The sequence below is a fragment of the Coregonus clupeaformis genome, chromosome 3 (genome assembly GCF_020615455.1).
Source record: "Coregonus clupeaformis isolate EN_2021a chromosome 3, ASM2061545v1, whole genome shotgun sequence".
NCBI classification, from domain to species: Eukaryota; Metazoa; Chordata; class Actinopteri; order Salmoniformes; family Salmonidae; genus Coregonus; species Coregonus clupeaformis.
In genome coordinates this window covers 25609005-25882238 of record NC_059194.1, presented here as the reverse complement: position 1 = coordinate 25882238, position 273234 = coordinate 25609005, and the positions used below count along the sequence as shown (strand labels likewise).

The window sequence follows — 273234 nt, the reverse complement described above, 5'->3', positions numbered from 1 at the left end:
AGTCACATCCACATGAGGTGATGATGCTGGGGCATTGGAGGGTTGTTGGATGGTAGTTGGAGTAATGTTGTCAGCAGTTTGGAAGCTAGTTTCCTGTACTACCTCCTGGTTGTACGCCTCCAACCTGGCCCGAGCTGCCCTTACGTCTCTCTCAGGCCTCTGATCCTGTGTAGGGATGTATTTTGGAGTGGGATGAGATTGAAGAAGTTGGATGGAATGAGATTGAAGAAGTGAGATGGGTTTTCTTAGTTGACATGTTTAATTTAGTTTCTTATTCAATAAAGTGTCCAGCTGGTGGCGGTAATGTACCATTAACATTGGATGCCAACTGCCGTTGAACCCCCATCGAAGAAGAAGAAGAAGAAGAAGAAGAAGAAGCGTTTTTTCAGAGATTTGATTCTGGGCAGGCCAGATTACAGACTCACAGAAGACAATTTAGCTGAATACACAATATGGCAATATTCACAGGAGGTTTGCCTTAACAATGCAATTTCACAAGCAATATGCGGGTCAATACTTTATTGAATAGGGACTCGAGTCAAATTCCAATAACGTTACTAGCTCAGCCATTATTAGTAAAATCATTTTTCATGTTAGCAACAGCAACCTGTTCTGACATTTGTTGTTACTAGCTAGCTACGTTAGGCGGTGATGTCATTCTGACAAAATACTACAAGTGTAGCAAGTAAACTACAGATTACATGAAATGTTACAATGAATCCAAAACCTAAACAGTCATTTTATTTTCGTGGCATCTCGCTAGCTATAAATAGCAACAACAAAAACCTTACCAGGCTAAAAAGACATCTTCCCTTTCAAGCCACGCCCTGCTACCGTATTATAATAATCAATACAATGCATGCGCATGTGCACTTATGGAGCCCGCTGTGGTATGTAGGCTCCATACTAAGAGTATGAAAGTAGTCTACATAGAACCCAATTAAATATATGCAAGCATATTATATGTTTCATATTTATTTCGAATGTGGTCAAGTGCTCAGTTAAGATGCCGAGATTCAGTGTATGTGTCCATAACACCTGCTCCAGATATAAGATATCAGCCCATGTTGCTGTAGTACTTCAAGGTGTAGCCTAGCAGATGACTGTCTGATGTGAGAATAAATCATAATATCTCTGTAATTACATGTATTATGCCCCTATGCGATTCATAAAGTTCATATAGGCGTGTTCCCCAGTAGCCAGATGACCCCCATATTTAAAATACACCAATTAGGCTAAACTCAAAATATAAACTGAACAGCTATAGATTACATGCAATGGGCCTATCATCCTGTTATACCACCTGTGAAAAATCCAGGTGCCTTTTTCCTTTGTAGCCTACATGTTCATTTTGGCCAAGAGTAGATGAGCAAGTTATTTATGAGATGATTTCCAACAGAAATAGAGCATGGTTAGTTGCTGAAAGGGATTTAAGTCTCAGTAACAACTTCCACATGCCAGGTTAAAATCCTGCTCAGTTCCCTCAAACTTAATTGAACTGTTTAGGAACAGTAGAATTGAACTAAAGTTATGTATGAAATAGTGCAGACATCACACACAGAAGCCCTAACAGTGTTCTGATATTACAAATTACAAAATGACATATTGGTTTCCTTACCCTTTAAAAAGTCTATGGACAAGGTATAATAATAATAATATGCCATTTAGCAGACGCTTTTATCCAAAGCGATTTACAGTCATGTGTGCATACATTTTTACGCATGGGTGGTCCCGGGGATCGAACCCACTACCCTGGCGTTACAAGCGCCATGCTCTACCAATTGAGCTACAGAGGACCACACAGAGGTATGACAGCAATCCATGCTTTGTTAGCATGTGGAAACCGTGCCAGGGAAACTAAACCAAAGCATGGATTGTTGTCATACCTTGTCCATGGACTGCTTACAGGGTAAGGAAAACAATGTGTGGTTTTGTAATTTGGGTGAACTATCCCTATATAGGACTATCCATATATGAACTATCCATATATTTAGTACATTGATGAGTTAGGCTATGTGAAAAACTTCTCTGCCTCTACCCCCTACACATTCTAATTTGCCAATAGTCCTAAAAGTGCGCTGAAAGCAGGCTACGTGCGTTCGAGCGACTTGCCTCCCTCCGCCTACCCCTCCCGTTACTACTTTAGAAACTTGCACCCATTCATCTGATTCATTTACATTCCGGACACGGATTTCCACAAAGAACGGGAGAGGATGACAGAACAACAGGCACAGAAAAGAGGTAACGAAATATAGTGGACTGGACTAGAAAAAGTTGATGAACAGAACATCACCGGCTGTTACAGTGTTGCAACACTACAAGAGAGATGTACACATTCTGTGATCTATAGGTATGGTGCACCTCACTCCTCCAGCTTTTACTAGCCTATTGTATTTTAATGCGTTGTCAAATTAACTCAAATTGACTAGTAGATCTACATATTTCAACGAAATTGATTGACCAGGTTAAACACTGAGTTTGTATCAGGATTGAACTGAGATAGTTATTCATGCTCAATGGTAAGTTGTTTTTAAACTTTGGTCAAATGAGGAGAACATGTGAAATGTCCTGTAATTGTAGATAAAAAATAATTGATGTGGTTCTGATGCAGACAGACCACATTCTAAATAACAAAAATATATATTTTTTAATCACATCACTCAGTACGGGGTTCACCACAGAAAGGGTTCAATAGTAGGCTTTCTGACACTCACTTCTGTATGACATTTTATTACCTTTTTATGTCATCATGAGTGGGTTAACTAAATATTTTTAAAAGCATTAACTTGTTAAAATCCAGGACAGTTAAGCCACATCGAGTGATGCAATGGAAATTGACTTAAATGTGGTAACAGGACATTGTTTCAATAAATTGTGAGACATTTCATTCTATTTCCTGATTATGAAGTCAAGTTCTCATAAACTTGGAACAATCGGGTTTAGATCAAACTCGTCCCAATATGTCTCAACTTTCTCACCATCATAGTTTGAGAAAGTCATTATTGGTTAATATGATGACAACTCTCAAAACATAACATCTATTGTCATGACCCGGATCTTATGGATCATTACCACATTATAAATGTTGAAGTGAAATAGGGCAAGCATGATTCCATTTCAAAGTTCTATTTAGAAAGGTAGGTGATAAACATGTTGGAATCTTGGCTCAAACAAAAAATTATGAACCTTATCTGTTCTGATCAGTAACCCTTCCTTATTACCGGAATACCTGTCTACCTGTGCCTACCCTGGCCTACCTGCGCATCAAACAAACATTGATTGCTATGTAACTTTTTTGCCAAGTCCCAGAGCTTGATGTGTGCCAAGGTGTGTATCATGCCTTCTCACACTGGCAACACTGAGTTTGTCTTGGCCTTGACATTACTATTGTTAAGAGTAAATGGTACAGTATACATTGTTTCAGAAACAGAGATGCTATTGTCATCGCCCTGTTGTTTGTCAGATGGTTTTTATTTAATGTGTTTATTTATTCTTATTGTAATGGGGACATTTAAGATCACTAAAGTTCGTATTTAGTTTCGAGTGATCAACACAATGTTTAGCATTTGGGGATTTGGAATACACATTATTTCAAGTGTTCTGGTTGTGACACTCAGTGTGCGGGTTGATGGTCACAAGACTTGATACTAAATGTTATGGATTGTTCCTCAAATCTGTAGTGATTGACGCCAGACTGGATGTAAAAGGAGAACACACTGATTATTCAGCGTTGTATTGTATTAATGACGTACTGTGAAGACTGTGTGATTCTGTAGCAGCTGACAAAGTCTCTTTTTCAAGGGAGCCCTGGCCAAGAGGTGGTAGGTTTAAGGGAGTTTTCCACCCAGCATCCAGAAATTCACTTCTGTGACTACATTCTTAGACTGTAGATTTGTAGCATAGACATCTTACATTACACAATGGCAAAGCCTCTGGTTTCTTGCAGTAAAATCTGCTCAGATTTCTCTTCACTTTCACTTCTTTCCCGTTGTCGACCTGCTCAGACATGTTCCTGTGATCATATGGTTCTCCTCAATCCAACCTGATTTATAGAGAAGGGCTTTTCCTCAGCACAGAATACCTTCACACTGCATGTAATTAACATTTAGGATCCTATTTCATACTGGCCCCACTCTATAAGTGTTTACTTTTTCTTTCTTTCTTTTAAATACTTATTTAGGCTTATAGACTTCTGGACAAAATACCTATTCAAACCAAATCTGTCAGGTCTGAAGTTTGCTTAACACACCTCAACCCTTGACCAACAGTGGACACTTGTGGACAAAGTACCTATTCAAACAAAATGTGACAGGTCAGAAGTTTGCTTAACACACCTTAGCCCTTGACCAACAGTAGACATCTGATTATCTGATACATATTGATGGCGAATATCCAAAACAAATATGATAACTGACCAAGTAGATTTGGCTTGTTTTTACAATAGGCTAATAGCTATTCATGTTCAAGGAAAGCTCAACAAGGGTTCTAAGTTGATGGATTAACAGCTCATCCTTTAAAAAAGACTTGTCAGACTTTCCCCAAATGGATCAATAGATGGTCTAATGTCAATTTGCTTTACAATGTTGTAGAACCCTTTTAAACTTTACATGTGTTTTTATTTTGTTTTTGTTATGTGGGCACTGGGCACCATCCCCTAATTCGATAACATCACCCCAGTGAAGAAAATAAAGGGGGAAGCAGGTTTACATGTATCTGCCTCAGCCTGTTCACTGAATATTCTTCCCTCACCCCCCTCATCCATATTTTAGCTCTCTTTGTAGAGTACAATTTCAATATTGTGAAGGCTTAATGTCTTGGTTTCGTAAAAACAGGTTGCCAGTCCCCCAAGCGAATCCCCCGGTCAAGTCTACATCTCTGCGCAGCAACCCCCTGCTGACGATGAGCCCCCTCCTCCTCCTTCCTCTCCCTCCCTGCTCCCACGGAACGGAGGGTCTTATGGTGGGACTTCACTCTCAGACCTCTCTGTGGTACTCTCACAGAACCCTACAGGGTTGGCCATTGTCAGCTGGCCCCCAACATAGAAGCTCTAATCAGGAAGTTATTGAACATGGATGGCCCTAATTCTCACAGATATTCCCTCTTTATCCCCTCACTCTTTTTTCTCTCTCCTCCTACACTGTGTAGGTTTAGAGTGGTGAATCAGCCCACTGCAGAGCGGAGCCCCTCTCCTCACATACAGAGCTGCCAGACAAGGTGTTCTCCAGGAGTGTTGTCCCCCCCACCACTCTATCCAGCCCCTAAAGGCTGAGAGGATCAGATAATTACACAACAGGACAGACATGATCCACACTCCTCTGGACAGGATATCCTTTTAGTTTACAGTAAATGAGGAGGGGAGGTGATGATGTCAGAGGACAGCTGTGGCCGAATATGCTGCATCGGAATGTACAGCTGCAACTGGAGGCACCCCAGTGAGAGGAAACAAAAAGTGAGTACTGTTCTGGACCCAGATTTGTATTGTTGTGTAGAATATACAGTCGTGGTCAAAAGTTTTGAGAATGACACAAGTATTGGTCTTCACAAAGTTCGCTGCTTCAGTGTTATGAGATATTTTTGTCAGATGTTACTATGGTATACTGAAGTATAATTACAAGCATTCCATAAGTGTCAAAGGCTTTTATTGACAATTACATTAAGTTTATGCAAAGAGTCAATATTTGCAGTGTTGACCCTTCTTTTTCAAGACCTCTGCAATCCGCCCTGGCATGCTGTCAATTAACTTCTGGGCCACATCCTGACTGATGGCAGCCCATTCTTGCATAATTAATGCTTGGAGTTAGTCAGAATTTGTGGGTTTTTGTTTGTCCACCCGCCTCTTGAGGATTGACCACAAGTTCTCAATGGGATTAAGGTCTGGGGAGTTTCCTGGCCATGGACCCAAAATGTCAATGTTTTGTTCCCAGAGCCACTTAGTTATCACTTTTGCCTTATGGCAAGGTGCTCCATCATGCTGAAAAAGGCATTGGTCGTCACCAAACTGTTCTTGGATGGTTGGGAGATGTGTTGGTACCATTCTTTATTCATGGCTGTGTTCTTAGGCCAAATTGTGAGTGAGCCCACTCCCTTGGCTGAGAAGCAACCCCACAGATGAATGGTCTCAGGATGCTTTACTGTTGGCATGACACAGGACTGATGGTAGCGCTCACCTTGTCTTCTCCGGACAAGGTGTTTTCCGGATGCCCCAAACAATCGGAAAGGGGATTCATCATAGAAAATGACTTTACCCCAGGCCTCAGCAGTCCAATCCCTGTACCTTTTGCAGAATATCAGTCTGTCCCTGATGTTTTTCCTGGAGAGAAGAGGCTTCTTTGCTGCACTTCTTGACACCAGGCCATCCTCCAAAAGTCTTCGCCTCACTGTGCGTGCAGATGCACTCACACCTGCCTGCTGCCATTCCTGAGCAAGCTCTGCACTGGTGGTGCCCCGATCCCGCAGCTGAATCAACTTTAGGAGACGGTCCTGGCGCTTGCTGGACTTTCTTGGGCGCCCTGACGCCTTCTTCACAACAATTGAACCTCTCTCCTTGAAGTTCTTGATGATCCGATAAATGGTTGATTTAGGTGCAATCTTACTAGCAGCAATATCCTTGCCTGTGAAGCAATGATGACGGCACGTGTTTCCTTGCAGGTAACCATGGTTAACAGAGGAAGAACAATGATTTCAAGCACCACCCTCCTTTTAAAGCTTCCAGTCTGTTATTCTAACTCAATCAGCATGACAGAGTGATCTCCAGCCTTGTCCTCGTCAACACTCTCACCTGTGTTAACGAGATAATCACTGACATGATGGCAGCTAGTCCTTTTGTGGCAGGGCTGAAATGTAGTGGAAATGGATTAAGTTCATTTTCATGGCAAATAGGGACATTGCAATTAATTGCAATTCTTCTGATCACTCTTCATGACATTCTGGAGTATATGAAAATTGCCATCATACTAACTGTAAGTCGCTCCGGATAAGAGCGTCTGCCAAATGACCAAAATGCAAATGCAAATCAAAACTGAGGCAGCAGACTTTGTGAAAATTAGTATTTGTGTCATTCTCAAAACTTTTGACCACGACTGTAGCTATAGGACATACATTAAGACAATTACAATTTTTGGTACTAACTTCTCTTCATTACCATCATTATCCTCAAATTTGGATTATATACTGTAATTCCATGTAGTTGTTTTAGTGACTTTTCCTAGGTGAGTCAGAGTTACAATTGGCCTACAAGGAAATGTTGTAATGGCTCATCATTGTCATCCTCATCTTCGTCATCATCATCATCCAGCAGCAGCAGTCACTGAGGCATTGAGCTTATACCTGCTCTACAGTTCAATCTAACTTGACAAAATCCTCAAAGTGATTATAACGGATTAACATTCCATTGCACAGCATTCAGTGGACGGATGAGGATTTTCCCCTTTATAAACTCACTGTGAGTGTATAATAGGAAGCCTGTATTCCTAGGCCAGTGAGATGTGGATGAATGTTATTGGAGAGGCATCCATACATTCAGCCTGTTGTGTAAATAAGAGCGGGATAATTGGGAGGAGGAAGATTGTGGAGCATGTGAATGTGTGCTAGGATTAATTGCTGGACTGAACTCACAGGATCCTACAGGCTGGGTAAAAGGTGATCTGGGACAGGACTACAAAGGGGACAAACCATTAGTGTCTAAGGGGAGGGGGGTTTCTGTTTGGACGCAATTGAGGGTGGGTGGATGGTGGATGCTGGTGTGTTTGATGACTGTATTGATTCCCCATAAGTGTGGTGGAATGGAACAGCAGGCGAAACCAAACATGAAGAGGCGTTGGAGTGACTCAGACAGTCCTGGGGGAGCTAACCCCTGAGCCCCTTAGAATCACCACATGTACAGTGTACATACACACACACACACACTCACACAAACACACACTTTTTGGGTCGACCAGCCATACAAGAACACTCAGAGAATATGTATTTCTAAACCATAGCTAGGGGTTATATATACAGTGCGTTCTGAAAGTATTCAGACCCCTTGACTTTGTCCCCATTTTGTTACGTTACAGCCTTATTCTAAAACTGATTAAATAGTTTTGTTTCCTCATCAATCTACACACAATACCCTATAACGACAAAACAAAAACAGGTTTTTAGAAATTTTTGCAAATGTATATTTTTTACTGAAATATCACATTTACATAAGTACTCAGACCCTTTACTCAGTACTTTGTTGAAGCACCTTCGGCAGCGATTACAGCCTCGAGTCCTCTTGGGTATGACGCTACAAGCTTGGCACGCCTGTATTTGGGGAGTTTCTCCCATTCTTCTCTGCAGTTCCTCTCAAGCTCTATCAGGTTGGATGGGGAGCTTCGCTGCACAGCTATTTTCAGGTCTCTCCAGAGATGTTTGATTCGGTTCAAGTCCGGGCTCTGGCTGGGCCACTCAAGGACATTCAGAGACTTGTCCCGAAGCCGCTCCTGCGTTGTCTTGGCTGAGTGCTTAGGGTCGTTGTCCTGTTGCAAGGTGAACCTGTTTTTGTTTTGTCATTATGGGGTATTGTGTAGATTGATGGGGAAATGTTTTTATTTAATCTATTTTAGAATAAGGCTGTAACGTAACAAAATGTGGAAAAAGGGAAGGGGTCTGAATACTTTCCGAATGCAAATTTATTAAAATTAAAAAATAGAAATACTTTATTTACAGTGAGGAAAAAAAGTATTTAGTCAGCCACCAATTGTGCAAGTTCTCCCACTTAAAAAGATGAGAGAGGCCTGTAATTTTCATCATAGGTACACGTCAACTATGACAGACAAAATTTACAAATTATGGTGGAAAATAAGTATTTGGTCAATAACAAAAGTTTCTCAATACTTTGTTATATACCCTTTGTTGGCAATGACACAGGTCAAACGTTTTCTGTAAGTCTTCACAAGGTTTTCACACACTGTTGCTGGTATTTTGGCCCATTCCTCCATGCAGATCTCCTCTAGAGCAGTGATGTTTTGGGGCTGTCGCTGGGCAACACGTACTTTCAACTCCCTCCAAAGATTTTCTATGGGGTTGAGATCTGGAGACTGGCTAGGCCACTCCAGGACCTTGAAATGCTTCTTACGAAGCCACTCCTTCGTTGCCCGGACGGTGTGTTTGGGATCATTGTCATGCTGAAAGTGTCACGGTTCAGACAGACGACAAGAGGACCACAATTGCGTCACACCAGAAAGTTTATTTAAACTTAAGGGGAAAGGGATGTAGGGAGTGAGTGAAGGCTCCAGGGGTTATCCTGTCCGATGTGCTGGGTCTGTGCCTCCCCCCAGTGGCAGCGATGCGTCCGATGACGCCGGTGGTTGGTGGTCCAGAAGTCCTGGGGGGGGGGAGGAAACACAGACACAACGGGGCGGAATGAAACCAGGCAGCAGTACAGTTCAAGGGAAATCCAAAATACGTAGTAGCAAGGCAGAAGGCTGGTCAGAGTTACCGGGATTGAAGAGTAGTCAGGAGTCGTAATGGCAGAAGCAGGTCTGGATCTCCTGAGGCAGAAGAGTATCCAAAAACCAGGCAGGTCCGGGGTCACAAAACCAGGGTGAGCCAGAAGCGCGAGCAAACAGGTTCCGGGTGTGAGCTTTGCAGACGATCTGACACAGGAGAGCTGAAAGACAGGGCTATAAATACTGGGAGAGGTTAGTGGGTAATGCAGCGCAGCTGGCAGAGTAATTAGAGCCGAGCAGAGCAGGGACAGGTGGAGCTAGTTAGGCTGAGTAGAGAGAGAGTGGTGAGCAGAGTGGAAACAACTTAAGGTGGTAACCCAGTGGAGTGAGAGGGCTCATGACAGAACCCCCCAAGGGACGGCCCCAGAAGTCCCAAGAGCAACACCACGCCGGGCGGGAGGAGGGGAGCCGGAGGAGGGCTAGAACTCCTCCGAACGGTCCGAGCGAACGTCCTCATCCTCGGAGGAAGCCGGAGGGCCGTGGTCGGGAGATGGGACAGGTCCCGAGACAGGATCAGGCACAGGACAGGAAGCCGAGCGGGCAGGACGGTTAGAGACCCCTCTGGGGCGGCCCCTACGGATTGCAGGTTGATCAGGATGCCGTTGGTGGAAAGCGGTGATGAGAGTCCTATCCACAATCCGACTAGCTGGCACCCAGGTCCTTTCCTCAGGTCCATAGCCCTCCCAGTCAATGAGGTACTGGAGACCCCTACCCCTCCGTCTGGACCGAAGCAGGCGGCGGACGGTGTAAACCAGACCACCATCGACGAGCCGTGGAGGAGGAGGACAAGGCGCAGCAGGGACCAGCGGACTCCTGGGCACAGGCAGGGGCTGCAGCAATCCGGCTGGGGGGCTGGCAGGACGACTTGTGTTGGTTGCAGATGGGGCAGGCTTGGACGAATTCCCGTACATCCTTCCTCAGAGAGGGCCACCAGAACCTCTGGGCGAGCAGGTTGTAAGTGCGGGTGGAGCCAGGGTGACAAGCTAGGCGGGAGTCATGTCCCCACTGAACGACCTGGGACCTCAGGTCTTCGGGGACAAAAAGGCGGTCAGCTGGGCAAGTGCTGGGACCTGGCTGGTTACGGAGAGCCTCCAGCACCTGTTCCTCAACAGCCCAGGTCAGAGCTGCAACGATGCAGGGACTTGGCAGAATCGACACAGGGTCCTTGGAGGGGTCAGGAGCGGAGTTAGTAGGTACTGGCCGAGGGGGGTAGTGCGGCGGCAAGCAGGCAGGTTCGGTGGCAGTCCTCTCCCCACTCCCTGATCACCCCGGTCACCCAGTCGAGCTGAGGGTTGTGCCGGGCGGAGCCATGGGTAACCCAGGATGAGGGGTTGGCCTGGAGAGGGGAGCAGGTGAAACTGGATAGTTTCTTGATGGTTTCCGGACAGACCCATCGAGACCGGGGCCGTGACATGAGTGACCGATCCGAGTAAGTGTCCGTCCAGTGCCCGGGCAGGAATAGGAGGTGTCAAACGGAGGTTCTCCAGTCCCAGTTGGCGTGCCAGCTTGATGTCCATTATGTTGGCTTCGGCGCCAGAATCCACCAGAGCAGCCAGGGTGTGAGTTGAGTCAGGGAGGCGGAGGTGAACTTGCAGCAGGGGTTTGCGGTCGGAGGACTGGATGGTCATTGAACTCAACCGGACTCCCCCTATGCCCGGTGAGCTTCGGCCCTTTAAAGGGCAGGTTACCACACGATGTCCATCACCTCCACAATAGAGGCAGAGGTTTGAGGTGACGCGTCGCTGGCGCTCTGCAGGAGTGAGAGAGGCTCGCCCAATCTCCATAGGCTCAGACTGATCAAGCTGAACTGGATGAGTGGCAGTAGATGACAGGAGCCCAGTCGGATCTCTCCGAATGCCGGTAGTAGGTGGACCTTGGCGCCCCCCTCTCACGACGACGGGTCTGTATCCCTCTGTCGATCCTGACAGTCAGTGCGATGGCTTCATCAAGAGTGGAAGGCAGTTCATGGGAGACCAACTCGTCCTTGATATAGTCAGCCAAACTATGGAAGAACGCGTCCACCAACGATGGTGTGTTCCAAGAACTTCGTCTAGCCAGGGTTCGGAAGTCGATGGAATGGTCTGCGACTGTACGTCTGCCTTGTCGAATACTGAACAGTTCACGAGACGCCTCTGCGGTTGGTGAATCCAGGTCAAACACCTTCAGCATCTCCTCGGCAAACCGGTCGAAGGTTGCACATGCGGGGGTTTGACGTTCGAACTCTGCTGTTCCCCAGAGTCGAGCTCGGCCCGTCAGGTGAGTGATGGCATACCCAACCTTAGCCCCCTCCGTGGCGAAGGTCCTTGGCTGCAAGGAGAACTGAAGTCGGCAGCTAGTCAGGAATGGCCGGACCTGGGTAGAATCGCCGTTGAACCGCTCGGGGTTTCCAATCTTGGGTTCCGGAGCAGCGGCTGCAATGACCGGGGCAGGTAACTCGGGGGCAGGGCTGGTGGGCAGACTGGCTGGGGTCAGGTTGGTGAGGAGTTGAATGATCATGGCGAGTTGTTGTTGCTGCTGCTGGGACTGCTGCTGGTGCTGTTGGAACTGCTGATGCTGTTGGTAGCCGGCCTGAAGCAGAGAGGTGATGTCGCCGCTCATGCGGCCTAGCTCTCTCTCAGTGTGTTCCAGGCGTAGCATGGCGGTGGGTTGCTCAGGTTCTTCGGTTTCCATGTCGGGGGAAGTGTGCGCTGAGTCCATAATGGTCAGATCGTACTGTCACGGTTCAGACAGACGACAAGAGGACCACAATTGCGTCACACCAGAAAGTTTATTTAAACTTAAGGGGAAAGGGATGTAGGGAGTGAGTGAAGGCTCCAGGGGTTATCCTGTCCGATGTGCTGGGTCTGTGCCTCCCCCAGTGGCAGCGATGCGTCCGATGACGCCGGTGGTTGGTGGTCCAGAAGTCCTGGGGGGAGGAAACACAGACACAACGGGGCGGAATGAAACCAGGCAGCAGTACAGTTCAAGGGAAATCCAAAATACGTAGTAGCAAGGCAGAAGGCTGGTCAGAGTTACCGGGATTGAAGAGTAGTCAGGAGTCGTAATGGCAGAAGCAGGTCTGGATCTCCTGAGGCAGAAGAGTATCCAAAAACCAGGCAGGTCCGGGGTCACAAAACCAGGGTGAGCCAGAAGCGCGAGCAAACAGGTTCCGGGTGTGAGCTTTGCAGACGATCTGACACAGGAGAGCTGAAAGACAGGGCTATAAATACTGGGAGAGGTTAGTGGGTAATGCAGCGCAGCTGGCAGAGTAATTAGAGCCGAGCAGAGCAGGGACAGGTGGAGCTAGTTAGGCTGAGTAGAGAGAGAGTGGTGAGCAGAGTGGAAACAACTTAAGGTGGTAACCCAGTGGAGTGAGAGGGCTCATGACAGAAAGACCCAGCCACGTTTCATCTTCAATGCCCTTGCTGATGGAAGGAGGTTTTCACTCAAAATCTCACGATACATGGCCCCATTCATTCTTTCCTTTACACGGATCAGTCGTCCTGGTCCCTTTGCAGAAAAACAGCCCCAAAGCATGATGTTTCCACCCCCATGCTTCACAGTAGGTATGGTGTTCTTTGGATGCAACTCAGCATTCTTTGTCCTCCAAACACGACGAGTTGAGTTTTTACCAAAAAGTTCTATTTTGGTTTCATCTGACCATATGACATTCTCCCAATCCTCTTCTGGATCATCCAAATGCACTCTAGCAAACTTCAGACGGGCCTGGACATGTACTGGCTTAAGCAGGGGGACACGTCTGGCACTGCATGATTTGAGTCCCTGGCGGCGTAGTGTGTTACTGATGGTAGGCTTTGTTACTTTGGTCCCAGCTCTCTGCAGGTCATTCACTAGGTCCCCCTGTGTGGTTCTGGGATTTTTGCTCACCGTTCTTGTGATCATTTTGACCCCACGGGGTGAGATCGAGGGAGATTATCAGTGGTCTTGTATGTCTTCCATTTCCTAATAATTGCTCCCACAGTTGATTTCTTCAAACCTAGCTGCTTACCTATTGCAGATTCACTCTTCCCAGCCTGGTGCAGGTCTACAATTTTGTTTCTGGTGTCCTTTGACAGCTCTTTGGTCTTGGCCATAGTGGAGTTTGGAGTGTGACTGTTTGAGGTTGTGGACAGGTGTCTTTTATTTACATTTTACATTTTAGTCATTTAGCAGACGCTCTTATCCAGAGCGACTTACAGGAGCAATTAGGGTTAAGTGCCTTGCTCAAGGGCACATTTACGTCATTTAGCAGACGCTCTTATCCAGAGCGACTACAAATTGGTGCATTCACCCTATAGCCAGTGGGATAACCACTTTACAATTATACTTTTTTTTTTTTTTTTTTGGGGGGGGGGGGGGGGGGGGGTAGAAGGATTACTTTATCCTATCCCAGGTGTTCCTTAAAGAGGTGGGGTTTCAAATGTCTCCGGAAGGTGGTGAGTGACTCCGCTGTCCTGGCGTCGTGAGGGAGCTTGTTCCACCATTGGGGTGCCAGAGCAGCGAACAGCTTTGACTGGGCTGAGCGGGAACTATGCTTCCGCAGAGGAAGGGGAGCCAGCAGGCCAGAGGTGGATGAACGCAATGCCCTCGCCTGGGTGTAGGGACTGATCAGAGCCTGAAGGTACGGAGGTGCCGTTCCCCTCACTGCTCCATAGGCAAGCACCATGGTCTTGTAACGGATGCGAGCTTCAACTGGAAGCCAGTGGAGTGTGCGGAGGAGGGGGGTGACGTGAGAGAACTTGGGAAGGTTGAACACCAGACGGGCTGCGGCATTCTGGATGAGTTGTAGGGGTTTAATGGCACAGGCAGGGAGCCCAGCCAACAGCGAGTTGCAGTAATCCAGACGGGAGATGACAAGTGCCTGGATTAGGACCTGTGCCGCTTCCTGTGTAAGGCAGGGTCGTACTCTCCGAATGTTGTAGAGCATGAACCTGCAGGATCGGGTCACCGCCTTGATGTTGGCGGAGAACGACAGGGTGTTGTCCAGGGTCACACCAAGGCTCTTCGCACTCTGGGAGGAGGACACAACGGAGTTGTCAACCGTGATGGCGAGATCATGGAACGGGCAGTCCTTCCCCGGGAGGAAGAGCAGCTCCGTCTTGCCAGAGTTCAGCTTGAGGTGGTGATCCGTCATCCATACTGATATGTCGGCCAGACATGCAGAGATGCGATTCGCCACCTGGTTATCAGAAGGGGGAAAGGAGAAGATTAGTTGTGTATCATCAGCGTAGCAATGATAGGAGAGGCCATGTGAGGATATGACAGAGCCAAGTGACTTGGTGTATAGGGAGAAAAGGAGAGGGCCTAGAACTGAGCCCTGAGGGACACCAGTGGTGAGAGCACGTGGTGCGGAGACAGCTTCTCGCCACGCCACTTGGTAGGAGCGACCGGTCAGGTAGGACGCAATCCAGGAGTGAGCCGCGCCGGAGATGCCCAGCTCGGAGAGGGTGGAGAGGAGGATCTGATGGTTCACTGTATCAAAGGCAGCAGACATGTCTAGAAGGACAAGAGCAGAGGAGAGAGAGTTAGCTTTAGCAGTGCGGAGAGCCTCCGTGACACAGAGAAGAGCAGTCTCAGTTGAATGACCAGTCCTGAAACCTGACTGGTTTGGATCAAGAAGGTCATTCTGAGAGAGATAGCAAGAGAGTTGGCTAAAGACGGCACGCTCAATAGTTTTGGAAAGAAAAGAAAGAAGGGATACTGGTCTGTAGTTGTTGACATCAGTGGGATCGAGTGTTGGTTTTTTTGAGAAGGGGTGCAACTCTCGCTCTCTTGAAGACGGAAGGGACATGGCCAGCGGTCAAGGATGAGTTGATCAGCGAGGTGAGGTAGGGGAGAAGGTCACCGGAGATGGTCTGGAGAAGAGAGGAGGGGATGGGGTCAAGCGGGCAGGTTGTTGGGCGGCCTGCAGTCACTAGTCGCAAGATTTTATCTGGAGAGAGAGGGGAGAAAGAAGTCAAAGCATAGGGTAGGGCAGTGTGAGCAGGACCAGCAGTGTCATTAGACTTAACAAACGAGGATCGGATGTCGTCAACCTTCTTTTCAAAGTGGTTGACAAAGTCATCCACAGAGAGAGAGGAGGGGGGGAGGATTCAGCAGTGAGGAGAATGTGGCAAAGAGCTTCCTAGGGTTAGAGGCAGATGCTTGGAATTTAGAGTGGTAGAAAGTGGCCTTAGCAGCAGAAACAGATGAAGAAAATGTAGAGAGGAGGGAGTGAAAAGATGCCAGGTCGGCAGGGAGTTTAGTTTTCTTCCATTTCCGCTCAGCTGCCCGGAGCTCTGTTCTGTGAGCTCGCAATGAGTCATCAAGCCACAGAGCTGGAGGGGAGGACCGAGCCGGCCGGGAGGATAGGGGACACAGGGAGTCAAAGGATGCAGAAAGGGAGGAGAGGAGGTTTGAGGAGGCAGAATCAGGAGATTGGAGGGAGAAGGATTGAGCAGAGGGAAGAGATGATAGGATGGAAGAGGAGAGAGTAGTGGGAGAGAGAGAGCGAAGGTTGCGGCGGCGCGTTACCATCTGTGTAGGGGCAGAGTGAGTAGTGTTGGAGGAGAGCGAGAGAGAAAAGGATACAAAGTAGTGGTCGGAGACATGGAGGGGAGTTGCAGTGAGATTAGTAGAAGAGCAACATCTAGTAAAGATGAAGTCAAGCGTATTGCCTGCCTTGTGAGTGGGGGGATGGTGAGAGGGTGAGGTCAAAAGAGGAGAGGAGTGGAAAGAAGGAGGCAGAGAGAAATGAGTCAAATGTAGACGTGGGGAGGTTGAAATCCCCCAAGACTGTGAAGGGTGAGCCATCCTCAGGAAAGGAACTTATCAAGGCGTCAAGCTCATTGATGAACTCTCCAAGGGAACCTGGAGGGCGATAGATGACAAGGATATTAAGCTTAAATGGGCTAGTGACTGTGACAGCGTGGAATTCAAATGAGGAGATAGACAGATGGGTTAGGGGAAAAATTGAGAATGACCACTTGGGAGAGATGAGGATTCCTGTGCCACCACCCCTCTGACCAGATGCTCTCGGGGTATGCGAGAACACATGGTCAGACGAGGAGAGAGCAGTAGGAGTAGCAGTGTTTTCAGTGGTAATCCATGTTTCCGTCAGTGCCAGGAAGTCGAGGGACTGGAGGGTGGCATAGGCTGGGATGAAGTCAGCCTTGTTGGCGGCAGAACGGCAGTTCCAGAGGCTGCCTGAGACCTGGAACTCCAGGTGTGTGGTGCGTGCAGGGACCACCAGGTTAGAGAGGCAGCAGCCACGCGGTGTGAGGCGTTTGTGTAGCCTGTGCGGAGAGGAGAGAACAGGGATAGGCAGAGGCATAGTTGACAGGCTGCAGCAGATGGCTACAATAATGCAGAGGAGATCGGGATGAAATGAACTAAACATCAGGGAAAGGAGAGAGCAGGCCTCCCTCACCAAAAAAAAAATATATATATATAACTCTCCCAACTTCCACCTCAGAAACTATAATTGTTTCACTGAACCACCCGAGTAAAACTCTCCCAACTTCCACTTTAGAAATTAGAATTGTTGTAAACTACAGCAGACTGTTATCAGTAGCTGTAATTAAGTACAGCAGCTACCAACCACCTAACGTTAATGCCTCGGATGAGGTTAGAAAAACAGCTGAATGGTAGCAGCTAGCTGGCTCAATCACAGGTACTCTTAAGCATGAAATAACATTGGAAACAATTAACCATAGTTGCAAAAAGTTACCAGTAGCTACCCGCTAGCTAGCTAGCTTTGTTGGTCCAAGTAGTGGGTAGGCTAGCCTCGTGCTTCGCCGGAGTCCGCCGAATACAGTCCTTACCTACAATAATTACCTACAATAACCTTCAATAACTACCTGAGTAAGCTACCTATAATACCAAACTACAATACCTACCTACAATCTAAATACATGGTTTAAGCTTAACTCAACACCATATAAGAAGCCAAGCTTACCTTTCATAACGCAGCAACGATTAAACGTTGGGTAGCTAGCACAAAGATATTGTATTTAGCTACCACAGCCTGCTGGTAGTGTTGGCTGGCTAGCAATGGCTACTGTGTTGACTTTGTTTGAAAAACGGCGTCGCTGCGAACGAATGTAGCTGGCTAAAAGGATATTGTTTTTAGTTGCAACCGTTGCTAATAGCAACTCGCCAGCTAATCCAGGAGGTGAGTTAGCTAGCTAGCTTCGTGCTACATCCGGCACCGCCGAATACAAAAGTAACCTACAATAACTACACAACAGCTACCCACAACAGCCCACGATGCCTACCTATACTACTTAATAATATACAGCCCACGATGCCTACCTATAGTACCTAACTACAATCTAAATACATAGTTTAAGCCTTACTCGACAAAGCCCAAGCTATGTATAAAGCCAAACTGGCAGACTGCAATCAGTAGCCGAAATTAAGTACAGCAGCTACCAACCGCCTAACGTTAATGATAATGAGGTTAGAAAAACAGCTGAAGGTGGCAGCTAGCTGGCTCAATTACAGGTACTCTTAAGCGTGAAATAACATTGGAAACAGCTAACCACAGTTGCTAAAAGTTACCGGTAGCTACCCGCTAGCTAGCTAGCTTTGTTGGTCCAAGTAGTGGGTAGGCTAGCCTCGTGCTTCGCCGGAGTCCGCCGAATACAGTCCTTACCTACAATAATTACCTACAATAACCTTCAATAACTACCTGAGTAAACTACCTATAATACCTAACTACAATACCTACCTACAATCTAAATACATGGTTTAAGCTTTACTCAACACCATATAAGAAGCCAAGCTTACCTCCTGCTAGAGAAAACACAACCTCTCCCGTCAGCATCCCATAGTATTTATACTGATAACAAGTTCAAACAGGTGCCATTAATACAGGTAACGAGTGGAGGACAGAGGAGCCTCTTAAAGAATAAGTTACAGGTCTGCGAGAGCCAGAAATCTTGCTTGTTTGTAGGTGACCAGATACTTATTTTCCACCATAATTTGCAAAGAAATTCATAAAAAAATCCTACAATGTGATTTTCTGGAAAAAAAAATCTCAATTTGTCTGTCATAGTTGACGTGTACCTATGATGAAAATTACAGGCCTCTCTCATCTTTTTAAGTGGGAGAACTTGCACAATTGGTGGCTGACTAAATACTTTTTTCCCCCACTGTATGTAAGTATTAAGACCCTTTGCTATGAGACTCAAAATTTAGCTCAGGTGCATCCTGTTTCCATTGTTCATCCTTGAGATTCTTAACTCTCCTTGCTATAGTGTTCCTGCTGCTGGTTGTCAGTCGTTACCGCTGTGTCCCTGCTCACTCTGTTCTGGATGTACGTCTGTCTGATGGCTTTCAATGACCGCGAGGATCTCAACTGGTGAGCTTGGTCATACACTCTTGTGTTTGCACATACAGCTGCCGATACACACACACACACACACACACACACACACACACACACACACACACACACACGTTGACAGACTCTGTGATCTACCCTCTATTGTCCCCTACCAGGAAGGCCTTTTCCATTCTTAAACTGTGGGTGAACTGGTTCATGGTGCTGATCATTATCTCTGCTGTACTGACCATCTACTGCATCCTATTACTGGTGAGGGAGACAATTCATATCCCTATCAATGTATTTATGTAGTTTACATTCGCTGTGTTGTAATAACTGTTTAATTGCAGGTCTTTGCACTGGTCCAACTTGCCTTGAAAGAGCCTTTGGATTTATACTGTCTACATAAGGTATTAGGAACATGATGTATTCCTGGAATGTTTCCCTCTGCATGTGTTACAAGAAGTACCCAGCTATATTTACAGATCTGCATAAGATGAATGGTAATAGCATTGATGATTAACAATATTAACTAACTTAAGTATGATCTGTATTGACCGCATGTATTGTCTTGTGGTTTGCTCTGCACAGTTGTTCCTGTTTTTAGGTGTGGTCTTCGTCGCCCTGGGCACCACTGGAATAAGCTTACAGTGGGAAAAAGAGTGGCACACTGTTCTTCTGTCACTACAGGTATAGTAGGGCCAAAGTATTGCACCATGGAACCGTCTTTTAGGTGTGTGTGTGTATCTGTGTGTGTGTGTGTGTGTGTGTGTGTGTGTGTGTGCATGCGCGGCGCGGCGCGTTGATGAGAATGTTAGAGCTATAGTGAGATGTGTAGCAGGTTTGTGTGTTTTGGGTCAGAGCTTTAGCATGTGACATTGATCTCCCTCAGGCCACGGCTCCATTCCTACAGATGGGAGGGGTTGGAGCCCTGACCCTGGTAAGCTGCCTAGTGTTCCAGGGCTTCCATAGGGCCCGCAGAATAGGTTGGTGCGGATACTGAACACTTCCAATACAAATACACAAACACTCACCATGACATCAATAAAATGAGACATATTGTAGCCGACACACCCATATACAGGTGTATTACTTCAATATTGACAGAATAGAATTGAGTTCTGTGAAAACTGGGCGGTACTTAAGATCGTCTGCTAATTGACTAAAACGTAAATGTAATGTAAAATGAATGATTATACACACCAGCTGTATGAACTAATTCACTTGACTAAATGCAGCATCTTCTTTCCTTACCTTTCTGTATTCACAACAATAGTTAAAGTATGACTGTTTCATTTGTTAACCTGTGTCTATGTGTGCCCCCAGCCTCTAAGATCATCATCATGGTAGTATTTGCTGGCGTGTCAGTGGCAATCTTCTTCAGCCCCCTCCTCATCCAATCCCCTTGTCTGGTAGAGAAGAAACAGCTGCCCCCTAAACCTGCCCTCATTGGTCATCGCGGAGCACCAATGGTGAGGAAGTGCATACTGCTCAGTCTATTTCTCATACCCTACATTGGTTCTATGGCCTCAATATTAAAAGTCTAAGCTGGAAAACACTAAGTACCTAAAGGTGATTGGCTACCTTAGTCATACAGTGGATAAGGCTTAATTACATAGCTATAAGACCATCATCCAAAAATGGCTTATGTGTTACCCTTTTACTGTTGACATAAATTTCATAATCATCCTTATGATTCAGTAGGCAAATTGACAAATCATCATATAGTGTATATACAGTATAACCAAATGACTTTAGGATTAGTGTTAGTTTACATTGCACTGAGCACATATCCCTATTTCCATCACTTTCCATTGAACCAGAGGGCTTAAATTCAATGTTCCCTCTAAACTGCGTGCAGAAGAAATATGAGCCCGCACAGAGAAGCACGAGATTGAACTTCAGTCAACTTTCTACAGTTTTCCTTTTAGTTAACACTATCAACGTTTCGCTCTACTGTGGGAATTGTGATCGAATCAACCCAATATTAGCCACATTCAATTGTACTATACCGAAACAAAACGAACTATGCAAGATTTGGTATGCAAAACTAACTGTGCAAGAGATTTTCTTGTAGACAGACCACATTGGATTAGGATTCTGTTTCATTGACAGGCTTGACTCAGGCCCGTACACAGACCGGTGCGCCATAACCAATCAAAGCTGCAGTAGGCCTATATGCAAATAACCATTGCCATATATGGATCTGTGCCATTCAGTTTGAACTGGACTGTTGTTTACAAGCTGACTAGACCGGGCGCGCATGTTGATTTTGTCCACCCACACCAGACGCGATCAGGACACGCAGGTTGAAATATCAAGACGAACTCTGAACCAACTATATTAATTTGGGGACAGGTTGAAAAGAATTAAACATTTATGGCAATTTAGCTAGCTAGCTTGCTGTTGCTAGCTAATTTGTCCTGGGATATAAACATTGGGTTGTTATTTTACCTGAAATGCACAAGGTCCTCTACTCCGTCAATTAATCCACAGATAAAAGGGTAAACCGAGTTTGTTTCTAGTAATCTCTCCTCCTTCAGGCTTCTTCTTCTTCGATCAGGTTTAACGGCGGTTGGCATCCAATATGTATATATACAGTTGAAGTCGGAAGTTTACATACACCTTAGCCAAATTCATTTAAACTCAGTTTTTCACAATTCCTGACATTTAATCCTAGTAAAAACTCCCTGTCTTAGGTCAGTTAGGATCACCACTTTATTTTAAGAATGTGAAATGTCAGAATAATAGTAGAGAGAATGATTTATTTCAGCTTTTATTTCTTTCATCACATTCCCAGTGGGTCAGAAGTTTACATACACTCATTTGTATTTGGTAGCATTGCCTTTAAATTGTTTAACGTGGGTCAAACGTTTCGGGTAGCCTTCCACAAGCTTCCCACAATAAGTTGGGTGAATTTTGGCCCATTCCTCCTGACAGAGCTGGTGTAACTGAGTCAGGTTTGTAGGCCTCCTTGCTCGCACACGCCTTTTCAGTTCTGCCCACAAATTTTCTATAGGATTGAGGTCAGGGCTTTGTGATGGCCACTCCAATACCTTTACTTTGTTGTCCTTAAGCTTTTTTGCCACAACTTTGGAAGTATGCTTGGGGTCATTGTCCATTTGGAAGACCCATTTGCGACCAAGCTTTAACTTCCTGACTGATGTCTTGAGATGTTGCTTTAATGTGTCCACATAATTTTCCTTCCTCATGATGCCATCTATTTTGTGAAGTGCACCAGTCCCTCCTGCAGCAAAGCACCCCCACAGCATGATGCTGCCACCCCGTGCTTCACAGTTGGGATGGTGCTCTTCGGCTTGCAAGCCTACCTCTTTTTCCTCCAAACATAACGATGGTCATTATGGCCAAACAGTTCTATTTCTATTTCATCAGACGAGAGGACATTTCTCCAAAAAGTACGATCTTTGTCCCCATGTGCAGTTGCAAACCGTAGTCTGGCTTTTTTATGGCGGTTTTGGAGCAGTGGCTTCTTCCTTGCTGAGCGGCCTTTCAAGTTATGTCGATATAGGACTTGTTTTACTGTGGATATAGATACTTTTGTACCTGTTTCCTCCAGCATCTTCACAAGGTCCTTTGCTGTTGTTCTGGCATTGATTTGCACTTTTCGCACCAAAGTACATTCATCTCTAGGAGACAGAACGCGTCTCCTTCCTGAGCGGTATGACGGCTGCATGGTCCCATGGTGTTTATACTTGCGTACTATTGTTTGTACAGATGAATGTGGTACCTTCAGGCGTTTGGAAATTGCTCTCAAGGATGAACCAGACTTGTGGAGGTCTACAATTTTTTTTCTGAGGTCTTGGCTGATTTATTTTGATTTTCCCATGATGTCAAGCAAAGAGGCACTGAGTTTGAAGGTAGGCCTTGAAATACATCCATAGGTACACCTCCAGTTGACTCAAATGATGTCAATTAGCCTATCAGAAGCTTCTAAAGCATGACATAATTTTTCGGAATTTTCCAAGCTGTTTAAAGGCACAGTCAACTTAGTGTATGTAAACTTCTGACCCACTGGAATTGTGATACAGTGAATTACAAGTGAAATAATCTTTCTGTAAACAATTGTTGGAAAAATTACTTGTGTCATGCACAAAGTAGATGTCCTAACCGACTTGCCAAAACTATAGTTTGTTAAAAATAAATTTGTGGAGTGGTTGGAAAACGAGTTTTAATGACTCCAACCTAAGTATATGTAAACTTCCGACTTCAACTGTACATACACATACATATACACATACATACATATACATACATATCCTTTTTTAAATATATTTCCCTTTATTACTTTCCAACCCCACCACCCCTTCCCTAATTGGAGTAAACTAGTGAACAACAACGCTTAGGCCTCTTACTTCCAGCTTATACAAACTATATACATCTATATACATTTTACATCTATTTTGTTAGTTTTTACTGCAGAACTTCCTCTACCCTCAACCTCGCCGATCATTTTCATCCAATATGTTGCATTACCGCCACCTACTAGACTGGAGTACAACTCCTTTATATTATGCTTTAAAAATAAAAAATAAAAAATAAAATAAAGAAATACCCTACCATCTAACAAAACACTCACAAATTCAATTTTTTTTTATCATAAAATAAAATTAACACCACCCTACTCCACTATTTAAATATATTTATTCCTACTTATTACTACCTCATGCCCTCAACCTGAAAGGATGGGACATCCCTGCAGTACAATTGATAACTATTGTTATAAATGCTAAAAATCCAATCTTACTGAAACATATATCCCTTGTTGGCCTATCCCTCTATACTGGTACATATCTCCTACTCTCACCACTCCTCCCCCTTGACCCATCTTCCTCTACTTTCTTCACTGCCTCAGCATATGACAACTTCTGCACTACTCTTACCCTGGAAACCTCAACCTAACTCTCTCGAACATTTCTGATCCTCAGCCCCATGGGCACCCCTACAATTAGCACACACGACTACTTTCCCCAATGCTACACATTCCTTTGTCTCATGCCCTTCTGCACACTTCTCACACCTTGGAACCTCCCTCCTACACACTGCTGCCACATACCCATAAGTTTGACACCTGTAACAACGTAATGTATTCGGCACATAAACTCGTACAGGATAACTTATACAGTGGGGAGAACAAGTAATTGATACACTGCTGATTTTGCAGGTTTTCCTACTTACAAAGCATGTAGAGGTCTGTAATTTTTTATCATAGGTACACTTCAACTGTGAGAGACGGAATCTAAAACAAAAATCCAGAAAATCACATTGTATGATTTTTAAGTAATTAATTTGCATTTTATTGCATGACATAAGTATTTGATCACCTACCAACCAGTAAGAATTCCGGCTCTCACAGATCTGTTCGTTTTTCTTTAAGAAGCCCTCCTGTTCTCCACTCATTACCTGTATTAACGGCACCTGTTTGAACTCGTTACCTGTATAAAAGACACCTGTCCACACACTCAATCAAACAGACTCCAACCTCTCCACAATGGCCAAGACCAGAGAGATGTGTAAGGACATCAGGGATAAAACTGTAGACCTGCACAAGGCTGGGATGGGCTACAGGACAATAGGCAAGCAGCTTGGTGAAAAGGCAACAACTGTTGGCGCAATTGTTAGAAAATGGAAGAAGTTCAAGATGACGGTCAATCACCCTCGGTCTGGGGATCTCACCTCGTGGGGCATCAATGATCATGAGGAAGGTGAGGGATCAGCCCAGAACTACACGGCAGGACCTGGTCAATGACCTGAAGAGAGCTGGGACCACAGTCTCAAAGAAAACCATTAGTAACACACTACGCCGTCATGGATTAAAATCCTGCAGCGCACGCAAGGTCCCCCTGCTCAAGCCAGCGCATGTCCTGGCCCGTCTGAAGTTTGCCAATGACCATCTGGATGATCCAGAGGAGGAATGGGAGAAGTTCTTGTGGTCTGATGAGACAAAAATAGAGCTTTTTGGTCTAAACTCCACTCGCCGTGTTTGGAGGAAGAAGAAGGATGAGTACAACCCCAAGAACACCATCACAACCGTGAAGCATGGAGGTGGAAACATCATTCTTTGGGGATGCTTTTCTGCAAAGGGGACAGGACGACTACACCATATTGAGGGGAGGATGGATGGGGCCATGTATCGCGAGATCTTGGCCAACAACCTCTTTCCCTCAGTAAGAGCATTGAAGATGGGTCGTGGCTGGGTCTTCCAGCATGACAACGACCTGAAACACACAGCCAGGGCAACTAAGCAGTGGCTTCGTAAGAAGCATCTCAAGGTCCTGGAGTGGCCTAGCCAGTCTCCAGACCTGAACCCAATAGAGGGAGCTGAAAGTCCGTATTGCCCAGCGACAGCCCCGAAACCTGAAGGATCTGGAGAAGGTCTGTATGGAGGAGTGGGCCAAAATCCCTGCTGCAGTGTGTGCAAACCTGGTCAAGACCTACAGGAAACGTATGATCTCTGTAATTGCAAACAAAGGTTTCTGTACCAAATATTAAGTTCTGCTTTTCTGATGTATCAAATACTTATGTCATCCAATAAAATGCAAATGAATTACTTAAAAATCATACAATGTGATTTTCTGGATTTTTGTTTTAGATTCCGTCTCTCACAGTTGAAGTGTACCTATGATAAAAATTACAGACCTCTACATGCTTTGTAAGTAGGAAAACCTGCAAAATCGGCAGTGTATCAAATACTTGTTCTCCCCACTGTATATCCTAACTTCACTTTGTCGGGCAAAAACACAGACAATGACTCTTCTATTTCCCCACTCTCGCCACCCTGTTTGCGTCTCACTAAATGACGAGCATCAGAAACACTGGGAATCTTCCCCTTCAGTTGTTCAACTTTTACATTTACTGCTACCCCAGTAAACACTCCTTTCAATGGTTCCCTTTTCTTGAGAGCGAAACAATTAACATTTCTTGCCCCCATTCGTTTAACACAGAGCGCCTTCTCCCTCTGACCAGCAGAAACACAAACAATTATCACTAGACCACTTCTGGTTACCCACACCAATTCCACTGTACCCAACTCTGTTTTCACCCACCCTGAAACCACAAATGGATCAGCCAAAAGTCAAGGGTCCACTTTTTCCTAAAACTTCACTCCTACTGTCACATACTAATCTTTATCCTGACCCTCGTTGCAAGTCTCGGGCTCTGAGAACTTCACCACACCTACCACTTCCGATACTTCACCCTCATTCACTTCCATTTCTCCTCGTGTCTTTAGCTCACTCTGCTTACATTTTCTACCATTCTTCTTTAACAAACTTTCTCCCTTTTTTTAACCGATTCAAGCTCACAATCTTCCTCCCTCTCTTTCTTAGACCTCCTCTGCCTCTCTTTTCCCTCCATTCCTCCGTATTCCAGGTATACGTCTCCTTATGATAATACTGCACTTCTCCTGACATACATCTTGTTCTTGCTTTCTCAAGGTACGCCATTTACAAGGCTCTCCAACTGAATCTTTGTCTAAAATTACTTCCACCGTACTCCTGGTTCGCAACAGGGGACTCTGGCATTGCTGCCTATCTCTCAATTTTCTTATCTCGTTCTTGGCTACCCCGTTCGAAAAGTTCCTCCTTCAGGCTTCTTCTTCTTCTTTGAACTTTATATGTGCATTACCACCACCAACTGGCCTGGAGTGTGGACCTCAGTTTATCTTTCAATCCCCCACATGGGTATATGCTCCTAAACCAATGAGGAGATGGGAGAGGTGGGACTTGTAGCACATCAAGCGTCACAACTTGAATCAAGTTCTATTTTAGCGCCTGGCTACGCAGATGTTTGTTGACGCACGCGAGCGGTGTGGTGCAATGATTGAATAACATGTACAGTGGGGAAAAAAAGTATTTAGTCAGCCACCAATTGTGCAAGTTCTCCCACTTAAAAAGATGAGAGAGGCCTGTAATTTTCATCATAGGTACACGTCAACTATGACAGACAAAATGAGAAAAGAAATTCCAGAAAATCACATTGTAGGATATTTAATGAATTTATTTGCAAATTATGGTGGAAAATAAGTATTTGGTCAATAACAAAAGTTTCTCAATACTTTGTTTTATACCCTTTGTTGGCAATGACACAGGTCAAACGTTTTCCGTAAGTCTTCACAAGGTTTTCACACACTGTTGCTGGTATTTTGGCCCATTCCTCCATGCAGATCTCCTCTAGAGCAGTGATGTTTTGGGGCTGTTGCTGGGCAACACGGACTTTCAACTCCCTCCAAAGATTTTCTATGGGGTTGAGATCTGGAGACTGGCTAGGCCACTCCAGGACCTTGAAATGCTTCTTACGAAGCCACTCCTTCGTTGCCCGGGCGGTGTGTTTGGGATCATTGTCATGCTGAAAGACCCAGCCACGTTTCATCTTCAATGCCCTTGCTGATGGAAGGAGGTTTTCACTCAAAATCTCAAGATACATGGCCCCATTCATTCTTTCCTTTACACGGATCAGTCGTCCTGGTCCCTTTGCAGAAAAACAGCCCCAAAGCATGATGTTTCCACCCCCATGCGTCACAGTAGGTATGGTGTTCTTTGGATGCAACTCAGTATTCTTTGTCCTGCAAACACGACGAGTTGAGTTTTTACCAAAAAGTTATATTTTGGTTTCATCTGACCATATGACATTCTCCCAATCCTCTTCTGGATCATCCAAATGCACTCTAGCAAACTTCAGACGGGCCTGGACATGTACTGGCTTAAGCAGGGGTACACGTCTGGCACTGCAGGATTTGAGTCCCTGGCGGCGTAGTGTGTTACTGATGGTAGGCTTTGTTACTTTGGTTCCAGCTCTCTGCAGGTCATTCACTAGGTCCCCCCGTGTGGTTCTGGGATTTTTGCTCACCGTTCTTGTGATCATTTTGACCCCACGGGGTGAGATCTTTGCGTGGAGCCCCAGATCGAGGGAGATTATCAGTGGTCTTGTATGTCTTCCATTTCCTAATAATTGCTCCCACAGTTGATTTCTTCAAACCAAGCTGCTTACCTATTGCAGATTCACTCTTCCCAGCCTGGTGCAGGTCTACAATTTTGTTTCTGGTGTCCTTTGACAGCTCTTTGGTCTTGGCCATAGTGGAGTTTGGAGTGTGACTGTTTGAGGTTGTGGACAGGTGTCTTTTATACTGATAACAAGTTCAAACAGGTGCCATTAATACAGGTAACGAGTGGAGGACAGAGGAGCCTCTTAAAGAAGAAGTTACAGGTCTGTGAGAGCCAGAAATCTTGCTTGTTTGTAGGTGACCAAATACTTATTTTCCACCATAATTTGCAAATAAATTCATAAAAAATCCTACAATGTGATTTTCTGGAGAAAAAAAATCTCAATTTGTCTGTCATAGTTGACGTGTACCTATGATGAAAATTACAGGCCTCTCTCATCTATTTAATTTAAGTATGTGTATATTTATTTTGCAACGCACGCGACGGGAGCGGTGTGGTCAGCATATTGTTTAGCCTACAGTATGAGCGGTCGTGAGTAGATGCGCTTGTTTTGAGATCAAAGTGAGAGCTGCGTGTAGCCACATGTGCACATTTGGTCATATTCTTTGTTAGTTAGTGAGTTATTAGGCCAGTTATAGCTCAATTCTAGTCAACAATGGGGGAGTGGTTGCTTCCAACAAGAGCAAAACAATTGTGCATTTCTAGCCATCTTTGAAAAGCGAGTCAAAGGGTAAAGTTAAAGGGGAAGTGTTGTATTTTGAGACAGTCTTGAATAAGCTAAGTAGCCAATAGGCAGAGCGTTGCATAATTTGTCTGATTCTCTGTAATAATGGTAAGGGAATAATAATGATTTTTATTTTGTAAAATGGTTTCTTGCATCAAACACAACATATTCAGTCACCTCGTCTGAAGGACAAGTGGATAAACTGGTTAATGTCAAGCCCTGCATGTTTTTTTGTTCAAACGTTTCATGGAATGTAGGCATTGTACACAACACATTGGCTGCTACTGTAGGCTGAATGATAGAACAGCTATTTCCATGTTAAAATGTTATCTGATGTGTTTTTCTCAATTGTTTTTGATGGTAGGCCGCTCTGGTAGGCCAACATTATGATCAAATAGCCACAGTAGCCACTGTTAAAACTGTAACTTAAAGTGGGTACAACCACAGTGTTCACAGTAAAGAGCACCGGAAGTTGCACATAATTTGCATAACGTTCAAGTTTGCGTTCAGCAAATTTGCTCAGTGCTGCATTTTTTTTAGGGAATATTGTTCACGTGGCATGTTGCCCCCATTACATTGCTCCACTCTTCTCCACTATCGCCACCGTGGGCCCACTCAGTTTAGCTGTGTCATATGTGTATTTAGCACAGGAGTGTTTCTCACCCATCTGTCCTCTCTCTGTGTTCAGCTAACCCCAGAGAACACCCTGATGTCGTTCAGGAGGAGTGTTGGGTGCGACGTGATTGCCTTCGAGACGGACGTGCAGCTCAGGTACCCATGGGACATGGGCTGCTTCATGCATACATAGATGTTGCAGAGTTGTGAAGGATCAAACGTGCACTGCTGTTTTAAATTGTTTTCAGTTTAATAATAATAACATGTGGGATTTATATAGCGCTTTTCAAAGATGCAGTTTATTGACGTTTCTTTCTCCCCCAGTAAGGACAGAGTTCCTTACCTGATGCACGACCATGGCAGCCATTTCCTGAGGAGGACTACAGATGTTCTACAGAAGTTCCCTGGGAAAGACTTCAACCACAGCACAAACCTCACCTGGGAGGAGCTACAGGAATTAAATGCTGGTGATTGGTTCCTAAAGGTAAGGGTGATATCCAATTTCACAAGCCTCCCTTGTATGTTGTAGTTGGAAATAATTTCAGAAGGTTTACTTGAAAATTCCTTATATACTGTAGATCCTTTACATTTTTATTACAATTTGAACTATACCAACTCATTGACATAATGACATCCATACTATGGATGTCTCCCTTTCAGACAGATCCGTTCCGCTCAGTCTCCCAGCTCTCAGAGCAGGAGAAGAAGACAGCTGGGAACCAGAGTATTCCCTCCCTTCTGCAGCTGCTGGACCTAGCCAAGACTCATAACACCTCTGTCATCTTTGACCTCAAGAATGACGACAACAATGACACTATCGACACTGTGAACACCATCCTCAAATCTGGCATCCCCCAAGACCTGGTGAGTAGAATGTCTATCAGTATCACCACTTCATCATTCCTGTTCTGTGTAGTTAAAGTCTTATTACAGTTGTATGACAGTGTTTTCTGTTGTTTCTCTCTCTAGATCCTCTGGCTTCCCCCCAAACACAGGGTGGATGTGAGGGAGGTCGCACCAGGGTTCATACAGGTCTACAACAATGTGTATGATATGGATCTTGACAGAGGAGACCATCTGAATGTCAAATACAGTGCGTTGAGTGCCACAGAGTTCGGGTGAGTAGCCTACCTCAAAGCGCCCACGCTTTTCTCAGAGCTGTAGCCAAATAAACCTTAATTCCAGAACCACATTCTATGGTACCTGTGCTGACTGACTGCTGCAGGGCACATAGTAGTGTCATAATGAAAAGTGTTGATGTTGGTGTGCTGAGACAAAGAACTGGCGTTGTTGTAGATGGAGACACACACTGCCTCAGGGGAGAATGAGACTCAAATCATGTTTTCACCCAGGTGTGTTTTTTAATGGCTGAGAGCCCAGTAGTGAAACTTCCTCATGGGATGATAGTTTCTGTTGGTTTAGTGAAACGAACAGCTCCAAAGATAATGGGAAATGTTGTCTGAACAAACATGATGTGTGCTTTAATAGTATGACATCTTATGATTGATCACTCCTGTCTGTAGTCTTTGAGAAGTGTCATGTTTGCTGAAGTAGCTCTGCGTAAACTGAGCTCTTTCAACTAATCTTTGAATTACCTACTGAATTTGTGTTTTTGTGTGTTTCTGTGTGCCAGGGAGCTTCGGAGCAGGAATGTGTCGGTGAACCTGTGGGTGGTGAATGAACCATGGCTCTTCTCTCTGCTGTGGTGCTCGGGGGCCAGCTCTGTGACCACCAACGCCTGCTCCCTCCTAAAGGACATGTCCCAGCCTGACTGGACAATGGTGAGGGACTCACATCAAAGCCCTCTTCTTCACTCTTCCATAGGCACTCCCTCTTCAAAAGTCAACCCGATCACCCCACCCTGACATTGTAATTCTCACAAAGTCAATGTTGTGTTTGAACATTAGCTAGCATATATTATGATATCCATGTGTAGCATTGACCTTGACACTTATAAATGTGTTTTTAACCTTGTGCGCAATCTATGGGTCATATGAATGTACCTACTAGGTTTGTGTGTGTTTCAGAGACGTGATAGATACAGAATGATATGGATCACAGTGGACCTGGGGTCATTGCTCATAATGTTCGCACTGTTCATCTTACAGAGGTGAGTAGAGCACTACCATTGTTTGTAAAAGACAATGGAAACAATGTTTGTAATTTGATTACTTGATTTGTTTCACTTTACTCTTATTCTTTGGAAAAGGTGTTGTCCCAGTCATGCCACAGGTGGGTTTTGTTAGTAGACATTGCAATTGATCAATATAATCAATTTGGATAAATTCAAATTGATTGCCCTTTTTTTAGCAATGTTTACAGTAATTACGTACGGTACCAATTACTAAGATAATTGCTATATATGTATTTTATATTATGAATCTTTAAGATTGCTATAGTTAACTTTGATATGAGAATGATAAATAAGGATTATGTCATGCTCTCTTACCGTAATACATGTCATCCTTGTCTTGATGGTTTCAATCATTTAATCTGTAGTGTAGTGGTAGCATTAATGACATGCAAAGAAAACAACTGCTTTATTTGTTCTTACAATCACATAAACTAGGATACATGTACAAGGGCATCATATAAAGACAGTATACAGATGATGAAATGGAATAATGTTTTTGTGTCTGATTATCTCTGCAGGGAAAGAGAAGCAAAGAAAATTATTTTCCGCCTGGAATCAGAGAGAACTGTCCCCCTTCTTACCCTCTGAATAGTTGGAGTTAAGCCTGGAACAGAACAGCTTGGATCCAGAAATCCTCCCCCTTAATAATATACTATCTGAATGGTTAAGCCTTGAATCAGGAGGGAATTCGACTCATTTAAATTACAGTATTTAAAAATATGTGTGGATCACATACAGTACCAGTCAAAGGTTTGGACATACCTACTCATTCAATGGTTTTTCTTTATTTTTACTATTTTCTACATTGTAGAATAATAGTGAAGACATCAAAACTATGAAATAACACATATGGAATCATGTAGTAACCAAAAAAGTGTTAAACAAATGAAAATATATTTTAGATTTTAGATTCTTCAAAGTAGCCACCCTTTGCCTTGATGACAGCTTTGCACACTCTTGGCATTATCTCAACCAGCTTCACCTGGAATGCTTTTCCAACAGTCTTGAAGGAGTTCCCACAAATGCTGAGCACTTGTTGACTGCTTTTCCTTCACTCTGCGGTCCAACTCATCCCAAACCATCTCAATTGGGTTGAGGTTGTGTGATTGTGGAGGCCAGGTCATCTGATGCAGCACTCCATCACTCCATCACTCTCCTTCTTGGTCAAATAGCCCTTACTCAGCCTGGAGGTGTGTTGGGTCATTGTCCTGTTGAAAAACAAATGATAGTCCCACTAAGCGCAAACCAGATGGGATGGCGTATCGCTACAGAATGCTGTGGTAGCCATGCTGGTTAAGTGTCACCAGCAAAGCACCCCCACACCATCACACCTCCTCCTCCATGCTTCACGGTGGGAACCATACATGCAGAGATTATTCACCTACTCTGCGTCTCACAAAGACACGGCGGTTGGAACCAAAAATCTAAAATTTGGACTAACAGACCAAAGGACAGATTTCCACCTGTCTAATGTCCATTGCTTGTGTTTCTTGGCCTAAGCAAGTCTCTTCTTATTAGTAGTGGTTTCTTTGCAGCAATTCGACCACGAAGGCCCGATTCACGCAGTCTCCTCTGAATAGTTGATGTTGAGATGTGTCTGTTACTTGAACTCTGTGAAGCATTTATTTGGGCTGCAATTTCTGAGGCTGGTAACTCTAATGAACTTATCCTCTGCAGCAGAGGTAACTCTGGGTCTTCCTTTCCTGTGGCAGTCCTCAGGAGAGCCAGTTTCATCATAGCGCTTGATGGTTTTTGCAACTGCATTTGAAGAAACGTTCAAAGTTCTTGACATTTTCGGGATTGACTGACCTTCATGTCTTAAAGTAATTAAGGACTGTCGTTTCTCTTTGCTTATTTGAGCTGTTCTTGCCATAATATGGACTTGGTCTTTTACCAAATAGGGCTATCTTCTGTATTTCACCCCTACCTTGTCACAACACAACTGATTGGCTCAAATGCATTAAGAAGGAAATAAATTCCACAAATTAACTTTTAACAAGGCACACCTGTTAATTTAGATGCATTCCAGGTGACTACCTCATGAAGCTGGTTGAGAGAATGTGCAAAGCCGTCATCAAGGCAAAGGGTGGCTACTTTGAAGAATCTCAAATATAAAATATAGTTTGATTTAACACTTTTTTGGTTACTACATGATTACATATGTGTTTTTTAATAGTGTTGATGTCTTCAGTATTATTCTACAATGTAGAAAATAGTAAAAAATAAAGAAAAACCCTGGAATGAGTAGGTGTGTCCAAACTTTTGACTGGTACTGTATGTAAATAAGGTATTTCTGTTTTTTATTTGTAATAAATTTTCCAAAATTTCTAAAAACCTGTTTTTGCTTTGTCATTATGGGGTATTGTGTGTAGATGGAGGATTCTTTTTTTAAATCCATTTTTGAATAAGGCTGTAACGTAACCAAATGTGGAAAAGGGGAAGAGGTCTGAATACTTTCCGAATGCACTGTATGTACAATACAAAATGTATAATACCACCGTACAACTACCGTGTGCGTGTGTCTGTACCTGTGTGTGTGTGTGTGTGTCTCTTCAAAGTCCCCGCTGTTTCATAATATGAGTAGTTGTTTCCAACCTTTTCACTGGTACTGTACTTAAAGTACATTTTACTTGCCTAAAGACTCAAACTGAATTCTTCTGCTGCTCTGTTGTTCGCTACATACTTCAGTCTGAGACTGCCATAATTGAAGTCGTTTGAGGTGACGTCAAAATGAGGGGTGTTGTGCAAAACAAAGTAATCAGCAATTGGATAATCTCTAACCAATCAGTAGCAAAGCCAATGACTGATTTTCACACCTCCGCTTTACCCACGTGTGTTCTGGCTCTGGCCCAACCCTTCAGATTCTGGGACCAATCAGAACGGTTAGAAATCGTAATGGAGGTACTCGGGATCCAGACACATTGTAGAGATGAAACTAACGTCCGTGGGCGTGGCATAGCGTTTGGCCGGAGCAAGGAGTTTGGGTAGTCAGGCAAACATTTTACATTCATCATGAGAATTTATGAACAAAGGTGTAAATAGTATATTCCTATAGAAAATATGTTTGTGTAGCACTTTATTTGAAAAACAAAAAACAAAAACAGAACTGGTTCACTCTACACATAAAGTTGAATCTTATTTAGAAACTATTGGTGTTGCTGATAAATGTCAGCACTATTTCCAGTGCACTTAGGTTTACATTCTGAAGGGGAGATTTACCAAATGAACACAGATCATATCCAGATTTGACGTGTGTGTATGTGTTTCTGAAATAAACGTTTTATTTTTTTAAATTTTTTAATTTCACCTTTATTTAACCAGGTAAGCCAGTTGAGAACAGGTTCTCATTTACAACTGCGACCTGGCCAAGATAAAGCAAAGTAGTGCAATAAAAACAACACAGAGTTACATATGGGGTAAAAAAAAACATAAAGTCAGAAATACAACAGAAAATATATATACAGTGTGTGCAAATGTAGCAAGTTATGGAGGTAAGGCAATAAATAGGCTATAGTGCAGAATAATTACAATAGTTTTAACACTGGAATGCTAGATGTGCAAGAGATTATGTGCAAATAGAGATACTGGGGTGCAAAAGAGCAAAATAAATAACAATATAGGGATGAGGTAGTTGGGTGGGCTAATTTCAGATGGGCTGTGTACAGGTGCAGTGATCGGTAAGGTGCTCTGACAACTGATGCTTAAAGTTATTGAGGGAGATAAGAGTCTCCAGCTTCAGAGATTTTTGCAATTCGTTCCAGTCATTGGCAGCAGAGAACTGGAAGGAATGGCGGCCAAAGGAGGTGTTGGCTTTGGGAATGACCAGAGAGATATACCTGCTGGAGCGCAGACTACGGGTGGGTGCTGCTATGGTGACCAATGAGCTAAGATAAGGCGGGGATTTGCCTAGCAGTGATTTATAGATGGCCTGGAGCCAGTGGGTTTGACGACGAACATGTAGTGAGGACCAGCCAACAAGAGCGTACAGGTCACAGTGGTGGGTAGTGTATGGGGCTTTGGAGACAAAACGGATGGCACTGTGATAGACTACATCCAATTTGCTGAGTAGAGTGTTGGAGGCTATTTTGTAAATGACATCGCCGAAGTCAAGGATCGGTAGGATAGTCAGTTTTACGAGGGCATGTTTGGCAGCATGAGTGAAGGAGGCTTTGTTGCGAAATAGGAAGCCGATTCTAGATTTAACTTTGGATTGGAGATTCTTTATGTGAGTCTGGAAGTTGAGTTTACAGTCTAACCAGACACCTAGATATTTGTAGTTGTCCACATACTCTAGGTCAGACCCGTCGAGAGTGGTGATTCTAGTCGGGTGGGCGGGTGCTAGCAGCGTTCGATTGAAAAGCATGCATTTAGTTTTACTAGTGTTTAAGAGCAGTTGAAGGCTACTGAAGGATTGTTGTATGGCATTGAAGCTCGTTTGGAGGTTTGTTAACACAGTGTCCAATGAAGGGCCAGATGTATACAAAATGGTGTCGTCTGCGTAGAGGTGGATCTGAGAGTCACCAGCAGCAAGAGCGACATCATTGATATATACGGAGAAAAGTGTCGGCCCAAGAATTGAACCCTGTGGCACCCCCATAGAGACTGCCATAGGTCCAGACAACAGGCCCTCCGATTTGACACACTGAACTCTATCTGAGAAGTAGTTGGTGAACCAGGCGAGGCAGTCATTTGAGAAACCAAGGCTATTTAGTCTGCCAATAAGAATGCGGTGGTTGACAGAGTCGAAAGCCTTGGCCAGGTCGATGAAGACGGCTGCACAGTACTGTCTATTATCAATCGCGGTTATAATATCGTTTAGGACCTTGAGCGTGGCTGAAGTGCACCCGTGACCAGCTCGGAAACCGGATTGCATAGCGGAGAAGGTACGGTGGTATTCGAAATGGTCGATGATCTGTTTGTTAACTTGGCTTTCGAATACTTTCGAAAGGCAGGGCAGGATGGATATAGGTCTGTAGCAGTTTGGATCTAGAGTGTCACCCCCTTTGAAGAGGGGGATGACCGCGACAGCTTTCCAATCTCTGGGGATCTCAGACGTTATGAAAGAGAGGTTGAACAGACTAGTAATAGGGATTGCGACAATTTCGGCGGCTAGTTTTAGAAAGAAAGGGTCCAGATTGTCTAGCCCAGCTGATTTGTAGGGGTCCAGATTTTGCAGCGCTTTCAAAACATCAGCTGTCTGAATTTGTGTGAAGGAGAAGCGGGGGGGGCATGGGCAAGTTGCAGCAGAGGGTGCAGAGTTGGTGGCCGGGTTAGTGGTAGCCAGATGGAAAGCATGGCCAGCTGTAGCAAAATGCTTGTTGAAATTCTCGATTATTGTAGATTTATCGGTGGTGATAGTGTTTCCTAGCCTCAGTGCAGTGGGCAGCTGGGAGGAAGTGCTCTTATTCTCCATGGACTTTACAGTGTCCCAAAACTTTTTGGAGTTAGTGCTACAGGATGCAAATTTCTGTTTGAAAAAGTTAGCCTTTGCTTTCCTGACTGCTTGTGTATATTGGTTCCTAACTTCCCTGAAAAGTTGCATATCGCGGGGGCTATTTGATGCTAATGCTGTACGCCACAGGATGTTTTTGTGCTGGTCAAGGGCAGTCAAGTCTGAGGAGAACCAGGGGCTATATCGGTTCTTAGTTCTGTATTTTTGAATGGGGCATGTTTATTTAAGATTGAGAGGAAATTACTTTTAAGGAACAACCAGGCATCCTCTACTGACGGAATGAGATCTATATCCATCCAGGATACCTGGGCCAGGTCAATTAGGAAGGCCTCCTCGCTAAAGTGTTTTAGGGAGCGTTTGACAGTGATGAGGGGTGGTCGTTTGACCGCGGACCCGTTACGGACGCAGGCAATAAGGCAGTGATCGCTGAGATCCTGGTTGAAGACAGCTGAGGTGTATTTAGAGGGTATGTTAGTCAGGATGATATCTATGAGGGTACCCATGTTTACGGATTTAGGGTTGTACCTGGTAGGTTCGTTGATAATTTGCGTGAGGTTGAGGGCATCTAGCTTGGATTGTAGGATGGCTGGGGTATTAAGCATATCCCAATTTAGGTCACCAAGCAGTACAAACTCTGAGGATAAATGGGGGGCAATCAATTCACATATGGTGTCCAGGGCACAGCTGGGGGCTGAGGGGGTCTGTAGCAAGCGGCAACAGTGAGAGACTTATTTCTGGAAAGGTGGATTTTTAGAAGTAGAAGCTCAAACTGTTTGGGCACAGACCTGGATAGTATGATGGAGCTCTGCAGGCTATCTCTACAGTAGATTGCAACTCCACCCCCTTTGGCAGTTCTATCTAGACGGAAAATGTTATAGTTGGGGATGGAAATTTCAGAATTTTTGGTGGCCTTCCTGAGCCAGGATTCAGACACTGCTAGAACATCAGGGTTGGCAGAGTGTGCTAACGCAGTGAATAACTCAAACTTATGATGAGTTATGTGTCTGTGAATTCTCCGCATAAATAAAAAAAATGCAGTAACACCTTGTAATGTGTTAAATTGCTACAGGTGCTTCTCCTTGGCAATATGAAAGTCTCTTCTACAACCACTAGATGGCAGGTGTAACCAAATTTGAGTGAGATGGTCAAATTTGAAGTGTCAAACTTGAATATTTTTGGTTGGCTATTTGAAAAAGTATGAAAAATACGTTAAGGGAATAGTTTTTCGACGATATTGTAGCGAATTTGGGGGTTAGCTCCAACCGGGACTCAAACCCGAATCCACCGACTGGAACGCAAATACCTTAACCGTTTTGCCAAGAGAGACGAACTTTTTGATGAGGTCGCTAGGTGTTGTGGAAACGTCGCTACAATATTGGTGGTGGTAATGATGATGACGATGGAGACGATGATGATGAAGATGATAATTATGATTGAAGTCTAGCAAAAATATCCCCTAAAAACCCAAAAATATGTTTTCATTACGAATTTTCTGTCTATAGACCACCATCCACATCCCCATGGGTGGGCTACAGTTATCACATATTTAACCGAGGGTGACCCATAAACACTTTGACTTTTTCAACAAAACTCCCAGACCCGTCTCGTGGCAATTGGATTACAGCTGCTGCCGCTACAGTAACAGTTCAGTGTTGTGCGAATTTGGGAGTGTCTGTTTCGGTGGTAAATTTGAAAACTGCGGGATTAACCAAATTTGGGGGAGAATAACGGGGTACAACAATCACCGTAGAAACATCAACTCTGTTAAATCTTTCTTCTGGGTTGTTTGATTACTTTTCGGCTTGCCTCGAATAGTTGTTCTCAAAATATTTTTCTATACACCATGGTCCACAAGTATGGTAAGTGCCTACATCATTTTTCGTACGTTTTCAGTTTGTGTACAAGTTTTAAACAACCGTAAACGTTTATTCGAGACCGTTTTTAGAACATTTATGTTTATTCGCTGTCATAGCCGAAAAGTATTGACAAGCAGAAAATTGTAGCAACGTTTCCGTGGTTTTCCACTTTGTTGCACACTATTAAGCCTGAACCGAATGAACTAACGTTAGCTGGTAAATTTTTGGAAGATACTTGAAAACTCCCAAAGGAAAACAGGAAGTATGTTTCCATGAATTCATATATACTGGCATGGAGCACTTTCACTCTGCCATGGTAAGGGAAGTAATTCAGTTGACTCAGAATACACGTTATGTGGTTGTAGTAAAGCTAGTGAGGCGCATCCGTTATTGGGCATGTCACAAGGCTGTTAATAACGCTACACCTCCCACCTAGCTTCGGCAAACAGCTGTGCACGCGCATGCATTCTATACTTAGCCTACTCTAGTTCTGATAACGGACAGTCCCTTTCCCCGCCCATAGCAGCACCAAAAGTCAGAAAAACTCTAAAGCAATGAACAAAACTATGCACCAACTCTATCCTTGTCTTTGATGTGCTTTGAGCCTGACAATTGTACAATAGCCTATGGCATGAGTGTGCCCGCTAAAACCATAATTTGAGGCTTTTCATAGCATGCATTTAGGCTTGTCTTATGCTGTTGTAGAATAATATTGCCATTTGTTTGAAGGACCATAATGGTAAAGTGCACATCACATCTGATCAGTTTCTTAACTTTTCATCACAACGACTGGCTCTGTGAGGGTGTTAACATGAAGCATCCCTGTTGTCAGACACAGAGAGGGCAGTGGGTCTGCTGAGACAGTACCAGGACAGTCTGACCAGTCCAGAGGAACAGGCCCTGAAGACCAGCGTGGGGAAGGTCTCCACCATCTTCGGCAGCCAACTGTTTCATGCGCTATTAGGTAAGACACATATTGAGGCTTTCACTATTATTATTTTATGAATAATGAACCCACAGGGCACAGATGTCAATTCAACGTCTGTTCCACATTTGTTCAATAATGACGTGGAAACAACGTTGATTCAACTAGTGTGTGCCCAGTGGGAAGTCTCAGTCCAGTCCCTCAACAAACAAGCAAATTATTTTTCAAATCACTATACTCCAAATCAACTAGTGTATTTAGTAACAAAACTCATTAACAGATTTTTAAAAATTATACTATACTTATGTCTCATTATCTTTCTAATGAGAAAATGAGCTACTCACTAGTTGTTTTTTGTGTAGGCTTGTTATTCCCCCTGCCAAAGCTTCAGGATGTAGACAACAGGGTCAGGTTATATTAATTTGTGTGGGAAGTTAACTGAGCCTAAACGTTTCTCAATGAAGTCCCATGAAAGAGGCCTTTCAGTTCAACTCACAAAAGGCTTGCTGTATACCCCCCTCTCTAACGTACTTGGATTGTAATAAAATCCTATTAAACATGCCCATGACACAATGTGACACAATCTATGGGGCTGATCACAAGCCCTCTCACAGGCTCTCAGACAGCTCAGTTTGGCCAGAGGCTCAAACTTCTTTATTTTGTAAAAGTGTTACACATATTTTCAGTTGTTTATTTGCACTGTAAAATAGTTACACATTTTCAGTGGTTTATTTGCACTGTTCCATCTTATCCTAACTTGATCAGGATCATCTCACAGAAAGAGATCCTCTTATTAGGTATGGTTCACTCACAACAGCCAAAACACTGATGTATGAGGTGTAATAAGAAGATGTTACCAGTCCACAATAGCTTTTTCAATACTATGAATTTGCATGACATCACCACATCTATCATTGCCTAACTGGAGCAATGATCTAAACTAACTCTTGAGTATATTGCAACGATACCTTAATAAGCAGTTAGGGCCCCAAAAGAGCTCCTGTGAAACTACATTTCACTTCAGTCTTTTTACCCTGCAAAGGAGACAAGTGAGTTCAATTTAACCAATGGTTGAGTGGCCCGTCTAATTACCATTGCCATGTCCTAATGATGCTAGCCTGTGGGTCTGCCGCTACTGCTGCTCTATCCAGAGCTCTGGAGACTCCATGGGGGGATGGGTGACCATGGAGCAGGGGTGAGGACTGGAGAAGAGGGGAGACTGAGGAAGCTGTCCACCCTGCTCAGTGATCTCTCCAGACGTGGATGCCTGCCTGTCCAAACTCATTGAACAAATACATTGATGATAATGTGCTATTAGCAAAATTATTGCTGCGGTCTAACTAGAAAAGTATGTGTTAATCATGACACAGAAAATACAAGATATGTTGCTCTATCTGTCTTTCAGTTGAGTTGGTCAATATATCCAGTATTCAAAAGATGGCTTTGTAAACCACGTATACTCCCCTCCGTATGTATTTGGACAGTGAAGCTAAAACGTTTAATTTGGCTTCTATACTCCAGCATTTTGTATTTGAGATCAAATGTTTTATATGAGGCGACAGTACAGAATGTCACATTTTATTTGAGGGTGTTTTCATACATATCTGTTTTATCTGTAGTTATATCATAACCCCAAGAAAATCCTAACCTCCCCTGTTAATTGTAATGGTGAGAGATTAGTATGTTTTGGGGGCATGATCTTTGTGCATCTGTAACTTTCTCACTCATTATTATTCACGATTCATTCATGATTATCTGTAATCATGGTAGTAGAAGTGTTTCGAAACATATTCTATTTTTATTTACAATAAAAGTAACTCCAAAATGACACAATACATTATTTACCATGAATTTCTATTTGGCACAACATATTCCAAAACGCAACCAAAGCAAACTGCAAGTGCATCCACCAAGTTTGTAGTCACAAGCTTGATGTAGTCATTGCATGCTAGGAATATGGGACCAAATACTCAACTTTTGACTAAATGTAATACACTTTAAGTGAATTTGTCCAAATACTTATTGTACCTTCAAATGGGGGGACTAGATAAATAAAGTGCATTCATTTCTAAATGGTAAAACAGATATGTTTCAATTTACCCTCAATTAAAAGGTGACATTTTGTAAAGGGAAAGGAAAGTCAGTTGTACAACTGAATGCATTCAACTGAAATGTGCCTTTCGCATTTAACCCAACCCCTCTGAATCAGAGAGGTGCTGGGTGCTGCTTTAATCGACATCCACGTCATCGGCGCCTGACGTATTGTCATATAAAACATTTGATCTCAAATCCAAAATGCTGGAGTATAGAGCCAAATTAAAAGTTTTAGCTTCACTGTCCAAATAAATACATAGGAGAGTGTATAATTATCCCAACAGTTTATGTTTGATATACTAAAGAGCAGGCTGGGCTGCAGCGAGGGGGATCAGGGTTCCAAGCATTCCACACTAAAGAGTCTCGATCCCAGGGCAGGAATGTGCAGCAAAAGGCTGGGGCTGGAGGTATGGTAGAGTAGAGTGATGTAGATGGAAAAACAAACAGCTCACGGCTGCCGTGCCGTGCCATCCTCACCCCCTGTTTCTCCTGGCCTGCCTGACTGATCTGAGTTCAGCCTAAGGATATAACCCGAGAGAGTCTGTGTGAGAGAGAGTGTCTCAGGTACAGGGGCAGAGCAGGGTCAAACGAGGCCGGGTTCTCTACTCAACATGTGGTTTTAATCATCAGCCCAGGCACAGGGGAGGTGCTGAACGTTTACACAGCTAACGGGAATCCGGGGTAATTCAAACATTACTCATCGCTTGAGCCTCCCAGACGCTCTCTGTTGTTTGCATTCATGGGCCGGGGTTCATGTGAACTGGGGAAGTTTGGGGTTTTCGTGTTGCTACTGTCGCTACTGTACCTTTTGTACAGTACCTATTTGAAAATAGGTAGAAGGGCTTTGCTTAGGCTACTTGTTGTAGTGTCATTGTTATAGTGGTGGAGGTATTTTTGCACTGGCTGTATTCGTGTTGTTGCCATTGTATTGCTACCGGTATGCTCTGCCACAGTGGGAACATTTGTAAATTAACAGTATTGGCACAATGTCAAAGAAAGTATGATGATAGTGAATGACAACAGGCATGACTGGTGCAAAAAGTGTTAATGAGTTCAGTTGTGGGCAGCATTGTACAGTATTTGATGTGTGAACGAATGGGAGTCCCCTTGCCTGTGATGCACTGTAGGAAGTTGGAGCGCTGAACACTTGATTGGATGTCTGCATGGTTGCACAATCACGAACAAAGGTCGCCTTAACTGCGGACTCGTCCCTTTGTTTCCCAACATGCAAACATGCAGGAAGTTGGGCATACCCACACACAACACTCCCACAAGTAGTGGAGCAGGATATTATTTTAGGGTTGGAGACTGGGAGTGAGGGGGGGTGGGGTTGGAATTGTACGGCCCTTTAATTCTGACCCAATTTTTGCTGAATGTAGATTGTAATGAGCAGAGTGTCTGTCTGTCTGTCACTTATCGTCATCCCATGGAAAACACTCTGGGGCACATTCTTTTTGGGCTTATTCACCCAGAACAGGCTATGAGTGGAAAGAGGATTCCAGTACACTTGAATAGGTCTGCCGCAAATAGAGGAGGGTCTAACGTGGGTGTATTCCTTACTCCCAATAACACACACACACACACACACACACACACACACACACACACACACACACACACACACACACACACACACACACACACACACACACACACACACACACACACACACACACAGTGTCATTTGTAGAACAGAGAGCAGTAGCAGTTGGAAAACCCTGATGACTTTGACTGAGGCAGACATTCTAACCAGGACATCCCAAAATGGGACCACAGTACTGAAAAGAGATCTGCGAGAGACGGCCTGTACTAACTGGGATAAAACAGGTTTTGTGTTTTTTGTTCCGTGGTCAGGAATTTCTGTGGTTTTTCAGGGTTGGAGTAGCTTTGGAATTTTGGGGGGGAAAGTTTGAGAAAGAGCTCCAGTCTCTGAGGTTTTATTTGACTGGTTTTTGTACACAACACTACACCTATTTAAAGCTCTGAACAAGCAGTTCTCTGTTGAGAGTAAGCCTTCTTTTAAAGAAATCAACTCTAAAAAAGTGTTTGCCGTATGATAATGGTTTCAAATCTGCTGTGCAAGTGGTGGTTGTTAAAAATTAAGTAAGAGACAAGTAATTTCACAGAAATATTACAATTTGATGATACTTGCAATATGCAGTAATTTTCTCTCAATTACTTTGGACAAGTAATCAGGACAAGTTATGTGTTTGCATTGTTTGTACCACTTTTTTTTTTTTTTACATGAAAAAGTCACGTGAAAAACAACATAACTTGTTTTCGGACACGTGTGAACAAATCACATGAAAAATGTTTTATGTTTACATAAGTCCGACACGTGGTTTCCGGACATACAGTGGGGAGAACAAGTATTTGATCTGTGAGAGCCGAAATTCTTACTGGTTGGTAGGTGATCAAATACTTATGTCATGCAATAAAATGCAAATGAATTACTTAAAAATCATACAATGTGATTTTCTGGATTTTTGTTTTAGATTCCGTCTCTCACAGTTGAAGTGTACCTATGATAAAAATTACAGACCTCTACATGCTTTGTAAGTAGGAAAACCTGCAAAATCGGCAGTGTATCAAATACTTGTTCTCCCCACTGTATGTGAAGTTTCACATGTAAATTTTTCACGTGTTTTTCAATCCTTTGAAGAAAAAAAATCCCCACTTTGACTTTTCTTTTTTCTAACTTTTTCTTAACACTTTATTTTTAACCACTTCCAGCTACGTCTGGTTTCCCATCCAGGGACCAGCCAGGACCGACCTTGCTTAGCTTCAGAGGCAAACCAACAGTGGGATGCAGGGTGCTATGTTTCTGGAATGAATGTGCCAAAACTTGCATCGAAAGCAAAGGCCAGGGTAACATAACCAAAGATGAAGACATTTTATTTAATCGTGTTATCATTTTTCTTTTTTATCACAGATTTCTTGGGGGGGGCATCCATTTACAATTTATTTTGTTCTCACATTTCGAAATTATTTCCTTGCAATATTTTGTTTTGTTATGAATACTTTTGGGTTTATGTTTTGCTTTCAATGTAATTATTTTTGTTTGCAATAACTACACATTTTGTTCTCGACTTCAGAAGTTTTGTTTGATATTAGTGGCACAAAAGTAACTCGCTCACTAAAGGATTGCACCATATAATAATACTATTACTCTATTAAAGATGTGTAACAGGCAGTGACCTTCGTACAGCAGAACTATGTTGCCATTTGAACATAATCCATTATCCTGCACCCAAAACATTTATTCTGTCCATTGTTCCACGAATGTCCCACAAAATCACACCCTTGTCCCGCATTTGGTATTTTTAGATGTGTTCACCCTAATTCCACCAGTGAAAACATTGCTTCTGCAACATGTTAACACCATCTTTTCACATGTGAGGAGAATACCATTATTTCAACCCCACATTTGTCCAGAACAGACTATGGGAGGCGCACAGTACTACATAGAGCCATGACTACATGGAACTCTAATCCACATCAGGTAACTGATGCAAGTAGTAAAATTAGATTTAAAAAACAGATTAAAAAACACCTTATGGAACAGCGGGGACTGTGAAGCAACACAAACATAGGCGCAGACACATGCACACACACGATAACATACGCACTATACACACACGTACACATGGATTTTTGTACTGTAGATATGTGGTAGTGGTGGAGTAGGGGCCTGAGGGCACACAGTGTGTTGTGAAATTTGTGAATGTATTGTAATGTTTTAAAAATGGTATGAACTGCCTTAATTTTGCTGGACCCCAGGAAGAGTGGCAGCAGCTTGGCAGCAGCTAATGGGGATCCATAATAAATACAAATACAAAAGTCAGATTTTCACAGTTGGAGTTTTCTTACATGTGAAACTGCAAATTTGATTTTCACTATCACAAGTGGAATTGCAAGTTCACATGTGAAAAACAATCACATGTGGATGTTTTTCACATATGAACCTGGAAATTATATATTTTTTAATTGAAATTTTAAACATACAATCCACCTGCAATGAAGCCTCTCAACATTTACATTACATTTATTTAGCAGACGCTCCCATACAGAGCGACCCACAGGAGCAAGTGCCCCACTCAAGCGCACATCGACAGATCCCTCACCCAGTTGACTCAGGGACTCGAACCAGCGACCTCTCGGCTACTGGCCCAACGCTCCCAACCGCCAGGCTACCTGCCACCCCCAATCATCCAACCAAACGCTCCCAGTCCCCCCAAATTCGATTTTCACGTGATGGATTTTCACACGTGAACTTGCAATTCCCCATGCGAAAGTGAGATTTTCAAATGTGGACTTTGTTTACATAAGAAACGCCAAATGTGATTTTCACGTGAATGTTTTTCATGTGAAAATGCAATTCCAACTTGTTCAAGTGAGATTTTTACATGTGAATGTTTTTTACGTGAAGCTGTATATCCGATTTACACGTGAACGTTTTTAACATGTGAAACCGCAAATTTCACATGTGAAACTGCAATTCAAATGTGAGGTGAAAACAAGCTATTCTCCTCACATGTGAAAAGGTGGTGTTAACATGTGAACTCTAAATTTAATACGTGAAAATACGGTTTTATGTGTGAAATTTAAGCTCAACGTGAAAACAGCTATTTCACATCTGGAAATGTCATTCCACATTTTTTATAAGGGAATTCTTACAACAAAGCTAAATACTACATTGCAAAATCACAGGACAATATAATAGTGTGTGTGTGCGCGCGCCTCTCTAACCAGCTGGGCTGCAAAAAGCTCTGCCTACACACAGCTCCACTCCTACACACTCAGACACTCTTATACAGTGATGAGTCACATGCCCCCTTCTTCCACTTTTGTTCCCACTCCACCCTGTTGGGATACACCGACCCCATACAAACACTCACCAAGGACATACCGGTACATACAGTGCCTTCATCTCAAGTTCACAGAAATCACACACATATTTGTACACAAAATTATACATTTCAAGTACATGATGATCTTTCTACACATTTGTTTCCATCAATGTGTCCTGACATTGAACCTAAGAAAGTTGTAGCTTAGTCGAGCTCTTATGAGAACAGTGACCTCTTTATGTCTACAGTTCAGCAAGGAGGCCAGTGTGTGACATCAGCAACAATGTCTCCCTGCATTCTCATCAAGTGGCTGCCAGTCAAAAGGTGACCACAGGACACAGCAGCTTAAAGACATGCTCCGGAACTTTTTAAACCTCCCGCTTTGAGATGGATGTGTCAATGTGTGGTTCACACATGCATAATCTATGAGCAGAATTACTGTCTTACCTCAATTAGCCACGAAATCCCTAGTTTGAAAGCAACTGTTTTTCTGGAAGCTGTGCTGTGCTCCATTTTCCCTACATTTTCCCCCATGTGGGCCAGCCCCCTAGCAATTCAAGTTCGAGCCAATGAGCTTCAGTCCCTCACCATTTGAGTGACAGCTAGCAAGATGTACACACAGCAGAGAGAGAGAGAGAGCAATTACATGGTGCACATATGTGATGTAGTAGGCAATTTTCGGGGACGCTTGTGAGCACTACTTTCAGAACTACTGGCTAAAAAGTATACAAAAGTACCGGAGAATCTCTTTAATGACCTGAGATGTAGTGAAGGGAGACAAGAGAGGGAGAGGGAGGGGGGGGGTCAGTGTTTAAGAAACTCAATTAAAGAAGGAGGATGAGTTGAGAAAGGGAAGGCGATGGGCCGGAGGTAATTGTAGGGGAGTGAGCAGGATATGGGAGGATGAGCAATTTTGGGTTGGCAGAGAGAGGGGCCTGTGGTACAGAGCTGGCCACAGTGGGAAAACAGCATGGCCTAGTGGTGATGGATAAAAAAATAATAATATGCCATTTAGCAGACGCTTTTATCCAAAGCGACTTACAATCATGCGTGCATACATTTTTTGTGTATGGGTGGTCCCGGGGATCGAACCCACTACCTTGGCGTTACAAGCACCGTGCTCTACCAGCTGAGCTACAGAGGACCACATGGATGAGAGGGGGTGAAAGAGAACTTGGGCTCATCCTTCTCTTATGTTATAGAGGTAAAGCCAGTAGTTTTTCCAGACCATGTGATGTAACACCTACAGTGCCTTCAGAAAGTATTCACACCCCTTGACTTATTCCACATTTTGTTGTGTTACAGCCTGAATTCAGTTTTTTATTCTACAAATAATACCCCAAAATGACAAAGTGAAGACATGTTTTTAGAAAGCTTGGCAAATGTTTTGAAAATGAAATACAGAAATATCTCATTTACATGAGTATTCATACCCCTGAGTCAATACAAAGTAGAAGCACCTTTGGCAGTGATTACAGCTGTGAGTCTTTCATGCCCATGAATATTTTGAAAATTCTTCAAGCTCTGTCAAATTGGTTGTTGATCAATGCTAGACAACCATTTTCAGGTCTTGCCACAGATTTTCAAGTAGGTTTAAGTCAAAACTGTAACTCGGCCACTCAGGAACATTCACTGTCTTCTTGGTAAGCAACTCCAGTGTAGATTTGGCCTTGTGTTTTAGGTTATTGTCCTACTGAAAGGTGAATTGATCTCTCTGGTGGAAAGAAGACTGAACCAGGTTTTCCTGTAGGAATTTGCCTGTGCTTAGCTCCATTCCATTTCTTTTTTTATCCTGAAAAACTCCCCAGTCCTAAACGATTACAAGCATACCCATAACATGATGCAACCACCACTATGTGTGAAAATATGAGGAATGGTACTCAGTAATGTGTTGTATTGGTTTTGCCCCAAACATAACACTTTGTATTCAGGACAAAAAGTGAATTGCTTTGCCACATTTTTTGCAGTATCACTTTAGTGCCTTGTTGTAAACAAGATCCATGTTTTGGAATATTTTTATTCGGTACGGGCATCCTTCTTTTCACTCGTGTCAATTAGGTTAGGATTGTGGATGAACTACAATTTTGTTGATCCTTCCTCAGTTTTCTCCTATCACAGCCATTCAACTCTAACTGTTTTAAAGTCACCATTGTGTCAAGATCGTCGGTAAGAGATGAGGACCAAGGCGCAGCGTTGCAGACGAACATACTCTTTATTTATGATACACGATCAAAAACAACAAAACGATAACGTGACAGTCAATGGTCAAACACAAACCAACACGAACAAGATCCCACAACCACTGTGGGCAAACAGCCTGTTTAAATGTGGTTCCCAATCAGAGACAACCAGCCACAGCTGACACTCGTTGCCTCTGATTGAGAACCACACTGGCCAACATAGAAATGGAATACATAGATCTACACACCCTGGCTCAACATAACAGTGTCCCCAGAGCCAGGGCATGACAGTACCCCCCCCCCCCTAAAGGCGCGGACTCCGACCGCGCCAACTAAATACCACAGGGGAGGGACCGGGTGGGCACTCCGCCTTGGCGGCGGATCCGGCTCCAGGCCTGATCCCCACTCCCTCTCCAACCCCCCAAAGTACCCCTGGTCCGGTCTGGCCCCGCTGGCCGGAGCTGGACTGCACACTGATGGAGCGGATTGCTCTAGCTCCGGCGTAACGCATCTGACCGGTGCCCGGACCAGGCACCAGTGGAACAGGCACGGGCCGTGCCGGACTGACGACGCCCACCACTGGCTTGGTGTGGAGAACAGGCACGGGCCGTGCTGGACTGACGACGCACACCACTGGCTTGGTGTGAGGAGCAGGAGCGGGCCGAACCGGGCTGGCGACGCGCACCATTGGCTTGGTGCGGGAAGCAGGAGCGGACCGGACCGGGCTGACGATGCGCACCCCTGGCTTGGTGCGTGGAGCAGGAACGGACCGGACCGGGCTGACGATGCGCACCCCTGGCTTAGTGCGTGGAGCAGCAACGGGCCGGACCGGGCTGACGATACGCACCCCTGGCTTGGTGCGTGGAGCAGGAACGGGCTGGACCGGGCTGACGACTCGCACCCCTGGCTTGGTGCGAGGGGCAGGAACAGGCCGGACCGGGCTGGCGACGCGCACCATAGGCTTGGTGCGGGGAGCAGGAACAGGCCGGGCTGGGCTGGCGAAGCGCACCATAGGCTTGGTGCGAGGAGCAGGAACAGGCCGGGCCGAGCTGGCGACGCGCACCGTAGGCTTGGTGCGAGGGGCAGGAGCAGGCCGGGCCGGGCTGGCGACGCGCACCGTAGGCTTGGTGCGAGGGGCAGGAGCAGGCCGGGCCGGGCTGGCGACGCGCACCGTAGGCTTGGTGCGAGGGGCAGGAACAGGCCGGGCCGGGCTGGCGACGCGCACCGTAGGCTTGGTGCGAGGGGCAGGAACAGGCCGGGCTGGGCTGGCGACGCGCACCGTACACTTGGTGCGGGGAGCAGGAACAGACCGGACCGTACTGGGGACACACACCACTGGCCCTACACCGGGATCTGGAACGGGCCGGACCGGACTGGTAACACACCCCAGTACCTCTCGCCGTGCCTCTACACCTTCCATCTCCTCTTCGACCAGTGGCCCCCGTAACCTGGCGGCCTCCTCTGCCAACCCGCTGGGCCGCTCTATCGCGGCCTCCTGCTGCCCCGACGTCGTGAGCCCCCCCCAAAAAAAAATTCTGGGGGTCTCTCTTCCCCGTGGGCCAGGCCTCTATAGTTCTCGCCCAACTCTCGCTCTTCTGCTTCCAACTCCCGCCATTCAGCTCCTCATTTGGCTTGACCCAGTCGAAGCTCTTCCTCCACTGTTCCCAAGTCCACCCTCTCTGCTCCTCACTAGGCTTGACCCAGTCGAGGTTGCCACGGAGATCTGCTAGCGATTCCCCTGGCGATGGCTCCTGGACACGCTGCTTGGTCCAGTTTTGGTGGGATCTTCTGTCAAGATCGTCGGTAAGAGATGAGGACCAAGGCGCAGCGTTGCAGACGAACATACTCTGTATTTATGATACACGATCAAAAACAACAAAACGATAACGTGACAGTCAATGGTCAAACACAAACCAACATGAACAAGATCCCACAACCACTGTGGGCAAACAGCCTGTTTAAATGTGGTTCCCAATCAGAGACAACCAGCCACAGCTGACACTCGTTGCCTCTGATTGAGAACCACACTGGCCAACATAGAAATGGAATACATAGATCTACACACCCTGGCTCAACATAACAGTGTCCCCAGAGCCAGGGCGTGACACATTGGCTTCATGGTGAAATCCCTGAGTGGTTTCCTTCCTCTCTGGCAACTGAGTTAGGAAGGACGCCTGTATCTTTGTAGTGACTGGGTGTATTAATACACCATCGAAAGTGTAATTAATAACTTCACCATGCTAGGTTTAATCCATTTTAAATTCAGGCTGTAACACAAACATGTTTGGAAAAAGTCCAGGGGTATGAATACTTTCTGAAGGCACTGTAGTTATATGCCATAGACATCACAGACAGTCCAACATCTTCATTCTCTACCCTTCGTTCAGATGGGGTATTTGTGGAGAAATCTACCTCTCTCATCTAATTTAGTCTAAACTCATTTACGTAGGAGGCAGAGTGCTGATCTTTATTAGACCATACAAAGGATGACTTGTTATTGAAGTTGGGCTGTTTGGACATGGACTTAATGATCAACTATGCAGTCAGGATTTTAGTCATACAACAACATTTAGAGAACTTAAATGCATAGTAGTGAACAGATGTCTCACCCCTACATCTGCTCTGAGAGGCACACTGAAGAAAACAAGCAACATTCAGTGTCTTAATGATACATTATCTATGGGATTTTTTTGTGGATTGTCATTCAAATACTCACATCCGAGTGGACAATGGCCTTTATTTCTATAACTTGTTGTTTATTTAATTCCTTGCAGATATCCAAGAATGTTACAAGGTGACCCTGCAACTGAACACAACACAGAACGGTGTGCTGGAGGCCAGTGCTGAGGATGCGGGGGAGGTGAGAAACTTAGATAAAGGCCTGCTTCTCTTTATCAGTCAACCTGTACACAATGCAAAAATATGTAAACTGGATACCAGTCGTATGCCTTTACAAATACTCTGTACATCTTACATAACGCACAAAATATACTTTAGTGATCCTCGCTTATATGAGCCACGTTACAATTCCCACCAAGTGGTTAATCCTATTGCTGCGATGCGTAGGGTGTTTTGCCTTTCACTCCCCTGTCCCGCCGTTTGCTACATTGGTGTCAGAAGTGAGGAGAGAGAGAGAGGGGGAGAGAGAGAGAAAGTAGTGGTTGTCTGGGAGAGATGGAGAGTGAGGGATATGCAGAGAGAAAGTAGTGGTTGTCTGGGAGAGATGGAGAGTGAGGGATATGCAGAGAGAAAGTAGTGGTTGTCTGGGAGAGATGGAGAGTGAGGGATATGCAGAGAGAAAGTAGTGGTTGTCTGGGAGAGATGGAGAGTGAGGGATATGCAGAGAGAAAGTGGTGGTTGTCTGGGAGAGATAGATGAAGACAGACACCACAGCATTAGTCAGTTCAGCAATGGTAACACCATGTGGTCATCAGTGGGCTGCTGATAACAATGTCACCCAGTCCTTACATTACAAGTGTTTGCAATCACATCACATGGTCACTGCCAGTAATAATTATAGACAAGCTTTGGAAAAATAACCACTGAGAAATTTGGTAGAAAGTAGTGGCTCCTCAGAGGAGGAAGGGAAGGACCAATTTAAATAGTGAAACATTAAAAAAGTATATTCACGTCACCAAATAACTGATTAAAACACACTGTTTTGCAATTAAGTTCTACAGTAGCCTCAACAGCATCCTCTGGCTACATTGACTTCAATACAAAACCTAGGAGGCTCATGGTTCTCATCCCCTTCCATAGACTTACACAGTAATTATGACAACTTCCGGAGGACGGCCTCCAACCTATCAGAGCTCTTTATAATTTTATGACTGATAAATACCAACTATCAGTTACCTAGATCATGGATGGGCAACTGGCATCATGCAGCCTGCGGCCCCCCTTTTGTAGGCCCGCGGATCAATATATAAGTGGAGGCATGCATTTGGTGTATTTGATACCATTCAACTTATTCCGCTCCAGCCATTACCACGAGCCCGTCCTCCCCAATTAACGTGCCACCAACTTCCTGTGTAATATATTCAGTGCATTCGGAAAGTATTCAGACCCCTTGACTTTTTTTCCACATTTTGTTATGTTACAGCCTTATTCTAAAATTGATTAAATTGTTTGTTCCCTCATCAATCTACACACAATACTCCATAATGACAAAGCAAAAACAGGTTTTTAATTTTATTTGCAAGTGTATAAAAAAAAACAACTGATATCACATTTACATAAGTATTCAGACCCTTTACTCAGTACTTGAAGCAATTACAGCCTCAAGTCTTCTTGGGTATGACGCTACAAGCTTGGCACACCTGTATTTGGGGAGTTTCTCCCATTCTTCTCTGCAGATCCTCTCAAGCGCTGTCAGGTTGGATGGGGAGCGTTACTGCACAGCTATTTTCAGGTCTCTTCAGAGATGTTCGATCGTGTTCTAGTCCGGGCTCTGACTGGGCCACTCAAGAATATTCAGAGACTTGTCCCGAAGCCACTCCTGCGTTGTCTTGGCTGTGTGCTTAGGGTCATTGTCCTGTTGAAAGATTAACTTTCACCCCAGTCTGAGGTCCTGAGCGCTCTGGAGCAGGTTTTCATCAAGGATCTCTCCGTACTTTGCTCCGTTCATCTTTCCCTCGATCCTGACTAGTCTCCCAGTCCCTGCCGCTGAAAAACATCCCCACAACATGATGCTGCCACCACCATGGTTCACGGTAGGGATGGTGCCAGGTTTCCTCCAGATGTGACGCTTGTCATTAGCAGCCAAAGGGTTCAATCTTGGTTTCATCAGACCAGAGAATCTTGTTTCTCATGGTCTGAGTCCTTTAGGTGCCTTTTGGCAAACTCCAAGTGGGCTGTCATGTGCCTTTTACTGAGGAGTGGCTTCCGTCTGGCCACTCTACCATAAAGGCCTGATTGGTGGCAGTGCTGCAGAGATGGTTGTCCTTCTGGAAGGTTCTCCCAGCTCCACAGAGGAACTGTGGAGCTCTGTCAGAGTGACCATTGGGTTCTTGGTCACCTCGCTGACCAAGGCCCTTCTCTCCCGATTGCTCAGTTTGGCCGGGCAGCCAGCTCTAGGAAGCGTCTTGGTGGTTCCAAACTACTTCCACTTAAGAAGGATGGAGGCCACTGTGTTCTTGGGGACCTTCAATGCTGTCGAAATTTTTGGGCACCCTTCGCCAGATCTGTGCCTCGACACAATCCTGTCTCGGAGCTCTACGGACAATTACTTCGACCTCATGGCTTGGTTTTTGCTCTGACATGCACTGTCAACTGTGTGACCTTATATAAACAGGTGTGTGCCTTTCCAAATCATGTCCAATCAATTGAATTTACCACAGGTGGACTCCAATGAAGATGTAGAAACATCTTAAGGATGATCAATGGAAACAGGATGCTCAATTTCGAGTCTCATAGCAAAGGGTCTGAATACTTATGTAAATAAGGTATTTCTGTTTTTTATTTTTAATAAATGTACAAACATTTCTAAAAACCTGTTTTCGCTTTGTCATTATGCGGTATTGTGTGTAGATTGATGAAGAACATTTTTATTTAATCAATTTTAGAATAAGTATGTAACGTAACAAAATGTGGAAAAAGTCAAGGGGTCTGAATACTTTCCGAATGCACTGTATATATATATATTTTTTTTTTTTTGGAACTCAGTCAGGGTCTCAACTTACACAAGGTGCAATTTTGAAATTTGGTTGTGCATCAGCAGTTTTTCTCTTCTTATGCCAGTCAGTTACAGTCACTCAATTAGCCCATTTTTAGATTGGTAAGTTAGTCTAGCCAGCTATCTAAACTTGTAGTAATCATGGTCAAATTACCGACCGGGGGGGCCACATTGATTTTGTTAGTCACTCTTACTCAGATATCATATAAAAACACTGAAAACATTTCTCTCCACCATATGGCAAAATGTGTAGAATTGCAGGTAATTAGCTTTAAAATGGAAAAATCTTCTCTCCGCCCGTGGTAAAATGTGTAGAATTGCAGCAAACTTGCTTTAATAGTTCCACATTTTCTCTACGCCCCATGGAAAAATTTGTAGAATTGCAGGAAATGATCTCTAAAACATTTTTTTTTCTCTGCTGTCAAGAGGGGGACTGCTAAAATGTTTTGCTCGCAAGGTGGGGGGAACCCCCAACAATATTTCACTTAGGGCCCCCAAAAGGCTGCATGTGTGGGTATGGCTGTGGGTATGCAGATCCGTGAGCCACTGCGGCCCCTCATGATGAGTTCAAAGTTGCCCATCCCTGGCCTAGATCATGTATTTTCAGGTCGAGATACCTCATTAAGCAACTGCTCTCTATCCCTCTCAATCGTGCGATCTTCTGTCTCTTCTCTCCCTCAACGCGTGCCCCACACAGACCGGACAAGAAGGTGCGCAATGGATTATAGTCGTTGTAGTTCATTACCAAGTTTTCTGCACTAAACTATGTAGAATATTGGCCTGTTAATTTTTATATATATATTTTATTTATTTATTGTCACATACACCAGAATGTGTTGAAATCTAATCTAATCAAATAAAATTGTATTTGTCACATGCGTCAAATACAACAGGTGTAGACCTTATCGTGAAATGCTTACTTAACCAATGCAGTTTTAAGAAAATAGAGTTAAGAAATTATTCACTAAATAAACTAAAGTATGGGTCAGCCATAGTAGTACCGCACCCCTGGAGCAAATTAAGGTTAAGTAGCTTGCTCAAGGGCTCATGAACTCGAACCAGCGACTTTTCGGTTACTGGCCCAACGCTCTAACCGCAACTCCCTACTACATTGCACAGTTCAGGCTTGATCTGATTTATCTCTATAGAAACTGTGCATTGAGCTCACAGAACAAAAATGAACTAAATGAAATTCAAATAATTGAACCAACGTCGATCAATTAGTTGTTTAAAAAAAACAAAATAAACGAAATGTTGGTTAGTCGCTCAGCACTACACTAAATTGAGAAGATGTCATTATGTTGTGTTTTGGTGATTAAACCAATGTATTAATTATAATTCACAGTAAACTTATATTTTGGATCAATGGCTGTGTAGTGAAAGATACAAACAAAATGAATGCACAAATGAAAGGGTTTGAATGTAAGACTGACTGCGTTACAAGTGTTACTAGTTTGGAGTTTTGTACTACGAGATTAGAAAATTCGCCACATACAGTGGGTATAGAAAGTCACCACCCCCTTTCAAAATGTTCACCTTTTGTTGCCTTACAGCCTGAAATGAAAACACATAAAATTATACTTTTTCCAGCTTTATTTACACCCACAATATCCAATCTGAAAATTTTATTTTTACTTTATTTAACCAGGTAAGCCAGTTGAGAACAAGTTCTCATTTACAACTGCGACCTGGCCAAGATAAAGCAAAGCAGTGCGATAAAAACAGCAACACAGAGTTACATATGGGGTAAAACAAAACATAATGTCAAAAATACAACAGAAAATAAATATACAGTGTGTGCAAATGTAGCAATTTATGGAGGTAAGGCAATAAATAGGCCATAGTGCAAAATAATGACAATTAGTATTAACACTGGAATAATAGATGTGCAAGAGATGATGTGCAAATAGAGATACTGGGGTGCAAATGAGCAAAATATATAACAATATGGGGATGAGGTAGTTGGGTGGGCTAATTTCAGATGGGCTGTGTACAGGTGCAGTGATCGGTAAGGTGCTCTGACAACTGATGCTTAAAGTTAGTGAGGGAGATAAGAGTCTCCAGCTTCAGAGATTTTTGCAGTTCGTTCCAGTCATTGGCAGCAGAGAACTGGAAGGAATGGCGGCCAAAGGAGGTGTTGGCTTTGGGGATGACCAGTGAGATATACCTGCTGGAGCGCAGACCAAGGGTGGGTGTTGCTATGGTGACCAGTGAGCTAAGATAAGGCAGGGATTTGCCTAGCAGTGATTTATAGATGGCCTGGAGCCAGTGGGTTTGGCGACGAATATGTAGTGAGGACCAGCCAACAAGAGCGTACAGGTCACAGTGGTGGGTAGTATATGGGGCATTGGTGACAAAACGGATGGCACTGTGATCCAATTTGCTGAGTAGAGTGTTGGAGGCTATTTTGTAAATGACATCGCCAAAGTGAAGGATCGGTAGGATAGTCAGTTTTACGAGGGCATGTTTGGCAGCATGAGTGAAGGAGACTTTGTTGCGAAATAGGAAGCCGATTCTAGATTTAACTTTGGATTGGAGATGCTTAATGTGAGTCTGGAAGGAGAATTTACAGTCTAACCAGACACCTAGGTATTTGTAGTTGTCCACATACTCTAGGTCAGACCCATCGAGTGTAGCGATTCTAGTCGGGTGGGCGGGTGCCAGCAGCGTTCGATTGAAGAGCATGCATTTCGTTTTACTAGTGTTTAAGAGCAGTTGGAGGCTACGGAAGGAGTGTTGTATGGCATTGAAGCTCGTTTGGAGGTTTGTTAACACAGTGTCCAATGACGGGCCAGATGTATACAAAATGGTGTCGTCTGCGTAGAGGTGGATCTGAGAGTCACCAGCAGCAAGAGCGACATCATTGATATACACAGAGAAAAGAGTTGGCCCCATGATTGAACCCTGTGGCACCCCCATGGAGACTGCCATAGGTCCAGACAACAGGCCCTCCGATTTGACACATTGAACTCTATCTGAGAAGTAGTTGGTGAACCAGGCGAGGCAGTCATTTGAGAAACCAAGGCTATTTAGTCTGCCAATAAGAATGCGGTGGTTGACAGAGTCGAAAGCCTTGGCCAGGTCGATGAAGACGGCTGCACAGTACTGTCTATTATCGATCGCAGTTATAATATCATTTTGGACCTTGAGCGTGGCTGAGGTGCACCCATGACCAGCTCAGAAACCGGATTGCATAGCGAAGAAGTTACGGTGTGATTCGAAATGGTCGGTGATCTGTTTGTTAACTTGGCTTTCAAAAACTTTTGAAAGGCAGGGCAGGATGGATATAGGTCTGTAACAGTTTGGATCTAGAGTGTCACCACCTTTGAAGAGGGGGATGACCACGGCAGCTTTCCAATCAGGCTAGTAATAGGGGTTGCGTCAATTTATGCTGCTATTTTTAGAAAGAAAGGTTCCAGATTGTCTAGCCCAGATGATTTGTAGGGTCCAGATTTTGCAGCTCTTTCAGAACATCAGCTGTCTGAATCTGTGTGAAGGAGAAGAAGGGGGGGCATGGGCAAGTTGCAGCGGAGGGTGCAGAGCTGGTGGCCGGGGTAGTGGTAGCCAGGTGGAAAGCATGGCCAGCCGTAGCAAATGCTAATTCTCGATTATTGTAGATTTATCGGTGGTGATAGTGTTTCCTAGCCTCAGTGCAGTGGGCAGCTGGGAGGAGGTGCTCTTATTCTCCATGGACTTTACAGTGTCCCAAAACTTTTTGGAGTTAGTGCTACAGGATGCAAATTTCTGTTTGAAAAAGCTAGCCTTTGCTTTCCTAACTGCTGGTGTATATTGGTTCCTAACTTCGCTGAAAAGTTGCATATCGCGGGGGCTATTCGATGCTAATGCAGTACGCCACAGGATGTTTTTGTGCTGGTCAAGGGCAGTCAAGTCTTGAGGAGAACCAGGGGCTATATCTGTTCTTAGTTCTGAATTTTTTGAATGGGGCATGCTTATTTAAGATTGAGAGGAAAGCACTTTTAAAGAACAACCAGGCATCCTCTACTGACGGAATGAGATCGATATCCATCCAGGATACCTGGGCCAGGTCAATTAGGAAGGCCTGCTCGCTAAAGTGTTTTAGGGAGCGTTTGACAGTGATGAGGGTGGTCGTTTGACCGCGGACCTGTTACGGACGCAGGCAATAAGGCAGTGATCGCTGAGATCCTGGTTGAAGACAGCGGAGGTGTATTTAGAGGGTAAGTTAGTCAGGATGATATCTATGAGGGTGCCCATGTTTACGGATTTAGGGTTGTACCTGGTAGGTTCCTTGATAATTTGTGTGAGATTGAGGGCATCTAGTTTGGATTGTAGGATGGCCGGGGTGTTAAGCATATCCCAGTTTAGGTCACCAAGCAGTACAAACTCTGAGGATAGATGGGGGGCAATCAATTCACATATGGTGTCCAGGGCACAGCTGGGGGCTGAGGGGGGTCTGTAGCAAGCAGCAACAGTGAGAGCCTTGTTTCTGGAAAGGTGGATTGTCAAACTGTTTGGGCACAGACCTGGATAGTATGATAGAGCTCTGCAGGCTATCTCTACAGTAGATTGCAACTCCACCCCCTTTGGCAGTTCTATCTAGGCGGAAAATGTTGTAGTTGGGGATGGAATTTTCTGACTTTTTGGTGGCCTTCCTAAGCCAGGATTCAGACACTGCTAGAACATCAGGGTTGACGGAGTGTGCTAACGCAGTGAATAACTCAAACTTAGGAAGGAGGCTTCTGATGTTAACGTGCAGAAAACCAAGGCTTTTACAGGTACAGAAGTCAACAAATGATAGCTCCTGGGGAGTAGGAGTGATACCGGGGGCTGCAGGGCCTGGGTTAGCCTCTACATCACCAGAGGAACAGAGGAGGACTAGAATAAGGATACGGCTAAAGGCTTTAAGAACTGGTCTTCTAGTACATTGGGTACAGAGAATAAAGGGAGCAGAATAGATTCAGGGCAATATGTACAGACAAGGATATGGAAGGGTATGAGTACAGTGGAGGTAAACCTAAGCGTTGGGTAACAATGAAAGAGATAGCCTCATTGGAGGCACCGATTGAGCCGGTCTCGGCGTGTATGGGGGGTGGAACAAAGGAGCTATTTGAGGCAGTTTGAGAGGGACTTGGGGTTCTACAGTGAAATTGTATAATAAGAACTAACTGGAACAGCAATAGGCAAGGCATATTGACATGGGAGAGAGGCATAAAGCAATCACAGGTGTTATTAGAGAGAGCTAAGACAACAACTGGTAATGGCAATGAAAGTTTGGGCTGAGGCTAAACAGATAAACAGGACAGGGTACCGTGTAAAGGAACAGTCCAGCAGGCATCAGCTGTGCAGCTGAGTGATCATAAGGTCCAGTGAACAGCAATATGTGAGTCCGAGAGCAGTTTAAATTGGTGCTACAGCACAGCGAGCAGGAAGCACGGCTGTTGTTTGCGTGTGCTAGCGGGTCGGGGCTAGCAGAAGGATCTTCGTGGTTGTCGCAACAGGAAGCCTGTTGAAACCACAGACGATTATGTCGGCAGACCAGTCATGATGGATCGGCGGGGCTCCGTGTCGACTCTAGGAGGTCCCGTCCGGTTGACAGAGAGGTAGATAGCCGGGAGATGTGCCTGACTCGAGGCTAGCTCAAGGCTGATTAGCCAACAACAACATCCATTTGGTTGCAGCTAGCTAGTTGCGATGATCCGGTGTTAAAGGTCCAGTGATTCAGTGATTCCGACAGAAAAACCGATATGTTCTGGGTCGATAACTCGCTGTGCAGACAGTGCAGACTGGCCGATAATAGTCCAGGCTAGAGCTGGCTGGTAGGTAGTGCAGGCCACGGACAATGGTGAAAAACCACTAATGGTGGCTAATAGCAAGTAGCTAGTTAGCTGGCTACTCCCGTCCGGTAGACAAAGAGGTAGATAGCCGGGATATGGGCCTGGCTCGAGGCTAGCTCAAGGCTAACTGGTGCTTGCTTCGGGGGCAATGGTGATTAGCCTTCAGCAACATCCATTTGGTTGCGGCTAGCTAGTTGTGATCCGGTGTTAAGGTCCAGTGATTCAGTTATTCCGGCAGAAAATCCGATGTTCTGGGTGAAAACCGCTAACGGTGGCTAATAGCAAGTAGCTAGTTAGCTAGTTAGCTGGCTAGCTAGTTTCAACTGGAGATTCTAGATAAAGGTGAGTCAATAATAGAATCCATTCCACATTGAGTGAGGCGGGTTGCAGGAAAGTATATTTAGTAGAAGGATGAAAAGTGTGATAGGGAAATATATACGTAAAATACAAAAAAAATACATAAAAACTGGCTATTTACACGGACACACAACAGAGAACATGACCGCACTGCTACGTCATCTTGGTATTAAGTAAAACAGTAAAATACCCTATTTGGATAAGTGAACACTCTCCCTTAGAATTGCAATTGCAAACTTGCTGCGGTATAACCAACCACCTTCCAGATCACAAATCAAGCTAATTGGCTTCCATCTGTGATCAATTGTAGTGACTTTGATTAGTTCAGAATAAAAGCAGTTGTTCATAGAGGACTCCACTGCTTAGTAGTGAAATTCAAAGCAAATAATCCACTATGGGCGGAAAGGTACTTTCAAAAGATCTACGAGATAAAGTTGTGGAAATGCACAAGTCAAGGGATGGATTTCAAAGGCTATCCCTCGGAGCACAGTTAAGACCATTATTAATAAGTGGAAGGCGTATGGCACCACCCAGACCCTGCATTGATCAGGCCGTCCCTCCAAACTGGATGACCGGGCAAGGAGGAGACTGATCAGAGAGGCTACCAAGAAGCCAATGGCGACTTTGAAGGAGCTTCAGGTCTTCATGGCAAAGACTGGTCAGTGTGTGTCAATGTGTGTGACCTCAATATCACAAGCGCTCCACAAATCTGGCCTCTATGGGAGGGTGGCAAGAAAAAACCACTCCTCAAATAAAGCCACATTAAGTCTCGTTTGAGCTTTGCCAAAAAGCACATTGTAGATTCCGAGGCCAAGTGGCAAAAGGTGCTGTGGTCAGATGAGACCAAAATTGAACTTTTTGGCCTGAACACAAAATGATATGTCTGGCGAAAACCCAATACATCTTTCCACCCAAAGAACACCATGCCTACAGTAAAGCACGGCGGTGGCAGCATCCTGTTGTGGGGGTGTTTATCTTAAGCAGGGACTGGAGCACTTGTCAGGATAGAAGGGAAAATAGACAGTGCAAAATACTGGCAGGTTCTTGAGGAGAACCTGCAGCCCTCTGCCAGGAAGTTGAAAGTGGGAAGATGGTTCACTTTTCAACATGACAATGACCCGAAGCACACTGCCAAAGCAACCGTACAGTGGCTGAAGGACAAGAAGGTTAATGTCCTTGAGTGGCCTAGTCAGAGCCCCGACCTAAATCCCATCGAGAATTTGTGGAATGACTTGAAGAGTGCACGGTCACAATGCAATTTGACTGAGCTTGAACAATTCTGCAAGGAAGAATGGGCAAATATTGCACAGTCTAGGTGTGCAAAATTAGTAGAGACGTATTCAAGGAGACTCATGGCTGTAATTCAAGCAAAAGGTGGTTCCACCAAGTATTAACTCAGGGGGGTGTTCACATATCCAAATAGGATATTTTGCTATTTTAATTGTAATACATCTTCAGAGTTCTTTTGATTTCCCCCCCCACTATTTTATGTGTTTTCATTTCAGGCTGTAAGGCAACAAAAGGTGAACATTTTGAAAGGGGGTGGTGACTTTCTATACCCACTGTACTTGTGAAAATATTACCAAAGCGATAAAATAACTATTTGGCCTGACTACTACCTCCTACTACACGGTGTGTGTGGTGTGTGGCTACAACCGCTTTCTCAGCTGCTTTAAGTAAAGAGGTTTTTAATTTAATAGTGATAGTCCATAATAAATCAATCCAGGACATCGGATAGAAAAAATTGGGTCTTATATACCATTATGATTTAACCTGCCCCCAAAACAATCAAGTAATGGCAATGGGTTTTTAAAATCCATGTGCTTAGACTGAATAGCAAACTTTTCCCATCACCGAAAGCAAATGTATAATCTGGAATGCCTTACCAGTCAGTACGGGCTATATACAGTGGGGAGAACAAGTATTTGATACACTGCCGATTTTGCAGGTTTTCCTACTTACAAAGCATGTAGAGGTCTGTAATTTGTATCATAGGTACACTTCAACTGTGAGAGACGGAATCTAAAACAAAAATCCAGAAAATCACATTGTATGATTTTTAAGTAATTAATTTGCATTTTATTGCATGACATAAGTATTTGATACATCAGAAAAGCAGAACTTAATATTTGGTACAGAAACCTTTGTTTGCAATTACAGAGATCATACGTTTCCTGTAGGTCTTGACCAGGTTTGCACACACTGCAGCAGGGATTTTGGCCCACTCCTCCATACAGACCTTCTCCAGATCCTTCAGGTTTCAGGGCTGTCTCTGGGCAATACGGACTTTCAGCTCCCTCCAAATATTTTCTATTGGGTTCAGGTCTGGAGACTGGCTAGGCCACTCCAGGACCTTGAGATGCTTCTTACGGAGCCACTCCTTAGTTGCCCTGGCTGTGTGTTTCGGGGTCGTTGTCATGCTGGAAGACCCAGCCACGACCCATCTTCAATGCTCTTACTGAGGGAAAGGAGGTTGTTGGCCAAGATCTCGCGATACATGGCCCCATCCATCCTCCCCTCAATACGGTGCAGTCGTCCTGTCCCCTTTGCAGAAAAGCATCCCCAAAGAATGATGTTTCCACCTCCATGCTTCACGGTTGGGATGGTGTTCTTGGGGTTGTACTCATCCTTCTTCTTCCTCCAAACACGGCGAGTGGAGTTTAGACTAAAAAGCTCTATTTTTGTCTCATCAGACCACATGACCTTCTCCCATTCCTCCTCTGGATCATCCAGATGGTCATTGGCAAACTTCAGACGAGCCTGGACATGCGCTGGCTTGAGCAGGGGGACCTTGCGTGCGCTGCAGGATTTTAATCCATGACGGCGTAGTGTGTTACTAATGGTTTTCTTTGAGACTGTGGTCCCAGCTCTCTTCAGGTCATTGACCAGGTCCTGCCGTGTAGTTCTGGGCTGATCCCTCACCTTCCTCATGATCATTGATGCCCCACGAGGTGAGATCTGGCATGGAGCCCCAGACCGAGGGTGATTGACCGTCATCTTGAACTTCTTCCATTTTCTAATAATTGCGCCAACAGTTGTTGCCTTCACACCAAGCTGCTTGTCTATTGTCCTGTAGCCCATCCCAGCCTTGTGCAGGTCTACAATTTTATCCCTAATGTCCTTACACAGCTCTCTGGTCTTGGCCATTGTGGAGAGGTTGGAGTCTGTTTGATTGAGTGTGTGGACAGGTGTCTTTTATACAGGTAACGAGTTCAAACAGGTGCAGTTAATACAGGTAATGAGTGGAGAACAGGAGGGCTTCTTAAAGAAAAACTAACAGGTCTGTGAGAGCCGGAATTCTTACTGGTTGGTAGGTGATCAAATACTTATGTCATGCAATAAAATGCAAATGAATTACTTAAAAATCATACAATGTGATTTTCTGGATTTTTGTTTTAGATTCCGTCTCTCACAGTTGAAGTGTACCTATCATAGAAATTACAGACCTCTACATGCTTTGTAAGTAGGAAAACCTGCAAAATCGGCAGTGTATCAAATACTTGTTCTCCCCACTGTATACACAATGTGTGAAAAGATAAATTGGAAAAGTCTGAAATAAAGGTACCTCCCTAAAGGTGCGCTGCCATCTGGAATCACTTAGTAATCTCGCGTTGCAACTACTACGGAGTATGGGGACTAGGGAGTGAGCTTTGGAAAATGTAGATTTAAACGTTTATTTTTACCATTGTTCACACATTGTATAGCCCATAACGACTTGTAACGCATTCCGGATTATAGACTTGCCTTCAGTGACAGGAAAGGTTTCTGGGAAATAGGTAAACCAGAGGGTTGGTAAATTTGTTTTCTGGGTACAGGATGTCGCCTTCACCATTGGGAGACCAACTACAGGAGCAAAGAGGCTATAGTTGGGCATGCCTTTTTGTATTTTGGTTTTTGTACATATTTATTGTCCCCCACAATCTGTCTCCGTCCGTTAGTACGTTCGTACGTTTGTCACATGCGATATCAGACAGCACTGGCCCAATTTTGACGAAACTTGGATGATAGAGATCCAGCATTTACAAAATTACACTGATTGGCCCAAGGGGGGTGCTATAGTCATCAATTGAAATTCAAAAATTACACTGATTGGCCCTAGGGGGATGCTATAGTAATCAACTGAAATTCCAAACTTTGATATCTCCTGTCCTGTTTGTCATTACATTTGGTTAATATATGCAGCCCCTCATGAGCAGCAAGTTTCTCATAAGGACCTATAAGCTCCACCCATTTATTTTTCTGCTAATTAGAAGTTTTGTCCCAACCAAACTTTTAACAAGCATATCTCCTGCCCCGTTTGAGCGACAGTCATGTAATTTGGACATATATGCATCTCCTTATGAGAAGTTTCCCATTATGACCTATATAATTTCAGTACTTATTGACACACTTGCACGCACACCACTAGTATACAGTATACAGTAAACAGAAATTATATTTTATCCTTCATATTAACACAATCTGGATACATGTTTTTTGTTGTTGTTGGTAACTAGTTGTTTGACAAAGTCCTTACATTTCAGAAAGAAAAGGTGCTTTTAGGATTATTGTTAATTATTGTTAATTATTGTAACTTTTTAAATTACATTTATTGTAACATTATTGTTCATTTTTGTTACATTTGCATTCGTTATATTACTTCTCCCTTGACATGTTCAATAAATTAATTTATTTTCATTGTTGACTCGGTAAGAAATCAGGAACCATGGTTAATTGTTAAAAAGACTGACTAAAATATAATTGCTGGCATAAGCCTAATTAACATAAATGTGCATGAATTTCAGAGTCTCAACTCAGACTTTTTTGCAAGTACTAATAAACTGAACAGCCGTTGCCAGAGAATTGAATGTTCATTTCACCACCATAAGCCGCCTCCAAAGTCGTTTCAGATAATTTGGCAGTACGTCCAACTGGCCTCACAACCGCAGACCACGTATAACCACGCCAGCCCAGGACCTCCACATCTGGCTTATTCACCTGCGGGATCGTCTGAGACAAGCCACCCAGACAGCTGATGAAATTGAGGAGAATTTCTGTCTGTAATAAAGCCCTTTTATGGGGAAAAATTCTGATTGGCTGGGACTGGCTCCCCAGTGGGTGGGCCTATACCCTCCCAGGCCCACCCATGGCTGCGCCCCTGCCCAGTCATGTGAAATCCATAGACTAGGGCCTAATTAATTCATTTCAATTGACAAATTTCCTTATATGAACTGTAACTCAGTAACATCGTTTAAATTGTCACGTGTTGCGTTTATATTTTTGTTCAGTATAATTTTAAGTGAGTAATCAAACAGTAAAATAATTTAAAATGCCCTAATAGCATCTTACATGCCTACATAGAGACTGTTTGCATTGGTGTAAATGATAGACAACAATGGATCAATGTAAATATTTCGCAGTCAATTCATTGACTTCAAACATTGTTGCTATCAGTATAGTCCGGCAAGACTACTATCAGTGTAAATGTCCCTAGTGTTCCCATTAAAACGAATCCTGCTTTATATTAATGCATCTCGCTATAAAGAAGTATAGTCCATTGTCTAACATACCACCCATAGTCAACTATCAACTTTTAATTTCCAGCAAGGGAAAATGCGTAATTATTTTATTATTAATTAATTAATTAATCCACACAACATACAGTACCAGTCAAAGTTTGGACACACCTACTCATTCAAGTGTTTTTCTTAATTTTCACTATTTTCTACATTGTAGAATAATAGTTAAGACATCAACACTATGAAATAACACATTTGGAATCATGTAGTAACCAAAAAAGTGTTAAACAAATCAAACTATATTTTATATTTGAGATTCTTCAAGTAGCCACCCTTTGCCTTGATGACAGTTTTGCACACTCTCAACCAGCTTCACCTGGAATGCTTTTCCAACAGTCTTGAAGGAGTTCCCACATATGCTGAGCACTTGTCGGCTGCTTTTCCTTCACTCTGCCGTCCAACTCATCCCAAACCATCTCAATTGGGTTGAGGTCGGGGGATTGTGCAGGCCAGGTCATCTGATGCAGCACTCCATCACTCTCCTTCTTGGATAAATAGCCCTTACACAGCCTGTAGGTGTGTTGGGTCATTGTCCTGATGAAAAACAAATGATAGTCCCACTAGATGGGATGGCATATCGCTGTAGAATGCTGTGGTAGCCATGCTGGTTAAGTGTGCCTTGAATTCTAAATAAATCACAAACAGTGTCACCAGCAAAGCACCCCCACACCATAACACCTCCGCCTCCAAAGCTTTACGGTGGGAACTACACATGCGGAGATCATCCATTCACCCACATTGCGTCTCACAAAGACACAGCGGTTGGAGCCAAAAATCTCCAATTTGGTATCCAGACCAAAGGACAAATTTCCCACTGGTCTAATGTCCATTGCTCGTGTTTCTTCTTCTTATTATTGGTTTCCTTTAGTAGTGGTTTCTTTGCAGCAATTCGACCATGAAGGCCTGATTCACACAGTCCCCTCTGAACAGTTGATGTTGAGATGTGTCTGTGATTTGAACTCTGAAGCGTTTATTTTGGGCTGCAATTTCTGAGGCTGGTAACTCTAATGAACTTATCCTCTGCAGCAGAGGTACCTCTGGGTCTTCCATTCCTGTGGTGGTCCTCGTGAGAGCCAGGTTCATCATAGCGCTTGATGGTTTTTGTGACTGCACTTGAAGAAACGTTCAAAGATAAGTTTTCCGTATTGACTAAAGTAATGATGGACTGTCATTTCTCTTTGCTTATTTGAGCTGTTCTTGCCATAATATGGACTTGGTCTTTTACCAAATAGGGCTATCTTCTGTATACCCCCCTCCTACCTTGTCACAACACAACTGATTGGCTCAAATACATTAAAAAATTAACTTTTAAGAAGGCACACCTGTTCATTGAAATGCATTCCAGGTGACTACCTCATGAAGCTGGTTGAGAGAATGCCAAGAGTGTGCAAAGCTGTCATCAAGGCAATGGGTGGCTATTAGAAGAATCTCAAATATAAAATAAATTTGAATTTGTTTAACACTTTTTTGGTTACTACATGATTCCATATGTGTTATTTCATAGTTTTGATGTCTTCACTATTATTCTACAATGTAGAGTAGGTGTCCAAACTTTTGACTGGTAGTGCACGTTGGAATAATTGTCACTAATTGACACAAGGAGGAGCGCTACATCATTTGTGGGGGACAACATTTACTGTAGACTTGTTTTGTCACCATGAAGATATGAATAATCTTTTTGGACTGGCCGACCAAGAGGTCAAGATGGAGCTAGCCCTGAATTTGGCAGGTTTGCTGTATCCTGGGCACATGTACATACATGACAGTCCTCATACACGGATTTCTCACAGATGCACATCTTAAATCAGGTTGCAGACCAGTTAACTTGGCCTAAGACTTAGCGAGTGCAACAATATTAGCAGGCTAGTTAATCGGTTTCGTATCAAGTTCATGGCTGCTACTTGTTCACAAAAAGCTTTGTGAACAAGTAGCAGTTGAAGGTGTGTGTCTGAATGAGTGGTTATAGAAAGATTCCATTCGCAGAATTTTAAAGCATTTGTTCTCTCTAGGAATTCCCATATGTACCTCCTAGCTTAAACTTTTAAACCTTAGTAGTAATACACTGTAGTGAACCAATCATTTTTTTTCATTAATTCAATGAATTACAGTCAGATTGAACGCTCACGTGACAGATATCATTGTGCAAAACCCTCATCTCCTTGACCCATGTCAAACACACACTGTGGTCACACGTCACAGCACGTCAAAAGCTTTAACCAGAGACCTAGTGCCCCACCCACCATTCCTCTGATACACCCTGGAGCTGCTTACAACTAAATCAGCCGCACAAGTGCCCCAGCCCTCCTTCCCTGCATTACAGTTGGTCACCATGTCATTAGTACAGTGGAACTGTAGCTGATGTTACTAGTAACAGTGTTGAGGATTGGCTAGCCCAGCACCAGCCCTATCCCCAGTCCTAGCCCCATCCTCAGCCCCATCCACAGCCCCATCCACAGCCCCATCCCTAGCCCCATCCTCAGGCCTGGCCAGTGTGGGCTATACATAGGGAGGCCGCAACAGTGGGGGCTAGTGGATGGGACAGCTCAGCTCAGTGGCTGGCCAGTGAGGAGGCCCTAACAGTGGGGGCTAGTGGATGGGACAGCTCAGCTCAGTGGCTGGCCAGTGAGGAGGCCCTAACAGTGGGGGCTAGTGGATGGGACAGCTCAGCTCAGTGGTTGGCCAGTGAGGAGGCCCTAACAGTGGGGGCTAGTGGATGGGACAGCTCAGCTCAGTGGCTGGCCAGTGAGGAGGCCCTAACAGTGGGGGCTAGTGGATGGGACAGCTCAGCTAAGTGGCTGGCCAGTGAGGAGGCCCTAGCAGTTGGGGCCAGTGATGAGTTTCAAGTTTTTAATGTCACATTCACAAGTACAGTGAAATGCCTTTCTTGCAAGCTTTAACCCCAACAATACAGTAATCAATAACAATGTAATACTAAAAATAACAAGGTCAAACAAAAATACATGAGATATACAAATCAGAATAAGAAGAACAGGATAAAGTAAGTAAGCATACTATTATACAGGATCAGTTCCAGTACTACAGTGGGGGAAAAAAGTATTTAGTCAGCCACCAATTGTGCAAGTTCTCCCACTTAAAAAGATGAGAGAGGCCTGTAATTTTCATCATAGGTACACGTCAACTATGACAGACAAATAGAGAAAAAATAATGCAGAAAATCACATTGTAGGATTTTTAATTAATTAATTTGCAAATTATGGTGGAAAATAAGTATTTGGTCACCTACAAACAAGCAAGATTTCTGGCTCTCACAGACCTGTAACTTCTTCTTTAAGAGGCTCCTCTGTCCTCCACTCGTTACCTGTATTAATGGCACCTGTTTGAACTTGTTATCAGTATAAAAGACACCTGTCCACAACCTCAAACAGTTACACTCCAAACTCCACTATGGCCAAGACCAAAGAGACACCAGAAACAAAATTGTAGACCTGCACCAGGCTGGGAAGACTGAATCTGCAATAGGTAAGCAGCTTGGTTTGAAGAAATCAACTGTGGGAGCAATTATTAGGAAATGGAAGACATACAAGACCACTGATAATCTCCCTCGATCTGGGGCTCCACGCAAGATCTCACCCCGTGGGGTCAAAATGATCACAAGAACGGTGAGCAAAAATCCCAGAACCACACAGGGGGACCTAGTGAATGACCTGCAGAGAGCTGGGACCAAAGTAACAAAGCCTACCATCAGTAACACACTACGCCGCCAGGGACTCAAATCCTGCAGTGCCAGACGTGTCCCCCTGCTTAAGCCAGTACATGTCCAGGCCCGTCTGAAGTTTGCTAGAGTGCATTTGGATGATCCAGAAGAGGATTGGGAGAATGTCATATGGTCAGATGAAACCAAAATATAACTTTTTGGTAAAAACTCAACTCGTGAGGAGGCCCTTGCAGTGGGGGCTAGTGAATGGAACAGCTCAGCTCAGTGGCTGGACAGTGAGAAGGCCCTCATCAGCATTCGAGGCATGCTGTCACCTGAGTGGAGGATGGGAGGGAAAATAAATGAGTCTGCAAATTCACTGATTTGGTGCAGAGGCAGGTGAGGGGCATAATAGCTTCTGTAGAGATGGAATAAATGAAGCTGGTTAAAAGAGGGAGGTACTTGGGAGGAAGAGGCCTGATGGAAAAGTTGAATATATTAGGTTATCATTGTGCAAAGCTGAATCTACTTTGGATCTAAAATGTGATTCCTAAGAAGTATGGAATGTCATACTTGTGTGATTTTGACGACTTTAGTTGTCATTTCTTGTTCTTTGACTGTTCAAGTTTGAAATAGGAATGTTTCTAATGAATACTGCATGCTGTTTGTTGACTCATGATAAGTCACTCATAGACTCATAATTCAACCGTGCGTGCGCGTTTGCAATGTGTTCGTGTGTGCTTGTGTCTGTGCACACTGCATGCGTGGAGTGTGTGTGTGTGACTGCATTTGTGTGCATGTGTGCTTGCTGTGCTTTCGTTCGTGTGTGTGCGTGTGTGTATGTGTGATGAGTGACCTGCCAGTGTTGCCGAGGCCGTCCTCCTAGCTGCCATCATTAGATAGAGGGGGCGGCTGAGAGGGCAGGGGGCACCCTTGGCCCTGCAGGTGTCAGTTGACCTGCCTGTCAGCACCGCCATGTGGGAACAGAGCCGTCACAGCAAAACTCCCTTATCATCACCGATAACATATTCAGACCCATGCAGTGACACAGCTAAAGTTTGGTTAAAGTACAGAACAGCAATGACAAAACATCTACAAGCGTTCATTTGAAATATGATGCAAACATATTTATGTTATGCTTTTTACGGGATGACGGATGTGTTTAGCCTGCATGCTTCTATGAGTGTAGTGTGTCTATTATACACAGATCAGGACAAAGAACCCGCTGGAGCCTTGATCATCAGGATAGTAATCAATGCAATTTTGTCAAGAGCCTTTTGTGACCTTGCGTCAGGCAGACAGCCATGGCCTTCTGTAAAGGCTGCCCTCTGCTGTCTCTTAAGGGTCTGTGCGGGTTAAGCTGTGGCAGTACACTCAACAGCTCACAGGTAGGCAAAGCCTCTGTCTCTGTCAGATCTAACTGTCGCTTTGGATAATACATACGTAGTGTGTAAGAATCAATAGCTGCCAACATCCTTATATAATATCATACAGTTACAGTCTTTAGGCTATCAGTCTGTCCTGTATGAGGCTGGAACATAGTAATTACTCCTCCACTCCTGTCACTATGTATTGGTTGAGTTTTTAATTTCTCTTCACTATAATCCCATTGTTTGTCATGTTTAGTAGATCTTTGACAGACTGGTCCGTCCAGTCCAGTTTATACTCTGTCTTTTCTCCATTTGTTCTGCGGGGCACCGGTGACTGTTTGCACAACAAATATCAGTCAGTCAATGCTCGTTAGCAGAGAGGCAGACAGAAAAAGAGCCCAACGGCTGTATTACTCATCCTGTTCCATTGCAGATGTATGTTGCTACAACACTGACCATGTTTATATGCACACCAATATCCCGTTATTATTCGGGATACTCAAGTATTCTGTTTTTGAGTGGACGAATATAAACATAATATCCCGTTTACAATAACCTGAATAAGCTCGTTTCCTGGTTTAGAGAAACCCGAATAAGATCCCTGGGATAGGCTGATCTTACACGGGATACTGTGGCATGTAAACTGTTGTGCAATTATTTTCTGCGATATTAAAGCTGACAGTATTTAACTTTCAACCAAAATATGCATCTAAGACGAACTGAAATATTATTATAAACATGTTGGACCGTTTTCACATCTTTTATTTTCCTTAAAACCGGTTGAGAAATGGATGTCATTTGGAAATTTTGCACTGAAAATCTCCCCGGTCCCTAAACATCTTTGCTCCGCGAGAGAAGCAGAAATGAAAGAGAACTTTACTGATATCATCAACAATCTAGTTGACGCATTCATTCTATCGATTTATGACATTATTCTGGTGAGCAAGGCTTTATTTAGTATTCTAGAGCATCAAGTAATGACAGAAGAGAAACTGCATGTATCTAATTATAGAAAAGTTGACTAACAAATAGCCTATCTAATGTCGGAAATTATAAGCAGCAAATATCTTAAAACTATTTTTTCCGCACCCCCTGTCAAATATCATTAACCCTGATTCTACTGTATTTTACACTGTGTGTATATTGATGAGATTTGATCTATTCCATCCTGTGTGTCCTTCCTACAGAACTCTGGGGAGGAAGAGGGAGTGTCGCGGGTACGAGTGACCACAAGGAGGAGCCCTCAGAAGGTGGAGCATGTGTCGGGGCTGGTGAGCTGCTCCCACATCGAGACACCCAAGGTCAGTCATCCAGGGGTCAAATGAACGCTCCATAACGTAAAGGAGCCCAAAAAGTTTCACCCAATCAGTGTCTCTCTCACATTCCTCTCTCAGCCTGCTCAACGAGTCGTCACAGGGGTGCCCTTAACATCCTGAGACGTTTGTTATTTTTCATTAAGCTCAGTGACCTTATGAACATTTTAATAATCAGAGGGCATTACAGCGCATGCATCACACGGAATCACACAACTATCCCAGTGACTCAAATCAGTGATATCAGTTGTGATGACATAACCACCACAGCCTTTAGTACAATTCATCCTAATGTTGATATGAGAAGATTCTGAATTGTTGTAGATTTAGCTGGTGTGGATTTCTGTTCTATTTTGCAATTCGATATTTGTGAAGGTTGAGGCTGAAACATTGCTTAGTTTGGGTTCATTATGTAAATTAAGGAAGTGGCAAGCATGTTGACAGCTGTTTCAACTCAATATGTCAACACTGGGCAGATAATGGGCCTGGTATTTCATGGTATTTAGCCTCTTGTAATTTGGTATGCTGTCATATTTTCAAATATCTGTTTGTCAATTTAGAATATGTAAATGATGTAAATCATGCATGTATGATGAATCACCAAAGATTAAAAATGTGATTATACTGTATATCACTGTCATCTGTAGTGGGCCACGTTACCTTAGAATGGAGGGGTTGTGACTCACCTGCTATCGCACAGCCCCTGTGTCTGTCTGTCTGTCTGTCAGGGAGGGAAGGGCAGGCCTCCTGTCCATGTTCCCCAGTACAACAGTACAGTACCATGGCATGCCTTGTTTTCACATGCCTTCCCAATCACAACATGCCCAGCGGCACATGCCAGCATAATGCCCGCAGATGCTGGCTTTTCAGCTGAGCCGAGAACTAGTGCAAGGGGCGGGGGCGTGAGGAGAGGGGTTTGGCAGGGGGAGAGGAGGGGGCTGCTGCCTGGGTTGAGGCACGGTGATACAGGATCACTGTGCTCGTATGATAATGTAATATCTGCATAAAACCACGGTGACAGTACAGTTAGACTCAATGGTGCTCATTAAAGAGCTGGGCTGGATAATATGGAGCTGGGTGTGTGTAGTGTTGAGGTCCTCTCTCTCGCATGGGGAGACGGAGGGAGCCGAGGAGGCGGCAGGAGAGGGTAGGGATGGAGTGAATGAGCGAGGGAGGAATAGAGGGAGAGGGAGAGAGTGGGGGAGGATGGGGAGAGCGAGGCGGCAGAGAGGCGAGGGCCGCTGCAGTGCAACGCGCAGTCAGAGCTGGAACGGACACCCAGAGCTCAGCCTTCCTCGGGTTGCCATGGAAACCACATTCCTCCTCCTGCCTGCATCCCTACAGACTGTTCTGACCTCTCTCTCTCTCTCTCTCTCTCCTTCTCTCCATTTTTAATTCCTTCTTTTGCATCTCTCTTTTATTCCCAGTCATACTATACACACACAGATGCATATTAAAAGAACACATCCGCACATCTACAAATTATGCTGTATTTAGCATGGAGAACATGATTTAGATACATTGCTTCACTGCAGAGAATTAAATGCGTAAATATACGGATGTGATTCTGCATTCTCATACATGGATATACACACTCGTCACTATTGTCTCTATCTCTCTCTTTCTTTCTCTTCCTCCCTTCTGTTCTGCAGCATGCTCCAGTCATTGCATTTCTTCCCACTCACAAGGTACCTATCTCGCTCTCCTGGCTTATAGTGTCTTCTGCCATATTCTGTCACTTAGCACCCCCCCTCTCTCTCTCTCGCTCTGTCTCTCTGCTTCTAGTCTGTCTCCCCTCACCTCCCATTCATCTATCCCCCCATCACAGCTTTCTCTGTGCCCTACACCTTACCTATCCAACACCCCTACATCACATCACCACTTACACTATTCTACTGACTCGCCCTGTTCCTCATGTTTCCTTCCATCCCTCTTTCCATCCCCCTTCTCTATCTTTCTCTCTCTTACTCTCTCCCTCTCTCACACTCTCTGTCTCTCGCTCGCTCTCTGTCTCTCGCTCGCTCTCTTGTTCCCTCTCTTTCTGTCTCCTCTCTATCGCTCTCTCTTACTCTCTCCCTCGCTCTCTCTCCCTCTCTCTCTCCTCTATCATTATTCTATCAGTGGGATGTGCTGTGTTGGTGGAGCAGCTGTTCTCTGCCACTGTGGCCTATTAATAGGAGTCACAGCCGTGGAGCCTTTGTTTCCTGTCTCTGTGTTTCTGGTAGTGCAAACTGTAGGCTTCTTGGCAGGTTACATTCTGGTTTTGTGTGTGTGTTTGTGTGTGTTAGCTCTATTAGCCCCAGTCATACCTCTACAGGTCAGAGTATCTCATCATGGACCATTTCCATGTCTTATGCCAATTCCTCTGGATACATTCCTATTGACCATGTTCACTATATCTGCTATACATTGAGTTGTTCTTTTTCATATTCCTGGGGAGATTATGTCTTGCTATATCCCTTTTCTTCTGAGGAGGAAATAGGTAGATAATGCTCTGATGTAGAGTTTCATCCTGAGAGAGAGGGATCTGTGCCTCTAGCCATCTCCAAGCCTCCCTTCAGTTAATTAAGACAACAGGAGAGGATCAGGATGGGTTATGGTGTGACTGCTCCTTTAAGACAACAGGAGAGGATCAGGATGGGTTATGGTGTGACTGCTCCTTTAAGATAACAGGAGAGGATCAGGATGGGTTATGGTGTGACTGCTCCTTTAAGACAACAGGAGAGGATCAGGATGGGTTAAGGTGTGACTGCTCCTTTAAGACAACAGGAGAGGATCAGGATGGGTTATGGTGTGACTGCTCCTTTAAGACAACAGGAGAGGATCAGGATGGGTTATGGTGTGACTGCTCCTTTAAGATAACAGGAGAGGATCAGGATGGGTTATAGTGTGACTGCTCCTTTCACTCAGAACAGGGCAGCACAGCTGGCCCTTAAATGTACACGGGGAGCTAACGTTAATGATATGCATGTCAATCTCTCATGGCTCAAAGTGGAGGAGAGATTGACCTTATCTCTTCTTGTTTTTGTAAGAAGTGTTGACAAGCTGAATGCACCGAGCTGTCTGGTTAAACTACTAGCACACAGCTCGGACACCCATGCATACCCCACAAGACATGCCACCAGAGGTCTCTTCACAATCCCCAAGTCCAGAACAGACTATGGGTGGCGCACAGTATTACATAGAGCCATGACTACATGGAACTCTATTCCACATCAGGTAACTGATGCAAGCAGTAGAATCAGATTTAAAAAACATATTATGAAACAGCGGGGACTTTGAAGAGACACACACACACACAGGTACAGACACACGCACACGGTAGTTGTATGGTGGTATTATACATTTTGTATTGTACATACAGTGCATTCGGAAAGTATTCAGACCTCTTCCCCTTTTCCACATTTGGTTACGTTACAGCCTTATTCAAAAATGGATTTTAAAAAAGAATCCTCCATCTACACACAATACCCCATAATGACAAAGCGAAAACAGGTTTTTAGAAATGTTTGAAAATGTATTAAAAATAAAAACAGAAATACCTTATTTACATACAGTACCAGTCAAAAGTGTTTGGACACACCTACTCATTCCAGGGTTTTTCTTTATTTTAACTATTTTCTACATTGTAGAATAATAGTGAAGACGTGAAACTATGAAATAACACATATGGAATCAAATCAAAATATATTTTATATTTGAGATTCTTCAAAGTAGCCACCCTTTGCCTTGATGACAGCTTTGCACATTCTCTCAACCAGCTTCATGAGGTAGTCACCTGGAATGCATCTAAATTAACAGGTGAGCCTTGTTAAAAGTTAATTTGTGGAATTTCTTTCCTTCTTAATGCATTTGAGCCAATCAGTTGTGTTGTGACAAGGTAGGGGTGGTATACAGAAGATAGCCCTATTTGGTAAAGGACCAAATCCATATTATGGCAAGAACTGCTCAAATAAGCCAAGAGAAATGACAGTCCATCAAGACATGAAGGTCAGTCAATCCGGAAATAGTTTTGAGGTCTTCACTATTATTCTACAATGTAGAAAATAATAAAAAGAAAGAAAAACCCTGGAATGAGTAGGTGTGTCCAAACCTTTGACTGGTACTGTAAGTATTCAGACCCTTTGCTATGAGACTCTAAATTGAGCTCAGGTGCATCCTGTTTCCACTGATCATCCTTGAGATGTTTCTACAGTTTGATTGGAATCCACCTGTGGTAAATTAAATTGATTGGACATGATTTGAAAAGGCACACACCTGTCTATAAAAGGTCCCACAGTTGACAGTGCATGTCAGAGCAAAAACTAAGCTATGAAGTCGAAGGAATTGTCCGTAGAGCTCTGAGACAGGATTGTGTTGAGGCACAGATCTGGGGAAGGGTACCAAAACAATTCTGCAGCATTGAAGGTCCCCAAGAACACAGTGACCTCCATCATTCTTAAATGGAAGAAGTTTGGAACCACCAAGACTCTTCCTAGAGCTGGCCGCCAGGCCAAACTGGGGGGAGAAGGGCCTTGGTCAGGGAGGTGACCAAGAACCCGATGGTCTCTCTGACAGAGCTCCACAGTTCCTCTGTGGAGATGGGAGAACCTTCCAGAAGGACAACCATCTCTGTAGCACTCTACCAATCAGGCCTTTATGGTAGAGTGGCCAGGCGGAAGCCACTCCTCAGTGAAAGGCACATGACAGCCCACTTGGACTTTGCCAAAAGGCACCTAAAGGACTCTCAGACCATGAGAAACAAGATTCTCTGGTCTGATGAATCCAAGATTGAACTCTTTGGCCTGAATGTCAAGTGTCACGTCGGGAGGAATCCTGGCACAATCCCTACGGTAAAGCATGGAGGTGGCAGCATCATGCTGTGAGGATGTTTTTCAGCGGCAGGGACTGGGAGACTAGTCAGGATTGAGGGAAAGATGAACGGAGCAAAGTACAAAGAGATCCTTGATGAAAACCTGCTCCAGAGTGCTCAGGACCTCAGTGGGGCGAAGGTTCACCTTCCAACAGGACAATGACCCTAAGCACACAGCCAAGACAACGCAGGAGTGGCTTCAGGACAAGTCTCTGAATGTCCTTGAGTGGCCCAGCCAGAGCCCGGACTTGAACCCGATCGAACATCTCTGGAGAGACTTGAAAAGGAGACTTGAAAAATAGCTGTGCAGCGACGCTCCCCATCCAACCTGATAGAGCTTAAGAGGATCTACAGAGAAGAATGGGAGAAACTCCCCAAATACAGGTGTGCCAAGCTTGTAGCGTCACACACAAGAAGAATCGAGGCTGTAATCACTGCCGAAGGTGCTTCAACAAAGTACTGAATAGAGGTTCTGAATACTTATGTAAATGTGATATTTCTTTATATATATATATATATATATATATATATACATTTGCAAAAATGTCTAAAAACCTGTTTTTGCTTTGTCATTATGGGGTATTGTGTGTAGATTGATGAGGTGAAAAAACAATTTAATCCATTTTAGAATAAGGCTGTAACGTAACAAAGTGTGGAAAAGTCAAGGGGTCTGAATACTTTCCAAATGGACTGTATGTAGTGGTGTAATAATGTCATATGATGTACTGTTTTATATTTTGTTTTATGTGTAATGTAAGTGCCTTAATGTCTTTGGACCCCAGGGATGGGGATCCCTAATAAATACAAATACAAATAACAGGAGAGGATCAGGATGGGTTATGGTGTGACTGCTCCTTGAAGACAACAGGAGAGGATCAGGATGGATTACGGTGTGACTGCTCCTTTAAGACAACAGGAGAGGATCAGGATGGGTTATGGTGTGACTGCTCCTTTAAGACAACAGGAGAGGATCAGGATGGATTATGGTGTGACTGCTCCTTTAAGACAACAGGAGAGGATCAGGATGGGTTATGGTGTGACTGCTCCTTTAAGATAACAGGAGAGGATCAGGATGGATTATGGTGTGACTGCTCCTTTAAGACAACAGGAGAGGATCAGGATGGGTTATGGTGTGACTGCTCCTTTAAGACAACAGGAGAGGATCAGGATGGGTTATGGTGTGACTGCTCCTTTAAGACAACAGGAGAGGATCAGGATGGATTATGGTGTGACTGCTCCTTTAAGACTGCTTTTCCGTCCTCTCTCCTTTCATGGGTATGCATCCTGTCAGGTGACCAGGGAGTAGTCACATTGCTTCTCGGAGAATGCATAGAAATGACCTAAATGCTCTTACACATGCTGTGTGTGCAGGGGGTGGGGGATGATAATGGTGGTGTTTGGGAGTGTGTGTGTGAGAGAGCGTGTGTGCGTGTGTTGGGTCTTCCAGGTGGGTTTATGTAATGGAGGGTGTGAGAGCTAGGTGACAGTAGGCTGACAGACAGATGTGGGGGGTGCTGTGAGGCTGTGAGGTGGGATCTGCTGTAGCCCTTCCATAAGCCAGAGGAAAAGTCCCTCCTTTAAACCATAAATCACAGGTCTCCCATTTTCTTTTGTCAAGGGAGGGTCAAGGGTTGCCGATTTCATTTCAGAAGATAAATTACCTTATGCTGTTGAACCAGATCTTCCCAGCAGTCCCCAAGCCTTTAATTGGACACAGTGTTTACCTAAACATCGGCAGAAGAGCTAGAGAGGGATCTATAGTATGTTGGTCATGTATGAGGTAAATTCGTACTTATTCATTATTCGCTTCTAGACATTTCTATCCCCAAAATGTATCCTGCTATAAGGATAAAAGAGAGATTCATTGTCATATTGGATATTGGTTATTTCTATGATATATATAGGTAACTGCTAAAATAAAGGAAACACCAACATAAAGTGTTATTCATTTTTTTCTCTCCCCAATTTCAATATTTTCTCATCGCTGCAACTCCCCAACAGGCTCGGGAGAGGCAAAGGTGGAGTCATGCGTCCTCCGAAACATGATCCGCCTAACCGCGCTCCTTAACACCTGCCAGCTTAACCCGGAAGCCAGCCGCACCAATGTGTCAGAGGAAACACTGTTCAACTGGCGACCAGGGTCAGCCTACAGGCACCCGGTCTGCCACAAGGAGTCGCTAGGGCGTGATGAGACAAGTAAAGCCCCCCCGGCCAAACCCTCCCCTAACCCGGACGACACTGGGCCAATTGTGCGCCGTCCTATGGGACTCCCGGCCACGGCTGGTTGTGGCACAGCCTGGGAATGAACCCGGGTCTGTAGTAACGCCTCTAGCACTGCGATGCAGTGCCTTAGACATGAAGTGTTTTAATAGTGTGTGGGCCATCACGAGCCAGAACAGCTTCAATACACCTTGGCATAGATTCTACAAGTGTCTGGAACTCTATTGGAGGGATGCGACACCATTCTTCCACAAGAATGTTAATGGTGAAAAACGCCGCTCCAGAATCTCCCATAACTGTTCAATTGGGTTGAGATCTGGTGACTGAGACGGCCGTTTTAATGCTCATCAAACCATTCAGTAAGCACTCGTGCCCTGTGGATGGGGACATTGTCATATGGGGGCATAGCCATGGTAGCCAAAATAATGGCCTGCCCAGCATTTCTATACATGACCCTAAGCATGATGGGATGTTAATTGCTTAATTAACTCAATATACTTTGTATCCCTCATTTACTCAAGGGTTTCCTTTATTTTGGCAGTTACCTGTACCTCTCAGTATAAAAAATTACAAAACAATCTTTACAGATGTTCAGTCTCAGTTGAAACGCTCCTCTGTGTAAGTGTTTTGTAGATGGCCTATTTGACTTCTATAAACTAAGGAGAATCCCGAGCAAGGCCTTGTCAGTTGACAGTGAATTCATTTCGCTTTAAGAAATTAGTCTCAGAGCAAGCATCTGTTCCCGGATGCGTCTGAGCCCTCAGTGTGTGAGTGGGACTGCACTGGGAAATGGACCCAAATGCTGCCACACTGCTATACGCACAATTCTCAAGCCTCAATGACGAGTAAAGCATTTTATCGAAATTACTTTATATCTAATGCATCAGTAAGAATATTCTTCAAAGCACATGCATCCATTCTACTTTATAAGCTAATATAGTACACACTATGCCATGTTGGAGACCATTTCTTAGAACCTCTGGTCTGATTTGCCATTGGTAACCTGGTGTATCTCTGTTCCCTTCTTTCTTCCTTTCCTTCTCTCTCTCTCTCTCTCTCTCTCTCATTCCATCTCCTTGTCCTGCTTATACAGAGACTACTGGTCATTGATTGGTTCTGACTTAGGAGACCTAGCAAAACATTTTATATTTCATATTACATAATCTTTAAAGGAATAGGATTCTTTTCCCCAGAGGTACTAGAAACGCCCACATGCACATGCACACTCACACACACACACACACACACACACACACACACACACACACACACACACACACACACACACACACACACACACACACACCCTCACACCCTCACACCCTCACACACTCACACACTCACACACTCACACACACACACACCACATACACACATCTCATGACATATCTGTGTTCATACAGTGCAGGCAGTCTGTTTCTTTCCTGCTCTCCATCCATCTCTCCTGCCTGTACTGTATCCATCCATTTTCATTCCCTCTGTCATATGTTGCCTTTTATACTGCAAACCCCCTCGCCGCATACCGCTGGACGGTAAATATGATGCTGACGATAGGTAAGAGAGACAGAGAGGCAGAGGGAGGATGGTTCCAACATGTGCTCGGTCATGTGTGCCGTGATGGATTTGCTTGCATCGTCTTTTCAAGCCACCGCCTTCAAGCACCGCCTTCAAACACCGCCTTGAAGCCGTGATTGGCTTTGACTGCGTCTTCGTAACCGAGATGGGAGCTCTCAGTGGCCCCTCGCTCCGTAAAAAATGCTTATTTCTGCTCCGCTTGCAGAATCTCCATAAGTTACAGGAATAGAATATCATGATAATGAAGTGAGTTACTGTTGCGTGTAATTAAGTGGTTGAGCCTGCTGTTTGTACCTCCTGGTAGGGCTGCAGTAGCATAGTGTGTACTGACTGTAAGCACTCACACACATACACACATACACACACACACACACACACATTGATACAAATGCATACTCTGTTATAAGTCCCCAGACACACACCAATATAATCATTAGTAAACACTTCATGTGTACACTTAAAGATACTCTCTTCATAGATAGTGTGTCTCCCTCTCTCACAGCAGACACTCATATGTAAATATAGCTACTATCTTCCACCACAGACAGACACACCCAGTTCCATCTCCCCACCACATTTCATTAATAATGCACATATGCAGGGCTTTAATGCCGACATTGTAACACACACACACACACACACACACACACACATTCACACACACACACACACACACACACACACCAGTTATCCAAAAGACAGACCTTCAGCCTCAGTGTCTGTTAGATGGAGCTCTGATCAACACTTAACTGCTTTGTGCAAGCTTATGAATATATCTCTAACGAAAAACGTAACCACACACATAAAAAAATACATATCCACCCATACTCTCTCTTCCTGTCTGTCTTCGACATTCTCACTCCCTCTCACACTCTCTCTCTTTCTCCGCCCACTCGAAAGCCCAAGCGTGTAATCGTGTTTGTTGCGTACACATGTGTTGATGTCATCATTGTGAACATGTGAGATATTTCCCCCATGGTTCTTCAGTGAGCCGTGGGGTCTTAGATGTACTGTACTAGTCTCTACCTATCAGTACAGGGCTCGGGTCGTCATACTATGTTTGATCTAGGTGTTTAGAATGACGTGATTCAATGCTGTTCAAGGCTTGTTGAAAATGTAATACATTGGTATCGATAGAAGAGCTAGAGAGGGATCTATAGTATGGTGATTTATAGGCACCCTTTAATACAAGGCAAAGCCTAATAATGGTGATACCTTTTAGTATAATAACCCCTATAATATTTTTGATAATATACCAAATGCAATAGGATTGTCATGTGAATGTGAGCCGTAACAACACCCGTTTCATTGTTACATTATGTCTAGATGTTCAGAGCTATACATGACATTAGCCCTGAGGATGTCAATCAATGGCCCAAGACAACAAAGCTCCCATCATTGAACCAGAGATGACCATTGACGCCCAGGGACCGGTCCTCGGAACAGGGCTGTAAATTGGAGGCTGTCTGTTGGATTTTGGCTGCATTGGAACGAGGGAAAACATGGATTCGAATGGCAGAGGATCCCCACTGAGGATTGGAATGAACAGAAGGGGAAAGGGGTTATGATCTTTCCTATCTTTTATCTCCAAACACAGCCCAGTCATATTGAGGAGATGGACAATTGTGACTAGGTTACAGTCATAGCATGTGTAAGGCAGTGTCTTTCCTCCCTAGGCAGTGAGCGGTGTGGTTTAGGTGGCGTGGCCCCTTTAAGAGCAGCCAGTGAAGCGCTCAGTCCTGTTGGTGCTGCTGCTGCTGATGGCATGGCTGCCAGTTGATTGGCTGTGGCTGTCAGGGTTGAGGTGCTGGAGGGATGCGGCTACGTATCTCCCCCTCTCTCTCTCTCTTTCTCTCTCTCTTTCTCTCCATCTCCCTCTCGCTTGCTCGCATCCCTCTGTATAATCCACATCTAGGGCAGGCAGGCTGAGAGGCAATCCAGTGCTCAGCTCCTCTCTGCAGGCTGAGAAAAGAGAGAGAGAAACAGAAAGAAAACACTGCTTCTCAACACAGTAGGTGAAACAGGAGGAAGAAAACGGGTTTGGAAAAAGGGAAGAGAAATACAGAGGAAGATTTCATCTGAGGATAACATTTATATATATACATATTGTTTATATATATATTTGTATACACGCATATAGATATTTATATATATATATATACATATATCTCTGTATATATCTGTGTATTTGTGCTAGTCTGTTTATATTCATATTTTTATATATATTTGTGTGTGTGTAAATATATATAATATATAAACATAAATGAATATATATATCTATGAATTTATATACATATCACTGTGAAACAAGAGAGGCGAGAGGAAAATTCTACCATCGGGGCTGGTCTCTGATTGTGTGATCGTATACAATATTTTCAATATAATTTTCTTTGATCTTCAACGTCAAGAGGAAGGAAGACTATGTACTCATTTTGAATTTTTTTGTTTTCCTGTTGCTACTTCCCCCACCCCCCTCGCTCTTTTTTTTTGCATCTGAGGGGAATGAAGAGAGGAAAGTAACAGGATTTGGAGAAAAAAGGAAAATCAGTCGAATTGCTGTGATTAGTGTTATTTGCGTCAGTATTAGCGCTCTGCGAGCTGATCGCTGCGTGTGATCTGAGGAGGCAGCAGAGAAAAAGTGCCACACCACGCCGCTCAGCCAGCACAGCCAGCATGCACAAACACCACCACTGCTGCAAGTGCCCAGAATGTTACGAGGTGACTCGCATGGCCGCCCTGCGCAGGATGGACGCCCCTCAGTACCAAGAATGGCAGGCCGAGCCCTATGGATACCCGGCCGGGTACGGGCCCGGGGGCGGGCAGACCTTACCCCAGCCTCCAGCCTCGGGAGGAGGAGGCATGGGAGGAGGAGGGGGCACTCTGGGGAGAAGTAAGGGCAAGATGATGTCTTCCGGGGGTCCCGGAGGCCCAAACCCCAAGCTCCAATCCAAGGGTGGCCCCAAGGTGAATGGCAACAACGCTGGTGGTCAAGCAGGTTGGTGGCCGGAGTGCACCTGTTCCAACCGGGACTGGTACGACCAGGTAACTACCTCAACTTCCTCAGCTGGCCTTATGGCCTTCCATCCCAGGCCTCTGGGAGCGTAAGGGTTAGGCAGAGGGGCAGTGGGTGAATGGGATTTGATGTGAGATTGTTGGGTTGAAACAGACATGAGTGTATACACCTTTTAGAGGTGCTTATTTGTCTTGGTGGAGACTGTTGTGCTGTGGTGTGGTAGAGAGTAACCAGAGCTGTCTCATATTGACTGCTTCATCCCAGCCTTCTGCTCTAATACAGATTAACTGTTCATACTCATTCATTAATTTAGGGAGTAGTGGGCTGTTTCCTATTAATTTGTCTACCATACAGAGCAGGCCAGGTGTCCGATATTCACTTCAACATAAGAATGTCATGCCTTAAGATCAGATAGGAATGAATATTGCTTATTTATTTGATTTCATCGAAGGCCTATGTTAACAGACTAAAACAGCCCTGCATTCGTTTTCCTTCAACAGCCACAGAGAGTGAAGAGGCGATTCATTGAAAGCTAAATTATACTAAAGATGGCTCATTACACTGCAATGTAGACACATTTCTCCTCCATCGGCCCTTAACAAAAATACATTTTGCCTGACATATATGATGCATGTTTCTCACAGATTAACTAATGAAAGGGTTGTCTCTCATCTGGCAGATTTCAGAGAGAGAGAGAGAGAGAGAGACTCCATTAGATGGTTTATTTCTTTATGTGGCTGGTTATTCCTTAAACTAAGTACATTGCTCTGCTATGGAGGGTTGGTTGAGATGGAGGGGTTGGACCAAGCTGACTGATGAAAGGGAAGAAGCATCCATCCTACTGGGTGAATATGATACTGTAACTAGGGCCATTTAAACCGGCACATGCTTTATATTCATCATTTACCATTTCCTTTATATTCCTGGGGCCTCTTGTCTCAGTCTTGACATATCTCTTTTGACTAAAGCTAGGAACACAATCTGTAATTAGGCAGGGTGCGTGTGTGCGTGCGCGCACGAGAGTGAGCTGGGGTGGGGGAAGGGCCGCTGTGTGTGTATGAAATAGAAGAAATGGCTCTCTGTGTGTGTGCGTGTCTGTTTAGTCCCATAATATACACGCTGTTCGAAGCTACTGTGTATGTGTGTGAATGTATTTGAGCAGAGATCATAGAACGGCAGGAGAGAGAGACAGCATGGGGGTAAAATGGAGGCTGAAATCTCACTGGCAATGTTGGAGAAATTATACTGAGCACAGATGAACAGCAAACTAACTGATATTACTAGCTAGCCTTCCTCTACATGAACCAGGGAGGAAGAGGTTTCATTAGTAAAGGAAGCATCATTGAGTAGCCTACGATTTGCTACCTTGACATTGTGCTGTAATAATAATCTACGGTATATTCTTACTGGTCCATAACCACCGTCAGCTGCGCACGGGCCAATCAGGCAGATTTAATTTCTCAACTTTAAAACCTCACAGCTGTTTTGATAACGTAAGCATTTTGGTGTTGATTATTTATTTGCCATCAGTACAAATATCCTCCTGCCAACTGCTCATTCCCAGCGTAAATGTAATGTCTAGATTGCAAATGAATTGGAACCAATATCTCATGTGAGATGTTTTTCAGCCGCTCATTCATTTATGTAGTGGCTTGTCAATTCATGCAAAGGGGGTGGGTTATTTGGAGCATGCATCATCACATCTTAGCCACAGCCTTTGATAGATGAAATCAATGGAGGTAAAATGATTGGTCATGCTCCTCTTCTATCATCCTGTCAGAGGATCTTTGGGATAGTTTAATGCCTAAAATACCGCATTTACACACATATTACGTGTGTAAAATACAGCATACAAATCCAAACAGTGATCATCTGCAATGTAACCGGCACAACAGCACCGGAAATACAGAGAAAGAATTAGTGATGACAGGAAAGAGAGGTGAAAATGCTAATGTCGAAAAAGAGAGCACTAAACCAATAAAGACAGCCGGCCTGGAGAGGGGGAGGGGATTATGTAAGAGGAGGCAGTTGGTGGTGGTGAGAGGGGATGCTCAGAGAGAGAGAGAAGGAGCCCCATGGCTCTGTGGACAAGCATCTGTCCCTCAGCCTCCTAAAAGGCCCTCTACAGGGTCAGATTTTAACCCTCTCAGTCTTTAGTACAGCATCAACACAGCACCATCCGCCCCTGCTTGCTGTGGCCGCCCACAGCACAGACAGAGCAGAGCCTTGGATGGAAGTTGGAGCCTCTCTGTTCTCTTCAGTCCCCACTGCACATCCATGGGTGGGAATTTCTCCTCTCCCCCACCACCTTCGCAGCACTCACAAGACGCCAGAGGCCAGGGCAGGCATGGACATGTGGAATGCTCATATTATACACAGTCACACAACCACACTGATCTTTCTGATACATGCATCTTTTGAAAGATTTTTGGGAAACTTAAACTGTTATTAGTAGTCATCCAACATAATCTCTCAAAATAATACATGATTACAGTTGGTTAACATATTTTCATATCTATTTTTTCAAAGGATTTTGATAGCCACAAGTATTCCATCAAAAGTTCCTAAAATGACTAAGAAATTGTTCCAAACTAACCAAAGTATAGTATGTTACCTTCCATTTAACCACATGCCTTTGTTCACCTCCCTCCCCACCATATCTCCTTGAAAGCAAGATAACAGTCCATGGCTATTGTCAGGGGGTTGGTTAAGTTAATTATGGATGGATGGATGTACATGAAGCCAGTTGGGATTAAAATGAGCATTTCCTTTAAACAAGAGCAGTTGAATTTCCATCTGAGAAATGAGGAGACCCTGGCCTAATGGGAGGCTTCTTCACTCAGAACTCTCCCTACCCCCTCAGGCTCCAATCTGTCTGTGTGTGCTCTCCAGCTCTGTGGCTATGATTAGCTTGAAATATTAATTGGATTTTACTTTATTTATTACGAGCAAGATATTAAACATTTTCCAAAATGCTCTCCCAGTCCCTCATGCTCCGTTGTAGGTCTATTGTTTACCAGATGATTGGTGCTCTGTGGATGTACAGGATCACTCTAATGCATGAGCGTTGAGTGTGGGCTTATATCATGAATACTCCCATAGGTGGTTTCCTGTCGAGAGCCTTCAGATTTGGATCAGAAATGTCTCTTGGCCTCTCTCTCGCTGGGTGGTCTTGGTTGTTATTCCTACTCACTGAAACTTTGGATCGCTCTCCAATGTCTCCATTTTCGACCATCCAACCACCAGATGTTTCTACAATAGTTTAATAGGAAATTAACAGTTATTAACAGATAGGCTTTTAGTCCAATTTTAGTTTTTTTTAATCAATATCCTTATGATCAAGTTTTTTAAAAATAGTTATATCCACATATCTGGTGTGTTTGCATCATACCAATTTTTTTCAAGGTTAGTACAGTATGTGGAATCTCTGTGCATACAGTAAATACATACATTTTCTTTGTGTGTTTTTGCGTCAATGTGATGATGAGACTTGATGTGATTTTCCAGGCCTCTAACAGGGGCCCAGCCCAAGGAGTATTACAGGAGAGGATTTACAAAGGCTTTTTACCCAAATGTCTTGGGCTCAGACCCCTGCTGTGATTTAGACAGCCTCCATCTGAATGCAGGAATATTCTCATCAGATCAAGAGGGATTTATCTCTGAGCTGATCTCAAAATGGGGAGCAAGGACGAGGTGATGTTGGTATGATAGGCTACACTACAATACACTTGACTGGAGCATTACAGCGTCCTTATTACAGGAACATGCAATAAGGACACGATTTATGGCCTTTTTTCATTACATACATTCTGAGGTCTATCCATACACCCTGGCCATTGTTACAGACTATTAATTCATGGTAGTCTTTTAAGTGTCTTATCAATGTGGAGGAGCCTATTTGCATATATATTGGGTGTAACGTTACATGTCAGCGTTCTCATTGGCTAATATTCCTCTATCTGATGGGGAAGATAGATGTTCCATCTATATGACATATGTCAGCAGATATCCAGCATATCATGCTGTCACTGGGGCCTCTGCAGTGGGCTGCTCTCTGGGCTGGTCTCCATGGAGGAGAGGACAGGAGAGGAAAGAGAAGAGAAGAGGAGAGGATGGGATGGGATAGGATGGATGGAAGGGAGATGATGGGAGAAGAGAGCATAGGAGAGGGGGGGTGTTAGTTGGTTGGTTTTCGCTGTTTGTCTGGCCTGAGATGTCACCCCTGGGACACGTACAGCCAGTAATAATGCATAGCTTTCTAACAGTACATCTGGAGTGGTACAGAGAGAGGTAAGAAACAGGAGCAGCTAGGTTCCTGGTGGTGAGGCCTGTCTGTCAGTGACTGTAGTGGAGTTGATTGGTGGGGTGCTGCCTCTCCTTTTGACAGAGACGGGTGGCAGACAGAGTGTTGGTCACAGGCCGCCCCAGACAGAGATGGGGTTGGGGTGGATCCCAGGGGGGCCAAACCTCCCCCACTCCATCCTCTATCCTCCCCTGTTATCTCTGCTGACTCTTAAAGGCCAGACAGCTTGGTATTCAGAGAATGATGTCATTCTAAATGCAGTGTGTGTCTGTAGAAAAGGGGGGGATGAACAGGGAAGAAATGGGGATGGATGGATGGATGGAGGCCTACGCGCTCAGTGTGCCTGTTTCTGACTAATCACTGGGGCTGAGTGCTGGATGTATGCTCAGGGGTTACAGAACTGGATGTCCAGAGTCAGCTTGGTGTCAGACAGTGTGGGATGTTCTGTGCTTGGTTTGATACTTAGTGCAATAAATGTACTGTAGGCCTACATATTTTTGTGTTAATCGTAGCTTTTACGAAATGCAATTGCAATATTGTGCTACTTTACACAGTACATGAGACTCGTGGGATCTCAGCCTTGAGCATTTTGGTGTGATAGAACATAGAATAGTAGGTCGGTCTGTTTGTCTTTACTGCCGTGTGCACATAAAGCTGGATTTGGGTAAACAAAAATGGATACATTTTACCCTAATATCCAGTACAGTGTGTTCAGAGGGACACAGCATTGATCCAGATATGTAGGAGACATGAAATAGATACTGGAGCCGATTGTGGGATCCTACCCGGTCCGCGACCTTTGGTATTGTATAACCTCCATACCAGGCTAGCCAGCAGTGCCCTGCCCCGTGGGAGGAAAGGAGTCGTCCAGCTAGCTGACGTGGTCCAGTGCAACACAGTTACCCCATAATCTTATTAGCTCTGACAATCTGCTAGTCTGGTTAACGGCCATGAGACTTTCTCCCCTGTAAGTAATTTCTATATTGTTTTCTTGCCTGTCAGCGGCTGGCTGCACACTGATGCTCACTTGCAGTATCAATTGTCATTGGACAAGGACTTGTGCCTGTCCAATCTGTATTAATATCTATCTATATGTCTCCCCTCTCTGTCTCTTTGGATCTCTTCTACAACATCACACACTAACACATACATATACACACACACACACACACACACACACACACACACACACATCTCGAACAGACCTTTGCCTAAAACAAAATGTACCGGACCCATAAAGATTCAAGGGAGGTGAGCAGCACGGTGAATCACTGCAAATGCACAATGAAACAGAGGGGACAAGGTGTGCTGCAATATTTATGTGCACTTTTACAAAAGTAAACTTTTTGTACACCATTAGAAGGGGCAAGGATTCTGTGGTTGAGAAGAGGCCGGCACAGACGTGGACGTCAGAGTGATGGGGATCATTTGACAGCTATTAGAAAAGTAGTACAGCTTGATCTCTGAACAGTCAGGTGTGTTGGTCTAACACTGACCCTGGACTGAAGCACTGCCTAACCTCGTCTCCCACACCTCCTGTAAAAGCTGCTGCAGCACCCATGGACTTGCAGTACTTCATTCACAGAGAGGTGGACCTGCTTTGTTTCAAGGTTAGGCCTACTGTAAATATAAATATTCTACTCAACATATAATACAAATATGCTTCTCAGATGCAACCAAATCTGCAGTATACACTACCGTTCAAAAGTTTGGGGTCACTTAGAAATTCCTTGTTTTCGAAAGAAAAGCAATTCTTTTGTCCATTAAAATAACATCAAATTGATAAGAAATACAGTGTAGACATGGTTAATGTTGTAAATGGCTATTGTAGCTGGAAAGGGCAGATTTTTAATGGAATATCTACATAGGCGTACAGAGGCCCATTATCAGCAACCATCAGTCCTGTGTTCCAATGGCACGTTGTGTTTGCTAATCCAAGTTGATCATTTTAAAAGGCTAATTGATCATTTGAAAACCCTTTTGCAATTATGTTAGCACAGCTGAAAACTGTTGTGCTGATTAAAGAAGCAATAAAACTGGCCTTCTTGAGACTAGTTGAATATCTAGAGCATCAGCAATTGTGGGTTCGATTACAGGCTCAAAATGGGCAGAAACAAATAACTTTCTTCTGAAACTCGTCAGTCTATTCTTGTTCTAAGAAATGAAGGCTATTCCATGCGAGAAATTGCCAAGAAACTGAAGATCTCGTACAATGCTGTGTACTACTCCCTTCACAGAACAGAGCAAACTGGCTCTAACCAGAATAGAAAGAGGAGTGGGAGCTATATCTCAGACTGGCCAATAAAAATAAAATATTAAGATGGGCAGTCTGAGATATGGCTTTTTCTTTGCAACTCTGCCTAGAAGGTCAGCATCCCGGTGTCGCCTCTTCACTGTTGACGTTGAGACTGGTGTTTTGCGGGTACTATTTAATGAAGCTGCCAGTTGAGGACCTGTGAGGCGCCTGTTTCTCAAACTAGACACTCTAATGTATTTGTCCTCTTGCTCAGTTGTGCACCGGGGCCTCCCACTCCTCTTTCTATTCTGGTTAGAGCCAGTTGGCACTGTTCTGTGAAGGGAGTAGTACATAGCGTTGTAAGAGATCTTCAGTTTCTTGGCAATTTCTCGCATAGAATAGCCTTCATTTCTCAGAACAAGAATAGACTGATGAGTTTCAGAAGAAAGTTCTTTGTTTCTGGCCATTTTGAGCCTGTAATCGAACCCACAATTGCTGATGCTCCAGAAACTCAACTAGTCTCAAGAAGGCCAGTTTTCTTGCTTCTTTAATCAGCACAACAGTTTTCAGCTGTGCTAACATAATTGAAAAAGGGTTTTCTAATTCCAAGCGGGCTGTCATGTGTCTTTTACTGAGGAGTGGCTTCCTTTTAAAATGATAAACTTGGATTAGCACACACAATGTGCCATTGGAACACAGGACTGATGGTTGCTGATAATGGGCCTCTGTACACCTATGTAGAGATTCCATAAAAAATCTGCAGTTTCCAGCTACAATAGCCATTTGCAACATTAACAATGTCTACACTGTATTTCTGATCAATTTGATGTTATTTTAATGGACAAAAAAATTGCTTTTCTTTCGAAAACAAGGACATTGCTAAGTGACCCCAAACTTTTGAACGGTAGTGTATGTTTATAGAATTTAAATGAAATGTGTATTGGCATGGGCTGTTTGAACTGCATGTACATGATGTGTGTATACCGGCTTGCCTGCTTTCTGCCATGTATGGTGAGGCCAGATCCGAATGCTGTTTGTCAGAGTCCCTGCCTGGACCCAACCCTCTGCCTCTCCCAGCCAGCCAGGGAGGAGAGGAGAGAGGGGAGGGGAGGGCTGTTTGTTTGCCTGCCTGCTTTGTTTTATTTAGGGGGTTTTGCTGATCAAGGTAGCGGCTGGCCTAGAAACGGGAATGTGCTGTGCAGGGCTGTACTCCTGATTCAATGATGGAACCATCGTTCCCTTGTTCTGTCAGGAAGAAAAGGGAGGAGGAAGAGGCCTTTCATTGGTTGATGATGGGGGACACGGTCACATGGTCTCGCCCTCCTACTGCTATAATCTATAATGTATAATATGTATAGAAAACAGTGCTGTATGATGTCTGTATGGTACTTCTAGCTTCAACAGTCATCTCCTGTTGCCTTATCTGGGTTCTATTCCTCTATTGCTCTTGGCTGGGTAGGCTTCAGATCAGAGCACTAACATCCTGGCTAGAGCGTACTAGAACACCCACACACTGCCACGGGACTGCATGCATCACATCGATAATGCTGAAGACTGGGCCTATCCCCAAGCCTTCTGACTCCTCTCCTTTTTTGTGGGTGTCCGTGGGCGCTCGCGCTATTGTTCCACTGCTCGTAATTTTAGAAACGCAGCTCTGGCTCCAGTGGATGCATGTATTGTATACTGTAGCGGTGTAGACAAGGCCCTGCAGATCTAGAATATTCTTCACAGTAGAAGGGTGACACATTTATTTGAGTATTGACTGGATGCTGTTATTCATGCAGTATTGTGAAGCTTTAGCTGTTGTCATCTCCAAACATGTTTATGTTTCAGATTAATATTGAGATGCAGAATGAAGACTAAATGCTAAAGCGGAAGAGCTGAAATGCACAGATTTAGAAGTCTTCTTCCATTTTTCTGGAGAGTTGTGTCTTGTGAGGAGAACATTTGGCGATGCAGTCAGTGCATCTCTTCCCATGTGTAGCGTAGTTGCACTGAGTGCCATCTGATCTCGCTAATGCATTATCCAAGCAGCCCTTCAGCCATTTGGTCTGCTGGCCTCTCCATTTCTTTATTTGTTCTTTATTTCTGTCATCATCCTCTCATCTCTTCCTCTGCCTTCTGTCTTTCTCATACATTGTCAGAATCATAAGCTCCAATCAACTAGCTACATGGTATGTTGCAGCAGGCTGCTTCAGCTCTGTGCGTCAGTATAATTAGCACAGCTTTTCTCTGCCATTTTTAGAGGATGTGCACAAGGTGCTGCTTCATTAATATACAGCCGCTATGCCTTTAAAACAATCATGTCTTTTATCTTTGAAGTCTCACTGAATACGTTTTTTTTTTCTAGCGAAATGAGGCCTTGAATAAATTGAATACATTAAACTAAATGATGAAGGTTGATCCGTAGTTGAAATACGTGGATTCCTTTTGACAAATCAAACAATTAAACTGGAAAGTATTTTTGAACCTGCTGTTGATTGCATTTAACATAGAGCAATAGGTTTCAATTATTCATGTTTTCACCGTAATTCCAGTAGTCAGTCTTTTCCATTGCTGTTTCGATTGGTCTAAGTCACTATGCCTCTGAAAAACCACTCCAAATGGGATCAACACAGTAAAAATACCATATAGTCACATACAGTGCATTCGGAAAGTATTCAGCCCTCTTGACGTTTTCCACATTTTGTTACGTTACAGCCTTATTCTAAAATGGATTAAATTGTTTCCCCCCCCCTTATCAATCTGCACACATTACCTCATGATGACAAAGCAAAAAAAGGTTTTTAGAAATGTTAAAAATATAAACTGAAATATTACATTTACATAAGTATTCAGACCTTTTACTCAGTACTTTGTTGAAGCACCTTTGGCAGTGATTACAGACTCAAGTCTTCTTGGGTATGACGCTACAAGCTTGGCACACCTGTATTTGGGGAGTTTCTCCCATTCCTCTCTGCAGAACCGCTCAAGCTATATCAGGTTGGATGGTGAACCTTCGCCCAAGTCTGAGGTCCTGAGCGCTCTGGAGCAGGTTTTCAACAAGGATATCTCTGTACTTTGCTCCGTTCATCCTTCCCTCGATCCTGACTAGTCTCCCAGTCCCTGCCGCTGAAAAACATCCCCACAGCATGATGCTGCCACCACCATGCACCACCATGGTGCCAGGTTTCCTCCAGACGTGACGCTTGGCATTCAGGCCAAAGAGTTCAATGTTGGTTTCATCAGACCAGAGAATCTTGTTTCTCATGGTCTGAGAGTCTTTAGGTGCCTTTTGGCAAACTCCAAGCGGGCTGTCATGTGTCTTTTACTGAGGAGTGGCTTCCGTCTGGCCACTCTACCATAAAGGCCTGATTGGTGGAGTGCTGCAGAGATTATTGTCCTTCTGGAAGGTTCTCCCATCTCCACAGAGGAACTCTGAAGCTCTGTCAGTGTGACCATCGGGTTCTTGGTCACCACCCTGACCAAGGCCATTCTCCCCTGATTGCTCAGTTTGGCCGGGCGGCCAGCTCTAGGAAGAGTCTTGGTGGTTCAAAACTTCTTCCATTTAATAATTATTGAGGCCACTGTGTTCTTGGGGACCTTCAGTGCTGCAGAAAGTTGAGGGGTTCATCTGAGGCAGGGGACGAGGACCGCTCAGGACTACGCGCTGGAGTTCCGGACCCTGGAAGCGGGGTCCTGGTGGAACGAGCGGGCCCTGATCGACCATTTCCGGTGCCACCTAAGGGAGGACGTCCGACGGGAGCTAGCCTTCCGGGATGCCATGCTATCGTTCTCCCAACTGGTGGACATGGCCATCCGGCTGGACAATCTGCTAGCAGCCAGAGGACGTCCTGGTAGGGGTCTGCCCATTCCCACTCCGGACGACTCTGACTCCGAGCCGATGGAGCTGGGAGGAGCCGCCAGTCGAGAGAGCGCAGGAGGACAGCGACAGTGCCACTCTGGTGGCACGAAGGGACAATCCACCTCACATCGCAGTCAACGTTCTTTTGGGTCTGGAGGCGGTAGGCAGGGTACTCACGCATCACCCCAGGTAACGAACACCCAAATGTGTTGAGAGCCCTTTGCGGCGCACTGTACTTTATCTATCTCTTTTACAGATCACTTGGTAGGTTCCCAATGTAAGGCGCTAGTCGATTCAGGCGCAGCTGGGAATTTTATGGACAGGGCATTTGGACACCTTCAAGGCATTTCATTGGTTCCCCTAACCATTCCACTCCCCATCAGAGCACTAGATAGTCGACCATTAGGGTCCGGGTTGGTGAAGGAAGTTACTGTACCAGTCACCATGGTTACGCAGGAGACACATGTTGAGCAGATCACCTTTATGATTATTGAGTCTCCTGCTTATCCTGTAGTCTTGGGTAGCCCTTCACAACCCCAATTTCTCATGGCCGCAGAGGGTTCTTACGGGGTGGTCGTGTGAGTGTCCGGGTAGGTGTCTAGGTGTTTCCGTTGGTGCGACCACGGCGGAAGGTCCAGACGGTACCCCCACCGTGCGCATTCCCCCCGAATACCATGATTTGGCGCTCGCGTTTTCCAAGACGCAAGCGACTAAATTACCACCTCATCGGGAGGGGGATTGCGCGATAAACCTTCGGGTAGACACTGAACCTCCCAGGAGTCATGTGTATCCCCTGTCGCAGGCTGAAACGGAGGCTATGGAAATATACGTCACAGAGTCCCTGCACCAGGGGTATATATGTCTCTCCACTTCACCTGCCTCCTCGAGTGCATTGATTATCGACCACTGAATAATGTGACGGTACGATTTAGTTATCCTCTTCCCCTCATTCCTTCAGTGATTGAGTCAATGCATGAGGCCCGTTTTTTCACCAAATTAGACCTCAGGAGTGCCTACAACCTGGTGCGTATTCGGGAAGGGGATGAGTGTAAAACAGCATTCAGCACAACCTCGGGGCATTATGAATACCTGGTGATGAATGATCCATCCATTTTCCAGTCCTTTGTGAACGAGGTGTTTCAGGACATGCTTGGTCGTGGTGTGGTGGTCTACATCGATGACATCCTGGTGTATTCCGCTACGCGCGCCGAGCATTTGTCCTTTGTTCGCAAAGTACTGGCCCGACAGCTGGAAAATTATCTTTATGCCAAGGCAGAGAAGTGTGAGTTTTTCCAGCAGTCAATCTCCTTCCTCGGATATCACATTACCACCACAGGTGTGGAGATGGAGGGAGACCGCATTGCAGCCGTGCGTAATTGGCCGACTCCAACTACGGTAAAGGAGGTGCAGCGCTTCCTTGGCTTTGCCAACTACTATTGAAGGTTTATTCTGGGTTTTGGCAAGGTCTCCCATTACCTCCTTGTTGAAGGGTGGGCCGTCCCTGCCCCGCTGGTCTGCTGAGGCTGATTTGGCATTCAGTAGATTGCAGGGTCTGTTCACCTCAGCCCCGGAACTGGCTCACCCCGATCCATCACTACCGTTCGTAGTGGAGGTGGATGCGTCCGAGGTAGGGATAGGAGCTGTCTTATCCCAACGCTCGGGCACGCCACCCAAGCTCCGCCCCTGTGCCTTCTTTTCTAAGAAGCTCAGCTCGGCGGAGCAGAACTACGGCGTTGGTGATCGGGAGCTGTTGGCTGTTGTCCAAGCTTTGACGGTGTGGAGACATTGGCTCGAAGGGGCGAAACACCCTTTCCTCGTCTGGACAGACCACCGTAACCTGGAGTACATTCGGGCAGCGAGGAGGCTGAATCCTCGCCAAGCCAGGTGGGCCCTCTTCTTCACCCGGTTTGATTTCACACTCTCATACATTCCGGGTACGAAGAACGTGAAGGCAGACGCACTGTCTCGGCTGTATGACACAGAGGAGAGGCCCAGAGACAACACCCCCATACTCCCGGCCTCTTGCAGATATAAGGCAGGCATTACGCACAGATCCATCTCCACCGCAGTATCCAGCTGGGCTGCAGTACGTGCCTGCGCTTATCCGTGATCGTCTAATCTACTGGGCACACACGTCACCCTACTCTGGTCATCCAGGTATTGGTCGTACAATGCGTTGCCTGACCGAGAAGTACTGGTGGCCTACCTTGGCTAAGGACGTGAGGGTGTATGTTTCCTCCTGCTCAGTGTGCGCCCAGAGTAAGGCACCTAGGCACCTCCCAGCGGGTAAGCTACAACCTTTACCAGTTCCACAACGACCATGGTCTCACCTGAGTATAGATTTTCTCACTGATCTTTCCCCCCTCCCAAGGTAACACCACTATCCTGGTCGTTGTGGACCGCTTTTCAAAAGTCCTGCCGCCTCCTTCCTCTGCCCGGTCTCCCCACGGCCCTACAAACTGCGGAGGCTCTGTTTACTCACGTCTTCCGGCACGACGGGGTAAAAGAGGATATAGGTCAGCCTGACCTCTGGATTTCACCCCGAGAGTAATGGGCAGGTGGAGAGGGTGAATCAAGATGTGGGTAGGTTCCTGCGGACCTACTGTCAGGACCGGCCGGGGGAGTGGTCAGTGTTCCTGCCATGGGCAGAATATGTTTCGAACTCTCTCTGCCACTCCTCCACTAACCTAACACCCTTCCAATGTGTTTTAGGTTACCAACTGGTCCTGGCACCGTGGCACCAGAGCCAGACCGAGGCTCCTGCGGTGGATGACTGGTTTCGGTGCGCGGAGGAGACGTGGGCCTCCAGCGCACCGTGCGTCGTCAGAAGGCCAACGCTGACCGCCACCGCAGGGAGGCCCCGGTGTTCGTACCGGGGGATCGGGTCTGGCTCTCGACCCGGAATCTGGGGGTACTGTCACGACTTCCGCCGAGGCTGTGCCCCCTCCTGGTTTGGGCAGGCTTCGGCGTTCATCGTCACTGGAGTACTAGCTACTGCCGATCCCATTCTCATCACTCCACTTGTCATGTCTTGTCAATCACACACACCTGGTGCTTATTCCCTTAATTAGTATGTGTATAAGTGTTCCCTCTGTTCCCCTTGTCTTTGTGAGTGATTGTTTGTTGTGAGAGCGGGTAGCTCGGTTGAGCTACTATTTATTCTTAGTGTTTATGCCAAGGTGGATGTTTTCCCTTGTTAGTTTCGTTTTGACATTTAACTCCTGCGCCTGACTCCTTCCTTCACACCTCGTCACAAATGGAAACAGGATGCACCTGAGCTCAATTTCGAGTCACATAGCAAAGGGTCTGAATACTTATGTAAATAAGGTATTTCTGTTTTTTATTTTTTATAAATTTGCAAACATTTCTAAAAACCTGTTTTCGCTTTTTCATTATGGGGTATTGTGTGTAGATTAATGAGGAAAATGTTTTATTTCATCCATTTTAGAATAAGGCTGTAACGTAACAAAGTGTTGAAAAAGTCAAGGGGTCTGAATACATTCCGAATGCGCTGTACAGAAGCATAGGTTTGCCTGACACTGCGCTCTCCCTCCATCCCTCCTCCCTCTCTCCCCCCTCCCTCCCCAGTGAAAAGACAAGATGAGTGAGAGGGTGACTGACGTTATCCAAACATACTGTATGTCTATGCTAGAGCACAGACCACAGATCCTCCTTTAACAGGCCCCTGGTTTATTATCAGTCATTATTGCCCAGTGGATAAACAGTATACTGTGTCTCCCCATTGAGCTTAATGTGCTTAAAAAAGTATCTCACCCCCCTCTCTCTCTCTGGGAAACGGAGACAGATATCCCCAGCCTAGAGATAGAGACGGAGAGCGAGATAAAAACAGATAGAGAGAGCACAACCCGACCAGTTCCTGGTTCCAAACAATACAAACAATCCCATCTAAATATCCTACATCTCATTGTACTGTAGATGGGGTACACCAGCCTTGACATAGCTTATTCTGGATTTCCTCTCCCTCTGTGCATCTAGGGTGTCTGTGAATATGCCATATTTGATGAGAGGTTGGATGCCCGTCTGTGTCTTGTCTACACTGTATGATTGCAGCTCTCAAACCCATACTTACTTTCCTCCGATGGATTTGTGTTAGTGCCTCGTACCCTGTAGTATTACACTGATTATTTTACTGTGTTCATTAAGACCCCTAAGACACTGCCTTGCCAAATGTATTCAGACTACAGAGCATGAGCAGTACTGTATACGAATATATTTTATCTCAATTTTTTTATTTTGCTGAACATATATTTGATATCCAGCATCTGCCCAGAAACATGTGCCAAGAAACATGGATGTGCGTAGGCCTATGTAATATTCCCCTGTCCTGTATGGGCCTAAGTGTCATCTCTGCATCTCTCCGACCCCTGACTGTACTGTAGGACTGTATTTAAACTTTAGCACAAGCAGCCTGTCCAGATTACATGCTGGATTACCATAGTACTTTAGCAAAGTTTCTAAGTAGTACATGGTCAGCAGGCAGCAGCCCAACGTTGGAGCTGGCAGGGCTCAGCGGGCCATACACAGCAGAGCAATAAGAACTTAATTGTGCACCGATGTAATTGTCTTTATGCTTCAGTGTAGCGCCTCTGCTGCTCACTGCTATTGTGTTCTTTTTTTATGACTGGCTGCCGAGGCAAGCCACCCGTGGGTATTTGGGTTGCGGTTGATTTATAAGCATTGGAACTATAGAACATTGGCAGTTGGCACCCTTACTCAGTGTAGCATTACCATGCCATCTTTATACTAACAGCACAGCATCCATCTTCTAGCCATTACTTCAATGTTAGGAACCTTAATGTTCAAGATCAAAAAACATAGTCTAATGCCAATCCTCAACCTTGGCTATAGTTGAGGTGTGATCGATGGATTATTTGAAATCCATCGGATATGAGGCCCTTCTTTACTGTATAGAGTTAGTCTGAAGAGCTAGTCTTGGGAGAGACTACATATACACTATATATACAAAAGTATGTGGACACCCCTTCAAATTAGTGGATTTGGCTATTTCAGCCACACCCATTGCTGACAGGTGTATAAAATCGAGCACACAACCATGCAATCTCCATAGACAAACATTGGGAGTAGAATGGCCTTACTGAAGAGCTCAGTGACTTTCAACGTGGCACCGTCATAGGATGCCACCTTTCCAACAAGTCAGTTTGTCAAATTTCTGCCCTGCTAGAGCTGCCCCGGTCAACTGTAAGTGCTGTTATTGTGAAGTGGAAACGTCTAGGAGCAACAACGGCTCAGCTGCGAAGTGGTAGGCCACACAAGCTCACAGAACAGGACCGCTGAGTGCTGAAGCTTAGAAATCGCCTGTCCTCGGTTGCAACACTCACTACCTAGTTCCAAACTGCCTCTGGAAACAATGTCGGGAGCTTCATGAAATGGGTTTCCATGGCCGAGCAGCCACACACAAGCCTAAGATCACCATGCACAATGCCAAGCGTCGGCTGGAGTGGTGTAAAGCTCGCCGCCATTGGACTGCATAGTGCCAACTGTAAAGTTTGGTGGAGGAGGAATAATGGTCTGGGGCTGTTTTTCATGGTTCGGCTAGGCCCCTTAGTTCCAGTGAAGGGAAATCTTAACATTACAGCATACAATGACATTCTAGACGTTTCTGTGCTTCCAATTTTGTGGCAACAGTTTGGGGAAGGCCCTTTCCTGTTTCAGCATGACAATGCCCCCGTGCACAAAGCGAGGTCTGTACAGAAACGGTTTGTCGAGATCGATGTGGAAGAACTTGACTGGCCTGCACAGAGCCCTGACCTCAACCCCATCGAACACCTTTAGGATGAATTGGAACACCGACTGCGAGCCAGGCCTAATCGCCCAACATCAGTACTCGACCTCACTAATGCTCTTGTGGCTGAATGGAAGCAAGGCCCCCCAGCAATGTTCCAACATCTAGTGGAAAGCCTTCTCAGAAGAGTGGAGGACGGTTAGCAGCAAAGGGGGGACCAACTCCATATTAATGCCCATGATTTTGGAATGAGATGTTCGACGAGCAGATGTCCACATACCTTTGGTCATGTAGTGTATATTCTATGTATGTTTGCCTATCTGAATGGTGACTAGGGTTGAGGATGAAGACCTAGTTTGATGAGACGTAGCACAGAGAAGAGTCGTGACTGGGATGACTTTGCTGGACTAGAAAGCCATGCCTCAAGTCTTTATGAGCTATCACAAAACTTCCACCTGGAAACACCACAAGTATGCTGTCTCCCTTTCCAACACTGGCTTTTGTGAGTCTCCTATCAGTAAGAGGAAAAGGTGTGCTCCTGCAGCATAAGCAGCACTTGACATACAATAGGTATTCATTTAACTTTTAAGATACAGCGCCATTGTCTTTTCTCTCTTGACTTGAACTTCACTTGTGCATTAGCCTTGGGTTTTTCTCCAAAGGCAGATATTTCAGGTACTACAGAGAAAAATCATTGAGATGAAGACAGTGTGTAACCATACTGTCTGCTGTTCGTAAATACTAGTGATGGACACTGATATGGAAAGTCCATATCAATATCAGTTGCATCATATCGGAATATCTCAGAAACACTATACTGAATGTGCTGTTTACCCCTCCCCCAATAAAACATTGCAACTGTGTGAATGTTCACTGGTTGCCCATTAGGCCGGGTGTGAATGTTCTGGGAGCCTAAAACCTACCCAACTAGTCCGAATACAATGGGCATCAATCTACTGTTGATGCCCCATGAGCAGGTAATTAAAGGGATAGTGTGACATTTTGGCAATTTAGTATCCTTATGGATACCATTTTTATGTCTCTGCGTGCAGTTTGAATGCGTTAGCGCAATGACTGGAAGTCAAAAGGAACAGCTAGCATGCTAGTTGTTCCTGTACGCAGATACATAAAAATGGTATCCATGAGTTCATCTGACTCTGGGTAAGTAGAAAAAAAGTGTGACATTTTGTCAATTAAGCCAATCTTTCCTTTAAAGGAAAATTCCACTCCAAAACTATATTTTGTTATTTGTTTCATTAGTCCATTGTTGACATAGTCCCAAAATGTTTTGCTTGTCAACACTCAAGTTTTCAAGATATGTAACTTTCAAAATACAGAAATCATCCCTGTATGATGCATTTTGCATCATATGATGCAAAACGCGGCATCATATGATGCAAAATGCATCATACAGGGATGATTTCTATATTTTGAAAGTTTTGGGACTATTTCAACAAAGGACTAATGAAACAAATACTGAAAGATAGTTTTGGGGTGTAGTTTTCCTTTAAGTATACTAAGTTGAGAGCCTATGAAAAGGTCTGTGAGAGGGTTTTGTGCATGCAGGAAAAGTCATGTATGTTTTTTTTTACATAGTAGTGTAGGTTAACAGGAAGAATAAACCAATATCACGATATGCCTTGCTCATATCGATTTCAAACAATATCAATATCATATAAAATTATCGATATTGGTGCCCACCACTAGCAAATGCAGTATAGGCCTGTTGTCTGTTGGTTATTTAGGGTCAACTATGACTCTTTAACCTCAGGCTGATAGTGTCCTCTTGAAACCTGAGTCTCCCAAAACTCATTAGAAGTGAAGAAAGGGCGGTGATGCTTAAAGAAGCACAAAAAAATATATTTGTGTCGTGTTTCAAAAGAAGAAAAGCAGTTTATTATGTGATATTAGTCATCGTGATTTTCAGAAGGGCTGCTTCAGGAAATAGGAAAAGAGACGTGAACTCCCATTAAGTCTTTGTAATAGCAAGATGTCCCAGTGGGGCTCTCTACATTTATATTTGGAGCAGGAAAGCCACGGTTGGATGGGTTTGAACCTGGGTTTGGTTGCCTGCTCTCAGTCGTCTCAGTCTGTCTATGGGCCGATGGTAATGTCACAGAGCTCAGGCTCCTAGCGTTGGTCACTGAATGTGCAGGGATATTCGTGTCAATGAATCGCATAAATGATCAACGATCAGTTGAATGGCCTGATCATTAATGTGTCTCAGTATCACTCTTGCCAGCCTTTTACAAAATGAAAGATTCACTGAGGGCAACTGCGTGATGTCTAAGCACTAATGTTAGCCACCGTATCTTGGAGATGGCCCTAATTTGTAGTTGAACTGAATTACATAATATCTTAGTACATATATCCCTGTGTTAGAATAAGTAAGACAGTAATGTTGAGCACTGCCTTCCCACACGTGAAGCCATAAGGCGTCTTCAGCTGTGTCTCTGTCTGTCCCTGGGGCAGAGGACCTTGATGAGAGGAGGGGAGGGGAGGGGACAGTGTTGCCATGGTGCAGTCTCAACCAGAGCTGTACATTAGCTCTGCTGCTCGGCTAATTACGGAGAGAGACTGCAATGTTGAGGCGTAGGCAGTAAGGCAGACAGGCAGCAAGACAGGCAAAGGGCCTTTTTTAAGCAAATTATTTTTTGATACCGCATAGATATGGAGGACATGTAGTACACATGCATAAGTTACACATTTCATACATTTTATTTTATTTTACAAACATGTTAAATGAGGATTTACTTCAGATGCATGTGAAGGACATAATCAAATCCCATAGGTCCTACTACCAAGGATGCTGTTTGAGGTAGAGTCAGCTAGTGGAGGAGTGAGGAGCCATTCTGGTTCTAGTAGTGGTGTTGCTTCCCTCTCCTCTCCGATGTTACCTAGCGTACCACTTGTGTAACACAGAGAGGTCTTCCAGGCAGCCGAGCCCCAGAGCCTTGCTGTGAAGAGGCTGCAGATCATGATCAGCCAGTTTATAAAACCCAATATGGGCCGCTGTGGATTAATATTCCCCATTTAAAATTCCAATGATGTAATCAGCCAAATCCAAGCGTTGCGTTTGCTCATCAGAATATCTCCAAGCCCGATGACGCGACTGGCAGGGATGGGGGGGTTGGGCAGAGAGAGAGAAGAGGAAGGAAGAAGGTGTGGAGGGGCTCGGAAGCGAGAGGAATATTGCCATATTATGCCATGCACTTTGAACCCCGGAATGTCATCTCCTGTGGATGCTGTGTCCGCTAGGCAGGCTGACCAGATAATGCCATGGTTACATGTGGTTGCACTGCAAGTTACAGCGCATTATCAAAATGAAGCCAATGACACAACAACGCCAGATTGCTCTCTCTTGTGCCCAGGAGATGAAAAGCTGTTAGAGATTTGGTCATTTTGAAAACTCATCCCAGCTAGAATGGTCATGATGAGTATGGTATTAGGCATATTTTCATGTCTGTTATAACGGATCCATATAATGTTTCTACTCCAGTTGAATACTCCAAAGTATTGTTATTCTTCATGTTCAGGTCATGACCGTCCTCTGTGTTCTCCCAATATAAATATCTCGTCTAAGCGTCCTCAGAGAGAACTAGTGATGAGCTGCTGGAGTCATACAGTGGGGGAAAAAGTATTTGATCCCCTGCTGATTTTGTACGTTTGCCCACTGACAAAGACATGATCAGTCTATAATTGTAATGGTAGGTTTATTTGAACAGTGAGAGACAGAATAACAACAAAAAAATCCAGAAAAACGTATGTCAAAAATGTTTTAAATTGATTTGCATTTTAATGACGGAAATAAGTATTTGACCCCTCTGCAAAACATGATTTAGTACTTGGTGGCAAAACCCTTGTTGGTCAGACGTTTCTTGTAGTTGGCCACCTGGTTTGCACACATCTCAAGAGGGATTTTGTCCCACTCCTCTTTGCAGATCTTCTCCAAGTCATTAAGGTTTCGAGGCTGACGTTTGGCAACTCAAACTTTCAGCTACCTCCACAGATTTTCTATGGGATTAAGGTCTGGAGACTGGCTAGGCCACTCCAGGACCTTAATGTGCTTCTTCTTGAGCCACTCCTTTGTTGCCTTGGCCGTGTGTTTTGGGTCATTGTCATGCTGGAATACCCATCCACGACCCATTTTCAATGCCCTGGCTGAGGGAAGGAGGTTCTCACCCAAGATTTGACGGTACATGGCCCCGTCCATCGTCCCTTTGATGCGGTGAAGTTGTCCTGTCCCCTTAGCAGAAAAACACCCCCAAAGCATAATGTTTCCACCTCCATGTTTGACGGTGGGGATGGTGTTCTTGGGGTCATAGGCAGCATTCCTCCTCCTCCAAACACGGCGAGTTGAGTTGATGCCAAAGAGCTCCATTTTGGTCTCATCTGACCACAACACTTTCACCCAGTTCTCCTCTGAATCATTCAGATGTTCATTGCCAAACTTTAGACGGGCCTGTATATGTGCTTTCTTGAGCAGGGGGACCTTGCGGGTGCTGCAGGATTTCAGTCCTTCACGGCGTAGTGTGTTACCAATTGTTTTCTTGGTGACTATGGTCCCAGCTGCCTTAAGATCATTGGCAAGATCCTCCCGTGTAGTTCTGGGCTGATTCCTCACCGTTCTCATGATCATTGCAACTCCACGAGGTGAGATCTTGCATGGAGCCCCAAGCCGAGGGAGATTGACAGTTCTTTTGTGTTTCTTCCATTTGCGAATAATCGCACCAACTGTTGTCACCTTCTCACCAAGCTGCTTGGCGATGGTCTTGTAGCCCATTCCAGCCTTGTGTAGGTCTACAATCTTGTCCCTGACATCCTTGGAGAGCTCTTTGGTCTTGGCCATGGTGGAGAGTTTGGAATCTGATTGATTGATTGCTTCTGTGGACAGGTGTCTTTTATACAGGTAACAAGCTGAGATTAGGAGCACTCCCTTTAAGAGTGTGCTCCTAATCTCAGCTTGTTACCTGTATAAAAGACACCTGGGAGCCAGAAATCTTTCTGATTGAGAGGGGGTCAAATACTTATTTCCCTCATTAAAATGCAAATCAATTTATAACATTTTTGACCCATTTTCTGGATGTTTTTGTTGTTATTCTGTCTCTCACTGTTCAAATAAACCTACCATTAAAAATATAGACTGATAATTTCTTTGTCAGTGGGCAAACGTACAAAATCAGCAGGGGATCAAATACCCTCACTGTATATGTAATTACCACAGAGTTGCTTCATGGGAGATTCTTTGACATGCAGAGGATTTTCATTAATCCAATGTTAGCATAGTAAAGGAATTATATAGTTTATCTTAACCTTCTTGTACTGTATATTCAAATCTTGATTTACATTTGAAAATTATAAGTATTATACATTTGAATATTTTACTCTTGGCTTATGATTTCTGGCTACAGTACGTCACAGTATCTAGTGCTACGATGCTGTATGATGCTCTCATGTTGTGTCCCATGGTCTGACTGAAGGCTTCTATGAACAAATGCCAGTCCTTACCATCAGATCAGAGGCCTCTATGCTGAAAGGTTACAACTTCAAAGCCTCTTGTTGTCTGTCTGTGCTCTGATCAGGGTTTGCGTCATGTGTCCATGCCCAAATGATGGTTGCTCTGACTCTGATCTGCTCTGGTCCGTGCTGAGACACGGTCCTCCATGAGGCCTGTGTGTCGTGATCCAACCTGAGGTGTTCTGCAGGAGAAGAAGAGACATTGAAATCTGGACCCTCAACAGGAGGCAGATTGGCTTGGCAATCCCCAAAGTGATACAAACGTTTGAAACAAAGGACCATTTTTTCCACCTCCGTTTTGTTTGGCAGGAAAAACAGCAGCATATGGAGAAACGTGGTCATGAATGTATTCATAATTGTGCATTAGAAAGTACTGCCACAGTTTTTGTTGCCTTGCCATTTTCCTACTTTACTGTAATTCTTCATCACTTTCAACACCTTCACGCTTTGCCAGCCAACGTGAACGCGGGTAGAGCACGGCAGGGCAGGCAGTGAATGGAGCTGTGTGGGTGTTTTCAGAGTCGAGGAATAAAGACCTGCTGAGCCCTGTGGGCCATGATAACTGGAGGGGAGAGAGGGGAGGGGAGCTGCTGGGCTGTTTGTAGTGCCACGGGGGCGCCACCTGGGACCGGCCTCTGCCTGCTCTCCATCTTGGCCAGGGTCAGAAGTGGCTGTCACGGACGTTGAGAGACGGGTCAGACCAAGGTGCAGCGTGGTATGCGAACAAGTTTATTAAACTGGATAAACACTGACAAAACAACAAAAGGCAACGAAACGTGATGTCGGAAGGCTATACACTAACAAGCCAAACACACCGAAACACAAACAAGATCCCACAACCCAGGCAGGAAAACTGGCTGCCTAAGTATGATCCCCAATCAGAGACAACGAGCGACAGCTGCCTCTGATTAGGAATCACACCCGGCCAAACGTAGAAATAGAAACCTAGATCTAAACATAGATCTACAACAACATCAAACTAAACATGCACACCCTGACCAAACTAACTAGAGTTCTATAGGTCAGGGCGTGACAGTGGCTCTGTCATTTGCGCTGGTTGTTTTAACAGTGGATCAAGGGGGATCTATGGTGTATATACCCCTTAGTCCCTCCTGTACAGTGTACTCCCCATACTGACCAACTGGCCCCCTCTGCTTCACTCCCCATCTCCCCATGGCTCGCAGGTTCAGCATAATGATTCAAATGATGGTCTTTTTTTAAAGAAACAAATGAATCATCATTTGTTTTGGTGCTTTTTTGAGCGGATGGTGTTGTTGTGTTTATATGGGCGGTACTGTGTCTGGTGGTGCTTAGGCAGGGATGACCTGGAAGGGATCAGCTGGGCCTCTGCCCCCGAGTGACACACCAACACACTCAACGGTCAAAGGTCACACTGTGTAGTGCCAAAATAAGCTGCCAAAATAAGGCCATCACGTCACGAAACACTCACTTGTAATCCTCAGCATCAAAGAGAAACAGCCCGCGTAAAGGACAATTTTCTATGACCAGAACACAACCATAGACTCCTGTATTTCATATGTCATTGACTATGGATGGCAAAACATTATTATAACATTATTATTGTCAGAGAGCTTCAAAATGACAGCATAGTGCTGTACACTGTCGCTGGCGCTCACTGAGTACAGGCAAAAACCCAAATAGCACAGAAGTGTTGCTCTCAGCTTAGCAACAAGGGGTAGCAACCAGCCGAGAGAGAGCTGACTGCAAGCTAGAATGCTGCAGAGACCTCTGATGTAGAGGGAGCATTTTCCCCTCTCCAGATCAGTGTGCCATGTTAATGGGTTTGAGAGTGCATCCACCGTTTTTGTATTATTATTATAATTTCTAGTAATAATAAATAATAGTAAATCTATTTATTTTTAATAATTTCCTGTAACGACATTATGACGCAAATCTGTTGGTGGTCATTTTAAGCAACCCGTCAATCAATCTGGCATCTATCTGAGGAGCGGAGGAGCCTGTTGCAGTCAGACTGTGGTCAAACGTAGTGCACTACATAGGGAATAGTGTGCCAATTCGGACACGTTCTGTGTACTAGTGAGTGGAAATGATTAGAGCAGACTGATGGATGGCGGTGGGTCAAGTAACCTGGCACCAGTAGCATCAGACAGACAGGGGTGGGAGTAGATTAAATTATCAACCCAGATTCTTCTGATTCTCTCTCCATACCGCACAGCATAATCCACAGACCAGGCAGCAGCTGCCACTACCCTGGGCATCCCAAAAAATAAACACTGACCACACATAGACAACTCTAATACAACACATGGACAACCCTAATACAACACATGGACAACCCTAAAACAACACATGGACAACCCTAATACAACACATGGACAACCCTAATACAACACATGGACAACCCTAAAACAACACATGGACAACCCTAATACAACACATGGACAACCCTAATACAACACATGGACAACCCTAATAAAACACAAGGACAACCCTAATACAACACATGGACAACCCTATTACAACACATGGACAACCCTAATACAACACATGGACAACCCTAATACAACACATGGACAACCCTAATAAAACACATGGACAACCCTAATAAAACACATGGACAACCCTATTACAACACATGGACAACACTAATACAACACATGTTTAAATACAAGCTTACGTGATCACATGGACACATGCACGCATATACACGCACAAATGGAAGCCATAGCCTACACGCACCCATGAACACACCCATGCATGCACTCCTACACACATACACACTTGAATGCAAGCCTGCAAGCCTGCATTCACACTACGGCTGGGAATTGCCAGGGACATCGCGATACTTAGGTGCCAATACGATATGTATTGCGATTCTCACGATTCTATATATATATATATATATTGCAATTCGATACTGTGATTTAATTGAGATTCGATGTTCCAAACATATTGCTCACCATATGTCTGCTGCAGAGGGACAAGAGAGAGTCATGAGAAAATGAGTTTTGATCAGTCATGGAAATAACAGTGCTGAAAACAAATTGGCTCACTATTTAAAAAGAAGGTGGAGAACAAGCTATGATGGAAAAATACTGGCGTTTTGGTGCAGGTACAGCCAAGTAGCACAAAAATAATATTGCGGTATTGTCACAATAATGCGATATATCGTCAAAAATAATATCCCGATATGTAACTGTATCGATTTTTTTTCCTCATCACTAATTCACACATGCACACATACTCACATACATATTTAAATGCAAGTCTGTATTCACACGAACAGTGGGGAGAACAAGTATTTGATACACTGCCGATTTTGCAGGTTTTCCTACTTACAAAGCATGTAGAGGTCTGTAATTTTTATCATAGGTACACTTCAACTGTGAGAGACGGAATCTAAAACAAAAATCCAGAAAATCACATTGTATGATTTTTAAGTAATTAATTTGCATTTTATTGCATGACATAAGTATTTGATCACCTACCAACCAGTAAGAATTCCGGCTCTCACAGACCTGTTCGTTTTTCTTTAAGAAGCCCTCCTGTTCTCCACTCATTACCTGTATTAACTGCACCTGTTTGAACTCGTTACTTGTATAAAAGACATCTGTCCACACACTCAATCAAACAGACTCCAACCTCTCCACAATGGCCAAGACCAGAGAGCTGTGTAAGGACATCAGGAATAAATTTGTAGACCTGCACAAGGCTGGGATGGGCTACAGGACAATAGGCAAGCAGCTTGGTGAGAAGGCAACAACTGTTGGCGCAATTATTAGAAAATGGAAGAACTTCAAGATGACGGTCAATCACCCTCGGTCTGGGGATCTCACCTCGTGGGGCATCAATGATCATGAGGAAGGTGAGGGATCAGCCCAGAACTACACGGCAGGACCTGGTCAATGACCTGAAGAGAGCTGGGACCACAGTCTCAAAGAAAACCATTAGTAACACACTACGCCGTCATGGATTAAAATCCTACAGCGCACGCAAGGTCCCCCTGCTCAAGCCAGCGCATGTCCAGGCCCGTCTGAAGTTTGCCAATGACCATCTGGATGATCCAGAGGAGGAATGGGAGAAGGTCATGTGGTCTGATGAGACAAAAATAGAGCTTTTTGGTCTAAACTCCACTCGCCGTGTTTGGAGGAAGAAGAAGGATGAGTACAACCCCAAGAACACCATCCCAACCGTGAAGCATGGAGGTAGAAACATCATTCTTTGGGGATGCTTTTCTGCAAAGGGGACAGGACGACTGCACCGTATTGAGGGGAGGATGGATGGGGCCATGTATCGCAAGATACCCTCCTTCCCTCAGTAAGAGCATTGAAGATGGGTCATGGCTGGGTCTTCCAACATGACAACGACCCGAAACACACAGCCAGGGCAACTAGGGAGTGGCTCCGTAAGAAGCATCTCAAGGTCCTGGAGTGGCCTAGCCAGTCTCCAGACCTGAACCCAATAGAAAATCTTTGGAGGGAGCTGAAAGTCCGTATTGCCCAGCGACAGCCCCGAAACCTGAAGGATCTGGAGAAGGTCTGTATGGAGGAGTGGGCCAAAATCCCTGCTGCAGTGTGGGCAAACCTGGTCAAGACCTACAGGAAACGTATGATCTCTGTAATTGCAAACAAAGGTTTCTGTACCAAATATTAAGTTCTGCTTTTCTGACGTATCAAATACTTATGTCATGCAATAAAATGTAAATTAATTACTTAAAAATCATACATTGTGATTTTCTGGATTTTTGTTTTAGATTCCATCTCTCACAGTTGAAGTGTACCTATGATAAAAATTACAGACCTCTACATGCTTTGTAAGTAGGAAAACCTGCAAAATCGGCAGTGTATCAAATACTTGTTCTCCCCACTGTATACAGACATATATGCATCCACTCACATACACACATATATGCATCCACTCATATACACACATGTATGCCAGCCTACATACAGTACATGCATGCACCCATCGCCATATACAGTGCCTTGCAAAAAGATTCAGACCCCTTGGATTTCTTCACATTTTATTGTGTTACAAAGTGGGATTAAAATATATTTAACTGTAATTTTTTTGTCACCAATCTACACAAAAAACTGTAATGTGGAATATTTTTCATTTTATTTTTTAACGATTAATAGAAATTAAATAACTAAAATATAGTTGTTGCATAACTTTTCAGCTCCCAGAGTCAATACATGTTAGAAACACCTTTGGCATCGATTACAGCTGTGTCTTCTTGGGTAAGTCTATAAGAGCTTTGCACACCTGAATTGTGCAATATTTGCCCATTATTCTTTTCAGACCTTACAGATGTTGTATGTAGGGAGGACAGAGGAATGGGTAGTCATTCAAAAATAATGTCAACCTGTGATGTGGTGTTGTTGATGGAGTCAGGCGCAGGAGGGTAAATCACAGAATAACAGGCTTTAATCCGCAAAATACAGGTTTACACAGAAATGCGTCAAACACACTCCAGGGCACAAAACAGGCGCACTGGAAAATACAAGGCACACGGGAAATACTCCCGTCGATACAAAATACACAAGCTCCACAAGGGCTTCACTAACCTCCACAATAAACAATCACCCACACAGACAAGAAAGCAGAGGGAACACTTATACAATGACTAATGAGGGAATAAGGACCAGGTGTGTGTGATTGAAGACAAGACAAATGGAGTGATGATAAATGGATCGGCAGTAGCTAGTAAGCCAGTGACGCCGAACGCCGAAACCTGCCTGAACAAGGAGGGGAGGCAGCCTCGGCGGAAGTCGTGACAGTACCCCCCCCCCACTTGACGCGCGGCTCCAGCAGCGCGCCGACCCCGGCCTCGGGGACGGCCAGGAGGACGCGGTGCAGGGGAGCCGGATGGCGACGGTGGAAATCCCGTAACATGGAGGGATCGAGGATATCCCTCACCGGAACCCAGCACCGTTCCTCCGGACCGTACCCCTCCCACTCCACGAGGTACTGAAGGCCCCCCACCCGACGCCTCGAATCCAGGATGGAACGGACAGAGTACGCAGGGGCCCCCTCGATGTCCAGAGGAGGTGGAGGGACCTCCCGCACCTCAGACTCCTGGAGCGGACCAGCTACCACCGGCCTGAGGAGAGACACATGAAACGAGGGGTTAAAACGGTAATTAGGGGGAAGTAATAACCTATAAGTGACCTCGTTGACTCTCCTCAGTACTTTGAACGGCCCCACAAACCGCGGGCTCAGCTTCCGGCAGGGCAGGCGGAGGGGCAGATTCCGGGTCGAGAGCCAGACCCGATCCCCCGGTACGAAGACCGGGGCCTCCCTGTGGTGGTGGTCAGCGGTGGCCTTCTGACGACGCACAGCGCGCTGAAGGTGAACGTGGGCAGCGTCCCAAATCTCCTCCGCGCGCCGAAACCAGTCATCCACCGCAGGAGCCTCGGTCTGGCTCTGGTGCCACGGTGCCAGAACCGGTTGGTAACCTAAAACACATTGGAAGGGCGTTAGGTTAGTGGAGGAGTGGCGGAGAGAGTTCTGGGCATATTCTGCCCATGGCAAGAACTCTCCCGGCCGGTCCTGGCAGTAGGTCTGCAGGAACCTACCCACATCTTGATTAAACCCTTTCCACCTGCCCATTACTCTCGGGGTGGAATCCAGAGGTCAGGCTGACCGAGACCCCCAGACGTTCCATGAACGCCCTCCAGACGCAAGACGTGAACTGGGAACCTCGGTCGGACACTATATCCTCTGGTACCCCGTAGTTCCGGAAGATGTGAGGAAACAGGACCTCTGCAGTTTGTTGGGCCGTGGGGAGACCGGGCAGAGGAAGGAGGCGACAGGACTTCGAAAAGCGGTCCACAACGACCAGGATGGTGGTGTTACCTTGGGAGAGGGGAAGATCAGTAAGAAAATCAATACTTAGATGAGACCATGGTTGTTGTGGAACTGGTAATGGTTGCAACTTACCCGCTGGAAGGTGCCTAGGTGCCTTACTCTGGGCGCACACCGAGCAGGGGAAGACGTACACCCTCACGTCCTTAGCCAAGGTAGGCCACCAGTATTTATCGGTCAGGCAGCGCACTGTACGACCGATACCTGGGTGACCAGAGGAGGGTGACGTGTGTGCCCAGTAGATCAAATGATCACGGATAAGAGCAGGCACGTACCGCAGCCCAGCTGGACACTGAGGTGGAGATGGATCTGTGCGTAATGCCCGCTCTATATCCGCGTCCATCGCCCACACTACCGGCGCCACGATGCAGGAGGCCGGGAGTATGGGGGTGTTGTCTCTCCTCTGTGTCATACAGCCGGGACAGTGCGTCTGCCTTCACATTCTTTGTACCCGGAATGTATGAGAGTGTGAAATCAAACCGGGTGAAGAAGAGGGCCCACCTGGCCTGGCGAGGATTCAGCCTCCTCGCTGCCCGGATGTACTCCAGGTTACGGTGGTCTGTCCAGACGAGGAAAGCGTGTTTCGCCCCTGCGAGCCAATGCCTCCACACGGTCAAAGCTCGGACAACAGCCAGCAGCTCCCGATCACCAACGCCGTAGTTCTGCTCCGCCGAGCTGAGCTTCTTAGAAAATAAGGCACAGGGGCGGAGCTTGGGTGGCGTGCCCGAGCGTTGAGACAGGACAGCGCCTATCCCTACCTCGGACGCATCCACCTCCACTACGAACTGTAGTGGTGGATCGGGGTGGGCCAGTACCGGGGCTGAGGTGAACAGATCCCGCAGTCTACTGAAGGCCAGGTCAGCCTCAGCAGACCAGCGGAGCCGAGACGGCCCACCCTTCAACTAGGAGGTAATGGGAGCTGCGACCTTGCCAAAGCCTCGGATAAACCTCCGATAGTAGTTGGTAAAGCCAAGGAAGCGCTGCACCTCCTTAACCGTGGTTGGAGTCGGCCAATTACGCATGGCTGAAATGCGATCTCCCTCCATCTCCACACCTGAGGTAGTAATACGGTATCCGAGGAAGGAGACTGACTGCTGGAAAACTCACACTTTTCTGCCTTGGCATAAAGGTCATTCTCCAGCAGTCGGACCAGTACCTTGCGAACTAGGGACACATGCAAACGCCGGTGGCCGGGATATCTGGATCCCTCCGGGTGCTGGGGTGTAGGTGGCTGGATCCGGTTGGCCAGCTGGTCTCGACAGATCGGGTCCTCTCCTCTCCAGGTGTTGGACGACCTGAAGAACCCAATCAATTGCTTCCCCCAAGCTGGCCAGCATCGTGGAATGCTCCTGGACCCTTGCCACGACTCCAGGCATGCGGTCTTCTCCTGCTGACTCCATATCAGCGGGTGAGTGATTCTGTGGTGAATGATGGACGGAGTCAGGCGCAGGAGTAAAATAACCGGATGCCGATTTATTCCTTCCAGACATACAATGCGCCTACAACGGCAATCGAAACAGGTACAGGGGAAACAATCCTCCCTGACCAAACACAGTCTCAGAAAATACAATAAATGTAATGACACAGGGGAAAATCAACCCTGGCAAAATAAATGAGAGAGTATCTCAACCGAGCTACTCTCCTCCCACATAGAACAATCACTCACAAAGACAAGGGGGCAGAGGGAACACTTATACACAGACTAATTAGGGTATGAGCACCAGGTGTGTGTGATTGACAAGACAAGTGGAGTGATGAGAATGGGAGCGGCAGTAGTTAGTAAGCCGGTGACGACGAACACCGAAACCTGCCCGAACAAGGAGGGGGGGCAGCCTCGGCGGAAGTCGTGACACAGGGTCTGAATACTTATGCAATGATTACATTTGAGTTATGAATTTGTTATTTATCCCAAAAAATTTAAATAATAATTAAACCCATTTTAATCTGACTTTGTAACACAAAATGTGAAGAAATCCAAGGGGTCTGAATACTTTTTGAAGCCACTGATCAGACACACATTGCCATGCTCCAACTTCATTACCACAAAACAGCCTCATGAATATTGAAGCATCCGCTGGGAGTGGTATTGTGTGGAGTGCATGTGATAAGTAATATCATTTCAGTGCGTGGCTGTGTCTGTTGTGCTGAAGGTCAGACTAACCACCTCTCTGAGGCTCACCGTGACCACACAGGAAGCTAAGCCTGAGCACACTTTAGTAATATTACATCAAGATGAGGAGGGAATGCTGCTGACAGCTGTGACCGCCTATTAATTATCATTTCATACAAATCTGTGTGTGTGTGTGAGCGTGTGCTTGTGTGTGCATGTGCGCGCGCGTGTGTGTGTCAGTCTCGCTCTGTGAGAAAGCGAGAGAGGATCATAGCTGTTTGTGTGTCACAATGCTCAAATCATTCACATCAAATGTATTCTTCCCATGGAAACCATGGTTTTTAATAGACATTAACTAATATGTTGCCCCATATGACTGAAATCAGCTGGTATTGTTATGGGGGGGGGGGGGTAAAACAAAGTAAAACACACTTTCCTCTCTGTCCCTTTCTCTCTATATAATCTATCCCTTCTTCCCACCTTCTCTCCTCTCCTCTCCTCTCCTCTCCTCTCCTCTCCTCTCCTCTCCTTCCTCCTCTCCTCTCCCCCGGTCCCTCTGGTAGAGAGCAGGGCCTCAGCTCCGCCTGAATGAGATGTTGGGTGCATGGTAATTGAGAAGGTATTGATTGGACTGCAGCGTGGCATTCGAGAGGCCAATGAAGGCCCGAGGATCAGAGCGAGGCACCACCGACCAACTGACTGCACCTCTCATCCCACATTCTGCAGGAAACATACAAACCAAACACGGCTTACAACACACTGGCCAGCTAACAGTGACAGTTAATTGTAGATAACGTAGTATTGATGTATTGACATGTAACCATTGTGCTATAAGCATCAGTAGGTACTGTAAGGAAGGTTAAGATTGACTCTATTGGTCTTGGGCTCACCATTTCTCTATATCAGTAATCAATATGATTGCGTGAAGGTAGAGGAAGCATCTCCTAATGCTCCATGTATCATCAGACAAAACAGCCTACATTACCCTGTCTCGGACAGGACTGGATCATCAGACTTAACAGCCTTCATTACCCTGTCTCAGACAGGACTGGATCATCAGATAGAACAGCCTCCATTACCCTGTCTCAGACAGGACTGGGTCATCAGACAGAACAGCCTCCATTACCCTGTCTCAGACAGAACAGCCTTCATTACCCTGTTTCAGACAGGACTGGATCATCAGACAGAACAGCCTCCATTACCCTGTTTCAGACAGGACTGGATCATCAGACAGAACAGCCTCCATTACCCTGTTTCAGACAGGATTGGATCATCAGACAGAACAGCCTCCATTACCCTGTTTCAGACAGGACTGGATCATCAGACAAAACAGCCTTAATTACCCTGTCTCAAACAGGAATGGATCATCATACAGAACAGCTTCCATTACCCAGGCTCAGACAGGACTGGATCATCAGACAGAACAGCCTCCATTACCCTGTCTCAGACAGGACTGGACCATCAGACAGAACAACCTTCATTACCCTGTCTCAGGCAGAACTGGATCAGAGTCACTGTCATATTTCACTGTGCCGTTGTCATTGGTTACAGGGCTGCCATACAGTATCAGTGTGCTATGTAAAGGAGGATGGAGATGTCTGCTAAGGATCTAAGGGTTGTTGTCTTGTCAGCATCTTATTGCTATGCACATGCCAAACCCTCCTGTACCCCAGGGAACTCAAGGAGTTAAAAACACCATAGAAATAATGCTGCATGAGGATGAGCTTGGATTTCATTTGAGGTGTGGCCTCACTATCTATTGCAGTGCCAACATATGACATCATCATATATAGGCTAATATTGTTTGTACTTTATTTTACAGTACTGTTTCCACTGGTATTTACTTGGAGTTTATGTGCTAAAAATAGGTATTTTCATGTAATTACTTCATAAAAAGAATGAATCATAACTGGAATTAAAAATCTGAATGAATCAGATGAACAATTAAAGGTGTAGCCTCACACTTGATTCTGTCACAAAATAGGATAAAACATTTTTTTCAAAGGACTCTAGCTAGGTAGTGGAGACACAGGTCGTCTGGTCGAGTGGGCTCTGATTGACAGTAATAGTGTAGATCTGGACACAGTGTAACTGTTTCATTCATTCATTTCAGGGGGAGGATTGTAGCTACAGTACTAATATGATATGGACAGACAGGCAGGCCAGCCAAGCTGAGGCTGAGCCCATGGCCACGCATGTGCGACAGGGAGACTCATAAGCTGCAGTCAGCGTCCTGAGAGGTGAACCAGGGGGAGGCAGCTAAGCGGGCGCGCGAGCACCGGTTGTCATTGGAACACATTGAATATTTAACCATTTGGACGAAGGCTTGCCAAGGTTTAGTGGGAGTCTTTGTAGCGTTGCTGTCCAGACGGGCTGCAGCCAAATCAGTGCTGTCAGGTGCAGTGCTGTTTGAAAATAATACATGAGGAAATGAAAGTCCCAGATAAATAGATGGATGGATGGATCAATAGATCGATAGATACGAATTTGGAGGGAACAAATGAACAGATGGATGTATAGAGATGAGTGTTTTTGTCTGCTATGGTGCTCAGTTGGGATAGGTTGGTTGTAGTGGTTGTACAGTGTGTGTCTGTATGAGTGTGTCCTGCCCAAGCCTGCTCTGAGCCCTGCACTGCAGCTGGACAGAAGTGAACAGCGACAGCTGGCTGGGAAAACATGATTAGTGTTTGAATTAAAAGGAAATTAAGGGATTTATTATAATCTTATCCAGATTTGGTTAATTCCCCCCATGCCTCTCAGTCACACCCTTCTGTCACATCTGGACGGTTTCCAACATTTTTTACCGGCGTCATCCCCTGTTCCCCTGTGCCCCCCTCACCTCCCCTCACCTCATCTGCCGGCCATCCCCATGTAACCCCCCCCCCCCCACACACACACACACAAACACACACACACACACACAGGGCTGTGCACAGACCTTTCAGGGGGCAGCTGCTCAAAATGAAAAAAGGGTGCATAAGCCTATATATTTCTGCAACAACATACTTATTCATCACAAATTGTAAGCAAGCTAGTTACAGTACCTCCTAAAGATATGATTGGGGGAAAGAGGGTGGGCTGTCAGCTGATCATTGATGTTGATGATTGATGTAAATCTGCTAGTTAGCTAGCTAGATTTATTTTTTTTACTGATTGTGATTTATCTTCAATGCTCTTAAATTCTTAAATAATAACTTCATAATATAATATAATTAATCTTCTAACTCATGAAATATAGCTGTCTGGCTAGTGGCTTGTGTGGATATTTTAGTATATTTTGGTTAGCTAGAGTCTAGACTACCTGTGTTGCTGCTGCCCTGACACACAACTGCAACTCCCGACTGAGGAAGGGATGGAGTTGGGTTGGAGGGTCGTTGATGCATCTGCTCCCCTTTATGTGTTCCTCCCTCTCTCTGCTGCGCGGATCAGCCAACCAGACCCAATATTCATAATGATGTAAATCAAGTGTTATCAAGTGTTAATCAAATGTTAATGCTGCTGTGTGGCACTACTGTTGATATTTAAACTATTTAGCTAGCTACACTCATTCGACGGCAGACAGCATCTCAAGCCATACATGTCTGGATACCGGGCATGTGCAATTTACATACAGGGCAGACTGGGAAACAGGCGAAAAACCCGGGGCACGCGCAAGCGCTGGACAGGGCAGACCAACAGGCGCAACCAATGGACGGGGTGGGGGTGGGGGTGGTGAACTTGATGACTTCACAACGACTTGCTGCAGTGGGTTCAGAACAACATCGACAAAAACTGTATTCAAAAATATATATTATACCACCACTCAAAAGGGCACATGGCGAGTGGGAGGGCAAAGGGACATGTAAACCCCTATCTGTGCACATGCCTGCACACACACACACATACATACACACGCACTGTATGCACCGTCCCCTGGTACTGATCTGTAAATGTGTGTTTATCTTGACCTCTGTGAGCCTACAGTACAGACTGTGTAAGCCTCTCTCTCTGTCGGGGACGTGGCCAGTCCAGGGCTCTCACAGTCACAGCAGAAAGAACTGTGTGCTACTTTGTCTCTGTCATAAAGCTGTGTGCTGCCCTGGCCTCACGGCCCCACGCTGCTTCCCTGGCCTCACGGCCCCACGCTGCTTCCCTGGCCTCACGGCCCCGCCTCACGGCCCCACGCTTATCAGCCCTCTCCTCCTCGAACCCAACTCCCACTTCAGAGACAACACACCGCTCTGTGGCGGATTTAGGATTACACACACTGAGATTATCTTCCCCTTTCTTTTTGTTTGCTTGTTAAGGGACAAACAGATACTGGGATTACCCGCTTCAATCTCAGACTAGGATGATGTTTTTATTTTCAGACGGATCGTCTTGAAACCTTACGAGGTTTATAGTGCTATTATTGTAACATGCAATGTTTTTTTCAATCATTGATTAGCAAGTTGGAAGTAACCTCTGTTGCTTATGATAAGCTATTTTGTTCCTGCTGTTGTGTTTGTCATTTTAGGTCCCTTGGCTGTGGCACTGGATTCAGTTCACTAGTTTAGTCCAGTACAGTGACAGAGCAGAAATAGTCCCCACTGTGGTCCTCAGGCTCCATCTCTCCACTACCTTACACACAGCTGCTCAATGGGACCTGTTGGCTGTGGGGGATGAATATATTTATTAAAGGCCTGGGTGTACCCACTGTCTATGGTGCTGTGGCACACTGTGCACTTCTAAAAAAACACACACACATACTTCTAAAAGCATGTGAGGGGAGCTGCTGCTACAGTGTCCCTTTGTTCTCACTAGGCTTTAGGTTTGGGGAGAACATTGCTGCCATGTATTTTCAAGACAAACAGGAAATGCCTAAATGTGTACGGTACATGGAAAACGTGCACACACAAGCACTGTCACAAGCATCTGTCAGTCCATACGCAGATTACACAAGCCATGTTGTGCTGACTAAGGGACGTTTGTTTGTGTCCACAGCTGGCCAGAGCCATAGAACTAGACTACAGATCTGAAGAAGAGGTCACGTCTTCTGTGTTGGATTTTAACAGTTTCCATTATCAGAGAAGTCACTCTGTAAAAATAAAGTAACAAAGCTCTGGAAAGATTAAGAGAAACTGGGGTGTAGCAGCTTGCATGCTGGATGATGAATGATGCTGATCAAAACGAGTGGGGCATGATGCTCTCGTCTTATGACTTCAGTATTCAGCCTTTTCTGCTCAAACCAGCTCTGATTGTATGTGTGCGTATTGAAATACCATGGTCCAGCATCAAAGGACTGTTATAACTCGAGCTGTAATATAAAGGGTGTGGTTCTCTTGTCTCAGACTCTGACCTGTTATATTGGAGTGTTGCACCGCGCTTGCACCTCCTTTGCCTGTGAGTCCTGTGTGAAAGAAGTGTCAGGTAGGAATACAAGAGCCGTGTACATCAGGGAAAAGCTTTTAAAAACTTAGCTCAAGTGATCCTTTAATGACGTCACTAGGGGGAGAGACGCTACGGAAATAAATGAGCGACCGAGAGTCTGTGCCACGAAAGCAATCATCCCGTAGCTGCAACGACCCCTCGACGCGTTTAAAGCAGTAATGTAATATCACAGGCCATAGGCTGCAACGTCACGCAGCCAAGACATGGAGAATGCATGCGTGCTCATTGTGTGTAGCGATAGAGGTTGGTGGAAGTAGATTGGAATCAATGGGGATCAATAGGAGTGGCTCCACATTGAAAAGCCCCAAGAACCTGGTAGTGTGTGAATAGTGAATACTGGAGGAAGACAGTGTGGGGGAGGTAGTGAGTGACTAGTAGCTTCCCTAGCTGCTCCGTCAGCAGCATCACCTCAGCCCCACAGCTCAATCAGATCACTAGAGAGAACACAGCCAGTGTTCCAGGGCTCTGTTCTGTGCTATAAGGAGAGGCCATTACTGCTGGTCAGCCCTGTGTCCAGTCTACTGTGGCTATGTCCTGCTCCTCCTCCGTCTCCTCCTCTACTGAGAGCTGCTAGTCTTTATGTAACATTTAATTGACTATAGCATTCACATCACCTTGTGAGGGGACATTTTCTAAGAAGAAATCATGTCCATAACTGCCGCTGTGAGAGGCATATCTTTGCAATGCCCTCTCCTGCACTCTGCTTTGACTGGTTCCCCTACCACAGGATCATAACATCTCCTCTGATACAGCATGCATGAGATGTTGGGAAATGAACAGCCTGATTGTCTTCCTAAGAGATCGAATTCTGATATACAGATACAATACAGGATACAGTATAGGAGATTGCAGATACAATACAGGATACAGTATAGGAGATTGCAGATACAATACAGGAGATTGCAGATACAATACAGGATACAGTATAGGAGATTGCAGATACAATACAGGATACAGTATAGGAGATTGCAGATACAATACAGAATGCAACAGTTCTTGTGTCTTACTGACCCAATAGACCAGCCATTCAACAGGTGGACCGCGGTCCGGATCTGGACCCAGAACTGGGTCATTACGGACCGCGGGTCCTGACTTTATTTAGGAACTCAGTTGGGCCTCAATCCCTGGTGTCATATGATAACACATAAGACATGGCAAAATGTGTAGAATTGCAGGAAATTAGCTTTAAAACTGCAAAAGGATCTCTTCGCCAACAAGAGGGGTGTGAACAGTTTGGGGTTGCATGGGTTGCGGGGTGGGGGTTTGTTACTATGCCGATAAATGACAATATCCATCGGACCTTTGCCACTTAGGAATTTGTGTGACCAGACCTTCTCAAATAGTACTTGAGTACCCTGCAATAGATCATCAAAACATAGACGTAGTGCTGGATGCCAGACTTCAAGTTGTCATTTCCAGTGTGTTAGAACAGGTAGTGGTATGGGACAGTATGAGATGGTTGTGATATCCTAGACAATTACCCAATGGTCCCAACATACACACATTCTGTTCAAATGGAGTCTTACACAGGAAGCAGGCAATTATAACACCGCTGGTCTCTTTTCCTCACTCTTCACTCTCAGTCCTCACACCTACTGTAGCCATCATCCACCCCTCTTCCACCCATCCTTAGCGACACACACACACACACAACAACTGTTCCCATGGCATCCACTTACTAGCACCTAGCTGACTGATGATTTGTGATCTGCCAGCCTCACGCACACACACACACGCACTGAGGTAATGTTGTATCTCTTCATCTATCTTTGCAGGCGAACCCTCCCCCCGTCATCGTCAACACAGACTCACTGGATGCAGGCCCTTATGTAAATATTTGTTCTGTTGTCTCTGTGTGTGGATGGAGTATCTGTTCTGTTGTCTCTCTGTGTGTGGATGGAGTATATATTCTGTTGTCTCTGTGTGTGGATGGAGTATATATTATGTTGTCTCTGTGTGTGGATGGAGTATATATTCAGTTGTCTCTGTGTGTGGATGGAGTATATATTCTGTTGTCTCTGTGTGTGGATGGAGTATATATTCTGTTGTCTCTGTGTGTGGATGGAGTATCTAATCTGTTGTCTCTCTTTGTGTGGATGGAGTATCTAATCTGTTGTCTCTGTGTGTGGATGGAGTATATATTCTGTTGTCTCTGTGTGTGGATGGAGTATATATTATGTTGTCTCTGTGTGTGGATGGAGTATCTAATCTGTTGTCTCTCTTTGTGTGGATGGAGTATATATTCTGTTGTCTCTGTGTGTGGATGGAGTATATATTATGTTGTCTCTGTGTGTGGATGAACTATCTATTCTGTTGTCTCTCTGTGTGTGGATGGAGTATCTATTCTGTTTTCTCTGTGTGTGGATGGAGTATCTATTCTGTTGTCTCTGTGTGTGGATGGAGTATCTATTCTGTTGTCTCTGTGTGGATGGATGAAGTATCTATTCTGTTGTCTCTGTGTGGATGGATGGAGTATCTATTCTGTTGTCTCTGTGTGGATGGATGGAGTATATATTCTGTTGTCTCTGTGTGGATGGATGTGCCTCACGGTCGCAGCATGTAAGATCACATCTACTCACCATGTGGACCTATTTCATTACCTCTATTGACACTGCCTCTACAGCATGAACATGATCCAGTTATGCATTTAGTATGGTAATGCAAGCGTTTGGAATAGTTTCTACTGTATTCCTGTAGGATTCATGGAATGGTAATATTAATAGTAAACATTATCATATTTGTATATTCATTGTCAAACTCTGGATATAATAGCCAAAACCAGCAATGCTAATTGTTCGATGTATGTCTATGTTTAATTCTGTGGTTATTCAAAATGATTCTATTGAGATGAAAGATTAGTCGATTTTCTATGATCCTTTTCTGTTTTATATTATTTCTAGGATGTTTTCATGTGGGATGATGATACATGATGATGATGATGATGATGATGATGATGTAACTGACCTGTATGTGTTCTGTGTTGACAGGTAAATGGCAGTGATGGGATGTATAAATATGAAGAGATCATCTTGGAGAGGGTGAGTTTCACTAAAACCTTTATAACCGCTCATTCATTTAATGTCTTGCAATCAAATGTATTTTTTTCAAAGCCTTTTGTTAAACACTTGAGCTTTTCCCACTAGATGGCACTAAGAAGCTCTCTTTGGCTTTATTAAGGTTTCTCAGTACAGTAAATGTTGCTTATAATATATTATAGAAAAACCAAAGCAAATAATTTCTCTATCACATATGACATTTTTAATCTCTTATATATAGTAACTCTGTATATAAAAGTGGTAAAGATTAAGACATCAGTCTTTGTAACAGCAGGCCTATATCTGAATATATGCACAGATTCTACAATGAGGCATCGTTTTTATATAATAAAATCGAATCAAATGTATTTGTCACATGCGCCGAATACAACAGGTGTAGACTTTGCCGTGAAACACTTACTTACGAGCCCTTTCCCAACAATGCAGAGTTAAAGAGCGACTGCCTTTAAAAAGCAAATAATCCCTTTGAAAACGGACAATGTGGCATCGATATGAGTCCGAAACAGTTATTCTAGTGTCAGATTTGACTACAAAGTATAAATAGGATAATTTTGGTCATAAAGTCAGTCTCGTCTAAAACGGAGTTTGGAACATCTGTGCGTCAAAACGGGTAAATTAAGGTTGGGCTTTGATTTGACGATGTCCATTTGCTCTATCCAATAGCAGTGAGACAGACCTGCCCAGCAGCTCCGACTTTGTTTAAATAAGACAAAACGTCACGCATTTTTTATATTGAGAAATACTGCACCAAGCACCTTAGTTAGCTGTAAAATTGCGCAACTAAAACATCCTAGGCAAAAACGTCTCAATGATTTACAGCTTTCTGGAGTTACAGTGGCTTGCGAAAGTATTCACCCCCCTTGGCATTTTTCCTATTTTGTTGCCTTACAACCTGGAATTAAAATTGATTTTGGGGGGATTTGTATCATTTGATTTACACAACATGCCTACCACTTTGAAGATGCAAAAGTACAAGAAGTAAGACAAAAAAAAAAGAACTTGAGCGTGCATAACTATTCACCAAAGCCACCTTTTGCAGCAATTACAGCTGCAAGTATCTTGGTGTATGTCTCTAAAAGCTTGGCACATTGAGCCACTGGGATTTTTGCCCATTCTTCAAGGCAAAACTGCTCCAGCTCCTTCAAGTTGGATGGGTTCCACTGGTGTACAGCAATCTTTAAGTCATACCACAGATTCTCAATTGGATTGAGGTCTGGGCTTTGACTAGGCCATTCCAAGACATTTAAATGTTTCCCCTTAAACCACTCGAGTGTTGCTGTAGCAGTATGCTTAGGGTCATTGTCCTGCTGGAAGGTGAACCTCCGACCCAGTCTCAAATCTCTGGAAGACTGAAACAGGTTTCCCTCAAGAATTTCCCTGTATTTAGCGCCATCCATCATTCCTTCAATTCTGATCAGTTTCCCAGTCCCTGCCGATGAAAAACATCCCCACAACATGATGCTGCCACCACCATGCTTCACTGTGGGGATGGTGTTACTCTTGAGTGGCGCAGTGGTCTAAGGCACTGCATCGCAGTGCTAACTGTGCCACTAGAGATCCTGGTTCGAATCCAAGCTCTGTCGCACCTGGCCGCGACCGGGAGACTCATGGGCGGCGCACAATTGGCCCAGCGTCGTCCAGGGTAGGGGAGGGAATGGCCGGCAGGGATGTAGCTCAGTTGATAGAGCATGGCGTTTGCAACGCCAGGGTTGTGGGTTCGATTCCCACGGGGGGCCAGTATAAAAAAATATATATATATTCACTAACTGTAAGTCGCTCTGGATAAGAGCGTCTGCTAAATGACTAAAATGTAAATGTAAAAAATGTGTTCTCGGGGTGATGAGAGGTGTTGGGTTTGCGCCAGACATAGCGTTTTCCTTGTAGAATTGTTTATTTTTTTCTCTAAGCAATGGCTTTTTTCTGGCCACTCTTCCGTAAAGCCCAGCTCTGTGGAGTGTACGGCTTAAAGTACTCCAATCTCCGCTGTGGAGCTTTGCAGCTCCTTCAGGGTTATCTTTGGTCTCTTTGTTGCCTCTCTGATTAATGCCCTCCTTGCCTGGTCCGTGAGTTTTGGTGGGTGGCCCTCTCTTGGCAGGCAGGTTTGTTGTGGTGCCATATTCTTTCCATTTTTTTATAATGGATTTAAATGGTGTTTCGTGGGATGTTCAACGTTTCGGATATTTTTTTAGAACCCAACCCTGATCTGTACTTCTCCACAACTTTGTCCCTAACCTGTTTGGAGAGCTCCTTGGTCTTCATGGTGCCGCTTGCTTGGTGGTGCCCCTTGCTTAGGGGTGTTGCAGACTCTGGGGCCTTTCAGAACAGGTGTATATATGCTGAGATCATGTGACACTTAGATTGCACACAGGTGGACTTTATTTACATTTTACATTTTAGTCATTTAGCAGACGCTGTTATCCAGAGCGACATACAGTTAGTGAGTGCATACATTTTTTTTTTCTCCATACTGGTCCTCCGTGGGAAACGAACCCACAACCCTGGCGTTGCAAACGCCATGCTCTACCAACTGAGCTACACGCCACTATTTAACTAATTATGTGACTTCTGAAGGTAATTGGTTGCACCAGATCTTATTTAGGGGCTTCATAGCAAAGGGGGTGAATACATATGCTCACACCACTTTTCCGTTATTTTAGAATTTTTCTAAACAAGTTATTTTTTTGATTCCACTTCACCAATTTGGACTATTTTGTGTATGTCCATTACATGAAATCCAAATAAAAATCAATTTAAATTACAGGTTGTAATGCAACAAAATAGGAAAAATGCCAAGGGGGATGAATACTTTTGCAAGGCACTGTATCTTAGACTCATTCTGGGGATTTTGAGGAAGTGAAATAGGCTTCTACAGTGTCTCATGGGGGACCAACATCATTAACCAAACGCGGAATCGGTCATGAAACACACCTCCAAGACTGAAATCTCTTTTTTCTAATGAGCAACAGAAAAACACACGTGCCAATCGGCGTGTTTTCCAGCTCTTTAAAATGTATATATATATTTTTTTAATAAATAAAAGGAAATAGTAACACAAGAAAATAACAATAACGAGGCTATATACAATTAGAACCGGTACCGAGTCAATGTGCAGGGGTGCGAGGCAGTTGTGGTAATTGAGGTAAAATGTACATGTAGGTACGGGTAAAAGTGACTAGGCAATGAGGATAGATAATAAGTAGCAGCAGCGTATGCAAATTGTCATCGTCAGGCCTCTATAGGCCTCATACTGCACATATTAAATAGTTCAGAAGTAAACGCCATATCTCCGTACACACACACTCTCAGGACCCTTGACAGTGGTACTTATCAGTGGCAGAGTTCAGTTTATAGTGGAGCGCAGACGTACTGTATGTTCCTGCTCTTGTTATTCCACCCACAGATAGATGCAGGGCTGCTTTCTCCATCTTCCTCTCTGAGTGGCGTTTCTGCATGCAGAGGCTTAAATAAACTAGATAAAATCACACTTGAAAAGGTCTGTGGGTGTGGAACATTTGGTGGTCGGGCCCAGTGCACTCCTTTTGGCTCAGGAGCAGCGCACTGGGAGGCCTCAGCCTTGCTCTGTCCTAATTGGTTGCGACCGTTTCTCATTAATTATAGAAAATAATAAAGTGAAGTATTTTCTCAGCTGTCTTGTTTGGAGCCTGTCTCTGCAGCCATGGCTGTCAGATAGAACAGCACGCCTGGGCCCACTGTTTCCAGATGGGTGCTTTGTCATTCTGGGGGAGAGGTGGGGGAAAGGGGGTGCATATAGAGAAAAGAAAGGGAAGTTGTGTACCATGCAAGTCTTTAGAGAAATGAAGCTTCTCTTGTCTTTCACTTATGAATCAGTCCTTTTTCTTTAACAATTACACCTACACCATTTGGACCGCTTCATCTTACATACATTTAGAATTAAGTGACTTGATCTTACTATGTAGTTTGTAGAATGAAGTAAATTCAATGTGAGGGAGATGCACACATGTATGAGAAAGTGCCGTGGTCATCAGTAATGTTGAATTCCCCTGAGCGCTATTCATAGATCACGTTCCCCTGAGACTTCAATACCATTAAGAAGAAGCACCTTATCCCCCTTGAGTCCACACACCTTGAGTGGGACGGGACCCATCACTCATGCAGTAGAGCTGTGTGTGCCTGCATGCACGTGTGCGTGCGTGAAAGTGTGCACAGCTGCACGCCAGAGGAGACTGGTGGGAGGAGCTATAGGAGGACGGGTTCACTGTAATGGCTGGAATGGAATAAATGGAACGGAGTCAAACGTGTGGTTTCCATATTTTTGATGTGTTTGATACTGTTCCATTTATTCCATTCCAGCCATCCAGGCTCTGTCATAGCCGGCCGCGACCGGGAGACCCATGGGGCGGCGCACAATTGGCCCAGCGTCGTTCAGGGTAGGGGAGGGAATGGCCGGCAGGGATGTAGCTCAGTTGGTAGAGCATGGCGTTTGCAACGCCAGGGTTGTGGGTTCGATTCCCACGGGGGGCCAGTATGAAGTAAAATAATGTATGCACTCACTAACTGTAAGTCGCTCTGGATAAGAGCGTCTGCTAAATGAGTAAAATGTAATTACAATGAGCCCTTCCTCCTATAGCTCCTCCCACCAGCCTCCTCTGCTGCACGCTCACGTGTGTTTGTGTGTGTGTGTGTGTGTGTCTATTGTATCTCTTCTATGTGTAATGCGTTATAACCACTCTGCAGGGTAACTCTGGCCTGGGCTTCAGCATCGCTGGGGGGATGGACAATCCACACATCCCAGATGACCCAGGCATCTTCATCACCAAGATTATCCCTGGAGGAGCTGCAGCTATGGACGGCAGGCTGGGGTGAGTTAGTCCCCCCCCATCTCTATTTCTCTATCGCTCTCTCTTTCTCTCTCACGTCACCATTTCCCTCCCGCCTGACAGTCAGAGGTGTGTGTGAGGCAGTGCCTCTTCAGCCCTCTGCCCCCGGGCTCTGTCTGTTTCCACTAAGTGGTGATTCACTGGAAAACCAAAGCCTAAAACATGCAAATTATATATCTCGAGTGCTTTCGGTGTGCTGCCGGCCTCTGTGTTTGTGTTTGTTTGTTTTATGTGTGTTTGTGCATTTGACTAGCAGTTGACTAGTCTGACTAACAGTTGATTCTATCCATATTGTAGAGCCTGTGGATTGACATAAATTCCATAATTATGATTCAGCAGGCAAACAGATAAATCATCATATAGTGTATATACACTGAGTGTACAAAACATTAAGAATGCCTGCTCTCTCCATGACATAGACTGACCAGTGAAAGCTATGGTCCCTTATTGATGTCACTTGTAAAATCCACTTCAATCAGTGTAGATGAAGGGGAGGAGACGGGTTAAAGAAGGATTTTTAAGCCTTGAGACATGGATTGTGTATGTGTGCCATTCAGAGGGTGAATGGGCAAGACAAAAGATTTAAGTGCCTTTGAACTCCTTATTAGGAAGGTGTTCTTAATGTTTTGTACACTCAGTGTATATTATGTATGTGTATATACAGTACTAACAGCATTGTAAAATATGAACGTTGTTTCCCCTCGTCTCCCCAGGGTGAATGACTGTGTGCTGCGTGTGAACGAGGTGGATGTGTCTGAGGTGGTCCACAGCCGGGCGGTGGAGGCCCTGAAAGAGGCTGGCCCTGTGGTCAGGCTGCTGGTCAGGAGAAGACAGGCCCCTCCTGAGACCATCCTGGAGATCAACCTGCTCAAGGGGCCCAAAGGTCAGCTATATACACTACATACAGTGACTTCGGAAAGTATTCAGACCCTTTGACTTTTTCCACATTATTCTAAAATTGATTTAAATAAAACAAATTATCATCAATCTACACACAATACCCCATAATGACAAAGCAAAAACAGATTTTTAGAATTAAAAACTGAAATATAACATTTACATAAGTATTCAGACCCTTTACTCAGTACTTTGTTGAAGCACCTTTGGCAGCGATTACAGCCTCGAGTCTTCTTGGGTATGACGGTGCATTCTTCTCTGCAGATCCTCTCAAGCTCTGTCAGGTTGGATGGGGAGCGTAGCTGCACAGCTATTTTCAGGTCTTTCCAGATATGTTAGATCGGGTTCAAGTCCGGGCTCTGGCTGGGCCACTCAAGAACATTCAGAGACTTGTCCCAAAGCCACTCCTGCGTTGTGTTGGCTGTGTGCTTAGGGTCGTTGTCCTGTTGGAAGGCCCCAGTGTGAGGTCCTGAGCGCTCTGGAGCAGGTTTTCACCAAGGATCTCTCTGTACATTGCTCCGTTAATCTTTCCCTTGATCCTGACTAGTCTCCCAGTCCCTCCCGCTGAAAAACATCCCCACAGCATGATGCTGCCACCACCATGCTTCACCGTAGGGATGGTGCCAGGTTTCCTCCAGACGTGATGCTTGGCATTCAGGCCAATGAGTTCAATCTTGGTTTCATCAGACCAGAGAATCTTGTTTCTCATGGTCTGACAGTCTTTAGGTGCCTTTTGGCAAACTCCAAGCGAGCTGTCATGTGCCTTTTACTGAGGAGTGGCTTCCGTCTAGCCACTCTACCATAAAGGCCTGAATGGTCGAGTGCTGCAGAGATGGTTGTCCTTCTGGAAGGTTCTCCCATCTCCACAGAGGAACTCTGGAGCTCTGTCAGTGTGACCATCGGATTCTTGGTCACCTCCCTGACCAAGGCCCTTCTCCCCCGATTGCTCAGCTCTAGGAAGAGTCTTGGTGGTTCCAAACTTCTTCCATTTAAGAATGATGGAGACCACTGTGTTCTTGGGGACCTTCAATACTGCAGAATTGTTTTGGTACCCTTCCCCAGATCTGTGCCTCGACACAATCCTGTCTCGGAGCACTGCGGACAATTCCTTCGACCTCATGGCTTGGTTTTTGCTCTGACATGCACTGTCAACTGTGGGACCTTATATAGACAGGTGTGTGCCTTTCCAAATCATGTCCAATCAATTGAATTTACCACAGGTGGACTCCAATCAAGTTGTAGAAACATCTCTTATAAGAACCTGTTTTCGCTTTGTCTTTAAGGGGTATTGTGAGTAGATTGCGGAGGAAATGTTTTTATTTAATCCATTTTAGAATAAGGCTGTAACCTAACAAAATGTGGAAAAAGTCAAGGGGTCTGAATCATTTCCGAAGGCACTGTATATGAATGAATCCTCATTGTGAGGGCCAGGATTTTCTTGGCCCCTATAACTTAACTGTAATATATATAAGAATATGACTATGTATATATGAATAGTGTGTAAATAGTATTTTTGTTGTCTCTTGGTGTCTTTCCAATATATTTTATATAAAACATTTTATTTAGAATTTAATGTAATATCTTATGTTGTTCTTGTCTATAACTGTTCGGTACAGGAAGAGTAGCTGCTGTATGTGCAGTATCTAATGGGGATCCTAATTAACTAAACTAAATTCCCCTGGGCAATTCTAGGTCAACTCTGAAATTGGAACATACGTTTCGATTATTTTTGAGAATTTAAATTGTCCCCATTGAAAATGTTGTACAATTTTCTGTTCTTGACTGTCCTCTGTGTGGTTCTCACCCACAGGCCTTGGCTTCAGCATCGCTGGGGGGATCGGCAACCAGCACATCCCTGGAGACAACAGCATCTACATCACAAAGATCATTGAGGGCGGGGCCGCGCAGAAAGACGGTCGGCTGCAGACCGGAGACCGCCTGCTAGCTGTAAGAACACATCTACTCTGCACTTCGTTCATTACCTGGGCTTAACCCTGCTTTGATGTAGCAGAGGTGGTTTGGTAAAGCCAGAGTGAATGCCTAGACTTAAGCTCAGTGGCCTAATACATTATTTAATTGTGCAGAAAACCCGGGTTCCATACCCAGTCAATTACACAGAAAGTGACCTACGATACTGAACTCTAATGGATGCCCAGAACACTCTTGATTCGCTTACTGTTTAGTGATCCATACCCTGCACACATCAGGACACTGCTACTTTGGTGGGTGCCTCTGAGCCCATCCCTGGACGTTTCTCAGGAGAGCCAGGCGAGGCGACTCGCATCAGCGTTTATGGCCCTGTGTGTGATTGATATGGTGCTGGAGACCGGGTTCAAACGGCCCAGCTGCTCCCCCGGCATATTCTGTTCCACACCGGCAAAAGATAAAGAGAACCACCTGCCAGTCTGAATGAGTGACTACGCTGTTAGAAAAATATGAGATGTGTTTAAGACTGCCATAAATAAGAACATAGCCATTAAGCACTGCTACCTTCGTGGGGGGAAGAGCTGTGAGTGACTACAGCTGCCCAACACAGTACACTTCTGGATGACCATATCATTTGTGCTACTTGATCAACATTTTTCCCCAAATCCATGCATTTTTCTGTAGACACAATGATGCAGACGTGGTGGCTCCTTAAATAAGTAACATCTCGCGACTGTACCTGTATGGAGCAGCTCTGTTCAAAACCTTTGTAATATTATCACATGCTGTGTCTTAGTAGTACACAGTAACAGTAGTGTATGATTGATGTGTGTGTGGCTCAGGCAAACTAAAAGAGGGAGCTATAAGCCTCAGTGTTGTGAACATGAGGATTTGACTGTGGTCTGTGTGCTCCAGGTGAACAACATCATCCTGCAGGACGTGCGTCACGAGGAGGCGGTGGCGGCACTGAAGAACACCTCTGACATGGTCTACCTCAAGGTGGCCAAGCCCGGACCTGTGCACCTCAACGACATGTACGCCCCTCCGGACTACTCCAGTAGTACGTATCTTCTCCTGCTAGCTACTGTATTCCCCTATGGCTCAAACTAAACACTCCCCCTCCTCTCCTACTCTCATACTGCTCACAATGAATACAACTACAATTGAATGTAGTTGCCTCAATGGTACCGGCACACAGAGTTTGTTTTAATGGAAGACCACAGAAACCCTGCGGTAATAACAATGGTGCTCTCTTTCCACACTCCTCATTCTCAGTTTATACCTAAACCTCAAAACCCAACCCAGGCATCAGTTGTTTGAAGAATGTTCTGTTAATTAGCATTACCTTTAGGTCAGGGGTCAGCAACCTTTATGACTGGAAGAGCAATTTTCTTTCACACCAAAAAAATTAAGTGTTGAGAAATTCGAGCCCTTTTCAAGCGCAATAGCGGCAATATCTGATATTCAGCACCACGGATAGCAGTCAGATCAAATTACTATGAAATCTGGCAGTTCAGGGTCACAGAGCAGTGGACACAGCAGCTGTCTGGTGAAATTGCAGGGAGAATCAAATCTTGTGAACATACATTAAATATGCTACAGAAGTGGTGTTACTTTTTTTATTTTAAAACCTACCAACAAAGGAAATGTTGTTTTCCAGTGATTAATTGAAATACCCACATCAAGCCCCGCAAGATATTAAATAATGAAACACAGATACACAAATATTTTAATGCAAACAGAAGGTTTGATTGTAATCAATATTTATTATACTGCTTTAACATAAGTGTTTGTTTATTTACTTTACTTTTATAAATGAGAAATTAGCCCATTCAGGCAGGCCTTGTCTGCACACTTTCAGCAACAGAAACTTAACCTGCAAAGTAAGATAACAAGGTTTTAACATGTATTTTCCTGTAGATTGTAGTTAGTCCCGATCTTTCCAGACCCATCTATTTCTGATTGAAAATACAAAAAATATATATAGTTATTTGTTTGTTTGTTGAGGAAATCTATACATAGCCAGGGAGCCGCGGGTTGCTGAGGTACACAACCCTGTCCCTGCCACAGGGGATGTGTATGGGTTATCTCAGTGAGTGGTAGAGCTGTTTCAGTGTTCTCTCCTCAGCGTGGCTGTGCCCAGACTCCTACATGGTGCAGACACACTGCTGCCCACTGAAACATCAAGCCCTGCTCTCTCTCCCTCTCTCTCTCCCACTGAGTGTGGAGGCTTTCTCACATCCCACACACCTGCTCAGGAGAACCCATGGCCTGGGGATCCTGCAAGCCACACACATCGATTTACCGAAGAACCACACACACACACACTCACACACACACACACAATACCTGTACTGGACTATATGTAATTATTACAGGTATACTATATTGTACTAAACAATGTCAACCAGTGATTTATTATCAAAGGGCCTGTACAGTAGTACTGTATATGTTTGTTGTTGTTATGTATGTGTGGTTGCCATGACTTGAGCAAGCCCTTTATACTGACTTAAAGGAGCAGTTCACTATTTTACAACATGATGTTAGATGGTTCCTATAACGGTGGCTATAGTTAGCTGAAGTTTGTAGTGGTTGTTTAAAGAAAACCGAACCATGGATTACAATTTCTACTGGCCCATATACTACTTTCAGGTTGAGGAACCATCTAACATCATATTATAAACTACTGAACTACTCCTTTAAGACAGCTCTGACAGTATGACCTATAGTCAGATGATCTACAGGGGATTTTAGAGCCATGAGTCATAAGTACTCTAGCCCCCATGATGGAATGTAAATCTGGGGACTTTCTAGACTTTAGCTACTCAAAATCTCTGGTGTAGGACATATTGTGGTCTCACAGTAGCCTGCACACATCTATTATATCTCAGGTATAGAGAATACCCACACTGACTAATCTGTAAAGAGAATATTGTCTTTAATGGGGCATAGATTTTTTAACAGGCATCGTCACATGTATGATAGTGTTATGAGTTGATCCCTCCTGGCATGAGTGCTCCCAGGCCTCCAGCGGCCTCCAGTGGACCACTGTTTTAATCATCCTTCCTTTCCATCTACTGGTCTGGCCCTCCCTGCCCTCCCTCCAGCCTTCCCTGCCCTCCCTCCAGCCTTCCCCACCATGGTGGACAACCACATCAGCCACAACTCAGGCATGGCCTACATGGGAGCTATGGAGCCCAAGCCCGTCTACAGCCAGCCCCCCCAGGTCACGCCCTCCAGGTACTCCCCAGACCCCCGCCACATGCTGGGGGAGGAAGACTTCACCAGGTCAGTACCATTTTTTTCAGTTTTTTTTTTATACCACGGCTAAGGGCTGTTCTTATGTACGACTCAACGTGGAGTGCCTGGACACAGCCCTTAGCCTTGGTATACTGGCCATATATCACAAACCCCCGAGGTGCCTTATTGCTATTATAAATTGCTATTAGAGCAGTACAAATACATGTTTTGTCATACCTGGTCTGATATACCATGGCTGTCAGCCAATCAGCATCCAGGGCTTGATTCAGGGCTCAAACCACCAAGTTTATAATATGTTTTTTACCATGTGAATGTACAGTACCAGTCAAAAGCTTGGACACACCTATTCATTCAAGGGTTTTTCTCTATTTCTACTATTTTCAACATTGTAGAATAATAGTGAAGACATCAAAACTATGAAATAACACATATGGAATCATGTAGTAACCAAAAAAAAGTGTTAAACAAAATATATTTTAGATTTTAGATTCTTCAAAGTAGCCACCCTTTGCCTTGATGACAGCTTTGCACACTCTTGGCATTCTCTCAACCAGCTTCACCTGGAATGCTTTTCCAACAGTCTTGAAGGAGTTCCCACATATGCTGAGCACTTGTTGGCTGTTTTTCCTTCACTCTGCAGTCCAACTCATCCCAAACCATCTCAATTGGGTTGAGGTCGGGTGATTGTGGAGGCCAGGTCATCTGATGCAGCACTCCATCACTCTCCTTCTTGGTTAAATAGCCCTTACACAGCCTGGAGGTGTGTTGGGTCATTGTCTTGTTGAAAAACAAATGATAGTCCCACTAAGTGCAAACCAGATGGGATGGCGTATCGCTGCAGAATGCGGTGGTAGCCATGCTGGTTAAGTGTGCCTTGAATTCTAAATAAATCACAGACAGTGTCACCGGCAAAGCACCATCACACCTCCTCCTCCATGCTTCACGGTGGGAACCACACATGCGGAGATCATCTGTTCACCTACTCTGCATCTCACAAAGACACGGTGGTTGGAACCAAAAATCTCAAATTTGAACTGATTAGACCAAAGGACAGATTTCCACCGGTCTAATGTCCATTGCTCGTGTTTCTTGGCCCAAGCAAGTCTCTTCTTCTGATTGCTGTCCTTTAGTAGTGGTTTCTTTGCAGAAATTCGACCATGAAGGCCTGATTTCACGCAGTCTCCTCTGAACAGTTGATGTTGAGATGTGTCTGTTACTTTAACTCTGTGAAGCATTTATTTGGGCTGCAATTTCTGAGGCTGGTAACTCTAATGAATTTATCCTCTGCAGCAGAGGTAACTCTGGGTCTTCCTTTCCTGTGGCGGTCCTCATGAGAGCCAATTTCATCATAGCGCTTGATGGTTTTTGCGACTGCACTTGAAGAAACGTTAAAAGTTCTTGAAATGGTCCATATTGACTGACCTTCATGTCTTAAAGTAATGATGGACTGTCGTTTCTATTTGCTTATTTGAGCTGTTCTTGCCATAATATGGACTTGGTCTTTTACCAAATAGGGCTATCTTCTCTATACCACCCCTACCTTGTCACAACACAACTGATTGGCTCGCATTAATTCCACAAATTAAAGTTTAACAAGGCATACCTGTTAATTGAAATGCATTCCAGGTGACTACCTCATGAAGCTGGTTGAGAGAATGCCAAGCGTGTGCAAAGCTGTCATCAAGGCAAAGGGTGGCAACTTTGAAGAATCTCAAATATAAAATATATTTTGAGTTGTTTAACACTTTTTTGGTTACTACATTATTCAATATGTGTTATTTCATAGTTTTGATGTCTTCACTATTATTCTACAATGTAGAAATAGTCAATATAAAGAAAAACCCTGGAATGAGTAGGTGTGTCCAAACTTTTGAATAGTACTATAAGTTTAAGAGTAGTTTTGACAATCCAGGGTTAGAGTCACTTTCTCATGTCAAAATAGTACAGGGAAACCAGAGAGCGCAGTAAGAGGCCTTTTTGTTGTGAACTTCAGAATATTCATTCCTTAATCTTGGTGTGGTGACTGTTGCTTTACTTGGCGTTCCCTGGTGTTGGTGTCGTGTCTTTCTTTGGTGATATGTATGTAGATTTATGTAGTTTAGTGGGCCTTAAACAGTGTGGCAATGTGTTTGTCTCTGGTTGACTAGCTGGGCAAGAAGGGTTCAGTTTTGTCTGAGGTGGCAATGTATTGCCCAAATACCTCAAAGAAGCCCTCTCATCCCATAGTCCCTTGGCCTTGTTCTCCCTTACGACCTCTTGGCCAAACACTGAAACAACATTCACAGAGCCCCAGAGTCACCTTAATACCTATTGCGTGTGTTTGTGTACCTCTGCCTGTGTGTGTGTGCATATGTGATGTGTGACAATGACTGTATGGTGCATGTGGGCGTGTGTTTGTGTGTATCGACTGTGTGAGTGTGTACTGTGTGTAGCAGTTTCTATGTATGCGCATGTACGTATGTGTATTTGTTCTGTGTATTTGTCCCGTATACTGTACATGTGTTTGTGTGTTCTGTTTTTGTGTCCTACTCAAGCCCCATTCACTGTGATTTCTGTACTCCCCCACCAGGCCTGAACCTATTTACAATGTCATCCACAAACAACCTGGGGACAGCGGGGTCCCCCTGGGTCTCTACAGCAGGGGGGCACCCAGGAACACAGGCTACTGTTCTGGCTAAGGCCCAGTCCCCTCCTCTGGCAGGTACTAACCCAGTGTCATCGCTACGTCCGCTTAGCTAACCTTACTACAGCGCTGTGTTGCCCTACCTTCAACCCCTCGCCACACCTGTATTTGGGCTTGGCAGTAGACTGTGGTGCCTGGAGACGGGTGAAGGGGCGGTAGAGGGGGGATCCCCATGCCAGCGGTTTAGGGACATGTCTCCATTATGAGACTAGAGGACAGATGGCAGCAGATAGATGGCAGCAGATAGAATAACAAAGGGAAGTAAGGAGGAAGGAGTGCTGTTTGTGCTGACAGAGCTCTCTTGAAAGGGAGGGCCTCCCATCTATGTCTGATAGCTACTTAGAATCTGTCTGTGTGTAACAGTCTATACATGTCTTACCTCTCCATGTCTGCTCCTGCATTTAATGTTGGTGTTCATACTCACAGTATACATGTATAAAAGCCTTTACTGTGCTATGTGTCACTGTTGTAATTTAATACAGGTTGATATAACTACAGTGGCTTAGATAATGATCTGCTTTGACTACCTGTCTAAGATGGAAACAACAGAAGCACCCCCTCAAGTCAAGTGTGAACGTGTTCCACTGGTGTTTGTTTAATCCTTTATTTGTATTTCCAGAGTTAACATATTTAATCTGGGTTTTCCCTTCTAACCTCCATTTACTTATTGCAAATGTTTATAAACACCATTTTACATTAAGAGTAAAAAGATACTATGTGCGAATAGTGTTAAATACATTTAAATCAGTCATCAAACTGACCATGTATATGAATTAGAAACAGTAGCATTAGTACAGTCCTGAACTGAGACCAGCCCTAGCCTGAGCCGGCTGAGTGAGAGTTAAAGATGGAGAGAGTTATACCTGCCCTTCACAGAGACACACGTCTCCACAGGACCGCTCGCTGGCACAAGCTGCTCAATTCCATCTGGCAGGAGCTGAGTCTAACCCAGGCCTGAGTCCCCAGCCAAGCCACTGTCATTGTCCTAGCTTCCCTACTGAAAACCTCTATGGCGGATATATGGACAGAATGTCTGTTAGTGTGTGTCTGTGTTGTTTATGAGTGTGTATTTAATGTAATCTACCTGTCTCTGTTTGTGTTGAGTTTATTTGTTTTATATGTTGTAATGTATTTGTGTTGCGTGTCCACTGTCTGTCCTACCTCCCTCATCAATCACCATGTTGTCATGGATGAATGCCTTTATGTTGCTGGTTGCATGCCACTGTATTTATGATTGTGTAGAGTATGCGTGTCTAATGTATGTCAGTGTGCATGGATGCCTGTGTGTGTGTACAGTACATGCCACCAGTGCCAGTGTTTATGTGCATACAATATATGCTTGAATGCAGGTGTGTGTGTGTCCTGGTATCCAGATCTTACTGTGTAGACAGACTGTGGGGGTAAAGTGAACAGACTGTATTAGGAGGTGTAACTGGAGGCTGTCATCTCACACACACACACACACACACACACACACACACACAAACACACAAACACACACACACACACCTCTGCAGCACAGGAATGTTTTGCCTGCTGCTGTCCTTGAGTAAATATAAACACTGGGCCATGGTTTTACCATAAATGTATTGGGAAGTGAGAGGCTAATACGCCACGGGGCAGAACATGAGGAGCGCCGGACATTCCTGCAACTGTCGGGATTCATCTGCATTCTGGGAAAACCAGGCCATGCACTCAGGTCCACCATCCCCCCCCACCCCCCACCCCACACACAGGCAGCCCACACTGCCAGCACCAATCACACACACTGATCTACTCAGACATTTCCTCATAATGTGCTGACGCATAGACACACACACATTAATGTAGGCTCCCTCACGATGCAATATAACACACACACACACACACACACAAAGACACACATGTTGGTATACAGTACATGCATACCCACCCAGACAACACATAAATCAACACACATGCCCCTGCTCTGTTTTCCAGGGCCTATACAGTATGGAACAGTATGTCATGTCTGCTTCAAACCTAAACAGAGAGACGTTGTCACGGATTACATAATGCTAACAGACTTCCAGTCCAGTCAGACTAGATCAACATCCATATGCATCAGATTCCCTGCTGTCAGATAGGAGAGAGACCTCCCTGCAGCCCAGGAGGATTTGCATAGGGTTTTATTCTCAGGGTTTATTGGAGATTGATTATTCTAGTGTAAAGCGAGGGCTTCCAGAGGAGTGGAGCCCTGTGCCCATCTGCGCCGCCATGCGTCCCCCTCAGTGGTGCTGCAGTCACCTCACAGACACATTCCCCTCTCCATCTGACACTACTACCTCCTCTCTGCATGGTGGAGGATATTCTGGAGACTGAGAACCTATGACACTGGAACCATACGCACATATCTTAGTATACAGTATGTCACTTTTGTTTTTATAGGCTATGTGAACGTTATTTATCTAGGTTAATCTCGTTGAGATATAATATATTTTTCAAATGAGACCTAATGACCAGCGTGGTGTTTGTTTTTGTGTGTGTGCGCGTCTGTGCTGACCAATACCACAACCTGAACTGTTTAACTGGCCGCTATCAGAGTATAAAGAATGCTATTGGCCAGGACTGTTTGCCCAGAGACTAGCTACTGTAAACACTACAGGAATCTACAGAGCAGTGCAGCAGGTGAGCTAATCAGTAACTTGGTGTTGTTCTTCCATCGTGAATGCGCTCAACCTTTGACTGGTAAGCTTGGAGAGTGTCACGATCGTCTAATGAGGAGGACCAATGCGCAGCGTTGAAGGTGAACATATTATATTTATTAAATGATCACACGATCAAAACAACAAACGAAAAACGTGACGTCTAAGGTTACAACACAAACCAACACGAACAAAATCCCACAAACCCGAATGAAAAACAGACAGTTTAAATATGGCTCCCAATCAGAGACAACCAACGAACAGCTGACACTCGTTGCCTCTGATTGGGAGTCACTAAGACAAACATAGAAAACAACAAACCAGAACCCCCAACATAGAAACACACCACATAGAACAAACACACCCTGGCTCAACAACTAGAGTCCCATTGCCAGGGTGTGACAGTACCCCCCCCTAAAGGCGCGGACTGCGACCGCGCCTCAAAAAGAGCAAAACAGGGGAGGGCTGGGTGGGCATACCTCCTCGGCGGCGGTTCTGGCTCCGGGCTTGACCCCCACTCCTTCTCTAACCCCCCAAAGTACCCCTGGTCCGGTCTGGCCCTGCTGGCCGGAGCTGGACTGAACACTGGTGGAGCGGATTGCTCTAGCTCCGACGTGAAGCCTCTGACCGGTGCCGGACCAGCCACCGGTGGAACAGGCACGGGCCGTGCCGGACTGACGACGCACACCACTGGCTTGGTGTGGGGAGCAGGAGCAGGAGCGGGCCGAGCCGGGCTGTCGAAGCGCACCCCTGACTTGGTGCGGGGAACAGGCACGGGCCGTGCCGGACTGACGACGCACACCACTGGCTTGGTGTGGGGAGCAGGAGCGGGCCGAGCCGGGCTGTCGAAGCGCACCCCTGACTTGGTGCGGGGAGCAGGAACGGGCCGAGCCGGGCTGACGAAGCGCACCACTGACTTGGTGCGGGGAGCAGGAATGGGCCGGACCGGGCTGACGACGCGCACCACTGACTTGGTGCGGGGAGCAGGAATGGGCCGGACCGGGCTGACGACGCGCACCACTGACTTGGTGCGGGGAGCAGGAATGGGCCGGACCGGGCTGACGACGCGCACCACTGACTTGGTGCGAAGTGGCAGGAACAGGCCGGACCGTACTGGGAACACACACCACTGGCCCTACGTGGGGATCAGGAACAGGCCGGACCGGACTGGCAACACACGCCAGTACCTCTCGCCGTGCCTCTACAACCTCCTTCCCCCTGGTGACCAGTGACTCCCGTAACCTGGCGTCCTCCTCTGCCAATCCGCTGGGCCGCTCTGCCGCGGTCTCCTGCTGGCCCGTCGTCCACGGCGTTAGCCCCCCTAAAAAAATTTCTGGGCGTCTCCCCTACCCGTGGACCAGGTCTCCATGTCCCTCGCCAGCCTTTCGCCCTTCTGCCACAAGGTCAAGCCCTTCTCCTCCTCACTCGGCTTGACCCAGTCGAGGAGGCGAAGGAGATCTGTTAGGGATCTCCCTGGCGATGGCTCCTGGACACGCTGCTTGGTCACATCTTGGTGGGATTTTCTGTCACGATCGTCTAATGAGGAGGACCAATGCGCAGCGTTGAAGGTGAACATATTATATTTATTAAATGATCACACGATCAAAACAACAAACGAAAAACGTGACGTCTATGGTTACAACACGAACAAAATCCCACAAACCCGAATGAAAAACAGACAGTTTAAATATGGCTCCCAATCAGAGACAACCAACGAACAGCTGACACTCGTTGCCTCTGATTGGGAGTCACTAAGGCAAACATAGAAAACAACAAACCAGAACCCCCAACATAGAAACACACCACATAGAACAAACACACCCTGGCTCAACAACTAGAGTCCCATTGCCAGGGTGTGACAGAGAGCATCACAGGGATATATACATATTAGCAGCAAGCCCTTCTATGGCCACTGGAAACCATTTATAGACAGGGGAAAGATTAGAACAGGGTAATCATAGTTCAGGATCAGTTGAACGCCCGAGTGAGTCTAAACTGTTAATCATTCATTGCGCCTGGTTTATTCTTAGCCGCTCTGAGAGGCTTGAAATATCTTGAACCGTCTGTCGCCTTTTCCATATCAAATTAGAATGAAATAGGAGGTATAGGAGGAGAGAGAGGCAGTGGCGGTAGAATCCACTGGAGAATGTGAAGGTGAAAACTAGAAGAGGGACAAGAGAGCAGTCTTTGTTTCATCTGTATACGCCAGCCCTGCATGCTATGGGCTAGAGAGAGAGAGAGAAAGAGAGAGAGAGAGAGAGAGAGAGAGAGAGAGAGAGAGAGAGAGAGAGAGAGAGAGAGAGAGAGAGAGTGTTTAACACTGAGACTTGGTCTGTCTGTGTTTGTGGAAAATGTTGGTCCGCAGTGTCCACCATTAATCAGCCAAGTAGAACCAATTACTGGGCTGAGGAGAGGGAGACCATAGCAGCACAGTGTTGGGGCAGCACGACCCGCTAAAGCCCACATCTCCATTCAGAGCATTAGTACTGGGCTGCCTCAGCCAAAACACTGAGGGGAGGGGGATGGCTGGTTACAGAGAGGGAGAGGCAAAGAGAGAGCAGGAGAGAGAGAACAAGAGAGACAGGCCCATAGAGAGGCATGGAGAGAGGAGAGGGACAGGCATAGAGAGGCATGGAGAGAGGAGAGAGACAGGCCCATAGAGAGGCATGGAGAGAGGAGAGGGACAGGCATAGAGAGGCATGGAGAGAGGAGAGAGACAGGCCCATAGAGAGGCATGGAGAGAGGAGAGGGACAGGCATAGAGAGGCATGGAGAGAGGAGAGGGACAGGCATAGAGAGGCATGGAGAGAGGAGAGAGACAGGCCCATAGAGAGGCATGGAGAGAGGAGAGGGACAGGCATAGAGAGTAAAGGTTTTACAGCACCATAACTGTTTACATTCCTGGCGTGGATGAAAAAACAAGGAGGGGAGGAGGGAGAAGAGAGGAAGGGGAGGCAGGTCCCATGATAGGGAGGGAGTGCTTGATCTCTGTGTTCATAACCTTTGGAATTAACTCCCTTTTTTCACGGAACTGCCCAAGCATTTTTTCTCTGATTTTAGGATTCCATACATGTGCTGGCACAACACACACACACATTTACTTCGAGAGCATCAGCACTCAAATAACTCAAACAAAGCTACATGTCACTTTGGTTATACATATTTTTTCCTCAGTTGTATCCTGTTGTTTTGTTGAAAGTCAAGTTAAGTTCAGGAGTTCCTCAGCTTGTTTATTCTATCACAAAAGCAAGGAGCTGCTGGGAGACTGTCTGCCTAATCTCCAGAGGGCTGGGCTGATGGACAGGAAAGCTGGTCTGCTGTTGCTGCATCTGGGCGGGCTGGACTGGGACACCACCGTCAGATGAGAGATGAGGGGCAGCATTTAGTCTGGAGGTCCTCCCAACAACATCCCACTCCCGACGCCTTTTGCTGTGACATACAGCCCTCTGAGCCACACAAGGGAAGCCTGGGCAACAAAATGAGGAAGCTTGGAACGGGGGAACCTACCCTGGCTGTTTCCTGTAGGATGTGGTTGTTCTGTAGAGATGGCTCTGGTCTAGTCTGTCTGGGCGGGTGAGGGTTAAGTCTTGTCCTGTTGCTGATGATGATGATGAGGAGTAGAATGTGACAGCCCAAAGTAGAGCTGTATCCCATCACACAACATCCTGAGATTACGTTTGTACATAGCGAGCCTCAACCAGAGCTCCTCTCACAAGTAGGGCAACAATTGAGAGTGGGGTTAGGGGGAAAGCTAACATCTCCCTGGCTTTGAGGTGTTGCTTGGAGTTGGCATAATAATGTGCCGCAGTCAGTAGCCGCCATGTTTGCAGTGAACATCTCCTCCATGTCGTTTGTGAGAGCTCACCCCAAGCGGCTGAGGAAGCGACTGTCATTCAGGAGCAAACACAGGATCCTCAGGTAACCATGGTGATGCATGTGTCTGAGTTGGAATGGGAGGGACTTTTCAGAATGTTTGGAGTACATGGAGCTCCTCTGGAAGGTCCAATACTGCCTGGTCCGCTGTGCGGGGTACAACGGTCCTCTTGTGTCGCTGCTTGCTGTTATTTGAAGACAAGTCTTTTAACATAATCTCTCATGTGTGCTACTCATGTTTGTTACTCAGTTGTGTATGTAAGGGTTGTCGTTTTTCAAAAAGGTATTCATCCTTTAGAAAGATATATAGAAAATAACCTCTGCTAAGCAGAATTGTACATGGATGACAGAAGGAAAAGGAGAGTGTATGTGTGTGGTCAGTATGGGCTTATTAAATCTCTGTGACTCATACTCCCACGTGGGAACAAACCTAATGCAGTAATTGCGAAAAGACTGTCTACTATAGTTGCTGACTTTCACTGCCAAACAGGCTTTATTCACATGCTCTAGTTTGAGACCATGGGCATGAACCTTAAATTAACGGACTCATTTGAGGAAATGCATTATATTTGAAGGGTATTTTAACAATCCAGGATGCGCTGATATGGGTTTTTAGATCAACGTGAGGTATTTATGGAAGTACCATCCAATCATTGCTCTTCAGTCAAAGTGCCTTTCATTTATGTTATTAAACCTTTGTGAAACCATCAAACTTACCATGCCTCTTCACATGTTTTACTGGAACAGTCAGGGTTGTTTTCAGTCGGGACCTGAAACTAATGCTAGGAAAGTATGTATGCATTGTCTCTCATTGATGTAAAAGGGTCTCTTCAGCAACTTGGAGCACAGCCATTAGGGATTGAGTAGGAATTGTTATTGTGGACCGCAGGCTGAGTACTGGAGCAAAGACCACTAATGGGAACCATGTGGAGAGTTTTGTTGAGATGGGCTGTGTGTGTCAGCTTCTAGGGCCTCTGCAGTGTGTCTCTGCCTTATAGTCTGAGGCATGTTCTCAGAAGTCTTTTGATGGTCCCAAGCAGTGGTTTGGCCTCTCCAGGATCCTCAGTCCAATATAGTCTGGAATTCAGCCTGCCTGATGATGACTCACAGTGGCTAAAGCTAAAACAGAGCTGCAGCAGGGGCAGTCAAGTGTGGGGCTGCTGCTCAGTGTGTGTGTGTGTGTGTGTTTGACGGGGCAAATTGTTCATCCAAAGACAGCATGTCTTGGTTGGCCCTGTTGCCAAAGCATTGTTCGAGGTGCAGTCGAATCATAATCATTACATGTCCTTCCTATAGGCCTATTGCAAGTGTAGTTCAGCATATTTGAAAGTGCCGTCTGTATTTAATTTCCTTTTTCTCATTTTTTTTCGTTCAATTTGTGGAAGGATGTGTATTACTCATTTGAATGCTGGGATTGTTTCCCCTGCAAAAGTAAATGAAAGTGTTCACTTTCAAACATATATAGAAAGTGCTACTCTTCAGGCTCTGCTGCAGCATAGTCCATGGATTGTATACGTACTGCAAAATGATTGTGTCACCTTTTCCATAATACAAGTTAGCCCCATGTATGAACAGATGTTGGTGTGGGCTGTTTCCTAAACTGCCTCTGTCTACCCTTCTGTTTTTCGTTTTTCATTCTCTCTCTCTCTCTCTCTCTCTCTCTCTCGCCTCCATTCTCACCCTCTGTCTGTCTCCGTCGCTTTCCTGTGCTCCCAGTCCCGCCCTGCGCCCTGACGCTGTCGCTCTGTTTGGCAGGGAGCCGCGGAAGGTGCTGCTTCACAAGGGCTCCACAGGGCTGGGCTTCAACATCGTGGGCGGCGAGGACGGAGAGGGCATCTTCGTCTCCTTCATCCTGGCTGGAGGACCAGCAGACCTGAGTGGAGAGCTGAGGAGGGGAGACCGCATCCTCTCGGTCAGTGGCTTACCGGTCCTCGCAACGAACTAACCAGCCAGCCAACCTGTGGCAGGGCTTACACATCTGAGATATTTGCTTAAAACATACACTACCATTCAAAAGTTTGGGGTCACATAGAAATGTCGTTGTTTTCTAAAGAAAAACAGGCGACTCCGGGATGCTGACCTTCTAGGCAGAGTTGCAAAGAAAAAGCCATAGCTCAGACTGGCCGATAAAAATAAAAGATTAAGATGGGCAGTCTGAGATATGGCTTTTTCTTTACAACTCTGCCTAGAAGGTCAGCATCCCAGAGTCGCCTCTTCACTGTTGATGTTGAGACTGGTGTTTTGCAGGTACTATTTAATGAAGCTGCCAGTTGAGGACCTGAGAGGCGCCTGTTTCTCAAACTAGACACTACTGTATTTGTCCTCTTGCTCAGTTGTGCACCGGGGCCTCCCACTCCTCTTTCTATTCTGGTTAGAGCCAGTTTGCACTGTTCTGTGAAGGGAGTAGTACATAGCGTTGTACGAGATCTTCAGTTTCTTCGCAATTTCACGCATAGAATAGCCTTCATTTCTCAGAACAAGAATAGACTGACGAGTTTCAGAAGAAAGTTATTTGTTTCTGGCCATTTTGAGCCTGTAATCGAACCCACAATTGCTGATGCTCCAGATACTCAACTAGTCTCAAGAAGGCCAGTTTTATTGCTTCTTTAATCAGCACAACAGTTTTCAGCTGTGCTAGCATAATTGCAAAAGGGGTTTCTAATGATCAATTAGCCTTTTAAAATGATAAACTTGGATTAGCAAACACAACGTGCCATTGGAACACAGGACTGATGGTTGCTGATAATGGGCCTCTGTATGCCTATGTAGATATTCCATAAAAAAATCAGCCGTTTCCAGCTACAATAGCCATTTACAACATTAACAATGTCTACACTGTATTTCTGATCAATTTGATGTTAATTTAATGGACAAAAAAATTGATTTTCTTTCGAAAACAAGGACATTTCTAAGTGACCCCAAACTTTTGAACGGTAGTGTACTTACAGCAAGTTGCATAGCTATACAGTAGTTAGGGCTTTGTCATAGCGACATAGATTGATAGCTACAGCTGTACATGTATTCGCACTGAAGATTTACCATCGAAGACTTGCCTTAACAAATAGACCATTTTAATAATATAGAGAGGAGTAGACCCAAAGGGGTAACAGGATAAAGATTATACGTTGGTCAGCATGGAGTCAAAGTAATCAAAAGAGACACCATTGGACCATCTTCCAGTCAAGGTCACAGCTCTCATTTAAATCAATAATCTCTTATAGCTAACGCAAGGCCCCCCATTATGACAGATAGGTACCTTTCTGGAGGGCACATCTGCTCAATGGCCCTCCTGGGATTGTGAACCAGCCATTTTCTCTAGTCACGATCCTCTTAATCATGCAAAGGTCATTCTTCCACTGATTGAAAACGAATCCTCAAGCTGGTGATCCAAGAAAGAAAGGAAGGAGAGGCTCTCCTCCACATCCTTATGTCAAGGTCAGGTAGTCTCATTCCCTTGTAGGCTAAATATCTCTGTGAAGAACAGTGCTGGTTGGTCCATTGACCTATCAATCGAGGCTCCATGGCTGAGGTTCTGTCCTGTGCTGTGTGTCTCAGGTGAACGGGGTGAACCTGCGGAATGCCACCCACGAGCAGGCAGCTGCAGCGCTGAAGCGGGCCGGCCAGACAGTCACCATCATTGCCCAGTACCGACCAGAAGGTAGGAGTTTGTCTCAATCTCTCTCTCAGACACCACACCTTAAACATTAGCCAAACCGGTCATGCGCGCCATCATGCGCATGTTGATTTTGTCTGTATACCAAAACCAACTATATTAATTTGTGGACAGGTCGAAACACACATGAAACATTCATTGACATTTAGCTAGCTTGCGGTTGCTATCTTATTTGGCCTGGGAGATAAACATTGGGTTGTTATTTCACCTGAAATGCATATAGTCCTTTTTTTTGCTGGATCTTTGTTGAATTTTGACCGGTAGTCATACAAAATCATGTGTTTCTCTACTTTGACGATTAATCCACAGATAAAATGGGAAACCTAGTTAGTTTGTTAGTTGTCTTTGATTAATCTCTCCTCGTTTCATCTTTCAATCACTCACGTGGGTTAGTATGCTCGTGAAAACCAATGAGTAGATGGGAGAGGCGGGACTTGCAGCACGTCGAGCGTCTCAAATAGAACCAAGTTCTATTTTAGCATCTGGCTATGCAGATGCTTGAGCAGTTGAGGAAATGATTGAATAACATGTACACTGAACAAAAATGTAAATGCAACATGCAACAATTTCAAAGATTTTACTGAGATCAAATCAAATCAAATTGTATTTGCCACATGCGCCGAATACAACAGGTGTAGACATTACAGTGAAATGCTTACTTACAAGCCCTTAACCAACAATGCAGTTTTTTAAAAATAAAAATGTAAAAGAAAAAAAGTGTTAAAGAAAAATAAAAGCAAATAACTAAAGAGCAGCAGTAAAATTAAAGAACAGTAGGGAGGCTATATTTACATTTACATTTTAGTCATTTAGCAGACGCTCTTATCCAGAGCGACTTACAGTTAGTGATTACATATTTTTCTTTATACTGGCCCCCTGTGGGAATCGAACCCACAACCCTGGCGTTGCAAACGCCATGCTCTATCAACTGAGCTACATCCCTGCCGGCCATTCCCTCCCCTACCCTAGACGACGCTGGGCCAATTGTGCGCCGCCCATGAGTCTCCCGGTCGCGGCCGGCTGCGACAGAGCCTGTATTCGAACCAGGATCTCTAGTGGCACAGTTAGCACTGCGATGCAGTGCCTTAGACCACTGCGCCACTCAGGAGTATATACAGGGGCGTACCGGTACAGAGTCAATGTGCGGGGGCACCGGCTAGTCAAGGTAATTGAGGTCATATGTACATGAGGTTAGAGTTAAATACAGTTCATATAAGGAAGTCAGTCATTTACATTACATTTTAGTCATTTAGCAGACGCTCTTATCCAGAGCGACTTACAGTTAGTGAGTGCATACAATTGAAATAAATTCATTAGGCCCTAATCGATGAATTTCACATGACTGGGAATAAAGATATGCATCTGTTGGTCACAGATACCAAAAATAAAAAAAGTATGGGCGTGGATCAGAAAACCAGTCAGTATCTGGTGTGACCACCATTTGCCTCATGCAGCGCGACATCTCCTTCGCATAGAGTTGATCAGGCTGTTGATTGTGGCCTGTGGAATGTTGTCCCACTCTTCAATGTCTGTGCGAAGTTGCTGGATGTTGGCAGGAACTGGAACACGCTGTCGCACACGTCGATCCAGAGCATCCCAAACATGCTCAATGGGTGACATGTCTGAGTATGCAGGCCATGGAAGAACTGGGACATTTTCAGCTTCCAGGAATTGTGTACAGATCCTTGCGACATGGGGCCGTGCATTATCACGCTGAAACATGAGGCGATGGCGGCGGATGAATGTCACGACAATGGGCCTCAGGATCTCGTCACGGTATCGCTGTGCATTCAAATTGCCATCGATAAAATGCAATTGGGTTTGTTGACCGTAGCTTCTGCCTGCCCATACCATAACCCCACCGCCACCATGGGACACTGTTCACACCGTTGACATCATCAAAACGCTCGCCCACAGGACGCCATACACGTGGTCTATGGTTGTGAGGCCTGTTGGAGGTACTGCCAAATAATCTAAAACGACGTTGGAGGCGGCTTATGGTAGAGAAATTAACATTAAATTATCTGGCAACAACTCTGGTGGACATTCCTGCAGTCAGCATGCCAATTGCACACTCCCTCAAAACTTGAGACATCTGTGGCATTGTGTTGTGTGACAAAACTACACATTTTAGAGTGGCCTTTTATTGTCCCCAGCACAAGGTGCACCTGTGTAATGATAACGCTTTTTAATCAGCTTCTTGATATGCACACCTGTCAGGTGGATGGATTATTTTGGCAAAGGAGAAATGCTCATGAACAGGGATGTAAAGAAATTTGTGCACAAAATTTCAGAGAAATTAGCTTTTTGTGTATATGGAAAAATTCTGGGATCTTTTATTTCAGCTCATGAAACATGGGACCAACACTTTACATGTTGCGTTTATATTTTTGTTAAGTATATGTGTACATTTATTTTGCATCGCTCACGCACACACGTCTGGTCTAGTCAGGGTGTAACCCACATACTTTACATTTTAGTCGCTGTCATCTAAAGCAACCTCAAGTCAGTTTATGTGCACTAAGGGGGCTGCGGAGCAACTGCACAAACAGCTCATTCTTAGCTTCTACTTTCAATGTCATCTTGATCTTTTTGTTGTGGAACAGATGTGCTGAATAATCATATTGGTCTTACTGAGGACTGAGTTAGATGAGGGACATACAGGTCTAGTTAAGCAAACCAGCGTTTACAGTATTTGTATTTCTTACTTTGAAGTGTAAACCTACTAATATAAATATATACTCAACAGAAATATAAATGCAACATGCAACAATTTCAAATATTTTACTGAGTTACAGTTCATATAAGGAAATCAGTGAATTGAAATAAATAAATTGGGCCATAATCTATGGATTTCACAACTGGGAATACAGATATGCATCTGTTGGTCACAGGTAGGGGCGTTGATCAGAAAACCAGTTAGTATCTGGTGTGACCACTATTTTTCCTCATGCATTGCGACACATCTCCTTCGCATAGAGTTGATCAGGCTATTGATTGCAGCCTGTGGAATGTTGTCCAACTCCTCTTCAATGTCTGTGCGAAGTTTCTGGATATTGGCGAGAACTGGAACACGTTGTCGTACATGTCAATCCAGAGCATCCCAAACATGCTCAATGGGTGACATGTCTGAGTATGCAGGCCATGGAAGAACTGGGACATTTTCAGCTTCCAGGAATTGTGTACAGATCCTTGCGACATGGGGCCGTGCATTATCACGCTGAAACATGAGGCGATGGCGGCGGATGAATGTCACGACAATGGGCCTCAGGATCTCGTCACGGTATCGCTGTGCATTCAAATTGCCATCGATAAAATGCAATTGGGTTTGTTGACCGTAGCTTCTGCCTGCCCATACCATAACCCCACCGCCACCATGGGACACTGTTCACACCGTTGACATCATCAAAACGCTCGCCCACAGGACGCCATACACGTGGTCTATGGTTGTGAGGCCTGTTGGAGGTACTGCCAAATAATCTAAAACGACGTTGGAGGCGGCTTATGGTAGAGAAATTAACATTAAATTATCTGGCAACAACTCTGGTGGACATTCCTGCAGTCAGCATGCCAATTGCACACTCCCTCAAAACTTGAGACATCTGTGGCATTGTGTTGTGTGACAAAACTGCACATTTTAGAGTGGCCTTTTATTGTCCCCAGCACAAGGTGCACCTGTGTAATGATAACGCCTTTTAATCCGTTTCTTGATATATGCCACACCTGTCAGGTGGATGGATTATCTTGGCCAAGGAGAAATGCTCACTAACAGGGATGTAACAAATTTGTGCACAACATTTGAGAGAAATAAGCTTTTTGTGTGTATGGAACATTTCTGGGATATTTTATTTCAGCTCATGAAACATGGGACCAACACTTTACATGTTGTGTTTATATTTTTGTTTAGTTTACAATATAGTAAACACCAATGTTTCAGAACCATGTGACATGTAAATGAAAAGTGTACAATATGTTTAAACTACTGCAGTGCTATAGGCTTGGCTACATGCAGCCCTTACCTGGTCTGGTTTAATTATTTTAAAGAGAGTCTAGTTTGCAAATGAGGACAGTACATAGCGTTGTGGAATTGGCTGTTTGTGGCGGGATTCAGGTTCCGCTTACATTCGCTGTACATGCAGGCTGAAGTGTAGAGCCAATTGCAAGTCGGGCAACTGTGTTGTCCTTCTTTCCTATATTTCAAATCCAAGCCCCTGTGTGCAGTGCATCCGTCTCTGCGGTCACTGGACTCGGGAAGGAAAAAGAAAACAAAGCAAACCGGAGTAAGGGCAGGCAGAGGGACGCGAACATAAATACAGAGCGCGCGCGAGGAACTAGTTAGCCTGCTAGTAGGGGAAGAAAGGAAAAGGTGGAAAAACCGAATAACTTTCTCAGCAACACACAAATGTGGAGGGGGGATGGGCATGAATATACCACGGGCTGTGAAGTAACACAGAATTGCACCGAAAAGAGGTGAGGAAATTAACAGGAGTAAGTTTTCTCTCGCTCGCTCATATTTTCAGGAAATAATACAGTGGAAGGTCACTGGAACCAAGCACATTCATTGTAACGTTTGTGTCGGTACTTGTCTTTTGCAACCTTTCTGAGTCGGTTAACAACAGTAGCTTGCCATTATAGCTAGCTAAGGTTTTCTGTTGTTGTCCAACCCAAATTGCGGGGCAAACACAATTGATTAGTTAGCCAAACTAAGCCTGTTACGTGCATTAGTTCCTGTTTGCGCCCTTTGGTAACGTAAATGCTATTCTTAGCTATGGGCGATGCTAGGGTCAGTGTGGAATTAGCTAACTAGGTAGAAGTTAATGTTATGTTAGTTTGTATAACGCTACTGTAGCTAGCTATGTGCCCTTGGCTCCCACCAAAGGTAGCTCCCAAACTTAGTTGGCTAGTTAGCTAATTTAACTAACTGGCTAGTTAGCCAAATGAATTGACAGACGCAGTCTAGCTTATTAGCGATGTGTCAAGGGCTAAGGTGTAGGTAGGCTTATTCGCTAGCTAGCCAGCTAACTTTAGGTACAAATGTTGAATTATAGTACAAGAACTAGTAATGTCCAAAGTAGAGACGTAGAGTGTCAGCACTTATCTAGGTTACTGTTGTCAATGTTCTTATTGATTTGGAGACACGAAAGGCCTCTTTGCTCAGTTAACTAGCAAGATAGGTCAGGGGTTTTCAAACTTTTGCCCAGGAAAACAGGCGACCCAGGGACCCCCATCGTAGTATGTTAGCAAAAAGTCACGTCTTAACGTTTTAAAATTAATCGATTTGGTAGACGTTATTTTGATCTCCACGGTTAATAGGAAGATGAAGTTTAAACTAACGCTCTACTAACTACTAGAAATGTATATTGGCCGCGCGGTGTAAAGAAAATGTTACAGTTGTGAAGTCAATGTTCTAAACATTTTTGCGTTGAGCTGGGAGAATTTTGCTGTTTTAAAGATAATTTCCTGCAATTCTATGAATTTTGCGATGTCAAATGCTGTCTTGTTCTGCGCAAACATTAGCCTATAACAAAATCAATGGGCATGTGTTTTTCTTTTTTTGTGGCATGTCCCCTGAATGTTCGGTTTTTATACTTTTCAAGTCTCCCTGACTTTTATTAGATTTTTAGTTCTCAAATATGGTATTATTCAGTGTTGTAGTCGAGTCACTAAACGCCGAGTTGACTCGAGTCCCTTGGCAGAAGTCCAAGTACCAACCTACTTTTCAATAGACAGGTTAGCTGAGAAGGTTAAGAAAACTATGCGCCAGCTTCAATAGGACAGAAGGCCATGTGTTGTGATTCTGGGTGGCCAGATGGCTAGCAACAATGACAAGAAACTGAAACTGTGGAATCATAAGGGGTTAGTTTTTTTTTGTTATTGATATCATGTCTTGTTTTGATTATCATGGCTAAAATTCGCTAGCTAGCTAACCAACAACTGTGATGTATTTGAGACTTGCTCATTGTGCAACTTTATTTATGTTTTCAATAAACATTGGAGACACAATATAGTTTACATGTCAACAATCTCTAAGCCAACCCTGTCTGTTTTGCACCCATAGTTGCTCACACATTGGTTTTGTTGCCAAACAGCCAACCTGTCTATACTCAAGGGGGGAGAGACATAGCTAGACTGTTGTTTTACTATTAAACGCAATAATTTCGTAAAGCAGTGTTTCTTAATCAGGCAAATTGAAATGGTAGGCTGGTGACTGGTGGTTACAGCTCACCAGCTGATGTAGGCTGCCTGCGCCAGGTGTGGCAAATCCTTCCCACTTCTGAGAACAGAACCCTCACTGCTATGTGCACAGTGCTGCTAATATTCTGCTTATCATAAGCGCCTATCCAGTCTACCTGCAAATCACGAGTCACGAGAAGGCGAGTCTGAGTCGCCAATGGTCGAGTCACAAGTCATGAAAATCGGGACTCCTGCACTCGAGTACCACCACTGTTATTTTAAAATTTATATTTTCTGAATGCTTTCTATCTGGTTTTGTTTGTTTAAGTTGACACAAACTGTTTTTCCGTCCCAAGAATTATCACTTAGACGGGCACCTAAAAAATGTCTATACAGGAAAACATCTGTAATTAGTTCCAATTAGGGCTGTTACGGTGACCGTATCACCGGCAGTCACAAGTCATGAAGGCAGTCAAATTCCACGTGACAGTTTAGTCACGGTAACTAGGCTTCTCCAAGCTCTGATGCTGTTGATGGTCATTAGTAGCCTACCAAACTTGCTAACTGCTTGGTACTCAGCACTCTATTGTCCCTCTAATCACTCTGACATCAATGCAAATCTAATCAAACACTTAATGAGAGCTCATGTTGCGCAACATTTTCTATAGGCTATGCAATTGCGTGAGATGGCCTCTATTAAAAAGAGGGTCCCATCAGCTTTCTATAGGCTAGGCCTACTATATTTATTTCTCAACTTTCCTAATATTAAGCACATTGCTTCTCTTTACAACAGGAGTATAGCCTACCTGGCTGGCATGAAAATGAACCATGGGAAACGCGTCCTCCGTTTGCTATTTAAGTGCATAGATGTATTTTTCCCCTGCCCCAAGACAGGTGCATGATAATAGTCCATTCTAAATCAAAACAAATGTCACACATATATTATTTATTATGTATATATAAAGACAAGATTAAATCAAGAATAGTCTGATGGGTGACAATATTAGCCTATAACTTGTGAATTATATATTATCACTTGTGAATGATGCCCAGTGTAAGGCAAGAAACAATGCCTTTTTTTGACGACTTTTTCAAAGCAAAGCCGCACACCTCATGTAGCCTAGCCCATAGGCCTATATGTTTTAATAAGGTTTGTATCACAACTAAAGTGGCCAAATAACTTCTTAAAATTAAGCACATTAATCCGTTTTACTATGGGTGTAGAGCCTAACTGGCATACATAAGCAGCGCGTGAGTTTCAAGTTTTGGGAAGATAATTTCCACCACACAAATTCACCTTTATAATAAAAGCATTTCATGCATAATCACATTTGCCGGCACTTTTGATAATGATGTTTTCTTGATAATGATGTTTTCCCGCTAATGGAACATTCACGCTTAAAGCCTACTGCCGTGTGCGCGTTGCTGCGCTTATAATGTGAAGAAATAGCCTAATAGTTTAAAAACATTTTAAGCTAAACGTTCTGATCTGTTGCGTTAGCGTCATTGCGTAAAAAAATTTTTTTTATGCAAGTGGTTGTATTAATTTAGGATCTATCGCATCCCACAACTGTCCCAGACTATGTTTGGAATATTTATTTCTCGCACAGAATAGAATAGGTCGACTTTTGTACTATGGGGGATAGTAGATTGACATAGGCTAGTGCTTTTGCTGTTCGTTAAGCCTACTCATCTTGATGGCTGACAAAGTAAATGTGGACAGTTCTTCCAATATATTCAATATGCACCTCGGAATTGGATAAGGATGCGCGCAGTTGCTTCCCCGATGTGTCTGTCTTCACTTATAGCCTGTGAGAAAGACCCGATCATGTGATGGAGAGCCATGTGAGTGAGAGTTGCTTCGGCGCACGCAGGACTCAGTAAGAGGGGAATTATGATGATTATATTTAGCCCAAAGGCACAACGGCCACTGGCCGTAAAAGGCATGCATTTTTTTTAGGGGGCATTACGGCCACACAAAGGGGATACTGCCTGCAAAATTTGAGGCATCATCAAGTGCTTGTCAAATTGTGAATGAGACAGATGAAGGGTGTACAGCCTGTGCAAAAAAACAAAGCAGAGCTCATGCCTTTTCAAGCGACTTTTTTCAAATCATCATTAGTCGCATCATGCAGCCTTATAATGTATTAAAAATCAAAACATATAGCCCAACGTTTGTAGAACAACTAAAGTTACATTAACTCTAAATTAAGCATATAGGAGTACCTATTTATTTTAACCGCTCAACACAGAATAGCCACTCCCTCAAATCGTTTGGAGAAAATATCCTTTATTTACTATAAAATAATACACTGCTCAAAAGAATAAAGGGAACACTTAAACAACACAATGTAACTCCAAGTCAATCACACTTCTATGAAATCAAACTGTCCACTTAGGAAGCAACACTGATTGACAATACATTTCACATGCTGTTGTGCAAATGGAATAGACAACAGGTGGAAATTATAGGCAATTAGCAAGACACCCCCAATAAAGGACTGTTTTTGCAGGTGGTGACCACAGACCACTTCTCAGTTCCTATGCTTCCTGGCTGATGTTTTGGTCACTTTTGAATGCTGGCGGTGCTTTCACTCTAGTGGTAGCATGAGACGGAGTCTACAACCCACACAAGTGGCTCAGGTAGTGCAGCTCATCCAGGATGGCACATCAATGCGAGCTGTGGCAAGAAGGTTTGCTGTGTCTGTCAGCGTAGTGTCCAGAGCATGGAGGCGCTACCAGGAGACTGGCCAGTACATCAGGAGACGTGGAGGAGGCCAACAACCCAGCAGCAGGACTGCTACCTCCGCCTTTGTGCAAGGACGAGCAGGAGGAGCACTGCCAGAGCCCTGCAAAATGACCTCCAGCAGGCCACAAATGTGCATGTGTCTGCTCAAACGGTCAGAAACAGACGCTATGAGGGCCTGACGTCCACAGGTGGGGGTTGTGCTTACAGCCCAAGACCGTGCAGGACGTTTGGCATTTGCCAGAGAACACCAAGATTGGCAAATTCGCCGCTGGCGCCCTGTGCTCTTCACAGATGAATGCAGGTTCACACTGAGCACATGTGACAGACGTGACACAGTCTGGAGACGCCGTGGAGAACGTTCTGCTGCCTGCAACATCCTCCAGCATTACCGGTTTGGCGGTGGGTCAGTCATGGTGTGGGGTGGCATTTCTTTGGGGGGCCGCACAGCCCTCCATGTGCTCGCCAGAGGTAGCCTGACTGCCATTAGGTACCGAGATGAGATCCTCAGACCCCTTGTGAGACCATATGCTGGTGCGGTTGGCCCTGGGTTCCTCCTAATGCAAGACAATGCTAGACCTCATGTGGCTGGAGTGTGTCAGCAGTTCCTGCAAGAGGAAGGCGTTGATGCTATGGACCGCCCGTTCCCCAGACCTGAATCCAATTGAGCACATCTGGGACATCATGTCTCGCTCCATCCACCAACGCCACGTTGCACCACAGGCTGTCCAGGAGTTGGCGGATGCTTTAGTCCAGGTCTGGGAGGAGATCCCTCAGGAGACCATCCGCCACCTCATCAGGAGCATGCCCAGGCGTTGTAGGGAGGTCATACATGCACGTGGAGGCCACACACACTACTGAGCCTCATTTTGACTTGTTTTAAGGACATTACATCAAAGTTGGATCAGCCTGTAGTGTGGTTTTCCACTTTAATTTTGAGAGTGACTCCAAATCCAGACCTCCATGGGTTGATAAATTTGATTTCCATTGATAATTTTTGTGTGATTTTGTTGTCAGCACATTCAAGTATGTAAAGAAAAAAGTATTTAATAAGATTATTTCATTCATTCAGATCTAGGATGTGTTATGAATGAAAGTTCTAGCCGGTGCCCCCGCACATTGACTCTGCAACGGTACCCCCCTGTATATATAGCCTCCCTACTGTCACTTTATTTTACTTCTGCTCTTTTTTTCTCAACACTTTTTTTTGTTGTTGTTTTATTTTTACTTTTTTTGTTTAAAATAAATGCACTGTTGGTTAAGGGCTGTAAGTAAGCATTTCACTGTAATGTCTGCACCTGTTGTATTCGGCGCATGTGACCAATAAAATTTGATTTGATTTATTTTAGTGTAACCCTTTATTTTTTTGAGCAGTGTATTATGACAACATTTTGTGACGTTTTGGTGTTCGGCAAGGGTTTTTTCAATGAAGTGTTTGTCATTCAACGATAGACTACTCGTTTTCATGGACATTTTTTCACTTGAAATACTACACCAAACATCTTAGATGTAAAATTAGTTAGTTGTAAGATCTCGACAAAAACGTCTAAATTAATGACAGATTTCTTGAGTTATCTTAGATTAATTCAGACTATTTTTAGTAGGTGTATATACATGCTATGGCGTCTCAAGATGGACAAACGGTATTAGTGCCGCTTTTTCTCGTTTTTCAAGCGAAAGTCTTTTTAAGGGAGTATGCAAGCACACTCGTTTGGTTCGGCTAGACGCCAGCCGAACCGAAGCATGCGGGAGCCCTAAATGTCAACCCCAACAACTCATTTTAGAAACAGAAGACTGTAGCTCGGGTCACATGTTTCTGTTACAGAAATGAGGAAACAGTAGTCACAACCTAGACTAACCCAGAGAACATAGCAGCATAGCACCACAGATGGCACAATGAGCCATATATTTCGCCGGATTTATACATGTGACGCATCCGGTTGGTATTTCCACTCACTACTAAATATGGTGACGAGAGGAAGCCCATCGGCTGGTAGTGGGAGAAGATTGAGCGAGATGGATTTTGTCTGACATACGGCAAATCTTTCTTGTTGATGAGACATTTGATCTCCGTACAGTTTTCTGTTTCCAAAACTAGAATCTGTAACAGAGTGGACTGCATTTTGTAGACTTTGCCCTTTGCCAAAATTCACAAAGTAGGCGTTCCCTAATGGAAATATGCAAATAAATGCTAGAACGAGCCAATAGGACCTCATTAGCCCGTGCTTGGCTCTGCCCACCTCCTTGCTTGTTCTGCCCACTATCATTAATTTACTCCCATTGGAAATGACAGACCAGAGCCTATCTTGGGTTAGTTATAAAAATCTTTGATAGCACTGTACGCTCATATTACAAACACATGCCTGGGCTGTTGCATAACTGGATGAAGAGAAAAGCAGGCAGCCCTCCACCCCCAAAATAAGACTGTACAACTGAGGACAAGTAGTAGAAGATAGTGAGATGCAGAAATGACCAAGTTTTTGTTCTCGTCTTCCTCTACTTCTTCCAAAATGTACTCTTATCGTACTTACTCCGATAAGAGTTTGCTCTTTTTGGTAGTGTAGATGTTATATTGTTGTTCCTATGTTTTGACTTGGTTAGTGACTCTGCTCTGTAACAGATTGCAGGGCTTCAATCCCCTCAGAAAGCCAGGCTGACTGCAGACTACAGCTGTTTCCTCTGTGTTCCCTGTGGAGCCTGGCAGCTGGACGGGGGCTGCACGGTGGTCCTGCCCCTCAACGTCTTTCTTTCTGGTGGTTAGGACTTAAGGGACAGTGCTGCTTACAGACCTTTAGGAGTGAGGGCCATACCACCCCCACCCACTCCACTCTCTCCTCCATTGCTCTGGGAAGCGTTCACTAACGATGTGTTATTGTGTTGATATTCTTGGAAATAGGACACTGTGTTGTCTTTGTTTCTCCTTCAGTCTTTTTGTTGTTGTCCTTCCCTCCTCTTATATCCTGCTTCAAGCATTGTTCCTTTCTCTCCCCTCCCTTGTGCCTGAGAGCCAAGTGGACTAGTCTGCCTGGCTGCTTCCGCAGTTCAGTGGTTTCTGATAGTAGCGTTGCCCCTGGCTACAGGCAGGCAGGTGGTGTCTGGTTACCTCACCTTGCTGTGTCATTCTCCTGTATGTTAACTCCAGCCAGAGAGAGCAGGGTGGAGAGTACACAGCAGGCCTTGGGCGTGGTTTCTGTTTCCTTTGAAACCTCTCTGCTTCGGGTTTTGACTGGGGGGTAGAGTTGAGGCCGGGGGCCTACTGCCGGAGAGAACTGCCTAACCTTGTTTTCACACCTGACTGGGTTTATTTACGGAGAACTTGGAGTAGCCTAAATCATCATTGGCGGAATGGTTGGTTGTTTTTCCGAGGCTACCTTTTTAGAGCATTGCGGTGCACGATATCTGGACATTGATCTCTGATCATTATCATGTTGGAAAGGAAAAGTGTTTCCAACCAGCTGATGACTGATTTCTAAGGTGAGTAACACCCTTACGGGGTTGGGAGTCTGTCTCATTGAACAACAATATTTAGTTTGAAAACAACTCTGTTTTAAAAGTGAAACCTTTGAAGTTGGCACATACTTAATTTGTCGACAGTGATGACTTCACAGCAAATGGTATTTGGTAAGGCCTAACAGTAGGTTATTATTACTCAATGGAATGAATGACATTTTGTCCAGTATGTTACTGTCAAAGTGGAACATCTGCACCTGTTGCTTCTTTGACACAATATTGTTGGAATCAATGTTTTACCCCCACATGTAATTTGCCTTATGGGCATTTCCATCAAAAAGGACCCATTAGCACCAACGTGACGTTCATAGGAGCATATCAAATTGGGTGTTAAATGAAGCAAAAAGTTTATACATTTATCAACCATTTTCTAACTAAAAAAATTATCCATAAATAAAGGCTTTGATTTCTGGATGAACATGGAAAAGGGGTTTAAGAAAACATCTACCAGAAAAGTCTTAAGAGGTGTCAGAAATGCATCAAAATACACTGTTGACATAAAGACCCCTGCCACTAATATCAACACATATTTAGTTTGGGAGAAATTGTTTACCTTCTAAGTTTAAGAAATCTAGCCTTGTTACAACAAACCCACACATCTTTTAAGATATTTTCTAATTTCTCTCCCTCACGAGGGAGGATAGTGGATGTTCACAGAAGTAACAAGTAATGGCTCATTAACCTTTACGGACCAAATAATGATGATCCACAATTATTTGACAATATATATAATAAATTATCAAGCCTGCAAGCAACTCAAGACAATATTATTATGGTGGGGGATTATAATACTGTTTTAAATAGCTCAATGGACCGAAAAGGAAATCACACCACAAACAATCACCCACATGCTCTTAAGGAAATTGTGAATGTCATGGATACATTAGAACTAGTAGATATATGGAGGCTTAAATATGCTGATCTAGTGAGATATACATGGCGGAGACTGAATCAAGCTAGTCGTCTTGACTTCTTTCTTATCTCATTCTCGTTGGCACCAAAAGTAAAAAAAGTGTTGATAGGGGACAGAATGCGGTCGGACCATCATATAATAGGCATATACATTACTCTGACTGAATTTCCACGTGGGCGAGGATATTGGAAATTTAATCAAAGCCTATTAGATGATAATTTATTTATAATTAGAACAAAGGAATTTATAACTGACTTTTTCCAACATAACATAGGTACAGCGAATCCCCTTATTGTATGGGACACCTTTTAAATGTGCCTTTAGAGGCCATGCAATTCAGTACTCATCTCGAAAACAAAAGCAATTTAGGTCAAAAGAGTTTATACTAAGAAAGGAAATAGAAAGTCTAACAGAACAGATAGATGGCAATAAAAACTGTAACATAGAGGCTCAGAATAAATTAGAGGAAAAACTAAAAGAAATGGAAAAACTTATTCAAGAAAGATCAAGTGTAATATATTATAAAAATAAAGCAAACTGGATGGAATATGGGGAAAGATGCACAAAATTCTTTTTAATCTTCAACATAGGAATGCTACCAAAAGAACTTAATGAAACTGGTTACAATTGACGGAGTCACCCATAATTCACCTAATGATATTTTGAAGGAAGAAACAAAGTATTTTAAGCATATGTTTTCTTTTCAGTCGCCTCCATCTCCTCTAACTGAAGCTAATTGTAGAGATTTTTTTTCTATTGATAATGTCAAATTAACAGCCACACAGAAAGACTCATGTGAAGGTGAAATTACAGAGGAGGAACTTCTGGATGCAATTAAAGACTTTAAGTCCGGGAAAACTCCAGGGTTGGATGGCATACCAATCGAGGTATACCAAACCTTTTTTGATATACTAAGAGGACCGTTATTAGCATGTTTTAACCACTCCTATGTAAATGGTAGATTATCTGACACTCAAGAAGAAGGTCTGATCTCATTATTACTGAAACAGGATACAAGTGGAAAATATAAAGATCCAGTCCATTTACAAAATTGGAGGCCCCTTACACTTCAGTGTTGTGATGCGAAAATCCTGGCAAAATGTATAGCGCATAGAATTAAAAAGGTATTGTCGGATATTATTCATTCTAATCAGACAGGTTTTTTACATGGAAGATACATTGGAGATAATATAAGGCAAGTATTGGAAACAATAGAACACTATGGAAAATATGGGAAACCAGGCCTGCTATTCATAGCAGACTTCGAAAAGGCATTTGATAAAGTTCGACTGGAATTTATATATAAATGCCTGGAGCATTTCAATTTTGGAGAATCTCTTATAAAATGGGTCAAAATCATGTATAGTAACCCTAGGTGTAAAATAGTAAATAATGGCTATTTCTCAGAAAGTTTTAAACTGTCAAGAGGAGTGAAACAAGGTTGTCCACTATCGGCATATCTATTTATTGTGGCCATCGAGATGTTAGCTATTAAAATCAGATCCAATAATAATATCAGAGGATTAGAAATACAGGGCTTAAAAACAAAGGTGTCATTGTACGCAGATGATTCATGTTTTCTTTTAGATCCACAACTAGAATCCCTCCACAGCCTCATAGAGGATCTAGATACATTTTCTAACCTCTCTGGATTAAAACCAAATTATGATAAATGTACTATATTACGTATTGGATCACTAAAAAATACAATTTTAGTATTATCCCAGTTTACCTATTTGCTTATGGTCTTGCCTACGCCTAGCAAACAGTTTTTTAAATTATATGAGAAAAAAATATTCAATTTTATTTGGAACGGCAAGCCAGACAAAATTAAAAGAGCATATTTATATAATGAATATGAATTCGGAGGACAGAAATTATTAAATATTAAAGCATTAGACCTATCACTAAAATCTTCAGTCATCCAAAAGTTATACTTAAATCCGAACTGGTTCTCAAGCAAATTAGTAAGATTGTCTCACCCACTGTTCAAGAAAGGCATTTTTCCCTTTATTCAGATTACAACCTCTCACTTTCAGTTATTTGAAAAGGAAATAATCTCCCAAATGTCACTATTTCTAAAACAAGCCATAGAAAGTTGGTTGCAATTTCAATTTAATCCTCCAGAAACGACAGAACAAATAATGCAACAAATATTGTGGTTAAATTCAAATATACTAATTGACAAAAAACCTTTATTTTCTGACAGAATGTTTAAAAAAGGTATAATCTTTGTAAATGATATCATCGGTAGGACTGGTGGAGTTATGTCGCACATGCAGCTAACAAAAACATATGGAAATGTCTGCTCTATCCAAAATTACAACCAAATAATTGCAGCCTTACCGCAAAAGTGGAAGAGGAAAGTTGAAGGGGGGAGAAAGTAAGGAACTTGTCTGTCGGCCTTGCATTAAAGAACATAATTGGTTAAGGAAAACTGTGATAAATAAAAAAGTATATCAGTTTCACTTAAGGACCAAAGGATTGACAGCCGTCCCATATAGATTGCAAAATAGTTGGGAAGAGATCTTTGACGTACCGATCCCATGGCATAGTGTTTATGAACTGACACGCATAAAACGACACCGGATTCAAAAATTAGAATCTTTCAATTTAAATTATTATATAAAATTCTTGCTACCAATAGAATGTTATTTATATGGGGGATACAATCTTCCCAGCTCTGCAGATTTTGCTGTGAAGAGATAGAATCATTAGATCATTTGTTTTGGTTCTGTCCATTTGTAGCTTGTTTTTGGACACAGGTCCAGGAATGGCTAAAGGATTGCAATATTTACCTGGAACTAACCTTGCAGATAGCATTACTGGGTGATCTGAAAAGTCATAGTCAATCAATCAATAATATAATAATACTTTTAGCAAAAATGTTTATTTTTAATTCACAATCTGTAGAAGCAATGAGAATAGAAAGGTTCAGAACTTTTTGTAAAACATCACAGTACGGTTGAAATATATATGGCAAATAGAAATCCTATATGGATGGTGTTAAGAGATAGATGGGAGGTATTGAATAGAGTTGAAGGATGGGACTAATAACAAATAACAACAACTAATAACAAAGATAGCTAATAATGTAAGCATACTGTGTCCATAATAAGTATATAGGTTGTATGTTGGGAGCTTTTGGGAAAGAGCACAGTTAGAAAGATATGGCATTTAGAAGCAAACCGGTTGGACATCATGAAAATGATCGGAGAGGTTGAGAGTAGAAGAGGTTCAGGAGCAAAAAAATTAATAAATAGAATTATTGTAAAATTAACTCTGTCCATAAGGTGTAGATAGTAAGTATAGACCGGAAGTAGAGGCCTGTGTTGTTGTTCACTAATTTACTCCAAGTAGGGAAAGGATGGTGGGGTTGAAAAGTAATAAAGGGGAATATATATATATATATATATAAATAAAGTAATGGTAGACCTTACCAATGAGTTATAGTGATTTTACTATCAATTTTGTTTATGAATTAAGTGATTTAAAACTCATAATTCCATTACCAAATTGGTAACAGAATTACCAAAAAAATCACTAATGGAATTTCTGCAACTGAATTGGCTACAATGGGAAATCATAATAGTCACAAACCACAATTGGGTTACCTGCTACTGTCCTCCATTCCACTGGCTAACTGTTATGTTCAGCTCATAACTTTTTTCTTTGTCTTTCTGTCGTCTGGTGGTCTAACCAAGTTTGTTAAAACAGTCTGAGTCTAGACAACCTTTCGTTCTCTCTCTCGTGTTCTCTCTCTCTCTCGTGTTCTCTCTCTCTCTCTCTCTCTCGCTCTCTCTCTCGTGTTCTCTCTCTCTCTCTCTCTCTCTTGTTCTCTCTCTCTCTCTCTCTCTCTCTTGTTCTCTCTCTCTCTCTCTCTCTCTTGTTCTCTCTCGCTCTCTCTCTCTCTCTCTCTCTCTTGTTCTCTCTCACTCTCTCTTGTTCTCTCTCTCACTCTCCAGTTAATGTCACCTCTCCCGGATCTTACTGACACCTACCTATGAGCCCCCTCTCTTTCCATTTACTGAAATCAGCATCCTCACCCACTGAGCACCAACAGACACCGGATGTCCATGGACGCTGAAAAGTAGTTGAAATTTGGTCAGGACCAAATCTGAACCTATCACAGACTTATGTTTTACAAGTTTGGATAGCACAGTACAGTGAGTAGAGAACAGAGTACATTACAGTACTCAGCAAAGTAGAGTACAGTACTGAGTATTGGGCTCCCGAGTGGGGCAGCGGTCTAAGGCACTGCATCTCAGTGCTTAAGGCGTCGCTACAGACCCCCTGGTTCGATTCCAGGCTGTATCACAACAGGCCGTGATTGGGAGTCCCATAGGGCGGTGCAAAATTGGCCCAGCGTCGTCCGGGTTTGGCCGGTGTAGGCCTTCATTGGAAATAAGAATTTGTTCTTAACTGACTTGCCTAGTTAAATAAAGGTAAAATAAATAAATTGTACAGCAGTGAGTAGAGCATAGGCCAGTCCAATACAGTACAGTATATTGTACTGTACAGGGGTCGCATAAGCTTTCAGAAATCTGCATTTTCAAAAACGTAGAACATCAAATCTGTTTTAAACCATTTCACCTTTTGTTTTATATTGTGAAAGTCAGGTGTTATTTTGCTTCAATAGAGATGAGGGGTGTGCAACTATATATGTTTTCATCACACAAAATACATTAGTGCAACACATTCGGCAGAAAATCGTTTTGATCAGATGACAACAGACAGAAGTGCAATGCTATATGGCTAGCAGCCACACAAGTAAATTGGCTTACAATCAAAAAGCAAAAACGATGCATGGCCGTCGAATTTCAAATTTTTATCATAAAAATAATGTAGCCAGCTACATCTCCTAATGTTTTTGCTTGAAGTTAATCTTGTATTTAAACTTTCTACTGGAGAAAAACTACACAGGAGGAAATTACTGGGGGAAAGTAGCCTACACATCAGTCAGAGCGCTGTCTGGTGGACCAATGTCGAGAGCAAATATATTTCATCTGATGGAGAAGTGCAACTGAAGCATGAAAATACTCCTTTTACATTCATGATTTGGAGCGAACCCTGACTAAAGCCAAGCAGAATTTACAATAAGAAGCCATTTTTAGATCTGCGTTTATGAAAGACCGCAAGATACAGTGTCTGGTCTTTCCTTTTCAGTGTGGAAAACGCGGAATCCTGCTGTACTGTACTCCGCTGTGCTGTACTGAACTGTTCTCTACTGTGCTGTGAAACATGAGGAGAGTGACATTCCTATCCATAATGATGCATTTCTTTGTAGTGTAGTTCAGGGACCCATGATGTAATTCCTTTACCGGGTGTAAATCCACTTCACTTACTGTAGTTCAATAACCAAAATATATATTTTTCAAACTCAAGGTGCCATGTCATAGCTGACACCCAATTCTTTCTGCAGACATCTTTGAATCTTTATTTGAAGCAGATATTTTACGTTTTTGGAAAACGTAGTCGCATAAAAACCTGAGGGAGAGTTTACCATAATTCTGTTACTAAAGTTTGCATCTGCAGTTCTTCCACTAAGTCAATGGAAATTGTTAAAAGTAGTCCTTGTGCAAAGTTGTATGGTTTGTTAAACTTTTAAATCAATGGCATACATTTTTAATGCTGAGTCAAAGTGGAATAGTGTGTGTGTGTGTGTGTGTGTGTGTGTACGTGTACTATGGGTTGGTTGCTTGGCTTGTTCCAGCAGCCTGGCCACACACTAACTGCACTGCCCTGCTAGCCTAATGAGTGCATGTTTATGAGGAGGTGCAGGTGGATTCATATTTCAGCTCTGCGACTGCCTCCCTGGGCCATACAGGAAGGAAGCGGTGGCTTTATACACCATGACAAATAGTCGTCCATTCAAACGGGTTGGAGTGGCTAGTTTCCTTTAAAAAAAAATCATGTTAGTTCCATGTTGAACCTACTTAATTAATATGCATAATTAATGACCTGACATAAGATATTAGTGGATGTGTGAGGCAGATACATGATGAAGCTCCATCTGGTCCTGAGGTAATTAATCAGGCTGAAATGAGCCGCTGCTGAACCTGGACTCCACCACTTTCTCACTCTGTTCACCAGAGCACTGATCCTCACACACACACATATACACACAATGGCCAGGAGACACTAGTAGAGGACTGGGTTCACTTTACATTGATCCATGCCATGTGTGTTACTGTTTTTAACATTTGCGCTGGAGAGTGAAGCAAATAACAATGGTATTTTTAGGCATTGTGTGTCTGTCCCTGCAAGTACATCAACCATTCATCAGATTCTCTGAGAATGAAAGGGGGTGAAACAGTGTGTGTGAAATTGTGAATTTTTCAACCGTTTGTGTGTGTCCCTGCAGAGTACAGCCGGTTTGAGTCGAAGATCCACGACCTGAGGGAACAGATGATGAACAGTAGCATGAGCTCTGGTTCGGGCTCCTTGCGCACCAGCGAGAAACGCTCCCTCTACGTCAGGTACTAGAACACACAAAAAGAACACACCGCTCCCAAATTCATCATGTTTAGCTCACCACTCACAAATACTACGATTTTTTTCATCAGCACAAAGTAGGTCATGATGAGACTATCGGATGCAAAATATCTGCTCATATGATGAATTTGATGCGCACGCTTTTCAGTTGGATGCCACACATGACCTATATGACCTAGTTGCAGCCTATGGCTGGCGAAAGTACTCCTGGTATCTTAATGTTATTACATTGTGGGCATGAAGCCAAAACTGTAAGGAACCCCAGTCAGGAAGAGCAACAGGTGCCAGGCAGCCCCCCCCCCTGCTGTAATGAGTGCAGCTGCCTGAGTCGGAACAGGAAGTGCTCTGGGGGGGTCAAGGGGAAAAGTATTAATCTATGATGTAACACTCATGTGCCAGGTACTGGAACCATATTTCAAGGGAAGTGCTGTGGTGCTGCGTCACATAAAGCCAATATTTCCAACCCCTGCAATAATAGCAACATTTTCAGATCAGATTTTATGGAGATTCTTGACAGAAGGAAGCATCTCCAAATTCAAGGCTTACTATGAACACAAGCTAGATCAAATACTTGAAATGAACGATGTGTAATCACTTCAATGTCCTAAAGCAGAAACAGTCAATAAACAAAGTAAGATAATGTTCTGTCATTTTCCCATTGTTGTCCCCCATCAAGACTGTAGCTCATTGGACCACCTGTAGACAATGTAAACCAGGATGACTAATGCTCTATAAGTCTCCTGTCAGCCAGGGAGAGCCATCCGTTCCTCTGTGTGGGTGACTAAACATACAGTTATGGAAGAAAAGGCTCTGTTTCATTCCACTGCAGCAGCAGCAGTAGAGCAGACCTCTCCCCAGCCAGCCTATCCTCTGGAATGTGAGACCTCTCAGGTGCGCACACACACAGCCAGGGTACAATCTGAATGCCTGTGTGAGGGGAGGCAGTCATGTAACCTGGCAGTGAGACTCGATACCATTACCTGCAGGTAGCAAGTATCAGGGCAGTCTGAATACTATAGGGAGAACACACTGGTAATAGCAACGCCACACTGGACCACTAAGTGTTCTGCAGATCCAGGTCAGATTGGTGCTGGGTTGGTGGCAGTAGTGGAACCTGTAGAGCAGGAATTCCTCCCTGTAAAATAGCAGTGGGTTGACCTGTCTGACAGGGAACCGACAGGCTCATAGCAGAAGTCATGGAAACTGTGACAACAAAGAAACCAGTGTGTTTTGTAATAACATTGTCAAATTTCATCATGTGAGGTAGTGGGTTTTAAACTTCAGAACCTGTTACTAGTATGGTGCAGTAAAACTGTATATGCTGTTGAGCGATTGACACAAACACCCCTCCCCTGTCTCTGTGTGTAGAGCTCTTTTTGACTATGACCGGGCCAGAGACAGCTGTCTGCCCAGCCAGGGCCTGAGCTTCTCCTATGGGGATATCCTGCATGTCATCAACGCCTCCGATGACGAGTGGTGGCAGGCACGTCTGGTCACGCCCCACGGGGAGAGCGAGCAGATCGGGGTCATTCCAAGCAAGAAGAGGTAACCTCATCCCCCTTTTACCACCCAAAATGTGCTGCTGTTGTGTGACTCAAAGTGCCTCAGTAGATATCTGAAATGTCACTTTCTATGCAGGGTGGAGAAGAAAGAGCGAGCGAGGTTAAAAACAGTCAAGTTCCACGCCAGGACGGGCATGATCGAGTCCAACAGGGTGAGTCTGGAGGGCTGTGCTCTCTGGTTCTCCTGCCTGGCAGTGGGCACCCAGGGAGCTGACCCACTTCCCCCTCGAGGCAGGCAGTGTGGGAACAGGAGCGGGTAGCAGGGACCTGGCTGCTCATTAGAGCTAGTGGAGAAACCAAAGACTTATATTTATATATATATATATATATATATATATTACATTACAGACAGTCCCGCCTCTCTATAAAGACAAGGGGCTACCAAACTGACTCAATGCTTAATCATTTAACCTGTCACTATCCTATTTAGTGCAATTAGTGTTTTTAAATGTGATACAAAGTCTTAGTGTACATCAGGCAATGTAAGAAACCCCTGGTTCACAAATGTAGGCTCTCAGTTGGTGAAAGTATTAATTGGTTGTCTTGTTTTCACATGGTGTTCATGTAATAATTTGACACCTGTATAGTCCTGTAATGATATGCTCGCTCAAAGGAATGCAATTTTCGCTCGTGTATATACCATTTCTAGGATCAAAATGGAAATGGCATCTGCCCTTTGCATAAGTGTTCCATTCATTTTACCCTGGTTATCTGCTTTCATTTATGTTCATGCTTTCATTTTTTTATTGAGTTTTGTCTGTTTTATTTCATTTTGCATGTGTGTTTGGTGTCCTCATTGAACAACAACATTCTGTTCTGTTTTTTGTTTCATCCCCCATCGCCCCCCTCCCCTCATCACGCACATCTCCAAGCAGCCAGTCAAAGTAAAGCGCAAAAAAAGCTTCAACCTCTCACGCAAGTTCCAGTTTTACAAGAGCAAGGAGAATATTGTGCAGGAGTTGGATTCTGAACGTGAGTACCCAAAGTGTGTGATATGAGGGGGTTTTACTTTTCGCGCTTTCCTTTCATGCTTCATCCTTCCCTCATCTCCACTCACCTCTGGGAGTAGACCGTGGCTGTCTATCTGTGGGCAGTACTGTCTTTCCCCACTCACTGTCACTCGCTCATTCACTCACACCCAGAGAGGACCCACACAGAACCAGGCCTGGGGTTCAGGTGTCGGCCTCTCTGGTGTCTGTTCGTCTGTCTGTCAACTGGTGGAGCCTCCAGGCGTGTGCTGCTGGCTGCCAGGTCAGGTGTGTTTCTGGCTGCACTAACACAGTAACTGTGTACTGCTGATAGAGGCCCTGTTAGATCCCCACTATTCATTGCTGCCCAGTCAATCCTCATCCAGTTACTGACTCAGAGAACTAGAATCTCATTAACTGGACGGCAGCACTATAATGGATTAACACTAACGGGTCAAAATCCCATTCTTAATGGGATTGGCTGTGTGTAATTTAAAGGCCTTGGCTTTCACTGGGAATAGAGTGGGGCTCAGGGTTTAGGGAGCACAGTGCCTTGTGTTGGTCCCCCCATCTTTGCCTCCATCCAGGCGAGCAGCACACCGCTCCTCCCTTTCTCTTTCGCTCTCTCTCGGCCTGTCCCAGCTCTCACTAACCTCTTCTTCCTGTCTGCCTCTTCTCTTTGTTTCTGTTCACACCTGTCGGGACACTCAGGACTTCCCAGGGTTAAGCGATGACTTTTATGGATCAAAGAGTTTGAGTAAGTGTGTGGTTGGACTGTCACACTGCAGCTGCTGTCCCCTGAGCTCAGAGCTAAATGCCTGTTCAATGCAGACCCGGCTAGCAATGGCTGCAACATATACACTTGCTTACCGATACACACACACACACACACACACACACACACACACTTACAAACACACAGCCCTAGGGTAAGAGAACAAGAGGGCAAGTGTTACACCTTGTCTGACTTCCTTCTTCCCTGTAGGGATTTTACTATAAAAATGTAGTAGGTCATTGTCAGAGAGTGATTACTTGGAGAAACCTAGTATCTCCCTCCCTACGCTGACTGGACAGGGTTTGCTTTTGCTATTCTGCTTTTCCCTGTTGGCAAGCTGAGCTGACTGCCCAGTGCCCATGCATCCTTGTTAACAGGCCAACCGCCACTGTTTTCTTTGGCTTGTCCCTGACACTGTATCTGGCGTCACAGATACAGACCCCTCCATAGGAAACACTGGCAAGGGACCCGGAGGGTCACTTGGGATTTTGTGAAAGGAAACACTTAATTTCCTATTGCTGCATACTTCCCCATGTAGACAGCGCTGTCACTCTGAACAAGACTGTTTTCTTTTCATTTTTTTCCTCTTTCTGTCCGTTTTCCTTTTCATTGGGTTATATGCAGTGGGACAACAGGGGACTTGTTTTTCCTTCTTGATGCTCGGCGACTGGTGGTGAACATTTTTCCCTCACGAAAATGAAAACCAATTTATTTTGATGTGGCTTTACTACTACTGCCCAGCTTTGAGCTTTCCCCAACATAAACATGTTCCTCTCCTTGCAGAATGCCTGACGTCAAACACAAGCGACAGTGAAAGCAGCTCAAGTAAGCAACCTTATTTTCCTTCACTTTTTGTAATGCTTTATTTCGGACATAATCCACCTAAATGAAAAGCATGCGGCACGTCATTACACCTGTATCTGGACCGGTGTTTTATTTTAGTCCTCGGTGCTGTAGTGAGCTGGCATTCCACTGAGATGGTATCGGGCACTTAGTAAAACCATATCTCTGTCGTGTGCTGTTATGGAAAATGTGACTGCGTGAAGAGAGTACTTTAAACATTCCACTACTATCAACCACATCTGGTAATCCATTGTCATGGGACTATAATAAAGATTTGTTTTCTCTTTACTCATGCTGTTCAGAGGGCCAGGAAGACACAATTCTCTCATACGAGCCAGTGATTCGACAGGAGAGTAAGTGTAATATACTGTAGGTTCTCCTCCATTTAGGAGAGGGTTTGAGACCATTCATGTGTATCTTATTCCAGTGTTTGCAGACATGAGTTTTGACCTGCGCCCCCTCCTCTCGTTTGCAGTTCATTACACGAGGCCTGTGATCATCTTGGGCCCAATGAAAGATAGAGTAAATGATGACCTGATCTCAGAGTTCCCTCACAAATTTGGCTCCTGCGTTCCTCGTGAGTAGACCACTCGACAACATGCATCACATTATCACAGCCACTTATGGAAACACTGGTGGAAAAGGTGTATATCCTGTGTTTTAGTGGCATCTCTAACAGTCATTTGAATCTGTCCTATCTGTGCAGACACGACACGTCCGCGGCGGGAGAACGAGATGGACGGCCAGGACTACCACTTTGTGGGCTCACGGGAGCAGATGGAGAAGGACATTCAGGATAATAAATTCATCGAGGCAGGCCAGTTCAACGAGAACCTCTATGGGACCAGCATCTTGTCTGTCAGAGCAGTGGCTGAGAGGGTAGGGAGCACCACACACACCATAAATGTGCAGTATACACAAGGTTAATTTCTGATTAATTCTTAATGGATGTAAAGCCTGAGAAAATATGTGGTATTTTGATACTTAAGTGGTCTTTCTCTCCTTCCTCTTCATTAAGGGAAAACACTGTATCCTGGACGTGTCTGGGAATGCTATAAAGCGACTGCAACAAGCACAACTTTATTCGATCGCAATTTTCATCAAACCAAAATCCATTGAAACTCTTATGTAAGTGTGTGTTCTTGGAACAAATGAACTGTTAACAGCTTTTCACTTTACTGTAACTCCATACAACAATCACTTCCTGTACTACACACTAACCAACCATGCCTGTGTTGCAGGGAGATGAATAAGAGACAGACATTTGAGCAATCCAATAAAATCTTTGATAAGGCAATTAAGCTGGAACAAGAGTTTGGAGAATTTTTCACAGGTAAATCCACTAGTTTATTTTTGATTTAGTTTTTAGATTATTCACAGATTATACATATTTTAGATATGCTTGAATCGTATTGTAGGGCGAGTAGGAATCTTAATGCATCAATGCACTCATTATATTTGCTTCTCTGTCCGTCTCCAGCCATTGTACAGGGTGACTCGCTAGAGGAGATCTACAACAAAATCAAGATGATCATCGAGGAACAGTCGGGCCCCTACATCTGGATACCTTCCTCCGAGAAGCTCTGATCTCCCAGCTGTACCCCTCTGTGTCAGTGCAGAGCCCCCCACACCCCTCCTGACACCCCGCCTATCCCCCAAATAGCTCCTCCCTCCCCTTTTTTGCAGATGTTTCATATCAAGTTTTAGTGTCATCATTATGTTAATCTCAAATGAAAATAAGTCTTATCACCATTCCTGTGACTGTGCACAACCCTGCATGAGTTTCTCAGCAAATCCATTCAAGACTGGAAATGCCATTCCGAATTTGTCATTTTAAAACAAACAAAAAACGGAAAAGGAGAAATAATCCTTATTTTGTGAAAGGGACTGACAGTTGAAGATCAGAATGTTTTCCAGATGACGCCGGAGTGAGGAGGAGTTGCAGGGGAATGGAGACTTAAGCATACAAGTTGGAACACTTTGTAAATGTTCATCAAATCACATTTTAAAGACGAGAAGCAAAGACCACTTAGGGGTTTTTTCTACAAGGACTGGATAATATCAAGCCCAGCTGATGGTACTGTTGGAGGAGTCATCTCTCTTGTTTATAATTACTGAAGAAAGTGGTGGAGAAGCCTACAGACTGGTGATCTATCACAAACCAGCTTGCTGTTTGATCAGCTGCCAGTTGTTGGTGCTGCTGCAGCTGATCAAGACCTCTTGGGAGGCAGAACAACTGAAAGAAATGAGTTATGAATCTCTACATTTATATACTGAAATCACAAGGTAAATGAACAAATCCTACTGAGATTTTACTACATATTAAAAACGACACGTTTTACATTTCACTAGAATTGTCTACTTGGAGGGCTGTTAGAGTTCATTCTTTTTTTATTTTTGTGGGATTTTTTGCTTGTGGTTTTTAGCTGCTCTGTGTAAAGGATGGGGGTAGAGAAGTGTAACGGGGCTCTCTGCAAAACACCAAACTGCCTTACATCAAATACAAATTGTTATATTACTACCTGTACTTTGTGAGGGAAGCTACAAATAATTGACAAGGAAAAAACAGGAAACATATTATTATTTTTCTGCGTTGTCCTCCTGACTTCCAGGAGGCCTAACTTGTGAGTGCAATAGACCGAACGCATCTCTCACCTCTGTGAATTCCCATCTTCCCCCTGTATTTTTACCCTTTTCCTGTTGTAATTTAAGAAGACTTTATTGGATTCCAATTTGGGCAGCCATAGCTCCCTCACCCATGTTGAGCAGCAGACCACCCTATTACACTCTCTGCCTTCCAAGATGATTCTCTTTGATTGAATGGTCACATGGTACTGTCCTGTATATGCCACCCTGAAGGTGGCCTTAAAACGGGTAGAACAAGACATATTGTATTGGATGTCCTTCTAACAATTAAAGAGTCAATATAACCTGTTTTTGGATTGTCCCCTTCCCCCCAAAAAATAACACTTAAGAAGGGTTTGATTAAAACCTATATGCTCTGTGTATCTATAAAGTTGTAATATTTTTTTGAATTTGTTCTGGGCATGTGTTGAGCCACTGTGTTATGAACCCAATGGTATGTCTGGGGCGAGCTAGGTCAGCTCAGGAATCTAACGCACCGATATAATTTCCCCTGCGACTGAAACGCCATGTTTGAAAGGAGAAATGAGGAGTTCACAGATGTTAAATGTGAATGAAAGAGTAACTGACCGAATGGTCTGAGATTTTTAAAGGCATTTGCATTGAACTCTTTAATAAGCAGATGTATTATGACTATCTTAAGATGTGGTGAAGCTTTGTGAAGACCACTTCTGTGGTAAACCCTGGCCTGAGTTAGCTTTATGGATTCAACAGGATTGAAATGACCCGCCAAATCTTCCTTTGCTGATCTTGGCACTGTGTGTTTATTTGTTCATGTGAGGGAACGTCTCTTGTTGAAGAAGAAGGAACACTGTGGCCCCCTACCTGTGAACATTTAATTTTCCACCTTTTTTGGAAGAGGGGAAAGGGTTTTCCTCAGACGCCTCAGAGCCAGACCATCTTCTGTATGCCCGAAGGAAGTGGTCACCTTACCCTCTGGGTCCCCTGCTCCACCCCCCCACCCCCACCCAAAGCACCTGTACATGCAGGCATTTTCTGAACAGGTGTGCCCGCCTGCCAGTCACCACTGCTAAACCAGCTGTCATTACCTGTGTCAAAACCAGAGTTCAGGGAATAACCGAAGGGAACAGAGCCATTTATAAACTGCTTACAGACTGTTTCAAAGGGTGTGGTAGCTGTCAAATGTAAATATGCCCCCAGCAGATCCCCCTCACCTGTGCTTCATGCATGTGTGAAACCAACTGGGACAAAACACGTTTTTATAGATCACAAATGTCAGGTAAGTAAACTGAGCTGTTCTGAGATATAATTTAAAAAATGTCCATAAAAATGTGTTGTAATGTTGGTATTTCTCTATAGACAAATATTCAGCTGCTTATTGGAACACTTTTTAGTCAGTTGGGAATTTAAATCCCTCAAGTAGGGCCTGTCTACATGTTATTTCTTGTGGAAAATAGATTTAAAAAATAAAGAATGGAGACCAGAAGCAGGCAGCAACCTACAATATATTCCAGAAACCAGAGAGGAGTATTGATCAATATCTGACTTAGACGTTTTAGAACTGGTCCTCTCTGGTGTTTAGTTGAAACACAGCTGACTGTTAATGTGTCTGGTATATCTATACCTCTCGGTCAGTCATCATCTCAATAAAGCCCAAAGAACTTGATTTTATTTAATTATTTCCATTTGAGGTTGCGGTATAACAAGATTGAACCTGAATGCCCGTGTGTGTGTAGAATTGATGATGGTCTTTGTTCCAGTGAGAGAGTCAAGATGACGTAAGCTTTTCTGGGTGGGGTTGTCGGGTTCTGGTTTGTCCTTTTGGGTGATGAGTTGTTTGTGACAGCACACCTGTGCAGTAAGTGCTTGCAAACCCTTTGATTGTACAGTAGTTTCCTTCCTGTCACACTGCAGGTGTTCGAGCCTATCAGGACGCTGGGCCAAATGGTCTTCCCTGTCCTAGTCATAAGGGAGCACAGACCTGCAACTTTTTTTGTTTGGGGTTTTAGGTTTGGACTGGACAAGAGTTTATTTGTTTGAAAATAAAATGTGACTCGGTTATATGATTTTGATGTGTTTTATTCTCACCAAATCAAGTCCACTGGTATTGGCTGTTTAAATAAGACAATGTAAAATTAATATGAATGTAATATATCCTGGAGGCATAATTTACAAGTTATATTAATGTAGATAAGTACCAAAACATAAACTACAAAAGCTAGAAATGGTTAACTAAACTCTCCATAGGGAAATATTGGGGGAGGGCAGGATGCAACTGACATCCTGGAGGAGCTGACTAAACTGGAGACCAGTCATACAAGAACCAGTGAGACTTCATACAGTAAACCACCATTCCAGCTACCACATGGATGATATCAGGCACCTGACATTAAAAGTGCTCCGCAGAGCTCAACCAGCACGATCACTCCTCCATGATGAGGTTCTTCTTGGCTTTGTCCAGCCTGTCCAGGACCTCACTGTACAGACCTGACATCTGTGGACAGACAAACAATACCGGATACTAGCAATCTAATTAAGAAACAAATGGCTAGGTCTATATTTCTTTCCAGTAACAGGTATACAGTCAAACTTTTCTAATTTAAGACATCTTATCAGTATTCCTTGGGCTGAGGCCTCTCATTTGACTCCGGATGACTCAGCCCTGTCACACTCCATTGCTGTCCCCTCTCCCCCAGTCAGTCAGTCAGTAGTACCTGTGTCTGGTAGCTCTCTTGCAGGGAGCCCAGGTGGCGGAGGAAGCTCATGCCCAGGCCACACCACCTCTCAGACTCGGGGTACTGGGCCAGGCTGTACAGCAGGATGCCTGTGTTCCAGGCTCGGGTCAGCAGCCACAGGATCTCCATCTCAGGGAAGTCCTCAGGCTGGAAGGGAGGCACAGAGGAGACAACGAACACATTCAAGCTGCTGCCGTCCACCTGCCTAGGAGCACCTGTGATGATAACTCACCTGGCCTCGAGTCCAGGTATGCCTATGAATGGGGCTTTCAGTGTCTATAGTCAGTCTGGGAATGACACTGGGAGTGTCAGAAAATATGGGATTTTATACAGGACCACGCTCACTTCTGAGGAAGATTAAAATGTATGTGATTTTGATATATATTGATTTAAGGCACTTGTCCATCCATTGTTTTAATGTATCAATTACAAGGTTGTGTAATGGAAAATCTGCATGGCAGCGCTTCAAGTTGCAACTCTGCATATGACAATGTGCCTGCGCACATAAAGCTTGGTAATGCTTCAATACTCTGATGCGTGTTTTCACCAGTTTATCAGCAGAGCGATGGCTTGTACAGCACATTACCATTCACATTGGCAGGAAAGAGATGGTGGATGGAAGCATCTGCTAAATGAAGTGCTGCTGAAAGCCCATTGATAAAAACAAACAGGAGATGCTTTCAGTGCAGCGGCGGAGGGACGAGGGGGGTTAATTACAATGCGGCGGTGGCGCGAGATTGCTGCCGACTCACTGAGGCTGTGATGATGGACAGGGCCTCCTCATAGTAGCCCCATACTTCCTCCAGCACACGGGCCTCCACATCCGACACGCCGCTGGGCAGCGACAGCTGGATCAGGCTGTGGACACACTGGCTGAAAGGGGGCATGGAGATAGAGAGGGAGTTAGACATCACACACAGAAACCTACGCACGGACACATTGGAGCTCTGTCACAGCTAATATCTGACTGGATAATATACCAGTCTCTGAAAGACCCGTTCAGTGAACCAATGGTAAATTGTGGGCGATGAGATATGCGCACACCTGCAGTGGGCCAGGTCTGCTTGTGGTCGTTTCCTGTGCAGAGACAGAGCGATCCTCAAGGCCTTCTTACACAGCAGAGGGAAGTGGGCAGGAGGCTCCATGGCCAAGGCTGAGGACAGAAGAAACACACTCATCACAATACTCAATACACAACTATGTGGCCGAGCAAAAAACACTGGATGAGGAGGACAAGTCATTTAAGGAGAGGGTCAACTACGGTGTTAATTCTTCACCTGCCATGGTCTCCAACACCTTGGTCTCAACGTTATCCAGCTCCAGCACTGACTCCAGCACTGTCTCCACCTTGGGATCATTGAGCTTGGCACGAGCCTCAAACTCATACAGCAGCAGCAAGATGTCAGTTGGGTCCTTGGAGTTGTCCCCTGGGCATGAGTGTCAAATGATGTCAGGTTATTCTCCTCACAAAGTAATCCAACATCATGGCAGAATTGAGCAGAGCACAGTATGGAATGGAAGAGGAGGGATAATTAGGGCCACCTGATGCTTTAAGAGTCTTCCAGACCTCCCAGCAGATCTGAATGTGCTCCAGGGCTTGTGTCAGCTGCTCGGTCTAAACATGAAGACACAGTGACATTGTCATTCGGTATTTATCATCGCCACCTGGTGGCCGCTACCCACAACAGCAGGATTAAAAATAACCACCTACGCCAGCACTGATAACACGGTTTGTCACCTCTCCTCTCCGCTGGTCTTGGTAAATTTCCATCCAAGAGGATGGAGAGGGAGCTAAATGTGGAAGACAGGCAGAGAGAGAGAGAGACAAGAGAGACGAGAGAGAGAGAAAGAGAGACAAGAGAGCGAAAGAGAGGGTGGTACACACCTGGTCAGAGTGTGGAGACTTCCTGCAGATCTCCAGAGAGGCAGCAGCAGCCATCAGCAGGCACGTCTTCTGGCCCATCAACACGGCCCGGTCCGGGGGGCAGAACTGGGACAGCTAGGGTTACACACACACACACACACACACACACACATATATATATATATATATATATATTAAGAGAACCATAAAGATCAAGGACCACAACACAGAGAACGCATTAAACGGAGGGTGCCTGCATGATGGTCCGTGTCTGTGTGTTTTAGGGGTGTGAGGGTATAACGACTGACCAAGTTGTTTTGTGTGGAAGCTGCAGGGCTCCATGTTTCTTTATCTTTGACAACACTAATTCCCTGTGGGTTGTATTGATCTACACCTGCACAGATACAGATCAATTCTCCCGGTGATGCTAATAAGAGGACTTGCCTGGTAAGAGAACACAAAGAAATCCCTCATCCTGTCAGGGCTGCTCTCACACTGCAGCGCAGAGTTCCAAGCTAAGACACACACACACACACACACACACACACACACACACGCACACGCGTGCACACAGAAATAAGATGAAACTAAATGTACAGTGCACTATGCTGCTTACAGTGCTACTTTAACTCGTAAAATAGCAAGATGATTCAGATAAAATGTAAATGTAATAATTGTACAAGAGTGAGATAAATAACAGTATATGTTCAGATAGTATGTAAGTACCAATCTTCCTGAACCAGTTGGCCGCCTCTGTGCGCTGCTCCACAGCCATGCTAGGCCCTGGGCTGAGCTGTGACACTTTCTGCAGTGCTGTGGTGGTGACAGTAAACAACAAACAAACTCTGGCTGGGTGAAAGACAGAGGTAGTGGGGGAGTCTTCCTGGGGGGCATGTTGAACGACTGTGAGAAGGTCACTTCTGGTGACTTTTTTTAAAGGACATTCTACTCCAAAATGTATGAAAATTCAATTACGTTCTCTTCCTTTGAAACTCATCTGTTAATCAAGGACAGTTTCATTTTATCTCTTGATCTCAATGACATCACCAGCCAATTCTACATAATAATGTAGCTAGGGTAATGGCAGACATTTTTTTAGGAGTGGGGGAACGATTTAGCAGCGGCGGTGCGCCGCTACTAAATTAATGTAGGGGAAACACTGCTAATGCATTACCTCAGAGTACTCATATATTGAGGTGAGAAAGATGTTGCTGTAAGTGTGATTTGTACTCACCCATTTTTAGATATGACAGCAGAACATCCAGATTTGCATGTCTATATATAGAGGAAATGTTAACAAGCAGAGAAGATTGAAACAGTAAATCAACCACAACTGAAACACTGTAGAAATGGGCAGCAGGTATCTTAGCGGTTAAAAGCATTGGGCCAGTAACTGAAAGGTCGCTGGTTCGAATCCCCAAGCCGGCTAGGTGAAAAAAATATATTGATGTGCCCTTGAGCAAGGCACTTAACCCTAATTGCTCCTGTAAGTCGCTCTGGATAAGAGCGTCGGCTAAGTTACTAAAATGTCAAATGAAATGGACCATTTAAACACTATTGTATGATGCATCATGTTTAACGATATATCATCAAACCTTATCTCCCCACTGGCCTTTTCTATTGTTGAGAGCACCAGTCGAACCAAACACCTGTAATAGACAAAGACCATGAGGACTGGGGACCTAGTTCCTTTCACCTACTAACATTGTACTGAGAGGCACACATTTCACAGGAGAAATTCAAAGATATAGGTCAGTAGACCATGGAGACACAGTTAAACCTCACTGAAAGCTTAAACAGCACCATGTTTCACTGTGTCATGCTTTCTAATATATTTATGGTGGAGTCTGGTGATGCGACACAAATTGTCAAAATCAACTGCCATTGTATGTTATGTGATGTTTATGATAACGTCATGTACAGTCGTGGTCAAAAGTTTTGAGAATGACACAAATATTAATTTTCACAAAGTCTGCTGCCTCAGTTTTTATGATGGCAATTTGCATATACTCTAGAATGTTATGAAGAGTGATCAGATGAATTGCAATTAATTGCAAAGTCCCTCTTTGCCATGAAAATGAACTTAATCCCAAAAAACATTTTCACTGCATTTCAGCCCTGCCACAAAAGGACCAGCTGACATCTTGTCAGTGATTCTCTCGTTGACACAGGTGAGAGTGTTGACGAGGACAAGACTGGAGATCACTCTGTCATGCTGATTGAGTTAGAATAACAGACTGGAAGCTTTAAAAGGAGGGTGGTGCTTGAAATCATTGTTCTTCCTCTGTTAACCATGGTTACCTGCAAGGAAACACATGCTGTCATCATTGCTTTGAACAAAAAGGGCTTCACAGGCAAGGATATTGCTGCTAGTAAGATTGCACCTAAATCAACCATTTATCGGATCATCAAGAACTTCAAGGAGAGAGGTTCAATTGTTGTGAAGAAGGCTTCAGGGCGCCCAAGAAAGTCCAGCAAGCGCCAGGACCATCTCCTAAAGTTGATTCAGCTGCGGGATCGGGGCACCACCAGTGCAGAGCTTGCTCAGGAATGGCAGCAGGCAGGTGTGAGTGCATCTGCACGCACAGTGAGGCGAAGACTTTTGGAGGATGGCCTAGTGTCAAGAAGGGCAGCGAGAAAGCCACTTCTCTCCAGGAAAAACATCAGGGACAGACTGATATTCTGCAAAAGGTACAGGTATTGGACTGCTGAGGACTGGGGTAAAGTCATTTTCTATGATGAATCCCCTTTCCGATTGTTTGGGGCATCCGGAAAAAAGCTTGTCCGGAGAAGACAAGGTGAGCGCTACCATCAGTCCTGTGTCATGCCAACAGTAAAGCATCCTGAGACCATTCATGTGTGGGGTTGCTTCTCAGCCAAGGGAGTGGGCTCACTCACAATTTTGCCTAAGAACACAGCCATGAATAAAGAATGGTACCAACACATCCTCCGAGAGCAACTTCTCCCAACCATCCAAGAACAGTTTGGTGACGAACAATGCCTTTTCCAGCATGATGGAGCACCTTGCCATAAGGCAAAAGTGATAACTAAGTCGCTCGGGGAACAAAACATCGAAATTTTGGGTCCATGGCCAGGAAACTCCCTAGACCTTAATCTCATTGAGAACTTGTGGTCAATCCTCAAGAGGCGGGTGGACAAACAAAAACCCACAAATTCGGACAAACTCCAAGCATTGATTATGCAAGAATGGGCTGCCATCAGTCAGGATGTGGCCCAGAAGTTAATTGACAGCATGCCAGTGCGGATTGCAGAGGTCTTGAAAAAGAAGGGGCAACACTGCAAATATTGACTCTTTGCATAAACGTAATGTAATTGTCAATAAAAGCCTTTGACACTTATGGAATGTTTGTAATTATACTTCAGTATACCATAGTAACATCTGACAAAAATATCTAAAAACACTGAAGCAGCAAACTTTGTGAAGACCAATACTTGTGTCATTCTCAAAACTTTTGACCACGACTGTATGTCTTATGATGGACCATTCACATAGTGTTCCTGATCTCGCTGGACAAGAGTTTACTGATGTTGTGTGTGTGTGTGTTAGTAACTGACCGGAGAGCAGTGAGAACCTGAGCTTCATCTTTTGAGTGTTCACACAAACTCTCCAGAGCCTTCATGGCTGTGTCTTGTTGCTCATTCTGGAGGGAAAGGAAACAAAGGATGACGATGATGATGATGATGATGATGATGATGGGTCTTTTCTCCTTCAAGAATTCGAGAGCTTGGGACTATAAGGTTCTATCTGCAAAAAGATGATTCTGAGGTAATTGGCTTTAAAGTTCCAAACCCTTATTGGTTTGAATGATGTCAGCAACTTTTATATTGTATTATTTTGAATTTAGGAACATTAATTGGGGTATTTACTATATAGGTAGAGAACATTGAACAGAACAAGGCTATGTCAATAACTAAATGTTGTCGAAAATGCAGATAGAACCTTTTAGTCCCAAGCTCTCGAAATGTCATCACCCTCATTATCATGACCATAATCAGCAACAATATCACCATCCGTCCTAGAGGTAGGTCAGTAATGAGGACCCACCTCCAGAGCGATCTGAGCAGCGAGACTGAGGAGGTTGGAGGCAGCATTTTCAGCCACCAGCAGTCTGTCTTCACTGGTCACAGGACCTTGGGCCAGAGCCCCGATGGCCTTCACTGCTTCTGCAGCTGATAGAAACAGTGCTTCAGACTGAGAAGCACAGAGGGCCTGAATACATGTAGTCAATCCTAAAACTCACCACACTCATGTAATATGCTGTTACCTTTCTCCACATTGTTCTCCAGGACAGCAATCTTGTAAACACTGAACTGAGTGAAGATGCTGTTTGGATCACATCTCTCTGCTTCCTTTACTGCTTCTTTGGCCTGACACACACACACACACAGGAATGCACAAAGTACACACAAAGATGACACACAAAGATAATCATTACAACATGCTGTGTGTCTCTGTTGTCACACTATTGTGTCACCTTGTCCAGCTGCTGCAGTTGCAGTAAGCAGGAGGCTCTGTTCCTCTGAAGCTTGGCCAGGTTGGGCTCCATCTGGCCAGCCTTGTAGAAACTCAATGAGTAGTTATACCACTGCAGAGCCTCTGAGAAGTTCTTAACCTGGAACAGGAAAATGACTCATATCCCAACACATACAGACTTCACTATGACAGACCAATGTACTTATTTTCAGCAGTTCTACTGTACCTCAAAGTTCTTGGAGGCTTTGTCCCACAGCAGGAGATGTAGACAGGTGAGAGTCTGAGGAGACAGCTGTTTACCAGTGTAGTGGCCTGAGAAGGGAATCATCAGCAATCTTACAACTGCATTTTCATTTCACTGCATCACCATCATCACCACCACCATCATTATCACCACCATCATAATCATCACCATCACCATCATCACCACCATCATCCTCATCAACACCACCATCACCACCACCATCACTACCATCATCACCACCATCATCACCACCACCATCATTACCATCACCACCATCATCACCACCATCACCACCATCACTACCATCATCACCACCACCAGCCTCATCATCATCACCACTACCATCATCACTGTAGTACCTGTGATGATGTCCTCCACCACCACTGTAGTACCTATGATGATGTCCTCCACCACCACTGTAGTACCTATGATGATGTCCTCCACCACCACTGTAGTACCTATGATGATGTTCTCCACCACCACTGTAGTACCTGTGATGATGTCCTCCACCACCACTGTAGTACCTATGATGATGTTCTCCACCACCACTGTAGTACCTATGATGATGTCCTCCACCACCACTGTAGTACCTATGATGATGTTCTCCACCACCACTGTAGTACCTGTGATGATGTCCTCCACCACCACTGTAGTACCTATGATGATGTTCTCCACCACCACTGTAGTACCTGTGATGATGTCCTCTATTTTCTGTTTCCCCAGCAGCTCCTTGCCTCTCTGCAGCAGCAGCTCAATGTGCAGGACCAGGGCACTGCCCAGCTCAGGGGACGACTCAAAGTGCTGGCACACCCTCTTCAGGTAGTCAAAGGCCAATGTCTCTCTGGGAACACATATCAACAGAACAACACACAATGCATATCAATGCAATATATCAATACAATGTTGAATTTCATTGGAATGAATACAATGGCACAAGTGGATATCTGATCAGCAATTTGTTAAGATGATCAGTGTGTCTACCTGTCTTCAGCAATGAGTAGTTTCACTGTGCTCAGACATACTTCCAGAGGAACCTCTGACTCCAGCAGCTCTGTCACTCCTGAATGGAGACAGCAAGAGGAAATGGTAATGCATTATACAGTACTGTAAATGGAGGACTTGAGAGTCCTTAAAACTCCCACTCAAGCCATTCAAAAGAGCAGAAAGAGGGAGAAGCAGGGTAATGTCCTACTCACCATCTCTTATGTGGTCATCCTGAGCCCCACATCTTAGTAGAATTCTGATCTTCAGGTAGAGCCCAGAGGGATGCACACTTTCCTGTCAAATTGCTGAGTTTTAATCGAAAGCCAAATAATGTTGCTTAATATTAAAAAGTATCAACAAGAGTGATGGGGGGGTTACCTTGTTGGCTAAGTTCACAGCATTGAGTGCCTTCTCCTGAAACTGCTGACAGTCCCACTTTAGATAGACAGTGGCAAGGAGCCTCAGGACCTTGGCCTAAAGAAGGAAGTTCAGCAATTTACTCTAAAACTAATTGGAAACATTGGAGCTGTTGGTGTTTCTAATAACCAAGAAGTACTAGTGAAAGAACTGAAGAGACTATGGTATGTATAAACTGCAATACTCTCTTACTTGCACTTCAGCGCCAGGGGAGTATTTTATATTCATCTTCCCTATGTCATAACTCTGGCTGGAAAAGACAACAGTGTAGATATTCATATACTGCACTTTATCATATACTGTAATTAACATAAGTGACATATTTCAGATGTTGAGCTTCTGTAATGCCTTTATGTCAGTAATATTTTGTCAAGCCAAATCAATGCTATTACCTCAACCAGAATGAACTCTCCTCATACTTTTTCAGATTGTAGGCATCCACTCCGAAGTTATAGCACATGAGAGAGAGATAGCCTGTCTTTGGGGGGGGGCAAGATCGGGACAGTAAAAACACTAGTGCTTTATCAAAGTAATATTTGAGTTGAGTGTGCTTTTTGTATCCTACCTCTTTGGGGAGCCGCAGTAGCATGTCTTTACAGCGCTGCATGCAGGCCACAGCCTCTTGGTGATTCTCTTGAGCCTGTGCCTGCGTGGGAATACAAACTATCATTATCTACCAGTACATCAGTAAGGTAAAGCTATATGTGAACAAAAAACTATTTTCTTCTTCATTCTGCAGATGTGTAAAAATGTCACTTTCAGTTGCCAAATTTCACAAATACAAATTAGCCTAACGTTGTACGTGTTAGATGGTGAATCCATCTCTAGCTCACCGACTCTGCTTGGTAAGACAGAACTCGAAGCAGGTCCTTCTCCACATCTCCTTTCGATGTGTTGATGTCTGCCCCTCCATCGCCTCGGGATGTTAGTCGGTTGTACAGTGTCTCCAAGCTCTGGACAAATAATATTATGAACATGTGAATTCAGTGTTATGACAAAAGTTCTAGAAGGTTATCAACTCTCTTATATACTGTACAGAGTTATAGGGTATAGTTTAACATATTCAACTTTACTTTGACAGCAAGGCTTAGGAAGTTATCAGCTAGATGGGGCTTTTTACAGTCTAGCCAGGTTCTTCCTGTCTTGCTGGCCATCTGTAAAGAAAATGTTTTAGTGTAATTACAGTAACACAGACGTAGGCCTTACAGTGCAGTGGTTTATTTCATGAGCCATTTCACTGACCAGGATCTGTTTGCGCACAGCGCCCACTGCTGGATTCTCAGGCTCACAGGAGTACAGCAGTCTGCATGCAACATGACGCACTGATACCACAGACAGACCGGGAGGAATGCGTCACAGAAGGAGAAAGTCAGTAATGATGACAATGGCATAAATCTGGTATTTAACAGCAAAAAAAAAGTATTAGGCTACCTTTTGCTTTCTGGTGTTCATTTATGGCTGTTCCAACACGTTTGGTGACTGCCCAATTCCACAGCTGGATGGCAATTTCTTCAAGCTAGAGAATATGTTAATTTGAAGTGGCAATTAGCAAACTAGCTAATTTTCTATAGACTAATATATGTATTGACTAAAACACAAGCACCTTTCAATGGTTTCATTAGAGAAGAAGAAAAATACTGCTCTAAGTTTGGCCACCAACCTGTGGATCCAGTGGTGATACTCTCGGGAAGTCTTCTAACACAGACGTTTCACAAAATAGCTTCTCAATAACCTCATCTGTATTAGCCAGTTGTTTCTGCAGCAGGCGCTCTGTGAGACCTTTAATAAAAAAAAATATATATTATGCAAAAAACCACCATGAAAAAAAGTACATACAGGTGTACTGTACGCCTGTTGAGTGACACGTGACAGGTTGGCATCGCGTTCGAGGCAGCACTACTGTTCGCCACAAACCATCGACGTCTCATGTAATGCTAACACATTTCAAGGAAACTTTTGCGAATTTCAAATGAGTAATATAACTAATATACCGGTAATTTAGCAATATTTGTAAACTTTGCTAAATTTTTTGAAGGGTAAACTAAAGCACACTGGAAGGTAGCGTATGTTAATTTCGCCAGCTCTGGCTAGTCAGCTGGCTAGCTAGCTAGCTAGCTAACGTTAACGTTAGGCATTCCAACGTTTTACGTCAGAAAAAGTTGCTATAAACTCACATTTCACATTTGAAACAAACATATCCATGTTTCAAGTGAAGGAAAGTGTAACGCGTTAAATAGACACAAATAATGTAACTAAGCAGCTAACGTTACTATTAGCTCGCTAGCGCTCCAGTCGGATGCTGATGCTGATGAGTGATTGACAGCTGTGATCTTGGCGTCGCGCGAGTCACTCTCGTGAAGTGAAGAAGAGAACGGTCCTTGTTATCCGGGACCCTTGGGATGTCCACCGCTGACGCCACCCGATTGAATTTGAAATTAAAATAGTTAAGGTTATGTAAGGGTAAAATAAAATTCAAATCAAATGGTATTTGTCACATGCGTAGACTTTACCGTAAAATGCTTACTTACGAGCCCTTTCCCAACAATGCAGTTAAAAAGTAAAAAAAAAAAAAAAAGCAAATTTATTAAAATAAAATTGTGACACAATAAAATAACACAATAAAATAAAAATGAGGCTATATACAAGGAGTACCGGTACCGAGTCAGTGTACTGGGGTAGGAGATAGTTGAGATGAGTTTTCGCATACAAAAATGTGCACGTGTTATGGCAGGTGCAGCGAAATGCCTATGTTACTAGCGTGTTCGCGGTAGGATGTCTCGCAAATACAATACAAATACACAATTAAAAAAAATTAAAATAAGAAATAACAATCCAAGTTGATACACAGAGTGTACAAAACATTAGGAACACCTGCTCTTTCCATGACATAGACTGGCCAGGTGATCCCTTATTGATGTCACCTGTTAAATCTACTTCAATCAGTGTAGATGAAGGGGAGGAGACAGGTTAAAGAAGGATTTTAAAGTCTTGAGACAATTGAGACATGGAGTGTGTATGTGTGCCATTCAGAGGGTGAATGGATTAGATAAAATATTTAAGTGCCTTTGAACGGGGTATGGTAGTATGTGCCAGGCGCACCGGTTTGAGTGTGTCAAGAACTGCAATGCTGCTGGGTTTTTCACATCTCTGTGGATGCTTTCGACACCTTGTAGAGTCCATGCCCCAATGAATTGAGGCTGTTCTGAGGGCAAAAGGGGGGTGCAACTCAATATTAGGAAGGTGTTCCTAATGTTTTATATGCTCAATGTATATTAGTGAGTGATACCACAATATAAATATGTGGTGTGCATAGACAGTATATACACCGAACAAAAATATAAATGCAACAATTTCAAAGATTTTATTGAGTTACAGTTCATATAAGGAAATCAGTCAATTGAAATAAATTCATTAGGCCCTAATCTATGGATTTCAAATGACTGGGAATACACAGATACCTTAAAAAAAAGAAGTAGGGGCGTGGATCAGAAAACCAGTCAGTATCTGTTTTTACCACCATTTGCCTCATGCAACGCGAATGGCACAACAATGGGCCTCAGGATCTCATCACGGTATCTCTGTGCATTCAAATTGCCATCGATAAAATGCAATTGTGTTTGTTGTCCGTAGCTTATGCCTACCCATACTATAACCCCACCGCCACCATGGGGCACTCTGTTCACACCGTTGACATCAGAAAACCGCTCGCCCACACAACACCATACACGCTGTGGCATTGTGTTGTGTGACAAAACTGCACATTAGAGTGGCCTTTTAATGTCCCCAGCACAAGGTGCACTTGTGTAATGATCATGCTGTTTAATCAGCTTCTTGATATGCCACACCTGTCAGGTGGATGGATTAACTTGGAAAGGAGAAATGCCCCTAACAGGGATATAAACACATTTGTGCACAACATTTTAGAGAAATAAGGTGTTTGTGTGTATGGAACATTTCTGGGATCTTTTATTTCAACTCATGAAACATGGGACCAACACTTTACATGTTGTGTTTATATTTTTGTTCAGTATAATTTGGAAAAGAAAATGTACGGTGGCAGGTATATTAGGTATGTCAAGAATATAGTATATACATTCACAGTATATAAACAGAATATGAGGTGACCAGCGTTCAATGACTGTTTACATGGGGCATTAGTCCCAAGGTGCAGGGCAGAGTACTGGACAGGTAGCCGGCTAGTGATAGCTGTTCAACAGTCTGATGGCCTTGGCCCAGTTTTTCAAAAGTTATCTATCTGGATTAAGCCTATCGGATAGGATTAAATGCATCGAAATAGAAAGAATACCCAACCCCCAAAAAAAAACAGTATATATTATATATGTAGTATATATTTAGTATTTTTTTCCTGCAACCGCCAACCACAGGTGGACTCAGGAGCCCACTCTCAATGAGTGTAAACAGCCTGCTGCCACTCTGCTTATCGTCAGATGGGGGGAGGAGAGGAGGTAGGGGGCCCACGTGGGTAACTGGAGGGGCTATGCCTTGATTAGGTAACTGATTAATAAAAAATAAACTGCATAATAAATAAATGTGACTACTAGTCAATTGTGTGAGTCAGGGGCTGGGGCCCAAGAGGCAACAAATATTAAAATAGATATTGCATAATAAAAAATAAAAAAAATAATATATATATATATATATATTATCCAACCACAGGAGCCCGCTCTCACTGATCAAAATACACCAGAGAGCATAATTTAGCCACACAGGATCAATAGTTTATAAAAAATGACTGTGGATTATGATTTCTTAATCCGGCCCTGCAGGCAGCGTTTCCCCGGTGATGCGTTGGGCTGACCGCACCACCCTCTAGAGAGTCATGCGGTTGAGGGCGGTGCAGTTTCCGTACCAGGTGGTGATGTAGCCCCGCAAAATGATCTTAATGGTGCATCTGTAGAAGTTCGTGAGGGTCTTAGGAGCCATGGCACATTTTTTCAGCCGCCTGAGGTTGAAGAGACACTGTTGTGCCTTCTTCACCACAGTGTCGTTGTGGTGGAACCATTTCAGGTCCTCAGTGATGTGCACGCCAAGGAGCTTTTGGCCATCTCCACTGCAGCCCCGTCAATGTGGATGGGGGTGTGCTCCCTCTTCTGTCTCTTGGAGCTCCTTGTTTTTTTTTACGTTGAGGGAGAGCATATTTTCCTGGCACTACTCCGCCAGGGCACTAACCTCCTCCCTGTAGGCTTTCTCGTCGTTCATGGTAATCAGGCCTACCACTGTCGTGTTGTCAGCAAACTTGATGATTGAATTGGAGTCGTGTGTAGCCATGGGTGAACAGGGAGTACATTAGGGGGCTGAGCACACAACCCTGTGGGGCCCCGTGTTGCGGATCAGCGTGGCGGAGATGTTGTTGCCTACCCTCACCACCTGGGGTCGGCCCGTTAGGAAGTCTAGGACCCAGTTGCACAGGGAGGAGTTCAGACCCAGGGCTTAGTGACAAGCTTGGAGGGCACTATGGTGTTGAAAGCAGAGCTGTAGTCGATGAACAGCATTCTCACATAGGTATTCCTCTTGTCCAGGTGGGATAGGGCGGTGTGTAGTGCAATGGCGATTGCGTCGTCCGTGGATCTGTTGGGGCGGTATGCACTTTTTTTTTTTTTTTTTGGCTTAATATTGCAGATAGATTGTAACTTCCATCAATGTAATTGTCTGCATCACTTCCAATCCCCCATGTTTATATATATATATATATATATATATATATATATATATATATATATATATATATATATATATTTTACACTGATACGTTCTCATACTTACAGCTATACATACTCACACTTTCATAGTCACATTCACACACGAACCCCACCTTCAACAGGTCTGATCACATACAAGGCCCCTGGATAGGCAATCGAGTAGGCTACTTCCTTACATCAAAATAGATGTAGCTCCGGCGCTGATGTGCTCTGGCATTTCCAGGACAGAGCGTACTCACCAATTCTTTCCCTCTCACTGTTTATTCTCTTCCCCTGTCCCCCTTGCGCCTTATCGCTCTATATTTGTATCTGTTTATGCAACCTATCTTCCTTGGCCATGCATGTATGTGATAGAGACAGAGATACTAATACTTTATGGGAATTAACCCTGTTCTTAGAATCAGCACTGTAGAACATAGCGTGTATAATAAGTATAGTGTTAATTGCAGTGTAGCCTAGGTTGCCTCTGGCTATGAATGTTTCTGTACTTGTATCAGTAAATTTCTGGCTAATAACATAGACCTAACAATTATTGTAAATGTGTGTTTACCTTGTGTTATAATAACCTATTTTCAATATAAATGATAGGACTGACTGAAAAGCTGACTTCCTCCATTATAGGCTCCTGGTTGTAATTATTACATGTGTAAGCCCACAACAGCATTGCTGTTAGATAGCTTCATTTATTTAGTTAGCTATACGAAATTAATAATAGCCTAAAACGTATATTAGCTGTATGGCTAGCTTTATTCAAAATAGCAGAACATACCTGCCAGGCGACAAGTCAGCTCTCCCGCGCTGCCTCTCTTTACGCGAAAATCGTCATGCAGACTTGTGCCCTCATGGAGATTCCGTGCAGTGGATAATTAATACTGAGGTATTAATTTGTGATACTTCACTAGGCTAAAACAAGGTTTACTCGTTCATTCGTGTCGGTCAACCACTGAAAACATAAATGTGTCAAACTTTGTCTGCCTCTTCTTATCCATTTGGTGGAATTTCAACCATGCTCCGTCTTCTCTGCTTCCCACCCCTCCTCGTGCACTTCTCCAATCCTCCCTCTCAGTCTCACAACAAGAGGATAATGCTAGTGTCTCGTTTCCCCTAGCAACCAGTTGCTATAGGAATATTCCTTAGTAATTCAAAGTGTTGATGATGATGATGAAGAGTCCACATGTATGACCACGATAGTTAGATTAGGCTAGTTATTCAATCAAACACATTTATTTTACAATTATAGACCCCTAACCTAAGAATAAATGTGTCTCTTATAAACGTCTGTGTGCAGTTACAGGTAGCATACTCCAAAAACTAGAGAAAATTCTACAAAAAATATATTAAATCCACCTTTTGCACAGTCCTCGGCATTTTAGCTGTGCACATCTCACATTTCCCAACACCGTTGCAGTAACTAGTCGTTTCTATGCGAAGCGGCTGCGGCCGCTTGTAGAAGTAGCCTTAATGACAGCACTTCCCACAGTGCGACCAAAAGAAAGATCTACACATATGAAAGCGGTATTTATCGCTCAATACAAAAAGTGGATTTAATATTTTTCTGAATATTCTCTGTTTTTTGGAGTTCCACCTGCAACTGCACACAGATGTTCATAAGAGACAAGTTTCTTCCGAATCGAGAACAAAGAAAGTATCGCCAAGTTTGTAAAAAAATATCCTGATTATGGTAAACAGCAGCCTATGCAAGATCTCAGATGAGCTTTAGCTCTGCCACTGAGGTTCGTGTTTACATGGCTATCTAGCAGTAATGTTGGAGGCTACTGGCTTTGATTCAGTTAGTCTACTGGGAGGAGAAGATTTGTCTTTCCCCAGGATACCCTTGCTTGTGGAGATAATGCTAGCAACCGAATGCTTTAATAAAGGATGAAGGTATAGTAGACCCAAGTAGCCTATTGTAAACTGTAACACATCTCACAATTAGAGTAACATGCAATTTTATCATTGGGGACATCACACTTTGTGCTATAGAGTATAGACTGTTGGGTTTAACAACATTTCCAAAACTCCATACCTGATCATAGGCTTTTGTTTTGAAATGTGTATGCCAGTAATGTTAATTTTATCACCAGCACTTTTGGAACCATAGCACCACTGTAGCTATATAATCCAACCACCTTGACTGATGACTGTCAATTCCTGCTGGAAGTTTCTAACTTTCACAGACTAACCAACCTTTTCTAACTTTCACAGACTGACCAAACTTTTTTCACAAACGTTTTTAGAGTAAGATTGTTGGTCATGAAGATGTCCCTTTCCTAAAATATTGTAGCAAACAAGGGGCGGGGAAGCGAACCCAGGTTACATGCGTGAAAGGCACACACCCTACGCATCGCTCCAACAGATTTAACCCACTTGGTCAGAATTGTAATGTGGCTCACTGTATTAGCGAGGATCACTACACCGTTTCGACCACTTTGACCACCAATATGCAGCCTACAGTTTTTTAGAGAGACAATAGATTTGTGGGAGTCCTTCGTAATTAAAACACTAACCAGCCGTAACATACGCATTCGATTTCTATTGTCTGCCATTTTCTGTAGGCTTTTTAGTAACTATTTGAATGATGTTTTAGTCCAATGCATGTTGGTTGAACGCTTTGACACCTTGAACGTGAAAGTGAGTGGTTCAGTGAGTGTCTCCGCCTAGAACATCACAGAGCTGATGAACGCAGCAACGTCCTTTTTCAGAACCATGGCGAGCGCATTGTGACGCTGTCCCTTCTACTCCTACTCAGAGCCATAGATACATTATTTTCTAAATGGTTATACTCCTACTGTTCTCTAAACAATGGTTTCATAGTTTACAATTGTATAAACTCCCAAATCATGCTCAAAATTCAATTTAATTGATGTCACTGTTGAGTGTTTTTTAATCAGTTTGATAAACATGTTTGTCCCATTGTGACATAGCCAACCATGACTTATGGAAGAATTTGACGTATTAATGGTCCCTATAAAACCCTGTAATTCTAAGAAAGAATTGTCAGATGGTTTTGAACTCAGTCAAAATCACTGCAGTATGTAGAGCGATAATGAGTAGGTCTATGTTCAGTCGTTTGTTGACAGCGACCCCGCTGAGATTCCTCCGCGAGAGGCCGCTTCTGAGTGCAGCTGGCCTGTTGTTTGCGTCCGGTTCGGCAGTCTACTTTTATAGCAAATATTACGGTATCGGTGAGGATGCACTGGCCACCGTGGAGAGCGTGGACCGTGTTGTCACGGTTGAGGAGGGTAAGTTTACATATTTGACAATGTCTAAATAGTAATAGTCCCAAATGCCACCCAATACCCTATTTCTTATTTTGACCAGGACCCATAGTTCTATGGTTAAAAGGCGCTGGTCAAAAGTAGTGCACTAAATAGGGAATAGGGTGTCATTTAGGTAGCAATCATGGTGATGACATTTTTTACAGTGTAGCCCTAGATTAACAACAACAAACAAACTTGCTCCTTTGAAACCAAACCTTTGCTTTAGGTTTAATTGAACATGTTGGTACATTATGCAGACACATAAATACATTTGATGTCATACAATATAAAACACAAGTAAATATATGATCAGCCTAACTACATGGACAGATGTCTGGTGTCTTGTAGCTAGTATTTCTTAAACTTAGAGAAAACAATCCTTTATTGTTTTTCATAAAGATAATGAGCCCACCCTGGACCAGGAGGACCCAGTCCTTGTTCAGGTAAGAATGCTGCAGGCCTATCAATAGCTTGGGTGCCAGTCTTTCTGCTCTCTTGCCAATTCCCATCGTGGCAATATGATATTGGCATCACAATCCCATAAGGAGTGGACAGAGAGCTGAAACAGACTGGCACCCAGGCTATAACAATACTGCTTCATTAGCAGGATTGGTTCAATAACAATCTGTCATTCAAACTGTCATTTTACTGACTCATAAATTGATCCTGATTTTCTTCCTTAGTATGTGGTTGAGGAGGTTGGGCACCGGCCCTGTCTGGCTTTAATCCCTTGGTCTGGACCTCTGTGGGTTCCCAGCTCTGTAAGTCCATCCATTCTGATACTCTTTGGTCTTCTCTCTGGTCTTAAAACTGGTTTATGTACTTTAAACATAAACATGACGTTTTCTGAAGAACAATATGGAAATACATTTCTGTAAACATATTCCCTATTTTTTATAACTGCAGCCAACATATTACCTTACCCATGCTGGGAGGATGCTGGTGAGAGAGCTGGCAGTGTTAAACACGCAGGTAACCATGCAGATTATTGGACAAAGCTCATCTGATCTAATAGGCAGGATTACCTTCAGTATCCACTACGGTAGTGAAATACTTTGATGTTCGTTCCCTCATTTTCTCACAGATATTCACAGTGGAGCAGCCCATTTCCATCTGTTTCACTCCTGCTAGGAGGATGGTATGGAATGAACTGTCCTCTCAAAATGAACAGGTAGCCATTCATATGCAGGTACCTCAGATGTTTCCTTAACCTTTCAACACAGACCTGTGTAGTGTCTCAGAATCTATCATGCAGTAGCCTCCTCTTGTGATCCTCCCTATAGCAGTCTGTCAGACCTATAGGCTACCTGTCTATCATTCAAACTGACTTTTAATTTGATCCTGTCTTGTTCCTTAGTATGTGGATGAGGAGGTTGGGCAGCGGACCTGTCTGGCTTTAATCCCTTGGTCTGGTCCTCTGTGGGTTCCCAGCTCTGTAAGTCCATCCATTCTGATACTCTTTGGTCTTTAGACTGGTTTATGTAACTTAAACATAAACATGATGCTTTCTGTAGAACAATATGAAAATACATTTCTGTAAACATATTCCCTATTTTTGTAATAGTCTGTAACACTGCAGCCAACTTATTACCTTACCCATGCTGGACGGATGCTGGTGAGAGAGCTGGCAGTGTTAAACACACAGGTAACCATGCAGATTATTGGACAAAGCTCATTTTATCTAATTGGCAGGATTACCTTCAGTATCTACTATGGTAGTGGGATACTTTGATGCCCTTAAAACTGTTCCCTCATTTTCTTACAGATTTGCAAGATTGAGCAGCACATTTTCATCTCTCGTGCTGGCATGATGGTATTGGATGAACTGTCCTCTCAGCTTGAAGAGGTAGCCATTCATCTGCAGGTACTTCAGACATGTTCTTAACATTTATATCAGACCTGTGTATTTCAACTATTATCATTGCAGTGGCCTCCTCTTGCAATCTTCCCTATGCCAATATTTTACTCCTATACAGTACCAGTCTATCATTCAAACTGACTCTTAAATTGATCCTGTCTTGTTCCTTAGTACGTTGATGAGGAGGTTCGGCAGCAGCCCTGTCTGGCTTTAATCCCTTGGTCTGGACCTCTGTGGGTTTCAAACGCTGTAAGTCCATCCATTCTGATACTCTCTGGTCTTTAGGGGGCTTAAACATAAACATAACTTTTTCTAAAAGAAACTTCTGGAAATACATTTCTGTAAACATATTCCCTTTTTTTATAGCCTGTCAAACTGCAGCCAATTTATTATCTTACCCACGCTGGGAGGATGCTGGTGAGAGAGATGGCAATGTTAAACACACAGGTAACCATTCAGATTATTAACCATTACTTATCTGATCTAATAGGGATAATTACCTTCAGTATCCACTAGTAGAATACTTTGATATCTTTAAAGCTGTTCCCTCATTTTCTCAGATTTTCACAATGGAGCAGCCCATTATCATCAGTTTCACTCCTGCTAGGAGGATGGTATGGGAGGAACTGTCCTCTCAAAATGAACAGGTAACCATTCATAGGCAGGGACCTCAGATGTTTCTTTAACCTTTCAACACAGACCTGTGTAGTGTCTCAGAATCTATCATGCAGTAGCCTCCTCTTGTGATCCTCCCTATAGCAGTCTGTCAGACCTATAGGCTACCTGTCTATCATTCAAACTGACTTTTAATTTGATCCTGTCTTGTTCCTTAGTATGTGGATGAGGAGGTTGGGCAGCGGACCTGTCTGGCTTTAATCCCTTGGTCTGGTCCTCTGTGGGTTCCCAGCTCTGTAAGTCCATCCATTCTGATACTCTTTGGTCTTTAGACTGGTTTATGTAACTTAAACATAAACATGATGCTTTCTGTAGAACAATATGAAAATACATTTCTGTAAACATATTCCCTATTTTTGTAATAGTCTGTAACATTGCAGCCAACTTATTACCTTACCCATGCTGGACGGATGCTGGTGAGAGAGCTGGCAGTGTTAAACACACAGGTAACCATGCAGATTATTGGACAAAGCTCATTTTATCTAATTGGCAGGATTACCTTCAGTATCTACTATGGTAGTGGGATACTTTGATGCCCTTAAAACTGTTCCCTCATTTTCTTACAGATTTGCAAGATTGAGCAGCACATTTTCATCTCTCATGCTGGCATGATGGTATTGGATGAACTGTCCTCTCAGCTTGAAGAGGTAGCCATTCATCTGCAGGTACTTCAGACATGTTCTTAACATTTATATCAGACCTGTGTATTTCAACTATTATCATTGCAGTGGCCTCCTCTTGCAATCTTCCCTATGCCAATATTTTACTCCTATACAGTACCAGTCTATCATTCAAACTGACTCTTAAATTGATCCTGTCTTGTTCCTTAGTACGTTGATGAGGAGGTTCGGCAGCAGCCCTGTCTGGCTTTAATCCCTTGGTCTGGACCTCTGTGGGTTTCAAACGCTGTAAGTCCATCCATTCTGATACTCTCTGGTCTTTAGGGGGCTTAAACATAAACATAACTTTTTCTAAAAGAAACTTCTGGAAATACATTTCTGTAAACATATTCCCTTTTTTATAGCCTGTCAAACTGCAGCCAATTTATTATCTTACCCACGCTGGGAGGATGCTGGTGAGAGAGATGGCAATGTTAAACACACAGGTAACCATTCAGATTATTAACCATTACTCATCTGATCTAATAGGGATAATTACCTTCAGTATCCACTAGTAGAATACTTTGATATCTTTAAAGCTGTTCCCTCATTTTCTCAGATTTTCACAATGGAGCAGCCCATTATCATCAGTTTCACTCCTGCTAGGAGGATGGTATGGGAGGAACTGTCCTCTCAAAATGAACAGGTAACCATTCATAGGCAGGTACCTCAGATGTTTCCTTAACCTTTGAACACAGACATGTGTATTTCAACTGCCAATTGTCTTAGAATCTATCATGCAGTGGCCTCCTCTTGCGATCCTCCCTATTCCAGTCTGTCAGTCCTATAGGCTACCTGTCTATCATTCAAACTGACTCTTAATTTAATCCTGTCTTGTTCCTTAGTATGTGGATGAGGAGGTTGGGCACCGGTCCTGTCTGGCTTTAATCCCTTGGTCTGGACCCTTGTGTGTTCCTATCTTTGTGAGTCTATCCATTCTGATACTCTCTGGTCTTTAGAGGATATTAAAGATTAACATCAAGTCACTAGTTTTCTATAAAACCACATAATGAAAAAACATATTCCCTTGTCTTCATAGCCTGTCTTCTCCAAGGCCAAACCAGTCTACTACCTCACTCGTGCTGGGAGAATGCTGGTAACAGAGCTTGCAGTGTTAAACACACAGGTAACCAAACACATTATTAACCAAAGCTCATCTGATGTTATAGGGAGAATTTACTTTACCCTGTTCCCTTTTTTTTCACAGACTTCCAAATTGGTTATTGAGGAGCCTACCATTCACCTCACTGAAGCTGGGAGGCTAGTGCTTGACGAACTGTCAGCACCTTCAGATAGCCATTCACAGGTAGTCAATCACATTATTAGACAGTCATAGCTGATTAGTAATAGTACACATTACCATGTCCTCTATCTCCACAATTGTGTGTCTTATTAATCACAGAGCAATCTCTATAATTAGGGGATGTCTTTGTTTTTCAGCCAAATAGGGAAGACTCTGGTTTTCCCTATGAGAAGTTGCAGCTGGTTGGGAACTGGGGTTCGTTTCATTTCCATTACTGGAATATCCATTATGGACGAGTGCAGGTACTTCAGACATATTCTTAACATTTATGAACACACCTGTGTATTTGAACTCCCAATTGTCTCTGGGTTTTCTTTTGTATGTCTGTCCCTAATTGAAACCTAGGGGAAACTTGTCGAATCGAACATCATGTGGGCTCTATATCACTGCCAGGGATTATACTCAGAACTGAAATCGCCTGCCAAATGTTATAGACATCTACAGCTAACATATAGAGAGAGGTCTGGAGACTGAAGGAGTTTTTTTCTTTATAGCAAAATGAAGAGGACATGCATCACCTGTGCATTGTGAGGGGAGTGGAGAAGCAGCTGTGGTGGAGCAGAGTCATCCAGGAAAAAATCCTGGACCCATGGGTGAGAGATTCTCAACTGGTCTTTCGTCTCAAATGCACCTGATTTGTGTCAAATGACGCACATGTTATAGGTCTACTTATATTTCCTGGATGAAATGTAATGTTTCTCTGTCTCTTTTAAAGGGTCTCGTCCAGGTGGTCCTCACCAACAAGAAGCTGATTGGTATTAAGGTACAGTCAGGCAATTTTTCACAGAAAAAATGTAAAGTGGCAAATGTCCATTTACCTATTTGAATAAATACATGTTGACAGAAAATGAAATTACACGTTCTAATCTCTTGCCTCATTTTTAGTTCCTTGGTAGAAGGATCCATGGACTCATGTCCGGCCTTGTCAAGAGGGAGGTCTGAGTTCACCTATTATGAGGATGCCCAGGTACACCCCGTTGTTTCTCTGTGTTATGATTTATTTCAGTGTTTGGTTGAGGGGGTTTTCAATATGGTGGTTTTCAGTGTTGGGCTGACAGTGTCACATGTTGTGTGTTAAACAGCAGGTGGATATCTCCACCACAGTGGAGGGGTACCAGGAGAGGGGGATGAGATGATGGCATATCAGTTCTCCACCTCTGACATCATCACCACCCCTCATGAGCCGTCCTCTGGCTCCTCTCACCAGTTCCCCCAGAATTCTCCGCCTCCCCCTTTCCCTTCCGATTCCCCTCCCAGTCCCCCTCCACCTTACCACTCCACCCAGGACCAGGACCAGACCCCTGACAGCACTTCTCAGGTAAAACTCTTTCTACAGTCAATAATTCTTATTTCATTTGTACTTGTGTGTACAGGTGTGTGTCATTGTTTTGGTATCGATAGGTTTGTGTTGTCTGTCAAGGGTCAAGTTGTTAGGTCAAGATGAAAGTATTGTTATGATGTCACTGAATGTTTTGTCTGCTTCAGTTGATGTTGCAGGTGAAATGCAGTTTAGTAGAGTTTAAGTTAATGTGATGTCTGTTTTAGGAGTTTGAGGAGGAGTTTGTGGAGGAGCAAAATAATGCTGCAGATGTGCCCCAGTTGCGGTGGGTTCGCTTTCATGTGTTCATCTATAGTAAAAACCTTTGCTTTGAAATAATCTGCCCAATATTGTAGTTATACAGATGTAGGATCTTAATTTGAGACAGTTTGCTACAGCAGGAAAATAATCCTGCAGCAACAGGATACATTTTTCGTTAGGGCAAATCGAGTCTAAAATTTCAAAGTGGAAATTACAAACTTGAAAATTCCAAATACGCTACAAGTTTGCATTTCCTGCCGTGCAGGAAAATTCTCAGCAACAAAAGAGTGATCAAATTAAGATCCTACATTGGTATGGTCTTTCTGAATCCTGCAGTTATAATATAGGCTAACATAAAATTATTTCTTAATTTCATGGCACTGATGTTTTAGCTTCTTAGGTTGAACATTTGTTATTGAACATTTCTATTTACAGGCGTTACTTTGAAAACCAAGGGACAACCAACTTCTCTCTGAGGCTGGCCGCTATCAGACGTGCTATGGAGGTGAGAAAATGTGAATTTAGCACCTTTTGTATTTCACTTCATGAACATTTCTGGACTATTTGTAAATGTACTGTCTTGTTCTCACAGGCTCTGACATCCTCAGACAGTACCTCCCTCAATTACCTCACCCATGCTGGGAGGATGGTGTTGAGTGGATTATCCGAGCTCAACCAGCAGGTAACCAATTACATAATTGTGCAACGTTCATCAGACCAGATATATAGTTCCCACTGGGCACAGATGTCATTTCAACGTCTCGTTTTGATTTACATTTGGTTGAGTTGTCAACTAATGTGAATTCAATGTGAAATCCCCCAAAATTAACGTAATTGGATTTAGGTTAAAAGACGAAATTCCCTTACGTTGATGACTTCTTTCAAATCCAATCAGTTTCCCACTTTGATTCAACATCATCACATTGACATTTTTTATTGATACAACATTGATTCAACCAGTTCTTGCACAGTGGGTTACCTTTAGGCAACAGTGATTCATAGGGTTTAGTTGAAAAGTTTCAACGTCATACTAGCCAAACAATCGGAGGCCCTTTGAATTACAGACCTGAATCTTTGAGTTTATGATCTAAGTTTTAAGGAATTTTATGATTGTTTTGTTTTGAGGATGTGAGGCAGTTTCAGCAGGCCTACGACCTACTGGTGAACTTCATTAATGAGCCAGCAAACAGGGAGCGACTAGAGCAGGAGATGGCTCTCGTAGGAGTAGGTCTACATGCAAGCTTGAGCGTTAGCTGCAGGCACCGTCTTCTCATCTAACATCTACTCAATGAGACTTTCTAAAGTGCTTGTCAATGAAGATTATGTAATTATCCTATTTGTTTGACTTCAGATCGACCGCATCAACTTCGCAGATGTTTTTTATGAATTCGTTCTACTAAGCCTTCTAGAAGGAAAGACATCTCTTCCTATATCTGTAAGTGGCCCTAAGAATGGAACATCCTGTTGTTTATCTATGCTATACACACTGTTGTCATATCAGATCTGTAGACACTCACTCATGTCCCCTGTTCCTTCTCCAGGAGCCTGGTAGCTTCCCTTTATCTGCTCCTGCAAGTCATAATGAGGATTGACCCTCCTGGAGGAGCCTGGACAGAGGCTGCTGAGAACTTCTACCTCCTCGTTAAGGTACATTTGTCTCTCTCTCTCTCTCTCTCTCTCTCTCTCTCTCTCTCTCTCTCTCTCTCTCTCTCTCTCTCTCTCTCTCTCTCTCTCTCTCTCTCTCTCTCTCTCTCTCTCTCTCTCTCTCTCTCTCTCTCTCTCTCTCTCTCTCTCTCTCTCTCTCTCTCAATAATAGTTGATGATGTGTCTGTTGTCAACAGGGCCAGATGAAGGCATGGCTACAATCCATCTTCAACCTCAATGAGTCAATCTATGAAAGCCCAGAGAGGCTCTCGGGGGAGGTGATGCGGAATCTAGAAATACAGGTTGAGTTCCTGCTGTCCAGCCTGGATTAAGGTTCCCAAACTGAGCTGAGGGCCCCATCACAAAATAAAGTATTTTGCATTTAAACATTATCTGTCAATTGTAAACAAATGTTACATCATGTGTAGGGGAGAGTGGGGTAAGTTGAGCCATTTTTTACATTCAGCATTACTCTGTCAAGGGAAATATAGTATTCTTTCAAAAATATACAGTATCTGTCACGACTTCCTCCGAGGCTGCCCCTCTCCTTGTTCGGGCAGGCTTCGGCGTTTGTCGTCACCGGCCTTCTAGCCACTGCCGCTCCTCATCTCATCATTCCATTTGTTTTGTCTTGTTTATTACACACACCTGGTTCATATCCCCTCATTAGTACCTGTATAAGTGTTCCCTCTGCCCCCTTGTCTTTGTGTGTGATTGTTTATTGTGGAGGAGAGAGAAGCTCGGTGGAGCTCCATGTATTTTGTATCGCCAGGAATATTCCCTGTGTGCCTTGTATTTTCCAGTGCCCCTGTTTTGCGCACTGGAGTGTTTTTACTAGGGGTGTAACGATCCATCTACTACATCGATGTATCGATTTATATTCCTATGATCCAACTACATCGATCTGTGCTCGTGAGTTGGCCTTTTGGACAACATATATCGATCTAACATCGTTTTAAAATGTAATAAATCGATTGTATCGATACTAGGAAATAACCCATTGGATTTAAGCACGTCAGACTTTATATGGATGTTTTTTCTTAGCACTTTTAATGATAAAGGCTTTAAACATTACTCGATTCACTCTGCCTATCCGTGACGTCATCGCGTCAGCAGCAACGCAAAGGCGCCAAGACAACAAAGCATAGCATGGCGGATGACAGAGGAGAAGCCGACGAGCGAGAAATTATCAAGCCACCATTGCGGTCCTTACAAGAAACAGGAATCTAGGAAACTTCACCTGCACTGTCCAGTATCCAGGTATTTATTTCAGTCACACTGGTTGAATTTTTGGCTAAAAGGTTACTGAATCGATTTCAAGTCACTGAATCGTTTCGGATCGTATAGTTCTAAATGAACCAATATCGTCCTTGAATCGTATCGACAACCACGAATCGTGATACAAATCGAATCGTTGTTAAAACGAATCGTTACACCCCTAATATATATATATATATATATATATATATATATATATATACACATATATATATACATACATATATACATACATATATACATACATATACATACATACATACACATACACATACACATACACATACACATACACATATATATATATATATACACACATACATACACATACATATCCTTTAAAAAAATATATATATATATATTCCCCTTTATTACTTTCCAACCCCACCACCCTTTCCCTACTTGGAGTAAACTAGTGAACAACAATGCTTAGGCCTCTACTTCCAGCTTGTACCTACTATCTACATTTTATGGACAATTTTACAATAATTATATTTTGTTTGTTTTTTCTCCTGAACTTCCTCTACTCTCAACCTCTCCGATCATTTTCATGATGTCCATCCGGTTTGCTTCTATATGCCATATCTTTCTAACTGTGCTCTTTCACAAAAGCTCCCAACCTACAACCTATATACTTATTATGGACACAGTATGCTTACATTATTAGTTATCTTGTTATTATTTGTTGTTAGTTGCTATTAGTCCCATCCTTCAACTCCATTCAACACCTCCCATCTATCTCTTAACACCATCCATATTGGATTTCTATTTGCCATATATTTTTCAACTGTACTGTGATGTTTTACAAAAGTTCTGAACCTTTCTATTCTCATTGTTTCTACAGATTGTGAATTGAAAATAAACATTTTTGCTGTCAATCCTTTGGTCCTTAAATGAAACTGATATACTTTTTTATTTATCACAGTTTTCCTTAACCAATTATGATCTTTAATGCAAGGCCGGCAGACAAGTTCCTTACTTTCTCCCCCTTCCACTTTCCTATTCCATTTTTGCTGTAAGGCTGCAATTATTTGGTTGTAATTTTGGGTAGAGCAGACATTTCCATATGTTTTTGTTAGCTGCATGTGCGACATAACTCCATCAGTCCTACCGATGATATCATTTACGAAGATTATACCTTTTTTAAACATTTTGTCAAAAAAAAGAAGGGTTTTTGTCAATTAGTATATTTGAGTTTAACCACAATATTTGTTGCATTATTTGTTCTGTCGTTTCTGGAGGATTAAATTGAAATTGTAACCAACTTTCTATGGCTTGTTTTAGAAATAGTGATATTTGGGAGATTATTTCCTTTTCAAATAACTGAAAGTGAGTAGTTGTAATCTGAATAAAGGGAAAAGGGCCATTCTTGAACATTGGGTGAGACAATCTTACTAGAGAACCAGTTCGGATTTAAGTATAACTTTTGTATGACTGAAGCTTTTAGTGATAGGTCTAATGCTTTAATATTTAATAATTTCTGTCCTCCGAATTCATATTCATTATATAAATAGGCCCGTTTAATTTTGTCTGGCTTGCCGTTCCAAATAAAATTGAATATTTTTTTCTCATATAATTTAAAAAACTGTTCGCTAGGCGTAGGCAAGACCATAAGCAAATAGGTAAACTGGGATAATACTAAAGAGTTAATCAGAGTGATTTTTCCACAAATTGACAGGTATTTACCTTTCCATGGTAGCAAGATCTTATCTATTTTTGCTAACTTTCTATTAAAATGTATTGAAGTGAGATCATTTATTTCCTTTGGGATATGTATTCCGAGTATATCCACATCACCATCAGACCATTTTATTGGTAAACTATATGGTAATGTAAAATTTTTATTTTTTAGTGATCCAATACATAATATAGTACATTTGTCATAATTTGGTTGTAATCCAGAGAGGTTAGAAAATGTATCTAGATCCTCTATGAGGCTGTGGAGGGATTCTAGTTGTGGATTTAAAAGAAAACGTGAATCATCAGCGTACAATGACACCTTTGTTTTTAAGCCCTGGATTTCTAATCCCCTGATATTATTGTTGGATCTGATTTTAATAGCTAACATCTCGATGGCCACAATAAATAGATATGCCGATAGTAGACAACCCTGTTTCACTCCTCTTGACAGTTTAAAACTTTCTGAGAAATAGCCATTATTTACTATTTTACACCTAGGGTTACTATACATGATTTTGACCCATTTTATAAGAGATTCTCCAAAATTGAAATGCTCCAGGCATTTATATATAAACCCCAGTTGTACTTTATCAAATGCCTTTTCGAAGTCTGCTTTTCGAAGTCGGTATGCACATTTTAGTGGGTCTAGGGTGTTGGGCAAGGTGGAGATTTGAGGTTTTATTTATTTGCACCGAAGTAAATAAGTGAAAGTCAAAACAGTACAGATAAAAATGGCGTGCAGGTCAGGTTGGAAGCCTTATATGAAAACCACACCACAAATATAAGTACCAAAAAAAATAGTTAAGTTAAACAAAGAATATGAATTATATAATTGTACATGACATACTCAGTATACAAGAACAAACATGTTTGATTATGTGTGTGTGTGCACGCTTGTCTGTCTGTGTGTGTGTGTTTGTGTGTGAGTGTGTGTGTGTGTGTGTGTGTGTGTGTGTGTGTGTGTGTGTGTGAGAGAGAGAGAGAGTTAGGCTACCTGGAGGGGATTATTGGGTAGTTTGGTTTATCAGGCTGACCCCCAGTCTTCACTTGAATTTATTGAGGGATGATGAGGTTTTGGCAATATGAAGATAAGAATTCCAGAGTATGGTACCTCTATAACTGATGGAGAATTGACTATGTGGGGAGGGTGAAAGTTATCGCAGTGTCTTGTGTTATATAGATGGATTTCAGAATTAACCTGAAATAATCAATTGAAGGGTTTATGTAAACAGTCTGGGAGGCATGAGTATTTGTAGATGAAAGTGCATAATTGGCGTACATTAATGTCATAAATAGACAAGGGTTAAAACGCTTAAAGGTTCTACTCACGTTAGCAACCGAGATCGGGAGGCCACATCTCTAGCTTATCGTTTTGATTGAAGCTCATATTGTCAGGTAGGCCTAATTAACTTTTTCTAGAAATTGTGTTTATTTTTTACTCAACTATTTTGTAAATGAAATAAAATGTAAACGTTTTAGAGCTCAAAAATAAAATCCACTTTCCATTGAAAACTTTTGGTGCAATTCTATTTTACAACCACAAGATGGTGTCTGATGCTGGAGCAATGAATAAATAGCCTAGTCATCAACGTAGCCTGTCTATACTCTGATCCATATTACAGTCTATTGAGAGGCCTATGTAGGCTAATAAAGATGTAATGAGGATAATAAACAAAAAACAACAACCTTTTTTATCAATTAATTTTCATGTAATAGTCTTGACATACCTTATATAAAATGCAATTCCCGATTAAGCCTAATCCCGGTCAAGGCTACAACAGGTAAAAGTTACATATTAATCAAGGGATGATTGTTGGATGATGCTTTGTAAATATCAATCAAAACAAACTGAACGTAACCCCAGGACCAGGACATAACCACAGAGCTCTCCAGAGGGTGGTGCGGTTAGCACAACGCATCACCGGTGGCAAACTACCTGCCCTCCAGGACACCTACAGCACCCGATGTCACAGGAAGGCCAAAAAGATAATCAAGGACAACTACCACCCGAGCCACTGCCTGTTCACCCCGCTATCATCCAGAAGGCGAGGTCAGTACAGGTGCATCAAAGCTGGGAACGAGAGACTGAAAAACAGCTTCTATCTCAAGGCCATCAGACAGTTAAACAGCCAACACTAGCACAGAGAGGCTGCTGCCTACATACAGACTTGAAAATCACTGGCCACTTTAATAAATGGAACACTAGTCACTTTAATAATGCCACTTCAATCATGTTTACATATCTTGCATTACCCATCTCATATGTATATACTGTATTCCAGGGTTCTTCAATTCCAGTCCTGGAGGGCCGAAACACCTCTGTTTTTCATCCTCTCCTTCTAATCAGGGGCTAATTCAGACCTGGGACACCAGGTGAGTGCAATTAACTACCAGGTAGAAATAAAAAACAGAAGTGTTTCGGCCCTCCAGGACCGGAATTGAAGAACCGTGCTGTATTCTATACTATCTATTGCATCTTAGCCTATGCCACTCTGACAATGACATTGCTCATCCATATATTTATATATTCTTATTCCATTCCTTTACCTAGATTTGTGTGTATTAGGATTTTGTTGTGGAACTGTTCAATATTTCTTGGTAGATATTGCTGCACTGTCGGAACTAGAAGCACAAGCATTTCGCTACACTCGCAATAACATCTGCTAAACATGTGTTTGACCAATACATTTGATTTGATTTGATTAGTGTAGTGCACTGCATACATCAGAAGATTTTCCAGCCTCCTGTACCATCGTATGCGAGAGACCTTTTGAATAGGGGGTATCGTTTACATTCTATATCCATCATGGTCATTTGGTCACCGGCGGTCAGGGCCTCCATGAAGAAAGTCTTTGTTGCTGCTTCCACTCCTTTTACTAAGCCTTTATTGTTGGGTCAAAGGAAAGACCGCAAGCTGCGTGTGTAGAGCTGGTCAGGCCCTCTTATTGTGTTTCATAGGCTACAACAGATTCAAAAGTAAAACATCTTAAAACCACACCTCTTTCAGCTCTCCGCTTCCAGCAATTGTTCCTGCCTGAGTCTTATCTAGCTTCCCTCCCAGTCCATGGGGAATGTGCCCTCACTGCCCCGCTCTCTGAAGACTCACTCTATCATATGAGTGAACACATAAGCTGGAGACACGATAGGTGGAACACGAAAGGCACATGACCAGTCACAAACTGATGTCTCGCGCTCAGGAACAAAAGTTAATGGTGTGATAATAAAATTCAATTGTTTCATCATATTATGAAGTCAGTTACATACAAACTGTATATATCCTGCCCTCTTTGCCCCTCTCTATTCTCTATAGTCAGTGAGATGTCTCTATTTGGGCCTACTCTACACTGAGTTGATTTCTCAGCTATTCTTTCAACCGTTTTTTATTGACACATTTAAAAACTAAAAAGTAAACATAAAACTTACTTCAGGCTAGGGTATTCATCTTATCAATTCTTGTTGAATGATTGACTTCATGTGTGTCAGTAAAAGTGATTGATCATGCATTTCTGGGCATATTATTCACCTTCAATAATCTGGTGAAGGTTTTGACGTTTATAATAGTGTCACGTTTATGATGAATTCCTCCTATCTAGTGAAATCATCATGGTGTATGATGTGTAGAATGAATCGCACATACTTGCACAGAAAATGGCATAACTCCCACTACAAGTCAAGCTTTATCAATTATTTCCAATGTTCTCAAGAAGAATGATGTGGAAGAATGGTGTTCTTCACAGACCGCAGAGTGAGTAGTGGGCCTCACCTATCAGTTGTTCAGGGGCCATTAGGGAACACATGCAGCCCAGTTTGGATCTGCGGTACTGTGCTGCTGCTCAACTCCTCAGAATGGTAGGTCATGCAGGTCTTGAGTTGTGATGGGCGGAAAGGTGAGGCAGGATGTTCTTATTTACAGTACCTGCCACAGAGAGCTGCCAATACCGTTTGTTGCAGTGATGGAGGAAACCAGTCTGCTGCACATCCACACACGATGGGGTGCTGCTTGGGAACAGTGGACTCACGCCACGCACAGAGGATTATTTACGTTTGATATAAAAAGCTGCATATCCTGTTTCCAAAGTTAAAAATAAATCCAATAAATATTTATTCTAAGAATTCGAACAGATATCTTGTATCAGATATGACAATGATTGTTTGCTTTTTTTCCCCCTTTGAAAACTCCCACTTCTGACATGCTGGTTGCCCCTCTACTTTTAGATACTAGGTTTACTATTTTTAATTGATCAAGGTCAAGTAAGCTGTTTTACATTCTCTTCATGCAATGTTGTGACTTGTATTGGGCAATGAAGGGCAGTGCAAGTTGGTGAATTGTGAAACAGTGAATTCAAGAATTGAAATGTAATATAATGTTGATGTTGCACTAAATGCATCTGTAAATGATGTCTGACTGGTTCATTTAACATCTTTAATTTCCTGCCAGTGAAGTCTTTGAACGGGTTTTCAAGTCATTCAAAACCTTAAGTGAAATAACTGTTTGATGATGTAGCAAAGAGGATGGTGCCAATACCGTCATCAAGAAATATGATGTATAATATAGGCTATTTACATGTCATGTTAGTGAAATGAAAATGCAGAAAGTGATTCTAGAACTGAACACTGTCACAGCAGTTTGTCCTGAACAAGTGACGTTGCGTACTTCCTTTGTTTTTCACTATAAAGACTCAAATGGCCACGCACTGCAAGCAGTGCTGAGTACGGGGGCGGGATTTAGAAATTCTTTCAGACAGTTGTGCATTAATTAGTCTGCACTACCGTTGTTCAGAGGATGCATGGTTGATTTTTCTCTGCTATGTTTATTTAAAAATGTGAGCCTTTTGTTATCGTGTAGAACATATTTTAGGAATCAGGCACTTAGTGGCAACGCTTGATAAAATTCATTCCATTCAGTTCCAAGGAGGGAGGGATACGGTCGCACGGGTCGCACCTGCCCTCGGGGACTGTCTCTTCAATTGCAAATAGTCTTATTGGAGCCAGAACTGCTAACTGCGCAGGGGAGCTGTCCTGCAAAACTATCTATGGGATACAAGGACAACTGCTGAGTTTCTTAGATTTAGATCTAAGGATTTTGGGGATTTAAAACGGAAAGGAATTTGTCATATCACTTTTGGACTATTAGCCCTACCTGAGAACTTTCTCCCTTTTCATTCTCCGCCAACACTTTTGGCTCTTCCTTGGGATTGATTTTATTGGGGTAGGCCTATCATCTGTGGTCGACAGAATGGCCCGGCTCGACTGCGCGAAACTGTCAATCCTCTTTCATTTGATCACGTATATAACCGGTAAGAATTATTCCATATTTATCCAGAGATGGTTTATCCAAACATATTATTTGGTTATCCGAGTTGGACCGCAGTATAATTTGTTACTTAATGCCCCCACATTTGGTGATTTATTTGCCTGTCCAGTATGAATAACTGAAGATTGATATTCACATTTAGTCTGTAATTATGCTGGTATGCAGCCTATTAATAAGCAGATTGTATTTTTATATTCAAGAGTTTGAAGAGATGAACTAAGTTTGTTTTGAACTGGGCACGTTTTACGACATAGGTTTATGAGGTGATCATGTTCAAGGATCAAGAATAATCCTGTTTAAATCATGACAATACCACACAATCCAACTAAGTTAAAATATCACTTGTTGCTGAAGTTGAATGCCCCTGTTCTTTCTTGGAATTTAAATTCCATGTCGTTGAAATGTAGTTAATATGGTAATTCAAGTTAATTAAAACATCCACGGCTGAGGTTCTGGCAATTAGGAATCCATACAGGGATGGACATTGCAGTTCATCTTGTCACCAGTAGATGTAGTCACTTTCCATTGATGTGAGGATTTAGCCTAATTGAGTATATGGTACTGTGGTGTTTTAGCTTGGTGAGTTTATTACCTATATCTATGAGTTTATTATCACCTATACCTTATCACCTATTACCTCATTTAGTTGACTGTTCTCAGTTAATCTCAAATGAGTTCATTTAGATTGGTAGTTTTTGTATAAAATCTATTGGATATTGGTGAAATTATGTCTGATGTGTTACAGTGGTCCTCTGTAGCTCAGCTGGTAGAGCACAGCGTTTGTAACGCCAAGGTAGTGGGTTCGATCCCCGGGACCACCCATACACAAAAAAAATGTATGCACGCATGACTGTAAGTCGCTTTGGATAAAAGCGTCTGCTAAATGGCATATTATTATATTATTATTATTACAGTAAACTCGGCTCCTGGAGGAAGTAAAAATCTATTTGAAAAAAGAACCAGTGTTTCAGTTATGGTGAAAATATTTATTCTAGCATTGTTATCATGTGGATCTCCTGAGTGAAAGGTTGTTCAACATCTTGAGAATAGAATGTGTGTTTCACAAAGCAAGCCACATTGTTATCACTTGGCATCCCCAGGATCTTGATGCCTCACCACGTAAACAAAATGGAGCAGATAAGGTGGATGTTTCTCTAGATTGTGTCTTGCCCAGTGTGCTACACAGATATATGTCTTCCTCCCCGTGTCGAAATATACATCACATCCAAACAGAGGAAATACTGCCCCCCTCTATCCCCTCCATCCCCTGCTACTTTTTTAGTGTCTAGCTTTGTCTACAATGTTTCCAAGTAGATTTCCTTCACTGTCCACAAGCGGAGCGTGGGAAAGACACAAGGAGGAAGCGGACGGAGGGGCAGGAGGCACCCTGGAATTGTTCTGGCCAGTAGAGGTCACGGAAACGTGACACGCTACCTGAGAAAATATTACTTCCCGGAGCTCCTTACGCTCACAGTCAACCACCAATGTATGTCTAGCCCCAATCTTAAGACAATGGGGAGGAGGAAAGGGAGACCATTGTTTCTGCATGGTGATTGGCTGTATGGTAGGGCCATTGGTAGTAAATGGGGTCTAAAGACTGAGGGATGTGGAGAGGTTTGGTCAGTGGGACAGGTACAGTACCACGGAGATTGGGGGTGATTTGTCCACTACAAATAATCTGAAATAAACCCAACTCAATTGAAAAACAGGCATTTATTCCTTATTGTGCTGGTGATGCGACTTTGTTTAGTATTGTGAGTCGTTGAGATTGTTGGTGGATTTGTACGACAATGCTAGAGATAAGTGAAATAGGAGGCATTGATTATAGATGCTTGAAATTGGTAAATCCTCTTTCCTATTGCTTTTTCCCACGATAAGCAAAACGCGAATACGCACTGTTCATTAATATATTGTATTTGTTACCCAACTCTCTCCAGATCATGGCTGACCCTTATTGGGCCTTATCTGTCAAACCCATTTAACCATTATATTCCTTATGACTCATTCAATGATAGAAAGGCTAAGGAAATCTCTGCCAGGTATATGGCACGTGTTATTTGATTATTAGTACATATTTTACTTTGAGTGGTATGTGTGACTGCTTTTGATTTAGCGCAAGGCATGAGTCCAGCGCTTCTCTCCTCCTCGGCCTGCTGGCACTATCTGAAGCCTTATGGCTCTGACAGCGGGAGAGTTCTTTCCTGCAGCAGCTCTCTGCTCGGGACCATGAAAACAGAGCTTTATTTGATGTAAATCTGTCTTGTGTTCATAGCATACAAGTTCTCCCTCCACCAGTACAGTGATAAGGTGTGTGCACTAAAAAGTAAAGTTGGACTATGCATTACAACCAGGTTTAACCCCATTTGTCTATTACCGTGGCTATTTCTCATGGGATAATATAATCTGTCTTGGGATTGTTGCCTAACATCACATGGATGGGAACAGAACATTCAAATGGGAACTATCTCAATCACCTTCAGAAATGATGCTTGAAATTTCCCATCTGCTGGAAGGTCAGACCCAGAGCAGGGTTGTGGTTGGGATGAGTCAGGGAGTTTATGGCATAGTTTTGACACCCACACCACAGTTAATGGAGACCAAGAGGACAGTAGGGTTCCACTGACCATAAGTCATTGACTGAATCACACAAAATTAGAGGGTGGAGAAAACTCCTCAAATCAAAATGGGATGTTTGTTGATCAAAGTTGCTTCATTTTCAGCCGCAAAACCGTAAGTCCAGAACAAAATCAAAAACTTTGCCTATCCATTTCAGCCGCTTAGTTAAAAGGGAAGAACTGGATCAAATGTAACATTATCCAACCGTGCACTTCACTGGCCTCACATCTCACTTAAATGAGATTCCAATTCAAACAACCTGTTCCAAAAGTCAGTCTGTAGTGTCAAATGGAAACTCCATGGTCCAGTGTGCCTTTTGAAGCTGTTTCTCTTGGTTAAGGAGTTTAATGTTCCAGTTAAGTTGATTTTTAAATCGTTTTTCTCCCGTCTGTGGGCACTTGAAATGGCCAATGGGAGTGATAGGGAGAGGTCATCCAAGTTCAATGGGAGCTCATCCCTCACCAGCGGTATGTCCGTGTCATGCAGCCTACACAGACACACACACACACACACACACACACACACCAAGCATCTCTGTTTCTCTCTGACGGACTAGACTGCTGCCAACATAGCCACCAGTGTGGTGTTATTCCAAGGTGAAATATTAACTGAGCTGTTGGTGTTGGCAGGTTTCCTTAGATCTCTTACCTCTCTTGTGCATGATGGATTCTTGGCTTGGGAGACTTCTACCAGCACAGCAGAAGCACTTCAGTTGAATCTGGATATTTTACATTCAGGGATCAGTTGTTATTGCTGTTATTAACAGGGATAATAGCAGCGTCCCCCTCTATAAGACATATATCTTTCTTACTGAGCCGGCAATACTTTTTCTTTTAACCCCTGCATGGGATTTCAATTTCAAGGAGTTTCTGTCCGCCAGCCAGTCGTAATCTCACATGTTATGGAACAAGAATCCTCCTGGCTTACACTGTGGAAGGGCTCGTAGGAATGTCGTTATACATGATATTCCTATAGTTAGCCACGTTTAATTCTGTATAACCAGGAAAAGCTGACTGGCCACCCGTCTTGGTTAGATGTTCCTTTATTCTGCCTTTTTAAAGGAGATGGTGGGACATTCTGTCTCCAAACTCTTGTCAATGCTTTCAGCTCTCTGTTGTAAATCTGCCACCAGAGCATAGAACATCTTGTGAGTTTGTCTTTCTGTTTGTCTGTTCTGACTCACTCAACCTAAAGACCTCTGGCTAAGAACGACATCGCAGCAGGATGGTTGTATCGTCACGTCATGAGGCAATGAATATAGCAGTGCAGGACAGGTTAACCCCAATGTAACCTCACAATCCATTATAGCCCACCAACTGTGAGCCAGTAAAGCCTTGAAATTAATAATGGAATATTTTACCTTCCATGTTTGGGAAATTCACAGTATTGTTAAAGCCAGTTGCTTAATCTAAATATATTGTTAAACATGTGTGGAAATATTGTAATGTGCCATTGAGGTAAAAATGGTGGCCCTGGCTACTGTTGTGCTGCTCTGCTGTATCCATGGACACACTGCAGCGAATATGACTCACAAGACTCTGACCTTTCTCTTTTATAAAGGAGTGCCCTCCACCATCCTCTCTCTGTCCTTTGTTCCCCATGTTGGACTTACGAAGAGATGGAGTGGCAAGGTTAAACGAGGAAGTCATTGTTTCGCATTGTTGTTTTTGCCTTGAAGACCCAAAAAAAGATCCTCTCCCCCTCACTCCAGAGACTGCCTTACTGGTATATGGTAGGACAGGAAGCACAGGGAGACATGTACCAGCCGCAGATGAGGGACTTCCGTACATTATTCGCAGCACTTTAAAGAGGAAGAGAGAGAGAAAGAGAGAGAGTGGGAGTCTGAATGTGGCAGTAGCCAGGCAGTCCGGGCTAGTTGCCAACAGCTCATGTGTGATATTGCGTAATAAAGACCATTATTACGGTATGTGATGACTGTACTATCACTGTGTTCGGGAGGAAATCCCAAGTCAAAACCCTTAAGCGGCATCATATTGAGTTCGCCAGCAGTTTCTTACCTAAAGGATTCAACATCAAAACAAATGTTATTTGTCACATGCTTCGTAAACAACAGGTGTAGACTAACAGTGAAATGCTTACTGACGGGCCCTTCCCAACAATGCAGAGAGAAAAATAGAAATAATAGATCATGACAATAACACAAGGAATAAATAGAAATGTAATAACCCAAGGAATAAATAGAAATGTAATAACACGAGGAGTAAATAGAAATGTAATAACACGAGGAATAAATAGAAATGTAATAACACAAGGAATAAATAGAAATGTAATAACACGAGGAATAAATAGAAATGTAATAACACGAGGAATAAATAGAAATGTAATAACACTAGGAATAAATAGAAATGTAATAACACAAGGAATAAATAGAAATGTAATAACACGAGGAATAAATAGAAATGTAATAACTCAAGGAATAAATAGAAATGTAATAACACAATGAATAAATAGAAATGTAATAACACGAGGAATAAATAGAAATGTAATAACACAAGGAATAAATAGAAATGTAATAACTCAAGGAATAAATAGAAATGTAATAACACAATGAATAAATAGAAATGTAATAACACGAGGAATAAATAGAAATGTAATAACACAAGGAATAAATAGAAATGTAATAACACGAGGAATAAATAGAAATGTAATAACACAAGGAATAAATAGAAATGTAATAACACAATGAATAAATAGAAATGTAATAACACAAGGAATAAATAGAAATGTAATAACACAAGGAATAAATACACAATGAGAAACGATAACTTGGCTATATACCCGGGCTACCAGTACCGAGTCGATGTACAGTGGTAGGGTACAAGGTAATTAGGTAGATATGTAAATATTGATAGGGATAAAGTGACTAGGCAATGGGATAGATAATAAACAGTAACAGCAGCGTATGTGATGAGTCAAAAGAGATTAGTGCAAGAAGGGTCAATGCAAATATTCCAGGTAGCTATTGGTTAACTTATTTAGCTAACTATTTAGCAGTCTTATGGCTTGGGGGTAGAAGCTGTTCAGGGTCCTGTTGGTTCCAGACTTGGTGCAACGGTACTGCTTGCAGTGCAGTAGCAGAGAGAACAGTCTATGACTTGGGTAACTGGAGTCTCTGACAATTTGTAGGGCCTTCTTCTGACACCGCCTGGTATAGAGATCCTGGATGGCAGGGAGCTCGGCCCCAGTGATTTACAGGGCCGTACGCATTACCCTCTGTAGCGCCTTGCGGTCGGGTGCTAGTTGCCATACCAAGCGGTGATGCAGCCAATCAAGATGCTCTCAATGGTGCAGCTGTATAACTTTTTGAGGATCTGAGAGCCCATGCCAAATGTTTTAAGCCTCCTGATGGGGAAGAGGCGTTGTGGTACCCTCTTCACGACTGTGTTGATGTGTGTGGACCATGATAATTCCTTGTTGATGTGGACAACGAAGAACTTGAAGCTCTCGACCGTCTCCACTACAGCCCTGTCGATGTGGATGGGGGTGTGCTCGGCCCCCCATTTCCTGTAGTCCACAATCAGCTCCTTTGTCTTGCTGATGTTGAGGGAGAGGTTGTTGTCCTGGCACCACACTGTCAGGTCTCTGACCTCCCTGTAGGCTGTCTCATCGTCGTCGGTGATCAGGCCTACAATCATTGTGTCGTCTGCAAACTTAATGATGATGTTGGAGTCGTTCGCGACCACGCAGTCATGGGTGAACAGGGAGTACAGGAGGGGACTAAGCACGCACCCCTGAGGGGCCCCCGTGTTGATGGTCAGCGTGGCGGAAGTGTTGTTGCCTACCCTCACCACCAGGGGGCAGTCCATCAGGAAGTCCAGGATCCAGTTGCAGAGGGAGGTGTTTAATCCCAGGGTCAGTGGTGTAAAGTACTACTTAAGTATTTCTTTGGGGTAACTGTACTTTACTTTACTATTTATATTTTTGACAACTTTTACTTTAACTTCACTACATTCCTAAAGAAAATAATGTACTTTTTACTCCATACATTTTCCCAAAAGTACTCGTTACATTTTGAATGCTTAGCAGGACAGGAAAATGGTTCAATTTATGCACTTATCAAGAGAACATCCCTGGTCATCCCTACTGCCTCTGATCTGGTGGACTCACTAAATGCTTGATTTGTAAATGATGTCTGAGTGTTGGAGTGTGCCCCTGGCTATCCATAAATACAAATAACACGAACACTGTGCCTTCTGGTTTGCTTAATATAAGGAATTTTAAATGATTTATACTTTTACTTTTACTTTTGATACTTAAGTATATTTTAGCAAAAACATTTACTTTTGATACTTAAGTATATTTTAAACCAAATACTTTTAGACTTTTATTCAAGTAGTATCTTTACTTTTACCCAAGTATGACAATTGAGTACTTTTTCCACCACTGCCCAGGGTCTTTATCTTAATGATGAGCTTGAAAGGCACAATGGTATGGAACGCTGAGCTGTAGTCAATGAACAGCTCATGAGATAGTATTTGGATTACACAAGTTTCTGGCAGAAAACAGCTGAAACTATTTTGGGGGTTTTAAAGAGCACACTAATTTCCATGGGGACTAGACACAAAGATAGGCTTTGGATTAGTTTAAAAACTGTCAATTTGTCCGTTTAGCTTGACCCCAAACACGTCCAAATAGAGCTTGGAATCCCAACCTTTTAGAAGCAAAAGTCCTTCCTGGAAGTGTAGCGACAGCATGTGTTTTCAAAACACAATGTCCTGTCCTTTGCTGTTTCCCCAGCTCTGCACAGAGGGAGGCTAGGGAGTTATGAATGGGGGTCCCAGTGTAACACCACCAATGTCAACTGCTGTTTGAAAACTGGCACAAGGGCCCAACGCCAGCCAACAGAGTGAGCTAAATATGGCAACCCAGAGAGGCATCGGATAGTTGCTCTCTCTCTCTGTTTTTTGTTGGTTCCATGCATGTCCTCTTCTTTTATGACTCCTAATGAGAACCAGGTCTGGGACCCTCTGAACTGAACCACCACAACAAGCACAATTTCTGGAATTTTGCAGGCGTTCCGCTGGAGGAATGCGGCACACAGCTGTTCGGTGGTGGGGGGGGTGGGGGGTGGGGGGGTGGGGGGGGCTTGAAGAGGGGGTTATTTTTAAGTGGGATGCTGGGTGCCCCAGCTGAACCATCCATCTGTAGTTTGTTACAGAGCAGAGCGGAGGCAACTGCCTGGTTTTAGGAGAAGAGTTTCCCTCCAGTGAGGTGTGAGGTCAGGTTGTGGTATGTAGTGCGTTTGTGTGTGTGTGTGAGAGAGACACTTTGTGCGTACAGTATGTAAAAGCAAGTGGATCAAAGTGTGGAACAAAAGTGGTGGTGTGGTAGAGAGTGGAGTGGAGTGGAGTGGTAGAGTTTTTGAATGCCAGAAATCTCAAGAGTCAAGTTCAATTACAACCAAACCATAATAGAGTAACTTAGTATCAGCAGTAGGCCATTTGTGGACAGTAAATAAAATAGTGATGGGGGAAAGAAATCCATACAGTTACATATCACAATATTATTCTTGGACGATATTATATAGCTCGTTGACAATTTTTGCTACTGTAGGTAGCGTTCGCTAGCGCTAGCCGGCTGTACCTGTGGCAAAAATCCTATACCTTGTTCTCCATCTTCCTTTTAAATAGTGAGCCAACATGTTTTCAGCTCTGTTATTTCCCTGACTGATCAAAACTCATTTTCTCATGATTTCTCTTGTCTCTCTCCAGCAGACATATAGTGAGAAATATGTTTGAAATATCAAATCCCAATAAAATCGCAGTATCGGATCGCAATACATATCATATTGGCACCTAAGTAGCATGATAATATTGTATCGTGAGGTCCCTGGCAATTCCCAGCCCTAGTAAATAAGAGTTTTTAGGAGTATATTTTTAAAAAGCATTCATGGACAACCTATGAGTTTTGGGAAACATTAGCTTTAGGCAAGACCATTTTCTAGGAATCTCGGTGTGAGTATGTTCTTTTCTCTCAGCTAGTTTGAAATATGCACTGTCACATTCTTCAGGCCTTTGTTTATGTACACATCGATCCATCCATGTGTAAATACACACATGGGCAATAACAAAAAAGTACTACCTACAGAGTCATAACGTGTTTGTCTGAAGATTGTGATCTCTGATTATGTTTAGCATAAGGAGAAGTATTAAAGAGAGTGGTGTAGTATACTTCGCCCCTATACTGTAGTACTCTGTCATACTGAGAGGAATGCTTTGATCACTTCGAAAAACTTTGACCACATCCCTTCTCCTCCAAATAACCTTGGACTCATATGAAACAATGATGTTATAACGTATTGGGAGGAAGATGATATTGAGTGCCAACATTGGCATGGGCAGTTCATTCTTGGACAACAGCTGTTCAGACCCTCACAATGAAACAAATCGTAACTCTGTGTACTTTTGTGTGTGTGTGTGTGTGTTTTGTGTGTTCACGTGCATGTGTGTGTGTGTTTCTGGAGTCCACACAGGGAATTAGCCTTGCTGTGTTATTCCATTGTCTTTTTGGATACTGTGGCATACAAATAAAAGCTTCCTGGCTTCCCTGCTCTTAACCCTCCCGTTGTCCTAGGGTCAAAATGACCCGCCACTGTGTTGAACCAACTTTATTTAATTTTTATATTTTTGGGATCATTTGTGAGAAGGAGGCAGTGATACTTTCTTTAAAGTCTCACTGCCTCCTTCTCACAAATGATCCCAAAAATATAAAAATTAAATAAAGTTGGTTCAACACAGTGGCAGGTCATTTTGACCCTAGGACAACGGGAGAGAAAATGTAATAAATTGGTTTGCCTGGAAACCGGACTAAACCACACGTTGTCAGTACACAAGCTGCTTGGGGAGTAGAGAGTCAAAAGAAGGAAATCACTTATGAGACCGTCACACCTCACGTACAGCAGAGAGAATGACAGTGCTTCCTATGCTGAGCACCGCATCAACAGCTTCAGCCGGCCCACCACCAACTGGGATTTTTAAACCACCGTTTCAACCTCCCCTTTTGTCCCTCTTCCCTATAAATGTAATAATAGCATACAAAGCATCAACAAGGTCAGAGGTCAATAAAAAAGTACATCTGCCCAAATAAGTGTGTGTCGGTATTGTTATGAGAAAGAGAGGAAGAGAGAGTCCCCACCAAGCTATATTGACTGATTGATCTGGAGGAAGTGCTTGTTGACATGTTGCAGGGCTCATCTGGCTCTGCACGGTTCTCCCCAGTTCTCACAGACTTTTCTGGCTGAGGGGCACAGTAGCTCCCCATGTATACTGTCAAGACAACTATGAAGCAACACTTTGAAATGTGCAGTGTGCATTACTGGGTGTGTTAGCCAATGTGTTAGCCAATGTCTGTATGTGTCTGTGTGTTTTGTATTTTACAGGTCAGGTCAGCCTGCCGGCCCCTCTGCTGCTTCCCTCTGGGGACACACACCTTCTCCACACTGGGAAGTCACTCACCCTCACCTGCAGGTATGACACACACACACACACACACACACACACACACACTGACCCAACAAGTTCCCCAACCATTTTTTTTTTTTTACTTACAGATGTAGGATCTTAATTTGAACCAGTTTGCTACAGCAGTAAAATAATCCTGCAGCCACAGGAAATGTGAATTATTATGTGGATTATAATTAATGGACATTTTTGTAGGAGTTGATACATTTTTCTTAAGGGAAAATCAAGTCTAACATTTCAAAGTGGAAATTACAAATACACTACACATTTTAAATGTCCTGCATTGCAGGAAAGTTCTCCTGCAACAGGGTGATCAAATTAAGATTATACATCTGTATAGGGCCCCATCACAATCAGGAGTCAGGAGTTGTTCCTGACCACACAACCTGACAAGCAAATACTTGTTTTCTACAACTGGGGGTTTCTTGGTCAGGTCATATGGACAGAACAAAAGAGTGTAAATGCCTTTTAAAATGGGCCATTCATTTTGATGATAGAGGTACGAGAAATAATCTGAACTCCCTGGCAAGATTTACCTAAAAAAATCCAACAGGTTAATGCCAACCCCCCTCCCCTGTCATTTATTAGTTCCTGGTTCTGCTCCAGTTGTTGACTGTTCTCTGGACTGCCATAAAATCCTGCCTGGCCCCATTAGACTGCTAGGCCAGGATAAAGTGAGGAGAGGGAAGGTAAAAGGGACTGCAGGAGCATCAGACCATAGAGGCAGCTAGGCAATGACACTGCCAGCCAGGAACCAGTGTGGCCCCATTTATCAATCTGTTCCAATATCCCCAGGGTGCACACATTTGTTAAGCGTTTAGAGAGCCTTGCATCATTTTCTAGACACGCCAGGAATGCTAACCCCTGTGGTCCTAATGCAATGCTTCCCTCCAAGGCCATGTGCTAAAAAGGCCCTGGTCGATAATGATGGTTTCTGGCCTCTGGATGAGAGTTTGAAGTTGCTTGACCCAAGCAGCTGTAGGCAGAGGCAGTGGTATGCAGTGAGAAATGTTTCAAGCTACTCTGGGAGCGCTTTTGATGGGACCTTAAAAACTGACATTGTTTGAAAATATGTGTTATTTGAACACATCATCCCAAAGATCCTAGCCATGTTCCCATGTGAAAGTCCAAGTTATCAAGATAACTCCAGATTATCGGAAGGGCCTTTAAACACTTCCAATAAACATAATCTGAGGGGTCCTGAGGGGAGGGCTGGCCCGGCCCTGACCTAATCAACTGGCAACCGGAACAAAATGGTGTGACACTGGAAAAATTCCCACAGAATAATTACTGTAAACCATTCACCTCTTTCTTCTCCTGAGAATATCCACTATCAAAAAAGAGAAAAGACACATAAGCAGTCGTCATATCAAAGCCAACATTTAACACTGATTTGAATATAAATTATTATTACATCTAAATAAAACTTCAGATAGAATCTTAAAGCTAGAATCCATAGTTGCTACATTCATTTTTGGACTTACAGTGGCTTGCGAAATTATTCACCCCCCTTGGCATTTTTCCTATTTTGTTGCCTTACAACCTGGAATTAAAATAGATTTTTTCGGGGTTTGTATCATTTGATTAACACAACATGCCTACCACTTTGAAGATGCAAAATCTTTTTTATTGTGAAACAAACAAGAAATAAGACAAAAAAAAACCAGAAAACTTGAGCGTGCATAACTATTCACCCCCCAAAGTCAATACTTTGTAGAGCCACCTTTGCAGCAATTACAGCTGCAAGTCTCTTGGGGTATGTCTCTATAAGCTTGGCACATTTAGCCACTGGGATTTTTGCCCATTCTTCAAGGCAAAACTGCTCCAGCTCCTTCAAGTTGGATGGGTTCCGCTGGTGTACAGCAATCTTTAAGTCATACCACAGATTCTCAATTGGATTGAGGTCTGGGCTTTGACTAGGCCATTCCAAGACATTTAAATGTTTCCCCTTAAACCACTCAAGTGTTGCTTTAGCAGTATGCTTAGGGTCATTGTCCTGCTGGAAGGTGAACCTCCGTCCCAGTCTCAAATCTCTGGAAGACTGAAACAGGTTTCCCTGAAGAATTTCCCTGTATTTAGCGCCATCCATCATTCCTTCAATTCTGACCAGTTTCCAAGTCCCTGCCGATTAAAAACATCCCCACAGCATGATGCTGCCACCACTATGTTTCATTGTGGGGATGGTGTTCTCGGGGTGATGAGAGGTGTTGGGTTTGCACCAGACATAGCGTTTTCCTTGATGGCCAAAAAGCTCAATTTTAGTCTCATCTGACCAGAGTACCTTCTTCCATATGTTTGGGGAGTCTCCATCATGCCTTTTGACGAACACCAAATGTGTTTGCTTATTTTTTTCTTTAAGCAATGGCTTTTTTCTGGCTCTTCCGTAAAGCCCAGCTCTGTGGAGTGTACGGCTTAAAGTGGTCCTATGGACAGATACTCCAATCTCCGCTGTAGAGCTTTGCAGCTCTTTCAGGGTTATCTTTGGTCTCTTTGTTGCCTCTCTGATTAATGCCCTCCTTGCCTGGTCCGTGAGTTTTGGTGGGCGGCCCTCTCTTGGCAGGTTTGTTGTGGTGCCATATTCTTTCCATTTTTTAATAATGGATTTAATGGTGTTTCGTGGGATGTGTATATATACTGAGATCATGTGATAGATCATGTGACACTTAGATTGCACACAGGTGGACTTTATTTAACTAATTATGTGACTTCTGAAGGTAATTGGTTGCACAATATCTTATTTAGGGGCTTCATAGCAAAGGGGGTGAATACATATGCACAGACCACTTTTCCGTTATTAATTTTTTAGAATTTTTTGAAACAAGTTATTTTTTTCATTTCACTTTACCAATTTGGACTATTTTGTGTATGTCCATTACCTGAAATCCACATAAAAATCAATTTAAATTACAGGTTGTAATGCAACAAAATAGGTAAAACGCCAAGGGGGATGAATACTTTTGCAAGGCACTGTATAAATTAATGATATATACCCATTGATAATTGAAGAATTTAACTTATAAATGCCTCATGTGTTTAGTTAAACTGTTGTACCCCATCAGAACCCAACATATCATCTTGTTTTAAACAATGTACATTTAAACAAACACTGTATATTCTAAAAACATGGTTAAAACTATAAGTTTGATATCATGGATGGTCAGTCCTTGCATCCATAGCTCTGTCTATGAATTTGAGAGTGCTTACATTTCTCCAGGCCCATCCCTCAGCTTTTTACCCAAACACAGGGCGGGGTGACCAATTTGTTATTGTTTCAATTAAGGATTCCAGCTTTAGGAGCTTGTGCCTGTGACATTTGAGAGTATGTTTGTGTGCATAAATCAGGTGAAACAATGAAGGTATTTGACCTGGTGATGCTGCTGACTTGAGGGTGACGACCCAGAGCCCTAGTGGCGGTAGGAGTGGCTGACTCTCTCAGATTGACCCTCTGTACTTTGTTGCTTGACTTAGATGTTGCCCTTAACCACAGATCTAGAATCAGTTTTCCCTACCCTCAATACACATTTACAGGATAATAAATAATATCTGATCCTGTATCAGTTCTTAGGGCTTACTTCTGCTGTGTCTTTATCAGAGGTGCTGCCCAGCTGTACTGGAGGCTGCCCTGGCGGGACATCACCTCGGAGGGGGTGCGTGTGGAGGAGTGTGAGCCCCGAATGCACGCCCACTGCAGTAAACTGCTAGTGAGTCACCTGAGCCCCAACGACACAGGCCTCTACAGCTGCAGGTACACCCAGCCCTCCGCCGACGTCAGCTCCACCTACATCTACGTCAAAGGTGAGTCCCACTTTATACTGTTCAGACATTGTCCAATGGCATAGCCCCTTTCATACAGTACTGTATTTGCAGACCAAAGTGCTTTACATACAGTATAAAGTGTATGCTGACAGAGTAAATCATCATTGTTGAGTTCTATAATGACATTCTTGTGTGAAGTAGTGCCCTGCACAGGCATGAATTTTAAGCCCAAGGCCTACCCATGCTTGCGACGTTCAGGCCCTACCCTACCCAGGCCCGATTGCTTCTGCCAAATGGAAGGCCTGGACCTGCCCGAACCCAAAATCAGAAATAATATCCTTTGTTAGGATCCATTAGCCATCTCTGTCTGTTCTCCCCCTCTCTGCGCTGCTCGCTCTGCATGCGCTCTGTGCATGAGTATCCATAGCAACGCCTCTGCTTGCTGTTCTGCTCAATGACAAGACAGAGAGCAGTTAGCTGTAAACTAGCTACTTTTTGTCCCTCTAAACACACATTTTTCTTGTAAAATATTCTCTCCTGTGGACTCGGACAATGTTCTAGTCTTATATTTGACAAGATTGAAGCACTTCTGACACCATGATATGTACTTTGCAGCAAAACACAAGCAATTGGCTCAGCTTCAAAATGTTAATGATCAATTTAGTGATACCCGAGCCCTATCCGTACCCTAGTAATTGATTAAAAAACGGGCCCTTCCCGGCCCTAACCTGATGTTTAATGTCGGGGCCCGGCCCTAACCTGATGTTTAATGTCGGGGCCCATCGGGCTCAGGTCGGGTAGCAGAACTCTAGCGTAAAGTCCATAATAAGCCAATCGCTCCCAGTGTGTGAAAATTGATATGAAAAGGATCTCCCTTTGTGATTAAATCGTTTGTTTAACGCCGATAAGGACCTTTTTCACTCCTGATTTGTATGTTTTACTTCATCTTTTTCATTTGAGTTGGTTTGTTTCACAACAGCATAAGTTCAACAAATTCCCTCTAAAGAACAGGGGGGGGGATTTTAAATGGGCTGACGCCTACAGTGCAGTACTGTGTAAACTGAGCCAACTATTAGAAAAACAGAGGCTCTTAAGGGCCAGTTTAGAGCCATGGTCACTGAGCAGCCTGATGTCTTCCTGCATGATACAGGAGCTGGAAGCCAGCCAGTCTTTCAGAAAAAAAAGACAGAATAAGTGAGAAAAATTTATAAATAAAGGAGCAGCTCCATCCATTCCACACCTCATTAAGCCTACAACAACAGCCATAACTCTCCACATGTTGTGAAGAGGATGGTTTGTAATTACAGATATATGACTATATGTTGGGAGGGGATTTTTAATTTTAAGGAGTCCAGTCCAAGCCATACAGAAGGAACTGAGTTGTGCCTCTAACAGAGAGGAAGGCTTTCCCCTGCTGTCCGACTCCTTCTGGAACAGGGAAGGAGAGTGTGATCGCATCGGAAGCCCTTGTCATTGACTATTATTTCCGGCTTCTGTTTTTCCAGTTAGTCTCTCCTGGAGCCTCTCACGATACCAGCTATGGTCTCTCCCATGTTACAGGCTTAGTCCTCCCTCAAAATATTGAGAGTGACCTCTACGAAATAGACAAACTGCACGTACAAACACTTGCAAATAGCTCCTTAGTGAGAGCATTGCAGGGCAACACTAAATACCTTAAAACATTGTCATAGTTGAGATTGATCAGTGTCCCTTCAAAAATGTCAAGGTCTTAGTCTGAGGGAATGTGGTGGGGATAGGTCTCATGAAATATCTGGGCAGAAAGATAAGAAAGTCAAGCATGATGAATAACCTTTTCTGGATGAAACAAACAGTGAGTTCCTTTCTATCTCTGCCAGGACATATTTTTGTACAGGACATATTTTTGTCCAGCTCCTGTGATGTGTGTGCACAAATTTGTCTTAATATCTGGCAGATGCTGATATTCCTGGCCAAATAAAAATTGCGACGCAAAAAGTACTGGACTCCTTAGGTTGAGGTCCTAGCCTAATTCCCTGGCTGCTCTCTTTGCCTCCCCCGGCGATCTGACAGCCTGGTAGCCCCATGTTTAGTCTAACCAAGCCTCTTTCAAAGCCTTTCAACTGTTTATTACATAATTTTCCCTGTTTGTTTTACAAATACTAGTCCGTTTTATCATGCCAAAACAGCTCAGCCTCGCACAAATCACTGAAGTATTTGTGTAACAGCAAAGTTCCCACAGCAGGTCTGTGAAAGAACAGCCAGTCAGAGAGGTATTGTGTGCCTGCCCTGGTGAGAAAGACTGGTGCTGTGATAGCTTTGATAGTTCTTTCTCAACCCTGTTTCTTTATCCAGAGCTGCACCTAGCAGGAGGAGAAGGAGGGGGTTTGGAGAATGAGCTGATCTCACTGGTCGAGGAGATTCTGTTTGATGATCTCTGTGTGAGATAGATGGCCTGACATTACCCTGACTCGACTGAACTTAAAAAACAGATTTTAAAGAATCCTTTTCACCCCTACTTTTAATAAAATACAGCTAATGAAATTCATGAAATTCATAGAAAAAAATGGCTTTTGGAGTAATTATTGATATTTTCTTTCATTTGTTCTACAGATCACCAGCATCCGTTTGTGGAGCACCATTTCCTCATTCCATACACCTTGTTTACATACAGACATGAGGCCACCCTAGTGATTCCCTGTAGAACATCTTCTCCTGACCAGATTGTCACTCTTGAAGGGGTAAGACTTTTTATGATTATTAGTTTCTGTATCTTAAAAAGGGGCATATCATTCACATTCTCTTACACAAGAGAGCAAATGTTAGCATTTATTATTATTATGCTAAGCAATGTTGACCAGTTGTACACGCTTTGAGATAGTATGGGCATGAGACTGATTACTTTACCAGAGTGTACCTTGAAAGTCTGCCATTGACGTCACTAAAGTCAAGATCGCAAAGAAACATGGTAAACACAGGCCCTGTGCACTATGGGTATCTTATGTGTTCTCACACCCATCAAACGGTAGGCCACTCAAGCATTCGGAAACGGACAGTGGCCACGGAGAGGGGAAGCTCAGGGGCAGGAGAGGGAGTCATCCTGTCTGCTTCCTGCTAAGAACAGGAAGGTCCTCTAAGGTAGTTATTCTGCAGAATAGAATCTCTCTCTAAATATAGAAGACCTCTTGTTTTAAACATTTTGTCCAGAAAATGCTGGTCTAAAAAGCAATACATATCCAATCAGAGGAAACAATAGGCTGATGATGCTCCTGAGGAGAGTTAAGTGGTTTTTAATCAAACTATAGGAGGAAATCTCTCTAGGAGGAGTTGGGTGCACGGTACTAGGTCACAGTGACCAAGCTCCTTGTCTTATTACAGTATCCTATAACATGAGACGGCCTTCCTATAAACCATGTGCAACAATGAACAGAGTGGGACTTCTGCTGCATGTTGCCATGATGCCAGAGCTCAGAGCCGCCACCTTCAACAATCGATGGCTGTGCTTGTATTCACAGGGTTGATTTATAGCTGTGTGTCACAATGCCTTGGACATGGACAAACATGTCTTATTCAGATGGCAAATATAGTGGGTTGTGTGACCTCCCTGCTACTGGAAGATCTATGGCATTTCTCCTTCCTCCCTGCTTCCTTACTTCCCCTCTCTCTCCCAGCAGCATAACACTTGGCTGGAGAACAAACAACCGCAGTAGTAGGCCTTAACCACATCCATCCATTTCATCCCTTGTTCAAAGTCAACAGTGCTCCGTGCATCGCTGCGTGAATAATTGCGATAGTTACACTCCATAAAACCGTAAAAATGAATTAGACGTCGGTTCTAACGGGCAGTCATCACCAGCTGAGCTCATTGGAGTGTGGAGTTTCATATCAAAGCCAGTTGCCCACATCGTACTTTAGTCTGACTGGCTGAGTGCTTTTTAAAGACTGCAGAACTAAAAGTGTGACTAAACATATAAGCCTCTTGATAAACACTTTGCTATCTGTCTCTTCTTTCAGCTGCCACCCTTATCAGAGGAGATTGAACAAGGGAAGGAATGGGACCCCAAAATAGGCTTCAAGATCCCATATGGTCCCTACGAATCCTTTAGTTTCCTGATCTGTGTCACCAGCGTCAACGGCCAACAGGTCCAGTCCCGCTACATCCCTCAGAGGCTAAGTGAGTCACTTCTCCTTTTCTTATTGAGCTTTTAACCTTGTACTGCAGTGGGCTAAATCAGGGTTACACAGAGTGTTTCTTGGTAGTCTAAAACAAATCTGCTTTGACACAAAACTATACACCTCACACACATGGTTATGGGCTTAAAACAAAATAGAAATGTATTCAATTTTGAGTTTGCATTCCAATATTACACTTGATATACATTACAGAAGACTGAAATATAACAAAACCGTTCCCATAGAAACACCGGATTTTCAGAGGGTTTCTTTAAATAGTGTTCATTAATTATGAAATTATGAAACATATTTATAACATTCCACCCTTGAGGCCACTAGGTCATGTGACTGCAGGAAAGGGCTACGAGAGACAGGGAAATTACTGAGGATGTTGATTCATTTTCACTGTCTTCCCTTCTAACTCTGCTTGCATAGCTACCTTCCTGAGGAATGTAAAGATCAACCCAGAACGTAACAAGCTGTTAGTGGGAGAAACCCTGGTCCTCAACTGCTCTGCAGAGACCACCTTCAACGGAAGGATCAACTTCCACTGGGAATACCCAAAGAGGATGGTAAGTTCTAAGTCATTCAACATCTGGACTTCCTGACGGGCCGCCCCCAGGTGGTAAGGGTAGGCAACAACACATCTGCCATGCTGATCCTCAACACTGGGGCCCCTCAGAGGTGCATACTTAGTCCCCTCCTGTACTCCCTGTTCACGCACGACTGCGTGACCAAGCACGACGCCAACACCATCATTACGTTTGCTGACGACACAACAGTGTTAGGCCTGATCACCGACAACGATGAGACAGCCTATAGGGAGGAGGTCAGAGGCCTGGCAGTGTGGTGCTAGGACAACAACCTCTCCCTTAATGTGATCAAGACAAAGGAGATGATCGTGGACTACAGGAAAAGGAGTGCCGAACAGGCCCCCATTAACATCGACGGGGCTGTAGTGGAGTGGGTCGAGAGTTTCAAGTTCCTTGGTGTCCACTTCACCGACTATCATGGTCCAAACTCACCAAGACAGTCGTGAAGAGGGCACAACAACACCTTTTCCCCCTCAGGAGACTGAAAAGATTTGGCATGGGTCCCCAGATCCTCAAAAAGTTATACAACTGCACCATCGAGAGCATCCTGACCGGTTGCATCACCACCTGGTATGGCAACTGCTCGGCATCCGACCGTAAGGCGCTACAGAGGGTAGTGTGTACGGCCCAATACATCACTGGGGCCAAGCTTCCTGCCATCCAGGACCTATATACTAGGCGGTGTCAGAGGAAGGCCCAAAAAATTGTCAAAGACTCCAGTCACCCAAGTCATAGACTGTTCTCTCTGCTACCGCACGGCAAGCGGTACCGGAGCGCCAAGTCTAGGTCCAAAAGGCTCCTTAACAGCTTCTACCCCAAGCTACAAGACAGCTGAATAATTAATCAAATGGCCACCCGGACTATTTACATTTTTGCTTGAGTTTATTTAGTAAATATTTCTTGAACTGCATTGTTGGTTAAGGGCTTGTAAATAAGCATTTCACAGTAAGGTCTACACATGTTGTATTTGGTGCATGTGACAAATAACATTTGATTTGATTTTTAAGATTACTGGTCAATTACTGGTAAATGTTTCAGGCTTGTTGATGAATGCCTTTGCGTCCCCAGGTCAATCGGAACCCCACCGTCAAGAAGACCAGAGAGAATCCGGCTTCGATCACCAGGATGTACAAAGCCATCACCTTGTCCAACATCACCATGGACGACAGGGGCACGTACAGGTGCACGGCTGAGATAGGGAACGCTGAGATGGGGAACAAGATGCACGCCTCAGCCAAGGTCACCATCTATGGTGGGTCAGTGTGTTAGGAACTGGTACTGCGTGAAGACAAGGTCTCACTGAGCTAAGGCAGAGACAGACATAACTCCATTGTAAGCTTAATCTTGGGCAATGATTGTGTGATCTCATTTATAATACATTTATAGTGTTGTTTTTCAACAGTCGTTTTAATGCTCTCGCAATTGGTCTTCTTCTGTGTGATTTCAGAACATCCATACCTGAATGTATCCTATAAGAATGAATGGGCCAGGAGAGTGGTCTACACAGAGGGAAGAAACAAGCTGATGTTTGAACCCAAGGTCAATGCACTGCCACCACCAGACACCATCACATGGTAAGACTGAGTTCATCTGCTGGGACTATTCACTGTGTGTATTGTCAACTCCTAATGAATATAATAGCTCTGTTGTGACTGTGGGCACTAAACTGAAGCATGCGAGTATTTGATTTGGGATATAGAGTTGCTCACTAATTATCATCACAACTTTCATATCAGTACATTATGATTAGCTGAACTTCTAAAGCAAATGTCGGAGTATCTCGTTCCCAGGTATAAGGATGGCGTCCCCATCAACGAGAACTCCACTTGTTACGAGTCTTCAGGCTACAACCTCCTCATCAAGGACGTGAAGCAGAAGGATGCCGGGGTCTTCACCATCGCCCTGGGCAACAAGGAGAGAGGCCTCTACAGGAATCTCAGCTACACTCTGGTAGTCCGAGGTAAAGCTCCTTTTATATCGCCGGTATATCCCATCCTATATCCCATTCCTTATCCCTCCAAATGACTGGCCATCCTGAGGAAATGAAGCAATGGCCTGGACTTTGGGCCTCAGCATTTCGAGCAGCCTCACCGCTTTGGGTTCTTGCCTCTGGTTGGTCCTTCGGCTGCAGGTAGCAGCTGCTCCAGTATGACAGGAACCCAGCCTCTCTAGCTCCTCACGTACAGGTGCACGGCTGAGATAGGGAACGCTGAGATGGGGAACAAGAAGCACGCATCAGCCAAGGTCACCATCTATGGTGGGTTAGTGTGTTAGGAACTGGTACTGCGTGAAGGCAAGGTCTCACTGAGCTAAGGCAGAGACAGACATAACTCCATTGGAAGCGTCATCTTGGGCAACCATTTGTTTACGTCCTCTCCATGTGAATGTAGCCCATCTGGCCCAGCACCGCTCATGTAAACAACTGTGTTCTGTACATTATATAGGGCTATTTGTGTACTTTATATGCTTTAGCAAAGAGCGTTCAAACAAATATATTGCAATGATTGCCATGTAAATACTGATGGTTGTTAACACCAGCGGTTATAGAAATGCTCGGTATTATGTTCTAGGGCTTTGATCATGTGTTGGATGGAGAGTCGAGGAGTGCAATCTGCTTGCCGTTAAGAACACGTGTGCCACTCAGATACTACTCCAAGCTGGCGATGGGGGGCAAAAGAACGCATCACAAAGTATTTCCATCCCATTCCCTGCACATTACCCATGAATCCCCCTACCATGCCAAAGTGGAAAGATCAGCCCCCCTCTCCCCCATATAAATGTTATCTATGGACCCTCGCTGTCCTGATTGCTCGACGCAACATAATTATTGGAATGGCAAAAAATTAACCACTCTCACAGACAAAAACAAAGAAAGGAGAAATCAAGAGAGATTCATGGGAACAATTAGGCAACAATTTTAAACATCGTTCATCAAGAGTTTGAAGTTTAGCCCAGTGCTTCAGATCTCAAATATTCAGCAGCCGGAGCTTGAATTGAGGACATTGCTGAGAGAAACCATGTCACGACTTCAGCCTCAGCCTCACCAATGCACGCAGGCACACAAACAAAACAAACACAAACACACACACACACACACACACACACACACACAATGACTGTTGGAGAATGATTAACTGATGTTAGCAGAGCATTCCACTGGAGGTGGCATCAAGTCTGTCCGTCCGCCAGTCAGTCTGGTGTTGATTACTGCTGTGCTCTCCCACACTGCTGATCCACTGACCTGGGCCTGGGCATAGGGCCACATCTGGCCCAGAGGCAGCAGGGTAGAGGTCAGGCTCTGAGACACTGGGACACCCTGATGTGATGGACAACCACAGGGTATCAGGGCTATGCAATCACTCAGCACTTGAAAGCCCACTCTCAGAGGCTAGAAGACAACTGGATGTTGATGGCACCTTTTCCATGGTTATTCATCATGATGACGGACCTCTCTATCATTATAAAGACATTATGACCTCCAACAGCCAGGTAGAGTGTAATGGTTGATGCAACAGTGTCTGATCTCTTTGTCTGTGTCTTAGTGAGGCCTATGATCTCAGAAGAGGAGGTGGCCTCGGTGGATGTACAACCATACATGTTCGGCAAGCAACACCAGCTAACCTGCACCGCCTTTGGAGTGCCCATGCCCGACATCACATGGCTCTGGCAACCATGCCATCCTGACCCCACCGACAAAGAGTGAGTCACTCTTAACTAAATCATTAACTATACTGTGAAAACCATTTTGTTTGAATTCACCTACTGCATTAGTGCCTTTTAACCTTAACCCATCTAGTAACACAATTCTGTGTTCTTCACTTCTTGTTTTTCACTTTCACAATGATCCTTCATTGGTAATGTACTTCCATTGTTTTTCAGTAAACCATAAGAATACCATAGAACTGGGAAGATACAGTATCAATGACATGCACAATCATAAGACACGACTTCCAAGAACCAAAGCAATAAACCCAGAACTTAGATGAAAGTCATATCTTCTTCCTCAAACACCCAGCCTATGGATCAAAAGGATCTGAGTCATCAGGACCATCTGACTACAGGTTCGACTGACAGAAATGGCCAGTTTCATGCAGATAACAGAGAGGTCACAGGGAGAGTTGTGTGTTTTCTCATCCTGAAGTCACTGTGCATTTCTAGTTATTTCTGTAGGTATGGTGAAACACTGCCTTGTCCACACTGCCTTGAGTTGTATTGTCCTCTGTCAGGCCTGTATGAACAGACATTATTGGTAAAGCAGACCAGCATTGTCTTAGCCAGTGCACATCCTGGTTATGTTTTGGATGAGTGTTTAGGTTTGTTGGACGCTGAGCTCAGCTGTCACAGTATTAGAACTGGATCACACAAACACCCCCCCCCCCCCCTACACACACTCACACACACACGCACACACACATGCACGCACACACACACATGCACACACACACACACACACACACGCACACACACACACACACACACACACACACACACACACACACACACACACACACACACACACACACACAGACAGACACACAGACACACAGACACACAGACACACAGACACACAGACACAAAACCAGATAATCTGTGTGAGTCTGGAGTCCAGAACCACCGGGCTAGCCTGGGGCTCCTTCTCCTTAAACAGGCCTGCATCCGTTTAATTGACTCTGGCCCAAAACACAGACATTTATCAAAGAAATGCAGCCCCGGAGAATTCCCCACTCATTTTTATTTGTGGCCAGTGGCTCTGTGGGCGGGGAGAGAGAATATATTAAAACTTTTTTTTATTGCTAACAAGCATTGTTCAATACTGCGGATACATGTGCAAAACTCTAAATACAGTTATCACAACAACACTCTATGTGGCAACCTATGGATCATTTGTCATTGCTTTGACACAAAATGCATTCAATGACAACATCTTTCAAATTACATAAATACTTGTCTCACAAAAACACATTTACCAACAAAACTCTATGTATCATTTTACAAATGTTAATATACCCTTATCAAAACGGTTAACGGTTAGTAACAGTGAATGTCTCAGGCCAGAGGGGTGCCAACATCACAATGTGTGCCGCAATATCCTCTGAAGGATTGCTGTTACATAAACCACTAATTGGTCCATACAACACAGAGCGCCTCATTTCATTCATGGATGACTTCTATGGAAGGCTTTTGCCAGGTGAAGAATGGGACAAGTCAGAAGAAATATGAAAACCTAGGTGATTGTATGGGACAATGTGGCATTTCACCACTCCCATTCAGTCACAGAGTGGTTTGCAGCCCATCCTGGGATGGTGACACTTTTCCTCCCCCCTTACTCGCCCTTCCTCAACCCCATAGAATAATTATTTTCCTCATGGAGGTGGAAAGTTTATGACCACCATCCACATGATCAAATGTCACTCTTGGATGCAATGAATGCAAGATGCCTGGATATCTCTGCAGAAGATTACCAGGGATGGATCAGGCATGCAAAGAGATTATTTCCCAGGTGTATTGCACGAGAGGGCGTACGGTGTGATGTGGATGGGAACTTGTGGCCCAATGCAGCAGACAGGGTTGACTAGCATTGTTATATATCTGTTTCATTTGGACAATATGCTATGCATATTCATAGTGTGTATACACTTTTTGTTTGTTTAACGGTACTGGATTTATTTATTTTTGTGTATTTTGGAATTACTCTGCAAAAAGCAAAATACAGTAATTTGCAAAAATACAGTAAATTGTATTGAAGCATATTGCAGCCTTTCTGCTTTATTTATTTATTATCTTGCAGGACATTCTATACAGTACAGGTTTGCCACTCTTCTTTTGTAAAAATGTCTGTTGGTTCATAAAAATAAAAAAGATATTATAGACAAATTGACACATTTTCAAGTGGTATCTGTTTTTAGAGTTTTGTAGGTCATGATACTATGAATGACAACGTGTGCATGTCGTGAGAGACTGTTAGCTTTCATTTGGTAGAAAGATTTGCTTTTGAGAAATGTAGGATGTGCATTGCCAAGTTGCATTTTGTTTTTATAACTGTATTTAGAGTTTTGCACATGTATCCGCAGTATTGAACAATGCTTGTTAGCAATCGGAAAAAAACTGTAGTCTCAGACTCCCCAAGCTTTTATAGAGCTGAACGGGACAGAGCGTGTGGTATGAGTGACTGGGCGTGAATGTCGACCTGCTAGTGAACCTTAAACAACATGAACATTCCCTGAAAGCCAGAGCAGCCAGACCCCAGTCAGTGACAGCAGGGGTCCTTTCTGAGGCATAAGATCAGACAAACAATGGGCCATTACTGCGGGGTTATCAGGACCCAACACCGCTAGAAAAACACGGCTCTGGACGGCCTCACAATGGAGGGCTTGAATTATGTTACACTTCATGCGCATTAACTTGACAAGTGCTTCTGTTAATTATCCATAATTATTGGTTAAAAAACCCACTCCTGGTTGCCAAATTTGTCACAGAAATAATGGCAGAGGGTCAAGCTGTGTCAACGTGCCCCGTTTCTGCAGCCGTAAAGATAATCAGCTCTGGCAATGGAAACAGTGGCTCATAAACGTTTGACGCTGAAAAGGGCCTGTTTTTTCAACAGCTAATGAGGGAGGGGCATCAGACAGAGAAACAACCCAGGCCAGCCACGGCCTGATTGGAGGCAGATTGAGTCAAATGTTTGTTTTATACAGTTCAGACCCCCTTCAAGTACCTGTCACTGCAAATTGACCACTTACCATTTCAGGATGGGACCTCGTATAAATCACGAATCACAGTCCCCTTGTGGTTGGGGAAGCGTAACGTCTCAGATAGCAGTTGGGAGTTAAAGAAAGAGTGATTGGGAGATGGGGGGGTCTTTCTTTATCAGCAGCAGGGTAAGATGGTATCAGCTGTTCCTTGTTGACCCACCAAGGTCTGGGGAACAGGCTTATCTCCTCTGGCCAGAGAGTGGGGGAGGTTTCCTGTTCAAGGTGACGTATAGCCAGCAGCATACTACCCTGCATCCCTCTGCTGGCTTGCCTCTGAAGCTAAGCAGGGTTGGTCCTGGTCAGTCCCAGGATGGGAGACCAGATGCTGCTGGAAGTGGTGTTGGAGGGCCAGTAGGAGGTGTTTTTCCTCTGGTCTAACATTTTTTATCGTGATTGGGGACGTTGCTCTGTGTAGGATGCCATCTTTTGGATGGGACGATAAACGGGTGTCCTGACTCTCTGTGGTCACTAAAGATCCCATGGCACTTATTGTAGGGGTGTTAATCCTGGTGTTCTGACCATCCATACCATCATGGCCACCTAATCATCCCCAGCTTCCAGTTGTCTCATTTATTCCCCCTCCTCTCCCCTGTAACTATTCCCCAGGTTGTTGCTGTAAATGAGAATGTGTTCTCAGTCAACTTACCTGGTAAAATAAGGGATAAATAAAAAGCATAGCATAGGCCTTCCTGTCACACTGCCGTTTCGTCCTGCCTGCCTGACTGCCTTGCTCCTTATCAGCCTGATTGTTCCCCTCAGCAGGCAGTCTGGTTTAACTGGGCTGTAGCCCACTGCACCCTAAAAGGCCACACAAAAGCTATGGTGTTAGTCAGAGCTCTTAGGGCTTAGTGCCTGCCCGTTCAGAGTTACACATTGTCAAACTGTTTGGACAGCTATCGCTGGTCCATAGTATCAATCGATGGTCCATAGTATATTTTCTGGTTCCCACTAATTAAATACAGGAAATGATGACATGGCCACACAACATCCTGCTCTAACAGTCTCCTGTCCAATATTCTGTACTAATTTACAAAACTGAGTTCATACTTTAGGTAACCTACAGCCGTTTTGTCTAGTTGAGTAATCACTAGTTTCCTCTGTCCTGCAGGTGCACCCTTTACACTGAGCCAATCCCAGTTCAAATGGACGATAAGGGGAACTACTCACACAACTGGATTGACAGCATAAACAACAAAACTGAACTGGTGAAAGGAAAGAACAAGGTATGTGTATAGTATGGTTTTATAATAATAATAAGCCATTTAGCAGACGCTTTTATCCAAAGCGACTTACAGTCATGCGTGCATACATTTTTTTTTTGTGTATGGGTGGTCCCGGGGATCGAACCCACTACCTTGGCGTTACAAGCGCCGTGCTCTACCAGCTGAGCTACAGAGGACCACAGTTTGATCTCATTAGATTTGTAACATGACACTGCTTAACATTGCACAACTTAGTCCTCTGTAGCTCAGCTGGTAGAGCACGGCGCTTGTAACGCCAAGGTAGTGGGTTCGATCCCCGGGACCACCCATACACAAAAATGTATGCACGCATGACTGTAAGTCGCTTTGGATAAAAGCGTCTGCTAAATGGCATATTATTATTATTATTAGAACAATGATTCATGTGGGTGTACTTTTCATATATGAATCAGGTTTGATAAATATACAGTATCTGAGCAGAAATATAAATTTCAATGACAAAATAGTTGTGCAGTACAACAATTACTTTGAGATTTACTGTATGAGAAAGGGATTTAGAGTAAATGTCCATATAGAGGGCTCGGAGAGATGAACACTGAAGTGGAAATCTCCATGACCGTTCTCTTTGAGATGGCAACATCTGAAAACAATAAATCTAGGCAATCCCCAACCTCATATTGGCAGTGATGCCTTGTTATTCTATGTTTTATAATGATTAATTCTATCTGCATCAATTTAGACTTATGTAACTGTGACCAAAAGTTATGGAAGGAACATCAATATGCATGTATAATGAAATATAGTACAGTACAGTCTGTACAGTACATCGTAAATACAGTTAATTTATACATTGTAATATAAAACATGTACAGAGAAAAAGCTATATATGGTCAAATACATTTAGTGTATACCCAGTAGGCATATTTATGACAATGAAACCCACTTTATTGTTTACGCTGCAGTAACTGCCACTAAAGCAACTCATCTGTCATTTCGCATATGCTGTCAGCAACAAACAGACCATCATATCTGACATGATTTGCTTTTTATTAACAGAAGCCCCTTAGCCTTCAATTAAGGTCAAAGCAAGTCGAGTGCCAGAACTGCCATGAAGAAAAAGTATTTTGGCTCTCTTCAGGGCTGCTTTCCTGAATCATTCGTCCGTCTGCCCCATTAACTGAAAGACACAGTTCATTTCACCCTGCTGGAGTGAAAAACACCCTCAGAACAAAGCGCAGACCTTGGATCTAAAGCAGCTAGGCCTGTAAATGATGCAGCTGCCTGGTCTTCCAGAGAGCAGCGTTTACTCTGACATCAGTGGATCTTTGTCTGTTGGAACACTGAGGGCTGTGGAGCTCCTCGTAAACAGCCCAATACAGCCATACGGCTCAAGCCATGCGTGTGCAGACAGCGGAGAATGGACTTTTATAGGTTCCCTCCTAACTCCACTGATCTTTGAAGAGATCAGCCGTAATCGCTGGAACTACTGAAACAACGTTTGGAAATTGGAATAATTTGTTATTTTCATTTTTTTCAGCATATCTGTATTATTACAGCATAGTTGAATGTAATGGTTAGGTATATGGGGACCACAATAGGTATGCAAAGAATTACAATCTTAAAAGTGTTCACCTGGGACTCCTTGACCATATAACCCCACAACTATTAGTTCCTAAGTCTACAATAGAAGTTTCTACAATTTGCCCTGCAGTTTACTAAAAATCACTTCTTCTCACATAAAATGGCCCACATATTGGCATGCGTTCCCAAAGCATACTGAACATGGAGACTGTATACATTACAGCACATGTCCTAGAGGAGCTTGTTACCAAAACCATTCACCTCAAACGTAATTAAGTGCAGGCCTCAACTGCTTTCCCCAAAAGCCCATCTATAGGATTAGTTGAAATCCGCCGTTCTAACATACTGTCAAATTGGGACATAAATCTAGCCAGCATATAAGCATTTCAACAGCACAAGCAAACCTACCAGCAAAGAAAATACTGGTAATAATGAGTCATTACTCAAACACGTATGCTGGTGTAGTAAATCTTATGAAACTGTATTTCTCTAGCTTTCCCCTATAGGAGATTTGTGAAGGTGTTTCCCCCTCTGATGATGCATGGTTGATGGGATTTCGAATCATGCTAATGGTATACTTACTGTAAAGAATGGGAATCATGCTAATGGTATACTTACTGTAAAGAATGGGAATCATGCTAATGGTATACTTACTGTAAAGAATGGGAATCATGCTAATGGTATACTTACTGTAAAGAATGGGAATCATGCTAATGGTATACTTACTGTAAAGAATGGGAATCATGCTAATGGTATACTTACTGTAAAGAATGGGAATCATGCTAATAGAATACAGTGCATTCGGAAAGTATTCAGACCCCATTTTTTTTGGTTACAGCCTTATTCAAAAATTGAAGATGTTTTACCCCTCATCAATCTATACACAATACCCCATAATGACAAATTAAAAACAGGTTTGTAGATTTCTTTGCTAATTTATTAAAAATAAACAACTGAAATATCACAGTAAGTATTTACATAAGTATTCAGACCCTTTACTTAGTACTTTGTTGAAGCACCTTTGGCAGCGATTACAGCCTCGAGTCTTATTGGGTATGACACTACAAGCTTGGCACACCTGTATTTGGGGAGTTTCTCCCATTCTTCTCTGCAGATCCTCTCAAGCTCTGTCAGGTTGGATGGGGAGCGTCGCTGCACAGCTATTTTCAGATCTCTCCAGAGATGTTCGATCGGGTTCAAGTCTGGGCTCTGGCTGTGCCACTCAAGGACATTCAGAGACTTGTCCCGAAGCCACTCCTGCATTGTCTTGGCTGTGTGCTTAGGGTTGCTGTCCTGTTGGAAGCTGAACCTTCACCCCAGTCTGAGGTCCTGAGCGCTCTGGAGCAGATTTTCATCAAGGATCTCTCTGTACTTTGCTCCGTTCATCTTTTCCTCGATCCTGACTAGTCTCCAAGTCCCTGACGCTGAAAAACATCTCCACAGCATGATGCTGCCACCACCATGCTTCGCCGTAGGAATGGTGCCAGGTTTCCTCCAGACGTGATGCTTGGCATTCAGGCCAAAGAGTTCAATCTTGGTTTCATCAGACCAGAGAATCTTGTTTCTCATGGTCTGAGAGTCCTTTAGGTGCCTTTGGCAAACTCCAAGTGGGCTGTCATGTGCCTTTTACTGAGGAGTGGCTTCCTTCTGGCCACTCTACCATAAAGGCCTGATTGGTGGAGTGCTGCATAGATGGTTGTCCTTCTGGAAGGTTCTCTCGTCTCCACAGAGGAACTCTGGAGCTCTGTCAGAGTGACCATCGGGTTCTTGGTCACCTCCCTGACCAAGGCCCTTCTCCCCCGATTGCTCAGTTTGGCTGGGCGGCCAGCTCTAGGAAGAGTCTTGGTGGTTCCAAACGTCTTCCATTTAAGAATGATGGAGGCCACTGTGTTCTTGGGCACCTTCAATGCTGCAGAATTTTTTTGATACACTTCCCCAGATGTGTGCCTCGACACAATCCTGTCTCGGAGCTCTACTGACAATTCCTTCAACCTCATGGATTGGTTTTTGCTCTGACATGCACTGTCAACTGTGGGACCTTATATAGACAGGTGTGTGCCCCCTGAGCTCAATTTCAAGTCTCATAGCAAAGGGTCTGAATACTTATGTAAATAAGGTATTTCTGTTTTTTATTTGTAATACATTTGCAAAGATTTCTAAAAACCTGTTTTTGCTTTGTCATTATGGGGTATTGTGTGTAGATTGATGAGGATTTGTTTTTATTTAATCCATTTTAGAATAAGGCTGTAACGTAACAAAATGTGGAAAATGCACTGTACATTCTGTAAAGAACAGGAATCATGCTGATGGTATGCATACAGTAAAGAACAGGAAGGCCCACACACTGTTTATGCTCCCAATTCACCGCTTTATTGACTACGTATCGATCCGAAACGGATCTCCTTCAGGTACATACTGTACACACCTAGTAATAGAGGGCTTAGGCCTCATTCACTTCCAACGCAACCAATCTCTGATTGACATAAATAGGAAGACACTCCTTATTTACCTGTGTTTTATAGGGGTGAGGACTAAGGGTCAGTGATAACAAGCACCGGTTTGTTGGGAGATAATTATTTTCTGTCACCCCACATAAATCGCTGTTCTCCGTGAATGAGAGTAGAGTGTTAATCAGGGTTGCAGGGCCAGCCTCAGGGGGGCTCCTGGTGGAGAGGGGGACCGACCGGGCTGGGTCACAGCACCAGGGAAGGAGGGAGGAGAGAGGCATGGGCCCTCCCTGGGGTCACAGTGCATCTGGTCAGGTCACCACTTAGGGACAGAGTACACTTGTTGAAACGACTGTTTTCCAGCTCACGTTACATCGTCATGAGTAATGAAAGTAACAACACCACACAACTACTCCATCAGTGCTCTGACCAATGTCATAACGACTCGGGGTAGACAACTTAACACAACTTTTAAGTAGCTTTTCCATCCAAACATGTTTACACAGCGCACACTCACAATATGAGCTGCAACATTGAAACCATATTAAAAGAGTGAAAATGTGTCACACACAGTCCAGTCTCATGGCTAAAGCCCTGTTTCTGAGGGGCAGAGCACAATGACGCTAGAAACCCAGGAAGTTGACACCACCCAGATAATACAGCCACAGCATTCAGCACCTTTGATGTAGCTGCTCTGAAAACAGATGTTGTTCTGAACACAAAACAGAACCCCACGCGATCTGGCCCCTTGCCCAAATCGTACTTAGTGTTGTGTCTACTTAAGCCATTAAACGGGTTCCAATCCAACGGTGATAGAATCGAGTGTGGCATTGTAAATGCTCTTCAGGAAATGACACGGCGGGCCAGGCACTCTTTCTGTGGAGCTGTGCTGCGGGGTCCAGATGTATCCTTCCATTATTGTGATGAGAGTATAAAACAGGCTCGGCCTAAGGCAGACCTCTGACACACTCACTAATGGCAAATAGCCACTCTGATGTTGATGGAAAATCTGCTGGGGTATTTCAAAAGACATTGTGTCAGTGCGTATGGATTGAGGTATAATTAATCTTATGCCAACCTGAACATTTTTCATTTAACCTTTATTTATACAGGTTAGTCTCATTGAGATAAAATCTATTTTGAAGGAGATATAGTGTACAGCATTTGCTGGCTGTACTGTAGATCTAATGATTGGCTTATTCACTCTCCTCCATAGACTGTGAGTACGCTAGTGGTGGGGGCGGCTAACGTCACGGGGATCTACTCCTGTGCGGCCCAGAACAAACTTGGCACCCGTACACTGAAAACCCCCTTCTATGTGGACGGTAAGTGGGTCAACTTAACACTACACAACGTGGGGAGTTGATTGAAAGAACAACATTGGATATTTTTTATACAGCATAAGGCGAAATTACAAGCAGAAATGCTCGAGTGGTTTTTATTTTTACGGGCCAGGCATACAGTGTAACTGTGACATACATGAAGTTTCGCTTCCAGTGACCACACATATGCACTGTAATGAATTGCGTGGCAAGCGCAAGAATGCACAGATTGTACTGTGCAATAAAGATTGCAGATGGAGGCATTAATTTAAACCATCTTCCTCTGGAGCAGGCAGGCTTCAGGACTGAACGGAAGAGGCAAACATGTCCTGGGCCATATGGTGCAGTCTAATACCGCAAGTTTAAAAACAGCTCTGAGCGTACACTGGAGCGCCGGCAGGCCATTTCTCTTCTTTTTGGAGCCTGCTGCTGCATGAATCATTTTTTTATGCATCTGAACAGTTCCAAATGTTCATGAAATGAAAATTCCATCTAGTCCAGTTATGTAATGACAGGAGAAATCAGCTGTCAGGTCACGCAAGCAGTCATAACAGTGGAACATTTTGAAAACCTGGACGTTTTTTAAGTTGAAAACTGATTGATTGTAATTGGGAATGGTGGTGACACTATGATTGGGGACACAGCTGATGATGCCAAACTCTGAGGATCCGGATGAGAATAAGACAATTCCCTAGAGGAAGTGCTGCAATGTGCCACCATTCCAGAGGTGGAGATCGAGAGCACTGGAATGCTACTGAAAAAGAGGACGGCAGAATTGTAATAACAGCTGTCTTCTCTTACGGAACACAGAATGCTTTCCAGTGTTCTGAATAAACAAACTCAGTCTGGCTCCCCCAAGGCCGACCCCGGCCTGATTCCTATTGCACTGCTGTAGGCTGAACAGCAGCGCTGCTCACCGCACACCGCCAACGTGCTTCCAATTAACAGTGATGAAACAGGAAATAACTGCAAATTTGGCATTCCAGGTGTGGTGATGCACAGCTTGATGTTTCAGAGATGTTCTTTCCCAGAATAGGACAGCTTCAGTGTCTATTTCGCTGAGAGGAGAGGGTTACAGGCAGTAACAAAGATGCTCTTGTAACCCACTTGCACACTGTACAATAATCTAACCCATGCTTATGCATGGTAGTTTTACGAGGCACCCAAATGGGGTGTCCTCCCCCACAAAAAGAAATGCTCTAACACTCCTAATGACCTGATGTGTTTTTTCCCTCTCCCCCACCAGATCACCCTCAGCACCTGGCCATCGAGCCCCAGACTGCCATCGAGGGTGATGACGTTACTCTGACCTGCAGGGGGACTCGGTACCTGTACACAGACCTGCAGTGGAAGGACCCTCAGAACTACACCATCACCAACAACGTCACGGCCCTGCAGCTCAGCCCCTACTCTATCTCTCTCTCCCTAAGCCTGCACAATGTGTCCAGGAATCACACAGCAGGCTACCAGTGCTGGGCGCGCAACATCCACAACAAGAAAGTCATAGTCAAGACTGTGCTGACAGTGCATGGTGAGGAAGTGACAGGGAGAACATTGCCTGCTGGGTGTTCAATGAGGTCTCTAACAGAACAGTAATTGCATGTTATAGGGGTATTGCCAAACTCTTTCTGAGAATAATATGGTATTACATCGTATTTTGGGTTAAAAAGTGCCTGCTCCTGGATATAATCCCACTCATGATTATGAAATTCAGTTGAGAGATGAGATTGTCTGAGGAAAATCTTGAATAGAAGAGTGATCTAATTCAGATATGCTTTTGTGATTGAAACAGAGAGGAAGAGGCCGTGGCTGAGACAGAACCTGACCAATCAGGATGTAAACAGCAGCAGTACTCTGACTATGGCCTGCTACGCCCTGGGAGTGCCGCCACCCTACATCACCTGGTACAAAGACAACCTACCAGTACAAGAGGGTCCAGGTAAGAACAGCTGGAAATGACTCAGGATTAGGGGCCCTGAGGTTTCCCTGGTCGGGTCACATGATCAGCAAAACCTCCTGGGCCTACTCGTTGCTGAATTGCTCAACCATATTAGTAATTTCCTCCATAGAATCTGAGTTGTAGACTTCATGCTGTGTTCCAGGTATTACTCTGAGGGATGATGGGGTGCTGACGATCGAGAGAGTTAAGAAAGACGATGAGGGCTTGTACGAGTGTCTGGCCAGCAACGATGAGGGAAGTGTGAAAGCCAGCGCTGTCGTCACTGTCGTGGGTGAGTCACTTACCTCTTTATTTCCATCATAAGGGTCTTGACGATAATCTGATGCAACCAATTACCTTCAGAAGTCACATAATTAGTTAAATAAAGTCCACCTGTGTGCAATCTAAGTGTCACATGATCTGTCACATGATCTCAGTATATATACACCTGTTCTGAAAGGCCCCAGAGTCTGCACCACCACTAAGCAAGGGGCACCACCAAGCAAGCGGCACCATGAAGACCAAGGAGCTCTCCAAAGAGGTCAGGGACAAAGTTGTGGAGAAGTACAGATCAGGGTTGGATTATAAAAAAATATCCGAACATCCCACGGAGCACCATTAAATCCATTATAAAAAAATGGAAAGAATATGGCACCACAACAAGCCTGCCAAGAGAGGGCCGCCAACCAAAACTCACGGACCAGGCAAGGAGGGCATTAATCAGAGAGGCAACATGTCACGATCGTCGGGAACAGAGGACCAATGCGCAGCGTTATTTGCGAACATATTTATTAAATAAAGATCACACGAACAAAAACAACAAAACGATAACGTGACGTCCTTGGATCAAACACAACCTACTTGGAACAAGATTCCACAAACACTGTGGGAAAACTGGCTGCTTAAGTATGGTTCTCAATCAGAGACAACAAGCAACAGCTGATACACGTTGCCTCTGATTGAGAACCACACTGGCCAACATAGAAATACAATACTAGAATGGAAAACAAAGAGCACAAAACATACACTCTACACACCCTGGCTCAACATAAAAGAGTCCCTAGAGCCAGGGCGTGACAGTACCCCCCCCCCCAAAGGCGCGGACTCCGACCGCGCCAACCAAACACCACAGGGGAGGGACCGGGTGGGCACTCCGCCTTGGCGGCGGATCCGGCTCCGGGCATGATCCCCACTCCCTCTCTAACCCCCCAAAGTACCCCTGGTCCGGTCTGGCCCTGCTGGCCAGAGCTGGACTGAACACTGGTGGAGCGGATTGCTCTAGCTCCGGAGTGGAGCAGCTGACCGTGCACGGACCAGGCACCGGTGGAACAGGCACGGGCTGTGCCGAACTGACGACGCACACCACTGGCTTGGTGTGGGGAGCAGGAACAGGCCGAGCCGGGCTGGCGACGTGCACCATAGGCTTGGTGCGGGGAGCAGGAGCGGGCCGGACCGGGCTGACGAAGCGCACCACTGACTTGGTGCAGAGAGCAGGAATGGACCGGGCCGGGCTGGCGACGCGCACCACTGACTTGGTGCGGGGAGCAGGAACAGGCCGGGCCGGGTTGGCGACGCGCACCCTAGGCTTGGTGCGGGGAGCAGGAACAGGCCGGACCGGGCTGACGAAGCGCACCATAGGCTTGGTGCGGGGAGCAGGAACAGGCCGGGCCAGGCTGGCAACGCGCACCATAGGCTTGGTGCGGGGAGCAGGAACGGGCCGGACCGGGCTGACGAAGCGCACCACTGACTTGGTGCGGGGAGCAGGAACGGGCCGGACCGGGCTGACGAAGCGCACCACTGACTTGGTGCGGGGAGCAGGAGCGGGCCGGGCCGGGCTGGCGACGCGCACCATAGGCTTGGTGCGGGGAGCAGGAACAGGCCGGGCCGGGCTGGCGACGCGCACCATAGGCTCGGTGCGGGGAGCAGGAACAGGCCGGGCCGGGCTGACGTCATGCACCACAGGCTCGATGCGAGGAACAGGAACAGGCCGGACCGTACTGGGGACACACACCACTGGCCCTATGCAGGGATCAGGAACGGGCCGGACCGGACTGGTAACACACCCCAGTACCTCTCGCCGTGCCTCTACACTTTCCCTCTCCTCTGTGACCAGTGGCCCCCTTAACCTGGCGGCCTCCTCTGCAAACCCGCTGGACCGCTCCATCGCGGCCTCCTGCTGCCCTGTCGTCCACGGCGTGAGCCCCCCCCTAAAAAATTTCTGGGTGTCTCTCCTCCCCGTGGACCAAGCCTCCCTATCTCTCGCCAGACTCTTCCTCCACTGCTCCAAAGTCCAACCACTCTGCTCTTCATTTGGCTTGACCCAGTCGAGACTCTTCCTCCACTGCTCCCAAGTCCACCCTCTCTGCTCTTCACTAGGCTTGACCCAGTCGAGGTTGCCACGGAGATCCGCTAGCGATTCCCCTGGCGATGGCTCCTGGACACGCTGCTTGGTCCAGTTTTGGTGGGATCTTCTGTCACGATCGTCGGGAACAGAGGACCAATGCGCAGCGTTATTTGCGAACATATTTATTAAATAAAGATCACACGAACAAAAACAACAAAACGATAACGTGACGTCCTTGGATCAAACACAACCTACTTGGAACAAGATCCCACAAACACTGTGGGAAAACTGGCTGCTTAAGTATGGTTCTCAATCAGAGACAACAAGCAACAGCTGATACACGTTGCCTCTGATTGAGAACCACATTGGCCAACATAGAAATACAATACTAGAATGGAAAACAAAGAGCACAAAACATACACTCTACACACCCTGGCTCAACATAAAAGAGTCCCTAGAGCCAGGGCGTGACACAACAAAGAGACCAAAGATAACCCTGAAAGAGCTGCAAAGCTCCACAGCGGAGATTGGAGTATCTGTCCATAGGACCACTTTAAGCTGTACACTCCAAAGAGCTGGGCTTTACAGAAGAGTGGCCAGAAAAAGCCATTGCTTAAAGAAAAAAAATAAGCAAACACGTTTGGTGTTCGCCAAAAGGCATGTGGGAGACTCCCCAAACATATGGAAGAAGGTACTCTGGTCAGATGAGACTAACATTGAGCTTTTTGGCAATCAAGGAAAAAGCTATGTCTGGCGCAAACCCAACACCTCTCATCACCCTGAGAACACCATCCCATGTTTTTCATCGGCAGGGACTGGGAAACTGGTCAGAATTGAAGGAATGATGGATGGTGCTAAATACAGGGACATTCTTGAGGGAAACCTGTTTCAGTCTTCCAGAGATTTGAGACTGAGGTGGAGGTTCACCTTCCAGCAGGACAATGACCCTAAGCATACTGCTAAAGCAACACTCGAATGGTTTAAGGGGAAACATTTAAATGTCTTGGAATGGCCTAGTTAAAGCCCAGACCTCAATCCAATTGAGAATCTGTGGTATGACTTAAAGATTGCTGTACACCAGCGAAACCCATCCAACTTGAAGGAGCTGGAGCAGTTTTGCCTTGAAGAATGGGCAAAAATCCCAGTGGTTAGATGTGCCAAGCTTATAGATACATACCCCAAGAGACTTGCAGCTGTAATTGCTGCAAAAGGTGGCTCTACAAAGTATTGACTTTGGGGGGGGTGAATAGTTATGCACGCTCAAGTTTTCTGTTTTTTTGTCTTATTTCTTGTTTGTTTCACAATAAAAAATATTTTGCATCTTCAAAGTGGTAGGCATGTTGTGTAAATCAAATGATACAAACCCCCCCCAAATCAATTTTGAATCCAGGTTGTATGGCAACAAAATAGGAAAAATGCCAAGGGGGGTGAATACTTTCGCAAGCCACTGTATCATTTTGTATAAATTTTTCAAGAATCATAGAAAACACTAAATTCCTCGGTGAACAACAGTTGACTAATTGTTCCTGTGATGTCCTTCCAGGTGATGAGGGGAAGGCCAACATTGAGGTGATCGTCCTGGTGTGTACAGGAGCTGCTGCAACCTTCCTCTGGCTCATGCTCATCCTCTTCATCCGCAAGCTGAGGAAGGTAACAAGAGATCTCCCTGCAATCATAGCTAGTTCTCTACTCTCTGTCTCACTCTTCTTGACTGTGAAGACATTTGAGAGTGTAAGCTGTTTGGATACTGCACTGGGGACTTGAATCACCATTCATTTTTCACTAAGTTAATTTAACCACAGCATAATGCCATTAAAAAACAATAATTTTTTGTAACAATGTGCAGACAGCATGCCCTTCTCAAGACCTATTCAAACATCCACACTACATTTTTGAGGTTTTTGTATGTGAGCTTCAGGAGTGGAGTGCAATCTCGCTATACAGATTTTGTCAACTGCGATCACTGAAATGTGTCTTGCGAAATGCAGTTTAATTGGGTGGGATAATTTTAGCTTGATGTTTGCGATTTCCACATTTCCTGGCATTGGAAAAGTTATGAGCTCGTGTTTGTGTGTATGACAAGAAAGTAGAGAACATGCCTCAACAGTCCTAAGACAATAGAAGTAGCTACAGTAATATTACAGCAATGGCACAGTCATGGTAGAGCATGTGCTCTTGTCCTTTAGTTAACATGAAAATAAATCATGTTTGATTTCACATACTTACTGTACATGAGCTCCATCACCATTTTCTTCTCCCTCTCCCCCCCTTCCAGTCTGTGGATTATAAGATGGGTCCATCCATCATCATCGACCCAGACGAATTTCCTCTGGACGAGCAGTGTGAACTCCTGCAGTACGACAGCAGCAAGTGGGAGTTTCCCAGAGACCGCCTCAGACTGGGTGAGTAACTTACTACACCATACAGCACTGGTAGGGTCTAAGAAGTCACTCACCATGACGACGCTGTAACTCAAAGGCCTTTAGGCACCATGAAGGGGCACCTACTGTAAGTGTATTTATTTGTTCACCCTACACTTCACATCAACAGGTTAATGTAATTTTGATGAGGTGTCACCCATAACTCTGTGTCCTCTTAAACTGTGCGACCCTGTTTGCCCATTACATTGAAATATAGTCCCAGAGAGGATGGTATGTGGCAGAAGTGTCACCCCCCTGTGAAGAGGGTGTAGCGTCGTTAGTGTCCTGGTCTTAACGGCACTATATATCCTCTGGAGGAGCGCTTCACGGGCCCAGTGGTCAGAACCTCAGCAGGTTGTTGTAGCCCTTTCCTGCAGTCAATGACAAAAAGCGCCCTCTTTGGCCTCATTGGTGGAATGGTATTAATATTTTTCTTAATTAAATAATGAAAAATGATTCTTATTTTTTTACATACGAAGATCCGAGTCTTCTGTGATGTATATAAAGTGTAATATTGGGATTCAAACTCAAAATTGAATACATTTCAACTCTACAGTATATCTGACATGGTACAGGTGTCTTCTTTTTTTTAAGCCCATAACCATGTGTGTGAGGTGTATACTTTTGTTTCAAAGTAGATTTGTTTCAATGTAGACCAAGAATCACTCTGTGTGACCCTGATTTAGCCCACTGCAGTAAAAGGTTAATTACAGGTCCATATCTCCCCTGACAGGGAACCCAACCTGATTTACTTAACTCACTGGCCTCTCTCTTTCTCTCTCTCTCTCTCTCTCTCTCTCTCTCTCTCTCTGTTCCAGGCAAAACTCTGGGCCATGGAGCCTTCGGGAAAGTGGTGGAGGCTTCTGCTTTTGGGATCGACAAGCTCTCGACCTGCAAGACTGTGGCCGTCAAAATGCTGAAAGGTATGGTAGAGGCATTATTATCAAGACTTTCATCTGAAAACGTAATATATGCTCATTAACAGTACTCTCACGTCACTTCTGTTGGAAAACTATGCTGAAAAGTCATACAGGTTGTTTTCCACATGGCTTCCTTTCGCTCCCACCTGGTGGAAATGGTACTGATGAAGGTGCTCCTCTCCTAATGCAGGTGGACAGGCCTACAGTATAAACACAACAGCCATTGTTCTGAGTGTAACAGATGTAAAACAGCCATCTGTCACTTCAGTAGATGATTTGGTTTCTCGTGCATGATATGAAATCAAAAGCTGTGATAGCGCGTGTGTGCAATTAACAGTTGCGCACGGGGTATTCGTTCAAAGTAGGCGTGTGATAGCTGCTTCTCACAGACTGTTTGGCCTGAGCGAGACTAAGACCTTGGTGTACCTGATGAGGATGGCAGTCTGCAGATATGACAGGAATCAGGAAAGCATTCCACTTGGGTCCAAGATTTGCAGGTGATGAAAAGTTTAAAAGTGTAAGGTACAAATTATGCATCAACAAAAAATATGCACGTCAATCCTTATTAATGATTGTAACTCTGATGTTTTTTTAGATACACAAACAATTGAAAACAACGACTCCCCTCTTCTTTCCCCACATAAGATTTATGGTCACCATAACTTACAGCCACATTTCACAATCTTTCTAAATCTGGCAGAACATATTTATTCCATCGAAATGGAAACAGCGAAAAGCAATGTGGAAGAAGAGAGACTCCAGAAGCAAGAGAGACTGTCCAAGGGATTTGGCCGAGTGATCTTAGCAGAGTAATAATTTCAGCCCAACATCACTGGCTGTATCCCCTTAGGGTCGAAGTGGTCAAACTAACTTTCCACTTGGCTCTGTTGGGATGGTCAACTCTAACTCTGTAGACTAATGGGACCATGGCTGGATAGTGATGGTGTTGTGATAGATCTAGCTACATGATAAATCAGGCCATTTGTTAGATATTTCCGTCAGTGTCACAGCATTAATCATCCCCTTCCATTAATCACAGAGGAACCAAGCGCACCGGCTGGCTGCTGCTCCGCTGCTCTGCTCCAGGAACCCCAGGTCAAACGTAATGAAAAGCAGCTCACTTCCTTAAACTGACCCTCCGAGGGGTGGTTTGAGACTCACCGTCAGTCAGCTCCAGCTTCCAGAGCAGGCTGGGACCACTGTGATGAGCCAACATAAGACAGAGCAGAAGTACAGACCCAAAACTCAGCTCAACTCTCATGTTCTCCATTCATTATTTAAATTCAAGTCATTGATTCATTATTAAAATCGACTAAAATCCCTGTTAGAGTAAACCACATCCAGGGAGTCAGTGATGGATAAGAGCAAGAATATTTCGCACCATTTTGTTCAGTCGATGTTTTCATTTTGTTTATCAGTTAGGGACATCATTGTTTACTACCATTGCTAACTCCAACCAACTGTGGCCAGATGAGCTTTTCAGATAATGAAAGAGAGAGACATTACACAGGCTCATTGGACGCATTAGGCTGCCACCCAACATTGACTAGTATTCCACAGTCTTTGAGATCAACGTAGCAGAGAGGTTGACTTATGGTTGACCATTAATCTTTGGCGTCGATGGCACCCCAAAAAGGACCAGTCACTTTGATGGTGTTTAGTTTATTTGGTTAAGAATAACCCTCCATCTGACCTCATAGCGTGCCTGACACAGATATCTGCCTCTTATATGATGTGTAGAGTAGATATACAACTGAGAAAAACAACAGCATTATCTGTTCTTGGATAGAATAATGTTCACAGTCAACAGTTAAATTGTCTCTCCATGTGTGCTGCAGGGTTTATTTTGATGTAATGTATGGCCGTGCTTTGGGTTGTGCCCTCTTGTATGCGAGTATCTGTTTGAATGTGAGAGAAGGCGGATGTTTATTTTTTAATTTAAATATATTCCCATGTTAACTTAATTTATTTCCTGCCATTATCTTTGCATACCATCTTAACCTGGCACATTGAATGTTCTCATGTAGAGGATCTTATTATCTTATATGAAACCTTCCTTGCCTATCTTAAATCTCCTCCACATGTATCAAATCTGTTCTTTATTTTACATCTATACTGTTTGGTTTCCAGACGTCCATGAACATACATCAGTTGGAGTAATCTTAAACAAAGCTAAATAACTTAGATGAAAATTTAATTTAAAGTCAAAATGCATCCACACTTTTGAGGGGTTGTATGAAACAGTATCCCCGCAATAGGACATTTATATTTAACCAGCATCCCTCCCCACCCCATCTTTTTACGCTGCTGCTACTCTGTTAATTATTTATGCATAGTCACTTTAACTCTACCCACATGTACATATTACTTCAACTACCTCAACTAGCCGGTGCCCCCGCACATTGACTCTGCACCGGTACCCCCCTGTATATATAGCCTCCCTACTGTTATTTTATTTTACTTCTGCTCTTTTTTTCTCAACACTTTTTTGTTGTTTTATTCTACTTTTTTATTAAAAATAAATGCACTGTTGGTTAAGGGCTGTAAGTAAGCATTTCACTGTAATGTCTACACCTGTTGTATTCGGCGCATGTGGCCAATAACATTTGATTTGATTTGATTTGAAATGGTCTGTGTGTTTTTGTTGTAACAGGAGGAGCTACGACAAATGAGCGCAAGGCTCTGATGTCAGAGCTGAAGATCCTGATCCACATTGGTCATCATTTGAACGTGGTCAACCTGCTGGGAGCCTGCACCAAGCCTGGAGGTGAGAGAGAGAGAGACAGGACAGGGTTAACTCTATGGTCAAACTTAGCCACACTGAATGACTTGTGAATTAAATGTATAAATTGCTGGAATCTCCAAGAAAATCCTTCATGATTTCAACACACTGTTTTCACAGTTTATGAGTCATTACTTGTTAATCATTTTCTTTGAATTCTGTGTTTCTTTCTTCTCAGGGCCATTGATGATGATAGTGGAGTACTGCAAATATGGAAACTTGTCAAACTACTTGAGAAGCAAGAGGGCTGATTTCATCGTTTATAAGGTAAATCAGGACCTCCATGACTGAAGCTTTCAGAAATCTGCATTCTCAGTCAACCTATTCAAAAGCATTCATGATTTAGTCTATGTCTCAACCTAATAGGAAAACCCCAGATTGTCAGCAGAGCCGCATTCTAAAGGTTTGCATCTGTATCTCGTGTGTGTCTTGTCAGAGCCAGGACAGTGAGGTGGTGACGTCGGGGTCGGGCTGTGACCTCAGCGAGCTCATCAAGCGGCGCCTGGAGAGTGTGGCAAGCACCGGAAGCTCGGCCAGCTCCGGCTTCGTGGAAGATAAGAGCTACTGTGACTCAGAGGAAGAGGAGGAAGGTAAACTAAAGGAGCCAACGGCGTCTTCCTTCCCCTCACCTCCACCCCACCCTCCCCCTGATTGTTTTCTTCCCTGGGCCTGATGGGACATTTCCTCCTCCTGTTCATAATTGCAATCGATAGAACAGAACCCCAGGCTGACACCCACTGGGCCTGGATGAGAAGGAGGAATGGAGGAGAAGGCCTCTGTTGACTTCCTCCTCTGACAGGAGTGTTTGTCTGGTCCTGGCGTATCGGACATTTCGTTTTGTGATGTGTTATTTCTGGTGTGATTAAATATTTACTCAGGTGGGATGGTGGAAGGAGTCCTCTGGGTTCCTCCACAAACCCCCCCTGCTGTCACACTGCACCGATATCACACGTCTCACCCCATATCTAAAATAACACCAAGCATCCTCTCCTGTCTTTGAAGGATGTTTTTAATAAGACAGAGACTGTAGGTGGATGAATGAACCGTACTGTACGTGACAAAAGGTGTTTTGATGATGGCATGTTGCAGGTTTTTTTGTGTGGGAGGCTTACATAAAAAATATATATGGAGTTGTTGATCATGCATGTATACATGTGTATTGTGCATAATTAATGTTACACCATACTAAATCATGTTTATGAAAATAGCTTGTATTCATTACTGCTTTATGTTTTGTTTTACCCTCAGAGCCAGAGGATCTGTACAAGAGAGTGCTGACGATGGAAGATTTGATTTGCTACAGTTTCCAAGTTGCAAAAGGCATGGAGTTCCTGGCTTCACGCAAGGTATGCACTTCCTCTAGGCAAATTACTGTATCAAAATCAATTTGTTTGCGAAAGGCAGTCTGGTAAGACACATGTTGCTGTTTCTAATCCACTAATACCAGTTTATAAAGCTTTATTCTGTCCAGTTGACTTTAATAAAATGCTGTTGTATTTTGACAGCTGGGGAAGTTGTTTTTATTCATAGTAAACTATGTTCCCTGTGAGTCTATTGGGATATTGACTATAATCAGTCTAAAGCTCATTCACATTTAAAAGTCAGTCACAAGCTCTGGGAGAGCAGATGAGACTAATCAGTGAACCCATTGTTGTAACTATCCCCATTAGAGAGAAGGGCTTAACCTGGATATGGAACACTTCACATCAGAATATCACTGATGACTGTTCCATATAGTTGTCTTAGCTGACATGCACAGGGCCATGAGTGTTTCCTGTAAGGTCACATGGTCAGGAAATAGTCCTGGGTCTAGCCATGCATTATCACATTAGGCTGAAGCTTAACTTGAGATATCTCCACATAACTCAAACTTTCATGTAAAGTCATGCATTGATGTCAATCCTAATCATATTGTATGTTTTTTCTTCTTTTCGTTAGTGTATTCATCGTGACCTGGCTGCAAGAAACATCTTACTGTCGGAGAATAATGTTGTGAAGATTTGCGATTTTGGACTGGCCAGAGACATCTACAAAGACCCAGACTACATTCGCAAAGGAGATGTTAGTAGCTACATACTGTACTACTATTAATCTGACATAATAAGTACATTATATATGTGATGAAATGCACCAATGACTTGACGATTACCGCCTGTTGTGTGAAAGAGACCAGAGACTGTAACTTGACTACCATCATTCAAGAAAACTCAGCTTGATGGAAAAGGACAATAACAGTGGTCTGTTACCACCGACTTGGCAAAAACGACAGCGCCTTCAGAAAGTATTCATACCCCTTGACTTATTCCACATTTTGTTGTGATACAGCCTGAATTCAAAATGGATTCACACAATACCCCAAATTTATTGAAAATGAAGTACAGAAATATCTAATTTACATAAGTATTCAGACGCCTGAGTCAATACATGTTAGAATCACCTTTGGCAGCAATTACAGCTGTTAGTCTTTCTGGGTAAGTCTGTAAGAGCTTTGCACACACCTGGATTGTACAATATTCTTTTCAAAATTCTTCAAGCTTTGTCAAATTGGTTGTTGATCATTGCTACACAGCCATTTTCAAGACTTGCCATAGATTTTCCAGCAGATTTAAGTAGAAACTGTAACTCAGCCACTCAGGAACATTCACTGTCTTCTTGATAAGCAACTCCAGTGTAGATTTGGCCTTGTGTTTTAGGTTATTGTCCTGCTGAAAGGTGAATTCATCTCCCAGTGTCTGTGTAGAAAGCAGACTGAACTAGGTTTTCCTCTAGGATTTTGCCTGTGCTTAGCTCCATTATGTTTATTTTTTATCCTGAAAAACTCCCCAGTCCTTAACGATTACAAGCATACCCATAACATGATGCAGCCACCACTATGCGTGAAAATATGGAAAATGGTGTTGTATTGGATTTGCCCCAAACAACACTTTGTATTCAGGACAAAATGTTTTTTGCTTTGCCACATTTTTTGCAGTATTACTTTAGTAATATATATTTTTATTTTGTACAGGCTTCCTTCTTTTTACTCTGTCAATTAGGTTAGTATTGTGGAGTAACTACAATGTTGTTGATCCATCCTCAGTTTTTTCCTATCACAGCCATTCAACTCTTTAACTGTTTTATAGTCACCATTGGCCTCTTGTTGAAATCCCTGAGCGGAGTTAGGAAGGATGCCTATATCTTTGTAGTGACTGGGTGTATTGATATACCATCCAAAGTTTAATTAATAACTTCACCATGCTCAACGGGATATTCCATGTCAGCTTTTTTTTACCCATCTACCAATAGGTGCCCACTTTTGCGAGGCATTGGAAAACCTCCCTGGTCTTTGTGGTGGAATCTGTGTTTGAATTCACTACTCGACTGAGGGACCTTACAGATAATTAATTGTATGTGTGGGGTACAGAGATGAGGTTGTCATTCAAAAATTACGTTAAACACTTTTATTGCACACAGAGTGAGTCCATACAATTTATGTGACTTCTTAAGCACATTTTTACTCCTGAACTTATTTAGGCTTGCCATAAGTAAGGGGTCTTATTGACTCAAGACATTTCAGCTTTTCATTTGTAATTAATTTGTACAAATCTCGAAAAACATAATTCCATTTTGACATTATGGGGCATTGTGTGTAGGCCAGTGACCAAAATATCTCAATGTAATCAATTTTAAATTCAGGCTGTAAGACAACAAAATGTGGAAAAAGTCAAGGGGTGTGAATACTTTCTGAAGGTACTGTAAAGACAGACTGAATAAATGCAATAGTTCTGGGAAATGCCAGATATTCTGGGCAGATTTCAGTGTTTGTCTGAATACAGAATAAACGTGTCTGTCTGCATAGACTAGAGGATGTTTGGTTGTTGAGGATGTTTGGTAGAGCTACGGCATGAGGGCATGTATGCTACTTTACTCAACTCAAGCCCTTCTGCTTCTCCTCAGATGTGACAGGTTGGTTATTGATGGTATTAGTGAGAGAGCCAGTCACACAGGTGAGATGAGATACCGATTTAAAAGAGCTGTCGTCTCTTATCTCCATCTCTCCCCCCCTACAGTCCAGACTGCCCCTCAAGTGGATGGCGCCAGAGGCCATTTTTGACAAGATCTACACCACTCAAAGCGATGTGTGGTCCTTTGGAGTCCTAATGTGGGAGATTTTCTCTCTGGGTAAATATACATTCCTTTAGTCCTGACCAGGAATTACTCACTGTGCCTTATAGTCCCTCACCTCCTCACCTGACCTCCCAATCAGCAGAATTAATGAGCAGAAATGAACAAACAGCAGTACACATTTCACAACGCAGCCATTTGGAACATTACAGACTTATTCAATGCAGATTTCCTCTGTTGTGTAGGTCCTTATCTTGAATCTCATCTACAAGGACTATTGTTTTAGGACTGGTAATGAAACTACAAACATGGACTGCTTCCATGCTCACTGCCCTTTTTTGCCCCACAATTTACTTCTTTCAGAGAAATTCTATTATGCTAAATGTGTTTTTGTTATTTCTCTGTAAACATTACTGCTTAGAATTAGTTTTTTATGAAATAGTCTCAAAATTGTTTTCAAAAAAGCTTTTGCAAATGTAATCTTACAATTTTGCACACAGTGTGCAGTATTCCTTACAAAGAAAGGAGAGGTTTCTTTCTGTCATCAGCCAGCGATGTTCAGTGAGTAGTCTCCAGTCAGCTAGCGAGGCAAGGTGCCCCCAGCCTTGCAGCTTCTCCAGATGTACTGGGTCATAACTGTCTTCTGCTACTGCATAATTGTGCCTCTGGGATAAAACGGGGCTGCATTGTCAGCTTGAGAAAACTATTTTCATGCTGCTCATGCAAAAGCATGAGTGAACTTCGACTGTGAATTTTATCACAGGCAAGGGCCATTAAAAAGAAAGAATACCTCCCATTTAAGCCGTCCGTTCCATTCCCAGCTGGCAATGCAAATGCGCTGTAACCAAGCAGCCGATCAATGTAAATGTTTGCCCCTGCTGGGAAACCACTGCAACCTTTGAGACGCCATTGAACGTAGGTCCATGACAGTCTTCACACCGTGCAACAAAGCAGACCAAGCTGTTCTATAGCAAGACTCCACATGACATATTGTATGCTCAAATGTCACCATAGGTAGCAAGGACAACATTCAGAGTAAATGTTAGGAAAGTGTAAGGAAAGAACAGTACATTGATGCAGGGCTTTAGGTTTGATTGTGCTGCTACACTTGCCATGAAGCCAATCACCAGGAGGACTTGGGTCAACAAAAAAGGGTGTGAAATGTGAACTACCTCAAGACATGGGGTACATGCAAACACTCGTTCTCTCTCTCGCTCTCTCTCTCTCATGCTTTCCTCTTTGTCTCTCACTCTCTCTCTCTCATGCTCTCTCTTTATCGCTCTCTCTCTCTCTCGCTCACTCTCTCTCTCTCTCTCTCTCTCTCTCTCTCTCTCTCTCTCTCTCTCTCTCTCTCTCTCTCTCTCTCTCTCTCTCTCTCTCTCTCTCTCTCTCTCTCTCTCTCTCTCTCTCTCTCTCTCTCTTACTCTCTCTCTTTCTCCTGTAATCTTTCTTTGTCACAACCACACACACTCTGTTTGGTCCCCAGTAAGAGTAGCTGCTGCCTTGGCAACAACTAATGGGGATCCTAATAAAATACAATAAAAAAAGACTAAATACCCACAGGCACTGATACATATACCTTCAAAGAACCACTCGCTCACTCACACATCATGGTTGGAGTTAACATGGTCTTAGAAAGATAAATTAGGACACGAAACGACTGCAAAAAAATTACAAACACTCAGGTCTGGCAACCTGATAGGTGTTTGAAGGTCAAAGGTTTGCTCCAGTCCCAAGATGCTGGCATATGCATATCGAGACTTGACCCGCAGTCTAGCAGCTTGAGTTTTGGATTTCCATGTCTTGTTAGTTTAGGTGCCAAACCATCAACTACACCCTGGTTTCTGTGTTAGACATGAGTTATGCGGTAATCAAACTATTTGTTTACCATGATTGGTTGATGTGATGGAGAGAAAAGATAAAAGGGTGTTCTAGCAGGCGACTCCTCCTCCTAAGACTGCTTGTTAATATCCACATAGTGCTCTGGAGATTTAGATGCTATCTGATATTGTGTCAGGGATCTCAGTCGGGTACATGAAAATATTTGTTCATGAGTCAGGAAATGTTTATGGATTACATGGCATGGACAATATTTTCGAAAACCCCAACTGGATTGGATATTTGATACAAGTTGGCTTAGTGTATTACTGCTTTTATTTAGACTGAGCCAAGCATGAATTAAAGTTATATTTTAAAAATCATGCCTCACCCCCGATATTCCAATTTCATCATTATTCTAGCACTATCTCTAGATGTTATTCAATGTATAATATCATTGCCCATGTGTAAGGTCAATCAGTTGATGTTTAAACAGTCTTAACTGAGTATTTATGAAGCTTTCTTCTCTAATCTGTATAAAGTATCCAACCCTCTCTATGTGGGAGATTTAAGTGTCTGATAACCCTCCACCTCTCACTCTCCCTCTCCCCTCCCCAGGTGCCTCTCCATATCCCGGCTTACACATCGATGAGGAGTTCTGCTGCCGACTGAAGGAAGGGACCAGGATGAGAGCTCCGGAATACTCCTCCTCTGAAATGTAAGGATCAAGCAATCTTTGTTTCTCCATTACTTAACATACAAACCCCATCTCATCATCTAACTCAGGCCAAAAAAGGAAGAGTTTGAAGAGTGGCCCATGTCAGAAGGTTCATCATAAATGCTATAGCTCTCTTACCTCTTGCCTGTGCATAATACACTGGGCTCTCTTGGCTCTTGAAACTTGTAAAGAGCCTGAAGCATGCCTCTAGTCATGTCTCCGTATCCCCCAACCTCTCCTGAGGGTAATTAGCTAACAGGAACTCTTGCTCAGAGCAACACATTAAAGGGCAGTCAAGAAAAGCCTCCCATATTGATATAGCTGAAAAGAGGCCTTGTATCAGCTCCTTCATTTATGAGAATGAGCGACAGGGCTGATAGGCATCGTGGGTAATCCAGCTCTGAATGTGGAGGAGAGACGGGAGCTGCTGATTGGCAGTTAACTGAGGGGGCTGCGGGCGCATCCATTTTAAGACTGACATCGATGTGGCCGTAATTAAGCCCCACATTAAAGGCTGGGGGAGTGGGGAGCGGCCTGGGGGAGCAGCTAGACACAGGGCAATGAGAGCAAAAGGGCGGGAGACTCCCTCCCCTTGTCCACACAAGGGGGCTCTGAAGCAGGGCAGAGGTGGACGCTGCTGCTGAAACAGAATATCTTTGGGGGAGTCTAGGGGGGTTTCTCCTGGCCCTGTGGTATCAGTGCTGTTTGTCTAGCAGGGAGGTGGACTGGATAGGGAGAGCTAGGGTTGTTGTTGCCTTTAGGTGACTGGGTGGCTTCTCAGCAGGGCGCCCTGTCTGGGGCTCTCTCTCTCTCACTCACTGTCCCAGGCTATGGCACACGTCCGAGTTTACAATAAGGACCCCTTGCTCTCACTTCCTGAGCTCTGCTCTTAATCAATCTCACATTCAGTTATATGTGCACATGTGTGTGCATAGCATTTGGTTTTCATTTGTGACAGAGTGTGGTGGAGTCAAACTTCCTCTTTCTTATTCATTTAGAAATGATAAATGTTGTATTTATGTTTTATAACTCTGTACCAATGAGAAGTCCAGAATTCGTTTAAACATCTTATGCCAACTGGAGACAAGTTAATGGATATATCACCAATACATGGGAGATGGTGATTGGAGATGACCAGCAAAATACGATCCAGACTGGAGTCTTAAGCCGATGTCACACGAAGCAATCTGGAGGCAATTTATGTTGCTTGCAACAAAGTTGCATCTGGGTTGCTCCGTGTGTCACTCCCCAAAAGTTGCCTGAAACTTAGTTGCATTGCATCGCAGGAGATAGAAATCAATCCTATTTCACGCAACTGACTGTATGCAATGTCCAATCAGTGAGTAGAAAAAAAGTTTCGGTCGACTCGTCATATCATTCTGTTCGGAACTCCGACCCAGTTGTCATGTCAATACAGCTGTCAGTGCTGCTACAAATGGCGACAAAAGAGACATGGCAAATGGGAAATGTATAAACAATTCTAGACACCGTGGCTAGTTGTGGTTTATGTACATGGTCTGGCAGTCAATACATGTAATTTTAAAAGTGAACCCAGACCTTTCTCTGTTCAGTTTCAATTGAAATTGTCCAACATGAACTGCACTAGCTAGCTAGCTTAGCTCGTCGGTAGCTTGGTTAGCTTGCTAGCTAGCTTGGTAAAGCATAGTTGGCAAATAGGCAACATTTTGGCTAGCTAGCTAAATTGTACAGCCAGCATTTTGTCTATATATCAATGCTGTTACAATTACCAAATGTTTGAATAAAAAATCATTTATGAAACCAGGATGTGATGTATGACAGGATTGGATGTTGCATGCAATTTCAATTGCGTTTGAATTGCTTTGTGTATCAGCAAAGTTGCTTGAGATGATGTCACTTGCAACTCTGCAACAGAAATTGTGTCCAAATTGCTTCATGTGACACAGGCTTTAGAGAGCATGGACGCGAATAGAAGTAAATGCAGCTCGGTAGATCCAGAGCCAGACCCACTGGTGCCAAGTTCCTCTCTCTAAGATCCCTCTCTAAGATACTTTCCATTCTGGTTCAAAGCAAAGCGGTCCATTGACAGAATGAAGATATAGAGAGCATGTTCATGCCATGGAACCATGATGTACAACCTGCCTCTTGTCTGAGATAAACACAAGACCCACTGATAGCACTTTAAATGGCAAGCAGAGGAGCGGTACACACTCTCGTCTACAGGGGTAATACCCCTTCTCCCACACTTCTCCTTTGATCGTGTGTGGGAGCCTGGGATCCAGAGTCTCTGACCCTGACCTTGACCCCAACCCCCCCGTTATATGGATGATGAAAGGGACCGGAGGGCCGGGCGATACAGGGTGGTATATCTACGCTGCTGCTGGTGCACCGGCTCGTCAGGAATGTGACCCTCCGCTTAAAAGATCGAAAGTTCCTCCATCAGCCCAACGGCGATCTGATGCATCCTCATCGGAATGTGGAAGACGCTCCTCAAGACGCGGGAATAGAGAAAAACGGATGTCCACCTCCCAACATCCCACAACTGTCTTGCCAGAAGAGAGTAGTGGACTAAGGAATTCTGACCACCACAATGGCCCCCCACGGCAAAGTATTCCCTGAAGAGACAGAAGAGGAGGAACCAATTTTTCCCCTTACGCAGCAGAGAGGAAGCAGGGTTGAAATTGTGCGGCCGTACGATGCTGTCTACATCCCCTCCTCTTGATGTGTGGCCCATGTGGGCTCATGGTGGTCAACTCTGGGATTCCATTCTGTCACTGTGAGGATATTAGGAGTCCCTCCACCTGGCCAAGGACACTCATTAACATGGGAATCACAGCCCAGCAACCCGGTCATTTCTCCAGCCAATCTCCACTGCACCGAGAGGAGAGGAGAAGTCTTGCCAAGCCAAGCCAAGGTCTGGGTTCACTGAATACAAACACAGATGGAGAGGGCAAAAGACGGAGGATGTAATGCTTTTTACAGTAATTTTCTCCAAACTCCAAATTGACTCAATCTGGTGCCAGTCAGAGGAACATAATAGAGCTAATGGGCACCTGGCTCTGTTTACGTAAGGGCCTCTGTGTTTGGGGGCCGCGCTCCGTAGTAAGAAACAGGCTAGGGATCCATCATCACCTCTGACTGTAGGGTTTGATTTAAACAGCAGCCGCGGCCTGCACTCCATCTCTGAATTCCTCAACGGCCGATTCCAGCCATTATTACAGGCCACTGCTGCAGTGGAAACACAGCACAAAACGGCCCTGAGTCTTCCCACATGGGCAGAGAGGCTGACAGCTCGTCAAAGACCTGAGGGGGGCTCTGAGCGTTCCTAATGTTCACACCAAGACCTAGAGGGAACGAGATACAGCCCCAGAGACCAGATTATCCTTGGAAAATGAAATATTGGATATATGAGTATTTTAGATGACAGTTGATTTGGATGAAAGCCAACTACAGGTCATCTCTCGTGTCAGTCAGCCTCCACACACACAGGGTCTGTCTTGGAGAGTGCAGGTTGTTGCTAAAGTCAAAGTACTCCTGGTTGTGAAAGATTGAGTGCTATTTGCCTTTTGGGTAAATGTCTGCTTCTCACCAAAGCACAGCAGAGTGAAACCTAGCAATGCATGGCCATCTGCATTGTGCTAAATTCATCACCATCAGGCAGGGGTCATTACCAACCCATATAGATTGTGACGATTACCATATTATTACCGTCATTTATTTGCATATTGCTCAACATAGCTATACAGTATGTCTGTGTTATCAGTATGTGAATGTGAGCCAGCATAATGACATGATGTGTATTTCTCCTCAGATACCAGACCATGTTGGACTGCTGGCAGGGCGAGTCAGGAGACCGGCCAACCTTCACTGAGCTGGTGGAGAGATTAGGAGACCTGCTACAGGCCAGTGTACAGCAGGTAAGATCCCCATGGCTTTGTTTTAATACTTTAAAATCTATTCCTTCTGCCAGTGAGGTTATCACTAGTCTGAAATGACTGAATAGGTGAAGGTGGTTGAACCCATAAAATATTTACAGTATGTCACATGATGAAGACCAGGTTCAAGGTGAACTGGAGATCAGAGGTCAGCAGAGTTGTGGTTAGGGCCTTGCCCAGGGGTGAAAGTAAATGTAATATCTGCCAGGTATGGGACTTCCTATGTGGGTGTGCAAAAATACATGTCATTTAAAGCTAGATGCTACATCAATTTTTGGTCGTAATCATATATACGTATTGATTCTTGAAGAATAATACTTATAAACGCCTCATGAGCTTAGTTCAACTGTTGTACCCCATCAGAACCCAGAATAGAAGCTTTTACTCCGTTTGTAAACAATGTAAATGTAAGCAAACATAATTCCAGCATCTAAAACAGTGCACTGTGCACCTGCCGTTTGATGAATGGAAAGAGGCGTCTATTAAAACACCAAAAGTGTAATAACATTTGCCGATTGTCATTAGACACTCTTGTAGCCTAAATTGATTGATTCTTCCACTGCTGTCCGTGTGCGTCTCGGTCCCGGCCAGTCATATTTGCCTTGGCAAAATGTTAGTGTTCATGTCGAACCACACCTCATTGTGGAGCGTATACCGCCAGTCCATTCGCACATTTTTCATGCAGTTGACAGGCAGTAATGATAAAAGATGGTGTAAACAACAAACTTACATTTTACATTTTAGACATTTAGCAGATGCTCTTATCCAGAGTGAGTGCATACATTTTCATACTGGCCCCCCGTGGGAAACGAACCCACAACCCTGGCGTTGCAAGCGCCATGCTCTACCAACTGAGCTACAGGGGACTTCAAATCAAATCAAATCAATGTTGTTGTTCTTTTGTCACATACACGTGTTTAGCAGATGCTATTGCGGGTGTAGCGAAATGCTTGTGCTTCTAGATCCGACAGTGCAGTAATATCTAACAAGTAATATCTAACAATTTCACAACAAGGTCTCAGGACATGGATAGACGTCCAATTTTGACGTCAATCTTGAACGACCTGGCTGCATTTTAGAAATGTGTTTTCCGCAAATTGCATTTTGGAACATTTGCACGTATTCCTAACACCGTGTGCACATTGCTGTACTTAATATGTGTTTATCAACATTTTAAGCTAAACATTCTGATCTGTTCCATCAGCCTTATTAATTGATACCGCGTATACCTCCACTACACTACTTTGATACGAATCGTGTGGCTAAGAAATGAGTATACGCAATGCCCACAAAAAAATAGTGGGTATACGGCGTATACCTGCGTATACCCTCCACTACACCACTGGAATCAAGACAGGGAGAAGGAAAGCAGCGACTGTGACTGCTGATGGAAAATTGGCTGTTTCCCCTGCGAGAACAAAACAATAAGGTCCCATCAAGTCCTAATAATGCCAAAAACTCTGAGTTTAAAAGACAGTCAAAAACACAGTCACAGAGAGAATGGAAGAAACTCCCTCAGATACCTACAGTACAGCCATGCTCCCAGTTTCACCTCTCTCCCAGACATAAGGCCCAGATCCAGACAGTTCTATTAGCTGCAGACAGACCCAGACAGACCCAGACAGACCCACACAGACCCAGACACACACAGACAGACCCAGACAGACCCAGACAGACCCACACAGACCCAGACACACACAGACAGATCCAGACAGACAGACCCACACAAACAGACCCAGACAGACCCAGACACACACAGACAGACCCAGACAGACCCAGACACACACAGACAGACCCAGACAGACCCAGACACACACAGACAGCTCCTATTACTAAATTAAGAGCAGACAGGGGTGGGTATTGTAAAGAGATAAGAGATGATAGCAGGCCAGACCTCACACATCACATAAAACCACAGTATAGAAACGCTTTATAACATAACAGATTACTCTCGCTGAAAACCAACCGTGTGGGAACCCATCTTGACTGGACAGAAAAGAGCTGGTGAGTAAGGATTTCAAGCCTTCCATTAATATAGGTATGTTACATACAGACAGACTCAGTCCTTTACTGGCCAGTCAGCGAGGTTGTCTCCACCAGCATCATCACACTGCTCCGTCTGTGGCCCTCAGGCATTCCACATTTTATTTATTAGGCGTGACCTTTAGATTCTTTGGCAACATTCCCTGCTAGTCTGTAGGCCCTGGATGGATGTTTGTGGAGCACGCGGACGGTATCATGCTCAAATCTCCCTAGGCTTCACACACTTATCACATACATGTGCTTTCCGTCATGCTATGATAGCTGTTAGCTAGGCCTCTGGTCTAACATGTTGTGTTCTCTCCTCTTTCTGTCCATTCAGGAGGGCAAGCATTACATCCCTATAGCAGCTCTGCTGTCCAAGGAGGGAGACCCCTCCAACACGGCCCGGTCAGAGAAGACCAACACCAGGCCACTCTCTCACCGCGACTCAGGGAGCACCTGGTAAGAAGCAGGAGTCTGTCAGCTGGCTAGTCACTACACTACATTACCCAGATATATTACCCTCAACCTAACACAGATATTACCCTCAACCTAACAGATATATTACCCTGAACCTAACACAGAGATCACACAGACACCTGTTGCTCACAACACTATTGAATAAGCTTCTCACATTTTATAGCATTCTCACATTTTATATCATTAAAGATTTCTGCCATAAGTCTATGTACATTATATAACATTTAATAGAGACATTTCAACAGTGAAATGTAATGTCTCCTTGGGCGTCTTGGCTTAACGGAACGTTAATCTCTCATTAAATATGTGTTATCTTAAATGTACTGAATGTTAAAGCTACAATATGTCATTCGCATTTAAAGCAAATCTAAGAAGCAGTGGATCTGTTCTATGTGCGCTATTTCTATGCTTCCCGTTTTTAAGTTTCGTTTTTGCGTCTTTTACTTTCGGTTTTGTGCACCAGCTTCAAACAGCTGAAAATACAATATTTTGGGTTATGGAAAAGGTATTTCACAGCGGTTTAGATGGTACAATGATTCTCTACACAATGACTGCTTGTTTTGTCACATAAACAAAAATTTGGCAAATTATTCGAATTTTAGCAACCAGGAAATGGCGGAGCGATTTCTGCATATTGCGCCTTTAAGATAACAACCAATCATTTCCCCACTCTTTATTCAGTTCATTGTTCAAAGCACACACCATTTTCTTTACATGTGCTTTGCTTGGCGGGTCAGCTACTTACTCTTAAAAAGGTTCATGTAGATCTAGTTGAGGACAATAAAAGACCTGATTAAGGTTGTGATAATAAATATATACACTGGCAGTGAGATGGTGAGGGAGCCCAAAGCATTGTGGCCCCTTCAAGGAATTTCCTCCCAAACCGCAGACCCTGCTTTAGGATTTATGTCCACTTAAAATAATATTTGTCAAGCCCTCGTTTCACAGGTCCTATGAGTGTGTTTATTGAGAACGTGTTGAAATGCTCTAAAAGCAGTTATCCCTTAAGCGGAATTAAGCAGCCATTTGATTCTCTGCGTCTGTTGAAAAGCAAAATAAATAGGGTTTATTTTCAAAGACCAATCCCACTGACACTATGTAATTGTTGATTAACTTGATTACGTTCCCACTTATTGTGTTTTTCAATGCCGTTTTTTGGCACGTGTAATCTTGGAATTCCCTGATTAGGATCTGACTTTGGAAATCTTATCCCTTCAGGAACATTAAGATCCGGCCGGCAAGTGTGAAGACCTTTGACGAGGTTACCATGGAGAACAGCTCTAACGACAACCATGAGGTGAATTAACTCACCACCCCCAAAGCTAGCATGATGATGTCTCTTCATTACAGAGCTGCCTAATTAGTAGGGTGTAAAACATCTGGCCTGTAAGACCATGCTTTCGTTGGACTAACTCTGACACTTTCTCTCATCATCTCATCCTCTTTCTCTCTCTCTTCTCTCTCTCTCGCTCTCTCTTTCACTCTTTGTATCCCTCTCTTTCCCATTTCCCTCCCTCTGTCTGCACGTGCAGGGGGGACAGTCGGACAGTGGGATGGGCCTGTCGTCTGACGATATGAACACGCTGAAGCGCCTTGAGTCCTTTGCCTGACCTCTCAGCATCATGGCCCTGGTGTGAGTACACCTAATGCCCATAATCCCTGTCACTCACAGCATCCAGAGACACAGAGAGAGGCAGATAGAACCATAGTGAGAGGCAGAAAGAGGCAGTGGAGCCACAGGCAGAGGTAGGGAGGGGTAGAGAGGCTGGGAGGGGTAGAGAGGCAGGGAGGGGTAGAGAGGCAGGATGGAGAGGTAGGGGAAGCAGAAAGAGGCAGGGGAGAAGGAGAGGCAAGGTGCTGGCCCTGCCCAGGACACCCACCCGCTGGCCTGGAATGTAGACGTTTGGATTGTCACACACACACACAGTCCCTCTCACCCCCTGAACCTCAATGACAGGTTTTTGCTTTTGTCAAAAGAAACCATGCGAGAGCCCCATCAAGACAAAGGACTCGGGGGAGGGATATTGCCCTAAGGTGACAACCCAAAAGACAGAGAACAAAAGCCCAGTGGAAGTGTGACTCGGGCCTGGGTGGTTTAAGAGCACACACTAAAACTCACTTTGGCGTTCGGCCTGATTGAGACATCCTCTGACAAAATATATGTTCCCAAAACACAAAAACTGTCCAGTTGTGCAGATTATTCTACAATGTTTCTTTGAGGCTGCAAAAAACATTCACCCGCTGTTGCTCGGGTTGGGTAGCAGAGCTCTATTATGAGGTGAATGAAACCGAATGTCCGGAATTTTCACAGAACCAATTTTGGTTTACTGGGAAAATATTACTGGTACATTGTGTTATTACATTACCTGGAAACCTAATGATAACTTTTGGGGAATGTTCTGTATGGGTTGTTACATATATTGTGCACAACATATTAGTGAATGTTAGGAGAACATCCCAAGGATGTTTCATTTAAATCATATTTTGGAAGAATAAAATACATATTTTATTATCAAAAACATTATTTTGGGATGTTATCATCCTAATGTTAGATAAAGCCCTAACTAGAACTTAATGGGAATCTTAGTATAATGTTCTGGGAATGTTCTAGGTTTGCAGGGTTCCCAGTTAGCAATCACACAGGTCATCCATAGTGGCCTGTAGAAGACAGGTTCCTAGACCAGCTGTAGATGACACTACAGGCATGACACTTTTAGAGCTAATACCACTCCTTGTCATAACCTGTCGTACCTGTAGAAGAGAGAGAAACCAGGGCTAAGGACAGGGCTTAGCAAGGTTAGGCTGCAAAACCTCTCCCAGCTTCAGTTCAAAGAGCACAATAGGTATGTCGGTGGAGTCTGTCTTTCAAATGCCCCACTCACAAACGCCTCTTCACTGGTCAAAAAAAGATTAGGACAGAAATAAATTCTAACAGCTAACAAAGGAAGTTTTTTTTAAATGCAATAATCATAAACTGGCAGAAAGGGTACAGGAAAACATCTGCGAGTCGAGTTTGATATGAATTTACCATGATTAACCCCCAATGAACATACCGCAAGGCCTTGGTTTGAATAAAAACATTATGGATCCCCTCACTCAGCAACCATTGTTCCCTCCCAACCTCAATCCACCCCCACACCCTCATCAACCCATTTACAGTGCTCCCCTCGTCTCTGTGCCCCTATGTGATTCTCAACGCTGGGCAGAGAGAGACTAGAAGACCATTACCTATGGGCACAGCCTTAGTTTCCATGGCCTCTGCCATGGGAGAACCAGTCACCAGAGGCATGCAGAGAATGATCTATTTATTGAGGGGAAAGAACCCTTACTGGGTCGCCACTCGATCACTGTCACCTTTGACCTTCTGGAGGTTTACGAGGGAGGGCCTCCCTGGCTCTGTAATGGTTCTCTAGCTTTGTGCTGTAGAATTCCACGTGGCACCCCCTTTTCCCCACTCGCAGTTGTCCTATACTGTCTCCCTATAGCTCTCTCTCTCTATCTCGCTCTCTTTGTAGATGTGTGTAAATGCTTGGCATAGTATTGTTGTCAGTACTTGACTCACCAATCGAAAATGTTATACACCACCCTGTCATTTCCCCAGTCTCATAGTCAATGCAGCCAGTCAGTCATTTGATTTACCCCACTGGGATCTGACCTTGCGCCCCTGTGAGAGAGTTTCTGGAAACTCCTAGCAACCAGAAGACAATAGTAGTCAATTACTCATATTTGGAGCATTTACGGGAGCAGAAGTAGTCAACATCCGCGAGAGAGGCCAGAGAACATGATTGATTATATCCTTTATGAACAATTATCATGGAAATGTATTATTGGTATATTACTGAGTCTGTTATTAAACATGTATGTGCTCTCTCTCTCTCTCTCTCTCTCTCTCTCTCTCTCTCTCTCTCTCTCTCTCTCTCTCTCTCTCTCTCTCTCTCTCTCTCTCTCTCTCTCTCTCTCTCTCTCTCTCTCTCTCTCTCTCTCTCTCTCTCTCTCTCTCTAGGATGAAGGTGGTGAGTAGGAGTAAGGAGTCGGTGCTGACTGAGGGAGAGAAGGACAAGTAACCTCAGCCTGTTCCCTCTCTGGACTTCACCCTGGACAACTCGTCCCTGGAGCCTGGTCTGGAGTGCCACAGCCCGCCCACTGACTACAACTATGTAGTGCGCTACTCCACCCCACCTGTGTAGCCCTACCTAACCCCACCCCATCGCCGTGGGAGACACCCCCTCACCCTGCTACCCCACCTCATACCCTCCGCCCCTGGTGGAGAATCTGACTGAATGCCTCGAGGCCTCTCCTTTGTTCTCCTCTGTTTTAGCTGTCTCTGGACTTCACAGTGCACCGTAAAACGCCTGATAATGCCTCCCTCCTTTTAACTTCTTCCATTTCTCCTCCTCCCTGAGGCTTGCGCTAGAGACAAGTTTGAGGCGCTTTGTTTCAACGTGGGATCTGTTACTTTAGGACTAAGACACCTTTCTGTATATCTGCACTTAGCCTGCCTGCTTCCCATCAACCCACTCTTCAGTAAGGAGGAAGAAGAGGCTGCCTTCTCAGCCTGTCCCAGGAGTTAATCTATGTGCTGCTGGTCTTCTCCATAGCCCACTGTGATATCCACACCACAGGAGGTTGGTGGCACCTTAATTGGGGAGGACGGGTTCGTGGTAATGTCTGGAGCGGATAGGTGGAATGGTATCAAACACGTTGTTTCTATGTGTTTGATGCCATTCCATTAGCTACGTTCCAGACATTATTATGAGCTGTCCTCCCCTCAGCAGCCTCCACTGATCCACACATACAGCTAGCTATAGATACCTATAGACCTACAGTGCCTTCAGAACGTTTTCATACCTCTTGACTTTATACACATTTTGTTGTGTTACAGCCTGAATTCAAAATTGATTAAATCGATTTTTTTCTCATCCATCTACACACAATACCTCATAATGACAAAGTGAAAACATGTTTTTAGACATTTTTGCAATTTTATTGAAAATGAAATACAGAAATATCTCATTCACATCAGTATTCACACCCCTGAGTCAATACTTTGTAGAAGCACCTTTGGCAGCGATTACAGCTTTGAGTGATTCTGGTTAGGTCTCTAAGAGCTTTCCATACCTGGATTGTGCAACATTTCAAAATTCTTCAAGCTCTGTCAAATTGGTTGTTGATCATTGCTAGACAACAATTTTCAGGTCTTGCCATAGATTTTCAAGTAGATTTAAGTCAAAACTGTAACTGGGCCTCTCAGGAACATTCACTGTCTTCTTTGTAAGCAATTGCAGTGTAGATTTGGCCTTGTGTTTTAGGTTTATCCTGAAAAACTCCCCAGTCCTTAACGATTCAAGCATACCCGTAACATGATGCAGCCACCACTATGCTTGAAAATATGGAGAGTGGTACTCAGAATTGTGTTGTATTGGATTTGCCCCAAACATAACAATTTGTATTCAGGACAAAAAGTTAATTGCTTAGCCAATTTTTTTGCAGTATTACTTTAGTGCCTTGTTGCTAACAGGATGCATGTTTTAGACATATTTTTATTCTGTACAGGATTTCTTCTTTTCCCTCTGTCAATCAGGTTAGTATTGTGAAGTAACTACAATGTTGTTGAGCCATCCTCAGTTTTCTCCTACCACAGCCATTAAACTCTATAACTGTTTTAAAGTCACCATTGGCCTCACAGTGAATTCCCTGAGCGGTTTCCTTCCTCTCCGGCAACTGAGTTAGGAAGGACGCCTGTATCTTTGTAGTGACTGGGTGTAATTAATAACTTCACCATGCTCAAAGGGATATGCAATGTCTGCTTTTTTACATTTTTTACCCATCTACCAATGGGTGCCCTTATTTGCAAGGCATTGGAAAACCTCCCTAGTCTCTGTGGTTTAATCTGTGTTTGAAATTCACTGCTCGACTGAGGGACCATACAGATAATTGTATGTGTGTGGTACAGAGATGAGGCAGTCATTCAAAAACCATGTTAAACACTATTCATCTACAGAGTGAGTCCATGCAAGTTGTGTGACTTGTTAAGCAAATGTATACTCCTGAACTTATTTAGGCTTGCCATAACAAAGGGGTTGAATATTGACTCAAGGCATTTCAGCTTTTCATTTTGACATTATGGGGTATTGTGTGTAGGCCAGTGACCAAAAATCTCAATTTAATCCATTTTAAATTCAGGCTGTAACACAACAAAATGTGGTAAAAGTCAAGGGGTGTGAACAGTTTCTGAAGGCACTGTATGCAAACCTAAAGACAGGCTCAGGTTTTCCTATGATCAACTGTGAACAACACTAAGAAGCACAACAGATTCCAGACGTATAACACATGAAATGTAGTGGTAGCAGGTTATACTGTTGTGTAAATGAAGAATGTGTAACTATGTGGATGTGTTACTATGGGGATAAAACATGTAAAAGTGAAAGAAAGGAGATTGGAGAACTGAGGCGTTTCTTGTTTTTATTGATACAATTTAATTTCTGTACAAATATTTTATAGAATTGAAAACTGGAAAGTAAATGTGCTATTTTATTATATTAAGTAATAATTATTGTGTTTTCTTTTAGTTAGTAATATAAGGTTTAATAAACATTCTTATCACAACATTGGTATTTTCAAGCATATATTACTCAGCTTGACTTTAGCTAAAAGCTCACGTTTTTAAAAAGCACCTGTGGGACAGATTATAGGAACGGTTCGTGAATAATTGAATCTGCCAGTCTGAAAAGATTTCTTGAGTACTCCAATCCCCAGTCTTCCCAGTGAACATGTTTTTTGAATATGTTTCCATTCATCTCAGAGAGAAGAAAGGGTTGAGACTGTGTTGTCTATAAGTTAGTAGATGGGTATGGGCTCAGTCTGAGTAGTAGTAGTTTAAACAGCCCATAAAGTCCCAACGCGCTCTGAATGGGGTTAGGGTATGAAGGGAACAGGGCAAAACAGAGAATAAGACCACACTGCTTTGGATTCAACACTACATCTCTACCGTGAAGGCATTTGAAATGAAAAGTAGTATTTGGATTCCTTCCCCTATCCCAATATGGGTCCGTTCATGAGGAAAACCTAACTGTATATTATTGTTATGGCTGAGTGGAAAAAGGAAATGAGATGATACAAGAGAGCCGCATGGACAAAGCTAGTTAAAAACATGAGCTTGGATTAGAATTTCACATGAAGCATGTGTCTGAGAAAGCACTAGTAAAATAAACCATGCATATTTATTTAGGTTTATATTATACATTGTCGCTTATTAATCCAGATCAAATGTTCACTTAAATATTTCACACTGAAGAGTTAACCAAAGGATTTGTACCCGATGCCTCCTTGATAACGAGATATGTAACATTCCGGTATTTAATTCCAGATTTATATGCTGTTTACACTGCTGTATACACTTTAATTACATTAGGAAAGATGAAGGAATTTACTGTTTGTTAGCAGGAATATTTATAATGGAAATCTTCTGTTACTGATCCTTTTTGTTGTGCTAAAAGTGTTACTAAAGCTTGCAGGGCAGGCTACAGGAATCCTATGTGTTATCCAGGCGGGTCACTATACACTGGTCACTGTAAGTTGTGTTATCTACTTTATCACATGTTTAGCCTGTAATTACCTTTAAGGAAAAAGTATCAGGATGAAGAGTTGAAATGTTTGGATAAATCTAAATCTTTGGTTAAATAAACATTCCTGTCACAACAGCTAGTCTTTCCTTACACATAGGAGAAAGTAGATAGTTGAACTAATACAATATGTGCCAATACAATACATTATTCATTAAGGTTTATTATGAATCCTGTCTCTAAACCCCTAAATCCTGCCAAATTATGTTTGTATTGTTAATGTGGACTGATTGAGTCTTGTGTCCATTGTGGAGGGGATATGTATATGCACTGATATTTTCTATCAAATTTAGATTTTTGTAATCTAAATGTATTATTATTATTAACCAAGCATAAGAAGTGAATAAATGAATAAAGATCTATATATTTATAAATTACTTCTTGTCCAGTCATGATTTTTTCTAGTTGCTGAAGTTGCTAACATTGTTGAATATATCAACCCTCAGCTCTTTTTAGGACATGATCCTCTTTAATCTGAAGTGCAGGCCCCATAGGTAATTAACACATAGGTAATCAACACCATTTGAATACCTATCACAAAGGCCCAGAAAAAAATGGTGTCGCACAACTTTGGCTGGGAATGTGGAGATGGGTGAGACGTGTGTCCACCGTTTGTGTGTTATCAGTAGTCTACTCTCCCCTCGTCCTGCTCCTTAGCCAGCGAGACACAATTCCTGAGCGGGGCAAGGTGTCGGCAGCCTGTCTGTCAACAGGACAATGCCCCTCAGAGCAGGAAAGGAAGGGGCTCTTAATCATCCTGGTCACGACCGGGAAACGCCACCACGCAGAGGGCTTCCTATGGGGCCACACTGCCCCCCGACCCCTGTTACTGGCACAGGGTGTGCCCACTGGGAAAGCCACACAGAACAGGTTGGGCTCTCCACTGTTTCCGCTCATCACTCTGGAGATTTACAGTATTTAAAGCTAGGTGAACTCTGGAGATTTACAGCATTTAAAGCTAGGTGAATGTGAATGTTTACCACAAAACACTCACTATCCTCCTACTATACAAGACCAACCCAGTGAATTATTGAAATCTCAAGGATTACTATATACTATTCCAGGTATTCCTTAAAGAGGTG

General features: G+C 43.8%; 5 protein-coding genes across 13 annotated transcripts; 4 read left to right on the top strand and 1 right to left on the bottom strand.

Annotated features, from left to right (window-relative positions):
• The first annotated feature begins 2191 nt into the window (after positions 1-2191).
• Positions 2192-31976, top strand: LOC121546572 (glycerophosphoinositol inositolphosphodiesterase GDPD2-like). Its single transcript, XM_041857824.2, has 15 exons — positions 2192-2350; positions 5146-5449; positions 18692-18795; positions 18936-19029; positions 19110-19169; positions 19351-19449; positions 19652-19745; positions 20086-20231; positions 29132-29214; positions 29383-29542; positions 29719-29922; positions 30028-30176; positions 30692-30839; positions 31086-31168; positions 31711-31976. The coding sequence occupies exons 2-15, from the start codon at positions 5363-5365 to the stop codon at positions 31778-31780; spliced, it is 1581 nt and encodes a 526-aa protein (XP_041713758.2). The 5' UTR covers positions 2192-2350; positions 5146-5362; the 3' UTR covers positions 31781-31976.
• Positions 31977-38159: 6183 nt separating this feature from the next.
• Positions 38160-175522, top strand: dlg3 (discs, large homolog 3 (Drosophila)). 9 transcript variants are annotated; one of them, XM_045207769.1, is made up of 24 exons: positions 38160-38503; positions 39333-39464; positions 51324-51409; positions 72164-72277; positions 121757-121810; positions 122969-123019; positions 127754-127878; positions 128610-128779; positions 130604-130740; positions 131635-131779; positions 133800-134007; positions 144915-145110; positions 146754-146856; positions 166579-166693; positions 168078-168254; positions 168348-168423; positions 169147-169243; positions 170798-170839; positions 171160-171210; positions 171333-171434; positions 171564-171736; positions 171876-171985; positions 172099-172190; positions 172338-175522. In XM_045207769.1, the coding sequence occupies exons 1-24, from the start codon at positions 38488-38490 to the stop codon at positions 172442-172444; spliced, it is 2679 nt and encodes an 892-aa protein (XP_045063704.1). In that variant the 5' UTR covers positions 38160-38487; the 3' UTR covers positions 172445-175522. The 9 variants fall into 9 exon arrangements, with proteins under 9 accessions (XP_045063704.1, XP_045063714.1, XP_045063720.1 ...); XM_045207779.1 differs by lacking the exons at positions 38160-38503; positions 39333-39464; positions 51324-51409; positions 72164-72277; positions 169147-169243 and adding exons at positions 83183-83978; positions 169951-169996; XM_045207785.1 differs by lacking the exons at positions 38160-38503; positions 39333-39464; positions 51324-51409; positions 72164-72277; positions 169147-169243 and adding exons at positions 83184-83978; positions 169951-169996 and having other exon boundaries at positions 133848-134007; positions 144954-145110.
• Positions 175523-175563: 41 nt separating this feature from the next.
• tex11 (testis expressed 11) lies at positions 175564-190781 on the bottom strand. Its single transcript, XM_041852589.2, has 29 exons — positions 190690-190781; positions 185861-185979; positions 185632-185716; positions 185443-185522; positions 185274-185354; positions 185034-185153; positions 184766-184846; positions 184593-184678; positions 184393-184450; positions 184162-184257; positions 183996-184077; positions 183781-183859; positions 183489-183640; positions 182782-182867; positions 182557-182694; positions 182347-182449; positions 182127-182251; positions 181637-181722; positions 179656-179709; positions 179295-179335; positions 178787-178873; positions 178505-178575; positions 178082-178195; positions 177739-177811; positions 177474-177623; positions 177241-177349; positions 176949-177069; positions 176176-176343; positions 175564-175955 (listed from the first exon to the last, which is right to left on the bottom strand). Exons 5-29 carry the CDS (start codon positions 185352-185354, stop codon positions 175884-175886), a joined length of 2433 nt encoding a protein of 810 aa, XP_041708523.1. The 5' UTR covers positions 185443-185522; positions 185632-185716; positions 185861-185979; positions 190690-190781; the 3' UTR covers positions 175564-175883.
• A 1914-nt stretch (positions 190782-192695) lies between these two features.
• Positions 192696-200806, top strand: LOC121538296. The gene is made up of 17 exons (XM_045206570.1): positions 192696-193162; positions 193580-193623; positions 193864-193941; positions 194087-194152; positions 194265-194351; positions 197218-197295; positions 197412-197498; positions 197580-197678; positions 197813-197917; positions 198170-198268; positions 198391-198438; positions 198561-198611; positions 199221-199279; positions 199690-199759; positions 199847-199936; positions 200380-200482; positions 200796-200806. The coding sequence occupies exons 1-17, from the start codon at positions 192922-192924 to the stop codon at positions 200804-200806; spliced, it is 1416 nt and encodes a 471-aa protein (XP_045062505.1). The 5' UTR covers positions 192696-192921.
• A 7774-nt stretch (positions 200807-208580) lies between these two features.
• LOC121542938 (vascular endothelial growth factor receptor kdr-like) lies at positions 208581-269216 on the top strand. The gene is made up of 30 exons (XM_041852577.1): positions 208581-209153; positions 219186-219273; positions 222860-223062; positions 225613-225740; positions 227014-227173; positions 227608-227744; positions 228834-229017; positions 229213-229339; positions 229556-229725; positions 231308-231464; positions 235626-235740; positions 240964-241072; positions 242316-242600; positions 242862-243008; positions 243172-243300; positions 246896-247002; positions 247628-247754; positions 248591-248695; positions 251346-251459; positions 251653-251741; positions 251911-252064; positions 252723-252820; positions 253413-253535; positions 255524-255635; positions 258015-258114; positions 261905-262010; positions 264391-264512; positions 265749-265827; positions 266063-266163; positions 268534-269216. The coding sequence occupies exons 1-29, from the start codon at positions 209093-209095 to the stop codon at positions 266138-266140; spliced, it is 3714 nt and encodes a 1237-aa protein (XP_041708511.1). The 5' UTR covers positions 208581-209092; the 3' UTR covers positions 266141-266163; positions 268534-269216.
• The last annotated feature ends 4018 nt before the right edge of the window (positions 269217-273234 follow it).

What these genes read in the sequence shown, in the direction of transcription:
- LOC121538296 (XM_045206570.1), top strand. Translation starts at nt 192,922, where the DNA reads ATGGTTTTGAACTCAGTCAAAATCACTGCAGTATGTAGAGCGATAATG. An exon ending in TTGCAGTGTTAAACACACAG is followed by an intron (nt 197,499 to 197,579) that starts GTAACCAAACAC and finishes TTTTTTTCACAG; the next exon opens with ACTTCCAAATTGGTTATTGA. An exon ending in TCCATTATGGACGAGTGCAG is followed by an intron (nt 197,918 to 198,169) that starts GTACTTCAGACA and finishes TTTTCTTTATAG; the next exon opens with CAAAATGAAGAGGACATGCA.
- LOC121546572 (XM_041857824.2), top strand. Translation starts at nt 5,363, where the DNA reads ATGATGTCAGAGGACAGCTGTGGCCGAATATGCTGCATCGGAATGTAC. An exon ending in GTCATCGCGGAGCACCAATG is followed by an intron (nt 20,232 to 29,131) that starts GTGAGGAAGTGC and finishes CTCTGTGTTCAG; the next exon opens with CTAACCCCAGAGAACACCCT. An exon ending in TTGAGTGCCACAGAGTTCGG is followed by an intron (nt 30,177 to 30,691) that starts GTGAGTAGCCTA and finishes TCTGTGTGCCAG; the next exon opens with GGAGCTTCGGAGCAGGAATG.
- tex11 (XM_041852589.2), bottom strand. Translation starts at nt 185,354, where the DNA reads ATGGCCAGCAAGACAGGAAGAACCTGGCTAGACTGTAAAAAGCCCCAT. An exon ending in TCCTAAGCCTTGCTGTCAAA is followed by an intron (nt 185,154 to 185,273) that starts GTAAAGTTGAAT and finishes TTATTTGTCCAG; the next exon opens with AGCTTGGAGACACTGTACAA. An exon ending in GCTGTCATATCTAAAAATGG is followed by an intron (nt 178,874 to 179,294) that starts GTGAGTACAAAT and finishes TCACCACCACAG; the next exon opens with CACTGCAGAAAGTGTCACAG.
- LOC121542938 (XM_041852577.1), top strand. Translation starts at nt 209,093, where the DNA reads ATGGCCCGGCTCGACTGCGCGAAACTGTCAATCCTCTTTCATTTGATC. An exon ending in CTGATTTCATCGTTTATAAG is followed by an intron (nt 251,742 to 251,910) that starts GTAAATCAGGAC and finishes GTGTCTTGTCAG; the next exon opens with AGCCAGGACAGTGAGGTGGT. An exon ending in ACTACATTCGCAAAGGAGAT is followed by an intron (nt 253,536 to 255,523) that starts GTTAGTAGCTAC and finishes CCCCCCCTACAG; the next exon opens with TCCAGACTGCCCCTCAAGTG.
- dlg3 (XM_045207767.1), top strand. Translation starts at nt 83,610, where the DNA reads ATGCACAAACACCACCACTGCTGCAAGTGCCCAGAATGTTACGAGGTG. An exon ending in TGCCCAGTACCGACCAGAAG is followed by an intron (nt 146,857 to 166,578) that starts GTAGGAGTTTGT and finishes GTGTCCCTGCAG; the next exon opens with AGTACAGCCGGTTTGAGTCG. An exon ending in AAACGCTCCCTCTACGTCAG is followed by an intron (nt 166,694 to 168,077) that starts GTACTAGAACAC and finishes CTCTGTGTGTAG; the next exon opens with AGCTCTTTTTGACTATGACC.